Source organism: Equus asinus, chromosome 8, assembly GCF_041296235.1.
Source record: "Equus asinus isolate D_3611 breed Donkey chromosome 8, EquAss-T2T_v2, whole genome shotgun sequence".
Lineage (NCBI taxonomy): Eukaryota > Metazoa > Chordata > Mammalia > Perissodactyla > Equidae > Equus > Equus asinus.
In genome coordinates, this window is record NC_091797.1 from 18238287 (window position 1) to 18526644 (window position 288358).

The following is a 288358-nucleotide window of genomic DNA, read 5'->3' on the forward strand; positions in this document are numbered from 1 at the left end:
AATTGAGGTCCCCAATGTTACACAGCAGGCACCAGCAGAACCAGGACTAAATCTACATTGTCTTACTTCATGCACATGCTCTTTACCTCCACTTGCCATGTTTCTGGAGAGCTAACATAGGAATGTTGCAGGCTAGTGAAAAGCCTAAGATAATTAAGTTAGTTCAAGTCCTGAAAGGTTCCCTTAAAATTGGTTATGTGATTAAGTTCAGCCTCTAGACTTAGACATATTATAAAGTCATAAATAACTTGAAAAACTGTGATGGAAAGATCTAAGCATAATGTGACCATATCTTTATACCAACAGGAGCGACTCATAGCTGATGGGAGAATTAGACTTTTTCAATGATTAGCAGAAAATCAGGTTAGAGGACGGAAGGGTTAATCTGCGCTTTTGTAGTTGAGTCATACAAAAATGGCAAAAGGGAGCCACTTCTTGGGACAATCTGAATAAGGCGCAGGATCTGAGCTGTAGGCCCTGTTCAAACGCCGCAGACAGCAGCCTACCTCTCCAGTCTACGGGGACCGTCATGGAGCCTCGACTAGAGACCCACAGGGCCTGTGGGAGGGTGGATTGTCATCCTTTATCCTGTACTGTGTGTGCTCCACTACCTTGCTCTTTTTTGTATTGTAGTAAAAAACGCATATCATAAAATTTGTCATCTTAACCATTTTTTAAGTGTATGCTTCTATAGGGTTAAGTATATTTACATTGTTGTGAAACAGATCTCCAGAATTTCTTCATTTGCAAAACTGAAACTCTATATCCATTAAATGATAACTCCCCTTTTTCCCTCCCTCAGCCCCTTTCTATTTTCTATTTCTATGAATTTGACTACCTTGGATACCTCGTAAAAGTGGAATCACACAATATTCTTTTTTTGTGACTGGTGTATCTCACTTAACATAATGTCATCAAGATTCATCCATGTTTTAGCATACAAGGGGATTTCCTTCCATCTTAAGGCTGCATAGTAATCCTTTGTGTATATATGCTACATTTTGCTTTCCCATTTACCCATCAATAAACATTTGGGTTGCTTCCACCTCTTGGCTATTGTGAATAATGCTGTCATGCACACGGATGTACAGATATCTCTTCGAGACCCTGTTTTCAATTCTTTAGCGTAGATGCCCAGAAGTGGAATTGCTGGATCATATGGTAGTTCTATTTTTAATTTTTTGAGGAACATCCATATTATTTCCCATAGCAATTGCACCATTTTACATTCCCTCCAACAAAGCACAGGGTTCCAACTTCTCCACATCCCCAAGAACACTTGATTTTTTCTGGTTTTTTTGACAGTAGGCATCCTAATGGGTGTGAGGTACCTTGCCTTTTGACTAGGCCATGTATGCCCAGACGGGGCACAAATTTTCTGTATAGGAAAGGTTTAAGAGTGCTTTCTGGATGAAACAATGCTATATTTTCACTATACTTTATATGAGGTTGAGAAAATGCTAACTGTCCACAATTAATATGGGGAGAGTAGAGGTCTGATAGACTTTATGGAGTAAGGTTTGCATGAAGTGAAAATTCCCCCAAACCACCTGCTGCCGCCATCACTGGCTAACACCACCTAGGTGGGTCTCACCGGCTGCCTATTTTCTGCCATGTGTCCTTGCAATAAAATGCTATATTCCTGAATGTTTATAAGTTGAGCTTCTTTTTCCACTGTATTATTTTGGAATCCATATGAATTGTTCAGTATTTCTTTAATCATTTGATCACAAACAATAAGCGTAGTGTTATGTTCGAAGCACATGTTTGAAGTACTTCTACTCATTTTAGGAAATAGCTATAAATTGATGTCATTCCAAGTCATTCACTATAGGATTTCAGCCACCAGGTGGCACCTAAGTGTTTAATTTACTCAAATGAATTGTACGCACTGTTGGTTTGCCAAGTTTTGAATTAATTTGCCAGTGAATTATTTATGACTATATAGTTACAGCCACTGTATTGCTTTCCTATCACTGCCGTAACAAATGACTACAAATGTATTGGCTTAAAACAATACAATGTATTATATTACAGTGCTGTGGGTCAGAGGTCCAAAATGGGTCTCAGTGCATTAAAATCAAGGCATCAGCAAGGCCACGTTCCTTCTGGAGATTCTAAGGGAGAACCCATTTCCTTGCCTTTTCCAGCTTGTAGAGGCTGCATATATTCCTTGTCTTATAACTCTTTCCTCTATCCTTGAAGCCAACAGCATAGCATCTTCAAATCTCTGATTCTGACCTCCCCTTTCCACTTACAGGAACTCTTGTAATTAAATTGGTCCATCTGGATAATCCAGGATGATCTTCCCATCTCAGTTCAGCTGATTGGCAAATTTAATTCCATCCGCAACCTTGATCTTCCCTTGCCAGGTAACCAAACATAATCTCAGGTTTCAGGGTACAGGACATGTACACCTTTGGGACCATTATTCTGCCTACCACAGCTACCATATGTTCTGGAACTTTTAATATGTCTTGATTTTTAATTTTTTCCCCAGTCATGCCCAAGTCAAAAAGCATCTTCAACATTTTTTCTGGAATATTCAGAGCTAAATAAATGGATGGATGGATGGACGGATGGATGGATGGACAATCAGATAAATGTGAGTCTCTAATCAATGTTTTCCACACATGTGAACCCTTTTTAACTTCTTGACCTTTTCCTTCACCCTAGTTGGGTTTATAGACATGAAATGGACATCAGGTTAAGCTAAAATCATTACCATGGAATCAAACATCAAATTCCTAGCTTTTTAGTTTCAAAAACCTTAGTCTGTGAGTAAGAGAGAAAGATTTAATACTTTAAATCTTGTGTTTAAAATTGTACTTGAAGAATTTTTTTCCAATTTCAAAATGGATTTTTCTGCCCACAGAACAGATTAGGATTCTCCTAGCTGTAGAAGAGAAAGGAGATAGAGAGGTAGGAAGATCATTTGCTGTTGCTGAAGGTGTCTGAGACAGGTCCTAGGCCCTGAGGTTAGATCCCAGGTAGGCAAAGATTGTAGGGAGGAAGCAGATGACACATTTAGGGGTCCAGGAAAAGAGAAAATGTGTCCACACTCCTACCTGGAATTTTGGAAGATGAAAGCCCTGTGAACATTCTCCATGCTATACTGGCAGGGAGAGTAGAATGGACACGGCGATGAGGTTGTCAGAAGAGAAGGATAAGGCAGCCTCACCATGTTTCCCACAACTTCAGAGAGTCACAGGATAACAGCTGAGTCCTCTTCACATACCCAAGAAAAGGGAACAAAACTAGGAGAAAGAGAAAAGGAGAAAGAAAGTGGGAAAGCCATATGGCCAAGGACCTTGTATATTCAGAAATCTCAGCAGACACCAGCATAGAGCGATGACTGTACCCAAGGACCAGATGGTACACAGTAGACGCCAAGATATGATAGAGAATGCCCAAGGATTCATAATCTCCTTTCCATTGATGCATGAAGCTTAAGGAAGTTCCTAGAACTTAAATGCAATCTCAGGAAGATAAGAGTGGTGATGAGATAAGAAGGATATATCCTAAACTGATTGAAATTGACCCGGAGGGAATAAGTTTACCTCGAATGGACTTGAAATAGATAAATGTATTTATATGTGTACACATAATTTATAATATATAAAATTATTATGTTAATATAATATATAAAATTATTATATATTACTTTATAAGATATACATAAATTATGTATAATATGTAGCAATAATATTTTTGGCTTAAGGCAAAGCAAAGCTCAAAATGAAGATTGTTGCAATATTTTTAGAATCTATTTCTCGTACACTTGAGTATATGGCTTGAAGCTGTATGTGTATTAGACGTCGATATATAATAGATGGGCAGATAGATAACTAGAAAGAACTACCAAACCATATATCTCAATTGTTTTTCAAAGCTACTCAATCACATTGGCATGCTAAATGAAAAATTATATACTGGAGAAAGCTTTGTACTCGTTAGAAAATCTGAATGTTGATCCTCAGTCACTAACTAGTTCCAATTTTTGTTCTATAGCCTTTACCCTCTTCTCCATGGAAAGAAATATTGTTTTTTATGTGCATTTTTCTACTGGTCAATAAATATCAGCCATTAAGTCAAGAAGTTTCTTTGGGGAGTACCAATCTAATGCCCATAAACTTAAAAATGTGAAGTATACAGCCCCATACTGCGTAAGTCTTAATCCTATACATTCTACAATTGCCCCACTAATACTAAGTAAGAAGAAATAATGAAAATGTGAGTATCAGGATTATCGTTTGAGGTGAGGTATTAGCATTTGATGCCCAAAGACAAGCTCAAGGAGAGTTATTTACTGAGATTAATGATAGTGTGGCTCTCTGACTTGGGGGCTGGGTGCTACTTTGTGAGCCACCTGTAACACTGCCCTCTCCAGCATAGGAAAGAAGTAGCTATTAGATTTACCCAAAGTTGACCATGACTTGATTCTCTCCCCTCTACGGGGATTTCATAGCAGTGTAGGAAGACACTAAGGAGGTTCTAAAGGTGTTATGGCAGTGTTGGCTACAAAATAGGACAAGGCTTAGGAAAGCTTTTCCACAATTGCAGTCAATCTCTCTCTCTCTCATTCTCTCTCTCTTTCTCATGCTTCTGAGGTGTTGATTATGCAAAAAGAAATTTTAAAAAAACCACAAAGCTAACAAGTCTTCCGTGAGCTATGGAGAATCGAATGAAACCCTTCCTGATAAATGAGTCATGGGGAGAAGCTCTCACAGCTGCAAGGATCCAGCTCTTAGGAAGTCTGGGTGCCACCCATTCCTAACTGGCTGACATCAGACCAAAGCCTACATAGAGCCACTGCTGGACAAGGCTCAGTTTTAATATAGTAAAGACAGCAGAAACTTGTGAAATCCAACAGAGAAAAGTATATCCTGTGGACGTGGGATGGTAAAGATGGGGATTAGAAGGAAGAAGCAGCTCTTCCTTGAAGTATTCTGAGACCTCAGCAGAAGCTAACGAGGAAGGAGAGGAAGCAAAGCTGTCAGACTGGTCCCACAGGGAGTCAGTAGCTACCTGACACCCAGAGTCCAGAGGGGCTGGGTAGCTGAGCTTGACCATGACTACGAGCACTGTCCAAGAGGTCTGGGATACTGCACAGGGTGCAGCAGCCACAACATGGGTAGGTGGTGACAATCGATCCCAAGGGGCTGACCAAAGGAACAGGGCTCCAGCCAGGACATGGAACAGCCTCCAAGGATGAAGCTGTCCAGAGGGGGAATTAGGGCTCTGGTCCTGTAAGGTGGCCCTCAGAACAGGGCACAGCACAACAGGTATTCAGTAAACCAGACCCTGCCAATATAGGAGATAAAGGTAAGAGCAACAGGCTGAAGACCCCCAGGACTCAGGACTCATCCTCAGCTCACCTAAACCAGACGGGTGGCCACAAATCCCAAGCCCGAATCCCTGGCGTGTATGAAGCCCTGAGCATGCTCCCCAAAATGATTGGAATTGGCTCAGAACTGGGCAGAGCCGAGCTGATAAGTAAAACGCTTCAGAATCACAGTGACAGAGGCCGAGAGGCAAGGGCTGATGAACAGATCCTCTGCAGAGAGCTTGGTTCTGAGGTGACCTCACTAGACTCCAATAGTAGCTGAAGTAGGAAGCCTGGAGCCTGCAGCTTAGCCCACTGCTCCAAGGTCTAAAGAGAAATATTTGCTTATATTTGAGCCACTTGTCTTTGAGTTCCTTTTGGGAGTCAAGATTGGAAAGGAAAGAAACCAAGCAGGACACACGGCCTTAGGCCAGAAAGACGAAACTTGTCCTTGCAGCTCCCAGGTACGTGTTCCAGCCCCGTTCACCAATTCTAGCTCCCCCCTAGGAATATTGCATGTAGAAGTGCTTATGAGAAAGGGAAATGGCTGAAGCATCCCCTCTGTGGTTCTTCTTTATGAGCCTCTGACCACAGCAGGTGGAGGAATTGGAGATTTCAGGATTGCAACCAACCTTCTCTCTTCCTCTTTCCCTGGGTCACATGACTAGTAGCGCTCAAGTGATGTCTGAGTTCATAGCGGTGTCTGGAGCCTGAGTTTCTCCTTGTTTTTCTTCACTATGTGATCACTCCAACAATCAAGAAGAACACTGGACTGCTTTCATACAGGCCTCAGTGCTTCTTCCGGAACTGGCTGCCCACTTCTCAGGTGAACACTCACATCTCAAAGTGAAATCATCTTGGGTGGCAACACTCAAGGTCAGGGGCTGTGCTTTCTCTTCACGCTTTACAAGGTCCTAGCAGCCTGTAAGGTCATTTATTGGCAGGCCTCTGATACCATCGTCCCCTCTTATCCATGGGAGATACATTCTAAGACCCTCAGTGGATGCCTGAAACTGCGGACAATACCTAACCCTATATAGACTACATTTTTTCCTACACATACGTACCTACGATAAAGTTTAATTTATAAATTAGGTACAGTGAGAGATTAATTACAATAATTATAACAATATACTGTAATAAAAGTTATCATAAATCTTAGCAACCTCAGCATCAACTATTTTTCTTTCCTTAAGTCAAGAACTTTCAACTTTTCACTTAAAGGGAGCACTTTACAGCTTCTCTTGGCTTATCCAAATTGCCAGAATCGCTACTCTTGTGCTTGGGGGCCATTATCAAGTAAAATAAGTGATTGAACACAAGCACTGCCATACTGAAAGAGTCGAACTGAAAACTGAAACAGCTACTAAGTGACGAACAGTGGCTAGCGTACACAGTGTGGATCCCCTGGACACAGTGTGGTATCCCTAGCAGGACAGAGCGGGATGGGGCAAGATTTAAAGTACCATGCAGATACTTCAACTTACTCTAAGCAAAGAATATCATGTGTGCATCAACAAAAATAGTAGCCTCTGAATGGTGCTATTGGTCACATGCTCTGAAACAGACTTTGAGATGGAGTGCTGCTTGCATGAATTTTATTGTAGAGTGTCCCTGGAATCAGCTGTGAGGGTCTGAGAGCAGCAGGAGAGAGGAAGGAGGATTGAGTTGTGATGCAGTGCCAACAGAGGCCTCGTCTGATCCCGTAGGAAGCTCTGGAGCTGAGGTGGTCCTTCAGCAATGTTGCAAATTTAAGCAAGGGGGCTGGGCCTCCATACACAGCATCACTCAGTCCTTAGATGCAAGGTGACTCTGGCATCACCTGGAGAGAGGCAGCTTCCTTCAGTCCTTGGAAGGCAATTCTTAGAGAGGAATTCGGCTGTGAGCCATCGGCCAGCAACACTTCTGGCACCTGGAAGAAACAGTGTCTCAGCAGTGCATCACAGTATCCACTGAAAATGGTTTTTTCAAGATAGTTGCCTTGAGAATATAAACGGTGGTCCATTTTCACAGATAACTTTGCAGTACTGCATTGCATGTTATTTGTCTATATCCACTCTACTAGATGGTCTGATGCTTTTTGTAAATAGTAAGCTTCAATGAATATTTGGATTAGATTTGTCTTCAGTAAAATCTGCTTTATTATTGGTATATTATTTTATTAATATTTCATACTTTGTATGATACTATAACGATGGATACATGTCATTGCACATTTGTCCAAATCCATAGAATGTATGACACCAAGAGTGAACCCTAACATAAACTATGGACTTTGGGTGATAATGATGTGTCCATGTAGGTTCATTAGTTGTAACAAATGTACCACTCTGGTGGGAGATGTTGATAATGGAGGAGGCTGTGAGTGTGTAGGAGCAGGGAGTATATGGGAAATCTGTACCTTCCTCTCAATTTTGTTATGAATTTAAAACTGCTCTTAAAAAAATTGTCTTAAAAAAAAGTTCTCTGGGCATGTGTATTAGTTTCCTAGGACTGCCATGACAAAAATATCACAGACTGAGTAGCTTAAAAAGAAATTTATTTTCTCATTACTCAAGGCTAGAAGTCCAAGATCCAAGTGTCACAGGGTTGGTTTCCTCGGAGGCCTCTCTCCCTGGCTTGTAGATGGCCATCCTCTCCCTGTGTCTTCACATGGTCTTCCCTCTGTGCTTGTTTGTGTCCTAGTTTCCCCTTCTTATGAGGACATCACTCATGCTGGATTAGGGCCCTACCTTTATGACCTCATTTTAACTTAATTACCTCTGTTAGGTAATTACAGTCACATTCTGTCTCCAAATACAGTCACATTCTGAGGTACTAGGGGTTAGGACTTCAAAATACGAATTTTCAGGGGACACTATTGAGCCCATAAGAGCATGTGGAAAGGGATCATGCTTTTACTACCATTTTATAGATAGAGAAACCGAGACAGGGATGTCGAAGGGCTCGATGCACAGCTCATGTCACCTACCTCAATGGTCTATTTTTTTAACTGTAATGTGAGCGTAGGGACGTTTCTCTCCACAGACCCCTTTGTACACTCTTAGCAGTTTTAGCAAACAAAGTGTTTTTACCACTAATCTTCCATGAAGCTTGCTTTGGATTGTTGAATTAAGTTACTAAAATCGTTTGAGGATGGAATTTATCTTCTCCATAATTCATTGCTCTGAAAATTATTGTTATCCCATACAAAGTTCTTCATTTTCTTGCACCAGATTCTAGATCCAATTTTAATTTTTATTCCTGAAGCAGATCCCTTGGTCTGAAATCCTGTCCCCTTTCCTATCTTGTGAGCAGGCCAAAACACTAGAAGGACACTGGAAGGCCTCCTCTCTCTCACTCTTCAGTCTAATAAAAGTCCTAATATGTATTCCTTGACACTAATTCTCTAGTCCACACCACCACCCTACCTGCTGTACAGAGTCAAATCACCTCCAAAGGAAAAGCAATGTACTCACACCCCAACCCCAGGGAAGGGGAACGAACATTTCTCAACCGTCTACCCTGTGTTAGACACTGGGACAGGTACTTTCGTAGACATCAGCTTCTTTACTCTCCACATGGATGAGTAAAGTAGGAGACTCCAAGAGACTAAAGAACTTGCCCAAGTCTCCCATTAGAATGTGGAAAGGACAGAATTGAAGACACATCTGTCTGTCTCTAAAACCTGTCTTCTTTCCATCTGGCATCACAGAGCCAAGCCCCAATCCACGCCTTCTCTACCCCAAATTCCCCAGGCTCAAAGGCTGAGATGTTCATGATCTTCACTCTCTGACTTTCAAAACCCATTTATGTGTCTGAACATAGGTTCTATCCACTGTCTTAAAAATGTCTTCTGTAGACTTGATTGTTTCCTGTTTAATGAGTTTCAACATTCTTCATTCGTTTTATCAGCTAAAATCTGTTCTTTGCTGGCTCATCGCATCTTGTACTGAGGATTCTCGAAACTCAGCAGGCCCCCTCACAGAGGAAGTTGTGAGAAAGGGGCAGGATACGAGTTCCATTCTCTGCTTGTCTCTTTCAGGGGTCATTAACTGACTGTTTCCCAAAGATCCTGTAACTCTTTGGAAACCAACTGCCCACTCCCTAAGCAGATTGTTACCTCTCGAAGAGCGGGGTTGGGAAACCAAACACTAAGTAAAAGCCACCCTTTCTGTTTGAAATGCAAACTTTCAGCCACATCTCTTAATAGAATGAATGGGCTACAGGAAGGTGGGGAGAGATGACAAAATATCACCTGGCCACACGATGCAGGTGAAAAATGGATTTCTCAATGGGAGTACAGCCATGGAGTCATTGAGCTGTGTCCAAAGGTGAGAATTACCTGGAGAGAAAAATTCCTAGGTGAAAACTTATCTTCAAGCTGAGATGCTCAGGGCTAAGATATTTCTGCCTGAGATCATGCTGGATGATGATATATTATACTTTCATCCCATTTTTTCCATAAGTTCTGTGGTTTTAATTCAATTTTTCATAGCATGGTTGTTTTTAGAAACATGTATGTCCCATTATGACAGAACTGACAGAACTCAGCACCATATTTCCCTTAATATGCACTAAAAAGATGGAGAGCTTAGAAAAACACGGAAAAGAAGGAGATTAAGTGCTATTAGCATAAGGAAATTATTAATTTGACCTTTTTGCAGTACCAAATACATATACCAAAGTAAAGGCAAGTATTTGCCTTGGAATTACATCTTGTTCTGGAATTTCTAGATCTTGGATTGAGAGAAATAAAAGTTGTTTTTACAGTGGCAAGAGTCAGGAAGGAAATGTGGGTCAATAAATTAATGCTCAGGAAATTTTATAAATCTGGAAGTTAGATTCATGTCCCTCACTACCTACAATTTATTTTAGTTTTATGAGAGGAGCATATTTTCCAATTGACTGGAAAATTTCATCACTTAAATAATTACTATTTGGTTTGAAACTATTCCTTGTCTTGTTTCTAAACTGCCAGTACTAAAGGTTTTGAAAGCAGCCCTGCAAAGAGGTAGACACTTGTTTGTGTGAGTGTTTTGTGATAAAGGGGTGAGTAAATGGATTTTATGACTTCTGCTTTGATCAGACTGCTCTACCCACGCCCACATGGCCATCTTCAGCCCTAATGACTGGCTTGCTGTTTAAAACTAAACTGGTGATAGAAATTTCACTGAGCATCTCTGCAAAGACAGTAGTGCTGTTTGCTAAATATTTCCAGGTTCTCACCTTGTAAGTACACAGTAGGATTGCATTCCTGGGCCTCCTCTGGGTCTGGTCAATGAGTTGAAGTATAGTGATAACAGAGTTGACACCCGAGAATATTGTGCTACCAATGGGAACTCCCTCTTGAGTGAACTCACACATGAGCACGTTGTAAAAGGTAAATATTTTCATTTTTATTTTTAAAATAACAACCAGAATCTTTTTTATATATAGTGGTTTAAATACACACACACACAAATAATAATAATAACACCCACAAGAATATTTTTCCTGTTTCACAAACGAGGAAACTAAAGTCCTAGGAGCTAAATTATTTCACTCAAGGTCTCAAAAAAACTGCAATAATAAACACATCAAAAAGTCCTCCTATTTTTCTTCTGCTTCCTATCCTTAGGAAACTTACCATGATTTAACTGTCTCCAAAGTAGATGAGTGTTTCCCCTGCCATCCCACCCTCCCACTCCTACCCCTGAAGCTGGATCCAACCCTTGTCCTGCCAAAGTGCCCAGGATCCAGGCAGACTGATGGAGACCCGAGGCCCTGGAGTCACCGAGCAGGCCTCAGGAGGGAACGGAGACCAAGTCCGGCAGGGCCCAGTAGCCCCAGGCTTGTGGAAGAGGGCATAAAATGACTTGCAGGTTGAGTCTTAATCTTGCTCAGGTTGACCAAAAAGCCAAGCTCTTGCGGGTCATGGGTAGATCAAAGGGTCAGCAGATCCCCCTCCTTAAAGCCCAAATGTTAGCCTCAGTTTTTCCTCAGCAAACGTTTCCACACTCACAGCTTAGGGGTCGCTCCTGGCAGGAAGAGAAAGTCTCCCAAGGAAGCGGGATGGTCCCTCCTCCTTCCAGCTTCCGTCTTCTGGAGCTCAGCTCTCAGTCCAGGACACGGAACATCCATGAGAAACGGGGCAGCCTCGACAAAATGGTTGAAGCACTGGTTAACAGTAAGAATACCAGCTGGCATATATTGATACCGTGATTTGAACCAGACACTATTGAATGAGTTTTTAATGTGTTAGCTCATTGAATCCTGCACCCATCCCGGGAGGAATGTGCTATTATTAGCCCCATTTTACAGATGAGGGAATGGAGGCACAGAGGCATGGAGCAATTTTCCTGAAGTCACATAGTAGGAAGCTATTCTCTCAGCTTTGTTTTTCTGTGCCCTTTGCCTTCTCCACGCTGCTCCCGTCACCCTGAACTCAGTACTCAGTGCTGGCTCTCCCCACTCCACTGTCTAACTGGGACTCTAGAAGAGCTCGGCTACTCTGAATTTACAACTTGACATGGAAAACCGTGGTGTTTCTCTCCTGGTATTTGCTCAGTCGGTCTATTTCTCACTGTGAAATGTAGAGTTCTTTTAAGGGAATTTCAGGCATAAACAAACACGTGGAAGAGATTTTAGGGGAATAGAGGAGCCTTCCGGTGACCCTGAACTCACACACTGGTTGAAACAGGCTCTCCTTGGGTCCTATGAAAGCCCGCCCTTCGTATGGACAGCAGAGGGCGCTGTCAGCTGCGGTCTCATAATAAGGATGTTGCCCCCGCCCTGCCCATGGCTCCTGAGATGGGGGTCCCCTAATTAGAATCTATACTTGAAGCAAACTGCCTGGTTTTCACGCCTCTGCTGTCTTTCCCTGATCCCAGGACCTCCTGAAAAACCCGTCCCGACCCTGTTTGTAAGAACAACCCTAGCTGAGGTCCCTTGGGTATGTGGAGCTTCCACCTATTGGTGGCCTCAATTCTCTGCAAGTCAACTTCTGACCTCCTGCCCCATTTATCGCCACTGGAATTCTGCCTTCCTCCTGAGACCCCGTCAGTCTTCAGCTTTTTATTCTGGTTTAAGGTCTGAAATATTGCCTTTTCCCTGTGGTTTGGCTCTGCCCTGGGCCGTGACCTTGCCTTCAGCTTACCAAACACCCATGTCCCTGAACTGTAATTCTGCCCTAAACCTCTTGCTTGGAGCCCCAATCTCTGCTGAAATGCCTCCCTCGTGCTGCCAGCTCTCAATTCTGGACTTGGAAGGATTACTTTGTGAATTTCTGGTCCCTGTCTTCTAAGCTTGTTGGGTCACCAACATGGTCTGCACCGTGGCAGCTATTGTTCCTGAGCCCTGGGATACCACATGCATCCAGATGGACAAAGTCCAGCCCCCATCGCTGAGAAAATTCAATAGGCCCGGGGCCACCAGAGGAGGGTGTGCTGAAAGTTCATCCTCCACCTCATAGCTTTAAAAATAGAAGTTGAAAGTTGAAGAATTATGTGGATTTCTTTGGAGAGTTAGTGCATTCCCACCTCCTTCCTCCACTTCCTCCTAATGTTAGTCTAAGCTTTGTACACCTCCCCAGGTCTAGTAAGTAGTGTAGTCCTGATCTTGGCTTCTACTGGTTTTCTCCAACTTTTACTACAGCCAACCAAGTATGGCCGACTAGCTGGAGATAAGACCTCAACCACACTTCTCTTCTCTAGAATGGCTGGATACAGTGTCCCCTGGAGGAAGGGCCTCCTCTACTTGAGACAGTCTAATAAACTTCCTAATAGGTCAAATTGAGACCTTAATGGAAAGGTCAGCTTTAATAGGTCATCTGAATGTTATAGTGATATTCCACCATGGAAGAAGCCTATGGATTAGGAAATGGGCAGAGGTTGGGAGGGTTAATGTTTTTGAAGTTCTAATATAAAAATCCGAATGTGAGGATGATTAATTAAGGATAACATGCCTGTGTTTTCCTCTCTTTGTTTTCCCAGCACCCAACACATGCTAGTCAGTGTATATGACAGAGCTGTCTCTCCCTCTCTCCGGGACCATGTACCAGGGTCCCACAACAGCTCAACATCAGGTTTGTCGGATCTGTAACACAGGAGGTCCCTTCAGGGTTCTTCCAACTCAGTGTCTTTGGTTCCATGAGATTGTTTCCACACTTTGCTTTGCCCCATTGCTCAATATATGGGCAATGACTCAGAAAAGAAGGAATATAAAAGAGGATGTGCCTGCTGCCAGAGTATTAAAAAAAATTCTGAGCCTCGTCTATATCCATGCAGAAAGGCCTTGAAACCTCTCCAAGACAAAACCACACCAAGATCGATCCCCCCTGCTCACATTCCTCTATTATCTCTCGGGCTTTTGGTTGCCATTTTGTGACTTATTCTCCCCATCATGGCTGCCTAAAATTTGTTTTCCCTGGATTTCACCTGTGTAGAAATACACCTCACAGGTTGGCTGTGAGTAGGCAGCTAACTTACCGCAACCCCGCCCACACCCGCTTAGTAATGATTCTGGGCCCCAATTTCATTAGGGAAGGACAGGCTTATTGCTTTGTGATTTCAATCAATTAAGTCTTCCTTCTCGACAATGAGGCTATTGTAAGTGTCACCACTCACTGACAAGATGCAATTAAGGTGAGCACTGTAGACAGCAAGGTGTATCTTGTGTCAGTGCAGGTGTGATGACAGCATCCTCTCACTGAGGACAGAAAAAAAACGTGTTCTTAAGCTTTGGTCATATAAACTGAGATGACTGAGATTTTAAAGATGTGCATTTTTTCATTTACATTCTGGGCAATAAAGAAGTTTCCATTCTTAGAAAGATATGTCCACCTGGTCCCCTTCCACTCACTCCAGCATCACATAGTAGGCGAGAGTGTGCTCACAAGGGCCACTGTGTGGTTTGTCACAACTTGCAAGTGAAGCTTCTCTGTGGGTTTTTAATACTCACATCTCATCCTCAACGATTCATTAATTTAGATCCATTGGTTGGGCTTAATGATGCGTTCTAAATGGGAAAAAAAATAACATATCAGTGATATGAATGAGTGATGGCACTGACAAAAATGCATGTATATTTATGTTTATGTATGTGCCTACCTAGAAACTAACCTTTAAAAATAAGACATAAAGAGAAGTACCCAAATTGAGGCAGCCACACAGAATTAAATTATTATATTTCTCTGAATCTACTGTTGTAAGCTACATCATTATTTTTATGTTCCACTGAGAAAGAAAAAGAAAAACATTGCCAATTAAACCATGACATGCCATTGATTATAAGATACACTCCAATATCAGAAACATTAAAAGGTGAAGAAAATGCCTATCTTAGAATAGATACACTATGGTAGTAAAAGTCACGCTCAATACTAGCTAGCCATAAATGCTAACTCTCAATGTGTCCAGTTTTTTATTTGTTTGTTTTTAAGGAAGTAGCTCTTATTGAGAAACTGTTGGTTGAGTAAATGACTTCTTTCTAATTAATACAGCAATGATGGCAATTTTAGTTAGTACCTTAAAAGACAGATAGCTTGGTCAAAAGTCATCTTCAAACTCAGTAAGTAAACAGATACTTCAGTCCAAGGGAGTGTGGTTTACTGAAAAGTCCTGAGCAAGGAGAATGCTAGATCTCATGATTAGCTGGGTGGCTTTGGGCAAACCTTATAAGTACTCTGGGCCTTGGTTTCCTTACTTATGAAATGAGTAGGTTGGACTAGAATCTCATTTCTAACTCATCTCTTGTTTTGCAGCTCTAACATTTTATTAATCTATGATCCTGGGTTCATGTTGTCCCATCTCAATGGTCCAAATGTCAAGTTGAAATACATCCAATGTGGAAAATTCTCCTGATGAGATGTATTCTACTGACCTTAAGCATTAGCAGGATACTTCAAATTTGTTGAGTGAAGAAATGAATGAATGAAAGTATGTGCTAATGATTCTCTTTGCTAGCAAATCCTGAATACTAAGCTATAATACTTGTTTCTGCACGACTCTGTTGAGGACACTGACCCTCCAGTATTGAGACCGAAAGGGAGAGGCTTACCTCTGCTACCCTTGATCTCCCCTTCAGTGAAGACATCCTCATCCTCAAAGCATCTCTTATCTGAAGAAGCAATGACAGTGAAGAAATGAAACATCCCCAAGGCCCCGACCCATGTCCTAAAAATTTGAGACCAGTAACCCTGGCAGAAGCAGCATCAGATGGCCGAGCACAGTGCTTTTCAAATAATAAGACTTAAATAAAAATTGAGATGTAGTTTTAACTAGATTTAGGATTAAGATTAAAATGCCGGTTATGATTTCTATTCTTTTCACCAGCTATACTCACATGCAGCCTCCTGTTGAGTTGATAAAGAGCAGGGAATGGCAGAGTATGGTTCTCTCCTTTCCTTTCTAGCAGCTGATGCCCTGAACCACCCCCACAAACTCAACTCTCCTGGACTATGCTCTCTGGTCAAGGCTGCTGCATCCTCCTGCTTCCCTCAGCCACATGCAAATCATTTCCAAGGAGTGAAGCAAATTCAAATTACCTTGTGATCCATAATGGTTCCAAACAACAAGATGAAGAACCCCTGTGGCAAATTCAATAGAAGTATGAGGGACAGTTTTGCAGACAATATCGTAGCTGTTATTTTAATACCTCTGTTCTGGATACCTTCTAGAACAGTTATCGGGCATTAGAAACTTCACTTTCTACTGACTCTGATAAAAATGCATTGATGACTATTATCTTTGAGCGTACCTCAAAGAAAGAGGACCACCTTCATGTCTGTGTATGAGAGGCATTGACATTGAATGAAGGGCAAGAGATGGAGGATAAAGTTTTCAACCTTATTAAGTCTGTTCACTTTCTCTAAATATTAAGGTAGCTGTTCTTACTCATGATGACAGTAGCGCGTTAACACGAAATCTTCTAATTCTAAGTCACAATCATTAGAGTGTCTTGAGAAAAAGAAACCTGTATTCTAGTTTACTTTCAGTTGGAGTTAAAAATCAAGAAATAGGCAACCAGAGCTTCTGAGCTGGTGGAAGATGTTTCTGCATAAAAGAGAGAGACCAGAGAGACCTGTAAGGCCAGAGTCTCTTCGTGTTTAAGTTATTTGGTCACGTATAAAATTATGATAATTGATAGTCAATCTTTTTAAGTGTTGGGAGTTGAGGTCCAAGAAAAATCTAGATCCCGCCATGAGAGTGGAAGGAAGCATTAGGTTTCTAAGGATCGTTTCAAGGTGAAGAAACACTGATCAGAAGACTGAAATTTTTAAATGTGAGTCACAGGGAAAGCTTGCTAAGAAGAGTGGGGTGCATGTAATTAAAAATGCTTTAGTACTTTTTTTTTCCTGTCAAGAAAAGATAAAAAGAAATGATCTGAAAAAGAAATAAGCTTTCTGGGCTTTAATTGAGTTATGAAGTAAAAATAGGATTGAGATCATTAGTCACCAGAGTAACTTCAAGAGTTGGGGAGACTTAGGTGAGTCCAAGAGATTTTGATTAAAAAAAAAACACTTAAGTCAAAGGTTTCTCTTTAAATCTATTCAAGGGGAAGAGTTAAATAAATGTTCTCTACAGTTATTAAAGAATTATGAGTAAGATATATAATTGATTTCAGTTGGCATTTCTTTAAAGTATGCTTTATATTTTGCATCAAGTTTTTAAATGGTGTAAGAGCGACATGTTAATAGGAATCCTTTGCTGCTATATCGAGCAGTTATATTTATTTTATTTATAGCAGTGGTCAGGGGCCGGCCCCGTGGCTGAGTGGTTAAGTTTGCGCGCTCCAGTTGGGTGGCCCAGGGTTTCACTGGTTCAGATCCTGGGCATGAACATGGCACTGCTCATCAAGCCATGCTGAGACGGCGTCCCACATAGCACAACCAGAGGCACTCACAACTAGAATATACAACTATGTACTGGGGGACTTTGGGGAGAAGAAGAAAAAAAGATTGGCAACAGATATTAACTCAGGTGCCAAACTTTAAAAAATAAATAAATAAAGCGGTGGTCAGAAAAAAATTTTTTTCGAAGAAATTTTTCTTTAGAGAAGCAGATAATAAAAATTTTAGGCTTTGTAGGCTATACAGTCTCTGTTACAACTCCCTCAACTTTGCCATTGTAGCTCAAAAGCAGCCATAGGCAAAACGTAAACAAATGAGTATGGCTGTATTCCAATAAAACTACTTACAAAAACACACAGCAGGCTGTAGCTTGCCAACTCCCGATTAAAAACGTAATTAAGAATTGGAGCCTACCAAATTTTCTACTCCGCCACAGGTATGGGGAGCCATCTGGCTAATGACAGCTTCCCAAAAGTGCAAGCTTAGTTGTCAAGATGGAGTAAAACAACTTTTAGAGTGATAATCTTGCCTAACCAAGTATTTAAGCCAGAAAAGACAATGGAGATCATTTTAGATCCATTGCACATGGGAAAGTTGAGGAGCAGAGAAAAGTGACATTTCTAAGATCAGATAACATGTAAGATCCATTTCAGTGGATAACAACCTATATTTATTTCACAGGGAATAGCAGGGAAGCGGGATGAGAACTCCTGACTGCTTAACTCCCGAGATGCCTGGCAAAGGCCATCATTTCTTACTACGGAAAATGACTGTTATTTTACTGAGTTCCCAAACTCTTGAGAAAGATAAAGACTGTGCTTGTTTTGAGGCTTAACATGTGAGTGTAGCCTCACACATCCCTGACCTAAGATTAGTCCTCTGTAAGTGAAGGTCAGCTTCTTCTGACATTGATACTTTAAGAGGGATACAGACGGACCAGCAGGGAGAGAAGGAAGGAGATTCCCACCCAACCTGCCCGATCAGCTAAATCCAACTTGACAATCAATAGAGCGAGAGATGCCATGGCTAAATGTCTCTAAGATTTGCAAGGAAATGCAAGGAACATTTTGTGTTCTATATTTTTAAATCATAGCCATTTTTTGTTATATAGCCAGAATAGCAAATCAGAAATAACATTTTATAAATGAAATACTATTAATATTAATTAACAAAATAAGTACCCCTCTTGGAACTTACCTGGAAGGCATTGAGCAGGGCAAAGATTATATGGAATATCAAGGAAGTGCCTTCTATGAGGGTGGCTATTCCAAAACCCCAGGTCAATCCCAGCAATGGGGTGAGAATGGCAACATTTTTGCTGATCCTCATAATTATGGCCACATCTTGAGACTTGGAACTGCCGATAGAGGGCCTCTGAGTGTTGAAAGCAACAACTAAAACCACAACAAGATTCACAGCCACAATGACCAAGGCTGGGATGACAAATGCTAAAAGGGCTTTGGAATTGTCCCAGTTAAGCCAACAGGCATCAGGTCTCACATAGGCTTTCCTTGGCATTGTGATAGCAACTGTGGTGACAGCGATGATCAACGGGCACCCATAGCCAATGGCAAAGCCAATGACCATCAGGCGGGACTTGATCATCCTACGGAAAATGACCAATATTCCATACATGATGAGCAGTGCTTTGAAGAGCATCCAGAAAAACAGAGAGAGGTAGAAAAAGTGGCTTAAAAATGTCACTGCAACACACCAGTTATAGTCTTGGGGCTTTTTGTTAAAGTTAGAGGCTATGATGAACCACACGTTAGCAATCAGGAGTGACACGGCTATGTTCACAATGCACACATGACGCATGTATGATATCTCCGTCACAACGACCCGGGACCACACTGTGGCTTCAATGATCAGACAAAGAATCAAGCTAAGGATGGAGATGCTGAGGCCAATGCAGGTGACATAGTCCAGGACTTTGTTGTCTATAGATTTGGGGGACATTAGAATGGAAAAAGACATCACCACATTGGTGTAGTTACACCGACATTTCACTTTGTTCCTGACATCCAGCGTCGTTTTACACACACTCTCATCCCATTTCCTTTTCCTAGAGTGCCAGCCAACACACTGGGCCCTGGCATTCTGGGATTTGTTGATCTTCTCAAAGGTGAGTAATATTTGCTTCAGTCTTTCGGGCAAAATCACTGAAAGGACCAGACCGTTTACGGGCCTGGGAAGACTCACATTGTGCGAGTGGGCTTCTTTCAGGATGGCCCCCAAGGTAGGAAAAGCTATGCTGATGGCTTGGGATGTGTTTGGTGGCAGGTTCCACAGCTCTTCCTTGGGAATTTCAATGATTCCTAAGATGCCCTCTGTTGAATTGCTCATGCTCATGGAGAAATTGAAACTTTTCTGTGTGGTATTGTGGTTGATGTGAAACCCTTTCGTCTGAATGAAGAGTTCATCCACGATGTTCTCAGATTCGTTGTGGATGTGGAGTTGCCTGGCAAAGAAATTCACTGACTGCAACAAATCCGAGCTGGCATTTTTGTAAGGAATGAAAGCCCAATTTGAAATGGCTGCTGTGTCCAGGACGTGGTTGGCCACTTTGCTGTAGCTCTGCAATGGAGAAAAGCAGATATTATACTCAGGGTTCACACATTAGTGCACAAAGCTGATTTCTAAAATCTGAAATATTTGAAGATCAAATGATGTGATCTTATTTGACATATTTCTCTTCAAATTCACTGTTTATTAGAATCTCATGGTAGGAAGCTTGCAGAGAGGGAAGAAAAGTTTAAAAATGCTAAAAATAAAATAAAATATAATAAAATGAAAAGCATCACAGATAAAGTTCACCCGATATCTTACGTGCTCAGGGCAGCATTTCTAAACTGCAGTCTGTGTAACCCAAGTTTTCCACAAGATATTAATGATTGTTTAATGGAGAGGATTAGGGGTAGATTCTGTGGTAACCAGTGTTTGAGAAATACTGTGTATCCTACCCCTGTATCTCCCACTCTTATAAAGAGTACCAAAGTACTCGTTCACACGTTAAAAACTCTAAAAGCTCCTGCCATAAGGAAACCTGCTTAACTTTGTTTAACCCAGAGCACCTACATCTGCTGCTCTAGGGATCTCCCTTTTAAAAATGGAAACCCCAGGGGCTAGCCCAGCGGCGCAGCAGCTAAGTTCATGCACTCCACTTCAGCAGCCTGGGGTTCGCAGGTTTGGATCCCGGGCATGGACCTATGCACCGCTCCTCAAGCCATGCTGTGGTAGCATCCCACATATAAAGTAGAGGCAGATGGGCACGGATGTTAGCTCAGGGCCAGTCTTCCTCAGCAAAAAGAGGAGGATTGGCAGTAAATGTTAGCTCAGGGCTAAACTCCATTAGCATTTCTCAGAACAATTGTACTCTACAGAATGAAATTGTAGAAACACTAGAGTAGACACAGTCTTGCTTTCAGTATTTTCTTGAAAATATTGCCTGTTCAAAAATATTGCCTGTATAAAACATGTTCTAACTTCTTGAAAACTTCCATGAACTAGAATGAATTGATATGCAAAATTGAAATAAAATGCCTATTGTTGTTGCTGAGGTTGCTGTGGTTGCCATAGTTGTTACCCTGAAAAGTACATTTGAAATTGTTAAAATGCAATATTTTGAAAACAACATTGTCAGTTTTTTAATGGAATTAACAAAGAATACCTTCATTTTCTCTTGGGTAACGTTATCAGACAGGTCTGTAGAAATATTTCTTAATAACTCCACTATAAATGCAATATTCCCAGCTGTGGCTTCTGATGATTTCACAACATCAGTTATGCAGGCGTAATCCAGTGGACAGTTCCTGCGGATTCCCTGAGCCACACTCTTGATGGGCTCTGGAGCTCGAAAGTCAAGAATGCGCAGAGGTATGGATGGTGCTGCTACGGAAAGGCGTGATGCACTATTTGAGTCCTGTTTTTTTAAAAAACGTTGTTTCATTCAAAAATGATTAAGCACCTAACATATATCAAACCAAAGGAGCTAAAAGCACAAAAAAATCCCCTTGGCAAAGACAGACAGAGAAGCAAGTGGTCTTAAAATGTGGTTTAGATGCTGAAAAGCGTGGAAAGCATAAGATGGGGTCACAAACACACAAGAAATTCCACCAAAACTCCCACAGAAATCTGGATCCTGACCTTTCCTATTGGAATTTGCTTTCAGGACAGTGATTTTAACTCAAGGCTTAAAACAAGGCAGTTTTCTCCAGAGATGAGGAGAAATTCTAGAAATAAAATTTGTCTAATTATTTTAAGATTTTTTTAAAGAGGAGACACATGGAATTTCAGGGGGTGTAGTTTCTGGAAGTTAGCAGGTAAAACACAGAATGCTAAGGAATTGCAATTTCAAAAAGTTTAGGGGCCAGCCCCATAGCCAAGTGGTTAAGTTCCTGCACTCTGCTTCAGTGGCCCAGGGTTTCACTGGTTCGAATCCTAGGCGCGGACATGGCACTGCTCATCAGGCCATGCTGTGGCGGGGTCCCACATGCCACAACTAGAAGGACCCACAACTAAAAATACACAACTATGTACCAGGGGGCTTTGGGGAGAAAAAGGAAAAAGTTAAAAAATAAAAATAAAAAGTTTAGAGTTCACTAGAAAAGGTTCTTTGCTCATTTCCTAATACTTCTACCTAGAATTCCTCAGAATGTGACTTTGGATAAGTCAAGCAAAAATTTAATTCACTTGGGGCTGGCCTGGTGGTGCAGCAGTTAAGTTCACATGCTCTGCTTTGGTGGCCCGGTGTTCACCGGTTTGGATCCCGGACGTGGACCTACGGCACTGCTTATCAAGCCATGCTGTGGCCAGCATACCACATACAAAATAGAGAAAGATGGGCATAGATGTTAGCTCAGGGCCAATCTTCCTCAGCAAAAAGAGGAGGATTGGTGGTGGATGTTAGCTCAAGGCTAATCTTCCTCAAAAAATAATTTTTACTTTACTTAATTCACTTTTGAATTAAGGATGTCTATGTGATTACCTATGCTAAGTGAGAGAGACTGCATTGGCAATCCCTTTATCAAACCACTGTCAAAATTTTTGGAAATGCAGAAATCCATGTGCTTCTACAGGATTGGAGGGAAGACAGAGAGCAGTGGTGGTTAAATGAAAGGATATAAGAGAGGTGATTTTTATTTTAACTGAGATTTGTTGAATTTATTGGATTTCTATTCCCTCTGGGCCACACATTTCTCCTTTCTTTTGGTCAAGTGATTGAATATATTAGAAAAGATATCAAAATGAGTTTGATTCTTGACAAACCCAGTTGATTAATTGATTAGCATAAGTGGCATGCAAATTTATCTTTAGAGCTAAAACTTTAACCTCCAAGCATTTACCATTGTGCAAATAAGTTTCAGATATTTTTTTGAGAAAAGATTCTGAGAGGAAAAAATAGACAGAGAGGGGAGGGAAATGTACCTGAGAATTTGGGCAAGGAAGGGAGCATAAGAGAAAAATTTAACCCACTCTGTAGATTTTCCTAAGAGGAAATATGAGACTTATGGTCATGCTGAACAGAAAACACTGAAAATGGCTCTACAACTCCTGGGGGATGGGCTCCTGTAGTCAATAAAATGCAAATGAATCACCTCAAAGAGTGTTTCCACAGAAAGGCTTGTACAGGTTTCGGTTGATTTTTGCCACTTGTTTTGATTACATATAAATCCTATTTCTCCACGAAAATGCTGAGCACACGGCTGGCTGCAGTTGGAAGAAGTGATGCAAGGTCCATGGCATTTCTCTGACAAAGGAAAAGAGAGAGAGTGAGAGAGAAGCCTAATTAGCATTTCCACACTCTGACAGGGGCATCTAACTCATTCTGGGGGTTTGAGGATTGCTTCCCCGAGGAAGGGACATTGAACTGGGTCCTCAGCCACAAGCCAGACCTGCCAGGAAGACTGTGAAGCTGATGTTTAGGCAACATGAACAGCACATGGAAAGGAGGAATCAATGGCAGATCATTCAGAAAGGCTGGGTCAGAGTATCAGAGGAGAGAGGAGCAAGAGATGAAGATGAGAAGGAAAGCAGGGCTCAAGCTGTAAAGGGCCTTGAATGCAGTGCCCACATGGGGGTTACCAGAAAACATGATTGGATTTGTCTTTGAAAGGTAATAAACAATAGCGTAGAGCAGGAAGTAGTAAACTTCCTGCAGAGGTCGAGATAGAGTTGCCAGACAAAATACAGGAAGCTCAGCTAAATGTTAATTTTATTTTAGGATATAGTCAATTCTCACTATTTGCAGTAGTTATATTCTATGAAGTCACTGCCACAAATACTGAATTAGCAAATACTTAACCATCACTCCTCCGGGAAAGACAAAGTCAGGTTCCTGCGAGCTTCTGCTCATAAGATTTTCATCAATGTATAAGCTTCTTTCTATTTAAAGACAGCTTATTTAATATAAGTTGTTGATTCATTAGCAGTGAACGCTCAGTCATTAGCACCATAACTCGTGATGGCCCATGAGCAAAGCTTATCTAACACACGCATTTTCTCCATTAGGCACATCGCAGCCTTCTTTGGAACACTGAAAAGCACTTCAGCACTATACTTGGGGGCCGTTTTAAAGAGCAATATCACCAACAAAAAGCACAACAATGCAAAACACGTGGCACTACATAGGCCACGAAAAGAACACTTGTTGATAGGAGGAGAGCTGAACAGGAAGGCAGAGCGCCCCCGTGTTCAGCCAGGAACATGCACCTTAGCTGACTCGATGTTTTTGCTGTTCTGTGCACGTCTGTGAATGATCCAAAAAGCACTGTGAGTACTGATTTGGGGGTTACAAATAAATTTCAGTGACTAAGAGAATTTGCAAATATAGAATCCACAAATAATGAGGATCGACTGAAAATATTCAGTTAAACAATGAATATTTTTTTAGTGTACGTATGATTCGTGCGATATTATTCATGGTTTATCTGAAATTGAAATTTAATGGAGCATTCTAAATTTTTATTTGCTAAACATGACAACCCTATGCAGAGAGTAAATAGTTTCAGCTCTGTGGGCCATATGGTCTCTGTTGCAACTACTCAACTCTGCCTTTGTAGCATGAGAGCAGCCAAAGACAATATGTAAATGAATAAACATGGCTGTGTTCCAATATAACTTTATTTACAAAAACTGGTGGCAGACCTAATTTGGCCCATGGGTAGAGTGGATTGACTTGAGACAAGGAACCTAAGAATGAAACTATTGAGGTATTCCCAGGAAGAATTGCCTTAGGATGGTGGCATTGGAATGGAAAGAAGCAGATGATGCTGAGAGCTATTAAGGTTTTGAAATCAATAAGATGAGGTGACTGGCTGTGACTCAAGGAATGCACCCATATTTACGGCTTGGACAGCTCTGTGGATGACTCCACTCACAGAGAAAGGAAACAAGTGGGTTTGCATCTTTCTTTGACATCTATCCAAGTGTATCAATTTTTTCAAGTTATTTAAGCTGAGTGCTTCTCAACTTTTTCATCCTTGTAGTTTGGAGATGATGCCATAGTGTTGTTACAGACATTGAATGAGACAGCATCACATACAGCACTTAGATCAGTCTTGTCAAAAATGTTCAATAAATGTTAGCTACTTTTCTCCCCTCTTTCCCTTCTCAATTCCACATCTATCTAGAGATTTATTTGCTGCCAAAAATATACTTGGACATGACTGTGCAGAATCAGTTATCCTTACTATTTGGGTGAGAACCACATAATCTCACTATCTTACTACTAATGATGCCCTCCATAGTTTATCTCTCACTTCCTGAGAGTGACCAGTCTCACCAACACAATATCTATCTTACAATCGCTTCAGTAGACCTCTCAGCACCAGCGTGTTACACACATTTAAGCATCCTGAAAATATCTTTGAATGAATCCTATCCTCTTCCCTCTTCTGCCTCTTTTTTAGCTCATTGGTTCAAACAGATTTCCCTTTTGGGCTTTAAAATGACCACTTGTCTTTGAAAACTTGTGGTCTGAGGACATGCTTGCAGTATCCATGTCCTTCATTTACTCTACCCAGTCTCCAAATGGAAGAAAACTGTTCTGTAACCACATACCTTGTATCCTTGCAGTCTTGGGTTTCCCTTCAGGACGTTGAAGTTTATCTCCATCCTGTAAAACATAAATTCCCAAAAGTCCTCTTTACTGTGGGACTCTCCTCTCTCAGGTCAACTTAGAGGCTTCATGTGCATATGAAGAGAAAATGTGTTCAAGACTAGAAGGAAAACTGCACCAGGTCCCTGTGCCCATATCACAGGAACATGCGGAGGGAAACACGGATGTGAACACAGACGGAGAACACTGCCCCCCACGAGAGCTAGAAACGTGATGTGGTCACTTGAGCTCTGAAGGGCAGGGTAGAGGATTGGGTACATCTCTTGGAAAGTTTAAGTATCCAGGGAGAATGAGGATTACAGCTCTAAGCTGTTCTCTGTCTGTGTTAACTATACCTGTGAAATGGAGCGAATATGGTCCACCAGATACTGTACACCCTCAGAGAGGAAGAAATGAGCAGATACTAGGAATAATCATTAGGTTGCAATAATAGAATCACAAACTCTTTTGTAGCTATAAAGCACTGTGAAGATTATCTTTAAAAAAACCCACCCTTCATAATATAGATAAGGAGATTAAGACTCAGAGAAGGGAAGCAACCTATACAACTAGTGAGAAACAAAGTTAAGGTCTGAACTGAAATTGCTCAACTGCCAGATTCATGCTTCCTTCTCTCAGCAGCTGCCTGTCTACATGCTCTGTGGCTTGCAAAGTGAGTTTTCCACTATACTGTTGCACCCTGTTGCACTGTGCAACTATCCTATTCCAAGTGGCAGCCACGTCTCAACCTTTCTCTGTTCCCTTCTCTAGAAAACTACTATTAGCAAGAGTAAAATTGTAGTCAATTTAAAATTTCTTTAAAATGACATGTTATTTACCGTGTATCTAGTCAGCTAGGAGAACTGATGGGTTTCACATGGGACCACATAAGAATGGATCAAACTTACTTTTATGTGGATCTTGGATGCATAACAAGAATATTCTGTGACCAGAAATAACATTAAGTAGCAAATCATCGTGGCCTGGGACTTCATTTTCACACATTAGGATCTTCACCTGCAATAGAGAAAGAAGGTGAATTTAACTAAAGGTGATAATGCCACACAACTGGCACAGTATTTAGCAGACTAACCAACCACTTAGTGACCCCACTGGGTACTCTGAGATATTCATGCCAAAACAACCTGCCCCGTGAAAGATCACCAATACCGATTTTCAAGCCAGCTAACATATAGAAAAGGAAAGACTTTCTACCAACTGTTGACCTTTCTAGAAATAGCAGACAGGAATGATGGAAGCACCAGGAAAGATGTATGTAAGTTCACCAAAGCATCATTTCCTATTCAATCCACAAGTTTCTTTAATAGTAAGCAACACTTATCAAGAACTTCTTTTTCCCAATCACTGTTCTAAGCACTTTCTTTGTATTAACTCACTTAATCATGTGATATATGATACTTTTACTATCTTCAGTTTATCAATGGAGAAACTAAGGCACAAAGAATTGAGCAACTATGAGCCCAAGATCATCAGATAAAAAGAGATGGAGCCAAGAGTTTAACCCAGATGGTCCAGCTGGAGAGCCTTTCTTCATTTCTATAGCCGGTTGTCTCACTGATGGCACTACTGACATTTTTGGCTGCATGATTCTTTGTTGTTGGGGCCTATCTTGTGAACTGTAGGCAGTTTAGTAACATCCCTGGCCTTTGCCTACTAGATGCCAGAGTGGCCCTCTCTCCAGCTGTGACAGTCAAAATGTCTCCAGACATTGCCAAATGTGTGCTGGGGGAGAAAATTACCTCCAAATGAGAACCACCGTCCTATCGTGTACTCTAGGCATATGGAGTCAAGTACTTAAAACAAAACAAATACGCACATTGTCTGCTGCAGGAGCAAGCATGAAGACTCCCTTTTATGGAGGGATAAACTACTGTACAGAGAAACCAGAGGCACTGGAAGGTAACTCTATTCTTTTGCCACTTCTCTGTTTCTCCCTTTTTACTTGATGGTTCCACCTTTCAAAGCCAAATCTCCAAGAAAGTATCTTTGCAACAGTTGAAATTCATCAATGCCATCAAGATCAGTATCTTCACACTTTTCTCATAGAACAGTGGCACTTAAAACCCCTTATTGGTAAGAAGGTTCTTTAGAATGGTTTTCCTAGAAGTGCAGATGCAGCAAAATGAAAATATCATAGATTTTAGAGTCAGCAATAGCTAAATTGTAACCTTATCTCTGCTATTGATGATTTGTCCCTCACTGAGCCTGTTTTCTGGTGCATTTCATAAAATGTAGGATGATCATTCATTCTGGCCAACAAACATTTATCAAGTGCCTCTTATTTGCCAAGAACTATACCAGATGCTAGGGTACAAAGGTAAAAGATGCTGTCTTTTCCATAAGGGATGTCCAGTGGGGAACACAGACAAGTCAAACCAATAGTGAGAAGAGAGATCATCTGCATATTGTACCTGGTGAACAAGGCCAGGCAGAAACTAAGCCCTCAGCAAATATGAATTCCCTTACACTCTAAATTCCCTTGTGGAGATGAACTAACTCTAATCTTTCCAGCCCCTGGAGGCAAGCTGTGGCCAGGGAGCAGACAAAACTCACTGATCTGGGATCAAACCCTTCCTGAGTGGAGTCAAGACTAACATGGACTTTCATGACTCGAGGGAGCCGTCTGCTGAGATGAAGAGCCGCAGGAACTGACAGGCAGGCTTCCAAATTGTCTTTGTAAAATTGTCTTTGACTTCCTAATCAATGAATGGGAGGAAAGTGTTTTGATTTATACCATCACCTTGTAGAGCCAGTCCAAGCAGGGGAAAGGGAACATGGCAGAATGACAGGCAAAGTGTAGTAATGGATTTGCATAGGTATTGGGCAACGCGTGTGGAATTCACGGTCTTACAGTGTGTGTGGAAAGAAGTTCTCATATACGCAACAAATAGGGAGATGGGCACATAAGCAATTTGCAATATTAATTTTGTTTAGGTTAGATTTTTAACTGATTATCACAAAAGGATGTACCAGAAGAACCGGTATAAGTTGTCTTAAAAGTATCCATATATTTCCCATATGCCTGTGGCTTTAGAAAATTTTTGACCATGACACAATAAGAAACAGATCTTACATTGTGACCCAGTGTGTATAGACCTGTATATGTATGTATATAGGCAGCCATATATAAAACTGAAAAAATATATAATTTTTATGTTTTAAAACTTTCATGCAAAAATACTTGTCCTGCCTACCTACAGCAAGACGCTGATATGTCCAAGATTTTTATCTTGTATTCCACTCTATTCTATCTAACATTCTCTCAAAAAGTGGTTGGCACTCACTAAATTGAATTCACAACCCTCTAATGGATTATAATCTGCAATTTGAAAAACAGGAATATAGATTATAAGATTCATTTTCATTATCAAGTTGAAAATTGTTCATTTCCACTAAAGTGGTCTCTTTGATCCTTTCTCTTTGCTAGTCTTCACGATTCTATTGAAATCTCCTTCCAAGGTACACGTATTAGGGAGGAAAGATACCTACCTTCAGGATTAAATAATAGGACTGATGCTGAGAGTAAACGGAATTCTCCCCTGGAGAACATTGTTTGAAATGCACAGTCAAATGGGTGAAGGCAAGCCACAGGGAGGCATTTATAAGTAATGATACCTGCTAAACCTTCAGGAGAAGGGCCACTTTTACTGTTCACAGTTTTCAATATAGGAACTTTGCTTAAAGCCAATCTTGCTAGAAGAAAGTCAGGCATTTGGCACAGTCATGTGATGTGATTTATGGTGTCCAAAAATGTTTCCCCAACCCGTGCTGGGGCCTCTAATTCCACAACTCCTGACAGTGTTCAGGGGAAAAGGGATCCAATAGTCATGGCACTTTCTGTGGATCATTGTGCTCTTTGTGGAACATTATGAAATAATGTTGCATTTCGTGTATTCATATAAACTAAGAAAAATTTATTAGCAGAAATATATATGCAATATGAAATCATAAGCATGACCATAAGAAACACAAACTTTGAACTGAGTACAATTGGCTGTTTGGGAGGTTTTAGTTAATTAATTTGCTACTTGATAATTCATGTTATTATAGTCTGGTGTAAGTAACCCACACACCATTTGGTATGATAATTTTATGGTAAATTTCCTTCACTTACTACAAATGTCAGAGGGAGAATATTCAACGGTGTTATTCGAGAAAAGTCATAGCATTCTTACTTTTGCCCAGTTTGATTGGAAGGGATGGCTCAGATGGTTAAATGTTTTCAAGTTAGCCCCAATTGGGTTGTTTCTCTTTTCACCAGAAAGAGTGGAATGGGAGCCCTCCCATCAGAACTCAGATGTTGGCTGAGGCCAAAAGCCCAAGTGCTCTGCAGGGCAGACAACGAACAGAGCTTAAGGGCTCTGAGAATGAGGAATTAAAAAATAAAAAGAGGGGCTGACCACACAGCATAGGGGTTAAGTCTGGCACGTTCCTCTTCAAAGGCTCAGATTCATGGGTTCAGATCCTGGGTGCAGACCTACGTCACTCATCAGCCATGCTGTGGCAGTGACCCACACAAAAAGTAAAAGAAGACTGGCATAGATGTTAGCTCAGAGCTAATCTTCCTCAAGTGAAAAACAAGTAAGATTGGCAAAAGATGTTAGCTCAGGGCTAATCTTCCTCAGCCAAAAATTTAAATAAATAAAGAGAAGCATTGCCAGCGTAATTCATAATCAGAGGTTGATAGTTCATGGAACAGAATGCTGGAAGCACACTTTCTTAGATTTACCATTGATAAAGACTTAATAATTAAAGTAAATTTTGAGTTTTGCATAATTTTGAACTGGAAACTTGCTGCAAATACAGATAAAGTACCTCTCCAGTACCTAGCCCAATGCCTGCATATAGTAAGTTATCTCTTGAAAGAATGAGGGAAAGAAAAGAACAAGGACACAAAATCTAAACATCAAATTAAACGTGCCCAGAAGAGTGTGAACTGTCCAGAAGAAGAGCAGCAACACACGGACAGTACAGACAAGAAGAAGCTTCTAGATGTGAACTTAACCAAGGCCAACTCGCCTGGCTGAGGGGTTTCCTAGTTCCTAGCAAAGAGTGGCTGGAGTCAGTGCCAGGTCCCAGCCTACACGGAGAATCCAGACTTATTCTGTGTCCATTATGCTTAAGTTACCTTTATACCATTTTTGGACTTCTCATTCACAGTGCGTTCGGTTTATCAACACAGTTGTGTGAGTTCATAAAACCCCCAGTTCTATAAACCCCTTGGGGATGGTGACAGAAAACATTTAGTTGGGAAGAACTGCTGCTGGCTATACCCAGTGGGGGAAAATAAAAACAATAAGGCGTAACCCTGACAGAATAGTGCCCTAACAATGCGTATTTATGCCTGGGATTGATGCGTATCATCCACCGCTTGTTTGCCAACAGTTTGTAGCAGGCACGAAAAGCTAAAGAAAAAAAAAGATGGAAGAGAAACTTAATGCTGAGGACCTTTCTATACACTGATTTAAATATTCTATGAATTCAGGAAATCTGCCTGCTTTACACTTAGTAGGCAAACAATACAGGTTTGGTGTCTATTGTATTTGGTCAAGTTATTGTGTCCTGAAGTGAGTTTCTATGGAACACTCATCTCAAAAAAGACTCAGGCGGTCTGTGGTCAGATGGGTTTGGGAAACAATGTGGAGCAGCACCAGCACCACACCCCCTCACAAACGTACACACAGCAAAGGGCTGAGAATTGCAATAAAAAGACTCTTTCCCTCAGGTTTTACCAAATTTCCTTGATCCTCAAAAGTGCTTTGGGGGAATTTAAGACGCTATTCAAGGGACAATATGTTATCTTGGAGGGGAGCACACCCATCTATCCAGACTCAGGCACCTCACGGGTGTGTTGGGCACCTACCACATGCCAGTCCCTGTGCTCATACCTTCATAGGAGCTCAAGTCACTCACACTGTGACCCAAAGTAGCCCTTCAGAGAGTGACAGTTCCGGCCCTAGTGAATCCTGAAAGAAGGAGGCAATGGACAGGTAATCTGTAACCATGAAAAGAGTCAGAATTGTCCTGAAACATGATGCTCAGGGTAAATAGGCGAGGAAAGGCAAGCATAGATGGGATGGCGAACAGACGTTTGGCGTGATCACAAGAGAGAAGAAGACAGACTCAGACAAGGAGAATAAAAAAGAGGATTAATGAAATTATATAGTATTTGTCTTTCTCCGTCTGATTTATGAGTGGAAGATAAACAAACAAACGAACAGATACAGAGAACAGATTGGTGATTACCAGAGGGGAAGGGGGCTGGGAGGGCTAAAGGGGTAAAGGGGCCCATGTGTGTGGTCGACAGACGGCAACTAGACTTTTGATGGTAAACACGCAGACTGTACAGAAGTCGAAATGTAATGAGGTACACCTGAAATTTAGACAATGTTATAAATCAATGTTACCTCAATAAAAAAGGGGAAGAGAAGACAAGATGCAAAAGAACTCTTGCCTGAGGCTCTCTGTGGTGATTAGGTAAACAAAGAGTTAGCTGGCATTTACAAAGAAACTCCCTCCAGTTTCTATGCTAGTCACCCAATAAAGGCAGCTCTGGGTCTTGTTCCTGAAGTGTCTGAAAGATGACATTTCAGAAATAAAAGCAATCAGCAACCTGAACGACTGTTCCTCAGGACCTATAAAGGTAATGTCCCGAGTCCCTACTTTCACAGCCCACCTCTCTCTGTGCATCTTATAAAAGTGTGAATTACCCACTGCCATCCACTTTTGTTTTTTGCTTGATAATAAACAGCAATTCTAGGCTGCTGAACTGGAAGCCAGGCTCCCTACTCTACCACAGCGATTACGTTAAAGAGAGAGAGAGAGAATAGCTCTTGCTGGCCTCAGAGGCTTAAAGAAAAATGTAGCTAGACCCATCAGTCCCAGAAGGAATGTGTCTCAGGATTGGCCTCCCTGGGGTGTTCACAGCAATGGGCCCCTCCCACAACCCAGCCCGCACTCTAAGCCCTAATGACAAGTGGTCAACAGAGGACAAGACGTCATGCTCTTAGCCCCAGAGCTGAGAGAGATTAGGCTGCACCCACTGGACTAGACAAAAAATCTGGTTGTCACTGTTAGGAGGTGAACATAGAGGGACGTTTCTCTGTCCCCCGCACCCAGCAGAGTGTAAGGTGCATAACAGACACTCAGTAAACATTTCTGGGATAAATGAATGAATAAGGGAATGACCCCTCCAGAGAATGATGCCAGTGTCTGAAGCTTTTGTTTAAAATCACAAGGCAACTTTTCTAGCTTAGAGGGGCAGGTGAGCATCTTTGGAACGCTAGATAATTTTGGAATACACCTAAGTAGAAATGCTCCTGGCCTCCTAGGCACCTCCTGTTTGTTGTATTACCTGGAGCCTTATGTGAAAAAAGGATCATGAGCTCTCATTTAGGTTCAGCAAGAGACAACGCCGTGCTAGATTAGTGATGTCTGCCACGAGCATGGCAATGCAAGTGTCTCTTTCCACACTGTCGCCACAAAGTGAGAACTCGTAAAACATTGTTTCCCTGGACAGACCTGGAAGACCCCGGCTGTTCTTAATCACCATCTCCTATTTGTCCCATCTTCCTTATACCTAGAGCTGAGCTTCGAAATGAGCAGGAATTCAAAAATGCAATTAGTATGCCTGGGTCCTGAAGCTTATTTCCGATACATGCTAGAAGGAACTGCAGGAGATGGCTCACACAGTCTGAGGTACCTGTCTGAACACGCTGTCTAAACACCTGTCTAGACACATTGAGCAAGGGCTGGGATCAGGAAGAAAGGTACAGCCCGGGAACTGTAACTGCAGTCGGGAAGGAAGGCTGGCGTCAAAAAGTGTGATTTCTCAAACTCTTAGTGCAAAACACCCTCAGGTGAGCTGGATGGGAATGTCTGTAAACTGAGTAGACACTTTCCCAAAGTGTTCCTCTCCACTGAACTTCACCCCAAGGTGAGAGGGAGGGCCTATCCTCACTCGTTTGCTAACCTTCTAGGCAGCAGCTCACCTCGCACTCCTGGGCCAACCCCATTGATGGGAAGGACCGGTTCAGGAAGGTTAACTGGAGGGTGGGAAACTTGCAGTCAGGTGACGCACATTTCAGGTATGTGTGTGTGTGTGTCTGTTTTCCCCTCAGCCGAATTTCACAACTGTATGACTCGTCTACACAGTCAGATGGCTAAACAAGTTGTTTGTGTGTTTCTTGGCCTCAATAGCAGAATGTATTCTGTCACTCTTACCAGTTCTCCCTTGCCATGGATGAGCTATTTCAGAAAGAGCTTTGGGGGAAAGAAAGATACAAAAGATCTATTACAATCAGAACCCTCTCATCCTCAGCTACTTTAGACAGCTGCCAGCTAAGCTCTTTGCAGCTCAGCAACTTTTCTGAGAATTGCAATCTGGACTCAAATTCTGATAAATCAGAAGAATCATATAATTTCAGAGTTGGAAAGCATCCAGCATTTCACCAACTATCTTCATACTTACATGATTTTAGAGAAATTGATATGTGGGGTAATTGCTTTGCTTTGTGAAGAAAGCTCACTGGAATGCCGGTTCTAAAAAAAAATATCACCTGATAATTCAACATGTTAGAGCTCCCACAAATGTCCTCAGAGTATAAGGAATCTAGGCCATCAAATGGCTTACTGTTGGCTATTCAAAACGAGAGGGGATGGCTTCGCAAAAAGGTTTTGCTGGCAGTACCTGGAAGAAATGTTTCCTTTTAAGTTGATGTAAAGACTGTTTTATCAGCCCCACTAAAAGAAGAAACTACTAAAGAACGCTTTATAAAAAACATCTAGCTTTACACTCAGCCTGAAGGAAGGGAACTGAAAGCTAGTTTGCTCATCCAATTTATCAAGCAGGGGGACGATCGGGGAACAGAGTGTAATTGCCTGACAAGAGTTCTTTGCCATTTCACTCCTAGGAGTGAGCAATTAGAACCTGACGAATGACTTTTTAAGGAAAAACAAATGTAAAAGAGACTTAGGAAATCCTCCAACCATGAGCTAGCCAATTTGTAAATAATGTCAGAGAACCTTCCTGCAGAATCAAGCATTCCAGAAAATACCGTCATAAATCATCCGTCTTCCCCATTCCGGAATGTGTGCAAAAACAGTCCTGTTGTCAGTAGGAAAAAGGTGTTGGCAGGGTAGGTGTACTCACGGCATTCAGGAGATCCAGCAGCCCAGAGGAAGAGAATCACCCAGCAGGGAGGTCGGCACTGAGCTTCCCACCATCGTGCCCCACCATCACGCGTGCCCACCCTGGCCCCTCCCACACTCTCCCTTCAGTGGCTGTGATCCAGCTTCTTCATTTTTGAAAGTGAAGTCCAGGAGGCCCCAGTGCAAACCAGCTGCCTGTTGTAAGAAGCCAATGTGAGAACTGTAAAGCTGCCCAGGGTTTCAAGGCTTGTATAAGTCTATGATTCACTCCGCAATGGGTCCATCAAGCACGCCTAAGAGAAATTACAGGTTTGTCTTGTCTGAAGCAAATCTATTAAAATGAGTCATTTGTTTGGCTTTTAATTTCCTCATCTTTATCTCAGATGATCACAGGAGACTCTGAGTTGCATGGACTGCACTGGTGTAATTAGAACTTGGGGGATAAAGTGCAAGGTTGTGGCACTATTGTAGATGATGATAAAAGGCTATCACATTTTTTCTGTACTGATGTAGAACTTGGAAAAAAATTGGCTAGGAAATTGATCAGTAAATTGTGATCTAACCCCTACCTTAGCACCAAAGAGATTTTTGTTTTATTTTTTGTTGGCTGGTCCAAGGAGTTCTTGTTGCCCCTCTACTTTGGGCCATGGCCGTGGGCAATTCAGACACTGAAGACAGTCTCCACTTGCAAGAAACTTCATATAATCTGACTTCGGATAGAGTGGCCAGTTTGGATTGTCCTCAACAAAAATAGTCCCACACATTCCAATTCTAGTGTCTTCTACTTATATACCTTCCTGGCCCCAAAAATCTAACACAAACCTCCATTCAAACATTACCAGGGGAAATGTTGACAATAAGTGAAAGGCAGTTTTGTTACAGATTTTACAGTGATGAAGATCAAGGAGGCAATGTTTGTGGAAATAGGTCGGTTTCATTTAGGTCACTAGTTAAGTACTGAGTCATTCGGGAATTGAAAAAGCCAGTATCATCAAACCTTTGGTTGTGTAAACAAAGAACTTTATTGAATATATTCTATGTGCAAGGCACCGTGCTCTGCACTTCAGGCGTACAAAAGTGAGCAACATAGTGAGTAATCCTGTCCCCAAAGGTTTACAGTCTCATCTGGGAAAGAAAATATATGCACACAAAAAGACCAAAAGTAAATAAACAATGTAACACAGTGAATACCGAATATAAAGTGAATGGCACAGGTTATAAATATCATAGGAACTCAGGTGGGGAGAATGACAACTTCTGATCGGACTAATGAGAGAGGAGCACACCGAAGGAACACGGGAAGCAGAGCTCGGACACAGTGTGCCCTGAATCCAGCCCCATGATGCCCCATGATGCACCCTCTGTCCCGGGCAGGGAACGATATTTACAACCATGGTAACACCGAATGAAAGGATCGTTCAATGGCAAGCCCAGATTTTGCTGGCTGATAGCCCTGATATGGAATAGGCTGAATCAAATTCTTCACACTTTTATTTAGAAGTCAACGAACTAACTCTCATGAGAGTGTCTACATCCAAACTAATGCAAAAGGCCATGGCTGTGGGTTTGCTTGTGTTTGTGTGTCTGTGTGTGTGCATGAATTCACAGGTACTCGAATAAAAACAGCTAATCTTTTAATGGCCGATTATTATTTGTCAAGTACTAGTCCAAGTATTTTACCTATGTTTATTCATTTAGTCTTTACAACAACTCTGTGAGGTAGGCTCTATGATCCTCAATTTACAGAGGAGAAAATCAAAGTCCAAGGAATTTAAATAATTTTCCCAAGGATCATCATGTATTAGGTGTTCTACCCACAAATCTGCCTTAGACACTGTTAGCACCAGTTTCTCTTTGAGCCACCTGGCCGATTCACTTCCTCGGTGAGGTGTGAACAGGACAGTGAAAGTGCCTCCACCCAGGACCTTCCACAGTAGCCTAATCCATGCAATTCATTGACATCCTTCAGGATGGGGCAGACTGGGTTGTGGGCTCCAGGAGAGAGGACACAGCTTCTTCAAGAGATTCCCCAATAATTCAGGAGCCTCTCTGTCAGCATCCATGGGCCTTTCTTGGCTAACAAGAAGCCCAAAGGGGAATGTCTTTCCTGCCGTCCTCTCTTAGGGAGTGAGTACATCTGAGTGGAATATATTTTCATACTAGATGTGACTGTTCAATGCACAAAACAGATGAAAGGCCAATCTCTCTTCTCTCACTTGTGCTCAGAGTCCGCATCTGTAAAATGAGACAATTGGACTCAGCCTTTTCTAAAGTTTTTCCAGATTCATAATCCTATAACTCTTCAGCTCCATGAGATTCCTTCCTCACTTCAGTATATTGACTCAGGGTAAGTGGCATTTCTTTGGACTGAAATCTCTGCATTGAGAAACCAGGACTGAGTCTGTCGCACTCTCTTCCCTTGAAGAGACGCAACAGATACACTGGAGATGTCAAATTAAAACCACTTTCTGACTCCATTTGAGAAGGATGAGAATTGCTGTCCCAAGATGAGCGATGCCGCTTGAAAGATGACTCGTGCTCCAGGTTGGTGTATTTTTCTACCTTCTGATGACCTCTTTATTATATTTTTGCTTTCTCAAACTTCCCTACTTGAAGTTTTTTGCAGTAAAAAAAAAGAGAGAGACCTCACTCATTCACAAAGTGAGTCTCACTTTCCTATTTGAATGGAGCACCATCAATACTGGTTTCTTTGTAGAATAATTGAGGGCTAGCCATTGCCCCTTTTCCTTTATCCACTTATTTTCTTCTGCTACATCAGCCTGTCTGCCTGCTTTATGAGAGAGCTTCTTTTTTTTCTAGAATGGCTTCTACTATAATACTATTCTCATATCAGGTGGCTCCTGGTTTGAATGTTGAATTTGTTTACATACAAAGTTAAGAAAATGGGCAGCTCTCTACCTGAAATACGACATTTCCCCTTCCTCATCCCAGGTGCCACAAAACCATATTGTTGGTGGGGGTTAATCTTACATTGTCAGAGTAGGCAGAAAGTCCCTCAGTGGCTCCATGGTCTTGAGGAGAAAGGCCAGGACTGGCAGCCAGCAGACTCGGGTTTCTAGCTCTGGCTCAAGACTTGATTAGCTATGACCCATCATTCCAGGCTTCGGTCTCCTTAATTTAAAAGAAGCATCTTGGGGCTGGCCCGGTGGCACAGCAGTTAAGTGCGCATGTTCCATTTCGGCGGCACAGGGTTCACCGGTTCGGATCCCATGTTCGGGTGCGGACATGGCACTGCTTGGCAAGCCATGCTGTGGTAGGCATCCCACATATAAAGTAGAGGAAGATGGGCACGGATGTTAGCTCAGGGCCAGTCTTCCTCAGCAAAAAGAGGAGGATCGGCAGCAGATGTTAGCTCAGGGCTAATCTTCCTCAAAAAAATAAAAATAAAATAAATAAAATAAAATAAGCATCTCTCTGGTTCAAAAGCTCTACACTTTTCACTCTGTTCACAGCCAAAGAAATCGCATCTAGGCCCAAGCCAAGCTGACCATGCAATCAATTTAAATGTGGAGGGGTGGAATATGCTGGCAGTTGGATTGCTTCTACACAAAGAACCAGCAATGACCTACTTAGAGTCAGCCCAACTGTTGGTGACTACTCATGAGGGCCCCTCCCTCAGCAACCCGCAGAATCCAGCCAGGTGACATCCAGCCAGGCCACCTTTGCCATGATAAGCCAGAGGCCAGAGCTCTCTTCCTGAGGACAAATGTGACCCAACAGCATGGAGCCCAGCATGGTATAGGTATATGTTGACAACTGATGGCAGAAAAACATTGAGCAGCATGGAACGGCTTAGACAGAGGAGCTTTCCATCCTTCCCACACTCCCACCCTCCTCCATCAGCACCACAGAGTGGGAGGCTGCCTTCACACTCCCCAGAGGCAAGAAGACAGGAATAAGCACATTTCTCCTGGGGGCTCTGTCATTCCTGGAATGTATGACCTTTTCAAGAACAGAAAATCACAGCTTTAATGTACAAGCAACAAGACCCAAAGCCTCATGACAGCTGCATCATACGCTAACTCTTTCTTTTCTTCTCCCCAAAGCCCTAGTATGTAGTTGTGTATCCTAGTCACAAGTCCTTCTAGTTCTTCTATGTGGGATGCCACCACAGCACGGCTTGATGAGTGATGTGTAGGTCCACATCCAGGATCCGAATAGTGAACCGCAGGCCACCAAACCAGAGCACGTGACCTTAACTACTACCCCACCGGGCCAGCCCCGGCTCACTCTTTCTTGAACAATAAGCCCCTTCGGGTAAAGCCCCCTTGCAAATAGAGACTCTCTTCTCTTTTCTTTTCTTTTCTTTTTCTTTTGTTTTTGAGAAAGATTAGCCCTGAGCTAACTGCTGCCAGTCCTCCTCTTTTTGCTGAGGAAGACTGGCCCTGAGCTAACATCCTTGAATCCAGGGAACAGGATTGTCGTATTACCTACAAATGCTGAGTTACCACCCTTTCCTCTTGGAAAATACCCGTGTCTTTGTACAAGGCCCTGGGCTGCTGCGGATCTCAGCCACAGAGGCTGCCGGAGCCTGGACGGACTGGAGCGGGAAAAGGAGGCTCTCTCTACATATGTGAGTGCCTCTCTCTGCAGCTCTCTCTGTTGCTGTCTCCGTCACTCTGTATGTGTCTCTCTGTGAGCCCCAGTCCCTGTGTGTGTCTCTCTCCATTTCTTTCTGTGTCTCTGGGTCTCTCTGCGCCTCAAAGCCTCTGTCTGCATCTCTCTGTCTCACTGTGAATGCGGGTGTCCTGGTGTGGGTGTCTCCCTCTCCCTGGCTGGTCCTCTCTCTCTAGATCTAGAGGGACAGAGAGACAGAGGATTGGAAGAACTATCTGCACATGTCTGTACATCTGGGCAGCTCTCTTTCATCGCTGAGTCATCACGCCCCTCGGTCTGCGTCTCTGTCCTTCTGCTTCCCCCTCTGGCTCCCTCTCCAACTGTGCGTCTCTCACTGCCTTTCAGACACTACCTCAGATGTAAATTAGCTTCTACATTATCCCTGAGGCCTCTTGCAGTCAGTGTTTATCATCATTTCTTAATCCTTTAACACTCGGAAAAAGAGAGGGCCCACAGTGGGAAATCTGGAGATATCGTTACCATCATAGAGGATGTCCTGGGGAAGGGGAGCTGGAGAGGAGCGGGAGGGGAGGGAGCAGCCATGGAGAGCTGACCCCTCTGCTCACTCCACTCTTAAATATGCTCAGGCTGGTTTACAAGCATTCTCAGACAGGCCTGATTGTTTTACAGGGACAACAAAAATTTTAATAGTGCAAGAATTAGAGATGTGAGTACATCTCTAATCATAGCTAGATGAGAGTCGACTGAATACGAAGAATCATTTCAACTAAGAAAAAATCATTTCTAATTAGAATTAATCAAATTGTGACTTTTTTAAAGAAATGACATGTATATGGAGACCCCTTTGCTTTGCACTCACCTACCAACTTAGAAGTATGGCCTGGTTCGTTAGCTTGGCCCTTTGGTGGGATGACCAAAGAAATCAGAAGAAAGGTTCTGTTGAAGACAAAAGCATAATTACACTTATCACTATGAGTCTGTTTTTAATTATCACAGTAATCTGAAGCACATGGAGAATTGTGACCTACAGCAATTAATTTTATCCTTTCACTTCACCCTTCTTCTTTTTTTTTTTTGTTTTTGGTGAGGAAGATTGGCCCTGAGCTAACATCTGTTGCCAATCTTCCTCTTTTTGCTTGAGGAAGATTGTCACTGAGCTACTATCTGTGCCAACCTTCCTCCATTGTGCATGTGGGACACCATCACAGCATGGCTTAATGAGCAGTGTGTGGGTCTGTGCCCACGATCTGAACCTGCAAACCCTGGGCCACCAAAGCAGAGAGCACAAACCCAACCACTATGTCACCGGGCTGGCCCTATCCCTCTCTTTCTTTATGTTAGAACTGCTGACAACACTGGGACAGACTGGTGTGAGAGACCCTCCTCTTCCCTGGCCTGGATCTCTCTCCTGAAGAAACCCCTAGTTTGGGAAGAAGCTGGGGAGAAGGCAGTTGAGTGGCCTTGAGGGAGAGATGAACATTAAAATGTCTCCCAGCCCTCAAATAGCTCCTTCTCAGTTGGCCTGCTGAAACCCTCAACATGACAGTCATCACCTGTGATGCACCTGAAATATCCTTGTGTTTTAGGTATATGTTGGCTAAGACGGGCAATATGTTAACTCACTGGTAGAAATATTGTCATATGAGCATGGCCGAATTCATCAGATCAGATCTAAAATGAGCACAGGCAAGCACATTCATCATCCGGGGTTTGGGGAGTTGGGACTGACACTCTCCAGGTAGGAATCATGAGGGGACAGAGGTAGGTATGGAGTGTAGAAGATTGGTACCTGGGGATCAGATGCCTACAAAACAGGAGAGGACAGACGACAAGCCTACTTCCTCTGAGTAGAGCTGATAAAACGGACTTGCAGCGGCCTCAAGTTGGTGGGCAGAGTAAAGTAAGGATCACAAGAAGTTAGGATAAAAATACCTGGTATCCAGACCAGTGGTTCTTAACCCCGGCAGCACCTTAAAACCACTGGGGAGCTTTAAAAAACATTAAAAACTCAAAAACCTTTAAAAATTTAAATTAAAATTTAAAAAGTCCTATCCCCAAGAGTTTCTGGTTTAATTTTTCCTTGGGCGGGGCTTGGATGGTGGTATTTTTAAAAAGCTCTCTAGGTCTTTCTCGGGGCAACCAGCATTGAGAACCATTGACTCAGACAGTCAACAATGGATAATGAAGTTCTGGATATAATCCTGGCTTACCTTTCAAGTGAACACAAAGAGAAGTGGGCAAAATGTTTATTTCTCGAAGGCACTGAAGAGCGGAATTTCCCACTGGTGGCTGAAAGGATGGATAGTGCAAACACACAGGAAAAGGAGCCGTGCTGAGTTGGAAGGGGTTGGAAGAGTCGGACCTCTCTCCTGAGGGCACGGTGGCAGACCAGAGTGAGGTCGTGGGGGAATCCTTACATCAGGAAGGCAAATACTTGCAATACTAAGATATCTCAGGAAGGCTTGAAGGAGTGGTTCGCAACCTTGACTATATTAGAATCACCTAGGGAGTGTGTAAAACTCCCGAACCCCTCGCCAAATTGCAGACCAATCTTATTAGAATCTCCGAGGGTGGGACCCAGGCAACACGTTTGGAAGCTTCCCTGTTGATTCCTTGTTGGGCCAAGGTTGACAACCACTGCTTTAGAGAATTATTGAGGTTTATTCTTCAGCTGGAAGGGATGCAGAGGAGTCAGCAGGGTGCTAGGTGTGGAGAACAAGGACTGCGAACAAGATCAAAGCTTCGTTAAGAGTAAGGCAAAGGGGGGTGGGAAGATGGAGGGAAGAAAAAGGGGAGGAGATGAAGAGAGCACTGAAGAAATCAAAGGAGAGGGCCCATCAAGGCAAGGATCATCAGGACATCGGGAGGGGCAATGCACTTACTCAGGGCCACAGGGCGCCAGCCCCCAGTGACCCATCCCCCACTCTGTGCAGACCTCCTGCAACACCGGTCCACACTGAGCCATGTGGCTCCCATCAGATGTTGGTTTGGGAAATTCTACAACACCTCCTCTCTTGCTGTTGGGTATGCTCCCTGGGCCAACCTGAAATCCCCTTTTGCTTCCATTTAAAAATTTTCCAGTTTTTCCCTCACTCAGAATAGCTTTCCATACAATGTATGGTTTCTAAATTATAGGAATCGAAGATAAGTGAAAGAGCATGCATACTATCCAGGGATGGAAACGTCTCCAAGACACCGCTGAACAGGCTGCTTCTTTTGAAACTCCAGTAACCGTGGCAGCTGGCCCCTCTGGAAAATCAAGCTATTAGGAAGTTTCTAGTTAGGGTCAGACTTTGTTTCCCTGGAATTTTCTCACTTTGGATATGGTTCAACCAATTGGAGTCACAGAGAACAAGTGCATTGTCACTGGAACCTGAGACTTCTCATCTCCCATTTCTCTGTTTCGTCACCTGAGGTTGGCCCTTCTAGACCCTACCACCTGTCACTCTCCTCTAAATGTAAGTCTACTTTCATCTCTGTGGATGTGGTCCCAGTACTTCAGAAAGAATCTGAACAGCTCAAAGAGGCGCTCACTCAGCACTTCTGAAAAATCCATACCACAAGGTGTTAAAGGAAATAGTTTTAGCAACACTCCACGTGCCAGAGACTCCAACATTATTGTTATCTTGTCAAGCTTTTAAATGCAAACCTGAATACGAAGGCTTTACCTCTGATATTCTGGAGATCCGTTTTGCAGAGGTTACTCGAACCTTTAAGGCTTCTCTTATCTGGATAGTTAACAAAAGGAATTAAGAATTAAAAGATTATAAGAAGTTGACCCACATGCCTGGGCCTGGCAAATGCTGTGGTGAAGGAGTGTAGTACCAGCCAGGTCCTGTTGGTGGGATGTGGACGGTGGAGTGGTCCTAGAGAAGGTGGGGAGAGGGAGAGAGAGAAGAAAGGTGGAGCTTGCACAGGAGACTCAGATTCAGAGGCCTTGAACGTGAACCCAGAGGCTCAGAAAGACAGTTGGCCACAGGTTTGAGGATTCCTGGACACAGCTTTGGGAGTAGTTTTTGGGAGTACTTGAACCGTTGAACATTTCTCACAGTTTGTCAAATCTCCTTTCTAGAGGGCTAAACCACTGTTAAAAAAAAAAAGAAGAAGAAGAATCCTAACAACATAGCATAGGGCTGTGGAACCAAGAAAATAAGAACAATAAGTAATAATTATATTTTGTTATATAATGTTAAAGTTCTTTTCATGCCTGTCATCTCATTCTATCCAGAAAAATAACTCTTTAAGATAGATATTATTATCCCCAATTGACAACTGAGAAAATTAAGACTCCGAGATTAAGTAGCACGCAAAGTCAGTCAACTGCTACAAGGAAGAGCTGGGACTTGAGTTCATGTCCCTGACCGCAGACCATCACACCATTTTCCCTAGACGTCTCCTGCTGGACAGAGGCGCTCTCTTCTTATTTCTACCCTGTCTTCCCTCCTGCTGTATACAGCATTATTCACCTTCCAGGCCTCGTAGAAGTTCCGCCATCACGGTTAACATACGCCAACGTCCTCCAGCTCAGGGTGACTTAACCCTTCCTCGAAAATGCAGCGTTCCTTGTCACACACAGGCTCCAAAGAGGGAGGAGCCCTCCCAGGTTTTCAAGGTCTGTGTACTCGAGGGTCCGTACGTGAAGACATACTGGAGCATCTATTTAAATTTCTTTTTTCTCATTTTTTTTAATTCTATGTTTCATAATGTGCATAATACATACTTTGTAAATTAATAATAAACACATCTGGGAATATATGCTCACTGTTGTTTACGGATCCTAAAAGTTTGAAGACTACCAGTATATTACAACTTTTTGTCAATTAATCACATATGGTCATGTGACACCTTTAAGTATTTGCCTTTTGCAATTTTAAATATAAGAGGGTTTGATCTTGATCGAAGGTTCCACGTCTTAGAGTGCTTTGCACCTAACACTGGTACACTGATTTGTAATAATGCTGCTGCTGCTGCTTTGGCCACAAACACTAGCTGGTATTAGATTAATGGAAAGACATAATCATATGATATACAACTGCCTAATACCTTAAATGCTTTCTTTGTGTTTTCACTTGCAAAATAGCATTTGTTCTTTACCATAATCTAGTGGAAAAGGCAGAGGAAGCATCATTTTCTCTGCATTCCATTTGAGGAATCTGGGGTTCCTGAGAGCTAAGGGACTCCCCAGTGGCACACGGCTAGTACATTGAAATGTCAGGACTGCAAGACTACTGCTCTGTCTTTACCTCTCAATAATTTGTATTAGGTTCACATGGTATCCTCGTAAGAAAACGGAAGAACCATTGTGAAATGCCTCTTTCCCAAAGCTTAGATATTAACAGTAGAATAGCACTGATAGTAAAATGAAGTAATTAATTAAATAAAAAATTAAAAATCGACCGTGCCGTGAAGCTGTTGGCATCTACATTTGAGAGGATTGTTTGCTTTTCTTGTTCCCAGAGGCAGTGCAGTACAACCGAAAGCGGATCATCTTAGCAGCCTGAGAAGCATTTGATGTTCTGTTCATTTGTTCAGTTTTTGTTTCCACCACTCACCACCTATACGCTCTCATCTGCGTTTGGATAGATTCCCTTCTCTGAGTCCATTGCTCTTCAAGGTAGAAGGCAGGAACACACTCTCCTAGCCTTCCTTGCAGCTAAGATGCAGCCGTGTGATCTGGTCTCAGCCAGTCGAACATGCCAATGCAAGAAGCAGGTGCCAGTGGGCCCCAACAGGCAGGGTGGAGGTGATCCCTGAGGCAGCAGTGGCAGCAACGCTAGGTGAGCATTCACAGTCTGACATTGGCCTGGTAAGCTGTGCTATCTGTGCCCAGCAAAGTGAGGAGGAACAATGGTGTCTCTTGTGGAGCAGTTCTGTGCTGTGAATTGGGAACTATTTCTGGTGTGTAGCCTTCAAGCCAAAGAGAGACCTTCCCAAAGATGACATTATGAGATTTACTAAATTCCTTTGCTGCTACAACTGGTTAGAATGGGTTTCTGTAGAGAATGTGGGTAAGCTACTTAATCGCTCTGAGTCTCAGTCTCCTCATCCATAAAATAGAAAACAGAAATACCCAAGATTGTGTACCCAGTGCACATGAAATGCTTAGCCCCATAAGAGCTTGAAAGAGGACAGATATTACTTGCAAACTAAAGAACAGTGATGCCCTGTTAAGCGTCTGCACAAACGATTGAGATGAAAGGCTCTCAATAAGTGATCTTACAAGTGAGTCTTTCACAGCCAAGTCCTGAAAATGCAGAAAAAACAAGAAGAAGAATTTATAATACCTTTGGATCCAGGATTGTTCCAAACACCAAGATGAAGAAGCCCTGAGAAAGAGAGGAGGGAAGAAAAGCCATTTACAAAATAATAATGGTAATAATAACAAGAAATACCAGCATTCGTTATCAGTTTCTATTCCGGAACAGATAAAAATAGTAAAAAGAAAGCTGAAATGAATACAATTTTATTAAACTTTGCCTCCTTTTAAGGTCACAACACTAAGATTGACCATTCAACAGATACTGATTGAGGATCTTCCATGTGCCAGCCACTGTTCTAGACACATGGGTACCTCAGTAAACCAAACAGACCAAGGTCTCTGCTTCATACAGGAATACTGTAGGGATTTGTTTTTAAGTTGGGCAAAATCAAAGTTTCTTGCATTTGTCAGAAGCTGTGCATCTCACCAGAACACGGTGGTCAGGCAAGAGTTAGAGAAGATGTTAGGCAATGGACAGCAGCCTTACAATCCCTGAACAATCAGTAATGAGAGAAACTTTCACAGAAAAAAGCAAAAGCAGCCATGCTCAGCTTCCACGAACACCCTCAACCTCTTTTCCCATCCACAACCAAAGACTGATACAAAACTTGCAAAGAAGAATCAAGTACGTGAAGATCCAAAACAGACTGAGTTTTTAAGCACATACTGGGTGCTCAGTTTAGGTGCTCCAAATATGATGATATAGAGGGAATTAATTAGCTCTCATATCTCTTATCATCCATACAAAGACAGACCCCATTAAAGTCAAAAAGGGACCATTCCTCCACCATTAGAGTCCATTTGAGTTTTCAAGTTTTTTTCATATATATTGGCACAAAGCCACCCTGGAAGAAGGAAGAAAAAGCATTCATCCCATTTTTCAATAAGGAAGAGGAAGCTCAGAGATTCAATTTGCAAAATGCAATGGACAGCAGCATCCATCAGATAAAATTTCTTTTGAGGGTGTGGTTACTCAGGTCTCGGCTCACCTGAGAAGAGAGAGAAGCACCTTTGATTTAGGCATCTCCTTGTTACACTACTCTGGTTTTACAATCGAACGTAAACTCTGACCCAGCACAGGCCTGCTAAGGCACATAGGTTTAATGCAAATAGCATCATAAAGATCTAACAAAAATGTTAGAACCCAGTGGTCATCAGCAGGACCAACCTCAAACCTCTGCTACCTCGATTTGTAAAAGGTCAGCTCAGAGGTGGGGGCTTCACAGGGACCAGCACATGGCATGCAGCTCATCCATTCTCCAAACACAGTAAAGTACACCTCTCCATTCTGCCAATCCATTGAGCGCTCCAAAGCTTGGTGTGCTTCAGTCAGAGTGCTCTTTTGTTTAACACTCTGAGCCTACAAGATAACTATCGCATTCTATCATTGTGTCTACTAAGAAAATGTCATTGGTGGCATGGTCCATTAGGTTACAAAGTAGCATTTGTATAAAGATGCTTGGGACAAAGACATCCCAGTCTGGTTTTGATATTAGGAATACATTTTAAATCAGAATCGCCATGAATTTTGCCCAGGAATTAAAAGTTTAAAAGATCTAGCAACCACAATTCTAGCCTGTTTCCTCCACAAATATATGTTCCTTTGGCTAAAGAACTAAGAGAAATTTCTCTACTTCTAAGATTCTCAGTTTCTCGAGGTTGTACTAATGATGTTCATATCTTCAACATTTAGCACAATGCTTGGCACGAAATAAATACTCAATAAATCTGGTGTCTCTGTGTATTTGTGTATGTGTGTGTCTGTGTCTCTGTGTGTGTTTAATTGCTGTATTATGAAACCTTCATCCGCATAGCCATGAATACCTAACAGGGAAATATTCCATTAGGGTCACTTCTCATTGGTCCATGCCGTCTTAGGAAAAGTTACACAAAATATCATTCAAGGGGCTGGCCCCATGGTGTGGTGGTTAAGTTCAACAGGTTCCACTTTGGTGGCCCAGGTTCACAGGTTTGGATACTGGGTGTGGACCTGTACCACTCGTTAGCCATGCTGTGGCAGTGACCCACATATTAAATGGAGAAAGATTGGCACATATATTAGCTCAGGGCTAATCTTCCTCAGCAAAAAAAATTATATATCATTCAGAAAATGTGGATGGGGGCTGGCCCCATGGCTGAGTGGTTGAGCTTGCATGCTCCACTTCGGCAGCCCAGGGTTTCACTGGTTTGGATCCTGGGCACAGACATGGCACCGCTCATCAAGCCATGCTGAGGTGGCATCCCACATGCCACAACTAGAAGGACCCACAACTAAAAATACACAACTATGTACCGGGGGGCTTTGGGGAGAAAAAGGAAAAGTAAAATCTTAAAAAAAAAGATAAAAAATGTGGATAAATATTAGTCATAGAGTTTAGTATTTGATTTAGTATCACTGATAGCAGCTTCTTTGCATCTCTTTTAGTAGATGAAGCACAATTTGAGCAGATAAATCTCAAGGTGTTCTCCCAGGTTTTAAAATATGTGCTTTACTGCTATAAACTGAATGTTTGTGTTGCCCCCAAATTCATATGTTAAATCCTAACACCCAATGTGAAAATATTTGGAGGCGTGCCTTTGAGAGGTGATTAAGTGTATTAGCGCCCTTATAAAGGAGGACCGGAGAGCTCCCTGCCTCCTTCCACCACGTGAGGTTATAGTGAGAAGGCTGCTGTCAGTCTATGGACCAGGAAGTGGGCTCTCACCAGACGCTAAATCTGCATCTGCCTTGATCTTGGACTTCCCAGCCTCCAGAACTGTGAGAAATAAATTTCTGTTGTTTATAAGCCACCCAGTCTATATATAGCAGCCCAAATGGACTGAGATATTTACTTTTCTCCCACCGAAACAGCTATGAAGTGTCCCCCAAAACTTACCCAACCCACAACTACTCTCAGTAAATACAAGAGAGGATACCAACCAGAAGTCATGGATTGATAAGGTGAGTAGTCAAGGAAACAACTGACTGCATAATAATACTTCCCAGTAAAGGGGGTGGTTGAGCTTTAAAGCCTGTAGAGGTGCTCCCACAGGGCTAGGACTAGGAAACTTTCAAAGGGTCTTTCTCCTACAACTTTTGGACCTCCCAGTATGTTTATGAGGTTCTCTTCTCCATCTGATCCATCTTCCTCAGATGCCCTCATCTTGGTTCATCCTAAGACTCTGCTTGTCCTGCTTCCTCCTGCTCAGTTGTTTGCGTCTCCCACGTTGGCAGATCTGTGGCTCTCCTTTCCTCCTGCACTGAGCATCCTGAGGATGCCCTAATCCTCTGATATGCTAGTAAATAGCAATAATCAACTCTCCTAATTTGTAGCACTTGCCAATCTCCATGGTTCAACACTTCCACCATGGCCGAGTCAAATCTACCAACATGACATCACTGAACACTGAGTTAAGAAGAGATGGGAACAACGTTATACAGTGTTTCCACCACACAGATCCAACAGTTGCAAATAATCTCAAGAGTATGGTAAACTGTAGACAAACAATTAGGAAGTGATGCGTTTTGAAGATGTATGACCTTTGTTTTTTATCTAATTTATTTAATTACAAGTCTATATAATTTAATTTTTAATGATGTCTGTGTTTACAACCACCTTGCAAAATTTCGGAAAATGTAACAGTCAGCTCTCATGAGCCAGCACAAGCCAGCTCCAGCATACCACCACCTAACGCCCTCCCCGATGTCTGGCCTTCACCCAAAGCCTGCTCTCAGCTTCTCACTGTCCCATTAGTACTGGCACTTAAAGGTGCCCCGTCCTCCTCCTTTCCAGGAGTCAAGGAAGAGACTGAGTTGAAATTACAAGCTGACCCTGTTATGACAGGTAAAGGATCTCATGGTACCGAAATTCAAGTGCTCACAGCCTAGTCCAAACAAAAATCACAGTTAAGGTGGCCCCAAGGGAGACAAGGAAAGGAAAATGCTGAGGAGGGAGACACGAACACCTTAAGGCTTCATGACAAAGAACCGTGGGGACCGCTGAGCAGAAATTTAGGAATGCCAGGTTTTCACCCCAGTTCTATCAATAACTCGCTGTGTAAACTGGTAAGGCAATTGGTAATTACTAAGAGCTATACAAAAAATGCAGGGTACAATTAATATTTTCTATACAAATGCAAAAAGAACAGGGATTCAAAGGGTGAGGCACCCTTATTATTATTAACAATTATTCTCCAAGGCATCAAAATGTTCATTATAAAATGAAACCATTTATACTTAAATTTTGAAGAAGAAAAATCTCTATTCTCCATTAGGTAACACATTTATTTGAAAATAGTCTTGCTTTCAAATAAGCGTATATTCAGAATAAAAGGAATATTTTAGCGGTCTTTAGAAAAACAAAAGTTTCTTTTCAATTAGTTGCTATCTATATGTGTAACATTCAATATAATAAACTTTGGCTCATTGGTAGACTGTGACAGAAAAAAATTAAAAGAACAAAATTTCTCTCAAGAAAGGAATTGTTGAATATATAACACTGTAAAGCCATTAAAGAGACATTTTTATATATAGTAACATGGTAAAATGCTAGGATGTATTTTTAAGTGAAAAAGTAAGTTGCGTAATAATATACATTGTTTTTTAACCCCAATATTACGTGAAAATATATTTGTATATAAGCATAGAAAACTTGGCAAGGATACAGGTGAAACTATGAACATTGCTTAATTCATAGAGGTGAGATAGGAGAGGAGAGGAGAAACTATTTAGCTTTAACACCACTCTATATGGCTTGCCTCATTAAAATAGGATGGTTTCCAATGGCAACTAAAAATTCTAAAAGGAAGGAAATACAATAAGTGTGCACCTTTTAATACCTGCAGTTATACACGTAGATTTTGGGGAAGTGGTATTGTCTCATTTCTAGACAGGAACAGCTCAGCCTACTGTTAGGCTATTTATGATCTTTAAGTCATTTCAGTCCTTTGTGCTTTCTCATTTATTATTTTATTTCATTTTCCAAGCATTCTGATAAAGTGGGCCATATTATACCCATTTTATAATTGAGGAAAATATGACTTGGAAAAGTTAAGCAAATATCCCAAGAGAATGTTACACGTTAGTAAATGAGAGAGTCAAGATTTCAATTTAGACCTTTCTGGAACAAAAGTTTATTTTCTGACTCGATATGCTATTCCAAATCCATCATCTTCTATAAAGAAATACGATGCCTCAAGCTCCTGATCACAAAACTTCTCCCTGAATTCTCTCACTTCCTGAAGTCAGAAGCGTCTGGACTTACCTGGAGTGCATTGAGCAAGGAGAAGATAACGTGGAAGGCCAGGGAGCGATCATTGATGACTGTGGCTATTCCGAATCCCCAGGTGAGTCCCAGCAGTGGTGTGAGGATGGCGATATTCTTACTGATTCTCACAATGGCTCTCACTTCCTGGAACATAGAACTGCCAATGGCAGCTCGCTGGGTCTTGACAATCACCAGTGTGACTGTGATGAGGTTTACTGCCACGATGGCCAGAGCTGGGACCACAAAGGCCAGGAGGGCTTTGGTCATGTCCCAATTGAGCCAACAGGCCTCAGGTCGTAGGTAGCCTTTGCCAGGCTCAGTGACTGCAACTGTGACAACAGCAATGACCAAAGGGCACCCATAGCCCACTGAAAAGAGAGATGCCACCAGGACTGACTTGGGCAGTGTATGGAAAACGATCAGGATGCCATACAGGATCAGGAGAGCCTTGGCAAGCATCCAGAAAAACACGGAAAGGTAAAAGAAATGCACAAAAAATGTTGCTGCCACACATCCATTGTGGTGTGTCATTGGACCACTAAGAAAGGAAGCCACGATGAACCACACATCTGCCATCAGCAAGGTGGCCGCCACATTAGCGATGCACACATGGCGTAAATATGTAATCTCTGTCTTCGTGACTTGGCCCCAGACCAAGGCTTCAATGGACAAGCAAAGGATCAAGCTGCAAACAGAAATGCCCAGGCCTATGTACGTGATGTAAATCAGGATTGGGCTCTCCAAGGTGTGGGGTGACATAAGAATTGAGAAAGAGGTAAACAACTCACTTGGCCTACATTTGCAAACAGCTTGCTGGGAGTTTTCTTGAATCATTTGACAGGCCTGCTGGTCCCATCTGCTCTCCAGAGAGTGCCAGCCAACACACTGCGTCTTCCTCTCCTCTGACTTGCTGATCTTTTCAAAAATCAGTGAGATTCTTTTAAGTTCCTTGGGCAAAATGACAGACAGGACAAGTCCATTCACGGTGATGTTTTCCAAAAGACTGGCTTCTAAGATAGCCCCAAGAGTTGGAAATGCAATGCTGACAACCTGAGTAGGGGAAGGCACCTTCCGAAGTTCATCTCTACTGATCAACACCCTCCCAGTGACCTCATTGCTGGTGTCATTCATTCTCATTGAAAAAGTGAAATTCTTTCCAGTGTTGTCTCTGGATATGATGGTGCCCATAGTATGAATGAAGACATCCGATATGTCAATGGGATGTTTATTTATAAATAGCTTTCTTGCAAAGGAATTGATTGAGTGTAGCAGGACACAGCTGCTGTTTCTGTCAGGGATGAAGGTCCAGTTTGAGATGCTTTTGCTGTTAAGAATGTGGTTGGCCATGATGCTGTAACTCTGCCAATGAAGAACTAGCATTAGAATTGCCCTCCTCCTGCTTATGCAATGCCTTCCTATGAGACAGGCAAGTAGGCAGACTTCGCTATGCTCATTTCCGTCATCAGTTCCACTTCACACCTTGGCAAAACTAGCAATTTGCTTACCCTGGCCAGAGTACCCCTTGTGTAATTAACATCTATTAAATCCGAACTGTGTGCAGAACCCTGTACCGGAACAAACCAAATTGGAAATTGATCCAATTCCAAAAGAGGCTGAACCTACTTTTTACTATCCTGTGCTTCAAAGATCAAAAATGAAAGAAATGGATCCAGTTCCATTTCACATTTCTGCAGCGGACATGTATGATTATTTTCTTTGCATTCAGTTATTTCCATTTTAGCAACTTGTTCTGACTCACAAATAAAAGTAAGAAAATCTTTCTCTCTGCAGGGCCTAGAATGGTTCTTAGAGGTTTTCAGTAGCCAAAATATACATTGGGAAAGCTTACTCCAACGTCCAATCCAGCACCCAGTAAGTGCTCTCACTAAATGTTTGTTGATTGAATGTGTTCGCTTTTTCCATTCATTTACTCATTCTTCAATGATGATTTATTGAACACTTTCTCTACCAGGCACTGAAGATATTGAAGGGAAAGACATGGTTCTCAGACCCCAAAAAGCTCACAGAATGCTCCAACTAACCTGCATTCCTTTCCTACCAAAATAACACTCTACTGAATAGTCAAGGCCACTCACCCACATCTTTGCCTCATCGACATCTGTCAACAGCGCAGTCGATATGTTGTGTAAGATCTGCACAATGACAGCGATGTTTCCCGGGATCCGGGGAGACTGCTGAATCTTCCTAATCACACAGGAAAAATCCCTCGGACACTTTTGCATCAACATTTCTGTAATGGTCTCCGGCTTCCTGGCATATTGGTCTACTTCCACAAGTCCTCCAAATGGTCGAACCAAATACAAATCCGCCTAAAAAATGTCAAAAAGAAAGAAGTTTTTATGATGTTACTTTTGTTTGAAATGTAAAAGTACCTTTACTAAAGTTTAGGGCAGCCTTATTACACAATTATGCATCGCATAATGTTCTTCTATCTTACATTTTCAAAGTCACATCTGCTGTAGATTAACTTGCCCAATATTAAGGTGTATGAACAGAAAATGAGCTTGCTAACTGGCTACTCCTTAACACTCTTCCTTCGAAATAGCAACTGTTATCTTTAGCTACCACCTCGGACTCCTTCTGCGAATATACACTGCATGTACTTCCTGTGCTTACAGGTAAATTTCCAGAGCCGTTTAAGCTTATTTCTACTATTCCTGATGGGCAAAGCATGAGACGTGAGCATATGTTAAAAGTAGAAATTCTGGGGCCAGCCTGGTGGTGCAGTGGTTAAGTTCACCCGCTCAGCTTCGGCAGCCTGGGGTTCTCTGGTTCAGATCCTGGGCGCAGACCTACACATTGCTTATCAAGCCACGCTGTGGCAGGTGTCCCACACACAAAATGGAGGAAGATTGGCACAAATGTTAGCTCAGGGACAATCTTCTTCAGCAAAAAGAGGAGGATTGGCAGCACATATTAGCTCAGGGCTAATCTTCCTCAAAAAAAAAAGAAGAAATTCTGAGGGCTAGCCCAATGGCGTAGTGGTTAACTTCACGCACTCTGTTTCAGCAGCCCAGGGTTCATGAGTTCTGATTCTGGATGTGGACTTACACACCTCTCATCAAGCCATGCTGTGGCAGCATCCCTCATACAAAATAGAGGAAGATTGGCAGAGATGTTAGCTCAGGGCCAATCTTCCTCAAGCACAAAGAGGACGATTGGCAACAGATGTTAGCTCAGGGCCAATAATTCTCAACAACAACAACAACAAAAAAGAAATTCTGAGCTAGATTTGGATAAATCCGTTGGAACACCAAGACAGAAGAGTGACTGAAAATAGAGATAGACAGTGTCTCCCACAGATTCTGGCTATGGGTCTCACACTTTAGAGCAGGAGTAGTGAACTGTGGCCTTAGACCAGCTGCCTGTTTTCTGTAAATAAAGTTTTTCTGGGACTCGGCCTGCTCATTCCTGTAAGTATTGTCTGTGGCTGCTTTCACACCACAGCAGCAGAGCTGAGGAGCTGCAACAGAGACCACGCGGCCCACAAAGCCTAAAATATTTACTATCTGGCCCTTTAAAGAAAAAAATTTGCCAACCCTTGCTTTAGAGGACCCCTTTCTGGCCCTCATCCAGCCTGGCCCTTCACATGGGACAAGGAGCCCACGGGCCTAGAGACTATGCCTACCCAGAACCCAAGGCCCTGCTTATAAATATTCAGATTCCCTGCTGGACAACTCCACTCCCCCTTCCAGGGCCCACGTGGGGTTGTTCCCTAAGTCTGTGCTGCCAAGAATGGACCACACCACCAGTTGCTCACCCTAGCCTGAGAGGTGGCAAAGGGATCCCTGCTTTCAGGGTTATGGACATGTGGCCTTGGCTTTCCACCACCCTCGAGGTACAGGATGGACTCTGGGCTGGGAAGATAACAGAACATATTTTACGTAGCAGTTTGTAAGCTTGACTTAAAGCACTTAACTATTAAGATATATGGTCTGTGGGTCTCCATGAGTATCTTTGTCCCAGTCCCTCAAATTAGGGGTGGGCCTGGTGACAGACACCTGGGGTGGGCAGCCTTTTGAAGTCTGGTCAGGGATTTCAGGTGTAGCATCCACTGGCGCTCCCCCTGGCCTCCCAGGAGATGGGAATGTATGTAGGACAAGAGAAATGCTAAAGCATTGACTCCTCTGAAGGACTCAGGAGCTGAAGTTCAGAAAGGTCAAACCCCTACTAGAAGATGAGAAAAAGAACCAGAAGGAGAGGAAATAACAGTTGACCTGATTTTATTTATTAAAATTTGATTTTAAAAAATGAGGTGCCAGCCTGATGGCGTAGCAGTTAAGTTCACATGCTCCACTTCCGCAGCCCAGGCTTCACTGGTTCAGATCCCGGGTGCAGACCAACATACCACTCATCAAACCATGCTGAGGCAGCATCCCACATACGAAATGGAGGAAGATTGGCACAGATGTTAGCTCAATGACAATTTTCCTCAAGCAAAAAGAGGAAGATTGGCAACAGATGTCAGCTTGGGGCCAATCTTCCTCACCAAAAAAAAAAAGTGTAATTGCTTAAATATATGTGGAAACATGCTAATTTGTTTGACAATGAAGTCTTTCCCTTTGGATCAGCTTCCTTCTCCTTCCTGAGCACAGAAATCACCTGGGGATCTTGATCAAATGCAGATTTGGATTCAGCAGCTCTGGGAGGGGCCTGAATTCTGCATGTCTAAAAGTTCTCAGGATCGGCCCGTGCTGCTGGTCGGTGAAGGACACGTTGAGTATGGAGGCTTTAGGGTATTAAAGCTAAGAGTGAAGTTGGAGAAGTGGGTCATGATAACTCTAGACAGTTCTTCTAGCTCTGACCTAAATAAGCAGGTTCCTTTGTGCCATGAAAGGGTGCGGGAGACTGGAGCACAGACTCCTGGATGCCCAAAGTGAAGTCCATTATCATATAGAAAGAGGACAGGTAGGTGATTATGTATTCATGTACATATTCATGTGCTTACCTTCCACCTGGCCTCAGGCCTTCCCTCTCTTATTGAGCGCAATATGCATTGCTAACTGGGGACTCCACTTTGCAGTGACAAAATGGATGTTACCTCAAAGATGTTGAAGGCAGTAAGAGTCCGGCAGGTGTCCGTGATCTTGTGCCATTTCTTTTGCCTGCATGAAAACCCCATATTTCCCTGAGTGTCTGGAGGGCAGGGTTGAGTGCAGCGGGAATTGTCCACACAGACACCATCGCATACACCTGCGAAAATAGAAGGCGTCAGCATGAGATGGAGAGGTCTGGGCTCTGGGCTACCCCCTCCAGTCACCAAGGTGTCAGCGCAGTGAAGGTTCACAAATCCTGTGGACATCAGGTGTCTTTTCTTTGTAAAGTGGAGGAAGATTGAAACAGATCAGTGATCGTCGTATATTTCAGTGACAAGCTCCTATGGTTTCAAAAAAAATCTCATCCTTAGCTCAAATGTATAAAACAGACAAAAGTGGAACTGTCCCAGCTGAAGTGAGAGGGGAAAGCCCATAGTTGGGTACGTTTTCACAGGAAGGCCACGGCAACCCCCTGGGTACCTCCTGAGATGCCGATAGCTCCCCAGAGGACAGCTTGGAAGCCACGGCCCCTGATGCTCCCTCAGAAACCTCCCAGCTCCAGCACTGTGTCATCAAGGACTTCTCCCAGCCCTGTTCTAGCCTCCACTGCAGTCTGAGTTGGCTCAATCCAAAGGATTTACGGCAAAGAATCCTCAGGCCAGGATGGAGCAGAGCATGCTGGAAGGAGAGGGGAGCAAGAGTCAAAGGCACAACTGAATAGGAGAAAAGTTACAAAAGAGTCCAAATGCAAGCCATCGAGGAGCCCCTTCTGCCACGCCATAAGACAGAGGGCTGAGAACGGCTCTCTGTTGCAGTAGGTGAACAGTAAGACTTCCATTTGATCAGTCACTGCTGCCAACATACCGTGTGGCCTGGCAGACACCTTCTCCTTGTTTTTGCTGGCAGCCTAGAAAGGGAAAATCAAAATGCACATCAAAATCAGTGGATATGCCAGCTCAGCGATTCACTTCAGTCACAGACAACCACACCAACAGTCACTGACAACCACCTCCGAATCAGCTCTGAGCCCAGAACCCCACCAAAAGCTACGACCACGAAGCATGGCCCCATGGCCCCATGGCCCCATTTCCCCTTCTGCCTGGACAGCTTCCTCTCCCGCTGGTACTCAGCAGGAGCCCTCCTTCCAGACCAGTAAAAATGACCTACGTTCTATCCAGGAAACACAGCAGGAGAAGAGGTGGACTTACGGGGAGGTTCACAAAGGTTGAGCTTCAGAATCCCTTGCTTGTACGGGCCCTGCAAAGCCCTGAGAGTCTAGCTATGTTTTCACAGGATCATGTTTTATTAAATTTTCAAAAGCAAAATAGTTTAACTGCCATCTGTTCAGACCCTTATTTTTTGCCTCACCAACTCCCCCTCCTTCAAGCTCTCCCTCATTTTGGAAAGCACCGGAGAGGCTGTAGCTATTAATGGAAACAGCACAAGTAGAAGTTCAGTTGAGGATACATTTAGTTTGGCTTTAATAGGATATACTTATGTAATTTGCAGTCATTTCCTCATTACAACAGGGACATCAACACATAAGTGGCATTAATTCCAAGAGTATTACAATCTGCCACAGAACAAGAGAATCCTAAATGTCATGGATACCTTGCAGCTTAAACCTGTTGGAGGTTTTCCAAAACTTGACACCAGTCTTACGTATTTACATGGCATTACTAATAATGAACTGAGAAGCTGAAAGATATTTTTCTAAATTAGCAATAATAAAAGACAAATTTTATCAGCAATGTTAGAAGAAAGACCAAATAATCTTTCTATTCTCTCTATAGAAAAAAATATTACAAAAATTATTGTCATGCAAATATGCAGCCAAAAATGTAGGGAAAAAATGTGGGTAGTTCATTAATAAAAATATTGTTATTTACTGAATTTATTACTGAATAATGCGTAGTTATTGAATGTAACACTCTTCAGCATTTCTAAATTTGAAATTTGTTGTGATTACTTTTCTCATTCTAAGTAGATATTCAGTTTTCCCTTAATTTTTATCTTTACAATTTTGTATTCTTTTTCTTTTTTTTCTTCCTTTTCTTTTTTGGTGAGGAAGATTGGCCCTGAGCTGGTATCTGTACCAATCTTCCTCTATCTTATATGTGGGATGCTACCAACCCATGGTTTGATGAGTGGTGTGTAGGCCTGTGCCTGGGATTTGGATCTGCAAACCCTGGGCCACCAAAGCAGAGCACATGAACTTAACCACAATGCCACTGGGCCAGACCCTTGTATTCTTTTTCTTTAAGGGAGCACCCCCAAAACCTGGCTTCCTGCTATCATGAGCATTCCCATCTCTCCTGATTAGAAGCCCCTCTCTATCCCCTCATCTATATCATACTGGACTCTTCACTGAGGAGCAGTGTCACATTGTGGACAAGGGGTGCTCTCTGGGAGCAGATGGCTGGGGTTCAAGTCCCAACACTGCCACTTGAGATCTTTGGAAAGTTCAACTCTCTGAGCCTCAGTTTCCTCACCAACAAAGTACGGGAGGAACTATCATCTTATAATTGTATGATACCTTAGAACATTTTTCTGAGGCATAAATGAGATCATCTACGGAAAACACTTAGAACAAGGCCTGGAATATTGTCAGTGATATTTAAGATTTAACTATCGTTATTCTCTGAACATGAATTTACTGAATGTCTATTACATAAAAAGCTCAAGTTCACCTCTTCCAAGAAATTTTGCCTGATCCAGTTCTAAATGATACATCTTTTCCTATCTGGCTCCTGTAGGATTTATTATCCAACCACTGTACCACTCATTCAATGCTTGGGATATACCCACCTGACCTGTTATCTTGCTATCTAACCTTTTTTATATATGCCTATTATTTTCTCAATTATATTATAAGTTCCTTAAGAACATGGATTGTGTACTGTGCTTCTTTATAACCAAGTAGCTAGTTCTATGTCTTGTACATATGTATATGTATGTATATATACATATTAGCATGCATGTATACACTGATGTAGGGGGTGGCAGTTGCTGAATCTGCCCGTTTCTGCACCGGAAGTTCACTTTCTAGTGGCTGAGAAGAGCCTTGGTACAATTACTCCACTTGCATTCCAAAATCTAAACCTTTGGGGAAGGAACTGGAAATTCAGTGATTCAGCTGTGTGACTAACAAATGGAATTCACGTCCCTTTCTCCTTCACAATACTGTTTCTCTCTATGCTATCAAGAAACAAGGCTAAATCTTCCATTTTCTCTACCAAATGAGAATTCATGGAGAATCTGAGCTGAGCAGTTGGGATCTGTCCAAGGTGAAGAAGATAACACTGAGGGTTCGTGGAACACAATAGCCTTCGAAGCCCTGATGTAAGACGACATCGCATTTCACAATCAAGAGAGTCAAGGCTTATTATATCCATGGAAGAGTTAAAGGCCTTCTGCTGAACAAGAATGTTATAATAAAATTTCTAGAGTTTCGGAAGACCTTATAGATCAACCAGTCCAACCCCCTTATTTCACAGATAAGGAAACTGAGTTTTGATAAATGAGGTGACTTCACAAGGCCATGCTGGGAGTTCCTCTTAGAGCAGGGACTAGAATTCAGCTCTCCTAACTCCTGCAACACTGCTCTTGCCACCAAGCCAGCCCACGTCCAAGTGGAGAAGGCAGAAGAGGTTGTATAAGGAAGCATAAGCATCTCAAGATGACCTAATCACATCTTGATAGGGCCATGGTTTCCTAGACATCACAATAAAGCACTTAAAAGTGGACAACTCTGGACAATTCTTGGCCCATTAAACAGACTCCAGTGAAGTCACATTATATTAATCAGATATGTGGGCAGAAGGCCACGGTATGCTATTTACTAGGAATTCTGGAAACTCTGCCTTCTTAAGTGAAGGACTTGATTCACTTCTTCCCAGATAATCTGCCAAAGCACAACCACATACAACTCCTTCTGGTCATTTCATTTCTAGGGTGGCATCCTCTATGGGCCACTGTAGCTTCAGATGCCAACAATCCTCAGCCTAATACTGTGAAAAAGACACATGCAAACCAGTGACCTGCTAAACCTGCAGAGCTGCCTGAGGGAGTGGGCGGGTCAGGAGCGGGGTGGCCTGAAGCTCAGCGTCCGGCAATGTGCAAATTGAGAAGAAAAGAATGGAAAGTTCCTGGTAAGGTTATCCCAATTATCAAGAAAACAAAGCCAACCTCCCAAGCTCTGCCTCCTCACCAAGTCCTGTCTTGTGGGAAAATGTGGATGAAAAAACGAAGAGAGGAAACAGTACCAAGCTGTGGGGTTGGGCTACCTCCCGGACAGGTTCTTTCTGGAGGAGTCTCAAATCTCTCCCAGTGTCGGAGAGAAGGGCAGTCATGGAGAAAATTCCCATCTAGGGGCAAACTACTTAGAGGGCAAAGTGAATGTCATTTCGAAACTCCTGGAAAGAATTTCCAAAGTCATTCTTTCATAAGGAGGCTCTTGTTAAGAAGGCACATATTAAAATGGAAAGAGCAGGAACAGAGGATCTGAAGACAGGGGTCCTGGACTTGGCCCTGTAGCTGAGTAGGTATGTGACCTCAAGTGAATCACATTCCACACTGTGGGCCTCAGTTTCGCTATCTAGAAAAGAGGGAATGGGGCTTCACCAGTTGATCTCAAAGCTCCCCTCCAGATCTTGTGGTCAAATAATAATCCTCTCGTCCCAGGAAGCTCAAAATACTTTTATGTCCTTCCCTCTCTCAATAATTCTGTATACCTAATTTTAAATAAGTAACTAATAGAGAAATTAAAATGACTTGTGGTATGAGGGAAAATATTCCAGCGAGAGCCATAGGACTCACTGCCCCACAAATAATACATTGCTACAGACTCCACCCCAGTTAGACCTTGATTAACCATTGACTATCTGAGTCACTCATTGTTCCTTCCAGCCCACCCATGGTGTTCACTATCAAGTTTCTCAATGGAGGTACCATTTTGGTGGGACAATGCTTCATTGTGCCAGACCATTCCTAGGTCCTGCCCACTAAATGCCATTAAATATCTCCCAGTCGTTGTGACACGCATCACCACCTCCACATTTTCAAGTGCCCCTAAGGAAGTGGCACCGCCCTGATTACAAGCAACTGAAAGCTTCACCATCAATGGATGTGGAAAGAAGAGCTTATCACCCTTAAATCATTTGAACTCATGGCATCTCAGGAACTTAGAGAAAAAGTTGATGGGAAAATAGTTGGCAGCTATTGGCTAAAATGGGTTTGGGTCACCTGAGGTGCAGTTTCCTCTGGCTGGACCATTCTACCAACCACTATCTTCTCCCTACACTGCAGCTCAGATAACTGAGAGCTGCCTGACTGATGGGTTTTATTTTCCCCCTGCTCTCCCCACGAGTTCATCCTCCCACCTCCCTTTTCTTACCTGGCATAATGCCCTGCAGGACTCTGTGGGCAAAAGAAACACTAAGCAGTACAGCAAAAGCGTATGAGTCATCATCTTCCACACGGCTGCCTTTCTGGCTTCTACAAAAATAAATGAAAAGACAAAATGTCTCCGATCTGAAGCTTTCAAAGTTCATGCTACTGCAGACCCAGTTGGTTTAGGAGACTGGGTTCTGTCCTTGGTGCTGTCTCCTCAGACTTCTCTGCCCCAGAGGTGGCGTCGCTGAGGTCTCCCATCAATTTCACCAGGAGGCTGCAGGTGTGAGCGCCCGCCGGCGCTGGGAGGCGCAGGTAATTGCTCTGATAACCTCCGCTTCTGCTATGGCTTGCACATGACACCTAATGTGGGAGTCCCTCCAAAGGAAGCTGCCTGCTGGGGTGTGATAAATAACAGCCCGTGTTTGGGGAGCAGGAGAGATGGTTCACTCTCTGGGCCAGGCAGGGCTGAGAAACGTGTGGGTGGCTACAGTGGAAGGCAAGCTGGGGTTCCTATGTGCCAAGTCAGCCTAGAAATATCTTTTGAAGGAGAGTAAGCACCAGGTTTGGTCTATTATCCCTCATTCCCACCCGAGTTTGGAGTTGCATTTTCATTGGTAGGTAGAAACTTTTTCAAAACTGATCCTAGATATAGCCTGTTACTGTTATTTCTGCCAAAACTGATGTCAAAACTAAGATGATTCCTTGCCACCTAGAATAGTGCTGGACACACGGTGGGCACCAAATACACTCAATAAAGGAAGAGGAAAGGAGAGAGGGAGGGAAGAGGTCGGGAAGGACTGACGATTTGCTTCAGGGTCTATGCTCCATAGAGGACTCACCTAAGTGAAATGTTTAATATTAAATTTTAATACTTTTCATCCTGAGTGAGATCCTGTTTGAAAGGTTTTTGTTGTTTCTTTGCTTTTAGATGGAAGGATTCAGAAGGCTTGGATGTCATCAACAAAGGCCAGGAGCTTTGGCAATTGGTTGACGTTTGCTATTTGATCATGTTTAGCCAAAAAGAAATAGTCTTTATCCCAACTATGCATAATTCTATAGCAAACCATGCCATTATTTTAAAGACGAGGCACAGATGCATTCTTTAATTATGTTTCCTGCACTGAAATACTTACCTAGCTGAAATTCCACTGAAATCCAAAGTTTATTTAAAATGTTTTGCGTTGCCTGTTTCAGCCTGTTAATGCAGTTTTCTGAAGGTCCATAGTTTTTAAGCAAAGGGGTCACTTTGTTACTCATCACTTTTAAATGTATTTAGCAGCAACACAAATGGATGCACAATTTCAAGTAAATTGTAGTCATGTTTGGAAAAAATTAAAACCACTGATGAATTTGTTGACACAATTCTCATAAAATTTGAGCATAAGTCCATGTTTCTCTGAATCACATTAACTTTATATTAAAATTCTCAACATACAGAATGTTGTTTCTCTTAACTAAAACTAGTTTTAAAAATGATTAAAGAATGACACAAGATAACAAACGTTCATAGAGTTAGCACTACTCAGCCCAGACACTTAAATAGATTTTTTTATTTTTTCTTATTTTTCTTATTTTTTTTGCTGAGGAAGATTTGCCCTGAACTAAAATCTTTTGCAAAATAAAATCCTCTGCTTTGTACGTGAGTCACCATCACAGTGTGGCCACTGATAAACTAGTGGGATACGTCCACCCTCCGGGAACCGAACCCAGGCTGCCGGAGTGGAGTGCACTGAACTTAACCACTAGGCCACCAGGGCTGGCCCTCAAATAGTTTTTTTTTTTTTTGAGGAAGATTAGCCCTGAGCTAACATCTGCTACCAATCCTCCTCTTTTTTGCTGAGGAAGATTGGCTCTGAGCTAACATCTGTGCCCATCTTCCTCAACTTTATATGTGGGACGCCTGCCACAGAATGGCTTGATAAACGGTGAGTAGGTCTGCGCCCACGATCTGAACCAGCAAACCCTGGGCCGCCGAAGCAGAACACACAAACTTTACAGCCACACTGCCAACTCAGCCCCTCAAATAGATTTTTTAAAAAGGAATGGGGGAGGAGTCGAATGATTAAATGAGGTCATCAAATCAAGATGAAAACTATTCTGTTTGCTTAATGTTTTAAGGCGCTGTATTGAAAAAATCCTTTATTTTATTGTCATTTTGTTTTAAATTTTAAATATAGTTATGTTTTAATTCTTACCAAAATGCTTTTTGATTATTACTAAAATTATGTTTCTATGTACGGCAAAGTGAGGACTTTGTGTTTTACGTGGCAATCACCTTCACTAGACTTTGCAGTTTGGCCCTTTTGACCGTTATGCTGCTACCTGGAGCCCAGCATTTTCTAACACCATCTTTACTGCTCAGGGCTGTCTGGTCATGGAAGAACTGAGGACCACAACGCTGGAGTGCTGTCTTTCCCCAAGTTTTTTCTCAATGCATTTAACTAGAAGGAACATTTTTCTCAAGTTGGCTTTTCTTGTATTTCACTTATAAAACTCATTGCTCTCTAAATAAAGTGGCGTGTTTTAATCTGGACTTAAGTAAAATCATTTTTCTTCCAGATTTGTTGCTATGAAGCCATAGTCATTTGCCCTTTTTCCAGTTCTGTGAAAGCAGAAAGTCTAGAAGAAGCCAAACAGTTTAGTGGCAAAATATGAATCCAGCATGAATCCAGTCTTTTAACCACCCACCCCCTCATCCACCCGCCTCAGCCTCCTTCCTCATTTTCTTTTGAAAAGCCACAGGTCCCTGAGGGTTCAGACCTCCTTCCCCCAGCTCAGCCCCACTCCTTTCTGAAATTCAGGAGTAGCTGGAGCGCAACTCTGGAAATGTTGATTTCACATAACCCAAGACAAAAATTTCGTTACAAACATTCATTTCAGAAAAGGCTTACCTCCCAAGAACATGCAACCTGAAAAAACAGGCACCGCATGTGATTCACACCAAAAAAACATGAAGCAATTACATCCGCACCAAAATTTCACCAAGTAAAATGTGCCAAATACAAAGTCTTGGCATTTTTTTCTTAATTAAGAAAATGCCTCCTCCCTCCCTTATAAAAAGAAATAAAAGAACGGTGAAGTATTCCAGTACAGTGACTAGATCTGCAAAGAGATAATATTTCCAACCCTCCAACCCAGAATGTTTTCCCATTCTCTGTTGTCTGCTTCCCAAATCTGAAAAAGGTGCTTAAGATGTTAATCTATGTGTTTATTCAATGAACATACAATGAGCTCCTCGTTTCCAAGCCATGTCCTAATAGCTAGAAATTAAACCGCCACCAGGATGACTTCTTTCCCTGTTTCCTCACACCTCAGGGAAGTCACAGTCTAATGGGGTCTCTGAAGCACCGCAAAGGGGTTGGTGAGTTGGATGGGGTTTGCTCCCTAGAGATCTGCAGACCCTCAGAGTCAAAGCTAGTCAAAAAGACATGACAGGAAGCATTCCAAAGTTCCAGACTCCACAAAACAATTCTCATCTTTGTTCACAATTTAATTTCGAAATCTCTCTTCCTATCTCTATTAGAATTCCTCCACCCAAATATCATATGGTTGACCAGCAGCAGGCACAGCTCACTGACGAAAGACAAAGTGGGCAGAAAGAAAACATGGCAGCTGCATGCTGGGACATGTTCTGTATATGGCCCCATCAGAAACAAACATTTGCTTGATTTAAACATACACTCACACACACAAGTGATAGAGACCAGAGCAATTTTATAGGGTGGTTTTGCTAAAAAGCTCTACAACTTTAACTCTTAAATCTTGATTAGGAAAAAAAGAAGGTAGTGGAATAGCAATCACAGCAACCACAGAGGAAAACAGAACTCCAGACAGAACTTTATCAGCCACCCAGGAGTATTTCAACCGCCAGCTTTGTCAGCTGACAGTCTGCGGCTGCTACTTGCATAATTAGGTTTTATAGAGATTTGCTGAGGCTTCCAGTGAGATCCACAAAATGCGATTGAAGTTCCCAGACAGACTGTGGGAATACACTTCAGATGATCTCAGGGGTGGACGCTTCCATAGCATCATTTAGCCATCCCACTGTTTCATCTCTAGTCAGTAGCCAATCGCATCCCTCCTGCCTGAATGCAGACATTATGGAAGGAAAGAGGAGAATAAAACAAACAGTCACCGTCCGCTTACTCTGTGTCTGGTGCTATGTCTACACTAGCGCTTGTAATGCCATCAATTGTGAAGTGACTTCCACAATTTTCCAAAATTGAGGGTCTAAAAGTTGACCCTGACCAACCTCACAGGTACTAAGTGACGTGTTTGAGATTTTAATCCAGGTCTGTGATTTTTTCCCAGTATGTCCTGTGGCTTTTCTGAAATAACAAATAGGTGATCTTTGAATGGGATTATTTCTTCCAGAACATTTTCACATATAACCTTCACCTTGACATCATAAAAATGTTATGAGTTAGGCAGAGAAGTTATCATTTTGCCTTTTTTATCAAAGAGAACGTTGTCCAGAGAGTAAGTGGCTTACCCAAGGTCACACCTCACGTTATTGGAAGAACTAGACTCTTCTGACTCCTGATACAGGGCTCTTTTAACTACATCATTCTGTCCCTATCCGCGTTGGAGATGTAAAAAGGCTGATGACCATCTCTAGAAAAAAAAAAAATATATATATATATATATATAATAGAGAGAGAGAGAGAGAGATCTAGGTTTAAATGACCTTAAAGAAATTTACAAACTGAGTAGAACTGCCTTCAGAATTCCTTCTGTCTTTATCCTGTGTCATCTCCCATGCTGCGCTCAGGGTCCCACTTTTGGCTCCAGTCTAGTATCTCCCTCTTTGGACAAAGCTCCTCTCCCCTGAAGCAGACTTTCCCACATCAAGGGCCACCCTTCTTGGGTCTTAGACTTCTAGAATTCCTCTGACTGCCAAGAAGGAATAGCTAACTAATCAGATAAGCTGACAACCAGTCATGTGAAAATGAATACTAATGGTTTTGTGCTTTAGTCTTCCCGGGTGAGTGTACATTTTAACAGGGATTTTCTGGAGGGAACCTCTCCAACGGTAGGAAGCAAAGGCACCCAAGTCAATGGGCCAAATTCTTGGGAGCAAAGGATGACTCTCTATGCCCCAAATCACACCCACAGAACCACCTACCCATACATTTAGGCAAGCCCTTAGTTTTCTCCAGAAGTGCAGTTTTTTAAACTCTAAGTCATTTTCATTGGTTCCCCTGAGCCTCGGTCAGTTCTCTGAACCTCTTTTGAATTGGATACTTTCCTCTCTCTGCCTGCAGGTTTCATGCAAAGCTGAGTAATGGCTGATTACTCATACCCGAGAGGTAAACAGTAAGCAGGGAGGAACATGTGCGGATGGCATCGATGTCGGGCGCTTGGGAAAGGTGTGCCCCGAGACTCACCTACCTCATGAGTCACCACAAAACCAAAGAGAGAATGTGATCTGACAGTCAGAGGCTGCCAGGATAAATTAAAGAGATTCTGAAAGTATGCAAAATTGGACAGGAATGCTACGAAATCAGGTAAACCCAAATTATTGTAGCACTGCAGCACCTCTGAGACTCTATTACACAAAAATAACCTGAAATGCTGAAAAAAGCATGATATGCAAGTTTGCTGATGGCACTTGTATGTACAGTAGCAAAAACAGAATGTGGAAACGGTATAAATGTCAAACAAGAATAAAGCGGATAGTAAAATATGATAAATTATGATGAAGGAATATTATGCAAACATTAAAAACAAAATTTCTGAAGAAGTTTGATAATATATTAATATGACATAGTAGTATCATAGTATATAATATAATTTTATAATATTAATGGGAAAATTGGTCAATAAGATGCTCTCAGTATAAGATGCACATCCATAGAAAAACACTAGTGGGATTTCTCAGTTAAGATGCCTGATTGGAAATGAATCATAGAATGTTCCCCCAACACTAACAAAATATTGAAAATCAGCAAAAACTTCACAAATTGCAACAAAATGAGTAAAGGGGGAGGACTTAAGGAAATAACTTCAAAAATTCTTAAAGGAAAGAAATTGAACTTGTTGAGGCGGAGCAGACTGTAGACGCAGAGTGCAGCTCCTAACCTTCATCCTCCTTTTCTCTTCTCCTTTTAGTCAAACTATAGAGTAGAAAAGAAATCTTCAGAAATCTCATCGATACCAGAAATCTAGAGAGAAACAAAATGTGAGAATCCTTTTGTTTTTCCTTTTCTAACTGGAGAATTTTTCAATTGGATGTTGGGGATACTCTGTAAATGGGGAAAGGAACAGTGAGACTGACTGATGGACATGAAGACTCCAGAGCTATCCGCGGAGTCAGAGAAACACTCCAGAGCCCAACAACATCTGCTATTGGTGTGGACCACCAGGAAAATGGAGTCAATTCTGGTACAGGGCATTGAACAAAATGTCGGTAACAGAGAACTGAGCCCAGGTGGGCAGGTGGCTCTTCAGTTGCACCCCACCCCCCACCAGACTTATTCTCTGTCCTTCTACATTCTACTCTCTGCCCCAAGTAGCTGACTTCTGCAGACTGTCTTGCCTCTGGCTTTCACTTGGATTCTTCCGATGGAAGTCATCATCAGGAAATTAGAAGGTGAGAGAATAGGGAGTTTTGGGGACAGATTCCCCTTTTTCTCTCCCTCTGTTGTCACAATCCTAGTAGTGACTGCTCTCCTCTGACTGCATTTCCTGTTGGGCATTCTCTCTTCCAGGCTGCAGTGCCCACCAGGCTCCCAGAATTCCCTCCTCTCGCCTCTTGAGATCTAGGGAGAGACTGCTATGGGTCCTCTGGTTCTTCCCTTAGCCCTGCCTGCACCTCTATAAAGAAATTCTTTATTAAATTCTCTTCAGTTTGTTCTTTTCAGCTAGATGTTTTTCAGGTAAATCCTTTTGTGAATGCTGGCTATTTCTAGCCAGGAACTTACCTGACACACAGGGAATAAGGGCTGCCACTGAGCTCCTCCTCCCACCATTCCCTTAGACCACAGAAAAGTGAACAGAGCACAAACCACCCACACCTCGAGCCATATTGTGGCAAAAAATGAAGTAATGTCACACATGGAGTTAGGCGAGGCAAGAAGTCACCTGCTGCGTATCAGAGCAATTTAAGCATGAGCAAGATAAAAGGAAATGCATTAAAACATCACAAACATATTATGGAGAAACGTTTTGAAGAAAAACACAAATAACAAGCTTATGAAAGATGGTCATAAAAGATCTCTCTCAACATAAAAGATAATCTCTCTCTCATACACACACTCACCCAAACACACACAATTACTTCAAGCTATAAAACAAATTAATATGACATGATTTTTTTATTACACATGAGCTTCAAAAAGAAATGATACAACACATTAAGATAAAACCCCAAAGATTAACATAATATCAAGAAATTCATAAATTAGGAACTTCAGACAACAAAAAATAGCAATAATAAAAAGTAAAGTAATAAGATAAAGGAAAGACCTGAGATAATCAAGTAGAAATGCTGATAAAGACAAAGAAATGCAAATAGAGAGAAGGTAACAGAAATGGAAGACAGACAAAGAGAATCCAAAGTAAGCATAAGGGCAGCCCCGAAGAAGAGCACACACAAAGCACAACCAAAAATAAAAAATTGTCCTCAGATATGACACAAGAGCATTTCCTTGAAATTTAGAGGTTTCTTTATTTTTATTTCATTTAAATAAGATTAAATTTAGTAATTTCACTTAAAAATAGGAAATACAGCATAATTGCCTCTTCATAAGTGAATTACTTTCTGCTTTTCTTTGTATCTATTAACCTATCTATCATGTTCTTATATATGACACGTATACACAGAAAAATATCTGGAATAATATTTAATCATTAGCAACGGTTGTTTGTAGGTAGCAGAATGGGAGTTGGTTTCTTTTAGTTTTATCCTTTAAATTTTCTCCTCTCTTTGAATTCTTTTATAATAAGCATATAATTATTTCTACTAAAACAAAAGAGTAGTTTAAAAAGGAGGGAGTAAGCAACAGACTGGAACCAAATGGCAATATGTTAACAGCAGGTCATTCTGGAGGTGGGAATGTGGATGATTTATTATTCTCATATTTATACTCAAGGTTTTTCTAATTTCTAAATGCTATTTTTTTAAAAGGAAACATAAAACACTGAAAAGACACCAGAACACTAGCAACTACAAACAAAAAGACAATAATTTTCCACATACTCTTCTTTCCATATTCTATGTTTTCTACAAATAATTAGATTTATAATTAGAAAAAATAAACTTTTTAATGTTGTGGTAGGAAGAGCATAAAATAAGTTGAAAGTCAAAGGATCTGTGTTTCCCCCCAATTCTTTCATGATCTGTTTTATGAAATTTAGCAAGATACTTAACTCCTTTGGGCCTCATTTCTTCATTCATTCATTCAGAAAATGTTTACCCTTGGTCTGTTTCATTTAAGCAAAATTTAGGCTCCAGAGATGGGTATGAAAACAAATAAAACATGTTCTGGCTCTTCAGGAACCTACAATCTAGTTAAGGAAGACAGAAAATATAAATGGTATAAATTAATGCCATAGGCATCCTCCTTGAGGTATGCAAAATATACTTTAGAAACTGAGGGAACATCGCAAACAAGGTGGCATTAGGTGTGGATCTTGCCAGGAGGCAGGAAGAACAATATTCCAGGCAGAGGAACAGCAGATCCAAAGCCAGAAGTATGAAACAGCCAGGCATGTTCAGGGATAACTGGGAAGGTCACGAAATTGGAGCATCAGGTATGTGATAGGAACTTGAACTATGTAGCTCCTCAGATAAAGGTATCTTGATGGCAAGGTGAGGAGTGTTCAGTGCCACTATAAAGCAATGGGATTCTTCCCTAGATGATGAGAAGCCAACATATCCTTTAATGGCAGGCTCAGATTTCCTTTTAGAAAGATGATTCAGCCAAGAATGGAGAGGGTAGGTTAGAAGGCAGAGACGAGAGCCAGGAAGGCAGTGTTCCTTAGTCCAGGTGAACACTAACAAGGACCAGAGGCATGGGCATGGTGAGGTCATGGATTCAAAAGACATCGTGACCAAACAAGCAAGCAGAAGGGGTGAAAAGGAAAATACTATTAAAAGTTAGGTTTGGAAGAGTAAGCAAAAGTTTAGGAAAGAAAGCACATGTGAAAAGCGGCAAAGAAAAAGATGATGTTGACCTTTCTAGAGTAAGCATCTGGGTGAATTTTGATGACATTGATCAAGAAAGGAAATAAATACAGAAGGAGAAGGAAGTCTGGAAATGAAAAGAAATAAGTGAGAGAGTTGGCTGATATTTACGCAGCATATAGCTGGAAAAATTAGTCTCAAGATTAAGCACCGTATTTCCATTAATGCAAGTTTTCTCCTGAAGCATGTCTACCATCATTCAGATTTCAATAGACTTCAGAATCTTTTTTATCTATGGAAGTCATGTTATTATCATGATCACAGAACATTGGGCCAACACACTTCACACTTCTGCAACAGCCAGCCCAGAATTTCATCATTCACATGAGTGAAGACTCAGAACTGAAACAGCCCAGCAGGAAAATGTCTAATAGTTATAAGTAACTGTTATAAGATAAAAATATGTAACAGTTTCATCGCTTAAGAATGATTTCTGAACTACGGATGTCTCTAAAAGCATGAAATTTGAATATATAGTATAAATCCTCATAATTATGCTCATTGATGAGTAATAATTCTATTGCCTTTTCACAAAATGAGAATATTAAAGTGAGAAATTTTAAATAGCATCCCTGCTGGGACCAGCATGGCAATCAAGAGATTAAAAATGTGGCCCTCTTAACTCAGTGCCTTATTAATGACATTAAAATATATATACCCACTCAACTAGAGATATTTTTTAATTAAATCACGAGTTGGAGTTTCAGATTACTCTTGAAATAGTTTCACGATTTTTTTTGTGAACTTTAGCTCCATCTCATTTGACAGTTGGTAGTCTCTTATTTATATTATATATATATGAAAATAATTATTCATAACTCATACATATGGAAGAGCCATGAATAATTATTTTTTAAATATAAAACATAAAGAGGAAAATGTTCCAAAGTAGATCTTCAAAAATAAAACAAACAATATGAAAACAAGGAACCATCTAACTCTTAAACCTGAATGAATACTGCCCTCCTGTTCAGTTCTACGGATTGGAAAAAGACACTTTTCCTCCTTGGTTCCTTACATTTCACATTCTTTCTTGTGTTACATTCCTTTTCTCTATATTCACTTTACTTCCTGCTTGAATGCATCTTTTCAAACTTCTTTTACTGAAGATCTCTGAGCGGTAAACATACTGTTATTTTACTCTCATTCTGGATAATTAAATGAATGAGTAAATGATCAAGGCATCAATGTTTCTATTCAAAGGGTGATTTGTTTACATTTTGGTCCTTGGGCAGGAAGAGACTTTTGCGCCAAATAAGTTTTGAAACGGCTTTGATGGAGTGAGACCCCAGAAAGAGGACAGCAGCCACGGAGAACTAAGACAGAGGGCTCGGAAAGAGACAGAGCATCTCAGAGGCATGGCCAGCGTTTTGGAGGGAAGCAAGGCCTTCTGGATAAATCAGTTGAGGAAGAGTCAGTACTCTAAGTCTAAATCTACGACAAGTACACAACGATCGTGATGACTGTGTGTAGCAGTAGACATTTTACAGTCGTGAAACTGGGTAGGCACAGATGTAACTGGTTTTTGCACTCTAACTGAATTTAATCAGCACTAGGAGCCCTTATCTGAACCAATGCTGGAAAATTTGCCCATAAGGTAAACTCATTGACTTTCAGTTTAAAGCATGTCTCTTTCAATCAACTGGGCATCTGTTCCTTCTTTCTCTCTTCTTTTCTCCCCGAGGATGATAGCCTGGCATGAGAGAGAGGCGTGCAAGGATAAGCCGCCAGCCACGCTAGCTTCTGCTGGTCTTTGGGCCTCAGTGCTCAGCCCTACTTTGCCCACATGGAAACATCTGTGTCCTACTCTCCTCTCTGGTAGTCGGGTCCACAGAGATCACACTAATTATTTTCTCAATGGTCAAAGACAGTCCAGGTCAGGGTCAGTCTCTGCAACTTCCAGGGGCATGGGAAACTGGTTCTCTATCTTCATGCATCCTTCCTCCTCTCTCTTCCTGCTCTGATTCCTTCAGACATTCCAGAGTCTTTCTCTCTCCTAAACTCCAGTTCTTGCTGCAAGAAGCCCCATTTTCTTTTTAGAACCAGCTGGAAACATATCATGGTTCAGCTATTCTGCATCAGCATTATGCATCTACCGCTTTCTCTCACCAATGCCATCCTCCCAAAGCACAGAGACTCCCTGGTCATCGGCAATCCAATGTCCCTGGAGGTAACAGGACCTCCTGTGGGTGACTCAGGGTGCATGGAGCACTGAGTTCCACAGCCTTAGGGACTATCACAAAAGATGTCCATGCCCAAGCTTGCACAGAAGTGACAGTGTCACTCTCTTCCAGCTACAAGACACTTTGAGACTGCTTAAGACTCAGAATTCTTGCCAGGTCCTTGTCCAGAGGCAGCCCCTTCAATGACAAAACTGAGATCGAATTTCCTGCAACACAATAGTAGGGGGCGGTGTAACCCAGAGCCTACTAACTGATTTAGACAATTTCTTTATGGAAAAGTGAAATTTTAAAGACCAGATGTGTAAGGGAGTAACTGTATGCCCTGCTACAACTGGACCATTATGCCTAGAAGTGACCTTTATTAAAGGTATTTATCAGTATACATTACTTCATGCATAGCAACTTGTAAGGCCTGCTCTGATATAAAGAGTTTTTGTTTTTGTTATTAAATATATTTAATTTGTATGAGTTTTTTAGACTCCTTAGGTGATATTAGTATACAAAATTGAGAACAACCCCAGGTGCTAGTAATACATTATTGAGAAAAACCCAGCTACATAAAGAAGAACAAGGCCAAATGAAGCAGATACACCAAGAAGAACAAAGACTAAAAAGTTCTGGTGACACTCGGGGTTCTGTATTTCATGCCATGGGCTCTATGAGGTACCCTAGCATCGTTATTATAAAATCACCTTAGGGGTTTAAAGTAATGTGACTTAGGAGCTTGTTCAGTGCAATCAAAAGACTCAGGAATAATATGCAGAGGCAATAAGAGTCTACAGCCTCAATGCTAAATAAAACCAGAGAGTTTATTGGCTTGAGAGAGTGAGATTATGTTAAGAGAAATATATTTTTTAAAAAACCAGAAGCCATGAGTTCCCGTGATAACACGATTAAAGATAACTAGACCACATGCTAAACTATGGTTTTGTGGGAGTAACCCATGTGTTCTAAAGCAGACTGTTTTTCTACTGGTGAATTAAGTCAAATCTTGCACCACGCAGGCACAGAACCAAGCAGGCACGGGGAGGTGGCGGTGGGAGTGATCGCTCCAGTGGCGGGAAGTATTTTGTCACTGACAGGGTCTGGCATCACCAGAACGTGCAGATGATAAAAGGCAGACTGATTTAGTTTGCTCTATTATTCTTTTTTAGACATGTTTATAAATGCTATTTATAGACACTGCACCCCATTATCACGTGGACCAGGGGCAAACCGCATCTACCCCCAACCCCTGTGCCCCTGTTCCCAAGTCCAATTTTAGAAAGACCAAGCCATCATCAGGCTTGCAGCTGTCCCCTGATTGCATTCTCTTTGCATAAGAACCTTGGTTTCGGTTTACAAATTTTCATTTATTTTGCAAATAGACAAAGATGCTGTAACTCTATATTATACAACTACTGTCCAAAAGGGATTTAGGCCTGTATGATCTAGGATCCAATCCCTAGAGACACAAAACAAAGGCTTTGCAGTCTTTTAAGGCTAACCATTTGCCCAGAAATCTACTTGAAATCATTTCTCTGAGCTACAAATAAGTCGATTTTTCAAACTATAAGAATGTGAATGAACAATGAAAGAGGAAATTTAATATAGCAAAAATAATGTGAGACAAACTCAAGCCTCCCTCTTAAATACTTGGTCAAAATGGAAAGGATAAAAATTTTCAAGCAAAACTAAACTTTCATAACTCACGCTACTGACAAGGAATCCTTCAGAAGAAGGAAGGAGTCGAGTGAAGCATCAATTACAACAATATTTTAAGGAGTGGGATGAAAAACAATGGAAATGTGGACGTCTGGAAGTCCTTTCCCCCAGTGCAAAGAATGACACATGCAGACAAGCTTATGAACCAAGAGAAATCGCCCCAAAGTTTACATTCCTCTTGAGAAAGTCTGATCTGAGGAAAATAATGTCCAGGATCAAGAATTCTTAATGCCATAGGTTAATCGTTGGAAGTGGAGGGGTATTTTTTGGTGAAGGTGTAAAAATCTTCCTCTGTATTCAAGGAGACAGATGATGCCTTGATTATAAGTCAAAATTGTAGATAAAACATTAGGTAGTTTGATGAAGGAAAATAATGACAAAGAACAGTTAATTAGCCTCTGTATTTGCACTTAATCGCTTTTAGGTCATCAGAAAAAGAAAATAATTCTTTTAAAGATTCCAGTTTCCTGGACTCTGATATTTGCATGGGATCAGTGGAGTAGAGAGAAATAAATAAAAATAAGAATATTTTCATATCAGACGAGTGCTCTTATTCAGTTATGTAAAGTGCCCCCAAGTTACCAAATTCCTCTTTAACACTTATTCATTGTCTGTGTTATTAATCAAACCCCAAATTACCAAGCCTCACAACTGTAGAATCATAATTGGCTGCTCTTCTCTGAGCTTCCTCTCCAGAGGAAATCTCTGGAAGGAGAAGGAGGATGTGGGACTACTCACTGTGGCTAGCCAACAACAAAGTCACCAGCAAATTTGCCCTGCTCCCTGGCTGCTGGAGATGCAGGTGTCAGAAGCTTTCCTTTGTCATATCTTGCCACTAGTCCTCGGGCTGGGCTCCTGTACCTCTGAGCAGTCAATTTAGCCCCAAATGGCAGATCCCCAGGCTGAGGCAGTCAGGCTTGGCCCTGCCCTGACACAGGCAGCCAGCTCCATATGCAGGGACCTTGCAGCCTGATAGACAAGTCCTACATGGGAGTAGCTCCTGCAGTGGGAGGGGCAGAGTGCCGAGAACGGATGAGTCACACACTAGGTGACACACACAGACTCTCACAGAAGAAAAGGCTTCCCTTTTTGGCAAGGGATCCAAAGCTATAGTGGTGGCACAGGATCTGTGGTACTTGGCCATAGCTATTAACACTCCTAGGAATATCTACCTACGCCAGATAATGGGATATGGAGAACACAAGTGCCTAAGCTTGGAGCTCTGTCTTTGGTTGGCTTTCTGGCCACTGGGATTATGGAGTATGGTTCCCTGATTGTTTCTGGTTTTCCCGAGTTCCAGGCACAAGGCAGCATTACAACTACTAACCTCCCTGTGGTTGGATGGGGTCATGCAAGTTGTCCTGCCCTGGTGACCAGCAATTCAAAATGGTAGCTACTCCATTGTCCTGCATCCCTGTGACTAGCAGAGGGCCCTACTGACCTGTGATGGGCATGAACAAAAAATCACTCTTATTATTCTTAGTTGCTGAAATTTTGGAGCTATTTGTTACTTCAGCATCACTCAGCCTCTACTGACTGACACAAGGATAGGGGCTCTCAGAAGGCAACACGGACAGTGAGGTTTCCTTCTAACTTTGAAATACTCAAAATTCCTTTATAATTTTTTTTTTTTTTAGCACTGATAGACATTCTAGTTCTCCCAAGCCCATACTTCAAAAATCACACCTGTGTTTATCAAAGACTTGGCATTTTTCAAACCCTCACTAAGAAATTCTTGTAACACAGTGAGGGGCCCCTCATTTTTAATCCCAGAATTCCCTCATCCACAGTTGGCTTGCTTGGTTGCTCTGGGTCTTCTAGGGAGTGATCAGAGATTTGAGAACCCCCTTCGAGGCTGAAATCCACTCAAGTCCATCCATCGGATGGGAAAATTCAATATTTTTGTTGTGTGCCATAGGTCTACAGCTATATTGATTTATTTAAAACATGACTCCTGACCTCTCAGAGCTCACAGTCTAGCTGGGAAGAGAAGAAACCTAAATGTGAAACATGTTCAAGGCCTTCTCTGCTAAGAGCTGGAGCAATAAGTCCAAAACAGGGAAGGGTTGATGGAGGCTGGTGCTCCGGGGCTACTTCATCCACTATGCAGTGTTGGGCCAAGCCTTGAAGGGCATATTCAATTTATATTGGTCACCAAAGTTTGGCATCAGGAAAGACTGAAGCTTGTTCATAGTTCATTTGTTCAGTAAACGTTTATTGACCACCTACTGGAAACCAGGAATGTAAAAGATGGAAGTGTTCTTGGAGATCATCCAAGTCCAACTTCACAAATGAGAAAACCAACTCAATTGCTATTATGTGGGACTCTCAACTTTTTAAAAGGTGAGTACTGGCCTAAGCCAAAGAAAGGAGAGCCCCTAAGTACGGCTCCAGTCTCATCGGCAGTCACTCCCTGACTCACAGGTTATATGCTGGCAATGCCTCACTGAGTGTTTTTATCATGTTGTTTCAAGTCCCTCAGCCTCTGTGCATGCTGTGCTCTATGCCTAGGACAACCTTCCCACCTCTGTTTGCACGCTAACTCTGTGTCCTTACTCAAGATTCAACCCAACTGTCTCTTTCTGAAGGAAGTCTCCTTCAAAGCCTGAGGGAAACTGAGGGTCCCTCCTTTTGCACACATCCACCCTGTCACTCATTTTGTAATTTTGGAATCTGAATCTTCCCTTCTGAAGTCATTTGCACCAGGGTTGTGACCTACCCTGACTTGTTCATCGGCTCTAAATTAGTTCATGTCTCTTTTCCTTTCTATAGGCCTCTACTGCGGCCTGAAGGGCCTCCACCCATCTCCACCCATAACTTCACCTGGTTAACACTCCTGTCCTCAAATGTCTCCTCCGTTGTCAGACCATCCATGACCAACTACCCTGGCCCAGTTGCCGTCTTTGCACCACATGGCACATGGTACACGAGACTGACACTACTTCATCATTTAGATTTCAGTTCAAATGGCATCTCCTCAGAGAAGCATTCCCTGATTTGGCAGTCATTATTATTTCCAAGCCTGAGGAAAATACCAATATGTTGAAAATGGGAAAACAGAAGGATGGAAAAAGCTTTGATCCTTAATAATACCACTAAATTAATGAACTCACCCTGGGATCAATAACCTCTGGGCTTTTTAAATAAATAATTAATGCTGTGAGGACTTATAGGTTAGGTTTTCTATTACTTGTAGCCACAGTAGCTTAATGGATACTCGTAACACCCTCGAAAGTAGCACCCCAGTCATCCTCTATAAGATTTCACTTATTTCCTCAGATATGTCACTAGTCAAAATTATCATGCTTATTGGAATGTCATTGTTTAATTGTCTTCCCCCACCAGAAGGTAAGGCCCTTGAAGGCAGGAACCTTGGCAATTTTATCACTGCTGTGTTTCCAGCAACTGGAACAACGCCTGCACTTTGTAGGAGCTCAACAAATATGTGTTACATAAGTGACTGGATGAATGAGTACCTCTGGTGACAACTCTTTGTTTCTTGTCTGTCTCTTATAGCAGACTGTGAGCTCCTTTAGATCAGAGACCCAGATTTTACTTATTTTTATTTCTCCCAAAATTAACAGACTGTTTGGCATACAGTAGGTAGCTAATAAATATTTGATGAATGGAGACATACCCTCTCCAGACCATTTCTTCAATAACTCCCCCTCTATTAAGGATACAGGTCCTAAGCATTCAACATTGGACACCTTGGCAAAGGGATTCTAACGGTTGCTTCATAATAGTTAAGCTTACAAGAGAATTTTATGATACAGTCTTAATGTGGTAAAAGATCTTAGAGCTTGGCCCTTGTAGACGAAACTTCCAGATGAAACACTTCCAGATCACGTTGGGAGGCAGTACACACAGTCACACTGCAATGCTGGGAGTCCCTGAGTGGGCTCAAGTAGGCCTCTTTGTGATTGACAGCTTTTGTTGAGCTGTTATCTGTTCATCTTGTCTTTGAAAACCAATCCTGAATGAAGTACCCTCTCCATGTCTACAAACAAGCAGCCGAACCTAGCAGGGATAAAATTGCCATATTTCACTGTCTCTAAGGTGTTATTGATTGTAAGATGCCCATTGTTTTACGGACCACTAAGAAAAAACAATGCTAACAATTATACTCTGAAACAATGCTGGGAAACTATGGAACAATACTAGAATGTAACCCAATTTTAAAGGTTCATCCTTTAAAATTGATATAATATAATATAAGATATTAATTGATATAATATAATATATGGTAGTTTCACTTTAAAAATATTTTAAAGTTTCACTTTAAAATAATGAATACGGAATCCCACAGCCTCTCCATGCAGTGGGCCAATCCTGCTGTGATTCACTGGCAGCCTCCACCATCCTGGATGACTAATGACATACATACATTGCTCTCTTCAAAGCACTGACGTAACTTCTTCCCAGCCCTCGCATTCTCAACCTCACCTCACATTTTACAGAGAAAATAGAAACCATCAGATGAGAACTCCACTGCTTGTCACCTCCAAACTCGCAAATGCACCCGTGTGCACTCCCATCTTCTCTTCTTTCCCCCTGTCCTGTTAGAGGAAGCGTGTTTTCCTGTCAAAACTTGTCCCTTTCCAGGAGCTCTGTCTCCATCTCCTCACACTTTCTCAAAGACAGTATTTCTTTAGATTTCCTATTTCCTGCCTCATCAATCTCTCCCTCTACAATGGACCACACCATTAACATTCAAATATGCTCAAGTCTCTTCTTTCCCTCCCTGGTTCCTCATCCTCCTACTGACTCTGCCCCAAGTCTTCCACCAGGGCTAACCTTCTCCTAAGAGCTGGCCATGAAGGCTGTCTCACCTCTTAACCTTACAGTTTTCTCTCATCCAGTTCTCTCCTTCACGTTGTTGTATAAAGGTCACCAATGTTCTCTGTCTTAATAAATCTGTATATTAACTCTGTGTTCTCTTCTTGCTTGATCTCTTGGCAGCACTCAACTCAGTTGACCATTTCTCTCGTTTTAGAAACCTTTCTTTTTTTAAATTACTTTCATCTTTTTAAATTGCAGTAAAAAAACGTATAAAATTTACCATCTTAACCATTTGTGACATATCTTCACATTTTTGTGCAATAGATCTCTAGCAATTTTTCATCTTGCAAAACTGAAACTCTATACACATTGAACACTAAGACCCTATTACCTGCTCCCCCTAGCTCTTTGTGACCAGCACAATATTTGCCTTTTTGCAACTGTGTTACCAAACCAAAGTTGGTCCAGCCAGCCAGAGTCCAGTTCAGTTGCTTGCCACACAGAAAGTCAATCACTGAGACACAAGGATTGCCCAGGAAGAAAGGTCTATTTCTGGTGACATCAGCCAGGAGATGGGAGTAAGCACTCAGACCCATCTCCCCAAAAGATGGGAGGCAAGGGGTTTTAAAGATTGTGAGGAATGTGACTATGTGCAGGGAGAGGGGCAGCAAGATAAGGGAATCTTCAGGTGGCTGTCCTTAGTTGTTTGCTTCTGAAATGGATGGCGGATTCCGGGGCCATGAAGCCAAGGAGTTGGAGTCTGGGAAACTTTAGTTTCTTGATATTCTCTGGACATCTGTTTTCCTGCAATAAACTTCAAGGACTCATGATTAGCCAAGACTTCAGCATGAGGCCACGGGGGTCTTAACAACTTGTAACTTCCGTGTGCCTTGTGCAGGAGAAGGTCAGCGCTCTAATCTCAACACTAGTTTCATGCATCTCTGAAGCTCAGGGATACAAAGCTTAAAGAAACTGATATTAATGTGTGAATGTAATTAAAGAAGCAGGGAAAGGGGATGGGTGCTTTTGGTTTTAACCCTGTATATGCTGGGGTTAATGTAGGGGAATCAATATCAGGGCTGGTATCAACTGGCTTATTTCACTCAGCACAACGTCCTCGTGATTTATCCATATTGTAGTATGTGAGCGGATTTCTTTCCTTTTTAAGGCTGAATAGTATTTCATTGTAGGTGTATAGCACGTGTTTATCCATTCATCCATCAATGGATGTTTGGGTTGCTGAAATACCTCCTTTCTAAATTCACATGTTCCTTACATTCCAATTTCCTCTCTGGTCTCTCCTCTACTGGATGGACTTCTAAGTGTTGAGTTTCCCAAGCCCTCTCATCATCTCTCAGCTTCACTCTCCTTTCCTTCTTCCCCTCCTCTCTTTGCCCAGAGTAGCTCATCCACTTCCACAACTTAGATCTCCAGGCCACATTTCTCTTCTAAGTTCCACATTCACGTGTCGGAAAGTCCTATGATTTTTTTCCTCAAAATACCTCTCAAATCTGTCCATTTCTTTCTATCTGCATCCAGTCCAGATCAACTTCTTCTCTCACCTGCACAAATGCAAACACTTTCTTAGTGTTTCTCTGATTTTACCCCCTTGTCCCCTTCCAATCTGTTTTATAGGAATTTCCTCAAATATATATTCAATCATATCTTTTCCCAGATGAAAACGTGTTTTCATTGCACTTAGAATAAGGTGTGTGTGAGATTCTAGGGAGATGAAAGCATAGGAGGACTCTGAACTCACCTCTTCCTATGGACACAACAAATCTACAGCTACCTGTGGGACAATTTCCTCTGAGAGAGATCTGGAAACTGGATAAAATGAACCTCTACAACAAGGGACAGTACTGACAGAGGGGAAGAGGCAGCAACACACCTCTACTGAGGGAAAAACCACATCTTGGTTGTGGCGCTTCATGGCCAGAGAAATCTTAAAGGTACGAAGCTTTTCCCAGAGTAGAGGGGGGATCTGAGTGGGAGATCTACGCCACAATAAGGAACCAGCCTTTAGATTCAGCACAACTGAGATGAGATCCCTTAATACCTGGCTTTACTGGCTGGCATTGAAAACCAACAGGGAATGCCTCCAGGAAAACTATTGAATTCAGAGAAAGAAAACCTTCTCTTAAAGGGCCCACATGTAGGTCCACCTGTTCCAGAAACCAAAATAAAAACACCAAAAGGAAATGTGCATAGTCCACTGGTAACAGAGATTCACTTACTAAGCTTGGAGTGCATCTTAGAGAGGAAGGAGGTGACCGAGCCCACCCCCCAGGGACTGAGACACTGGGAGCAGCCACTATTGTGATCATGTTCAGGCATGCTTACAGAGAGCCGGCAAATGCCACTGGATTCCTTCCTCTAGCCTATTAGTGCAGGGGTTTGCCCCGCCCACTACAGCACCAATTTAATCTTAAGCAAGCACAGCTAGGGCAGGCAGCTCACCCCAGGGACTGGCCCCACCCACCAGCAAAAGCAAGGTGAACTTGTGGGTCTGCCTTGGCAGCATGTGCATCTGGGTTGGGCCTGTGTTGGTGGGGTGTGTGGGACTGCAGGCAGTGGGGCATAGTGGCCACAGCAGACTCATGTCACTGGCCATTTCAAACGGCCACACAGGGGACCTCCCCACCTTCCAATGCATGAAACAATTGTGTGCTGCTGTGCCTAAGGCCAGCCCCCCTCATCTGCACTCCTTAGAGAGTTGACAACAACCTAAGACCACAGGGAGCTTCACAGGAGACCTGCAGCAACTGTGAGCCCCTGAGTCTAGCAGCCAGCCACACTAGGGGGCCTGACTGACTTAACAGCAAAACAGCAGTAGCTCTGTGCTATTAGAATTTGCAACCAGCCGTGCCAGGGCTTGCCCTGCCCAATAAAGTAATTAAAGTGATTGCAGCAGCTGCTCATGACTGATCCTTACAACCATCCAGCCCAGGATTCAGCCTAGCCTACCAGGGCACTCACAATAAGACCAACCCTGCCAAAAGAGAAGGACACACATAGCCCACACAGGGGACACTCCTGGAACATTTGGAACAGGTTATGAGAGGGAAACACATTGCTGGGCCCCATAAGACATCTTTTATATAAGGCCACATTTCCAAGATCAGGAGACATAGCTGATCTACCTAATACGTAGTTATAAGCACAGAGAAGAAGGCATAATGAGGAGACAAAGGAAAATGTTCTAAATAAGGGAAGAGGACAAATACTCAGAAAAAGAACTAAACAAAACAGAGATAAACAATCTACCTGATAAAGAGTACAAACTAATAGTCATGAGGATGTTCACTGATCTTAGGAGAAGTATAGATGACCACAGCGAGAACTTCTACAAAGAATTGGAAAATATAAAAAAGAATCAATCACAACTGAAGAATACAATAATGGAAATGAAAATTTCTCTAGAGGGAATCAACAGCAAAGTAGATGACACAGAAGAACAGCTCAGTGATCTGGATGAAAGAGTAGAGGAAATCACCCAAGCTGAACACAAAAGAGAAAAAAAGAACTTAAAAGAATGAGGACGATCTAAGGAACCTCTGATACAACATCAAGCATAGTAATATCCATATTATAGATGTTCCAGAAGGAGAAGAGTGAGACAAAGGAGCAGAGAACTTTTTTGAAGAAATAATAGTTGAAAACTTCCCTAACCTGGAAGGAAACAGACATCCAGGTATGTTTGTTTCCAGGTATAAAGAGTACAGAGAGTACCAAATAAGATGAACCCAAAGAGGCCAACACCAAGACGTATTATAATTAAAATGTCAAGAATTAAAGATAAAGAGAGAATCCTAAAAGCTGCAAGAGAACGGCAACAAGTTACATACAAAGGAAATCCCATAAGGCCATCAGCTGACTTCTCAGCAAAAATCTTACAAGCTAGAAGGGAGTGGCATGATGTATTCAAAGTGCAGAAAGGAAAAAAACTCTACAGCCAAGAATACTCTACCTGGCAAGGTTTTCATTCAGAATGGAAGGAAAGATAGAGTTTTCCAGACAAGCAAAAACTACAGGAGTTTATCATCACTAAACTGGCATTACAGGAAATGTTAAAGGGACTTATTTACTTGGAATAGAAAAGACCACAAATAAGAATACGAAAATTATCAAGGAAAAAAAACACTCGTAAAGGTGAATATATATTAAAGGTAGTGGATCAACCGCCTATAACGCTAGTATGAAGGTCAACAGACAAAAGTACTAAAAATATCTGTCTCCATGACAAAAGTTTAAGGGATACACACACACACACACACACAAAGAGGTTAAATATGTTATCAAAAACATAAAATGTTGGGGAAGAGGAGTCAAAATGCAGAACTTTTAGTAAGAGGTCAAACTTAAGAGACCATCAACTTAATATAGACTGCCATTAACATAGGCTATTATATACGAACCTCATGGTAATCACAAACCAGAAACCTATAATAAATACACAAAAAATAAAGAGAAAGGAACCCAAACATAATATCAAAGTAAGCCATCAAATCAAGAGGGAAGACAGCAAGTAAAGAAGAAAGGAACAGAGAAGAACTACTAAAACACCCAGAAAAAAGTAACAAAATGGCAATAAGTACATACTTATCAACTGCTACTTTAAATGTCAATGGACTAAATGCTCCCATCAAAAGACATTGGGTGGCTGAATGGATAAAGAAACAAGATCCATATATATGCTGCATACAAGAGACACACTTCAGACCTAAAGACACAAATTGAAAGTGAAAGGATGGAAAAAGATACTCCATGCAAATAGAAATTGGTGTAGCAGTACGTATATAAGACAGAATAGACTTTAAAACAAAACCTGTAATGAGAGACAAAAAAGGGCATTACATAATGATAAAGAGAACACTCCAACAAGAGGATATGACACATGCAAATATCTATGCACTGAAAAATGGAGCACCTAAATATATAAATCAATTATTAACAGATGTAAAAGGAGAAATACACAGTAACACAATAACAGTAGGAGACTTTAACACTCCAGTTACATCAATGGATAGATCATCCAAACAAAAGATCAATAAGGAAACATTGGCCTTAAATGACACTTTAGACCAGATGGAGTTAGTAGATACATAGAGAACATTCCATTCAAAAACTGCAGAATACACATTCTTTTCAAATACACGTGGAACATTATTCAGGATAGATCATGTTGGCCACAAAACAAGTCTCAATAAATTTAAGACTTAAATAATATCAAGCATCCTTTCTGACCACAACAGTATGAAACTAGAAATCAATTACAAGAAGAAAACTGGAAAAGCCACAAATATGTGGAAATTAAACAAAATGTACTGAACAATGATTGGGTCGATGAAGAAATCAAAGGAGAAATCACAAAATACCTGGAGACAAATGAGAATGAAAATATGACACACCAAAATTTATGGGATACAGCAAAAGTAGCACTAAGAGGGAAGTTTATAGAAACACAGGCCTACCTCAAAAAATAAGAAAAACCTCAAATAAACAAGCTAAAACTACACATAAAGGAACTAGGAAAAGGAGAACAAAGCCTCAAATCAGTAGAAGGAAGGAGCTAATAAAAATCAGAAGAGGGGCCGGCCCGGTGGCGCAGCGGTTAAGTTCTCACGTTCCGCTTCTCTGCGGCCCGGGGTTCGCTGGTTCGGATCCCGGGTGCGGACATGGCACTGCTTGGCAGCCATGCTGTGGTAGGCGTCCCACGTATAAACTAGAGGAAGATGGGCACAGATGTTAGCTCAGAGCCAGGTTTCCTCAGCAAAAAGAGGAGGACTGGCAGTAGTTAGCTGAGGGCTAATCTTCCTCCAAAAAAAAAAAAACAAAAACAAACAAAAAAATCAGAAGAGAAATAAATGAAGTAGAGACTAAAAAAAATAGATAAAATCCATGAAACTAACAGCTGGTTCTTTGAGAAGATAAACAAAATTGACAAGCTTTTAGCTAGACTCACAAAGAAAAAAGAGAAGGCTCAAATAAATAAAATCAGAAGTGAAAGAGAAGAAATTATAACAGACACCAAAGAAATACAAAGGCTTATAAGAGAATACTACGAAAAGCTATACACCAAAAAATTGGGTAATCCAGAAGAAATGAATAAATTCTTAGAATCATACAACCTTCCAACACTGAATCAAGAAGAAACAGAGAATCTGAACAGAACAGTCACTACTAAGGAGACTGAAACAGTAATCAAAAACCACCCAAAAAACAAAAGTCCAAGACCACACGGCTTCCCCATGAATTCTACCAAACATTCAAAGACTTAATACCTATCCTTCTCAAACTCTTCCAAAAAAATTGAAAAGGAGGGGATCTTTCCAATTCATTCTATGAGGCCAAAATCATCCTTAGAACAAAATCAGAGGACAACACAGAAAAAGAAAATTGCAAGCCAATATCTCTGATGAACATAGATGCAAAAATCCTCAACAAAATACTAGCAAATCAAATACAATAATACATTAAAAATATCATACACCATGATCAAGAAAGCATTCAACAAGATACAGCATCCATTTATCATAAAAACTCTGAATAAAATAGGTATAGAAGGAAAGTACCTCAACATACTAAATGTTGTATATTACAAAGCCACAAGTAACATCATACGCAATGGTGAAAAACTGAAATCTATCCTTTTAAGAACAGGAACAAGACGAGGATGCCCACTTTCACCACTTTTATGTGACACAGTATTGGACGTCCTAGCCAGAGCAATCAGTCAAGAAAAGGAAATAAAAGGGATCCAAATAGGAAAGGAAGAAATAGGACTGTCACTATTTGAAGATGACAAGATTATGGGGTGGCCGAGTGGTTAAGTTTGTGCGCTCTGCTTTGGCAGCCTGGAGTTTCACTAGTTAGAATCCTGGGCATGGGCATGGCACCACTCATCAGGCCGTGCTGAGCTGGTGTCCCACATAGCACAACCAGAAGCACTCACAACTAGAATATACAACTATGAACTGGGGGGCCTTGAGGACAAGAAGAAGAAAAAAAGAAGATAGGCAACAGATGTTAGCTCAGGTGCCAATCTTTAAAAGAAAAAGAAAAGACGACAAGATTGTGTATATAGAAAACTCTAAAGAATCCACCAAAAAGTTATTAGAAATAATAAATGGATACAGTAAAGTTGCAGGGTACAAAATCAACATACAAAAATAAGTTGCATTTCTATACACTAACAACAAAAAAGCAGAATGAGAAATTGAGACTATAATCCCATTTACAAACACAACAAAAAGGATAAAATACCTAGGAATAAATTTAACTAAAGAGGTGAAAGACTTGCACAGTGAAAACTATAAAACGTTGCTGAAAGAAATCAAAGAAGACACAAAGAAACAGATATTCTATGTTCATGATTGGAAGAACTGACATAATTAAAATGTCCATACTTCCTAAAGCAATTTACGGATTCAACACAATCCCTATCAAAGTCCTAATGGCATTTTTCATGGAAATAGAACAAAGAACTCTAAAATTTATATAAAACAACAAAAGCCCCCAAATAGCCAAAGGAATCTTGAGGTAAAAAACAAAGGTGCAGATGTCACACTCCTTGATTTCAAAATGTACTACAAAGCTGTAATAATCAAAACAGCATGGTACTGGCACAAAAACAGACACACAGATCAATAGAACAGAATTGAGATCCCAGAAAGAAACCCACACATCTATGGACAACCAATTTTTGACAAAGGAGCCAAGAACATATAATGGAGAAAGGAAAGTCTCTTCAATAAATGGTGTTGGGAAACTGGACAAACACTTGCAAAAGAATGAAAATTTATTACATTATCTTACACCATACACAAAAATTAACTCAAAATGGGTTAAAGACCTGGATGTAAGACCTGATACCATAAAACTGCTAGGAGAAAACATAGGCAGTACAGTCTTCGACATCGGCCTTAGTAGTATCTTTTCGAATATCATGTCTCACCAGGCAGGGGACACAACAGAAAAAAACAAACAAATGGGACTACGTCAAACTAAAAAAGCTTCTCCACAGCAAAGGAAACCATCAACAAAATGAAAAGACAACCTAAAAATTGGGAGAAGATATTTTCAAATCATATATCTGAGAAGGGGTTAAAATATCCAAAATATATAAAGAACTCAAATAACAACAACAAAAAACAAACAACCCAATTAAAAAATTGGCAAAGGATCAGAACAGACATTTTTCCAAAGATGATATGCAGTTGTCCAACAGGAACATGAAAAGTTGTTCAACATCACTAATTATCAGGGAAATGCAAATCAAAACTACAACAAAATATCACCTCACACCTGTCAGAATGGTTATAATTAACAAGACAAGCCACAACAAGTGTTGCAGAGGATGTAGAGAAAAGGGAACCCTCGTACACTGCTGGTGGGAAGGTAAACTGGTGCAGCCACTGTAGAAAACAGTATGGAGATTCCTCAAAAAAGTAAGAATAGAACTACCGTATGATCCAGCTGTTCCACTTCTGGGGCTATTTATCCCAAGGACACAAAAACACAAATGCAAAAGGTATTTGCCCCCCTATATTCCTTGCAGTATTATTCACAATAGCCAAGACATGGAAATAATCTAAGTGCCCATCAAGGGATGAATGTATAAAGAAGATGAAGCATATACACACAGTGGAATACTACTCAGCCATAAAAAAGATAAAATCTTGTCATTTGCAACAACATGGATGGACCTTCAGGGTATTATGCTAAGCAAAATAAGTCAGATGGAGAAAGTCAAATACTGTATGATTTTACTCATAGATGGAAGATTAAAACAACAACAACAACAAACAAACACATAGATACAGAGATTAGATTGGTGGTTACCAGAGAGGAAGGGAGGAGGGAAAAGGGCAAAGGGGTTAACAGGACACATGTGTATGGTAATGGATGGTAATTAGTCTTTGGGTAGTGAACATGATGTAGTCTACACAGAAATTGATATATAATGATGTACACTTGAAATTTATATAATGTTATAAACCAATGTTACCTCAATAAATTTGTTTTTAAATATTAAAGTCTGTGTGCTTCATGTGGCCTCCAAGGGCCTGCTCCAGTATACCTCTCCAGAAGGACTTCTCTCTAAATGGGCCTCCATCCTTCTGCCCACCAATCCCATAATCATGAATTACTGCACTCTCTTTGTTTCTCTCAGTTCATGTATTCCAATTTATAGCTATCTACATATTTATCTATTTGGAGATTGTTTATACCCCTCTTCCAGGAAAACAAGAACTGTACACACACAGTAAATGTTTGGGTTTGAATGAATTTGATAGCCACAATTACTTCACCCATCTTTGGAAAACAAGCCTTCAAATTCTATCAGTCTCTGGTCACCTTCTTTTGCCTTCTAGTGGAAGAGAGAGGAGAAGGGAGGTGGGTAAGAGTGGCCACCAGAAAAAATAAGGTTTCTGTGAGCTTTTCCAATTTCCAAAGGTGAAAAGTCTTCGATGATTACTAGACCCAAGATTCGTGGAGGGATCCAAAAAAATCTTGATATTTAAACCAATATTCAAAATTTAAAGGCAATCTGGTATGACACAGTGGCCATTTCTGGCAAGATACGATAAAACTTTTGTTCCGTACATAAGAGCAACACTTCACTTTTGGCATGTCAACTGCCCGAAGACCACCAGAAAAATCTATTGAGGCAAAGCTAAGTCCATTGGACCTAATGTACATAGTAAGAAAACACACCTTGACAGTAGGTTTCAGAAGAAGGAAGTTGGGAGGACATTTACAGGGTTTTCAGGCCTTGAAAAGTCAGGAAGTGGCTGGGATTGGGCAGAGTTTATGGCATAATGGCTTGGCTAGTGGACACAACATGGCAAAGGTCTTCCGAGAGACTTGATGAGCAAGCTGCTACTCTTGATAATAAGCTATTTTATGTGGTTCAGAGCATATCTTCCAGGAGTAAATACTTCTTGGAGCTCTTTTTGCTTGTCTTGTATTATGTCACATTGGAATAGGAAAGAATGCTCAGTTCCAGTATTGTTTAACACAGGAAAGCACATTGGTTTGAATTCTTAGCCATCAGGAAAACTTATCTGTAAAATTTTATAATTCCCGCTCACAATTTAATTCACATTCCCTCTTCTTTGCCCACCCTTCACCTTTCTGGAACTCCATTGTCTGAGTTATCAACAACCTCATTTCCCATCTTAATCACTAAGTTGGCTTTTAGGCTTAAATTTGATCAGCAGGGGATCTTATTATCTTTCTCTTAACAGTACTATTATCTACCACAAAATTAGCCAACTGGCTCACTTTAAGAGTCTGGTTGCTGGAACAGACTGTGATGGTGAATTACTCTCACGAGTAAAGCATCTCCGTTTCATTGTATTCATCAGTTGACCTCAAGCCACCTCTTTGCTTTCTTTTCTTAAAGGACTGGTCTTTTCAGCTGATTTCCTGTGCTGTTTAATATTTACCTGCCCCTCCGATTCTATTTCACTTCCACATGCACCTCCCAGTACTTTCATTCAGGGCGGATGCTGCTGTTCTTGCTCGGGCCCTGGGGGTTTGGGTCTCAGGCGAAGGCCTCTAGGCACACCTGCTTCCCTGCCTTTGCAGGAGTTGGTGGACTCGCAGGGAGACACTGCTGACCTGCTGACTATGGGAGTCCTCTCCAAATAACAGTAACACTCTATAGAGGATACAACCAACTGTTCACATAGGTGGCATCACGGGCAAGAAAGGATAACACTAAACATACCACATGTTTATGTATACAGAGGATGGTGGAGTTAGAACAACTCTTAAAATTCAAGTTCCTCACTTTTCAGTTGAAGAAACAAACCCAAAGATGTGATGCAATCTACTCAAGCTCCCCAAGATGGGGAACACAGGGCCAGGTTAGAATCCAGATCTCAATGCCTAGCTCCTTGTTTGAGCAGAATAAACTACCCAGTAGTGAATAAAAATACTGAAATGCAATCTTTTCTTTGCCCCTGGCTGTGTCTGTAGATCCTGTCTTACAAAATTTATGAAAAAAAGAAGGTTTAGTTCTTATTAATTCAAAGGCCCTATGGGGTCCTAAAATGGTATCCATTATAGGCTTTCGAGGTATACGAAACCCTTAGAACTGTATGAAAATTGTGTGTACACGTGCCTGAGTGCATTTTTCTGGGGCAAAAGAACTGCTGGGGGATTCTCAAAGCGTGAAGACCCGCTGCACCAGAACCTGATGTTCTAAAAGACATATTCAAGCCTATGCCATCACTTACCAGCTGTGTGAACTTGGAAAATTATTTAACCTCTCCTTTCCTCAGTTAGATCATCTGCAAATGGGGATGTGGCAGACTGCTATCTGTCCCCCCAATTTTTATTCCATATTAACAAGCCCTAACTTTTTGCAGAGTTGTAATGTGCTCTGTTAAAATATGTACCTTCCTACAGACCCTTGCAAGTAGGGCTGGGGATACGACGACGTTCTGGTCAATGAGATGTTAGCTAAAGTTACCAAGTGAGGCTTTGGGAAAACTTACTGTTTTCCCCATTAAAAGAAAGGGGTAGGGGGAGACAACTCGGCAGGCACGTGCCTTTGGCTTACTCACTCTTTTCCCTTTTTCTACTCGGGATTGAGATGCAATACTCATTTTGTAAAATTAAGAATGGAAGCCACATGCTTCCTGTCCATGGCAGGACAGGAACAGAGGAGCAGATGTGGTCCTTGATCCCTGCCCTGAGCAGTGACACAGATTCTGGGCTGACTGCCTCTTATTTTATGACAGCATGAGGAAAAATTACAGTGTACTGATTTGTTTTACACACGGCCAAATACAGGATTTGATACTATTACCCACCTCGTAGGATTGTATAAATCAATCCGTATAAAATCACTTAGATGAGTGCCTGGCAAATTCTATGTCTTCAATAAGTGTTAGCTAATGTTACGACCACCCCTACTACGTTAGTTACTACCATTACTAACATGACTTCTTCCATCACTAGTGTTATTGCTACAGGGCAGCTTGGAGCATATGTGCCTTGTAGAGGATGAGTATAAGAGAGGAAAAACTGGAAAAGTAGGTACAGATCACAGTGGGAGGTGCTTTAAATGTCAGGTGTCAAAGTGCTAGGTACCAGTTTGTGAATCTAATCTGTCTTCAGACAGGTCCAGAACAACAATGGGGTAGGATTTCTAGCAGACTATTAACCGTAGGAACCCAATGCCTTATGATTAAGAACTTACCCAGTGGGAGAAGAAGTCAAGGGGAGATGGAAAAGCTTAATCCAGGACAATGCCTCAGGGTCAGAAGGGATTGTGAGTAGAGCAGGGCATTAGTTTAGTAAAATGGCCTCTGGTCTCACCTTCCTCTCCCTGCTTTACCATGGAATTATATTAACATCATCTATAGCTAGAGTCACCATAGAATTTACCATCCAGGGCAACCTGGACTGTCCTGGGTAACCTGGGGCGTAGGGTCAGTCTACTCATAGCCCACATAGACTGATAAAAGCCTTGCTAAGAGAGGTATGAAGAGTGTATATTGGTACAACTTATTTAGAGAACTTTAGCCAGATGTATCAAAAGCATTAAAAATGTTCATACCATTGACTCAGCTGATAATGCTACTTCTGGGTCCTTATCTTAAGGATATAAGAAATGTGTCCAAATATTCATGTAAAAGAAGGTTTATCGCCGTGTTATTTATAACAGCAAAAAACTGAAATCCATGTAAATTTTCAACAATCCAACAATAACTAAATTGGTTAATATATTACCGAATAATCATACAATGGATTATTATACATGTAAATTCATGTTTCGAGGAATATCTAATGATATGGAAAAAATCAATAAAATGTCAAGTAATAAAATATCCAAAATACATACACACAACATAGACAAATACTTTAAAAAATTAAAATGTTTGTAGCTGTCATCTCTTCTCTGATTACTGGGCTTGTGGGAAATTTTTAGACTGATGTTTTCCACGGTCTTACAATGAAAAATCTTTTTAAATAAAAGAAGTGCAAAACAAAACAAAAACTTTCATCAGTCAGGATTCAGTTGACAAAACAGAAGCAACTCTTTGTATTGCAAGGATGAAGAGTTTTAATCTAGAGAATTAGAGGCTTACACATCTGTTGGAAATGCCAGGGGAGCAACAATAGGAAATTGTCACCAAAAGCCTCAGCCTGTGGCCCCCCAAGCAGGGGGTTGCCAAGAGCTCACTGGAAACCACAGAGCCCACAGGAAGCCCCTGCCACTTCTCAGTGCGCCACAGGGAGGAAAGGGGCAGGAAATGACCACGCATTGCTTGAGGGAATCCAAGGACAACATTGAAGTGAGTCATTCCCAAGAAACTGCCCCGGAGCAAGAGCCCAGAGCTCAGGTGAGGATGGTCCCCAGAGCTCCCTGGCTGGCTCTGCCACCTCTCCGACTGCAGTCTGCCCACCGTCTACCCACAACTGCCGTGGTGGTAATGCCATATAGACAACAAAGGGGAAAAAATGTGTAGAACAAAACAACACAAACAGCAAAAGGATTTTAAAAGGGCTGATACTATGAAAGTTTCTCCTTACCTAGAACTTCCCATTTGACACCTGAGTCTTGAGTTTCTCCTGAGGGAAAGGAAGCAGGAGGCTCCAGAAAGGTGGCTCCAGCCAGTCCCACTATCCACTGGATATGGAACAGTATGTAAAGGGTTCTTTGCCCGCTTCTGTTCTCTTCTGTTTTGACCCCAGGGGATTATGAAGATGACACAGGATTTGCCCAGTCCCAACTCTGACATGAGAATTCCATGAGGAAGCCCCTCTTCATCCTGGGGATGATTTTTCCCAATACACCCCCTAAAAAAGGACCTTCTTCCGTTTGTGAACTGAATTGTTTCCCTGAGGCCTTCCCACTCTACTCCAGAAAGGGAAGGGGGAAGACCACAGCACAGGAGAAGGAGGCGAGGACGTGGGAAGACTTCAGTCTGACGGGAAGCAGAGGGCCTGTGGCAGGCAGAAGAATGGCGTCTCTCCCCACCACCTTAGAGGTCCACATGCATGTCCTAGTCCCCGGAACCTGGGACTAAGGTCCTTTACGTGGCAAAAGGGATTTTGCAGATGTGATTAAGGTAGGACCTTGAGATGGGGAGATTAGCCTGGATCATCCAGGTGAGCCCAATGTAATCACAAGATTCTTAAAAGTGGAAAAAGGAGACGGAAGAAGAGTCAGAGTCAGAGAGAGATGTGACCGCACAAGAAGGGGGAGGGACGCAACGTGAGGACGACTCAACCCGCCGTCCTGGCTTCGGAGATGGAGAAACGGAGCCAAGAGCCAAGAAATGTGGGCAGCCTCCAGACACTGGACAAAGCAAGGAAATGAACTCCTCCCTAGAGACTCCAGAAAGGAACTGGGGCCTGCCGACACCTTGACGTAGTCCAGGGAGACCCATGTCAGGCTTCTGAGCTGCTGCATGTAAGAGAATACGTTTCTGTTGTTTGACACCACTAAGTCTGTAGTGATTTACAGCAGCAATGGAAAAGGAATACAGAGCCCTGCTGGTTCTGGGACAGAAGGGAGCCCGGACGAGAGAGCAAGAGCCAGAGCGGCACAAGAGGCGATCTATAAGTAGCTCCTGGTTACTACTCAACTGGAGAGGAAAGGGGGGCGGGGAGGGGAGCAAGGGGCTCGCAAACAGCAGCTATGCCTGAGGAGGTCCAAGAACAAAGGACTGATTGATGCTCCATTCCCCCGACTTGTCACAGGGGACTTTAAACTTCCTGGAGAGGCCTCTGAGGGGCCAGGTATGTTGCTTAACATTGAAACAAGACAACAAATAGTGAAAACAAAAGAGAGCGTGGAACCGGATAGGTGTTAGATACCGATCTTTCTTCCCCTGGCTGGGCATAACCTGACCCAGAAACCCATGGATGCCTTGGTTAGGGGAAGCTTTGAGAACTCTTGGGAGAATTGGAATGAAATGAGGAGGTGCTGCATTCAGAGACTCGTTATTGGAGGTTTTGGCGGGAGCCAAGTGTGTCATCAGCGTGATGCCATAAAGAACTAGGTCGGACCAGCAGCACCTCAGCGGATGCGAGACAGGAGGCCTGGAGCCGAGCAGTGAAGATACGGTCCTGGGGGCCAATGAAGGTTTAAGGGACAGAACACAGACCTAAGGTCTCTCCTCCTCCTGCTGCCAAGAGGATGTATCCAATCCCCCTGACAGACACCACACTAAAAACCAAAGCCCCTGAATGGGGAGAAACAGCCTGAGAGGAACTTTGCTTTGATTGCTACTTTATACATACAACAATTAAAACCAGATGAGACTGTTGCCTTTGAACGACAAATTTTGTCTTTTCTCCTGCCATCAGTGGGAACAAGGGCTTTAGATGAAGGTGAGATCAATAGGCATAAAGCATTTTTGTATTACACATACATTGACACATGCAATGGACTAAAATGAATATGCATTATTTCATTCTCGATTTCTTTCCCTCCCACCATAGGACAGGTGATAATCTTGATGAGATTAAGGAAATGGTCGCCTTTACATCTGAATACTTTTCTGTGTCCCACGTTGATTTTCTTACTCCAGGACCTTTATCACTATTAACAATCATAGATAATCACTGGTTTTGTCACTTGCTCAAAATAACTGTCTAAGCCCTGAGCCTTTACCAACTGATGTCCATTGAAGGTTTTGCTTCTCCCCGGTGGCCTGCAGACAGCCGGCTGTTATTTTATTGGTTAGAGAAACGAGCCATGTGATGTTGTCTCCCTCTGTCTTCCTACACCATGTGTTCCATGTCTCAATTCTTTCAGATGACCATGTCCCTTCTGGGGTAGTACTGTTCTCTGTTTCTGTGACCCCGTAGTCACGTCATCATCATGAGATGGACATTTTAACCCCCTTTGGGAGAGAAAAGTCATTTTCTGCTTAGAATTGGAGCTGAAAGTGGATTTGCTTCCTCAGGTGTGGACATGGCACCATGGACCCTCAACTGACCAGCGGCTCTGGGCTACAGTGTCTGACTCCAACTCTATGTGCATTATACGAGGCCCTTGGGGAGAAGGCAGAAGTGGTGAGAGACGTTCTCCCAGAATCTTTGTGAGCTTGTTCAATAAGTAACGATGGAGGGGGTTTGTTCCCTTTGGCCTGGTTGACGCAGGAGCACATTGCAGGACAAAATGGAGAACAGGAGCAGCTCCCAGAGAACCAAGGGCAGGCAATGGCAAACCAGATGTGCGAGGAAGGGCTGAGGACCCACTGAAGCAACCTGGAGTCAAAGGAGCCTTCGTGGCAACAACCTCCAACAGGAGTGACAAACAAGGGCAAGATGGTTTCGTTGCTGCTGTTGTGACGGGAAAACAGGCAAAACAAGTATGAGGCACTGAGGCCCACTTTCTCTCTCTTCTCTGAGTACATGATAAGAGAAAAGCTTTAAATCGTACCAGTAATTTTTTAAAAGCTCTTATAGATAAGGGAAGTGACAAGATTTGAGTGATTTGCTGAGTTCACACAGCTACTAATTTTTAGGGCCAGTTTTCAAAGCCAGATCAGTTGGATTCCAAGGCCTCAGCTCTTTTCCCTCTGTCACATGGAACTGAGCGGGGAAGTGGCCAGGCTAGGAGAGCGCAGCACAGCGGTTGTGTCCCAATTCTGGGTGAAGTCAATGGGTTGGAGTCCTCTATGATTTTATCTGTGGCTTCTAGATATATTTGTGGTTTACCCAAGAAGCGCGAAAGCAACTGAGCTTTGACTGCCATCTAGTGGTCACTTAATTTCCTTATGTAAGCCAAATAGGGTTTTTTGTGTGTGTGTCTTTGCTGATAAGCTGGGAAAATCATTTAAGCTTGCAAAGATGTACACTAAGAAACAAAGAATGTTCCCTAAAATCTTAACTTATGTGCGACCATGTCACACAGAGAAACTAAACAGACTATGGGATCACTGAAAACAGTCTTTGTAAATTATTTCGTGTAACTCCCTTACCGATGGAAAATTTGATACTCAGAGATAATATAAAAGATTACAAAGAGTGAAAGAACTAAGACTAGAAAAATTTCCCAGTTCAGGCTCCTTCTTTCCTATACATAATCTATGTAGGGACAGCAGATGATCAAGAGCACGGGCTTCAAAACCGGCCTGCTGAGTTTAGCTCCATCCCTTATTAGCTGAGAGGCCTTGGCCAAGTTGCTTAACCTCTCAGAACCAGTTTCCACCTATGTGAAGGACAGTAAAAGGACCTCTCATACAGAACAGTTGAGATAATTCGGTAAATAGACAGACAGGTAGATAGATTTAGATAGAGGTTACTTGTAACAGTGGTTGGTACCTGATAAGCACAATACAAATAGTAGCTATTATTATTTGACATGATGCCTGTCTTTAGAATAAAGCTAAGTCTACTATAAACCTTAGATAAACTACTTAAAGCCCAGTATAGCAAATGTGTTAAAAGTATTAATATATAAAGAGCCTAATGGCATGGCTATTTTATAACAATTGGCATGACACTGGTTAGTCCTGAGAAGCTGTTTCAATTTGAATCCTTGAGGAGCTGAGGAAGAAAGAAAAGGCAGGAGAGTAAAGACAAGGGGTAACGACCAGGGGCCACATCCTGTCATTCATTTATTGATCCATCCACTAAACACTTACTGATTGTCTACTATATGCTGGGGACCACACTAGGTTATTTTAAAGTGTGGTCCACAAGGTCAAAACTACTTTTGTAACAATACCAAGATATTACTTTTTTCACTGCTGACATTTGCACTGAAAGAGTAAATGATGGTGTAAATGCAATAGTGGGCAGAACCGCTGATGTGCCCCCATGAGTCAAGGCAGTGGTACCAAACTGTCATATTCTCCACCACTACACTCCCAAAGCAATGCTCAGCCCTACCCTGCCCTGCCTGTCAGCCCAATCGTTTCTTCTCTCCTCATTTCATATAATGCATTAAGGCTGACAATCTCCTGATACCATATCTTCATGAGGGAAATTGGTCTGTGGTGATCAGATTTAGATATTAAAACTATGCTGCATTCATAAAATGAATCAGGGAATTTTCCATCTTTTTCTAAAGCGTTGAGTAGCTTAAATAAAGCAGTTAAAACACAGCTATGATCTCCTCTGGGCTTGCTGCCTTTTGTAGTGGCGGAGCTTTAATTACATTTCCTAACTATGGTGTGATTAGTCAAGCAAAACTTTGGATTTGGGGGAGGAGGGTTAACATTTATTGTTTATCCTAAAGTTCTCTAATTTAACAAAAATGTGTCTTTGCGTTATATATCTTGTCAATTCTCCCCTCTGGGATATAGGGATTTCTAATTGCAGAATCCAGCCTTTGTTTCCGAACTTTTTTTACACACATCTGAATGTAACACACGCCTCCATAAAGATGCTTGTGTGTGGTGTCTGATCGCTCACCTTTGAATGGCGTCAATTATTTGCTGATTAGCGGAGGGAGGAGCAGGAGGGCAGTAACTATGGCTTTAACTCAGTACGGTATCTAAAACACCCTCTCATCAACTCTGTCGTCTTTCCTAGGAGCACATCTCCCTCCCCTCAGGTTCAGCCTTCATCGGAGTAGGGCTTACAGTTAGTGTGGCTTCTCTCTCAGCTCCACATCCCCTGCCACTCTGCTGTATAGGATTTGGGCCTAAGATGATCACACGGACATTTCAGAGGAACCTGCATCTGGCACAAGGTCTGGAGAGGCTTATGTCAGACCTCAGGCCGCCCTTCACTTTGTTCCAAATCTCAAAGCATTTAGGAAGTATTATATTATAAGTTGTAGTTGTTTCCTTATTTGAGACGGATGTTTTTGTCTTAAATCTCTTTTTTAAATCTATTAAGGCTATTTTTCATTCTGTCTACTGTTTTTAGTCAGTTTCAAGGGAGAGGGTAAAACTGTCATTACTCTGTCACATCAGATTGTAAACATTTGCATTCTTTCAATTAACATTTAAGAATATTTCTAGAGAGAAGAGCCAAGATGGCGCCGTGAGTAGTCCTCTTTGTCTCTCGCCCTTCGAGTCTACAATTATTTGGACACTTATCGCTTGACAAAGGATATCCAGACAGCATCTCAGGACGTCTGAGACACCCACGCGACTATACATCGGAAGGCGGATGGACTTTCCTCCGGGAGGATGTGGAAATAGGTGAAAACTCTCCGACCCCGACGGGCAGCCTAGTACCCGCAAGCGGCTTTCTTCCAACGGACGCCCCCAGAGGATCCACACACATCTAGGGCAGGAGCGAGAACACAACAGAGGAGCGATGGTGGAAACAGGTGACCAGAACCCTACCTAAACCCCCTGCAATTACTCCTAAACGCAGAGGGAAACTTTGGAGTTGCACACCTGAGCCCGCGGGGAGAGTCTCTCCCCGCCATTGGCGGGGAGACCCAGCCTGGTGCTCGGGGCGCCCGGAGGGTCCCAGAGAGAGACACAGAGGGCACGGAGATCTCCCAGCTGCCGTTGCCCGCCCCGTGGGGCTAGGGATTGCCAGAGATCTCGGAGAGGACCAGGGCGGGGGGAACTTTCAAAAGCCGGTCCTGCGACCCGGAGGGGAAGCGCCGGAGCTCCGCCAGGCAGCAGACAAAACTGTCTGCCATTAGCAGAGGGGCCACGCCCAGCATTCAGGGCTCCCGGCAGAGGCCCGGAGAGAAGCCCTGAGGGCGGGGCGACCCCCAGCTGCCGTTGCCCGCCCCGTGGGGCAAGGGATTGCCAGAGATCTCAGAGAGGACCGGGGCGGGGGGAACTTTCAAGGGCCGGTTCTGCGACCCGGAGGGGAAGCGCCGGAGCTCCGCCCGGGCAGCAGACAAAACTCTCTGTCTGCCGTTAGCAGAGGGGCCACGCTGAGCATTCACGGCTCCGGGAGAGGCCCGGAGAGAATCCCAGAGGGCGGGGCGACCCCCAGCTGCCGTTGCCCACCCCGTGAGGCTAGGGATTGCCGGAGATCTCAGAGAGGACTGGGGCTGGAGAGAGTTCCAGAGACCCAGCTTAGTAGCCTAGGGGGAAACCCTACAGGCTCACAGCAGCCTTAGGGAAAGCCTCTGCACAGCACCAGTAGAAGGCACCCAGCCGCCAGCCACAAGGCTGGAAGACCCCAGGGCAAAAGCAGCATAGCTAGGTGTACTAACCACAGACTGTAGAAGATGCCAATAGCTTTCCTGCGACCCATAGAGGACAAGTGAGATTTGGTGGGTGCCGACAGCAACGGAGCGACAAATATAAGTGATCCCACCCCTGGCCGCTGGAAAAGCCCATAACACCGTTGCAGACCCCAAGGAGAGAGCACATCTAGGTGGGCTGCAACAGTAGGCACCTGCAGCCTGAAGCCACCCTGTGACGGCCCCCACGGCAGAGGAGGGAATCCAAAGGGCCACTGTGGCTACGAAGAGGGGCCCAGGCCCAGTTAGCAACTACGGACAGGGTTCCTGGTTGGTGAAGTATAAACAGCTGCTCCTCCCACCGCAGCAGCTGAAACAAGTGAAAGGAGCAACTAAACTCTATCTCCATGCGGAGGCACAAATCAACAACATCAAGCAATATGAAAAAATACATTAAATCTCCAGAACAGAAAGAAAGCAACAAATACACAGAAAACAATCCCAAAGAAAATGAGATATATAACCTAAATGACGATGACTTCAAAACAGCCATCATTAAGATTCTCAATGAGTTAAGAGAGAATTCTGACCGACAACTCAACGAGTTCAGGAGCTATGTCACAAAAGAGTTTGATACGATAAAGAAGAACCAAACAGAAATATTGGAAATGAAGAACACAATAGAGGAGATTAAGAAAAATCTAGATGCTCTGAACAGTAGGGCCGATAATATGGAGGAAAGAATTAGCAATTTGGAAGATGGCAATATAGAATTGTTGCAGGCAGAGGAGGAGAGAGAAGCAAGACTTAAAAGAAATGAAGAAACTCTCCGAGAATTATCAGACACAATTAGGAGATGCAACGTAAGGATTATAGGTATACCAGAGGGAGAAGAGAAGGAGAAAGGGGCAGAAAACCTATTCAAAGAAATAATGGCTGAGAACTTCCCAAATCTGGTGAGGGAGATGGATCTGCAGGTGACAGAAGCCAATAGATCTCCAAACTTTATCAATGCAAGAAGACCAACTCCACGGCATATAGTAGTGAAGCTAGCAAAAGTCAACGACAAGGAGAAAATACTAAGGACAGCCAGGCAAAAGAAACTAACCTACAAAGGAACCCCCATCAGGCTATCAGCAGATTTCTCAGCAGAAACTTTACAGGCTAGAAGAGAGTGGAATGATATATTCAAAAATCTGAAGGACAAAAATCTACAGCCGAGAATTCTCTACCCAGCGAAAATATCCTTCAAATACGATGGAGAAATAAAAACTTTCCCAGATAAACAAAAATTAAGGGAGTTCATTGCCACAAAACCTCCTCTTCAGGAAATCCTCAGGAAAACCCTCATTCCTGAAAAATCCAAAAAAGGAAAGGGGCTACAAAACCAAGAGCAGAGGAGATAAGTAGAAGGACAACAACAGAGAGTAGCAGCTCTACATCAGAACAGATTAAACCATGGGACGAGAAACAAAGGAAACTGAAGAAAACCGGAAAACAAGACACAAAATGGGAGTGGTAGGCCCCCACGTCTCAATAATCACTCTAAATGTAAATGGATTGAACTCCCCAATCAAAAGACACAGAGTGGCAGGATGGATCAAAGAACAAGATCCAACAATATGCTGCCTCCAGGAAACACACCTCAGCCCCAAAGACAAACACAGACTCAGAGTGAAGGGATGGAGAACAATACTCCAAGCTAATAATGAACAAAAGAAAGCAGGTGTCGCTATACTAATATCAGACAAGGTAGATTTCAAAGCAAAACAGATAAAGAAAGATAAAGAGGGACAGTATATAATGATAAAAGGGACTCTCCACCAAGAAGACATAACACTTATAAATATATACGCACCCAACACAGGAGCACCAAAATTTGTAAAGAAACTCTTAATAGAACTAAAAGAAGACATCAACAACAATACAATAATAGTAGGGGACCTCAACACACCATTAACACCAATGGACAGAACATCCAGACAGAAAATCAACAAGGAAATAATAGAATTAAATGAAAAATTAGACCAGATGGACTTAATAGATATATATAGAACACTTCATCCAAAAACAGCAGGTTACACATTCTTCTCAAGTGCACATGGAACATTCTCAAGGATTGACCATATTTTGGGAACCAAAGCAAACATCAATAAATACAAGAGAGTTGAAATAATATCAAGCATCTTTTCTGATCATAATGCTATTAAACTAGAAATCAACTACAAGAAAAAAGCAGAGAAAGGTGCAAAAATGTGGAGACTAAACAACACGCTTCTCAACAAACAATGGATCATTGAAGAAATTAAAGAAGAAATCAAATATTATCTGGAGACAAATGAAAATGAGAACACGACATACCAAATCATTTGGGATGCAGCAAAAGCAGTCCTAAGAGGGAAATTCATCGCAATACAGGCTCACCTCACTAAACAAGAAAAAGCTCACGTAAGCAACCTCAAACGACACCTAACGGAACTAGAAAAAGAAGAACAAACAAAGCCCAGAGTCAGTAGAAGGAGGGAAATAATAAAAATAAGAGCAGAAATAAACGATATTGAAACAAAAAAGACAATAGAAAGGATCAATGAAACAAAGAGTTGGTTCTTCGAAAGAATTAACAAAATTGACAAACCCCTAGCCAGACTCACCAAGAAAAGAAGAGAGAAAGCGCAAATTAATAAAATCAGGAATGACAGAGGAGAAATCACAACAGATACCAATGAAATACAAGAGATCATAAGAGAATACTATGAAAAACTATATGCCAACAAATTGAACAACTTGGAAGAAATGGACAAATTCCTAGACTCCTACAATCTCCCCAAACTGAATCAGGAAGAAATGGAGAATCTGAATAGACCAATCACAAGTAAGGAAATAGAAACGGTAATCAAAAACCTCCCCAAAAACAAGAGTCCAGGACCAGACGGCTTCTCTGGAGAATTCTACCAAACATTCAAAGAAGACTTAATACCTATTCTCCTCAAACTGTTCCAGAAAATTGAGAAAGATGGAGAACTCCCTAACACATTCTATGAAGCCAACATCACTCTGATCCCCAAACCTGACAAGGACAACACAAAGAAGGAGAACTACAGGCCGATATCACTGATGAACATAGATGCAAAAATCCTCAACAAAATTTTGGCAAACCGATTACAGCAATACATCAAAAAGATTATACACCATGATCAAGTGGGATTTATACCAGGGACACAGGGATGGTTCAACATCCGCAAGTCAATCAACGTGATACACTACATCAACAAAATGAAAAACAAAAACCACATGACCATCTCAATAGACGCAGAGAAAGCATTCGACAAGATCCAACACCCATTTATGATAAAAACCCTCAGTAAAATGGGTATAGAAGGAAAGTACCTCAACATAATAAAGGCCATATATGATAGACCCACAGCCAACATCATACTCAATGGACAAAAGCTGAAAGCCATCCCTCTGAGGACAGGAACAAGACAAGGGTGCCCACTTTCACCACTCCTATTCAACATAGTACTGGAGGTGCTGGCCAGAGCAATTCGGCAGGAAAAAAAAATAAAAGGAATCCAAATAGGTAACGAAGAAGTAAAACTCGCGTTGTTTGCAGACGACATGATCTTATACATAGAAAACCCCAAAGAATCCACAGAAAAACTATTAGAAATAATCAACAACTACAGCAAAGTAGCAGGGTATAAAATTAACGTGCATAAATCAGTAGCATTTCTATACACTAACAATAAACTAACAGAAAAAGAACTCAAGAACTCTATCCCATTCACAATCGCAATGAAAAGAATAAAATACCTTGGGATAAACTTAACCAAGGAAGTGAAGGATCTATACAATGAAAACTACAAGACTTTCTTGAAAGACATAAAGAGATGGAAAAACATTCCTTGCACATGGATTGCAAGAATAAACATAGTTAAAATGTCCATACTACCTAAAGCAATATACAGATTCAATGCTATCCCAATCAGAATCCCAAGAACATTCTTCACAGAAATTGAACAAACAATCCTAAAATTCATATGGGGGAACAAAAGACCACGAATTGCTAAAGCAATCCTGAGCAAGAAAAACAAAGCCGGCGGAATCACAATCCCCGATTTCAAAACATACTACAAAGCTACAGTGATCAAAACAGCATGGTACTGGTACAAAAACAGGTCCACAGATCAATGGAACAGAATTGAAAGCCCAGAGACAAAACCACACATCTATGGACAGCTAATCTTCGACAAAGGAGCAGAGGGCCTACAATGGAGAAAAGAAAGTCTCTTCAACAAATGGTGCTGGGAAAACTGGACAGCCACATGCAAAAGATTGAAAATTGACCATTCTTTTTCACCACACACCAAAATAAACTCAAAATGGATCAAAGACCTAAAGATTAGGCCTGAGACAATAAGTCTTTTGGAAGAGAATATAGGCAGTACACTCTTTGACATCAGTTTCAAAAGAATCTTTTCGGACACTGTAACTCCTCAGTTGAGGGAAACAATAGAAAGAATAAACAAATGGGACTTCATCAGACTAAAGAGCTTCTTCAAGGCAAGGGAAAAAAGAATTGAAACAAAAAAACAGCTCACTAATTGGGAAAAAATATTTACAAGCCACTTATCCGACAAAGGGTTAATCTCCATAATATACAAAGAACTCACACTGCTTAACAACAAAAAAACAAACAACCCGATCAAAAAATGGGCAGAGGACATGAACAGACATTTCTCAAAAGAAGATATGAATATGGCCAATAGACACATGAAAAGATGTTCATCATCGCTAATCATCAGGGAAATGCAAATCAAAACTACACTAAGATATCACCTTACCCCCGTTAGATTGGCAAAAACATCCAAAACCAAGAACGACAAATGTTGGAGAGGTTGTGGAGAAAGAGGAACCCTCATACACTGTTGGTGGGAATGCAAACTGGTACAGCCACTATGGAAACCAGTATGGAGATTTCTCAAAAAGTTAAAAATAGAAATACCCTATGACCCAGCCATCCCATTACTGGGTATCTATCCTAAGAACCTGATATCAGATATCTCAAGAGTCCGTTGCACCCCTATGTTCATCGCAGCATTATTTACAATAGCCAAGACGTGGAACCAGCCTACATGCCCAGAAACTGATGATTGGATAAAGAAGATGTGGTATATATACACAATGGAATACTACTCAGCCATAAAAAAAGACGAAATTGGCCCATTCACAACAATGTGGATGGACCTCGAGGGCATTATGTTAAGCGAAATAAGTCAGTCAGAGAAAGACGAACTCTATATGACTCCACTCATAGGTGGAAATTAGTATATTGAGAAGGAGATCTGATCGGTGGTTACCAGGGAAAAGGGGGGGTGGGGGGAGGGTACGGAGGGGGAAGTGGTGTACCCACAACATGACTAACAAAAATGTACAACTGAAATTTCACAAGCTTGTAATCCATCATAACATTAAAAAAAAAATAAAAAAAACAAAAAAAAAATATTTCTAAAAAGACACACCATGAAATGTTAACAAGTGATTTCCTTTATTAAAAAATTAAGTTACTCAGTGTACTTAAAATACAGTTTTGCTTTTAGTAACTTCAGTCACACAATTTTCTAGGAACTGAAATGTAGCTCATAAAAAACACATAACCTGAAAGAATACCGCCCAACAGTTGCAAAATGAAAACCACAACACCTTCTGTGACAGAAAAAAATTATTGGCTCTACACAAAAAATATTGATACCTATTTCTAAATTCATTTTCCTTACATACAACAAGCATATTCACAACAAAGGTGTTAGTGGTAAAGTAAAAGCAGTAATGGTTAGGATTTGGAAAAACACTGACACACCCAGACCCCAATCTAGCCTCTTGAATCTTAATTAGCAAGTAACAAACCCTAACAGATGCATCTGAGTTAAACTCCTGTCTGCTTTTATTTCCCAGAACAGGCCTAAATCTGCGAATTGTATCTTCAGACAAAACCGTCTGCACAGGGGTTGGACTGGACAATCGCTCATGTCCCTAAAATGCTATAATTGAAAACTTTACCATCATGTGCCTGCAAGGCTTAATTCATGTCCAGTGTTTATAAAGGCCAATAAGACGCAAACACGTTTTCAAGCTAACTTCTTGTGTGTGTGTGTGAGGGAAGAGTCGCCCTGAGCTAACATCTGTTGCCAATCCTCCTCTTTTTGCTTGAGGAAGATTAGCCCTGAGCTAACGTCTATGCCAACCTTCCTCTACTTTGTATGTGGGATGCGTCCACAGTGTGGCTGATGAGTGAGGTAGGTGTGTACCCGGGATCTGAAGCCGTGAACCCCGGGTCGCCGAAGCAGAGTGCATGCAACTTGAACCACTCAGCCATGGGGCCCAGCCCCATCAAGTTTGTTTTTTTTTTTTTAACTTAAATGGCCTGTCACACTTATTTTCCATATTGTTTCATAGCGGTGTCTTACTCTCTTGCTATGATTCAAATCTTCCAGTGGAGTTCTAGAAAACCCAGAGTCATGTATGCAGCACATTTTCAGCAAGAGCACATGGGCCTTGATGTCTTCCTGACTCTATCTTGTTTTTTGTACTTACCAGGACTCCCAGTTGGGAGTTCAGAAACCCAACAAGTTTAGGAGCAAGTTTACGCTTAAGGAACCAATCAATGGAGGGGCAGCTGGGGCTCAGGAATGACTGTAAGTTTTAAAATCCTTCTGGATTCTGTTTCCACCTCTTTGCATGCTATTAAAGTTTTGTTCTTTCAAATCACCTTTTTCCAGAAGACAGAAAAAATATAACCATGGAAAGCTCCCATGCTGAGATTAGCTCTTTCTCTTTCAAATTTTTAAAACCTCATCTCTAAGTCAACAGCTCCACTTGGGCAAAGCAGTCTCCCTTGGGCCAATTACTGGGTGGTCAGGGAGGTAGAATCTGTAAGATGGTAGCAGCTTCCTTTTTAATATAATACAAATGACAGGAGCATCTCCCCCAAAGAAAGGGATGCTGTATCCAAAAAACAGAGGGAGAGGAAGTACTACGCCTCCTTTCTCTTCATCTTATCCATCTAATTTACAACATAGCCATCACTAAAATGCTTTTGAGAAGAGTAAAACAGCAGCTTCCATTTAAAAAAAAAATACTCTATGCCAAGCACTCCATTTCAAATTCCCCCAATACTCCTGTCAGGTAGAAATTATTTTCTCACAGTTCCAAGGGGGAAAAAACAGACTCACAAAGTTTCAGTGAACATCACACAGGTCTACAACTCTTAATGCTTTCATTTTACTATTTACATTGCTTCTTATATTTGGAAAATTCAAAGTAATATAATTTTCATCATACTCTGCATTAAGCATATGCTGAAGTTAATGAAAAATAACCAATAAAACTGACACAACTGGCAATACTATTCTTTATTATCAATTTTTCTTTTTGAGGAAGAAGCATGCTTTTTTTTACAGCACCTGTAAACAAGTCAGTGAAGTATACTATTTTGAGTTTCTCCATATATATGTATTTTCTTTTTTTTTTTTTTTTGGAATGTTAGAATACCAGAACACCAACTGCATTACATACACTGAAGGCAAGTCAGGCTAAAACAAGGGTAAAATTTTATGGCTGAAAATATTCATAGCAGCAACTTTTAAAAGATGATTTTATTAAATCAAGTCATTGCACTTGGTCATTTTATTGCTACAGCAAAACAAGGCCATTACATTTTTAACACTTCTCATTTCTGATTTTAACTGATTGTCTCATTCAGTTCATACATTTCAAGTTTAAATGAAAGCATAAAATGGTTACCAGCAAATCTAAAGAGAGCACTTGGGTTTTTTTCCTGTGATCACAGTAAGAAGCATAAAAAAGAGAAAATCCTCTATGACACCAGACCCATTCTCTCTTCCTATCTTCACACTTAAATTTTGTAAAGAGGTAACAGCTTTATAGAAGACCAAAGCTTAGTGGTCACACTCACGCACACAGACACAACACTTCTAATATTGAAATACAACTAGGACAATTAGTAATATTATGTGTTTCAAAGAACAGCAAACCTGAACAATACATTCACTAAGAATTTGGCAATGACAGATTCCATGCTGTTCACCTCTAGTCTGTCGTTTATACTCACTCATAGAAAAAAATAATGATTTACTTCTAAGTAAAGGCTATTATTACAAACCATTTTGTGATATGAACTTTATGAATAGGAAATAATAAAATTCCTGTATCAAGAGCAAATACTGGTAGATTGCTAGATTAACGTAATCACTTTTCCCTCTGAGTTTGGTTTTCTTTTCTTTACTATTTGGTCAAGGGCAGAAAAACAGAGACACATTATTTACTTTTATATTCTGACTGAGGACTATACAAGCAAATACTCAAATGTATTTCAGTACTCATGACCATCTTGATTTCATGCCCAAGTGAGAAAACGACCAACAAAACCTTTAAGAATAGCCTGAAATCTGCTGGACACTCCCTTACCCGTTACGAGGGGAGGAGGGCCACTCACTATGCTTCCAGCCAGAGAGCAGGACAAGGACTTCCAGGATACGCTGTTTCTATTTCTACCTGAGGACTTTCAGTAAAAGAAACTAAGCTCTAATTTATTTAACAAGAAGGAAACCATTCATTTGAAAAGTCATTTAAAAACATTAGAACAGGAATAAACAATTTTGTTCAGTAGTGACCTCATCAGAAGAGCTCAAGGACTTTAAAGAGTTACAAGGTACACACTCAATGCACCATTAGATTGAATGTAAGTTGAGAATTTAACATTAAGTAATTATATATTGGAATTTCTATTATTTTCTACTAAAGTTCTCTTTTATTTGAAACAACATGACAAAATTTCATTAACACAAGATTCTACTATTATAAGATTAAAACTTAAAGGAAAAGAATTGGTTAGGTGGTTTAAAACAATATAAAATGCAAGCATGACAGATGGTACTCAAAATCTGAAAGTCATGTGCTATAATAGTGCTTAAAATCCTTTTTTTTTGCAAATAAAAAAATTCTACTTTTAACATAAACCCACATTTTGAGATGTATTATCTATAGACATAACATTTTAAAATCTTCAACAGTTCCTAAGTGACTCTGAAGAAACTGCTAATTCATCCATTTTGTGAAAATGCATTTTGAATACGGTCAACTATATTTGGTTTTAAATAAGCTGTAATGTTACATTTTATGATATACTAACACTCTTTATAAAGCTGGTATCTAAATGACAGCCCAAAATATCTCCACCAGTTAGTTTGGTCTATTAAGTAAATTACACATTGTAAAACCTGAGTATTTACATGATGATAACTTCTCCAAGTACAAAACCTCACACTGAAGTTCTTAAAGTTTTGAGTTTTGTTTTCCTAGTATTACCATTATTAAAAATCAAAAGAAGGGGCATGAAGAACTAAATCACAAACATGAAATGAGTACTATTTGAGCCTGTAGAATAAGCAGAAAAGTAATAAGGCTGGTGTTTGCATATTATATGTGCTGTAGTTTTTAGGCACAACAAGTTAAGGGTTAAATTGACATTTTTAGTTCCTTAGACCTAATGAATTTAAAATATAGCTCATATTTTCCCAAATATATTTAACAATACATTTAACTGAATTCCTTTTATGAATCCTATAGTGCAAGCAATATAAAATATTTTAAAAGTTGAAGAAATTATTTTGATTTCATTAGTTAGTACTATATGCATGGGAGAGTAATCTCATTTATAGCTAGGAAACTCCTATTTCATCACTCAGAGTATAAACAGCACTGCAAACAAACAGGCACAACAGTGTAATCCTGGGTAAGAAGCTAAAAGTAAAAAATATATATATACAAAGTTTATATCCCTTATGTATTATGGGAAAAGTAGTGACTACAGTTACTATAAAGCTAATTTGTCCCTCTCAAATAGTATATTTTACAGATTTGTAAAGATATCACCATATTTATAGCATAGATCTCTTTAAAAATAATACTACAGGTTTCAATAAAAAAACTATTGTGAACTTTCTTTCCTTTTTATACAGATTCAGTAGTATTTTCAAGCAAACTAAAAAAAAAGTTTGCAATCCCAGCACATAAGAAATAAGGCCTCTTTTTTTCATATTGGCAAAACAAAATATATAAAAAAAAATTCACCTTCCCCTACTTTTCTATAGATATTACAGTTCATATACTCATATTTATCACGACATCAGAATTTGTTATTTTTTAAGTAACAAGTCAGTTGAAGTTCATAGTGTTGCTTCTGAATCCCTGGAACATTAAGAACACTTCAAGAAGACAAGACTGCTTTTTTCAGCTTCTCTATTTCCACCTAAAATACAAAACACAAATGGAGCAACAGATAAAATACATTTACTTTAGTAAAGTTTCTTTATTTTATCCCACATCATTAAGATCTGATCATACTTTCAAGCCTCCATATTTTGATTTCCATTCTAAAATCTAATTTCCAATGTTGTAATAAATACAGAAAAAGTTCAACAAAAGAAAACATCACAATGCACGTTCCTAAAGAGCAGGTGACAACAACAAAAAAAGCAACTATAGCTGTTTCACCCAGAACTGTGTTAAATAATGTGAGCATTTGAAAGAACTGTAAGAAAATCAGCCCTACAGAGAACACGAGAACCCTTGAAACCAAATGAAGAAATGTACACATACCTGTAATTAAGCAAAGGGGGCAGAACAGTAAAAATAATAATAATAAAGGACCAGTTTGGTTCTGTATTTTTCACTTACTACCTATGTAACATTGATAAATCACTTCATCTCACCTGGTCTCAACTTTATCCTCATAAACATTATGTCTCTAGACTAAATTATCATTAAAGCCCAGGAACATATTTAAAATTCAGACAATGTGTTGAAATACTTCCAACTTTAGGCAGAAGGCATCCTTCACTTAACAGAAATTCACAACTTAAGAAACTCAGGAAAATTCATTAGATTTTCACAATTAACTGCAAAGAGTTACTTAATTTTGACATATTACAAATAACTAAGTTGAGGCTCAAAGATACCCTGCCAATGGTTCCACACTAGCAAGTGGCACACAACTTGTATTGCTAAGGTCTAAGGCTCTAAAGCCCACAGTTTTTATACTCCTTCCCAATTAAATATTTGGATCCTCATTTTTGTGTGTGTGTGAGGAAAATCGGCCCTGAGCTAACATCTGTTGCCAGTCTTCCTATTTTTGCTTGAGGAAGACTGTCCCTCAGCTAACATCTGTGCCAATCTTCCTCTATTTTATATGTGGGATGTTGCCACAGCATGGCTGGATGAACACATGGGTCCACACCCGGGATCCGAACCCATGAATCCCGGGGCAGTGAAGCAGAGCATGTGAACTTAACCACCATGCCACCGGGCCAGCCCGTATTTGGGTCATTTTGACCTTTCACTGCATGTGGAAGCAGGTAGGCCTTACCTTCTCCTGATAGCATCCTCCATCTTCCCAACAATGCATACAAATAAGACATGCTATGGCTAACCACTGATAAATAAGTTCATTATTACATGATGAGCATTTTGCCCCAGTCAAAAAGTATAGTTTTAATATGCTCACAATCTCCTTAGGGATTCTAACTAGTCGAGAATGGCTTGTTAATTTCAGGATCTTTCCTGATATTATTCTTCAACTAATATGATCATTAGCTAAATATTTTCGCAGCATCGGACTGGGACAAGTCTTAGTCTTCAGCCTGGATTGAGATAAAATACCTTCAATCTTCAGCCTGATGTGCTATTATTATCATCTCTATTTCAAAGACCAACTGTGTAATTTTAATGGGAGAGGATGCACAGAAAACAGTAAGAAAAAACACCAATGGAAAAGGCAGCAAGGAGTGGGAAGAATAACCCTGAATGCAGTAATATTCCTTACAGACTGCTATTTGTCACATAAATTTAGGTATCAAGCAAATATTTATATGGCTAGAGTTTCTCTTCTAGCACTTTTATGTTCATTGATCATCTGTAGTCCTTTTCATCACTCCTCAGTATAATTTAATGCCATATATGGTTAACTTTATAGTAGTTCAAAGTACTACTTTTAATATTTGGGGAAATATAATTTTTCCTTTAAACATATGATCCTAAAATTAATGCCTTATTAAGTGTGTTTTTACAATACAAGGGTCAAACTTTCCCCATTAAGAAAAAAATGTGTAATATAAGTCAGTGAGAGGCTAAGTAACAGCTGATTTTTTATTTTTTTTATTTTTAATTTTTGTGAGGAAGACTGGCCCTGAGCTGACATCTGTGGCACTCTTCCTCTATTTTGTATGTGGGACATCACCACAGAGTGGCTTGGCGAGCAGTGCAAAGTCCGCAATGGGATCCAAACCTGTGAACCCCAGGCCGCTAAAACAGAGCACGTAAACTTAACCACCATGCCACTGGGCCAGCCCCATAACAGCTGATTTTGCTGGAAAAATTGAATCAAAAGAAATTCTTCAAAAAAAAGAACAAACAATTCATTTGACTCGTCGTAATTTTTATGATGAATCATATAAACAGTCACGCACCACATAATGACATTTTGGTCAATGACAGACCATATGAAAGTGGTCCCATGAGATTAGTACCATATAGCCTAGGTGTATAGTAGGCTATACCATCTAGCTTTGTGTAAGTGCACTCTATAATGTTCGCACAAGGATGAAATCACCTAACAACACATTTCTCAGAACATACTCTCGTCGTTAAGTGATGCATGACTGTACAAATTGAACTGCATTGGTTCCTCTTGCTCACATTATTAGCTTATTTTCATATATGAATATAAATGTATATGTATAAGGAATGAAAGTCAAGAAACATTTTTGTTTTTACTTTCTCAATTTCTACCATGTTCCACACCAGGAATTTAAGACATTTTTAACATTTACCTTCTAACAGTTATTAATTCAACAAAAAATTATTAGCTATCTAACATGCATTTAGCACTGTGCTAGGAGCTATGGGCAAAGATAAAACAGACACAGATCCCACCTGCAAAAGTCTTACAGTCTAGAAGATGGGCAAAATAAGTCCATAATGTATAAGTGATAAGAGAGAAAATTAGTATTTATTCATCTCTTACAAAACTAAAGGATGTGAATTTGGGAGAAGACAACATTACTTTTAATCCAAAGAAGACTGGGTACCAACTTAACGAAGGTGAGTATTTGAGCTAGACCTTGAGAATCTGCAGAAGTTGGGCATGAGAAGATGAGACAAAAGGAAAATACAGTAAGAGTAAAAATTCAGACAAATTAACTCTAAGAGACAATTGAGGATCAGCAAGCGAGGAAAGAAAGAAGTGGACCAGGACATAAATGAAATCATATGCCAAGTCAAGAGTTTGAACTTTATTCAGCAATAGAAAGTTCCTGAAAGCACTAGGCAAGGAAAGATTAATTTGAGATAAGAATGCGAGAAACTTAAGCAAGCTAAATAGAAGATAAAGAGGATATGAAAAGGACAGAAATAGGGGACTAGAGATAAAGGTTAAGGCGTAAAGCTAATAGGCCTGAAAGTAAATGGAATTAGAAGAGAACAGAAATACCATGTCTGCATGACTAGAGGGACAATGAAACCATCAACAGAAACAGGAAATCAGAACAACAGAAAAGGAAGATGAGAAATTTAACAGGGACATGCTAATTCTGAGTTCACAGTGGAATATCTAGGGAGACTAGCAGCTATAGACACATGATAGAAGCTGGGAAAAGAAGTATTAGACAAAGACTGAATGCACAGGGAGGAGGGCCAAGGATATGCTGAAGGAACATCTCTCCCTTAGGTTACAAGAAAGGAAGAAGACAGAAGTTAGGGACAGAAGAATGCAGGATCATATAAACCAAGATAAAATTCTGAAAAGGTGGCAATGGTAAAAATGTGAAATGCTGTTGGAACTGAAGAGACATTGGAGTTACCATTAGTAAACCTAAATGCAAGGGATTACGCACTGAATTAAAGGTGAAGAATTAGAGACTAGCAATGTATGCTGTTTTCGGTTGTTTTTGTTTTGCAATAAATGAACCCCAAATGAAAAGAAAAAACTACAGCAGATCAAGTGGGCAGTTGGATCTGAAATGGGGCTTTTGTTTGTTTTTTGAATAAGGAATAAAATTGAGTATTTTCATGGAAAGAACAAAAAGTATCAATAGAAGGGACATGTTAACCATAACAGTAAAAACGGAGTTTTGATAATTTACCAAATACCTTCACATATATTATCTCAACAACTAAAGCTAAAGAAGGCTAACTGACTTCCTCGAGTTCAAACAGTATAACTCAATCCCTAAGAGCAAAGGTTCTGAAGCCTGTGTGCTGTTAAAAATTTCAGCTCCACTGCTGACTTAATCATTCTAAATCCTAGTTTCCTCACCCTTGAAACAGGAACAACAATCCTTATGAGGTATGTGTGTCCAATGAGATAATGTACAGAAAGTGCTAAGCTTAATTCACACAGTTTAGAACTAAAAGGCATGAGTGTAAGTCAGAAGAGGAACTCAAGTTTTTTAACTCCAACTCCCATGTTCTCTCTTTTTCACAATGCTAACAAAACAAAGAGGGTAAGTAATGAGGCAAGGTGAAAATAAGGAGGAGGATGAAATAAGACAGAATGGGAAAAGCCTCTGGAGAAAGGCAGGACACACTTTCTCTGAGATACACAGAAAAGAAGAACATATGAAGACCAAAGTCAGTGAGGATAAGAAAAAAATTAAGAAAGATAAAGAAAATAAGTAAAATCATCAGTCATCAGCAGAGAGTAAAGATGATGACACTATAAAGTAAACATTCACCGAGAAATCAAAGTCAGCAAATCTATAGCCACATCCTATTACCACCACCACCACCACTACCACAACCGGCCCTGCCCCCAGGACAACAAAAAGAAAAAAGTTTAACTGTGAAGAAGAGAGAACTAAAGCTCAAGAAAGAAGCAGTATTGAATGCAAAAGATCTAGCAACTAGACACTCTTAAGAGGCAAGAACCATGTTTGTTTTATTCACAAATGTATACCTTGTGCCTCATGCACTGCCTATGAGAGTTAATGCTCAAAAAATATTTGCTGAACGAAGGAACGGAATGTGACAGGGAGTCAACAAGAGACTAATTAAATGGCTAGCAGGGAGTGTTGAACTGAAGTAGGACAGCATAACTTGCAGTGGAACCAATCAACCAGTTGGGTTGGAAAAAACATGTCCAGTTTATGGTGACTACAATCGCAATGCCAGGAGGAATCAATTACCTCTAGATTACTTCTCATTGCCTTCTCTTCTTCCAAATCTTTTCGTAGTTTTTCCAGTTCTTTCCTAAGAACAAAGTATTTATTACTGTTAAGTTTTTCAATTAAACAATATATTTCACTAATGTTAACAGGGTCTCTGTTGCCTGACATTCCAGAACATGGGGAAAACTTTTTAAAAGAAACAGCCATATTGATTAAGAAAAATTTCAAATTCTCTAGTTGGAGTGAAGCAATTTTTCATATTCAGTTATCATACATCTCCCAAGCTGGACACTCCAGAGGCCAAACAATTTGGTAAAATAAATGTTAAAACACATCATAGTACAAGGTAAATTATAGTTTATTCAATAGAATAACCTAGACTTTCTATTTCTCTTTCTCTATTTTTTTTAATTAAATATTAGAGGCTGGCCCCGCAGCCAAGTGGTTAAGTTTGCACACTCCACTTTGGCAGCCCAGGGTGTCGCTGGTTCAGATCCTGGGCACAGACCTAGCACCGCTCATCAAGCCATGCTGAGGCAGCGTCCCACATAGTAGAACTAAAAGGACCCACAACTAAAATACACAACTGTGTAGGAGGGGGCTTTGAGGACAAGAAGGAAAAATTTTTAAAAAAATTAAATAAATTAAAAAAATAAATTAAATATTACATTAAAATCCAAAAATCAAACCAATAAACAAAAAACTTCAACCAAAAATGCCTCCTCCTTAACTCATGTTTTCATTCTTCTGTGTTCCCGTCTATCTTTTTATATAGTAATTTTTCCCTCCATAGCTGTACATGTATATTCTATATTGTCTTCTCACAAAGTATTTTAAAACATTTCCATGCTGCTAAAATTGTAATTTAACTGTTGTTTGCTATTCAACTATTCAAGTTTTTTGCTTGGGGGGACAGAAGGAATGAGACGAATAGGAATTTACTTAACATTATGAATACATCAATATATCATATTTCTATGTCAAAAAGCATGGACATTTTCTGCCTCTTGACATATACTAGGAAAATTCTCCTCAAGAACGTTGCAGAAATAATAGCTTGAAAAAGTCATGAAAACAGAATATTTGAGAAAGGAAGGGAGTTTCAAACTATAGAGTTTCAAAACTAATTTCTGAGGCCTGCCTGGTAGTGCAGCGGTTAAGTTCACATGCTCTATTTCGGCGGCCCAGGGTTTGCCTGTTCAGATCCCAGGCGTGAACCTACGCACTGCTTATCAAACCATGCTGTGGTAGGCATCCCACATATAAAGTGGAGGAAGATGGACATAACGTTAGCTGAGGACCAAGCTTCCTCAAAAAAAGAAAAAGAAAACTAATTTCTTCTGTGGTTTTAATGATTAGAAAACTATTTCTCTATACGGGAAGTAAATTTTCTACTGTTTTATAGTCTACTGACTATAATTTTTAAAATAAGTAATAAACTGAAATTTACCTAGAGTTTATTTTGGGATGTGATATAAAATGTGCTTCTAAGCTAATTAACTTCATATTGCCATAAGGTTATCACTAAATTAAATGATGCTTTCCTGTTTCCAATTATACTATTATTCTGAGTTTATTATACATTTAATCTAATTAGGTTAAATCTAATAATTAGATACATTATATCTAAATTAGGATCTAGTCCTAGAATATTTATCCTGCTGTATTTATATGTATAATAGTGTTACATTATTCAAATTATTTGCCTTTTCACCTGATAATTTAGTCAGTCTCACATTTTTATTGCCATTTTAAAAAATATGCTTACAAATATAAAATTTTATGTAACATTCTGTTTTCTTTTTACAAGATCAAACTATACACCGTGTCCCGTAACTTTTCAACTGAAGAAATAGATTACTGATGTACATGTCTGTCAACCTTGCCAAATGTTAATCTCCTTCCATTTTTTGATGATTTGTTCTATGCATTTTAGATTTCAATATTGAATGCACAGACTATGTATTTGTAAGCTATAAAAACATAATAAAGCAAAAAACCTAAGAACTCCAAAGCAGCTTAAGAAATAAAATATTACCAGTACCTCTGATACCCAAAGTGACCCTCCCCCTCAACCCCGTGTTCCCCCTCCTTCGTAGTATTATTCCTTTTCCTGTCTTTCTAATTTTACTACAAATGTATCTTGAAACAATATACTGTTTGGTTTTGTATGCTTTTGAACTTTATGTAAATAAAATAATAATATATGCATGTCTCTGACTTGCTTTACCCACCCACAATGTTTTTTAGATTAATTCATGTTGACACATGTAGCCACAATTCATTTATTTTTATTGCTGTACACTGTATAGTATTTCTCTGTATCAATATACCAGTATATATTTATCCATTCTCCTGTGATGCTCTTCTTTTCCAGATTAAAAAAGCTGCCATCCATTTCATTTTCCCAAAGGAACTCAAGAGTCTGAAAACACTCTTTGGAAAATAATTCTAAAATATCCAATATCTATGTTTTAAAATATATATAAATCACAAATACTTTATTCATCCTACAGTTAATCTAAGAGCACCTACAGGCAATCTGTATATATAATTAGTAGTTCGTTAAAAATAGCAGACTTTGTATTAAAAACGTAAAACATCAAAATCAATAAATCAGGCGAGATCTCCAACTGGTAAATGAGTGGTACTTATTTAAATAAATATTTACTAGACGAATGAACTTACAGTTTATAATGTGCATATTGTGAAAAACTTTGCCAGACTCAGAACAGATAAACTGAAGGATTCAAGAAAGACCCATCATCTACCAAATTACAAACACTCTCTCTCTATATATGATATATATAAGCATAATATATTTTTTAAGTAGTCTTTCAAGATAGATTTTTTGTTTCTAAGAGATGTTTGTAAAAGTGCTCTGCAAACAACAAACAAATCATATTGTTAATCTCCATACTGCTTTTAATAAAGAATCCAGTGACAAGTGAGAACTGGGGGAGAAATGGTAATTTGAGTTCAGAGGGAACAACGGTCTCTGGCGGTGACTTTCTACCAGGGTCCATATTCAATGAGACACTTCTAGGGCTACAGGGGAAGGGGAGCTAAAGGAAGAGCACCTGCATCCTCACCCTCAGGTCAATCAGATTCACTCATCTTTGATTTGCTTTACCTACTGGGCTTTTGCAGAATTATGTCTAAAATGTTTAGGTTTAAAATTCAAATGGGGCCAGTCCCATGGCTGAGTGGCTAAGTTCGTGCACTCTGCTTCGGCAGCCCAGGGTTTCACCCCTTCGGATCCTGGGCAAGGACCTAGCACCACTCATCAAGCCATGCTGAGGTGGCATCCCACACGCCACAATTAGAAGGACCACAACTAAAATATATACTATGTACTAGGGGCTTTGGGGAGAAGAAGGAAAAATTAAAAAATAAAATCTTTAAAACAGTTCAAATAATACTGGTTATAGAAAAGATCTCTAAACCAACAGAAGATGAGGGTTAAAGTTCTAGCTTAGCCATTTAAGAGCTGAGTGATCTTAGGTAAAGAGCTTTACCTCTCTGAACCCTTATCTCTTCATTTAAAAGAAGGGAGGGGGGCTATAGTACGTAATCTTTTAAATTTATTTTAGCTCTAAAAAGTCCCTAACTTTCACATAGGGTATATGTCTCACCATACACCATAATCAAAGCTTTCAGAGTTAAGAGAAGGGCCTTAGAGATCACCTATTCCAATTCATTTGTTTTATAAATATCCAACTCAACTGTAGCAGAAGCAGCGATCAGTCTGCTGAGAAGTAAACTAAGTAGTCATGTGTCACTAAACGACAGGGATACACTCTGAGAAATGCATCATTAACTGTCTTCATCATTGTCCGAACATCACAGTGTACTGACACAGACCTTGATGGCACAGCCTACTGCACACCTAGGCTACAGGGTACTTACGGGACCACTGTCATATATGCCGTCCGTTGTTGACAGAAAAGCCACTGTGTGGTGCATGACTGTATATGTACAAATACACCCCAGATCTAAAATACAATATGGCTTTTCCTAATTTGAAGAGTAATTACTAACCTGTGTTTGACCAGAAGATCTGTAGCCTCAAATTATGGCTATGCACATACGTTTTCTCTAATTGCGCTACTAGAACAAGTTTTCGAATTCAAATTCTTTGTCAAGAGGAGAAAAGCACTATTAAGGAAAATTTCTTTGGAAACATACTTGCTCATACCAGAAACCTGACAGATTACATCTTTACTTGATACGAATTGGAAGAATTCTTTACACACACATTAAGCAGTACCCAATAAAGAAAACACGGGCTACTTACCCATGATCCTTTTTCAGTGCTTCTACAGTGCACAGCAATTCAATAATCTGAGCTCTAAGTTCATCCAAGGAATTTTTTTTCCCATCATTTGATTCTACTTTAGCTTTGATTTCTAATGGAGTTACAAAAGCAGCCATATTTGGTTTAGAAGCACTTGAAGGTGTTGAAAGGTACGCAGATGGCTGAAAACGTAATAAACACAAAATTTTCTATTTTACTTGTATTTACATTTAATATCATATCTAACTCCAACAGATTTTTATAGCACGGAGACACATAAAGCAATACTTCAAGAGAAATGATAAACTTGGAAATTCAAAAAGCAGTTTAATGTTCACAAATAGAAAAAACTATCAAACAACCAAAGAATAAACTTGCAATCACTAGAGGGTTTTGTGAGAAATATCAAGGGTTTTATTTAAAAAAAAAAAAAAAGAATAAGAATAGCCATTAGATTTCGCTTATGAATGGTAGGCCTAGGGGAGCATCTGGAAACAAGAACACATCAGCATTATTAAGGTGCCGTTTTGATCCTCCGTATTAAACAGTTATTATTTAGAATATCCAAAGAGCTACACTTAACAGTAATTACGAAGAATTTGGTAAGTCCATGAAAGGGGCATTAAAATGAATCCATGGCCTGAGACTCTCATTATTTCACTAAAATAACAGTAAGTAGCGCTAACAGTCTATTGAAATTAGAATTAGATTAAGTGTATCTCATAAATCAGAATAGCAGCCAAATGCCCTGGAATGAATTTGAGGAGGAAACATGACCTTCTTAAATATAAGATGTGTGTCAACTGTGGTAACACTATCTTACATTAAAAAGGCAAGAGTTTAGAAAAAAGTCTTAACACCAGGTAACAGATGGAAGAATCCATGTATTCTGCCATTCATTCCAGTATATATTCAGTGATTATGGTGCCGAGCACCAAGCCAGGTAAGGAGTAAACAACTAATGGCTTCTGACCTAAAGTGTGTATGTTTAATGGGAAAGTGAAACAGACGTACAGATATATGCTTTAAAAATATGAAATATGTAACATTTATACTACTCATTTAAAATAATGTACGCTCTTCTAAAAAAAGATCCACAGAGAATAGTATGACAAGTTTAACAACTCAACTTTTTAGCAGGAATTATTTTATTTCTTGGCAGAAGAAGTAATTCTTAAAGGACATTTTTAAATTCCACAATTTTGATTTTCACAAAGAATCCTACAAAGTATACAAATCTTAGATCATAATGCATCTCACCTTTGGAGTGTAGCATGAGTCCTTTTTAAATTCAGATGGCTTTAGGCTGGCACTATCATCTTCTTTTGGTAATTTTAACAGTTTTTCTGGGCTTTGAGTTGGCTAAATGATTTTTTAAAAATCAAGAAACAGAAAAAGCAAAGAAGGAAAAGGTAGTAAGCATTTGAATAATAGAGTAACTGTTATCACTGTTTACAGCAGCTGCTATTCCAAATATTCCATTGTTGTCAGGATGTTACATAATGTCAAACTGAATAACACCCTTGCATATCTTGAAGGCAAAACCAGCTTGCCTCTTGGCAGCAAAATTTTTTTCTACTTAGGTAATTTAAAAGTACTCTAGTTCTTAAGAGCTAATACATTAACACTGAGCACTATCAGTATCACAAGTAACACACAGAAAGCACAAAAAGAAGTTAAACACTTAGATACCAGGACTAGTACTACAGGAAACACTGACTGTTTCAGGGCAAAGGGTGTTTTCGTTCTTTCCCAAAGTGAATAGTATCAATTCTAATCATTGTTGTTGGGTAAGATTATACAGGTCCCTTGTCCCCTTTCAACTCTGTGCTCTGTGGTTATGGGTCTCATGACAACTCTACTTCTGATTTTGTAACCTTCCATTCCAAACCCTGCTGAAATGAACAGGGGTCTTTCCTCATATATCCTTAAATACAACCATTTGCTACTTGAGTATAACAGCTATCTTCCTCATTTTTAAACTGGCGGAGCTATAAACCCTCCCTCCCTCTCATCTTCAGAAGGACTCCGGATTTGTTAAAATTTTTGTTTTACAACAGTAGGTGTAACTCACAGAATGTCCACCATTGAAGCGGCCAGGCAATCTTCTCCCAGGCATTTTCGGTCTATTTGCTGTGAGATGTAGCAAGTTTTCTGAGGAAGCTATGTCATCAAAATTAACAAGATCTGAAGAATAAAATTAAACATATCTAATAATAGATAATGTAAAAAAAAAAGCATGTTTCTGGATTTTTAACAAACAATAAATTAAAAAGAGTGCCGTAGGACTCACAAGTGGACCTGTGCTTTTCATATGCATTTGGAAAACAACACTCACCCTTAAAAAACAAACACTTCTTTACCTGATACATTGGATAGCATAAGGTTCAGGTTTCTAATAGAGACTCAGACCTCAACAAAAAGTTCTCACTGTAGGATATAAACCTGTACCATAAGTTGTAGCGGCATAAAAAAGCTGTTATCTTAAGTTATTGCTTATTAAAAAAAACAGGATCTACTTCTTCAATTCATAATTAATTACAATTAATACATAAGAAAATTAACATACATAATTTGTTTTAAACTTCAAGTAGTATCCTAATATTCAAATTTTAAGGACTCAGCTCTATCTAGGACTCTGCTGCTTTCCGACAGCATTTGTCAATGTAAAGTTCAAAGTATAATTTCGTGTCTTTGTGTGTGTACATATGTATGTGCATAGTATATTGCAGCTGGGCTTTACGCTGTTTATAGTTCACTGCACTTCCGCTTAGACATTACCATGTTTAGGAATCATAAGATAGTTGTAAATCTAAGGCAAATTACATACCAAGGGAAAATGCTACATAGATCATCTATTTGTTTCCCCACCATCATAGGCTGGTTGACCTCTGATCCAATAACTTGGGTTTAAGGACAAATCTAGGTAATTTTAATCTCTGAAACAATGGTATATAATACCTTCCCTTTTTCTAGATGATCCAGAAAACCTTGTTAAAGAAGCTGATCTTTAATTTTGAAGCCCAGATATCTTTGAGTGATACAAGAACCCTAAGGGTAACTTCAGACACTTCCATTGTCAATATAATCTTCCTTTAGCCCAGATTCCAGATTAGGGATATTAATCACAATCGAGATACTTGATATTGGCAATGGATATCTTTGGCCTAGTCTTTCAGGTATGGAATCATTCTTCACACTACCATTGCCTGGATGCTTATGATGCTTTGTGTCAAATAGTTAGATATCCCAATACAATGATTTGTTATTTCTTAAAAGAAATCTAAAGATACTTATCATTACTGCCCTCAAAGCTTATTCATCAATTTTCATATTTAAAGTAATTAATTTAAGAGAATTTTTCTTAAAGGGATGGAAGACACAAACGTTAAGGCAGAGAAGAGGTATCTCTGCTAATACGCATTCTATAACAACTTCAAGTTATTTGTTGGCCTCTATTAAGTCTCTTCCATCTTCACGTTCTGCTTACTTTGTGCGTTCTATCTTGGATCCAGTCACTACGCTAATACATCACAACAGGCAATCTAATGTGCTCAGTTTAACTGTGGCTTGAGTCATTCAATTATTACCTATAAGTAATTATAAAATATAACAAACCATAATAAAAAAACACAACAGCTTTACTGAAAAATGCATTATTAAATGTGAAAGACCTTGAGTTTAAATATATATTTAAATATCTCAATCTTTTTATTTGTAAATTTTATAAACAAAGAAAATAATATTTTAAAAGATGTTAAAAACATGCTGTCACTTGAAGGGTTAAAAATTGTTTTTTTACACTGTCTAATTTTTAAATGTGTGTTGACAACCTACAAAAAAAAAACCTTGAAAAATACAATCCAATCATTTTGGCCTGTGGAGATTATTTTCAAATGCATATTTAAGCAACTTGCAAAAAGAAAAAGAAACAAACAGGAAAACATAGGAAGGAATGAAGATAAAAGAAACTGAAAATGAAATAAAAGGTATATTACAAAATTATACACCATGCTCATGTACAAATGCCTTCCCTATGTCCAGTTTTGGGTTCCAACACCAAGACAAATAATTTTACTATTCTAAAACTCTGGCAGGTCCTCCATTTAAACCATTAGGTTAGTAAAATAAAACAGTGCACATTTTGGACTCATGATATATTTGAACACTTTTAAATTTACCTAGGAGTGATAATAATGGATTTATACTGTACAAATGGCATAAAAGGTATGACAATCACCTAACTCTTGCAATCACACTGTCACTCTGCCAGCCACTGACATTTCTAGATATTGCCTAAAATACAGAATTTTTTAAAAATCAAAATGAAATGTCAAATTTCGGGAGAAAATAAGTATTTTCTTTTATGGTCTTTCGTGGTTGCCAATTAAAATAAAACTTTTATCAAAAGAATATCTTTAACTAATCAGAAAAATTTTTCCAACAAAAATTTCATTTTATTTTAAAATGGAAAACCAAAAGGGTTAGAACAGACAGACAAACATGTACACTTTTAGTAAAACTACAAAGAAAAATCAATGTGCACCACCTATTTATACTGAATATACTATTTTGATTTCTTTCATAAATTGTCATCTTACCAAAATGGAGAAAGGTAGGATAATTTCCTGACACGTAAGAGGGAAACATGGCAAACAGGCTAGGAAACAAAATCTGGAAAGAAAAGTCAAGGATAGGAATGTCTAGAAAAAAGACTAAACCAAAAAAATTATTTTACAAAGCAGGAAAAAGGAACAGTTGTAGAGTGACTAGAACCATTTCAATGTTTAGCATATACCTATTACAGTTTATCTAAACTTATATAAGATATGTGTTAGATTTTAGATTTATTCTTGTCTTCAAAAGAAAAAACTATGATTAGTATTAATTTCAATACACATTAAACTAGAAAAAAGTCTTTTTTTAATTACTCACTAAACACCAAGACAGCTTCCAAAAGGATGTTTTAGTACTAAAATTTACGTAGAAGTCTGAGTAATAAATCAATACATTAACTTATTAATACAGTTATAACTAAAATTAAACCACCTTTCAGTCAAGTTTTAGTCTTTAGCATATGACAGCAATTACAATGAAAGAGGCAATTTTAATTCTATGGTATAATAAAAGAAAAATATGCCAAATATTATTTTTAGGTATCTCACTATAAAAATACAACTCACTACAACACTTAAAATGTCATACATAGGTAAATAAAAATTCAGTAATGTCTTATATGATACTCTCTATAATGATATTATCAAGGAAACTATTATTAGAAAATAAAAACTTTAATCTCTGCTCTTGTTTCCCAGGTACAGTGTACATTTTCGGGCGTGGTGTTTTGTTTTTGCATCCTAGTTTAGATACAGATTCACTTTTTATAGAGTCTACCACTCAATAGGTAGGTATCTTAGTAGAAAAATCTGATCATAAATTCTTTCTTGGAGAAAAAATAAATATTGAAAATTAATTCAAACAAAAATAGATCAACTATCAAACAGAACTGAAGAGAAATCCCTATGTAAGCAATGAAGGCTTTTGTATCAAACAATGTATGTGTCTCTAAAATTTCCTTTTAAGCCAAAAAGAATTTATCACAGAAAAACAATCAAAAAGGATAAAATACTACACTCTAAGAATACTTCATCAGCTGTGCTTTCTCAGTGCATTAACTACATTACCACTAAATTTTGGTGGTTTTTTTTTTTTTGAGGAAGATTAGCCCTGAGCGAACATCTGCTACCAATCCTCCTCTCTTTGCTGAGGAAGACTGGCCCTGAGTTAACATCCATGTCCATCTTCCTTTATTTTATGTGTGGGATGCCTGCCACAGCATGGCTTAACAAGCAGTGCATAGGTCCACAACTGGGATCCAAGCTGGCAAACCCCAGGCCACTGTAGCAGAATGTGCACACACAACCACTGTACCACCAGGCTGGCCTCTCTATCTGATATTTTAAAACTAACTGTAAACCAATCTTACTTCCTAGAAAATTTACTATTTTAGAAACATTAAGACCATGTGAACTTTAAAATTAGTCAGTAGTAGCAGTGAGATTATCCTAAACCAATTTTTGATGAAATGTTTGAAAAAGAAAAAAAAATTAAAATAGTTCTAACAGCTCTGCAGTTTGTAGTAATATCTTATATATGAGAATATATATGGAGGGACTTTAAAAAAAAAAAGGAAAACCAAATCAAGTATTCTATGAATGTTCTTATTCTATGTACAAAAGTGAGCATCTGTATCTATATATGTTTATATATGGCTTTATCTACAGTCATGCACCACATAATGTTTCAGTCAAAAAGGGATGCTTACACAACAGTGATCCATAAGGTTAGTGCCATATGGCCCAGGTGTGTAATAGGCTATACCAGCCAGGTTTGCCTAAGTACACTCTACGATGTTCACACAAAGACAAAATCATGTAATGACACATTTCTAAGGACACATTAAGTAATACATGACTGTACAAGAAAATCATATCCAAGAGTAAAGTCAGGAATTTACATCCTTTGTAGATAAGAGAAGAAACAGAATGAGACGGGATTAACAATGAAGGAGAGGGGTAGATGAAGGGAAGTAACATTTTATAACAACTTCCATGTCACCTATTAAAATAGGTATCAGAGATACATCAGACCATTCAACTGTTAGTTAACTAAGAAAATAGATTAAGAGTAGAAACATACCAATGACGAAGCAGCTAATAATTTAAAATGCACATTCTTTCCCTTTTTTGGGAAGGGCGGGAGTGAGGAAGACTGGCCCTGAGCTAACATCTGAGCCAATCTTCCTCCATTTTTTATGTGGGAAACCACCAGAGAATGGCTTGACAAGTGGTGTGTAGGTCTGTGCCCAGGATCCAAACCCGCAAACCCCAGGCTACTGAAGCGAAGAATGCAAACTCACTACACCACCAGGCTAGGCCCCCAAAATGCGCATTTTTTAACAGCAAAGTCAATGTGCTGCCTACTATATCAATTCATCTCAAGTTATTATTTTATATAATAATGGGAAACTCTAAGGAGATTTTCACGTATGTCTTAAACTCGCTGAAACCTATGTTAAAGGGCTAGCATCATACGCTATTTGAACAATTTAAAACAAATTGAGCCTAAAATATGCCTCAAACTAATGCCAAATTTGAGGTTGTATTTGACACAGAACATGGTTTTTAAGGTGTCAATATCTCAAAAAAAGAGGTAAAACACTTTTATACTGCAAGTACTAAAAACAGAAGATATTCTAATTAAAAAAAGACAGAAAGAAAGAACAGCCTCTGAGTTGAAGTTTGAGACAAAAGCTATTTGCTGTCAGCAGCTAAGCCTTTTATCTTAGCATACTGCTTGTGCCTAAAACAGTACTGCAGATATAACACTTGCTCAATAAATATTTGCTATTTAATATAAACTCCCCTTCCCCAATCCCTATTGTCTGCACTCCACAGGGTGTGAGTGTGGTACACAAAGGCAGTCTGACAGTGGAGGAAATACAGGACGGCAGTTTGGACGTTAGCTGTTAGTATTTTGAACTTATCTAGGTCTTGGCCTCTCTATTTCCTTATTCATTTGAAGAAAAAAACAAACCAGAAATTAAAAATTTTTGAACTGTGTTCCACAAAGCCTTTTTGCTCTTTAATAAAGAGTAAACAATGGTAATGGATATGAGACAAGAATTGAGACTAAAATCACAGTAAAAAAAAGAGAACTTTTCGACCATGACATTGTTACATGTGCTACTTCTAACTGAAATGTAGCAAAGAAAACAAAGCTTGCTGGTGACTATATAGAAAAAGTTTTGAAAAAAGTGAAAATTTGTTTTAATTTACTGAAATTCTTTTGTGATTTCCATGACCTTGAGACAACTAAATAAAGCAAATGTTCAAAAACGACAAAAACTAACAGAAAAAAATTGGCTCTAAATACTACTCTTCAAGCTCCTAAAGAGACTCATCAAAATTTAAGACTTCTAACATAAAGTTAGCAGAAAATTGTGGAAATTCAAAAGATAATACCACTGGATTTTTCTTTTTTAAATATACAATTTTTTTTTCCTGAGGAAGATTAGCCCTGAGCTAACTGTTGCCAATCCTCCTCTTTTTTTTCTGAGGAAGACTGGCCCTGAGCTAACATCCATGCCCATCTTCCTCTACTTTATATGTGGGATGCCTACCACAGAATGGCTTGCCACGCAGTGCCATGTCCGCACCCAGGATCTGAACCGGCGAACCCTGGGCCGCCAAAGCGGAACATGCATGCTTAACTGCTACGCCATCTGGCCCGCCCCTGGATTTATTTCCAGTTAAAATTGCATACTTAATCTTTTTTCTCCAATTCTTACTTTTCAAACACATTTCTAGCTATATTTTAAATCAAAGAAAAAACAATAAAAATTTACAGAATTATATACATACATATCTTAATTTTTTGGCGAGGAAGATTGTCCCTGAGCTAACATCTATTGCCAATCCTCCTCTTTGCTTGAGGAAGATTGTCGCAGAGCTAATATCTCTGTCAATCTTCCTCCATTGTTTTGTATGTGGGATACAGCCACAGCATGGCTTGATGAGCAGTGTCTAGGTCCATGCCCTGATCTGAACCTATGAACCCTGGGCCATGGACGAGAGTGTGAACCCAATCACTACACCACCAGCCAGCCCCTAGAATTATATTTTAACACTAACTTCAATAATAAAGGACATTTTTAAAAAACATAAATAGCTTCTTTAACTAACAGTAAGTGACAATTTTCACCAGATAAAACATACTGAATATATTTGAGTAAATGTCTCTAAAATACAATATCTCAATTTCCAAAAATTATTAATGAATATGGCTTCATCCAGAAAAGAGAGGATTCAAATACATAATGAAAGGATCTACAAAAAATTCAAATTAAACAACTGAAGGAGGCCATGCTTAGGTCAGCAAACTTAAAAGAGGGAAGAAAAATAAAATCACCTAAAAATTTTTGAAAGGTAGTAAGTAGTACATTTTACAATACAGTGACAAAAAAATCTAAATGTAACTGTCCTTGAAGTTTAATGTAAATATAAATGTTAACAATGAAGCTAAAATATATTTTAAGGCATTAAAATCTTTTAAAGAATATCATAGAACACTTCATATAAAAGAGATTTAAAGAGTTCACTTCTGATTTATGTGATCTTGGACATCTGACGTGTCTGTAGCTTACTTTGTTTAGATGAAAAGTAGGGAAAAATAGCATCTGCCTCTTAAAGCTACTATAAAGGTAAAATAAGAACATACATGAGAAAGTACTTTGAAAATGTAAAAACCCTAAAAGTAAATGCAAAGTACTATACAATAACCATTTCCACAAAGTAATGATTGTGCAATACTTTTAATAGTGAGACCTTTATTAAGATTTCTCTGTATCAAGTTTTCCATTTTACAACTAAGAGTTATAAAAGACCAGGAGAAAAACAAAGATGACTAATGGGCTGAAAAATCAGTACTAAAACTCAAGGAACATTTAGCTACAGAAGTAAAGCATGCTGATATATACAGAGAAAGAGAGAGAATATCATAAAAAGCCTATTTTCCTGAATTGGAAACAAAAGTATCTTGAGATTAAGTGGAGAAATAAAAAGTCTTAAATAAATAATCTAGTGCTGGCACTGAAAATCTATGTCACCTCTTTTATTTTTTAACTTTTAAAACTAAAATGTATGCGCATCTGCCTAACGTGGTATGCTCTTTCCATTATGAAGAAGTATGATAAATGGATGATCTTTTAATATCCATCTCAGTACTCTGACCAGTAAGAAAGTTTACGTGAACCATAAATATTCTGCCCATTTACCTTCTTTTAGTTTTATTTTTCCACTGTATCTATCCACACACAAATTGCATACATAAATTTCTTATTTTTAAATAGTTCCTGAAAACCATACTGGTACTTTTTTTAATACACCACCTTTCTACACATTAACTTACCTGATTCTTTAGAGCTCCTAACTGTAAAGGAGTCTAGGTCTACTGATTTTGGTCTAAGTGGTAACTGTTCAGAATCTAGCTTTGATTTTGATATTGGCTCAGTTTCAAATTTTGAAGAAATAGTAGAAACTTCCCCATTAATCCTGAAATGAGAAAATCAAACATATGTAACAATCACTTGTATGTGAAACATGACCATTTTTTAACATTGTTATTTAACAACACTACAGATGATGATGTAACACTGGTGTTTCTTTCTGTTCTATAAAATTATTTCCATAAACATAAACCTCTACCCTAAGACTAAGCACAGTAAAATCAGAAATGTAAAAACAGCTTAATGTGAGTGTATTCACTTAGTGTGAATATAAGATTAACATTTAACAAAAAATTATTACAGTCTATAGAAAAAATATGGAAAACAAATACTTTAAAAATTTACTTTGAGATTTAGAAAGGCAGTAGAGTGATTTACATCAAAGGCAGATAAATGAATAAATTAACTTACAATTAGGTAAAACTTACTTGGCTACAGGAGGTGGTGGAGGAACTGGTTTTTCAGGTCGCTTTGTGAACACTGTTGCAGAAGATCTCAATAAATTATTGGCTTTGGTGGGTGGAGTAGGCTTCTTGGGTGGGACTTGTGGAGCAGCTGGTTTAGAAGGCTTCTGTTCCAGCACTGATTTTTCATCTGATTATTTAAAAATATTTAATAAGTTATAAGCAATCAGAACTATTCAGGTTTTTCTATTTTTTAAAGACAATGCCAGGCTCCAAAGTGTGAAACACAAAAGGAGAAACAATACTTGTGTGGTGTACACTGCTTTATGTTTTAAAGTTATAATTTAATAAACCTAAATATCTAAAAAAGTTTACTTTAGTGTAGAGAGGTACTACTAATAAGCTTCTGATTAACAAATAATGCCTGCTTTTTACTAGTAGTCTTCCCAGCATCCTATGCTTTTAGGGATGTATTCTACTCAAATATAACCACATATAATTTTACTCTAAGCAAACAATAATACTATCTAGACTTAAATCCAGACCAAAGTCTGAAACTGAAAATAAATAGGAACTCTAGTGCCACTTAACATACTTATTTAAAAAGCATCACAATGACAAAGAAAAAATCAAATGTTAAAAGAAACTGAAACTAGATTGATTAGACACAGATGAAAACATTACGTCTAATATTTATACAGGCATACCCCAGAGAGATCGCGAGTTTGGCTCCAGACCATCACAATCAAGTGAGTCACACAAATTTTTCCGGTTTCCCAATGCATATAAAATTTAAGTTTACACTGTATTTATACTACGTTTATACACTATACTGTATTTAGTGTGCAACAGCATTAAATCTAAAAGACAATGTACATACCTTAATTAAAAAATACTTATTTTTTTATTATTGCTAAAAAGTGCTAACCATCATCTGAGCTTTCAGTGAGTCCTAAAGTAAAATAACAGTAAAATTTGCTGCATCAATTGACTTCCTTTCACAAACAATTTCTCTGTAGTATGTGATGCTGTTTAACAGCATTTTATCCACAGCATAACTTCTTTCAAAATTGGAGTCAATCCTCTCAAACCCTGTCAATGCTTTATCAATGAAGCTTCTGAAATATTCTTTATTGTCATTTCAACAGTATTCACGGCATCTTCAACAGGAGATTGCATCTCAAGAAATGACTTTCTTTGCTCACCTGTAAAAGGCAACTCCTCATCCATTCAAGTTTCATCAAGAGATTGCAGCAATTCAGTCAAATCTTCAGGCTCACTTCTAATTCTAGTTCTCTGGCTGGTTCCACCATATCTGCAGTTTCTTCCTCCACTGAAGTCTTGAACCCCTCGATGTCATCCGTGAGGGCTGGAATCAACTTCTTCCAAACTCCTGTTAATATTGATATTTTGGTCTCTTCCCATGAATCTTGAATGTTCTTAATTCATCTAGAATGGTGAATCCTTTCTAAGTTGTCAATTTATAATGCCCAGATCCATCAGAGGAATCGCTATGACAGCTATAGCCTTAGGAAATGTATTTCTTCAATCATAAAACTTGAAAGTTGAACTTACTACTTGATCCATGGGCTGCAGAATGGACGTGTGTTAGCAGACATGCAAACAACATTAATCTCATTGTACGTCTCCGTCAGAGCTCTTGGGTGACCAGGTGCATTGTCAATGAGCAGTAAGATTTTGAAAGAAATCTTTTTTTCTGAGCAGTCGGTCTCCACAGTGGGCTTAAAAGATTCAGTAAACCATGTTGTAAACAGACGTGCTGTCATCTAGGCTTTGTTATTCCGTTTATAGAGTGAAGGCAGAGTAGATTTAACATACTTCTGAACGATCTTAGAATTTTTGAGACGGTAAATGAGTACTGGCTTCAACTTCAAGTCCCCAGCTGCCTTAGCTGCGTTAGCCCCTAACAAACTGTTCTTTGAAGTTTTGAAGCCAGGCATCGACTTCTCCTCGCTAGCTATGAAAGTCCTAGACGGCATCTTCTTCCAGTATAAAGATGTTTCGTCTACACTGAAAGTCTGTTGTTTAGTGTAGCCGCCCTCATTAATTATCTCAGCTAGGTCTCCTGGAGAACTTGCTGCAGCTTCTACCTCAGCACTTGCTGCTTCACCCTGCACTTTCATGTTATGGAGATGGCTTCTTTCCTTCAACCTCATGAACTAAACTCTGTTGGGTTCAAGCTTTTCTTCTGCAGCTTCCTCATCTCTCTCAGCCTTCACAGAACTGAGGAGAGTTAGGGCCTTGCTCTGGATTAGGCTTTGGTTTGAAGGAATGTTGTGGCTGGTTTGATCTTCTATCCAGACCACCAAAATCTTCTCCACGTGAGCAATAAGCCTGTTTCACTTTCTTATTATTCATGTATTCTCTGGAATAGCACTTTGACTTTCCTTCAAGAACTTTTCCTTTGCATTCACAGCTTAGCTGACTGTTTGGCACAAAAGGCCTAGCTTTCAGCCTATCTCAGCTTTTGACATGCCTTCCTCACTAAGCTTAACCATCTCTAGCTTTTGACTTAAACTGAAAGACCCAGGACTCTTCCTTTCACTTGAACATCTAGAGGCCACTGCAGTGTTATTAATTGCCCCAACTTTAATATTGTTGTGTGTCAGGAAATAGGGAGGCCTGAGAGGAGAGAGCAAGAGATGGGAGAACGGCCCAGTCAGTGGAGCAGTCCGTCACACTTAATAAACTACAATATAGTGTAAACATTACTTTTATTGATTAAGTTCAGCATCTCACACAGGAGAAATTTGTGGCACCCCAAACCAATCACAATAGTAACATCAAAGATCACTGATCACAGGTCACCAGAACAAATACAATAATAATGAAAGAGTTTGAAATATTGAAAGAATTAACAAAATGTGACAGAGACATGAAGAAAATGCTGTCAGAAAAATGGCTTCAACAGATTTGACACAGGGTTGCTACAAACATTCAATTTATTAAGAAATACAACATCTGCAAAGCATAATAAAGGAAAGAGCAATAAAATGAGGTATGCCTGTAATTCTCACCATTGTACTTGACTTTTATCAACATCATTTCATTTAATAATTCTATGAAATAGATAAAAAAATATGCTGGAGAAAACCACATCGAAAATAATTTTATTCCATGTCCATAAAAACAATTTTATCACCAAAAAGGCAGGGTATATACATAATGAAATGCTTGGTTCCTGATCTTTCAGGTGCTAAGAACAAGTATTAAAACCGACACCTGCACACACACTAGATATTCATGACACAGTAATCAGCAAAAATGTCTTATGAGGCATTTATGCAAAAATAAGAAACTCTAAGTGCAATACTGAGTAATTTTCAAAATTCACTTCGTCTTTGAAAAGAATGTCTATCACAGGACCACAATTAATTTCATGAGATATCATATCAATGAGAAACTAGTGATTATGAATCCTGAACAAACAGGGAAGGCCATGGGTAAACCACTTGTTCAAAATTACAGATTTCATCTAACAACAAGGAAAATACAAAATAATCCCCATTGTTTCAGTTTTATCATTTAGGTGTAGCTTTCTTGGGTCATTTGAGAATATAGCTTAGTCTTTTAAAACCCTGGTCATTATTTGGTACAAAAATCCATTTTTATATGGTCTCAAAATATAACAACACATCATATAATTACACTACCAGGAGTGAAAGCCAAAACTCCCCAATTCTAACTATAAGCCAACAGTCAGCCAAACAAATTTCTAGAAAATATTAAGGAAGATATTTTACATAAAATACTGGGAAAAATGTTAAAGGATAAATTAAACAGAAGTTCACTGATTAATTAAATATACTTCTTTAACAGATATATAATTAACAGCTTGAAATCAATTCAATTCCATAGTTTATTTAAAACAAAAGAACATATTTAATATTCATGGAAATCAAAGACGACAAAAATAAGATTCATCATTTCTGGTATATCCATGACTAAATCAACAATAGTATGTTGATTTATTATATAATATATGATGGCAATGTATTTGAATACAAGATTTTATTTATTTTTATGAAGGTTAAACTTATATAACATAAAATTAACCATTTTAAAGTGAACATTCAGTGCCATTTAGTGGTCTCACAATGTTTTATGCAATCAGCACCTCTATCTAGTTCCAAAACCCTTTCATCACCCCAAAAGAAAACCCTGTTTCCATTAATCAGTTACTCCCCATTCCCTCGTCTACCCAGCCCCTGGCAACCACCACCTCTGCTCTGCTTCCATAGTTACCTCTCCTGGATATTTCATATACATGGAATCATACAATATGTGATCTTTTGCATCTGCCTGATTTCATGCAGCATAATGTTTTCAAGGTTCATCTACACTGTAGCATATATCTCTATTTCATTCACTTCTGTGACTGAATAATATTCATTACCTGTATACAGCACAGTTCATTCATCTGTTAAAGGACATCCGGGTTGTTTCCACCTTTTGGCTATTGTGAACAACGTTGCTATGAACATTCATGTACAAGTATTTGTTTGAGTACCTAGTTTTCAATTCTTTCAGGCATATATCTAGAAGGAATAGTTGGATCCTATAGTATTGCTATCTTTAACTTTTTGAGGAACTACCAAACTGTTTTTCACACAGCTGAAACATTTTACAGTCGCATGAGTAACGTATGAGGGGTCCAATTTCTCCACATCCTTGCCAACATTTATTTTCCATTTTTATTATCATTACAGCCATCCCAGTGGGTGTGAAGTGATAGCTTATTGAGGTTTTGGTTTGTATTTCTCTAATAACATCAAACATTCTGTCACATGCTAACTAGCTATTTGTATATCTCCTTTAGAAAAATGTCTATTTCAGTCCTTTGCCCACTTTTTGATGGGGTTGCCTTTCTGCCAGTGAGTTGTAATAGTTCTTTATATATTCCAGATACTGGATACAAGATTTGCAAATATTTTCTCCAATCTGTAGTTTGCTTTTCAACTTTCCTGATAATGTCCTTTGATGCACAAAGGTTTTAATTTTAATCAAGTCCAATTTAACTACTTTTTCTTTTGCTGTCTATGCTTCTGGTGTCATATCTAAGAATCCATTGCCAAACCCAAGGCCATGAAGATATATCCCTATCTTTTCTTCTAAGAGTTTTAGTTTTATACCTCTTATATTTAGGTGAATGATCCATTTTCAGACAAATTCTGTATATGATATGAAGCAGGGGTTCAATTTCCTTCTTTTTCTTATGGATATCCAATGGTGCATAGGAGAATTTTATTTTAGCTAGAAATTTGCCAAAAACAAGAGCAAACTTAAGATTTAAGAAAAAACATCCTATGCTAGCTATCCAAATGCCCAAAGGAAGAAATAGGTAAGATAGAGATGTTATAATAATTTAAGATAGAGAACAAAAGAATTATCCTAAGTGTATAAATAAAAGTTTTTGCTAAAATATATGCCAGCTAACAAAATACAGCAAAATAACTAAAATGTCTTATTTACTACAGAATATGACATTACTAACATTGTACATATTAAGTTAATCCATTTATTAATTCAGATAAGGGTTAGTTCCCTCCTGTATGAATAAGAATAGAAAAACAAGCAATATTACTGGCACCAAAGCATGAATGATTACAAGTGCATAAATTCTGACTGAAAAATCAAATATTCCATTTTTATCAGTGGTCACTTGGAGATGCATTAGAGAAAAATACAGTACTGTTCAAAAAGTAGGAAGTGTATTCTTAATTGAACCTATTTTCCTAACATTTAGAAAAATTTAGAACAAAGGAAATCTACCTGTATTTATCTCACCGAAGGGACTTAAACTGGAGTATAAGATATTTTCAGAAGCACAAGTACAAAGTTCAAGAAGTTATCACATGAACACCTGAGTAAGCACCACTCAAGCTAAGAACTGAACATTAGCCACGTTAAGTTCGCCTCATACCTCTTCCCAATAACTACTCCACTGTTCCTATCCAAAGGTGTTATCTAACACCACAGATCACTTCTGCATATTTTAACTTTATGTCAATGAATTCATAAGATTCATGTTGCTGTGTGAAACGCTAGTTCATTCACTTGTTGCTATAGAATCCTGATATATGAATATACTTCTATTTACATATTCATTCAAATGCTGATGGACATTCGTGTTGTCTCCAATTGGAGGCCAATATAAACACTGCTATGATAAACTTTCCTATTTGAGTCTTATGGTGCACATATGGAGCACGCATTTCTGCTCTGTATATAACTGGGAGTGAACGTGCTGGTTAACAGGCTATGGATACATTCAACTTTAGTTCTCCAAATTAGATAAAATAATTTACATTCTCACCAACAGTGTATGGGAGTTCTGCTAATCTGTATCCTCACCATCACTTAGTATTGTTAGTCTTTTTAAAAATTTTCACCCATTTTGGTGAGAACGTTACTTTGGTTTAAAATCATATTTCCTTGCTGAGTAATGAAATTGCTTAACTCTTTATACTTTGATAAATTGCCTATTTAAGACTCTTAATTGCCATTTTATTGGGCTTTTTCTTATTAATTGATAGGGATTCTTTATATATTCTGAATATTAGTACTTTGTTACTTATCTGTGTTGTAAATATCATCTCCTACTCTGTGGCATAAATTTTCTTCCTCTTAATGATGTCTTTGTAACAGATATTCCTAATTTTAATGTAGTTCAATCAATCTATCTTTTGCCTTATGTGTCCTGTTAAAGAAACAGTTTCCTACTCCAAGGACACAGAAATACTTGCTTATATTATTTTGTAGAAAATTTAGAGCCACAATCCATATGAAATTGACTTTTATGCATATTTTAAGATAGGGTTCAAGCTTCATTTAGTATCACTTATTGAAAAGAATGTCCTTTCCCACTACTCTACAGCGCAACTTTGGCCATAAGACAAGCACCTATCAACCTATTTCCAGATTCAAATCTGTGGATAACATGAGGTACAGGCTAAGATTTCTTTCTTTCTTATATGGATATCAATTAATCAACACTATTTATTTCATCTTTTCTCTACTGCAATGGCAACTTGGTTATAAATCACATGACCTTAATTAAATCTCTCTTAAATAATACTTCTTTCTTTATAAGTCTACTTTGTCAGCTATTTATAAAGTTAGACCAGCTTTCTTTTGATTGACATTTGCCTGGCCTATCTTTGTCCATCCTTTCAATTTAATCCTTCCTGAATCCTTATAACTAAGGTATATCTCTTGTTAGCAGAATATAGCTGTGTTTTTTTTTAAACCTAACAATTTTTCTTTTAATTGGAATTTTTAGTCCATTTACATTTTCTATAATTACTTAGCATTTTTTTCTTGCTCAGTCTGTTTCATTTTTCTCTCCTTTCTTGCCTTCTTTGTATTAATTTTTATTATCCCATATTCTCATTATCCTATTACTTATACATTATTATATTTCTTGTAGTTGTCTAGAGAGTATAACACACATCCTTGACTTATTAAAAAGTCAAACATAAACTTTCCTACTGCCCTAATGCTTTAACTCCATTTACATCCCTGCTGTCTTGTTGTGCTTTTATTTCATTAAAAGTCTAGAAGACATTATTGTCGTTTCATAAGTTAATATTTAGACTTATCTATCTATTTAAGCCTTTCTGTTGCTTTTCATTTCTGCATCTCCAACTTTACATTTGGAATCATTTCCCTTCTGCCTGAATAATACTCTATGATACTGCCTATGGCATTAGCAGGGTAGTAATAAATTCTCTCGGATTTGAATGGTCTAAAAATGTCTTTATTTCATCTATTTTTCTGAAGATATTTTCACTGGTGATATAATTCTAGGTTAGCAATCATTTCCTTTAACACCTTGGTGACCTCATTCTACTGTCTTCTGGCTTTCATTTTTTTCCTACTGAGAAGCAACTGTCAGTCTTATTTTTGCTCCTCTAAAGTTACTGTCTTAGTCTCTGGCTGCTTTCAATGTTATCTTTGTCTTCTGTTTATAGCAGCATGACTACACGAGTATATGGGGTAGTTTTCTTTGCATATATCAAGGTGGGGCTCCATAGACTTCTTGATTCTGTGGCTTTTTGCTTTTCATTTTTGGGAAACAGGAAACCATTATATCTTCAAATAAGGTTTCTGATCCATTCTCCCTCCTCCCCATCTGGGTCTTCGATTGCATGTATACTAGACCTTTTCACTGTATACTATGTCTCAAGATCTTTTCTATATTTTCCATCTTATTTTATCCCTCATCTTCAATTTGGAAATTTTCTTTTGAAAATATACACACATATAATTAACACGTGTGTACACACACATAAACTTACCACATGTATCATATATATTTATATTTACACATTCTGACTTACATTCACTTACACATACGTTTATATTTATATGGTTTCTAGTTCTGCCAAAACTATCATCACACTTTTTATTATTCTGAACATACATTAAGTAAATATACTTTACAGCTTGTATGTGCTATCTCCAATATCTAGAACTCCCGCAGGCCAGGTTCCATTTTCTGTTGTTGCTGGTTTCTAGTCATGTGTCATATCTCCAAGTATGCCTGGCTATTTCTGAATGAGTACAAGACATAAGACATTTACGTGAAAACATACTAAGATAATTTAAAGCTCTAAATGATATCATCTTCTCCAGGGAATAAAGATTTACTTTTGCTTCAGGCAGCTAGGCTAAGGGTCAGGAAAAGTCTCAGATCACCTTCTTCCAATCAAGGATTGAGACGATTAGAAGTTGGGTTTCAGTGCTTTTTGAGAGCTAGTTCTGCTTCCATTTCACACTTCCTACTAAAGGTTAGAAGTCCTTTGGGAACCCAACTCAAAATTTTAAGAGTTTACTAAGATTATCTCCTTTTCACAGGCCTGGAACTTCAATTTTTATTGCCTTGAACCCAAAAAATTTATTGAAAGCTCTTTTCATACTCTCAGCTATCACTTTCAGAAATGGTAAATTCCTCAAATGGAAACAGGTGCAAACGCCAGACTTACTTTACCAGACTCCCCTCCTCTCCTAGATCTTGGCCCTGTAATTTCTCATTTCCTTTGTAGTTCTCTTACTTCTAACAGATGACCTCTAGCAAATATGTATATATTTCACACAATCCTTCTGATTGTTCTCAGCAGTAGATTTGGTCCTCATTTGTCACTGCCAGAAGAATCTTCTGCTTCAACTTCCACTTGTTACCTTCTGTCTTGGCTGTTACGATACCTCTCTCTGATCATTCTCTGCCTATCTCAATGACCACTCCCTATCAATCTTCTTCAAGAGTTCCAGTTCATCTAACAACTTCTTAAATGTGCATATTCTAAGACTCTACACTAAGCTCTCTTCTCATTCTCGTTCTAAGCAATCTTCTTTGATAATCTTACCCATATCCATAAATTTAATAGCTCACTTCCAGGCTAGCACCTTCCAAATAAATGCTTAATACAAACTCTTAGCAAAGGTTCCTCCCATATATCCTATATTCTCATCAAATGCCATGTCAAAAGCTTAACTCACACATATTTTCTTCCAGAAACTGTCTCTATTTCATATTGCCTAGCTCGTTTTGCCATCCTCACAACACTTAGGATCCAGTGAGTCAACAAGATGTGCTAATGTAAAACCTCAACCACCTTCTTTATAGTAGAGCCCAAATATATCTCAACATCTTTAGCAGATAATGCAGCTGATTCACCCACATTCATCCTACCTTCATATGATTACACCAAGCCAATAAGTGCACAGCATTTTTTTTTAACAATACTGGCCTAGAAGTGAACATGTGCCCAAAATTCATCTAAAAAACTGAAAAGGACTTACATTCCATGGTTGTGGAGAGGTTTTCCTCTCTTTCCTACCAAATAGACAAGAAATCACGTTACCTTGATTGTCACTGTCAGCATTCATGTGACCACAAGGGGAATCAATCTGAAGATAGACACTAAGGATAGCACAATAAAGGGACAGATATAATCCAGGTCCATAATCAAAGTACTGAATTGGTGGTCACATGACTCCTACTTCTGGACTTCCAATTATGTGAGACTGTTTCCCTACTGTTTAAAGTCAGTTTGAGCAGGAATTTTCTGTTCTTTGCTCTTAAAACATTCCAACTTCCTTTTAATCATACCACCACCACATCTAGCCAAACAGCACTAGAACAAAGTTTCAGAAAAGCATATCTGGACATGTCAATGCAGTGTTTAAAAGCCTTCAAATTATAGAATAAACATTGTACTGAGTATCCCCTGTGCATCATATACCCACTGTGCAATAGAACCTAAAGAACCAATGTCAAATAAGATTCAGATACAAACACACACACAACACATTTTACACCTCTGCCTTCATGGAGTTTAGTCAAGCATGGGAAAAAGACACAAACAAAAAATATCTAAACTAATATGTGATATACAATAACGAGAAATATCTACTTTTAGATAGAGTAGTAAAGAAAAGACTAATGTCAAGGAGATGACATGAAACTGGACATTTTAAGCTGGAACCTGAAAAATGAGAAGAAATTAGCCATGAAGAGATTCTGAGGGGACCGCAAGAGAAAGATGGAGTCCAGGGAAAGGGTACTATACCACATAACGGTGAGAAAAAAAACTGGCATTCTATGAACATCATACAGCAGAGGACTGTACTACATACAGTGAGAAAGAGAAAAGAAGTTTGAGATATATTAGAAAAGTATTTGGGGCCTGGTCACTCAAAATCTGGTAGGCCAGGCTAAGGCAAATGTAGTCAAGAAAGTCTCCTTTTGAGAAAAAATACGGTAAGCCAGATTTTTCTCCCCAATTGCAAAAGGAAGCATTCAAACATATTAAGCTGATGTGCCATGTGTCATATAACACACACACACACATATATTTGTATGAACACACACCAATACACCTTATTTCTACAGTATAAATTCTGAGACCCTTATCACTACTTTAAATCCTTTCTGGAGCAGAGCAAGATACAACCAAATAGTTAAATACACACTCCTTGCCATAGCATTGAAAGGCCTTTCATGAACTACACAAGTGATTCTCAATTTTGTCTTCAGATTAGCATCATGTGAAGTGCTTTAAAAATACCAATACCTGAGTCCTACCCTATAAAAATTCTGGAGAGGATCCTAGGCATCAGCATATTTTTTAAAGACACGCAGGTAATTCTACTGTCATCAGAACAACTGTTACCAAGCTACCTTTCTAGCTTAGTTTCTCACAACTCCCCCTAGTGCCTACAGCCATTTCCTGACTATGCTGTGCTTTCTCTCATTCTTTTCATATTCTCTTTCTGTGGCCTGGAATCGCCTTTACTTTTCCACTCAACACATTTGGCTAGTTTTCTAGTCTCTGGATAATCAAAATCGCCTCATTATTATGCATATTAACTATTCAACTAGCAATTGTCAGACTGTCACTTTTAGAAATGAAAAACAAAAAAATTCTTTAAATCTTCCTGGTACCTAGCAGAAGCCAGTTGTCTCATAGATACATACCGACTGATTTTATGTTACTACATGTTTAACACTGGTTAAAAGTCTATTTCATAAGTGGGTAAGTATAATACGTAAAGAATATTGTTTGCTACTTCTTAAGAGGTCAAGATTATTTTTAGGTTCAAACTGGAGTGACATATTACAGATATCAAGATGTTCTTTGCAGAACATTAGAGATAAGTATAGTTTCCTTTTTGGTAGGGACACTAAATATAAAATATAATAGAGTCTGGCCACAGCTCTCGACTAAGGGTCCATGTACTACAGACTATTTCACAGATGAAAAGGCATTTGAATTCAGTACCTCCAATAATAGGTGCCTTTAAATGAGTCTTAAACACACAGATCTTGATTTTCATTTCACGTTAAACTGTATTACACCAAGCTTCCAGAGTACATAGCAATTTAAAAGCATATTTTGAACCTGATCTCCAAACCTCTCTGCAATATGAAGAATACTGATTTAAGCGTCCATGGCCAACATGTGAATTGGAAAATCCACACCTTCTTATTAAATTTCAATTTTCATCAAGGTTTTACTCATCATAAATGAAGCATTCCTTTTTTTGGCTCAAAGAAAGAAGAGACTATTCCTAAGCAAAGGTATAAAGGAGTGACCTCAAGACTTTCATTTCAGGCAGTATGCTGAATTATGTACCAAGACCAGAATTCAATGTAAGGCAAAAATATCTTTCAAGAATGTGGAGAAAAAAAATATTTTCAAACAAACAAAACATTTTCCGCCATTGGATCCTCCATAAAGGAAATTCTAAAATGTCTATACATACATTTTAGGCAGAAAGTATGAAATGTAAACAATTGGAAGTACAAAGAAAGTAGTGAATGTGAATAAATGCAACCAAACACTGACTGGGAATCAGCAGCATACAGATGGTGGCTGAAGCCATGAGTCTTTATATATACGACTGCCCAAAGAATCAAGACTAAGACAACAGACGATCCAACTCTGATAGTCGTTATTAATTTTTAGTTCAGTGAATGAGTGAATGAATTAATGATGCTACAGGACCTTTGGATGGGAATCAGCAGCAGTCACACAAGCTTCTGTAAAAGATAAAGTCTTACATAGTCAGTATAGCCCCACATCTTTTTCAAGGAGACAGGGGAAGATTCACAATTCCATTTTACTGGGGCTGCAAGTCAGCCAACAAGATTCTCAAAAATCTGTGGTCTCCTGTCTCACTAGTGAATTCCTAGCAGGTGACTACATCCTCCCAGCAACAGTAACTTGCTGGCCTTCAATGCCAAGCTAAAATCTGTGCCAGAGGGGAGAGAACGAAACCTCAAGAAATATCCACCAGCACAACTCTCCCTTTCTATTCTGCTCACTAGGAAACCAGACTGCCATTACTAACACACTGGTGCTAAGTCCCTGCTTGGAGAGGTTTATTATTTGGTTATGTTCTGCTTATGAATCAACCGAAAAATAAAAAGGTAGATCTCAACTTCTACAACTGCAGTAATAGAAACTCTAAAAGAAACGCTCCTCAAGCAAAAGTAAGCGCAGATTCACTGTCTCTACTAAAAAAACTATAGAACAAGCCTGGGCTTCAGCAGACCATTATAGTCTTCCTGTATATGTGACTGGGGCCGTGAAGACAGACATGTACATAAAGGTCACATTTAAGTGATTTTATAAGCCTAACAGAGCTTTTGTTACATTCTCTTCTACACATATATATGCATCCCTACCTAGCACTCCAAAATAAACATCAGTTCCTCCCTTCCTGTGATGTATATTTCATACCAAGGATGCAATGGGGTACCAAGAATGAGGGGGGCTACTGAAAGCTATGTCCAAGAAAGTCTTCTCCAAAAGCTAGCGGAAAACAACACGTGCTCCAAAGTGTTGATATCATTACTCTCCTGCAGCATACCATGGCCAGCATTTGAGGACCTTTGAGAAAATAGGGGGGAAGGAAACAGCTAAGTAGGTTTGAGAAAACCCACATGTCATTTGAGGCAAGGAGTAGACAGTGAAGATTTAAACTCCATTCTTAAGATTTGTAAAAGTATCCCGTGAAATGACAGGAGTCACTTAAGAGCCAAAGATAGTAGGGTGATCAGTTTCATGTTTTCTAGTAGCTCCTTTTTTTCCTCCCCAACACGGCAGTGCTTTGCAAAGAATATCTTCTGTGGAATTAAGATCACAAAAGAGATAAAGTCATGAACACATACACTAGTGGAATAGACTGTATTTCCTGTCAGCAGGCTTAAGGCTCCTCAAATTGGCCCTAGCCACAGCTTGAAAAAAGTCCCTCTGTTGACTGCGGAACAAGGGTAGAACTTTGATTTACGTTTATTTTTATTTAAAAGAAATAATTTAATCTATACCAATATTTAATATTCGGATTGACACTGACTCTCCCTCTCAATGCATGTGTTCAAAGGTCACTAGGTAAAGCATTGACATTTTTTCTATTTCTTGCACCGTATCTATTGAAGCCATGTCAGATTAATGAGAACATTTTGAAAATATTAAAACTTGTTCCGCTCATTACACATTTGTCTTATTTCACTTATAAAAAAGTTCTTATATTTGCACACAAACTTTGAAACCAACACTTTATTAAAAGTTTTAAAATATTTACAATGAAGAGTTTTGGTGTTATTAAGATTTAAAAATAAGAAAAAAAAAGTCTTGTATATTTTCTCACATATTTATCATTTCTAGCAATCCTCATTACTTTGTGTACAGACAGCCATAGCATCATTTTCCTTCTGCTAAAAAGAACTTCTTTTAATATCTCCTGTGCAGTACATACAGGTCTGGTGGCAATGAATTCTCTCATATTTTGTCTGAAAGTTTTAATTTCTCCTCCATTTCCTGAAAGGTATTTTTTGCTAGGTAGAGAAATCAAGGTTGACATTTATTCTCTTTCAGACTTTATGCTTTTCTCTTTATCATTGCTTTTCATCAAATTTATTATGATGTGCCTTAACATGGTTTCCTTTAGGTTTCTTCTGCTTGGAGTTTACTGAGCTTCTTCCATCTGTGGACTTAGAGTTTCCACCAACTGAAAATTTTTCAACCATAATTTCTTCAAATATTTTTTCTGTTCCCACTCACTCTCCATTGCTTCAGAGACTCCAAATACACATAAGTAAAACCACCTGATATTGTCACTCAGGTCACTGATGCTCTCTTCAATTTTTTCTAGTTTTTTTTCTATATATTTTTAGATAGTTTCTATTGTTATATCTTCCACTTCCCAATTATTTTCTCCTGTAGTCTCCAATTTGCTGGTAATTTCATCTAATGCTTTTCATTTCAGATACAGTTTTCCTCATCTGCAAAAGTTCAATTAGGATCTTCTTTTACATTTGCCATTTTTTTCACCATCATGTTCATGTTTTCCTTCTACTTTCTTGCACACAGAGTATACCTTTAAAATAGCTGTTTTAATGTCCTTGCTGCTATTTGCATCATCTCTTGTCGTTTCTGGGTCTGTTTAAATTGACTGGTTTTTCTCCTAGTTATGGGTTGCTATTTTCCTGCTTTTCCATGCCTGGTAATTTTTTTTGTGGTGAGGAAGACTGGCCCTGAGCTAACATCTGTTGCCAATCTCTCTCTTTTCGCTTAAGAAAGATTGTCCCTGAGCTAACATTTCTGCCAATCTTCCTCTATTTTCTATGTGGGACACCTCCACAGCATGGCTTGCTAGCAATGTATAAGTCCATGCCCAGAATCCAAACCTGCGAATCCCAGGCTGCCGAAGCAGAGCATGCAAACTTGACCACTACGCCACTGGGCCAGACCCAACCATGCCTGGTAATTTTTTATCAGACAGTGGACATTGTGAATTCTAACTCTTAGGTGCTAGATTTTGGAATATTCTTTTAAATTGTATTGAATTTTGTTCTGGAATTAGTTCAATCTGTTTCCAAGGTAGGTGCAGAGAAGCCTTTAGTCTAAGGTGATATACCCTTCTATGGACTCTATCCAATGCCTAATGCGGTCTTTCCACTGTGGTTTGTGAGAACATGAGCTATTTGTGAGTTCCAGAAATTGCTTCACCAAATGCTTTCCAGCAGTTATTTTTCCAGCTATGGAAGTTTCCTTTCAGTTGTACATGATTCAGTACTCAGCCAGAGCTTCATGGCAGTCTCTACAGGGATCTCTAAGTGCCATCTCTGTGCAGGTCCCTCCATTCCGGTACTCTGCTTACAAACGGGAGCTGCCTTGGCCTCCCTGAAAGCCTCTCTCCTCTCTCTTCAGCTCTGCAGGGAAACTGGGCTCTGTTTGGTTTTCCTCCTTTCTGTTACCTATAAACTCCTTCTAGACAATAAGATCGGGTAACTTTAGGCTTGCCTCATTGGTTTCAGCGACAACTTTTGTCAGCGATAACAGTCCTATGCTACCTGCTGTCCAATGTCTGAAACCATTACTTCATACATTTTGTCCAGTTTTCTAGTTATTTACCTCAAAAGGGCAAATTCAGTCCTTGTTACTTCATCCTGGCCAGGATTTTGAGCAGATAAATGTAATAAAAATGGATCACCTCCCATTAGAAGATCAACTGACTGATTTCAGGGAATATGAGAATATCTGAATTTTAACAAAACCCCTACCTACTTGATGGAGGGGACTATAAAAGGAATATAATGTAAATAATGAAGCCAGAAACTTACTTCTTAAATTTGGCTCTACATATCTTTGTAAGATGAGTTTTTCATGGAAGACAGATATTATAACCAAGTACTAAAACTGATCCAAGACTTGGACCTAACAATAGCTATATCACAAAGGACTAATCTGGGCTTAAGAAACACTTTTATTAAGTAAAAACTGATTTTGCATCATAAATTTAAAAATTCTCCAATACCAAAAAAAAAGGAATATAAAAATCTTCTGTGTTGAGCACAAATAATGAGAAAGAAATACAGCTATAAAGGAGCATGACAAATTCAGAGACAAGAGTGTAGCTGCTGCATTTAGTGAATAAAAAGGGTAAAAGATGATAACAAAAATGTAACCGGAGAGTCAGTTCCTGACACCACCAAATGCTGGCCAGGATGTGGAGCAACAGGAGCTCCTACTCATTGCTGGGGGAAAGGCAAAATGATTTAGACACTTTGGAAGACAGTTTGGCAGTTTCTTACAAAACTAAACATATTCTTACCATATGATCCAGCAACCACACTCCTCGGTATTTACCCAAGTGAACTGAAAACTTATGTTCACACAAAAACCTGCATGAGGATGGTTATAGCAGCCTTATTCATAACTGCCAAAATTATTCATAACTGCCAAGATGTCCTTTAGTAGGTGAATGGATAAACTGTGGTATATCCAGACAGTGGAATATTAACCACCATTACAAAGAAGTGAAGTATTAAGCCATGAAAAGACATGGAGAAGCCTTAAATACATATTACAAAGTGAAAGAAGCCAATGTGAAAAAGCTATATATTGTATGATTCCAACAATATAAAATTCTAAAACATACAAAACTATGGAGACAAAATAAAGACCAGTGGTTGTCAGGGGTTGAGGGGAAGGAGGCAGGGATGAAAAGGCAGAGCACAGAGGATTTTGGGGGCAGTGAGACTATTGTGTATGATATTATAATTACACATTTGTCAAATTATACATTTTTACAAACTCATAAAACGTACACCACCAGGAGTGAACCCTAATGTAACACACAGACTTTGGGTGATAATGATGTGTTAATGGAGGTGCACTGCTTGTAACAAATGTACGACTCTGGTGCCAAATGTTCAGTCAGGGAGGTTGTGCAGGTATAGGGGCAGGGAGGATACAGGAACTCTCTGTACCTTCCGCTCGATTTTCTGTAAATCTGAAACTGTCCTAAAAAATAGTCTATTAAAAAAAATGAATCTGGAAGAGTGACATGAGCATCATGGTAGAGTGAGCTCTTCCCCTAGTCTCTCCCTACTAAGATACAATGAAAAGGACATTCAAAAACCAACAGAAGGCATCCATACAACCAAGAGATGTGTGAGAGACCCACATAGCCGTATGTCTGAATGTGGAAGTGCTGAAGATGATTAAGAAACTACTATGAAAAACCATATGCCAACAAATTGGACAATATAGAAGAAATGAATAATCTTAAGACTCATACAACTTCCCAAAACTGAATCAAGAAGAAATAGAGAATCTGAATAGACCAATCACAAGTAAAGAGACGTAAACAGTAATCAAAAACCTCTCAAAAATAAAAGTCTAGGACCAGATGGCTTTTCCAGAGAATTCTACCAAACATTCAAATAAGACTTAATACCTATCCTTCTCAAACTATTGCAAAAAATTGAGGAAGACTGAACACTTTCTAACTCATTCTACAAGGCCAACATCACCCTGATTCAAAAGCCAGGCATCGACAACACAAAGAAGGAAAATTACAGGCCAATACTGATGAACATAGATGCAAAAATCCTCAACAAAATATTGGCAAACCAAATACAGCAATATATTAAAAGAATCATACACCATGACCAAGTGGGGTTTATACCAGGGATGCAGGGATGGTTCAACATCCACAAATCAATCAATATGATACACCACATTAATAAGATAAGAAATAAAAACCACATGATCATCTCAATAGATGCAGAGAAAGTATTTACCAAGATCTAACATCCATTTATGATAAAAACTCAATAAAATGGGTATAGAAGGAAAGTACCTCAACATAATAAACGACAAACCCACAGCCAACATCATACACAATATTGAAAAACTGAAAGTCACCCTCTGAGAACAGGAACAACACAAGGGTGCCCACTCTCGCTTCTCTTATTCAACATAGTACTAGAGGTTTTGGTCAGAGCAATTGGGCGAGAAAAAGAAATAAAAGACATCAAAATTGGCAAAGAAGGAATGACACTCTTGCTGTTTGCAGATGACAGGATTCAATATATAGAAAACCCTAAAGAATCCATCAGAAAACTATTAGAAATAATCAACAACTACAGCAAAGCTGCAGGGTACAAAATCAACTTACAAAAATCAGTTGTATTTCTATACTCTAATAATGAACTAATAGAAAGAGAACTCGAGAATACAATCCCATTTATAATCACAACAAAAAGAACAAAATATCTAGGAATAAATTTAACCTCATTTAACCAAAGAGATGAAAGACCTATCCACTGAAAACTGTAAGACATTATCAAAAGAAATTGATGACATAAAGAAATGGAAAGATATTCCAGGACATGGATTGGAAGAATAAACATAGTCAAAATGTCCATATTGCCTAAAAAAAATCTACAGATTCAACACAATCTCAATCAGAATCCCAATGACGTGCTTCACAGAAATAGAACAAAGAATTCTAACATTCATATGGAACAACAGAAGACCCCAAATAGCTAAAGAAATGCTGAGAAAAAAGAACAAAGCTGGAGGCAGCATAATCCCTGACTTCAAATTATACGACAAAGCTATAGTAATCAAAACAGCATGGTAATGGCAGAAAAACACACAGATCAATGGAACAGAATTGAAAGCCTACAAATAAAACCACTCATCCTCAGATAGCTAATCTTAGACAAAGGAGCCAAGAACATACAATGGAGAAAGGAAAGTGTCTTCAATAGTGTGGGGAAAACTGGACAGCCACAAGCAAAAGAATGAAAGTAGACCATTAGCTTACACCATACACAAAAATTAACTCAAAATGGATTAAAGACTTGAAGGTAAGATGTGAAAACATAAAACCAGAAGAAAATACAGGTAGTACACTCTTTGACGTTGGTCTTAGCAGGATCTTTTCTAATATCATATCTACTCAGGCAAGGGAAACAAAGAACAAAATAAACAAACGGGACATCAGACTAAAGAGGTTCTGCAAGGCAAAGGAAACCAGGAACAAAACGAAAAGACAACCCACCAACTGGAAGAAAATATTGGCAAATCATATATCTGACAAGGGGTTAATCTTTAAAAAACATAAAGAATTCATATAACTCAATGACAAAAAAACAAGCAACCCAATCACAAAATGGGCAGAGGATATCAACAGACTTTTTTTTAAAAAAGATATACAGATTGCCAATAGGCACATGAAAAGATGTTCAGTATCACTTATCATTAGGGAAATGCAAATCAAAACTACAATAAGATATCACTTTACACCTATTAGAATGGCTATAATCACCAAGACAAAAAATATCAAATGTTGGTGAGGATGTGGAGAAAAGGGAACCCTCATACTGCTGGTGGGAATGCAAACTGGTGCAGCCACTATGGAAAACAGTATGGAGATTTCTCAAAAAAATCAAAAATAAAAATCCCATACAACCCAGCTATCTCACTATCGGGTATTTATCCAAAGAACTTGAAATCAACAATTCAAAGAGCCTTATGCACCCCTATGTTCATTGCAGCATTATTCACAATAGCCAAGACATGGAAGCAACCCAAGTGCCCATAGACTGATGAACAGATAAAGAAGATGTGGGGTGGGTGTGTGTGTGTAAATACACACACACACACACACACACACAATGGAATACTACTCAGCCATAAAAAAGGCAAAATCGTCCCATTTGCAACAACATGAATGGATCTTGAGGGTTTTATGTTAAGCAGAATAATCCAGAGAAAGGCAAACACTGCATCATTTCACCCATATATGGAAAATAGACACATGGACAAAGAGAACAGATTAGTGGCTACCAGAGGGGAAGGGGGAAGGGGGATGGGGACGAGCATAAGGGGTAAAGGGGCACATCTACATGGTGACTGACAAATAATATACAACTGAAATTTCACAATGTTATAAACTATTATGACCTCACTAAAATAATTTAAAAAAATGAATCTGGCAATAATGTTAAATATAAACCAGACAAGGGATTAAAGTGAGAGAAATTAGTTAAGAGAATACAAGGCAAGAGACAAGGATAGGCTGTAGAAACAACACTGGCAATAGAAACAAAAGCATTCTAAAACAGTATTTAAGTTTTTGCATGTATATATGAGCTACTACTATATACAACCATTGCAGATCTTCCATACAATGAGAGGAAGGTATTTTCTCCAAATTAACAATAACAAAACAAAACGAGTAACGACTTTAACAAAATAAATGTTACCTTAGAATAATTTTCCGAGTTACATGACAAATATATGCAGTGAACATTACATAATATATAATAAATCACTTCCATGTTTTTTATACCTAAGAAATTTTTAATTTATTTCAACTGAGATACTATAAAAATAATAAAAGTGTAATGACTTAATGCTTACTTTTCTTATACATTATTTGAAATAACTATGATTAAATACTACATCCTTACTGATAATGGTTTGCCTTTTTAATGAATGTAAATCATCAGTTTGAGTAAAATCTTAATTTTCTATCGATACTGACAAACTACTCCCCCTAAGAAAACTCTAAGCATTGCAAAGTGAATACTGAACACCTGTTAAAAATCAGTGTAAGTGACTCAGTGTGGAGTGATGTTTTTCTTTACAATGAAAACAAGAGGAAGATCATTTTTCTGAAAGTGGAGAAATTAGCCTCACCTTTTTCTTCAGGCTTTACGGGAAAATACTTCTTCTCTGCAGCTATCAGCTCAGGCTTTGGAGCTGAGGAGACAAACAAAGTCAATACTTTTTTTAAAAATAGTTTTAGAGCACAAAGATAATTCTACTACTAAAAAGTAAAGGTTAGTTCAAAAATAACATCACAGGAAAACAAGGTTTGACAGAAAGAACAAAATACCAGAACCACTAGGCTCAAAACCTAATCCTGCACATGCCACTATTACCATGAGTAAGTAATAATTCTGCCATCTCGGTTCCTTCTATGTCAAATGAAGATGCTCATATCCTATACAACACCACTGTCCAGTAGAACTTTTTGTGATGATGGAAATATTCTATTTTTGTGCTGTCCAATATTGACTACTGAGACTTGAAATGTTGTTACTGTGACTGTGGAATTAAGTTTGTTATTTAATTTTAATTAATTTTAAAAGCCCCATATGCCTACTGGCTAAAAAGCCTCCAATACTAACTTTCATAAAAATTACTTTTAACTTATGCTTTCCTTGCTCTGGGATTAGGTCAGCAAATACAAAGCTGAGACCATGGAGGAGGGGACGACTTGCGTTAGTCTAAAAAAGAGCAAATCTTTCAAGAAAAATAAATTGCACTACCCTTGTAAAAATCAGAAATTAGGAGCTAGAACTTATAGAAACAGAGAAAAACCCAGATTATAAGACTTTAATCCCAAAAAACTCTTCTAGGTGTACCAAAATTTATTCAACTGTTTAAAAAAATAAACTCTTCTAGTTTGTTTAACTCTTAGCACTGTCTCTGAAGGAAGAGTACATAAATAATTAGTATTGGTTTGAGACACTGACAAAAGGTAGAATAACTAATTGGCCAGGTCAATATATTGAATTTTCTAAACAGATTTAAACATAAGTCAATTTTCTTAACTCAAGATGACATATAACTAAAGTATCCAAATTATTTTCAAGATCCCTATTTTATATAGTTTGTACTTTAAAAAAAGTACTGACAAATATTAATGTATGTAAACAATTAATTTTTATATATTTCTAAAAATGTATATATAGCTCATATTTGGCTTTTGCTAATAAAAGTAAATGGTTTACATAAGACCTAATTTCACCATTTTAGAACATACAAATAAGAAAAATAGCAAACTGACTAATGTGTTTCTTACATACCTGGACCCTTAACAGGAGGTGGTGGTTTCTTTGGTTTCTATTAAAATAAAAATGGTTAAAATAGTTGAACACTTACACATTAAATATTTGTAGTTAAAGTAAATTCTGATCATTAATAATCTAAATTACATGAACATCTCTCCTCGTCCCATCTCTGTCAAAAATTATAAAATAATAAGATCCTAATGACTCTATAAAAGGTGACTGACTAAAAATTTACTCTATTACAACAAATGCCTCCTTGATCAAAAATTAAACGTTTCAAAAATTATCACTGAGTTGGATAAACCTAAAAAATCATAATGATGAGCAAAAATGTTCTGTCCTGCCTCCCCTAGTTTAAGATTTCTACAGATCATTTTACCCCTCTTTAATAGCTAAGTTCAGGGAGAAAAGAAAGGTGGCAGGGAAAGAGAGAGAGAGAAAGACTTTGTTTAAAAGAAAAAAAAGAATAGCTAATAAATATATCTAGCTTTAACTCTTGATTCTCCATAAGTCTCAAAGAAAAGTTTAAAGGCAAACGTCTGTTCTTTCTCAACTTATTCAAATTCTCTTGGGTTTATAAAGCATTCATTCATTTAAAGACTTAATTTAATGCCTTAAAAAACTTGATACATTTCTAAGTATGTAAATTTGCTTTTTCAAATTAAAAATAACTGATAATCAATACCGTGTAAACACCTAATAAAAGCCAAAAAAAATAATGTGTTCATTAAGAAAAGTATAAAAGTAAAGCACACTGAAGGCTGACTCTACACGGAATGAAATCCAGCAAAGAAAGCGCCTCCCTAAGACAGCATAAGCCTCCACTGAGTAACCTCTAGTAATTCACTTAACTAAATGAAAGATTGTAAAAGGTAAAGATTTCTGCACTGGCTTAAATCAAACATGGTAGACTGTTTTGCTGTGTGTCTGCTCTCTAACTCTCTTTCCTTCTATTTTAAAAACCCAATTACATTCATCCTTCCATGGGGGAGAAAAAGGGATCAAGCTGTAGGAAAGCACAAGATCACTGACCAATGACAGGCTCCCTTTACTCACTGTGAGAAGGAAGATAGATATACTAAATCCTGTAAGGAGGCAAAGACTGCTTCTTACCCTCTCAAATATGTGCTAACAGAATAATAACATCAACAGTACCTTAAAATAAAGATTTTCAACAAAATTAAATAAAAATATAATTTCTTCCAGACAAGTGCTAATTTGTCCAACTAGTATGGCTAGCCTTTTTTCTTTTAATTATAATAAAGTAATGAAGTCTAAGGTTACTTTTCAACATAATCGGGGGGAAAGAAAAAAGAAAACCAGGAATAAAGCACAGAAGTGAAATACTGTTTTGTTTTACTATAATTCAAGTTAACTTTTACTGAACATATAAACCTGAAACCCCCTCATAAAATTAGTAACAACGCAAAAAACCTGTTTTTTAAGAAATACTGGCAAAAGGTTCTTTAAACTATTATTATCATCATTGAAAAATAAAAGCTTACTGGAAAGTCCTTATCCAGTTCACTTATCTGAAGAGCAAAATTATCTGGAAATACTCCTTCTTTACCATTAAGTTCACCCTTCCACCAGCCAGCTTCTCCAGTCTCCTAAAATGCAAAACAAATAATAATAAATAATAGGGGTTATCTTTAAATAAGGAAAAAGTTTACAACGAAATGAATATCATTATTTTTACAACAAAAAGACCTAAGCAGATCATGAGGTCCTTCTAAAAGAAAATATTCCCCACAGATTACTTCTAGTAGTAGTTATAAAATTGAGTTTAATTTTTTAAAATATGTCAAATAATTTTAAAATTCAATTTGCAAGGATAAAATGTTCTCAGAGGGAGAAGAGAGAGGAAAAAGGAAAGGAAGTGGGAGAGAAGGGTAGAGAGAGAATATGAATTTCCAGACTGTATCTTACTTAACATTCTTCTCAACACTTTATATACTAAAAATTAATCACATTATTCATTTGCTTTAGAAATTAACAAGATCTTCTACCATTCCTTCCAATACCACCCTTCCATAAGAAATTAGGTGTTATCAGTCCAAACTGTATGAAAATTAAAAGTTACATACACTGAACCATCTAATAAAGTCAATTTAAAATAACATGAAAAATTTGAAAAATTATTTTATAGGGTTATAGCAAAAAAATATATTTATACTTTTCCTTTACAAATACAAATTACAAAGTTATTATAGGATTCTGTCCACAACCCAATGCTACTGAATTTTTTTCTTTTGCCCTAATTCATTCCAAGTTATAAAACTACCTCACTCTTTGAAATAACTATCATTTTCCACAATATGAAGTTTCATAACCATTTACATACTGATGAACCTTTAAGTTGTTTCCTTATTTTCTTTCTTTTTCTTTTTATATTACAAACAATACAACAAATATTAGATGGGGAAAAAATGGACTGAGATGGAATAGCAAGTGAGAACAGAAACCCGGTAGCAGAGGTTAGAGAAAAAAAAAACACGATGGCAAAAATAATTCCCAATATATCAATTATAAACAAAGATAGACAATAAAAGTTTGCTCAAAAAAAGAACTTTCTGAGCACTTACTATGTGCCAGGTTCTCAGGACACAGAAAGAAAGAGACTAGACAAAGTCCTAGCTCTTCTAGAGCTTACACTCTAGGGGGAATGTAAGAACATTGAAAAATACTTGTGAATAAATTAAATGATTCACTGAAAAACTGAGAAATATCTTACCTTACTTATCAAATGGATTATCTCTCCCTCTTTAAAAGTAAGTTCATCTTCATTAGTACCTTCATAGGCAAATAATGTTCTACAATATTCCTTAGCTAAAATAAAGAATGTAAATAATGTAGCTTATATAAATTGATTCTTTCAACAAATACTTATTAAGCCGCTATTTTGTATAAAGAAATGTACACTAGAAACTATTACAGATGAATTTAATAATTCTGGCCAATACTATATGTTGAATTAAGTAACAATTCCATTAATCACTCATTCAAACAGTTACTAAGTGCCTACTGGGTTCCAGGCACAGCTCTAACTGCAGGGGGGACATCAACAAAGCATACTAAAATTCTTGACCTCATGGTGCTTACATCCAGTAGAAAAACTTCATTCAAAAGCTTACCTTTAATTTTACCTTCAGCATCTGTTTTTGTTATCTCCACACTCTGAGTTTTGGATCCTAGTGACTGTATGTTTAAGGGCTACGATAGAAAAGAATGGCATCAACTATGTTAAGTCAGATTAAAGATAATATTGTTAAACAAAATTTCCATTTACAGTTATCCAGCTTTCCCTAATGGTACTTATAATCAGGTTAGTAACATGCCTGAAAACTCTGTAATGAAAAAGATGAAGGTTTCAAAAGCTACAAAATAACAGCTCAGAATTTCTAATTTTTAAAACTCTGTATCTTAAGGATAATAAACATACTCTGATACCCATAATATAGCATAGTGATTTAATTTCAGAACCTCTAAAATAAATAAATAATAAGAGCATTTGAAAATTTCCTATGCACCAAGCCCTGAGCTAAGCACTTTACATACATTATAAGCTAATCCTCCCCAGAACAATCTGCATAAAGTAGGCACTAGCATTGAGTCCTTTTACAGATTAGGAAGCAGTTAAGTAACCTGATCACAATAACAGTAATTTAGTAGTGGAGCCCAGACTGAACCTAGAAAGTCTGACTCCAGGAAGTGGGCTCTTAAACTTCCTTACAATAAGACAGAAAAGAAAAGAAAGACTTTATACTTCATTGCTGCTATCTGAATGAAAACGTTTAGGTAATGTTCCAATTCTTATTCCTATAGTCTAGTAGACAATTTTCCGTTGTAATTGACTACACTAAGTCCTTCACCACCTCATATTAGTGCTTTCTTGAGTTCTCGCCCCAGAAATAACACTACATTTAACCTTAGATTTCATTAAAAATCTGAACAAACTGCTAACTTACCTATCACTGTGTATTCTATTTAACTTTTAAGATACTCAGTTTAATTTCTCCCAATTCTAACTACCATGTCTTCCAATCTAGTGTCACCTACAAACACAGCAAATGTGTTCCCTACTTTATCAATGCCTAGATCAAAGATCAAAGCAAGCCTCAGAAAGCCATCATACAGGGTGACCCTGAGACTAGTCTCACTAATAACAACCCTTGAGTCGTGGGCATTATAAACAGCAACTGAAAGATTACTAGCGTAATCGTTAAACAAATAAAGTTACTCAAGATAATCATAAGCTTTTAGAGTCGGAAAAGGGCCCCAGATCATCTAGTCTAACATGCCTCATAATGGAGACACGCTTCTCCAACATTCGTAGTTGTTATATGGCTACACAGCACCATTCCAAAAACCACAAGAATTCCAATCTTTACCTTTAAAACCAAGAATCAATTAGACCCCATAATCTTAATGCCAGACAGTCTCAGAGCTAGGAGAGGACAGGGCAGAAAGTACAAGTTCTCTTTCTGAATGCAAATCATTATTAGATGAGAAAATACATAGTAAGCCGGGAAAGAAAAAAAAACATTGAAATGAACCACTTTAAGAGTAAACTTCACAATATATTTCACCTACCAAAACATAGTCTTATAAGTCAAGTGTAGCTAAACTAGGCAAGTAAATACAGAAATACTTTAAACTCTTAAGAGTTAAATACAGACACACAAATGAGAACCAAAAGGGAAACAACGCCCTAAAAGTCAAGGGAAAAGCCTCCTATCTGAAGCCAGAGCTCAGTCTGCAGCTCCAGGGTGTTGACATTAGGAAGGGCTTTGAAATACATGTTTTAAAGACTGTAGCTATTTTTCTTCCAAAATAGAAATTTAAGGATTTATTTTAAAACCTTATTAAATCTTATAATTTATGGTACATTCACTTTGATTTATTTCACAATGCCAGTGAAATGCTAATGAAAAATAAAGTTCTCCATATATTTAGAGAGGGAGAGGAGATTTCACCATTGCTGATAATCCAAAGGAAAGTTAAACAGCGCCTAATTAACTATTAAGTTGTGAACTTAACAGCTGCAACTATCTCATTGTGAATCCATTTTAAAATGGCCCATTTAGGCCTACTTCAAATTAAAGAAAAAATATGTAATTTTAGCTTCAAAACGCAAAAATAATGCAACAAAATTTGTCTTTTCTTACAGTACGATAACTAAAAACTCAAACTTCCACTGAGAAAAGTTTGCGTTAAATTTACCAAAAAAATCCTAATTTTATAAGAATCAAATATAAACTTTAATCACTGTAAACTTGAAAAGAGTTTCTCATTTATAATAAATTATTCATGATCTCAAAAAAAGGAAACGCAGTAAGAGTTGCAAACTCACTTTTACGTTTTAAAACACTTAACAAGAGAATAAATGGAGTTAATCTGAGTAAAATTCATCAATACTACCTTTTCTGGTTTTTTCTCTTCTATTTCACTATTGGATGTTCTTGTCCTAAGTTTCACAGAGCCTTCTTTAAAAATATCTCCAAATCCAACTCCTCGAATTTTCTTTGGCTGTGTAACTAATCCAGGTGCAGTTTCGCTCCCACTCCCAGGAGAGGGTAAAGGTGAGGTAGGCCCAGTCAAAACAGTTTCTGAAAGAAGAATTTGTTTTTGATGAAAGAATGACAAAAATCTTGACATTCTTCTTCCACAGTGTTTACATTCTATACTTCCTAATAAAAAATAGTAGAATAAAAATAATAGATTAGGGGCCGGGCCAGTGGTGCAGTGGTTATGTTCGCACATTCTGCTTCGGTGGCCCAGGGTTCACTGGTTCAGATCCCAGGTGTGGACCTATGCACCGCTTATCATGCCATGCTGTGGCAGGTGTCACACATATAAAGCAGAGGAAGATGGGCACGGATGTTAGCTCTGGGACAGTCTTCCTCAGGAAAACGAGAACTGACAGCAGATGTTAGCTCAGAGGTAATCTTTCTCAAAAAAAAAAAAGATAAATAAATAATAATGATAAATTAAATGACTGAGTACTAAAATGCCCAAAAGAATAAGATGCATTTTATACTAATTTTTGGATACTACTTAAAATAATAACAATTTTAGGTATTTTAATTAGTAAAATGTTAATTAATAAATCCAGGACATAATAATAAATCCAGGACATAAAAATAAATCCATAATAAATCCAGGACAAGGTCCTTAAGAGCATGTCAAAATTTACAGTTCTTCGACAAAGATGACGTAAGACAAACATAAGACAAGTCTGAAATATTAAAGAGATAAAGTTAATCATTTTTAAAAGTTATACGATTCAATCTGATCAAAACTAGGGTGAGTTTCTGAAGGTAAAAAGCAGCAATACTAGCAAATTTTTATTTTAAAAAGTCAACAGTTCAAGATCTATCATTTTAACTCAGAGGTGACATAATGTAAGTCTAAATTGAAAGCAGTCAATGAAAACTTAAATTGTAATACTAATTTCTTTTTTTTTTTCTGAGGAAGATTTGCCCTGAGCTAACATCCTTGGCCAATCCTCCTCTTTTTCCATGTGAGCCACAGCCACATAATAGCTGCTGACAGACAAGTGGTGCAGGTCTGCCTGGGAACCAATCCTGGGCCACCAAAGTGAAGCTCACCAAACGCTGCCACCAGGCCACCAGGGCTGGCCCTGAAAAACTTTTAAAGACAGTTTAACATTATATGGATAAGAAAAGTTGTTTCTACATTCTTGCTGCAAAAGTTCTTATTTATAGGCTTCAATGAGTCCATGAACAGCCCCCTGGAAAATTGTGTGGATATTTTTTCAGTTCATTTTTCTAGGTAAAAGAAACACAGCTCTTAAGAGATTCTCAAAGGACCTTATAATCTAAGAAACAAAGTTCTAGAGTAAATTATCCAAGAAAATTCCAGAAACACTTCAGAATGGGGGTGAGGGGCACGGAAAAATACATGATATCAGTCATTGCACTAAAGAAGTCAAAGTTTAACAGTAAGAATAACAGCAGGGGTAATAAAAATGGTAGTTACCATTTATTCAGGGTTTACTCTGTGCCAGGCGCTTGCTAAGCACTGTACGTGAATGACAGGTAATTTACATAACCATCCACAGGCTTAACATTAAGCACTATTACTCCTCATTTTGGAAATAAGTAAACTGGGCAAAGAGATGTCAAAAACTTTCCCAAGGCCATACAGGTAGTAACAAAGCCAACATTTGAACTGAATTCTAGATGACCCCAAAACCAGTCTTAAAACATTTTAATATAATGTTTCCAACAAAAGCCTCCAATTACACATTTGAAAATATGTGAGAAGTAGTTAACAGAAACTTGTGTGAACTTAAGAAATGTAATGCTAACAAGTACAGTGATCTACTCTAATGACTTTCAATATTAGCCTAACCCACATACATTTTTTGTAATATATTTTAAATCAACTTCATTGAGCGAATGTTTACAAACAATAAAATGAATCCATTTTAATTGCACATTCCAATAATTTTTGACAAATGTATGTACCACGTAACCACAACGATCAAGATATAGTCACCCCAAATCTTCATCCTGTCCTTTTTAGAGTTTCAAATAAATTTAATCACATAGCACGTACGTCTTTTGTCTGCTTCTTTTGCTAAGCAGAGTATGTGTAAGATTCATCCATGCCATTCCATGCATCTGTACTTCATTCCATAAAAAACCATTCCATATGGTTTTTCTCCTTTAAACTATGAATATGGTAGATTATATTAACTTTTGAATGCATGAGATAAACCCCATTAGTCATAACGTATTAACTTTTACATATTTTGCTGGATTTGATGTGCGGATTTATAGCTTGCATCAAATTTGGAAATGTTTTAGCATTCTTTCTTCAAATATTTTTTGTCCTCCCTCTCTCTCATCTCCATTTGAGACTTTAGCTACACATATGTTAGACCATTTAAAATTATCCCAAGTTGCAGAAATTTTTTACAGTCTTTACGCTCTTTGTGCTTCATTCTGCATAGATTCTATTGCCACATTTTCAAGTTCAATGATCTTTTCTTCAATTGTCTAGTCTACTGTTAAAATTTCACATGAAGGAATTCATTTCTGATAGTTTTTTTCATCTCTAGTAGTTCCATTTGATTATTTATGTTTAATAACTTCTATTTCACTCTTCATCATGGTCACATTTTCCATTGTATCCTTGAGTATATTGAGCATTTTTATTATAGTTATTTTAACATCTTTGTTTGTTAATTCCATCATTTCTGGTTCTCTAATAAGTAATTTTTCTTACAGATTATGGGCCACATTTTCCTACTTCTTGATATAGAGCTAGTAGTTTATTTTATTTAATGTTGTTGAGTGCTAGATTTTATTGTAATCCTTTAAAAACCAGTGATTCTCAACCTGAGATGATTTTGCTCCCCAAAGCACATGTCTTAAGACACTTCTGGTTAGCACAACTGAAAAGTGCTACTGACATCTAGTGGGTAGAGATATGGGATAATTGTAAAAATTCTGTAAGCACCAGACAGCCCCCCCCCCAGAGCAAAGAGTTATCCAGCTGAAATATCATCAGTGACAAGGTTGAGAAACCCTGCTTTAAAGAGTGCTGATTTTTTTCTAGCAAACAGGTAAGTTACTTGCATGTTAGTTTTAAGCTTTTTCAGGGCAGAACGAGAATAGTCTCCATTTTAAGGTTAATTTAGCCCCATTTCACCCTTTACTGAATTGCCCATGTATTCAATGAAGTCTTTCAAATCCCACTAGAGAGAATTCAAATAATTCTTGACCTTGCATAAAACCAGGAATTATTCATGTTAATTCCCAGTAACTACTTTCCTCACAAACTGTTCATGTCTCACCTTGTGGGGTTTCACTCTACATCTTCACAGATTGGTATTCAGCCAAACACTCAAGGCAACCAGTACTCACATTTCTGGAGCTCTTCTCTACATCTCTCTCTCTTCAGGTATTCAGCTCCACAAATTCTAACTACCCTGGGTTCCCTTAACTCAGATCTCTAACTCCTCAACTCAGCAAAACTGACAACCTTCTGCTGAGGTTCCCTCTTCCTGCACTGCAGTCCAGAAATTACCTCTTGGCAGAAATCCAGGCCAATGATAAGGTTTTCTTGTTTCTTTCCCCTTTTCTCAAGAATCTCAGTCCTGTGCTGTCTGAAAATATTTGTTTCCTATATTTTGTTCAATGTCCCAGTTTGTATGATAGGAAGGTAATTCCACGTGGTCTTGCTCCCTCATTGCTAGAACTGTAGTCTATATTCTGTAATACATAGCTTCAATAACCAGACTGCCATATTCAGGCACAGAGTATATGAGGTACTCATCTGAGAGGCCTTTTAAACTGAAACAATCTATGATATTAATAAGTCAAAGACTGATAAAGGCAACTTCAGCAGATGATTCTAAGGTGCAATTTTCAGTGTGCATATTTGATTACGGCCATAAAATAAAAATTTTCTTTTAGATTTAGTGACTATAAATTTTACTAAAGTCATGAAAACAGTTATCATGAAAATAAATGCCTAGATAACAAAAATATGTAGTACTTATATATAGGGTGAGTATCTTTTGGCTCATTGAAAATTGTCAGAAGTACTACAATAGCTATTAAATCAATGGTTCGAAGGCCGCCTAGTGTAGTGGTAAAGCACATGAACTCTGGAGTCAAACCCTCTTGATTCATATCTCACCTCCTCCACTGGATGTGCCTAGTTTCTTCATCTGTGAAAAGGATACTTCATAGCATTCCTACGAGGATTAAATTAACAGATTCCTGTAAAGTGCCTAGAACAGTGCCTAGCTCAGTGCATACTATTTTTAAAGAGTTTAAACAGGTCTTATTGAGAACGATTCAAGTAAAAGAGAGTATGATCACATAGAAGGAGCAAAAAAATAAAAGGGAAAAACATCTTAGCCACTAAAAGGAAGAAAGGGGAGCTGGGGGAAGAAAGGAGGAGAAGAGGACAAAGAGCGGGAAGGAAGGGCAACAGGTCATGTCATAATCAGACAAACAGAAAGCTTACCCATATGGTATTTCTAACATATGTGCACATGCTTAACAACCAGATTGTCCTTGAATTGCTAAGCTTGTAGAAAATTACATCTGCATTCTGTGTGTGGCACTGTCAGTCATCAAACATAACACAAGTCTTCCTGTTAAGCCTAGAACTCTCACTTCCTTCCTTTCTCATTAAATCTCTACAGCAAAAGCTACTTGATGGTTTATATCTCCAGATAAAATGACTTAAAACGACCAAGAGTCCCAAAATATAATTACTTCTTGAAAAAAAATAAGAACCTTTATGTGAGCTGCACTATGTGCTAAAGAAAAATAATACAAAGTAGAAACTTGATTAAAAATACAAAGCATTTAATGGAAGCAAACCAAGTTGATTATTAACGTGAATGGGGAACTAATGCAGGGTATCTTACATTAAGTTAGAAACATGTAAACCAAGTAGAAGAACTAGGAATCTACTAAAGTTGCTGGCATAAATTGCCCCTCTTTTTATTCTAGAGAAGAACATCTTTCACCATCATTCAAAGATTTTTAAGATAATCCTACATTTCCTAAGAAAATGTGAAGTGTGTGTTAACTGGACTTAGAATCTGTATTCCTTAGTTTCTAAAAAGAATCTTTAGAAAGAGTGTTGGGCTTTAACAGTAACTTATATAGACTCTTAACATATCACCAGTAAAAGCATCGAAGCCCCAGAACAATCTTCCTTGCAAAGCTGCTCACCAGGAGGAGGAGTTTAAGGTGAATGCTAATGTGGGACCACAGACACCAAAGTAAATCATCCACCACCTTAACTCTTGGAGTCTAGGCTGGAGATCACCAAATTTCTGCCTACCACCTTTGGCACATTGAGTGTACACCACCATTCCACAAGGATCCTGTGCCACACTAGCAATAAGCACTATCTTCTTTTCTAGAAATAGAATAAGCAAATGAAAGCTCCACTAACTCCTCCTAAGAGAATGAATTCTTTCCACCCAAGACAGGCCAGAACTCCTGAAGAACAATCCATCAAGGTTTCTTAAACATTTTGTGCCATGCATCCCTCTAGTAGCCCAGTAAAGGGCTCAAAACATTTAATAATCCCTGCTGGGACCTTTACAGTCTCCTCAAAATTCTGACCTCTCCACTTTGTACCTCATTCTTAGCATCTCTCATTTCTTTTTTTGAGGAAGATCAGCCCTGAGCTAACATCTGCCACGAATCCTCCTCTTTTTGCTGAGGAAGACTGGCCGTGAGCTAACATCCATGCCCATCTTCCTCTATTTTATATGTGGGACACCTGCCACAGCATAACTTGCCAGGCGGTGCCATGTCCGCACCTGGGATCCAAACTGGCGAACCCGGGCCGCCAAAGTGGAATGTGTGAACTTAACCGCTGCGCCACCAGGCCAGCCCCATCTCTCATTTCTTATAGAAGAAATCAAAAGTCAGATATCTCTCCATCAGCTTCTCAGCACTAACTCTAATTTATCTCCAATCACTTGAGACTAATCATGATACCTATAAGTCAATCTCGTTCCCTCCTCCTTCTGGGTAAATCCTGTTCTGCTGAAAATCCCCATTCTTCTAAATTTGCATCTTCGACCTTGCCCTCTCTACCTTTGCCATTAGCACTTAAAAATGATCAAGACTTTTCCTTCTTCGAAAAAGAACAGGGCCAGCCCCAGTGGTCCAGTGGTTAAGTTTGGCACACTCTGCTTTGGTGGCCTGGGTTCCAATCCCAGGCACAAAGCAACACCACTCATCTGTCAGAGGCCATGCTGTGGTGACAGCTGACGCACAAAAAGGAAGACTGGCAGCAGACATTAGCTCAGGGTGAATCTTCCTCAGCCAAAAAAAAGGGACAAAAACATTCCTGAATATATGTTGTCCTTAACTGCTTTATACTTACTCCTCTCCAATGTCTCAACTCCCTTCGTCCTCAGTTCAGCTTCTGCCTCAATCACTTCTTTTTACTGCTTTGGTTCAGGTCATTAATAATCTCTTCATCCCTAAATTCAGGATTTCATTTTACTTCTTATCTTACTTAACCTCACAGCAACATGTTATTGTCCACAGCCTCCCTGAAAAAAAACCTCTTCTTTTGACTACTCATAGGTTTCCTCCTAGCTCTCTCTGTCTTCTTGGTCTTCTTCTTAGGCACTCTATCTTGGCCCATACCATAAACATTGCTACACAGGATTCTGTCCTAGGCTTTTTTCTTTTTTCACTCTAGACGTTCTCCCTAGGTGATCTCATCTAAACTTCATGGTTTCTTATACTACCTAAAATTTTGTGAAGTCCCAATTTTGGACATCCAACCAAATTTTTCTTCTAAGGTTTCAGACCCATCTATACAACTGATTACCAAATACCTTCACTTGGATGCCCACACACACCTACAGAACTCAGACTCAACATCTCCAAAAGGGATTCATCTTCTCCCTTCTCTGCGAATGACATCTCCATCTTCCCATCTTATTGAACCAAAATCCTGGTAGCCATTGACTCTCCTTTCTTAGTCATTCCCCATATCCCATCATCACAAGGTGCAGTTCTATATACGACCTATTTACCTCCTATTCTACCCACGTTTCTCCATTCCCATGATCATTCCTCTAGTTTAGGCTAATACTATTTCTACCTGAATTATCAAAACATTCTCAACTAGTCTCACTACCCCAGTCTTACGCATCTCCAATCCACTCTTGACACAACAATTCACTCTGTACACTGCAACAAAACCAATTTACGATCATCAGTCACTTAACAATAGGGATGGCTTCTGAGAAATGTGTCATTAAGTGATTTCATAGCAGTGTGAACATCAGAGTGTACATATGATACTAATCTTATGGGATCACCATCATATATGCAGTCCAACGTTGAGTTGCATGAGTCATGCATCATCTAAAAAACAATCTGATCATTTCACTCCCCTCTAAGGCTTCCCTGACTTGATTAGCATTTCTGTAATGCCTTCTTCAGCATGACCCAATAATCTCTCCAGCCTCAATATGTACCACATCCACCTATCCATTCTACAATCCCTCTAAATTGAATCTCTTTCAGTATCTTGAAATTGCTGTGCTTTTTCTTCACCCTTTGCCACATACTTGCCTAGGGGTTTCCTAACCGTTCTGGGATCTCAATCTGTAACGTCCTCTGGGGTACATTCTCTCATATCCTCCCAAGTCTGGGTTAGCCCTCTTACATACATCTATAGCACCCTGAACTTTCCCGTCACAATTATTTCTCATGTTGAATTATAATCACTTGTTTAAGTCTTTTCTTTCCCAATGGATCAAAAGCTTCAAATATGGGCAAGAATCATGCCCATGCTGCTTATTACTGTATTCTCAGAACCTTGCACAATATGCTCAACAATAAGCACTCAATATATTGATTGAACAAATACATAAATGTTGAATTAACTAAATAGTAGTATTTATATTTAGAATTTTAAATTTCAGATTTGGGAAGGCACTACCTCCATGGGAAATGCCACTGTACCAATATATCACTGTTCATAACTCTCACAGGGCTGAAACTACATGAAATGACAGTTTTATAGGCATAATTAAAAGAAATTTAGGAGAAGACAACAAGCAAACAAATGGACTAAAATAGTGAGAATTACCTAATACCCACACCCCCATATATTAAATAGCATCATAAAGTAAAAAGATGAGAACAGAATTCCAATTGTGATTTTACCACTCAATTGTTAAATCATCTCACAGTTACAATTCCTTCACCTTTAAAATGCAGGTGACACTAACCTCCTCAAAAGTTATGAGGATTTAATGTGACAAAGTGTTTGAAAAGTTCTCTGTACACCTGTACAAAACACTATTCATTCACTCATTGAGCATCAATGTGCCACTATTCTAGAAACTGGGCATGCAGCAGTGAAAACAACAAAATATATATTCTAACATGGGGATAGACAGACAGTTAAGAAAATAAATAAGGAATAACAACAAATGAATCAAAGAAAGATCAAAGAAGATAAGGGAATTAAAGAGTGGGGGATGGGAGCTTTTTGCTGTCTTATACAGAGTTGTCAAGAAAGGCCTCACTGAAAGTGACTTCTGAGCAGAATCCTGAAATCAGACAGAAAGCCATAAGGACCTCTTAAAGAAGAACATTCCAGGCAAAGGTATACAGCAAGTACAAAGGCTATGGGACAGGAATGTTCTCGACATCTTCAAAAAACCATAGGGAGACCAATGTGAACAAAGCAGAGAGTTAAGTAGGAAATGAAGTCAGAGAGGTGAGGGGAGGTACATGGGGGTGCCAGATCAAGGAGGGCTTTGTAGCCAATTTAAAAAGACTATTGCTTTTACTCTAAGTAAAATGTAGAGCTATCAGAGGGTCAGCACTTTAACACTCAGTAGGGAGATAATGGCAAATAGGCAATTGCAATTACACAGCAAAACATAACTTATACCAGGGTAGCTGCAGTGGAGGTGGTAAAAGAAAAGAGATTCTGTACATTTATTGAGTTAGTGACAAAATCTGTTAACGAATCAAATGTAGAGTGTGAGAGTAAAAAGAATAAAAGATGGATCCAATTCTTTGTCTAAGTAAAAGGATGGAGTTGGCATTAACTCAGATGAGGATGACTCTATAAAGAAGATCTGGGTACAGAGAAAAGGGCAGAAGATCAGTTTTGCCCATCTTAACTTTAAGATGCCTATTAGACATCTAAATGGAGACTTCTGAGTGGCTTAATGTGGGGAGAAGATTTATACAAGGGAGGAAAATACCGGTAGATATAGTCACCGGCCTTAGAGAATAAGGGGAAAACAGAAAGCAAGTCCTACTAAGCAAATAAATGGAATCTGAAAGGTGACAAGAGGACACTCTAAACAAGAAAGGTTGGCAGATGTGACAAAATGAAAAAGGAGTCATTTTACTATAAAAATGGAAATATAACACTTCCCTAGAGAAGCAACACTTTTCCTGAAACTGAATATTAAGATATTTATCTTGAGATTTTATACAGGAAACACCGAGTAAAAGAATAGATTATGAATTCACCACATTCCTACAAAAAATATAATAGTGGCTTTCTTATAACTTTTACTCTACAGTTCTTCAATGAAAACTGAGCACATAAAAATAAATTACCCATGAAGTTTCAGTAATAATATCTATCTATTGCCTAACGTCAGAATGCTCTTCTTAGTAGTTAGCTAGAGTTTAATTCGTCAAACCAAGAACATCATTTCATATACTTCAGTTTATTGATTAAGAGAAGAGCTCTACGAAATGAAAGGAGTATAAGGAGAAACTATAAAATCATCAAATATGATGAATATGGCATTTCAATTTGTAAGCAAAAAATAACATTTTATAACATACAGTCAACTGTAATTCTTGTAACAGCTACTAGACACATACCATATTTTACTGACTAAAAAGACTGCCTGCCAAACACCAATTATAGACAGAGGATGTTACACTTTGTTAGCACACAAGAATAGAAGGCATCGATTCTTTAAGTCATAATGCATAAAATCAAATTCTTAAATTAAAACTTAGACAATTATACACTTTTATCATTAAAGTTCTAAAGTCCTTATAAAACACTCACTTCTTGGCAGTCACATCAATATGCAAAAACTTTCTGCCTAAAAATTAGAGTTTAAAAAAAAAAGGAATTATAGTGTACTTCAACCACTGACTGCCCACCCCATAATCACAAAGCTCCACATTTAGAATGTGCTGTTATTGTAAAGGGGTTAAGCAAGCAAGGAAGTACATTTTTAACAGATATAATTCTGCAAGGTTACTAAAATTCACATAAGGCTGAACAATGCAAAAAAATGCCCAAAGTATTCATAATTATAAAAGTAATGAACTATATCGAAATTTAAATTCAACTTCCTTTGCTAGCGGTCCCATAGAGAGTTGAAATTTTGTACAAACTCAAAGGGCTCAGCTTAGATGGCATCATAAAAATCACTTTGCCATAAGCTTTAATTTAAACCAAATTTTAATATTAAAAATAAATATCAGAAAATCCAATACCTATAAAACATAAGAAATACCAATAGGCATCAGAAGTAATTCAGGGAAGAGTTTTCTAAGTAAGTTCACCATTAAATTTTATTTAACCTAGAGGTTTTCAGTTCTTATGTTTGTTCCCTAACAGTTTTTATGCATCCTTGAAACATAAGTCTGACTTCAGAATTGATACCATGTATTCTCAAGTAAGTATAACATAAAATAGTAAACTATTTGTTATGATTCCTCTATTTACTCCTATCTCAATGATTTTCTTTCAATGGAATCAGCATTTGCACTGAAGTTAATTTCAGTGTCCCAATCTGCCTACTTCCAACTCCCAGAAATAAAAACTACTCTGCCAAACACAACTTTATCATGTCACTACTGAAATATGGTTAACTCCACATAAAAAGCAAAGTCTGCATAAAATGGTCAGGTGAACTTCAACAAGGGTGTCAAGGTCACTCAATGGGGAAAGCACAGTCTCTTTAACAAATGCTGCTGGGAAAAGTGAATATCTAGACGCAAAAGAATGTAGTTGGACCCATACATTTAAACCATATACAAAAATTCACTCTAAATAGATTAACAACATAAAACCCAAAAGTCCTAAAAGAAAACACAGGGGACAAGCTTCATTAACAGAGGATTTGGCAATAATTTCTTAGACGTGACACTAAAAGTCCAGGCAACAAAAGAAAATATATACAAATGAGACTGCCAACATTAAATTGAACTTTTCTACATCAAAGGGTATGCTCAACAGAATGGAAGAAAATATCTGCACATCATTTACCTGATAAAGGATTAATGTCTAGAATATATAAAGAATTCCTACAACTCAACAACAAAAAACATCTTATTAAAAAGACTTGAACAAACATTTCTCCAAAGATGATATACAAACGGTAGGCATACGAAAAGATGCTCAACATCACTAATCATTAGAAAACTGCAAATCAAAATCACGAAGAGATATCATCTCATACCCATTAAGATGGCTAATACCAAAAAAAACCAGAAAATAACAAGTGTTGCTATAGATATGGAGAAATTAGAACCCCTATACACTGTTAGCGGAATTGTAAAATGGTACAACTATGGAAAATGGTATGGCATTTCCCCAAGAAATTTAAAAACAGAACTACCATATAATCCAGCAATCCCACTTGTGGGAATATATCCGAATTGAAAGCAGGACCTTGAAGAGGTATCTGCACACCCATGTTTTAGCATTATTCACAATTGCCGAAAGGTGGAAGCAGCTGAAATGCCCATCAACGGATGAATGACTAAACAGAATGTGGCATACACATACAATCGAGTAGTATTCAAACTGAAAAAAGGAAATTCTATCACATGCTATAAGATGGACAGACCTTGAGGACATTATGTTAAGTGAAACAAGCCAGTCACAAAAAGACAAATACAGTCATGCACCACTAATGTTGCAGTCAATGACCGACCCCATACACGACAGTGGTCCCATACGATTAGTTCCATGTAGCCTAGGGCTGTAGTAGGCCGCATCATCTAGGTTTGTATAAGTACACTCTATGATGTTCACACAACGACAAAATCACCTAATGACACATTCTCAGAATGAACCCGTCGTTAAGCAAAGCATGCATGTATGGTATGATTTCATTATCTAAAGTATTAGATTTCAGTATCTAAAGTAGTCAAATTCAGAAACAGAAAGGAGAATGGTGGTTTGGGTGGCAGGGAAGGAGGAGATGTTTAATGGGTATAGAGTTTTGATTTTGCGAAGTGAAAAAGTTCTGGAGCTCTGATGCACAATAACATGAATACATGTAATACTACTGAACTTTATACTAAAGAATGATTAAGATTTTTTTATAACGATTAACAATTTTTCCAAAAAAGTCTGTATAGAGGAAAACAAGGGAAAGAACAATTAGAAGGGAAAAAACAGGAGTTTAGAAGATAACACCCAAGCCAAGAACGTTGCAGAGGTGCAGACTATATTTCTAATGTTTCTTGGAACATTTCGGAAAAGATGAAAATTTGCAAATTTAGGTAAGTGGCAAACGATGTGTTCAGTTTAGAAATATTTTCCACCAACACTTCTTATACTCAGATCATTTCACTCTAGATTCAGATATATTTGTCTTACCCCCCAGAGGCCTGGAACTTAAGATTCTGGACTGCAGAGGGGACTCTGTACCCTCACAAAACCAACATATAGGTCTTAGCACATAGAAGGCTTAAGAAATAATCACTTGATTAAACTGGTCTCTACTTATTCCTAAGTTCACATATTTTATTCTAAAAATTAGAGCAGAGTTACAACTATTCATCAAACTAATTTATACCTTCACTCTATTACTTATTAATTATTACTAAAATGGATTTCTAAAACCCTCACTGGAAATGCTGGTATTATTTATAGTTAACTGGCAATTTTTCCTCAATATCTCATTCATTATTCCTAGCTCTCATTACTAGATCTGCTACATAGTATTTACTTCCTAACACAAATTAACAGTATTTTACAACTATGTAAAGTAACACATTTTTCCCTGTCACTTTTTAAAATTCCAAGATCTCTTCTGTCAACTCTTCAGAAATTGACTTCATACTCTTTTTTTCCATACCCATTACAATCTATTGATAACACCAAAGATTATAATATTGCTTTTTAAAGATTAATCCTTTCATGAATGAATACAAAAGAAAATATACAGAGGCAATATAATTGAAACTTGCAAAGTATAAATAACTAAAACCTATAAGAAAAATTAAACTCCCCTAAAAGTAAAGCACACTCAATTACTGATTTCATTCATTTCTATGGCTGATAGGTTTAAAAATGAAATCAGTGCAGACTCTAGAATGTACCCTGTATTATGAAATTGGAATTAGAGGTACCAGTAGCAATGGGTAGGCAGGTAAGTAGATAGATGAATGAATGATAAGTAAAGAGATATAGGGGTGTGGGGGTGTGGGTGTGTGTGGGGGTGTGTGTGTGTATGTGTGTGTAAGCATTCCCCAGTTTTATCCACCCAGAGGGCCTAGAAGCATTATTGCTCCTAGGAGCAATGAGCACACTTGCACTCACATCTCAATGTCTAACCACTATCACCCTCTCTCAAAGAAAATACGGTTGCCTGAATAAGTAGCTGATTCCAGGATTGGAGTAGGGAAAGCTCAAGATGACCCTGGAAGATCTTGTATCACAAAGTCAGAAAGTGTCAAAAAATGATGGAGACACGTCAAGAGGACACAGTAATGCACACTGATCCAAAATAAGAAAAAGCAGAAATATGATCACCTGGGATCAAAAGCAGAAAAAGAGATGGACCACAAAGGGACCTGAGGGATATTTTGGGGATGATGGACATGTTCTGTACATTTACTGGGGTAGTGGTTTTCATGGATGTATACATCTCAAATTCATCAAATTGTATATTTTAAACAGGCACAGTTTACTGCATATTTTTAATTTTAATAAAGTTAATTTTTAAAAAATGTCACAGAACTAGTTTGAAAGAGCTCCAACTGGCCAAATCTGACAGTATCAAAGTAAAAAATAATGAAAGTAATAGAGTAATATGTAGTGAATAAAACAGAACCCACTGATGAGTCCACATTAATAAACAAACAAACTGGGGAGAAAGAAAAGTTCTTCTTTAGAGAAGAGCATCAAGTAATAAACAGAGGTGGGATGATGCAGTTAGAAAAATCATTATTTTGCAACTATCACGGTAATAACTGCTTCAGGCAAAATTTATCCATGGATGCTTAAACTGTTGGGTGAAAGTTTGATGAGGAACAGAATATTCACATAGTCTGAAAGGATCTCCCCACAAGACACTCACCAATTATAAGGAAAGTAAACTTGTAGTGGCAGCACAACTGTAACCAAGTAATCAAATTTAACATCACCAATAATAAAACACAGACATCATGTGCCTCCTGATATAAGGCAGTAAGACATCATCAGTCTTGTAGTCCTGTCAATAAAATATAACCTGAAACTAATCACAAAGAAGCAGAAGAAAAATCAAACTAGGATCCATTATACAAAATAACCAGCCTAAACTCTTAAAAAATGTGAAGGTCAAGAAAAACAGAAAGGATAGGGAACTATTCTAGATTAAAGAAACTCAAGAAATAAATTCCTGCATGGTCTTGTTCAGAACTGGAAGAAAAAAAGCTATAAGCATATACTAGAATAATTAAATAAATTTGTATATGGACTGTGGATTAAATAATACTGTCAATATTAAATGTCTTGATTTTGATAATTATACTACAGCTACGTAAGAGACAGTCCTTGTTCTTAGGAAATATACACTAAAGTACTAAAAGGTAAAGGTAAAAAACAGATAAATAGAAAGTGAATGATAAATTAGCAAACGGCAAAATGTTAACAATTGGTGAATTTGGAAAAATAGTATAGAGGAGCTCTTTGTTTTATTTTGTTTGTTTGTTTTTGTGAGGAAGATTGGCTCTCAGCTAACATCTGTGGCCAATCTTCCTCCATTTCATGTGGGATGCTGCCACAGTGTGGCTTGATGAGCAGTGCTAGGTCTGCGCCTCGGATCCAAACCCCGCGAACCCTGAGCCACCAAAGCACAATGAACGAACTTAACCACTACACCACTGGGCCAGCCCCACTTTGTTTTATTTTTTTAACTTTTCTCCAAGTTAAAAAAAAAAAATCACTGTTCTAGAGTTTAAAGGATGAAACCATAAGGTGAGGAGTAGTGTGTAAAAGTACTCAGGAATGAGATCAGAATCTTCTTCTAAGAAGAATATGTAGAATAAAATATAGGTTGTAATTTCTCAAAGTCTTAGGTTTCTCTGCCATAAGATGAGGGGGTTGCACTAGGACTTTCTAGTTTTACATCTAGATGTTTGTGAGCTTGCTCTAACATTTCATGCCCTATTCTACCATTTCATTACCTGGCTTTTCTGGAGGCTCAATACTTTTCTAACCTGTGGTGTAGTAGTTAAGTCTGGCACTCAGCTTCGGTGGCCTGGGTTCTCGAGTTTGGATCCTGGGCACTGAAATACACTACTCATCAAGGCATGCTGTGGCAGTGACCCATATACAAAATAGAGGAAGACTGGCACAGATGTTAGCTCAGGGCTAATCTTCCTCAAGTAAAAAAAAGGAATACTGGCAACAGACGTTAGCTTAGGGAGAACGTTCCTGACCAAAAAAAGTAGGAAAAAACTGCACAAATTTTCATGTGTAAACAAACCATAATTATGGATGAGGGAAAGTTTCAGAGAACTTTCTTAACAAGGTCTAAAATGATAGAACTAAAAAAAACATCACACAAACTTTAAGAACAATTTCAACAATGATTTCTAGATAGCTTTATCAATGATGCTTAATATTACCATCTATTAAATATAAAATTATTTAGTTTTTTCCTTCTAAAATTCATTCCCTTACTACTGAATACACTGAGGCTTATAAATCAATGTTCCACACATAAGAACCTTATAATGCTTTCCTACTTCATTTCAAAATATTGAAGGTACTGACAAAAGGAAGCAAAAGAAACGAAAGGTTCAATACAATCTACTATGTGGCAAGCATTACACTTAGAAACTATCCTGCCAATTCACATAACAACCCTTTTAGATAAAAGTTTTTATTCCTATTTTGCAAACAAAGAAACTACAGTTAAGCAAAGATAACTAAAAGGTAGTCCCTGGAGCCTAACACCCTAGTATGATCTATCTAAAGATAGATTAAAAAATAGAAGTGTGCCACTGGAATGCAATGGAAAGTGTTTTATGTACAGCAGTCTGGACAACCTTAGGACTTTATCACCACATTCTGAACGATACGTAATTGCTATGGTCTCAATGTCTGTTCCTCCAGATTGGCATGTTGAATCCTAACTCTCCAGGTGATGCTAGAGGAAGCGGGGCTTTTGAGAGCTGATTTGGTCTTGAGGGCAGAGCCCTCAGGAATAGGATTAGTACTTTACAAAAGTGACTCCAGAGAAATCCCTTGCCCCTCCCACCATGTGAGTACATAGTGAGAAGTCACCAGCTATGCACCAGGAAGAGGCCTCATCAGAACTTGACCACACTAAGGCTTTGATCTTAAACTTCCCAGCCTCCAGAACTGTGAGAAATAAATTTCTGTTGTTTATAAGCTACCTAGTCTGTGGTATATTGTTAAAGCAGCCCAAATGGACAAAAACAATAGTCTTCATATCTTGACATTACACTGGCTCTGAAAAAAACAGTGATACTGCAACTTAAGGCTGTATGTCTACCCTTCAATATCTATAAACCTATCTAAGCATTACAAAATTGCCAAATAATATTAGTTAACGCAAGCATAAATCCCTGAACAGTTTCACTACATATACTCTTCCATAAAAAGATCCACTTTATCCCTGCATTATAACTTATGAATTCAATTTCTCTTTAAAAAAAAAAATTCTCCTAAATTCCACAGCAATTCTTAAAAGTAAAAAACGTAAATCTAGCTCTGGAGTATAATTTTCTCAATCACACTTTTTTTTCAGGAAGATTAGCCCTGAGCTAACATCTGCTGCCAATCCTCCTCTTTTCACTGAGGAAGGCTGGCCCTGAGCTAACATCCGTGCCCACCTTCCTCTACTTTATATGTGGGACGCCTGCCACAGCATGGCTTGCCAAGCAGTGCCATGTCCGCACCCGGGATCTGAACCAGCGAATACCGGGCCTCCAAAACAGAGCGTGCGCACTTAACGCTGCGCCACCAGGCCAGCCCCCTCAATCTCACTTTTGAATGATGAGCAAACTTAAGATGAATTTGTGGGTGAGTCTCTAAATGACAAAAATTACAAATTAATTAAATGATATTCTGGCTGCACAGAGAAAACAAAATCTATTATGTGAATATGGAAAACAACAAAAGGAAGGTTTTTTTAATTTCTAAAATTTCTAAATTAGATAGGCCATTTGTAAACTCAGATCAAAGATGTACATAAGTATATCTTAAGTGAGACAAAATCATATAACCTAGGTAGTATACTTCGGGTTGAAGCAGACATCAAAGAAGAAAAACTTTTAAATTACTTGCCTAGATATTTAGTTCATTTTAAGTCGCTCTCATAAGCTGCTTTCTTAAGGTACATAAACTGAAGCTCATAATTCAAAACTAAGAATAGAGTTTCAAAAAATACAAAGTAAACACTAGGTCAAATATGAAGTCTGTTTAAATCTATGCAAATGTTTTAAAGTCTACCTGAATCCTCCTGGGCTTCATGAGCTTCACCATCATCTGTTACCTCTAATTCTTGCACAAAATTGGAGGGAAACAGTCCCAACTTGTTGTTCAAGGTTCCACTCCACCAGCCTTCTTCTACCTGAAAGAGTTCACAACTCAAAAATAATAAAAATTTCTCTTCAACGAAAATCTTCCCCCATGGGAAAATCAAGCTACAGAAGCGAATAAGCACAAAGTTAGTGATGCAAAATAATCCCTTTAAATCTATAAGAAAATGCAACGGGGAAAAATATAAATATATTTTAAGTAGATTAATTCTAAGTAGACTGGATTAATCATAGATGAGATTAGTGATATCAATAGCACTTTGCAACATTTACAATGAGAACTTGTAATCATTTGTAACCTATGTAGTAAATAATTTTCATGAAAGTATCAGACAACCAATAATAATGTATTAACAGCAAGAAGTAGACAGCTTCCTTCTGGAATGTCACTCTTTTAAATACCATTGAGCCTCGGACTGTAATTATGACACATATTATTTGAGTATTTGGAAAAAGTTTCATGAATGTAAGAATATAACTTTCCAAATCACATATAAAATTACTAAACCTTTTAATTAACCAGTGAGTCTTAACTCAAGTATAAGAAAGAATCACTTATTTTTAAAAATCCAGATGCCAGGCTCTATTAAACACTCTCCCCTACCCCAAACAGAAATACCCTCAGAAACAAAACTCTTCAGAAAAATACTTAACATTCACTAATAACGAGGTTACTCAATTTCCATGAAGTTATTTAATAATATTTAATAACTTTTAAATGTATAGTTTCTGCTAAGGATGCTAACAGGTATTAACAGGTAAAAACAACTGTTTAAAGAGTAAGCTATTCACTGTCAAAATTCACTTAGCAGTACATGCAATTATCATAGCTGGAAAAAGTTTTTTTCTGCTTAAAATATGTTTTTAAGTTTGTTTTACTTCATCATAATTACAAAGCAAACTTTAATAAGTTATTCATCCAATAGGCATTCACTATGTACAAGCCATGGTGTTAGGTGCTAGGGAAAGATTCAAATTTGCATATGAGAAATCTCTCTCTTTGAACAAAAAAAATCTAAAGAAGAAAACAAACAATAAGCAAATAGTTACAATGTAAGAGTTGCTATAAGAAAAGTAGGAACAAAATGCTGTACGAGCACAAAGGACGGGCTTAAAAGAATCAAAAGAGACTCCTCTAAAGGGAAATGACAAAACAGCTGGATATTAAAGGCTGATTAAGAGTTTTCCAGGTATAAAGCATGTGAAAAATATGGTGACACAAAAATAAAGGACTTATTCATGGAATATATATAGCTGAAATACAAGGTGGCTAGAATACAAGCTGCTTGAGGGAGGAATGGAAGGCAGTTAAGTGTGAAGAGTTCAGAATGTTTAGCAGACTTAAGGAGGCACCAAAGGACTGGGAGTTTAAACCAGATGTGTTGGAGATTCGTAAACCAACCTGGAACAGGCACAACAAAGAGAGAGAAACATCTGCGAACTATTATCTACTCCTGGATCCCAAATTGGCATCAATTACATAGTTAGGGTAAATAAGCATATAACAATTCCTATTAATTAAGGTACTCTTAAGAGGTAGGGTAGTATATAATGGTAAAGAACACTGACTCAAAAACAGACTGTGTGGATTCAGATTCTGGCTCCTCTGCATACCAGACATGCAACTTGGGCAAAGATGGCTGAAACAAAATTTACCCCACATGCTCACCTACAATGTAATCGTGACACTCCTCACACCTAGAAGGGGTCTTTGTTCCGACCCCCTTCAATCTTGATGGCTTATGACACGCTCATAACCAAGAGAACGTGGTGAAAGTGACACTATCACTTCCAAGGTTAGATTATAAAACACTATCGCCATGTTTACTGAAATGCTTACTTACACTTAGAGCCCTGAACTGCCATGTCATAAGTCCAGCTACCCTGACACCCCTAAGGTCCCAACACAGCAAGAAAGCCAAGCCAAAGAGAGAAGCTACATAACGGCTCTCCATTGGCAGCCCAATTTCTGAGCCTTCTAGGCACCAGACGTGTCAGTGAAGGAGCATTCCTATGATTCCACCAGCACTCAATTTTAAGTCTTTCTAGCTGAGGTCCCCTACATCACAGAACAGAGACAAGCCATCCCTGGGGTGCCCTATCTGAATTCCTGACCCAAATAAGCCAAGACCCTAATAAAACAGTTGTTCTTTGCCACAAAGTCTGGTATGGCATGTTATTCAGCAACAGTAATTGGAAGAGCCAATCACTTATCTTCTGCGATTCAATCTCTTCATACGTAAAATGGGGATAAAAATTCTTATCTCCTTAGGTTGTTTAGAAATTTAAAGGAAATAATAAATGTGAAACACTTAGCACAGTGCCTCTGACATAATATAGGCTCAATAAAGGTTAACTATTATTATTGCCACCTGGTGGAAATAAAACAGTTGCCTTTTGTATAAACACATTGGAATTTAACACAAATATAAGTGAGAAATTTCATTACATGATGTTATGACACAAAAGCAATTCCTGTGACAATATATGATATCAAATCATACACTCTGAAAATGGGATCTTCAGTTGCCAAATAAAACTTTATTATTCCTCTCACAATAAAAGCAGACACAAGAAATTATTTTTTAAGTATTTTTAAATCTCATTCTAACATATAAAAATGTGGGAAAAGTGTTTTTGGTTAATATTTGAATGTGATAATTCAAACAAAGCTTTTTAAAATATTCTGCTTTTGTATCCCTTTGCTAAACAAAAGGTAAAAATCCTTCCATTATACTGCTTTGTATCTAAGGTGAATTTAGAATCAAAGAAAAGGTTTGTTTATATTCTTAGCTACTTATTACATTAATTTTTAGCTTTAAAAAAGGTTTTTTTTTATTCCTAAAGTCAACAGACACAAATAGAGTACACAAATATGAGGTACAGCAATGAAGAGTAAGGCTTTATTTCTACAGAGAAGACAACCTTGCATTAAGTCACTAGAGATCCATTTTAAAGTATGTATCTTAAAATTTTTACAAAAAGCAGTGAAACTGGCAAAAAAAAAACCCACAAAAATTAACATTCTTACAAAATATTTTTCTAATACCCAAAGCATCAATTCCAATTGCTGCTTTATCTCTAACACATATGTGTTCCTTACCTCTTCATTAATATCAATAATATCTCCCACTTTCAGCTCCAGTTCATCCTCATTTTGTGGAATGTATTCAAAGAGAACTTTACACTGACGCTTCTTGGTCTCTGAAGGAAGTAACATAAAAAATTAGGTTAAGAAAGATCATTAAAACAAACAATAGCACCTTTATTTACATACTATGTTTACTATCATTAGATTTATATGTATACATAAAAACAGAACATGTAAGCATTTTAAGCAGCTAACCACACACCACCAGTTCTGGTTGGCTTTCCACCTTGCCTTCCCACTACAGTCTAGTCATCTCAAAATAAATTCAAACCAACTACAAATACGGTACAACGCTCCTGGTAATGAAATCTACTTATACATCTGATCCCACCAATTACACAAAAGCAAAATATCCACTGCCAATTTTGAGACTAGAAATACAGACAATAAAAGACACTGTTGGCACAACAAATTCATCACAGACAAGTCCTCGAAGCCAGTGATTTTCAGACTACTTCTTGATCAAAGTCTAGGAATACTTAAAATATACTAATTTAAGAGAGTGTAAAAAGAGGCAAAATGCACAAATCTAAAATATATTTTATCTTCTTTAATAGCTCTATTTTCTGACAGATAAAAATCAAACTCGCATAGGCAAAAACAAAAATAATTTTATATTGGGGCTGGCCCGGTGGCCGAGTGGTTAAGTTCGCGTGCTCCGCTGCAGGCGGCCCAGTGTTTCGTTGGTTCGAATTCCGGGTGCGGACATGGCACTGCTCATCAAACCACGCTGAAGCAGCGTCCCACATGCCACAACTAGAAGGACCCACAACGAAGAATATACAACTATGTACCAGGGGGCTTTGGGGAGAAAAAGGAAAAAAATAAAATCTTAAAATAATAATAATAATTTTATATTACCTTTCCAATCAAGCTTCATTTATTTAGACAGTAATGATCATTTACAACCATCCAGGCTTGTGGTTTTCAACTTCTTTCAAACACTAAGATTTGAGAACTCACACCCATCTTTAAAAGTGACTCATTGAAGCAGCTATGGGTAGATGACCTGGTATAGTTGATTAAAGGATTACTTCTTGCTACTCGAAGTATGTTCCTCAGACCAGCAGCATCAGTATCACCCAGGAACTTGTTAGAAATGCAGTATCTCAGGCTCCACCAGAGACCTACTTGTTATGGACTGAACTGTATCCTCCCCAAATTCGTATACTGAAGCCCTAACCCCTAAAATGACTGTATTTGGAGATAGAGCCTTTTGAGAGGTAATTAAGGTTAAGTACGGTCATACGAGTGGGACTCTAATCCCCACACAGACCTAACTGTGCACATGCACGCACACGCACGCACGTGCGCGCACACCCACACACACACAAAAGACCATATGAGGACACGGAGAAGGCAGCCACCTGCAAGCCAGGAAAAGAGGCCTCACCAGGATCCAATGCTGACAGCACCTTGATTTTATATTTCTAGCCTCCAGCACAATGAGAAAATAAATTTCTGTTGTTCAAGCCACCCAGTCTGTGGTGTTTTGTTACACAGCCCTAGCAAGTTGAATCAGAATCTGCACTTTAACAAGATCCCTAGGTGATTCTCAATCTTGCACTCAATGCTCTAGTTATACTGGTTTTACCTAATTCCTTGAAAATGGCATGCCCTACTTCTTCTGAGATTTCAACATACTGTTTCTAGGGCACTTTACTTTCATCCAAAAAGCCCACCCTTGTCAGCCTTCAACTATCTTCAGGTCTCAGGTGAAAACAAACTTCCTCCCAAATGGCTTTCTGGATTAGGTACTCTTCCTTTGTGCTTCTACAGCACTCAATACTTACCCTATTGACTTCTGCAACCTACCTGTTATTGACAACTCACCTTTTCCTTTTCATTCTATCATAATGACTTATGTTCTTATGTGTACTCCCTCTACCCTGCAGGCTAAAGATAAATGAGCACTGAGTTTGTTAACTGCTCTATCCTCGGAACCTAGCATAGTGCCTGGCTTCTATCAGGTACATTAAATATTTTTGAATGAATTTATTTTGAATGAACAAACATCTAGCCCTAACCATAAGGTATCAATGCCAAGAAATATCATGACAAGAGGGTCTCCATTCCATCACCTCTTTACCACCAACAATCCTAAGATTTTTCTCAATAATTTAAATGTACAGTTAAGGAACTAACAGGACTCAGGAGACAAGAAGCATACACATTAAACAATTAGTCATAAAACACGAACACATAATGAGATATTAAAATATATAGTATAAACTACAAACTTCCCAAAAATTAATAGAAAGTACAGGTTTGAACTTGAGCAGATGTGGAAGGCTTCAAAGAAGAACTGGTAACCGATTTATACAATGAAAGATATGAATATGAGAAGGTGGCAAAGATGTGGCAGACGTTCTAGATCAAGGAAACCTTTCCCCAATGAAATCCTCGCAGGATTCTAAAGAAACTGTTCTTGCTGGCAACAAAGGAGAATTCTAAGAAGTAATCCAGATAGGTACAATTTCACTGCATCAAATCATGTCATAAAATCTCCAAACAAACATTTTTATACAGTAAAAAAAGACATACGGCTGTCGTTACCTAATTATTTGACCTAAGTTCTCTAAGAATCAATTTCCTGAACTACAAAACAAGAACTGGACTAGAGAACCATGACAGTTACTTCAGCTCTGACAGTCTATGGATCTACAAAATGGTTTATCAAAACAAAAGATAAACCCAACTGAACCCCCAAAACAACAAAAAAAGCACATTACATGCAACCAACACCATGAAAGAGACACAAAATAAACACAACAATCAAGTAGAAGAACCGAGTCTCCAAACAAGAAACAGTCACATCTCAGTAACAGTTTCCTCTCTTCTTAAATGAATAATTACATCTGATTTTTTAAAAATTTTACAATAAAAAGAACCAAAGAAGGTAAACACTGACCATACTTTTATAACTAACCCAGAGTTTACAGTAAAATTTTTCAAATGTCACCTTTCATCAGGTCTCAGAATAAATTTTTAAGTAATAATTAGTGGTTTTATACATAATGCAGGACTTCTCATCTCTTACACTAGATAAATACAGTCCCTAAATACTTCTGCAAGTTGTTGAAGTGACCCTGAGAAAATGTGTTCATAAACGTATTCTCTGAAGTTAACCACTGCATAGATGAGGGGAAAATGATCTATATTATTGAAAAGAAAAATCTATTTTGCTCAGGGTACACTTCAAAGAAAATCCTTTCTATCTTTCTGATAATCTTAGACCTTTAAAAAAAAATGTAGCTTGCTTTTTAATGAGTATCAATATTTTTTTAAATGATTTAAAGTCAATAGAGTATTAATTAGCCTCCCTGCCTCCAAACATTATCAATTAATTTTGAGCAGCCTAGTTAAATTTTAACCAAAAGCTTTGTTTTCCTTTTCCTCTCACACTACTCATAACTCTCCACAGAGTGGTTTTTCCAAAATAGACTGCAAAATCATTTGCAAAGAAATTTTTCATTTTTCAAAGGAAAAAGCCATATGGGATAATAACATCTAAAGAGCCCTTATTATTACCACAAAATTTGAGTCATTTATTGAAAAAAGAAAAATTTTTCACGATTCCATATTTAAATAAGGTTCACTCATAAGTTGAGGTGACTGCCTATATTGAACTCATCTATTAACTGGCAGCACAACTGAAGGAATTTTGAGATTTTTCACATTTCAAAGGGCATACATAATGTCTACCCATACACATCGGTCAATAAATATTTACTGAATTTCTACAATGTATCAGAACCCCGTTAAGCACAAAAGAAAATAAAACAATATGTGTAAGAGTAGAGCTATCAATAAAAGGATGTGTGAAATTAGTCAATTTTAAAAAAATAACTATGACTAGTATTTTCTTATCACAAGTAACCTCCATATAGCTTTTCAGATCTACCAAGAAATTAATAAGTCAGTCTTTTTAAATCAATATTTCATAAATAAAGCTATTAAACAAGGAAGAGGATAAAGGAGAAAAGCAAGACAGGGACTTACTTGATGTCTTTTATGTATCAGTACTATTCTAAGTCACAAACATCTCCCACACAAGAGATCATAAAAACTTGTTATCATCATCATAGGACTTTTATCTTTCCACTATATCATGCTGCCTCCTTTAGAGACTACAAAGTGCTTTAACATTGCTCAAGCAGTCTAGCCAACTTGGATGCTTATTTCCTGAAAATACCATGCACTTGCTTATCTCGTGGGTCTCCCAAAGGTAGCAATTCTACCTGGAAAGCCATATTCCTTTACCATCAAGTGAATGACATGTCCTACCTAAATAAGAGCTTAAATACACCCTGCTTGACAACTCCAATATAGAACTGCCCCTTCCTTTAAATCATAACTGCCCATTACATATGTCTCTAATATGGTTCTTAATAGCATAAAACACAATAATAATAATTAAAAACATTTATCAAGCACTTCTTATAACATTTAACATGTTAATATCTCTAAAATTCTATGAGGTAATTATTACTGTAGTCCCTATTTATAGTAAGTTGATGACTTCCCCCGCTAGACTGTGAGTTTTGAATCATTATCCATACCCACCTTTATTTGGCAGATTTGATTGCGCACTCTAACACTGCTCTCATGGTCTTATACTCACAGGTATTAAGGCATTCAGCATATAAATGTTGAAAAATTTCAAAAAACTTTTTAGAAATGTTTGGTATTTTTCAAAAAACAAAATCTAATTTTGTGAAATTTCACACTCAGTAAAGTCACTTTCCACATTTTTTCTAGTAAAATAGAAAATTCTAAATTTTCAAATGGCGGTCCATCAAGAACTGCAAGTATATCATGGTTCTGAAAAATAGATCTAAATATTCAGATCAAATAGAGCTCTCAAATTATGGAACTATTTCTCACTGAAGATTATTGTTTTTAATCTTTCCATCAAATGCTAAAATGAAGAGCACACCATACTCAGATGCTGGGAGGCTGATGCTAAAACTTTGGAGATAGCAGCAAAAGGATTCCTGATGTACTTTTGGTTCCATTTGGTTCTGGAAACTATATCTTCAGGTTTTACTACAGTATTTACATTTTTCTAATGTCAAAAAAATTTTTAGCGAGCCAGCCTGGTATCTGAGTAGTTAAGTTCCCATGCTTGGTTTTGGCAGCCCAGGGTTTCACCCGTTCGGATCCTGGGTGCGGACACGGCACTGCTCGTCAGGTCATGCTGAGGCAGCGTCCCACATAGCACAACCAAAGGCACTTACAACTAGAATATATAACTATGTACTGGGGGGCTTTGGGGAGAAGAATAAAAAAAAAAATAAAGACTGGCAATAGATGCTAGCTCAGGTGCCAATCTTTAAAAAAAAAAAAGTTTTCTTAATCAATTTCTTTCTCCAGTAAGCAGAGAAAATCATCAAACGTTAAGAAACAGAGACTGAACCATTTGCTATATGGTTGAATCTTCTTTAAAAATTCTTTCTTATTCTTAGTAAAAAAAAATCATAATACTTAGGCCATTACAACTTAAAGATTCGAGCTGGTCAAGAGTCTAGTTATATTGCTGAGATATACTACTTGATTAAGACAACCAAAATCTTAGAATATATTATCATTATCACCATCAGGAAGAAAAACTTATGTGATCAGTGACAAAGCATCATGTCTACAATGTACTTCCAACTGATTCAGTTAAAAAATGTATTTATAGGGGCAGGCCCTGTTGCCAAGTGGTTAAGTTCACACACTCACTTCGCCAGCCCAGAGTTTCACCATTTCGGATCCTGGGCACAGACATGGCACTGTTCATTCGGCGATGCTGAGGCGGCATCCCACATAGCACAACTAGAGGCACTCAGAACTAGAATCTACAACTATGTACTCGGGGGCTTTCGGGAGGAGGAGAAGAAGGCAAAAAAAAAAAGAAGAAGAAGAAGAAGATTGGCAACAGATGTTAGCTCAGGTGCCAATCTTTATTTAAAAAACTGTATTTGTATATGTATACAGATACAGAGATAAAGCCATTGTGACAAAATGTTAACAGCAAATTTAGGTGAAGACTATGCTATGTTCAACGTACAATTATTCTCTCAACTTTTCTGTAAGATTTTAAATTTTTCAAGATAAAACAGAAAGTCAGAACACCCTGCCCCATTTATCTGAGAGGCTGCGGCTGGGGAGGAGTCACGTGTGTGAGCCTTTTTCTCTTTATGAGTCAGAACATTTTAATGTCAAAGAGCAGAGCCTGAACCAATAGACCCATTTTTTTTTAATGTATGATGTAAACATATATAGTCAGTGACCATATTTTGATGGTATTCAGAATTCTCACTATTTTCTTCAGCACTGACTCAAAATCAGGAGGCACACTACATGCTACTGAATGTTTTCTGGAAATGAAACACTGTGTAGACTGACGTTCTAGTCAATTAATTTTTCATGTAGCAACTTGATTTCTTTTGGAACAACTACTAGTGATCTATCAATCACAATGTATCTTTCATATTCAAAATAATTATTAAATAGATGAAAAATCACTTCCATAGCATGAATTTCCACTAACAAGGTTACAGGCACTAATGTTTTCCCTCACATGCCAAGAATAGAGTTACATCTAGCATCAATTTTTTCCAAATATAAACTGAAATACCTACTAATGTTCCACAATGAATGTTATATAGAGTTGTGATGCTGAAAGACGTCAATTCTTTACTCTGTAAGTAAAATACTCTACCCCATTATCTTTGTGCCCAATTTTACAAGGGTCTCAGCAGTAATGTGACTTGTTCCTGGCTTTTACTATGAGAAGTGTAAATTTCTTCTCTTCTAGAACTTTAGCAACTTATCGTAATAAACTCTGTCCCAGAAAACATTATTCTGTACCCAGTCTAGAAAATACCTGCTTGTCTTACCAAAGAAGTTATCATGCTTAACTTACATGCAATAACAAAAGTTTCAATGGCTTCATGACTAGACTTTACAAAAAAGCCAAGTTTTTGGCTTTATAGACTACAGAAAAATAGTTAAGTCCAGTTTCCAGATATTCAGCTATCTAATTGCATGTCTCCTGTTTAGTTGTTTAGACAAAATTCCACACACATGCAGACTCACCTGTCTTGGTACACACAGAGATTTACACTGAACAGTCACACTGCAGTTTTTATCATTATCAACCTTTACAACTATTTTAAGTTTTTTTTAATATTAATAGTATTGGTTAGTAGTATCTACTACTATTACAATGAACCACTTTTGAATAACTGGTCTATTTTGTGAATTAAGGATATGATGCAAACTAACAGTAACAAAATAAAAATCAGATTTAAAAAAAAAACATTAGCTTGATTTTCCTGGAAAAGCAATCTGAAAGCAAAAACAACCTGCATCCTGTTTAAAATGTTAGCTAGCACCAAATGACCAATTTAGTCCTTGCAGTACATGCACTTAAAAAGAAGTTATGGAGGAGATCCTTAGGAAAAAGAACCTAAGCCTCCTGGCACCGACTACATAATGGTTTTTCCTTCTTACAAGAAAAAGAATTATGACCATGGTTCTTGAGGAAGGCAAAATTCATGTGTCCTTTCCTATTAGCAGACAAAATGAATAAAATATTCATAACTTTGAAGCCCTTTGTCTAGCCTCTACTTAAGAAGAAACTTGTCCCTTTATAGCTCAGTAAAGCTAAAGAAAGTGGTAAATAGATTTTACAATAGGCAGAGGTCATAAATAACCCTTCCATGGGCCTAAAAATTCTCCTGTACACAGAAATTCTATATAAAGGGCCACCTTTACACAGGATGTGGACATACTCTCTGTTATCTGTCCCCCAATCTCCAGAGTTTCAGAGTCCAGGACAATGACAATACTGAAACTATCCACCCTCAGATGGCAGGCTGAAAGCAGTACAGGTAATATCTAACTATTGTTTGTACAGTGCACTTACCAGGAAACAAAGAACACACAGAACCCTTTAATTCGTCTGTCTCGGTGTTATGAAATCTGTTTCACTTTTATGAAAATGTTTTTATTTTATGAAAATAATCAAAGGGTGATATAACCCAGAAAGTAGAGGTTTCCTCAAACTTCACAGACAGTAGCACAGAAAGCAACAGGTTGAGATATAAGGAGACTTTTTAAAAATCACAAATAGTCTTACATTTGTGAACTGTATATAAACAAAATTTCATGACTGCAGACTACGTGGTACCACAAAGGATTTACAGACCACAATATCAAAGACATTGATCTAAGATAAATGTCGTTAAATACCCATTTACTACTTACTAAATCAAACTGAACATCATAGTTAGTATTCAACATCAAGGGGCTTCAGGTTTTACTAAGTTAAAACACTATCTGTTCCCATAAATGTCGTACTTCTTTGTACATGTTTAATGTTTAATACCTTTTTAATAAGTCTTTCCAAAGACCATAAGCTCTTTGAGAACAGCAATATTACCTGTCTTTTTACCACTTTCTCATCAGCAGCAAAATAAAACTCAAGAGTTTAAATGATCTAAGGTCACAAGATGAACTCAAACTCATGTCTATTTCAAATGTGGCACTCTCCCTCTATGCTAAACTGTTCTCCTAAAATATTTACAGAGTACCAAATACTTAAAAGGCACACTTCTGGGCCAATCACCTTGGAAAACAACGTATATATTCAGGTGTCTAACCTCTAAAGAAAACATACTATAAAATCCTTGCTGCTTAAAAATCTATATGCTTAAGGATAAGCAGACAGTTTAGCATCCCATTAAATAAATGATAGTGAAATAAATTTAAGGCAAAGTGTTAAACTATTCAACAGAGCCTGCAAGATTAAAAGAAAACAAAGCCTCATAGTTTAATTTATAATTCCCATAGACAGTTGTCAGCAGCTCATGCTGAATTATCATAGGAAGACTGACTCCACGGGCCAATAACTAGTAACATGAGAATAAGCAGGAAGCTTCTGCAATCTGCTGCAAAAGTTGAGCTAATTTTTCTTAACGTCATTTACCAACAGTTATAAAACATCTTACTATTTTGATTTAATTAAACCAGAAAGGAATTATTTACATACTCCTCTTAATGTTTTTGGTTTGTGGATGTGGCTGAATTCCACCAGCTGGAAGTCCATAGGTGCTTATTCGTTGCACAAGACTTGCTACATTCCCATGCCTTTCCCGTTTGATGGGCAAATTGTCATCCTTGGATTCTGTCTCTCTCTTAACTTCCTATAAAAGGGGAAATGAGTAAATAGGCAAATTAAGTTGTATTTTATTAAATTAAATTCTCAATTGTAAAATACCAAAAATCAGGTACAGTGATCATTATATAAAACACGGTATCAAGAGATTCAACCTTTTTCTCTGACCCCACATATCTAAAGAATACAACACACTTTGGTAACAGTGACTCATCATGAGTTTAAGTCTTATCAGAACTGGAGATGGAGTAAAGAAATGGAGGCTGAAACATCATCTCCACCCAATAAACAAAGAAATCCTGAGATACATAAACAAACAAACAATAAGACAAACAATAATTCTAAGTCAGGAATAGGCAAACTTTTTCTACAAAGGGCCAGACAGTAAAATATTGCAGGATTTGTGGGCTACACAATCTCCGTTTCAACAATGAATGCTGTCATTTGTAGTGCAAAAGCAATCATATACTTAAATGAATGAACATAGCTATGCTCCAAAAAAATTTTACTTACAGACACTATAATTTCAATTTCATATAATTCTCACGTTACTGAATACTGTTCTTTTGATTCTTCCCAACCATTTATAAAATTCATAGCTAGCATTCTCAGCTCATGGACATTATAAAAACATGTCGCATTCAGATGACACCCATGGGCTGTAGTTTGATGAACCCTGCTCTACGTTATAGGTCTGACAGAAAACAGGAAATCTTCATGAAAAGAACTATGTAATTTTATTGGAAGACAAAAGAAGACAAATAAAAGGGAAGTTATGCCACATTCAGTAATCAAAAATTCAATATCATAAAGATATCAATTCTCCCTAAAATTGATGTAATGATGCAATGCAAATTCCAATAAATATACCATGGATTTGGGAGAGCAATTTAATAAACTGGTTCTAAATTTGTATAGAAAAGCAAAAGGCCAAGATCAGCCAGAATACTTAAGGGAAAAGAAAGCAAAGAGATTTTTTTCTTTTTTTAACTTAGTTATAAAGAAAAACTATATGATACTATAAATTAGACAGTGTGTTAACTGGCATAAAAACAGACATACTGATAAATGAAACAACATAAAGAGACCATAAACAGACAAACTTGATTTATAACAGACAAAAAGTAAGGAAAAAACTGAATCTTAAAATATAGTGTTTCTAAAACTACTGTTACATATTTAGGGGATAGGAAATGAAAGTGGATTCCTACCTCACATATTTGTTATTAAAATTAACAATTTCTGTTTATTAAAAGTATCCATGAAAAAAAAGCAAATCATTAACCAGAAGATATTTTTACACATAAAGTTAACAAAGAATTTCAATCTCCAGGTGTTTATGCCTACCACAATGTTAACCAGTTGTTATTCTCTAGCTGGTAGGATTTCAGATGATGATTCTTTATACTCTTCAGAAATGTCTGATGCTTGCTTTTTTGTTTTTGTAACAACGCGTATCATTTTGCAATCGGAAAAAAAGTTTTTTATTTTGGGAAAACTGTTAAGTTGGAGAACTGTGAAAAACTATTAAAGTACAAATCATAAAAGACACAAAATACTTCACAATGTAGACTGCTTCATTTTTACTGGTAATGCACTTAAGGAAAAATACTTCAATTTGCTATTAATAATACTTGACATGTCAACATCTGAAAACCTCAGTTTTGAGATTGCGCTAAATATTTTTCAAACTAACAAAAACATAAAATCTATGTAAAGACTGGTAGTGACAACCTTAACATGCCAAAGAATATTCATTTTGGATCTGCTGTCTCAAGAGCTACCTACATTTAAAAAAAATAAAAAGTCATATCTCTGAGAGCTATTGTTTTCTAGTACAGAAGACCAAAAACTTGACTTAACATTCAAATCTTGTTCCTCTAGGAAAGTGACTTCAATTTGACCAAAGGTGATTAAGAGTACAGGTTCAGGAGACAGATCACCTGGGTGCAAATCTTGGTTCTATCCTGTTCACTGGCTATGTAACTTTGGGTATTTGTGTTACCTTTTAATAGAAATTAGCCACATGAAAAAGTGTGATATATTAATTGAGACAATGTTTCTCATTTCTTAAAAAATTAATTTACAACATACTGCTCCAGATCTAGAAACATTTTAAGGATCTTCAATATTCTGACACATTTACAGCCATGAATATTAGATATAATACATCTTCTGAGGACAAAAGATACAAAAGGAAAGGGGAGAAGCAAATTAAAAATATAGCCTACACTGCATAGGGAAAACTCAGGTTTAGAGTCTTCCAAAGATAAAGTGCCAACTAAGACATTATCACAAGTACCAAGTAACCTCAAGGCTCTAAGCAAAATTACAAATAAGGTAAAAGTGTGCTTTGGGCGCCACTTCCTCCAGAACCTCTAGCTGCTACAATCTACCACCACCAGATACACGTACACACACACACTCTCTCTCTCTCTCACCAACCTACTCTCCTCCCTAGTTCATGGACACACAGTGCCACCAAATTACTCTCTGGATATTATCTTCAACAACAAATTTTACTGAGTATCTATGAAGTGTCAGTAGGGCTTCCAGTGTTTCTTCCTTCTTCTGCCCTTTACTTCCTTTTACCTAATTGGCCAGTAAACAAAATGTATACTAACACTGTAGCATCTATTTTCTACCAACTTCACTTCCTTTCCCAGCTCTGAAAATGATGCCAGGAGATCCAGTAAAAAAAAAAAGTCATCTTTAAAGAGCATCATGTACTAACAAAGCAAACTCAGAAAAACTTTGACTCTCATTGTACAAATGAAGGAAGACTCCTACACAATAGGTAATGTCGGTATGAACTGGCCAAGAAAAAAATACAATATGGACAATCTCCAAATAGATAAGAATGCATTATATTGATTGGTTTTGTTTCATAGATAAGGAGAAGGAAGTAGTAAATTAAAAGAAGATGACAAATATAACTAAATGAGGAGGAGCTAAAAAGGTTGGAAAGGATATAGTTATTCTTCACCTATTAAAGTAAGTAAAGATACTTAACTGTGATTGCACTAACCAAAAGCAGACAACTTAAAAGATAATCAACAAAATTCACAAACCCATCCTTCATATTGTAATATATCTACATAATAATTTGGTCATCTGACCATGGCCAGCACATGATCATGATCTGAAAATAGAAAGCAATTAGCTTCTCTATCGTAGAATCAAAGGTCACAAAGAATAATAAAAACCAGGATAGAGCGCAAGAGCTTCTTTCGACTTTTCAAATGAAAGAGACAAGTTATCTAATCACCAAATTCCTAAACAGTTACACTTCTGCTTGTGGCAATTTAAAGCTAAGAAATATACTTAATTATTTTTAATTTAACATTCATGATTTCCAAAAGGGTTATATAGAACTAGAACCTCCAACTTTATAGAAGCATAAATCAGAAAATATGGGAAAGTGATATTACTAAAGAATAAGGAAAATAAGAAAGATTGAATGTTTATTTGGTACATGTCCACTGTTTCAGCTTTGACTGAGTCAACATTACATCCATATATGAAAAATTAGGTTTTCAATCTAACAAAATAGTTTACCCCACTCCTAAAGTTTTTTTGTTTTTTTGTTTTTTTTTTTTTTGGAATATAAGTGATAGTATATAAGGAATGATCCAGAAGGAACTACTTCAAGCCATAAGATTTTCCTTTTTATTATGATTAAATTAGATATTTACCAAAAGACTTTTAATCCAAAGTAAAATGACCAACAGGAGAAAATCTCCTGAATATTAAATCAGTATGTATCTTCTGAGTGCAAACGTTATCAAAATCATCAAGGGAAACAACAACGACAGGTATAATATAGCAGGACTATTTTTAAAGTGTCTAAATTTATTCTCTCCCCCAAACATGCTATTCTCCACATAACTGCTGTCTCCCCAACATGGACAAAGAGCTTCCCTATTTCAGCTGCCCCTCCCCCATTTGAAAAAGGCAAAAGTAGGAAAGAGGGGGAAGTGATGTACATTCATTGTCAATGGCATCCTATCCTTTCCTTTTTCTATCACAAGAATGTTAATGAGAGCCAAGTGAAGTAGAGTGGGAAAAACAATACAGAACTCTTCTTTCTTTCAGACATACCACACTGGTTAAAATGGACTGAAAATACCCTAATAATTTATAATGGTGACATTTTTCATACTAGTTTTGTTAATTTAAAAATTGTTACTTGTGTTTTTAGCCCTAAGATGAAGGGGTTTCAGGATAAGAAGTGCAGGGAATGAGGGCTAGTATGTCTGACTGAAACAACACCAGGCCTAAAGAGCTCCTTCTCTCAAAGTTGCTAGACTCCCTGAAGCTACAGATGACACTGAGAAGCAGGCAATGAGTGCTGATCCAAAAAGCAAGACTGGGAGATATCAAACTCAAGCTTTTCCTGGTTTAAGTTATTTCTACAACTTGAATTCCCAGTAGAAACAAAACTTATTCACTCCTTAAGCAGAAAAAATAGAATTTAACTTTCCAGGTAAGTCCTGGGTAAACATTAACATGATTTATATAATAATGTCTTGAATTTAAATTTATGGTATAAAAAACAGAATGGGAAGGGGGGGTAAAAATAACCCACTTTAAAAGATTTTCTTAGAAAACAGTCTATAAAGTAGCTACCAAATTCCTCAAAGTGGAAGGAGGTTGAAAGAGTGTTATAAATAGGAAAGAAACATACTCTGCACAGTACAGATACTTCTATACTTCTTGAATTTTGTTTCAACATGTATTACACGGTGATTTTTTTTCAATAAAAAATGTATTGTGCCCACAAATAACAGTGCTATTAAGTCAAACTGTTCTGGGATATTTAGAGAAAGATCTTGGTTGCGTGAGCACACATTACTAAATCAAATCCTTACATATCTTTTCTAGCATTACCTGTATGGAACTATTTCCCTAATTCAGTGCATAGAGTCTCTCTGAGATTCAGAATATTATCAAAAATAACCCAAGTCACAGAACAAATTGTTCTTAATCAGCAGGCATAGTTAATGTTTTACAGTATGTAACAGAAAATGTACTATGACGTATCCTAAAGAACTATACACAACTTTGACATTTGATCTGTTGTTTTATTGCAATTCCCAATAAGCAAGTAAAGTTGTCTTCCATCTAGTATTCTGATATCTACAGCGTTGTTTTCTACTCTAATGTGTTTCCAATTAATGAAACTAAGTCAAACACCAAATGTTCTTCTCCTGATATAAAGCTAGCTTCCTGAACTGTTCTATGAAAGTCAGCAATACATCTCCTAATACATGAAAACATCACTGAGGTTTATTTAAGTGAACTAAATAAGAGTCTGCATAAAGTAAAGGATTCAAAAAAAAAAGGTCACATAAAATCAAACTGTCATTTTCTTCATTCAAATAATAATTCTTCTTATGGAAACAGTGGAACACCAACAGATTTAAAAACTAAATCAGCACTCTTCTAGAAAAAGAATGTCATATTAAAAAAAAAAATCACTGAGACCCTTCCAAAGTAGCCATGTACATCAGATCATCATCTTATTCCCCATACGGCTATTTAATTTTTCATTAAAAGTAGCTTTTAAAAAGATTTTAAATACATTTAATGTCTACTTAACCATTAACCTATGGAATCTAGAAATAAAATGACAACAAACATTTTCAAATGCAAGACAAGTTGTCAAACTGTAAATTTTTTTTAAAAGCAGATTCGATGATTTAAATCATTTTTCTAAATAGAAAAAAAACTGCCAGAAACTTAAGTCCAAACAAAGAAAAAAAATCCAAATGATTTTTATTCACTTGTCAACTTCCTGAAATACTTGTGTGAATAACTTTTGTTTGTTCCTTATTACATCAAAAAGTCTAAAACACTTTATCAAGTTCCGAGAACTCTTCATCAAAAGGGATCAAAATTTTATTTTAAATTCAAAAATATAACTGGGGCTGGCCCAGTGGTGCAGCGGTTAAGTGCGCACGTTTCACTTCGGCGGCCTGGGGTTCGCCAGTTCGGATCCCAGGTGCAGACATGGCACTGCTTGGTAAGCGTCCCACACATAAAGTAGAGGAAGATGGGCACGGATGTTAGCTCAGGGCCAGTCTTCCTCAGCAAAAAGGGGAGGATTGGCAGCAGATGTAAGCTCAGGGCTAATCTTCCTCAAAAGAAAACCCAAAAAAACAAAAAATTCAAAAATATAAGGAAGAGCAATTCACTTACCAGCACTTGAGACATCTTCTGTGAAGACATCCACTATTTTTTAAAGCATAAAGTAAAAACATCACAAGGGTAACAGATCATTTGATAACCTGTAGTACCTCCAGGATCAGTATAAAGTTCACAAGAAAGCTGCTTCAAAGTTCACAGATTAGCATCCCCTGTGCATAAATAGTGTCCTGCAAATACTCCTTAAGTACAACTAATGAAGATATTTCTGTTAACCTCTTTTGATATCTTATTTCACTGATATTTCTCTGCTTTCCCCAGAACCCCGCTGCTTCAGTACTTGTGAAACCACCAAGTGTGCGCTCTACAGCAATGTTCCTCCCTTCTCCTCCCAACCTCCTCTGACTCACTCAGGTGATCAGACTATGCACTCTGCCATATAGGAAAGTCAACAATGAACAGAGTCCACTACCATTTATTAAATGCCTTTAACTAGTCAATTGCACTGCTAGCTACTTTCAGGTGTTACTTTAATCTTCAGAAGCGAGCCATAACTTCAAAGAAAATAAAGGGCATCAATTATGCTTATTACATTTTTACTGAATGCTTATCTATTCTTGTGTTAATCGTAACTAATATTTTTCTGAAGACTGGCTTTATAACAACAGCTTAAGAAAAAACAGCTATTCCTACACCACTTCTAAAAGGAGAAACCCTTCCATATTATGAGTTTTTAAGACTGTTAAGGATGTGTGTTGCAATCTCTAATAAAACACATCACCATCTGGATTTTCCTCTTAGAGAAAGATGGAATAGATGTACTGTTCCCTACTCCTTTAAGCACAGTTAAAAACTCTAGACATTATATATTAAAAATAAACAGATAAAAATAGTCGCTAAGTTGGAGAAAAGAAGGTAGCCCAGTCGGAGAACAGGTTCCTCAGAACCTGGTTATTGAGTTCACTTGGTTTTCTTTTTGCCTCATATATTCCAGACTCAGTACTGGAGAAGCAAGCAACCTAGAAATGCTACTGAGCAGAAAAGGAAAAAAGCTCCAAGAAATGCCTGCTCTTTCTAGCCAAAGGGCCAAGGAAAGGGTAGCCTAGTACTGCTGTCAAATACCACAGAAAAAGAAAAAACTGTAGCCACTTCTCCACCCATGCCAGCAAAGACCAAGTAGGGAGCCTAGACTTACACACTCACCAGGCTATGATGTGGGGCCCCAACCACCACCACTACCCAACATCTTAGCCAGGGTGGTGTCAGAGAAGGCCAAGTGGAAAGCTGGGACTTTCCTCCCCACCAGGTGAGAAGGAGACCCCTCTGCCCCTACTGTCCGTGGAGGCACAAGGCAGAACAAACAAGGCACACCTGCCCTTCCAGCAAGGAGGGTATCAGTGGAAGCCTAATGGAGCCTGACCTCCCACACTGCCCAACAACAACAAGGAGCTCCTCCCCTCCAAGTGTCCACAGAGACCAAGTGGGGAACTGGAATTGGAGGTAATTCATTTTTCTTTTTTCAGCATAGGTTCCCTCTTCGGTAAAATACAGTTTAGATTTAGATCCAAGGTCCTCAACCAATGTTACGATTTTTAAAAATATTTTTACAACTAATACTTCTACCAGGACTTCAACACAATTCCTCAGCTTTTAATAACAAGTGCTCACAGATGTCTGCTTTCTCTCCCTTTTCAGTAACTGAATCACATTTCCAAAGGCATTTTATTTTAGCTTCCTCATCTTCAAAGAACTATCCTTTCCATTCCAAAGAACTCAACAAAAAAGATCATTTCCACCAGATTATTTTTCTAAATATAAGACTTTAGTTCCACAGAAAAGATCTATCAAAATTAGTTTTACCCTGAGGAGCCAGAACTTACACAAGTCCTAACACACTAAAAGTTTTTTTATTGTCTAGCTTCTCATCCAGTTGGCCCACTTTTAAATAAGACTTGATCTGTTCCACCACCACTACCACCACCAAGACTACAGATTTGGTTTAGGGAAACAGGCAAATCAGGGTAACAGCTTGTCCCATATTTTCTCATTTTAACTACTACTTTTTTAACTACTCTTTATTTTTGTCCTTCCTTAAAAACTACTAACTTTTTTTAAAGGGCAATTAGAAAAGTTCTACTTCATTTACCCATTTTATTAGCATTAACATTTGATTTAACAATACCTGACATATTACAGGCACTAAAAAAAAAACCCTATTCATTGATTAAATTAACAATTTAGGAGATTTTCATCTCTGTGAAATGGATGGGCAGTTCCTGAGAAAGAAAATAACCATATAAAATAATAAAATACAACACATATCTACATGCAAGGCATATACACACAAAATCTAATTTCTACCGAGAACCCAAACAGGTGGCATTCCCCACTTTTACAGAGGGAGAAACGTACGCTCCAGAGTGAAGCATCTTTAGGAAAAACACACAGCAGGTAGGCGTTTGGGTAAGGGGGAGGGGTTAAGTAGTCAGTAGAGAGCTATACATCCTGACTTCAGAGGCCATGTTCCTTTCACAATGCTATGCTATCTTACTCCTGAAGTAGCTCGAGTACAGGAGTTGCCAATGACAACCATCACACTGAGCCTACCTTCCTCTACTTTCAGGGATGTTTCTCAAAGGGAATTCATTCCTTATCTCCTCTGCACCCTTTTGTGTTTTATTGGCTAAATAACCTCAGAGATGCTATGCCACAACACCCAATGTATCAATGCCATTTTCCAGCCCCCACCACTCACTTTTTTCTTTGAAAGCACTCTAGACTATTAAAAATTATCTTCATCTTATTCATTTATTTTTTCACATTTGTCTGTTTTCCCTCCACCATTAGGATATAAGCTCATAAAGAAGAGAGAACTTATCTGTGTTATTCACCATTGTGTCTCTAGCATCTATAGAACCTCAGCAGGTATCTGAACAAATGAATGAATGGCAAACAGAAAAGAATAAAACAAGTGAGAAACATGGTACAGGGGAGGATATGCCACAGTACTGCTACTGTTCTTACGACAAAATAGCTCAATAGAGGGTAGAGAATTTAGTTTCTTATCAGGGATATTGAAGAGACCCATTATGTAAATAATATGGAAAGCCCTGCTGTAACTGCTACAAGAAGAGACATGTGGCTGATGAAAAAAACATGCTTCAAAGAACGCCTACTGAGAAGTATCCCTTAAATGTTGCTAAAGTTGCTGTTAATCTTATTTGCAATGTAGAAAAAAGCTCTTATTTTACTTTTATGTAACACCACTCCCTAGCTGGACTGCAATAAATTCTGCATTTGTTTATTTTGTTTAATCTCCATTACAAAGCAGCAACTCTAATAAAATTGCCAAATATCAATAAGCTAAGACACTGATATTGAATCTTAAAGTTTACAGCAACAAACAAATCAGACGCTTGACTCTCTACTTTAGCCCAAAAGACTGAAGTTGAGAATGTAGAAAAATCTGACATACCAGCATGCTGCTGCTTCTCAATTTTGGCTTAATTTCTAAACACTACAAATCAATGAGGAAAGAGCAGACTATTGGTTATTTTTTCATGTGAAAAGAATTTAATTAGTGCCTAAATAATATATATACAAAAAAAAAGACTGATGAAAGACACACTGAAAATCAAAAATACAAAACCAATGAAAACAGAGAGCATCTTTAAACCTTGCCTGCTCCCAAGTTTTGTGACTTAAGTCACAAAAAGCACTCATGAAGGATAAAAAACACATAAGCAGAAGGAAGACAAAGGACTAGTATTCATAATACATTAAGAAGTACTACAAATCAATGAGAAAATGAGCAAGAACTCAATGGAAAAATGGACAGAAATATCTGAATAAGTTATGCACAGGAAAAGAAATTTAAATGGCCAATAAATGTGAAAAGATGCCCAACTTCACCAGCAATCAGAAAAATGAAACAGTGAAACATGGGGTAAATACTATTGTAGATCTCTAAGATTAGCCAAAAAAGAAAATCTGATGGTATCAAATCTTAATGAGAATGCAGAAAAAGGGTACTCTTATACTACTGGTAGGAGTTTAAATTGGTATAATTATTTAGTGAGACATCTGACAATATCTAGTACAGCTGAACATGTGCATATCCTAAGATGCACCAAATTCTCAGCTATGTATATACCCTACAAAAGGATGTTCAATGCAGCACTGTTCTTAATAGCTAAAAATTGGAAAATAGTCCTAAATATTCGAAAAATGCAGTAGAGATGTACGTTGGAACATTATGACTGTTAAAAAATTAACTAGTAACATCATACTCAATGGGCAAAAACTGAAAGCCATCCCTCTGAGAACAGGAACAAGACAAAGGTGTCCACCCTCACCACTCTTATTCAACATAGTACTGGAGGTTTTGGCCAGAGCAATATGGCAGGAAAAAGAAATAAAAGGAATCCAAGGAGCCAATGAAGAAGTAAATTCTCGCTGTTTGCAGACGACATGATCTTATACATAGAAAACCCCAAATAATCCACTGGAAAACTATTAGAAATAATCAACAGCTACAGCAAAGTTGCAGGGTATAAAATCAACATACATAAATCAGTAGCACTTCTATACTCTAACAACGAACTAACAGAAAAAGAACTCAAGAACTCAATCCCATTCACAACTGCAACAAAAAGAATAAAATACCTTGGGGTAAATTTAACCAAGGAAATGAAAGACACATACAACGAAAACTATAAGACTTTCCTGAAAGAAATTGATGACGACATAAAGAGATGGAAAGACATTCCATGCACGTAGACTGGAAGAATAAACAGTTAAAATGTCCATACTACCTAAAGCAATCTACAGATTCAACGCTATCCCAACCAGAATCCCAACGACATTCTTTACAGAAATAGAACAGAGAATCCTAAAATTCATATGGGGCAACAAAAGACCCCAAATTGCTACAGTAATCCTGAGAAAAAAGAACAAAGCTGCAGGCCTCACAATCCCTGACTTCAAAACATACTACAAAGCTACAGTAATCAAAACAGCATGGTACTCGTACAAAAACAGGTGCACAGATCAATGGAACAGAATTGAAAGCCCAGAAATAAAACCACACATCTATGGACAGCTTATCTTCGACAAAGGAGCTGAGGACCTACAATGGAGAAAAGAAAGCCTCTTCAACAAATAGTGCTGGGAAAACTGGACAGCCACATGTAAAAGAATGAAAATTGACCATTCTTTTTCACCATTCACAAAAATAAACTCAAAATGGATCAAAGACCTAAAGATTAGACCTGAAACAACAAGTCTTCTAGAAGAGAATATAGGCAGTACACTCTTTGACATCAGTATCAAAAGGATCTTTTCGCACACCATAACTCCTCAGACGAGGGAAACAATACAAAGAATAAACAAATGGACTTCATCAGACTAAAGAGCTTCTTCAAGGCAAGGGAAAACAGGATTGAAACAAAAAAAAAAAACCCATTAGTTGGGAAAAAATATTTACAAGTTATATATCCAACAAAGGGTTAATCTCCATAATATATAAAGAACTCACACAGCCCAACAACAAAAAATCAAACAACCCGAGCCAAAAATGGGCAGGAGACATGAACAGACACTTCTCCAGAAAAGATATATGGATGGCCAATAGACACTTGAAAAGATGCTCATCATCACTAATCATCAGGGAAATGTAAATCAAAACTACACTAAGATATCACCTTACACCTGTTAGAATGGCAAAAATAACCAAAACAAAAAGTGACAAATGTTGGAGAGGTTGTGGAGAAAAAGGAACCCTCACACACTGTTGGTGGGAATGCAAACTGGTGCAGCCACTATGGAAAACAGTATGGAGATTCCTCAAAAAATTAAAAATAGAATACCATATGACCCAGCCATCCCACTACTGGGTATCTATCCAAAGAACTGGAAATCAGCAATTCCAAAAATCCCATGCACCCCTATGTTCATTGCAGCATTATTTACAATAGCCAAGATGTGGAAGCAACCTAAGTGCCCATCAACTGATGGTTGGATAAAGAAGATATGGTATATATGTACACACACACACACACACACACACACACACACACACACACACACACACAATGGAATACTACTCAGCCATAAAAAAGGATAAAATCGTCCCATTCACAACAACATGGATGGACCTTGAGGGTATTAAGTGAAATAAGCCAGATAGAGAAAGACGAAGTCTGTACAACTCCACTCATAGCTGGAAGTTAAACATACAGACAAAGAGAACTGATTGGTGTTTATCAGGCGAAAGAAGGCGTGGGGGGAGGGCACAAAGGGTAAAGTGGTGCACCTACAACATGACTGACAATAATGTACAACTGAAATTTCACAAGGTTGTAAACTATCATAATCTTAATAAAAAGTTTAAAAAAAAATTAACTAGTGCAAAAGGAGCTTCTACTATAACACCAAATGTGCATTCCTAAACAGATGACGTTCTGAAAAAATTACACACTAAAATACCACTGATTATGTGAAAACTTCTGAATCAAACACTAAAATATCCATGATTATGCAAAAGTACGGTCTGGGGCAGACGAATCTAAACCTATGCAACTTCGGAACCTGAGCACTAAAAATGTAAACAAATAAATAACAATAACTGGAACCTTGAAAGATGGGCAATAACTTAAGACTGCCCAAGCAGTCATGACAATTGGATTCCTCAGGAGCCATTAAAAATGCATAAAAACAATAAAGTGAAGATGTTGGCTTGTGGATGCTGAGACAGTATAGACAGAAGTGGAGGTGAGCTCCAGGGGCTAAGAGCTCTACAATGCTAGGACTATGTAACTTTGAGGAAAACACCCAAGTACAGATAACCACTTAAAACAAAAAAAAAGGTTTTGTGTAAGAGCCAAAAGAACTCCCGTCTATGCAAGCAGCCAAACTGAGAGCCTATCCCCTTCTTACTGAAATTAGAATTCTCCATTCTTTATCCCAGCTCCCCTTACCTAGAAAACAAACATAACTTTCCCACTGTCCTGACATCGTTCCTCTATTTACCAATCACTTATAAGTCAACTAGTGTTATAAAACACACTGTAGCAGAAGTGACTATACTATGTATCCACAGAAATCTCATGTTACGCATAAAAAAAGTTGCAATCTGACAACGGTAATAATGTAAATGTCTAAATAACACAAAATACTATTTGTTTATGCACAGATAATATGTATAGAACTATGTATTAGAAGGATACATACAACTTCAGAATACAGGTGGTTGGGGGAGAGAGAAATAAGAAGGGGTAACAAAGAATTCAATTTTATCTGTAATGGTCTATCTCTTTATTATAAAGTAACACTTTGAAACAAAAATGACAAAATGGTAACATTCTGTACATTAAGTTCACAGATCTTGTTCTATATTTTTTGTAAAATATTTTTTAAATCATGTACAGATGAACTAACATTGCAAAGGGACACTGAAATTGACATGTTTGTCACAAAACAAATTTGCAGTGTCTATAGTTTTTCACAGTAGTTGCAAAAATGATTTGACCTTTCTACTCATCTTCCAGCCAATTTGAATATCACTGCTCTTCAGTATAGCTATCTAAAACAATAACTGTGACATGAGTTTTTTATAGGAAACCTAGTTCTACCATTCACTCCACAGTCTCACATTTACAAAATAACATATGTACCTTAATGTCCCACTAAAATGCTTATTTTCAACTGGACAGTGAATTATAAATTACACCTTGCCCTTGAATATTTCTTACTTAACTTTTTAACTTTTTTTAACCAATGTTCTATTACTTCAATATATTCTCTCTGAAAAGCCACAATCCTGAAAAAAGAGAGAGATGAGAGGCCAAAGTCATGGCTTACTATAAACAGACCATCAATGTACCATTTTAAAGAAAAGAAAACAGGGGCTGGCCTGGTGGCGCAGCAGTTAAAGTTCACACATTCCTCGAGCAACCCAGGGTTTGCCAGCTCAGACCCCTGGTGGGGACCTATGCACCGCCTGTCAAGCCTTGTTGTGGCAGGCGTCCCACATATAAAGTAGAGGAAGATGGGCACGGATGTTAGCTCAGGGCCAATCTTCCTCAGCAAAAAGAGGAGGATTGGCAGCAGATGTTAGCTCAGGGGTAATCTTCCTCAATAAATAAATAAAGTATATTAAAGAAAAAGAAAAGAAAACAGAAATTAGGTGATTTGCCCTATATCACACCACCAGCAAAGGGCAAAGCTGGAACTTGACTGTGCTGAAAACCAGATATCCTACTCCGATTTCCATAGCATCTGCACTAGACTCCATTTTAGGTTATAAAAAAGAAGTCAATTTATAAAACAAAAAGTAAAAACAAAATCAATCTTCTCCCATAAATTCAATTCCCTACTACAGCTTTTCTCAGTTCCTCCAAGAGATAAAATATTACTAGGTAAAGTGTAGTTGGTTCACCTTCTCCAAAATCAACCACCAGAGTTACGTATGTGTTTATACTTAGGGGTAAAACCACAATTAAAATAAACACAAATTTATTCAGGGAACAAATATTTAGGAAACACATTGTGCAGGATTCTAACAACTACTGTGCAAGTTGGACAAAGAAAGGAGACGTACACCCTAGCTTTCCTCAAAGGACTCATAATCATGATCTAATGAGGCCATGACTACAGCTGAGTGTAGGAAAACTAAAATACAAAACGACAATTCTAAGTAGCCTGTAACTATACAGATATGCTTTTTTTCCTTCTCTAAACTGTTGAGAACTTTATTAGTTTGTAACCAATTTACGAATCCTGATTGTTTTCTGGCAGAGGTGACTAGAATATTTACTAAAAAAGGAATGTTTGTGGTGGTTGAAGAGTAACTGTTACTTGAGTAGATAAGTGCTGCAATGTTGAAACTTCAAAACAGGAGTCTAAGACATTCTCAAAGGGGCTGGAAAACCAACAGGATACAATACGACTTGAGTAATGAGGCAACTATCCAGAATTTCAGTTCAGATTCTATGTCTTATTAGCTACCCAACACTGGATAAACCACTTAACCTCTCAGTCTGTATGTCACCATATTTAAAATGGGGCTATCTACTTACTTCACAAGACTTACAGGCTCAAATGAGAATGTACAGAGCAAACGCAAACTACTGTTTATTAAAAAAAAAAAAGGCAGGTAGACAGGTAGATAGATTCATATATACATATACAAACACACACATACATATACACAGAATAATTATCCACCAGGACACCAAACAACAATACCCATTATAGAGGTACTTAGACCTCTAGTTTTTTAAATTCTACAGAGTAAAAGTTTATCTAAATATATACATACATATATATATTTCTTAAAATTAAAGACTAAATCCTATTAACCAACAACCAGAAATTTAACAGAGAATACTTACCTTAACAAAATTATCAGGAAACATTCCTCTTCTCCCATTTAGTTCTCCTTCTAGCCATCCTTCCTCCTGTAATTTTTTCACGTTCCTGATGATTTCCCCGACTCGAATAGTTAATTCATCATCATGTATAGCATCATAGTCATACTCCACAATATAGTCAACTAAAAAAAGAAAAAAGAAATGTCTAAACTTAATCCATGAAATACTACTAACCATATTAATAAACTTAAAACTAAGAAATCTGTAATAATATTACAAAGATTATCATCAAGGCTTACCCCAACGACTTTAAAAATTTGTCTATATCAGCAAATTTCTTGATTACATTAGTATAAAAAACAGCACAAGTTTTAAGTAGAAGCCTCAATACAATGCATAATTCATGTCATCAGTTATTCTTATAGTCAGATGTATATCCTTTGTGACAAACTCTAAGGTGGTCCCCATGATCCCTATCTCTTGATATTCATGTTCTTGTGTAATTCTCTCTCCTTGAGTGTGGACATGACCTATGACTGACTTCTAACCAACAGAATATGACAAAGATGATGGACTGTATGTGACTACATAAGATTTTAATGTCCATCTTACTAGGAAACTTACTGACTTTGAAGATGCAAGCAGTTATGCTGTAAGCTGGCCTACAGAGAGGGCCACATGCAAGCAACTAAAGGAGGTCTCTGGTTGACAGCAAGCAAAAAACTGAGGCCCTCTGTCCAAAAGCCCATATGGAACTGAATAATGCCAATAAACCTGTGAGCTTGGAAGCAGATCCCTCCCTAGGTGAGAACCAGCCCTGGACAAAACCTTGACTGCAGCCTTGCAGAGGACCCAGTTAGACATGCCCAGACTGTGAATCACAAAAACTATGAGATAATAAGAGTATTGTTTTAAGCTGCTAAATTTGTCACAGGATAACAGAAAATGAATAGACACTAAATGAAGGTTAATAAAGATCTATTTCCTCCTTCAAGTATAGAACTTTAGATTATAAGACATTATATATGCATATCATTAATATTTTATGGGATTCAATAAAAGCAGTAACAGATCTACCCAAGATGGCAGACTAGCTGCACCTGCATTCATCTTTTCTTCCTTCTGTAAGAATGACAGACTCTATCACTCTATGAGAATGATATATTCTATAAGATTGTATCATTCTATAAGTGTATCACTCTATAAGAATGATACATTCTATAAGAAAGACTTCAGAAAAAAGAACATACACACAGAACTATCACCAAAAAAAAAGGAAAGAGAGTATGGGCAGACATGGTTGGTTGCCAAACCAACAGCCATTCTACACTGACTCCCCCTCCTCCTTCCTTTCTCATTCAACTTTATTTTGTTCAGGTATTTCGAGACCCTGTGGCTTTCACAAGTGAGGCTTCTCTCAGTCCCAGGGGGTTAAACATTGACTAGTCCAGATGCTGATTTCTCAAATACTACTGTACAATCAAGTCACCTTGTTGACTTGCATAAGTCTTCTTATTGACTTGGGGAATCTTGTTTAAATGCAGACTCTAACTGAGTAAGTCCCAGGATACCTAATGCCGCTCATCAAAGCAGCAAAGGTCTAAAGATAGCAGATTTATAGTAATTCCATTCACACACACACACACACACTAACTGGTTGTCAAACACAAATGTGATGGATGAATTCTGACAAACAAGATGTGAGCTGGGGTTCTGAGAAGGTTTTATCTGACCTTAAAAACAAAACACAGGGAAATAATGTCGCCCTGCAGACTTTGGATGTTCTTCTGTGAGAAAGTAATGCCCAAAACTGCTATAATTATGAGACAGGAAAAACAGCAGATATGATTTGATGGAAGAGAAGAAAGATGAAAATGACCCGGATCTATGCTAGATTTATCAAACTGTTAAATTAACCAACCCCATACCTTTGGATTTCTTGTTATAGAAGTAGTATTTTTTCGTTTTTTTTTTTTTTTTTTTTTTTTGAGGAAGATTAGGCCTGAGCTAAATGCTGCCAATCCTACTCTTTTCGCTGAGGAAGACTGGCCTGAGCTAACATCTGTGCCCATCCTCCTCTACTTTATATGTGGGACGCCTATCACAGCATGGCTTGCCAAGTGTTGCCACGTCCACACCCAGGATCCAAACTGGCAAACCCCGGGCCACCAAAGCGGAACGTGTGCACTTAACTGCTGTGCCATTGGGCCGGCCCCAGTAGTTGTTTTTTTAACTGAAGTAAATTTTAGACAGTATTTTTTTTTTTTCACAATTGGCACCTGAGCTAACATCTGTTGCCAATCTTCTTTTTTTCCTTGTTTTTCTCCCCTAAGCCCCCCAGTACATAGTTGTATATTCTAGTTCTGAGCGCCTCTGGCTGTGCTATGTGGGACACTGCCTCAGCATGGCCTGATGAGTGGTGCCACGTCCGCACCCAGGATCCAAACCAGTGAAACCCTGGGCTGCCAAAGCAGAGTGCACAAACTTAACCACTCAGCCAGGGGGCTGGCCCCCAAGACAGTATTTCTATTTGTAGCTGAAAATATCCCAACTTGAGAAGGGAGCCAGCAAGAAATTTTTAAAACTTGTAAAAATGGATCTATAACTGATAAAGCCAGGAAGAAGCCCAAAGAACTTAAGAAAACGATAATTGATACCAAACTGTTCCGCAGAACCCTAGAAAAGCTAGAAATTCAGACAAGGAGGGCTCATGGGAAATGCAGAGCTGAAAACAGACGAACGAATCTATACACGGAAGAGCTGACACCCATTATCAACCACAATAGCTCTAAGAAAATAATGGTAAGTAAGCAGGTATTTTTCTCCTAAGGCAAAACACTAAAGAATTAATCTCACACACACAAAAGAAGTTTGGGGAAAGTGGTATAGCTACTATGGATGAGTGCTGGTTTCTTACAGAAATGACTACTGATTTCCAAAATTTAGAGGTCTCCAGAGCCATGGGCAGCTCCCCATTTGCTACTTTTAAAACAAAACTCTGTCCTACCCACATAAAGAGTTCCCACTCAGCTTTTTATTATTTATTCATAAATATGAGCAAATAATCATTAATCATGAAAGACTATGATAAACTGAAAAATCACTCCCGGATGAAACATACTCCTCCCCTCCCCCCCCAAGCTTCCAGAAGAATTTAGTCCTAAAGCCATTAGATGTGGAAGAGCACAGATGGGGGGTGGGGGGTCTGATGTGATAAGTCAGAGGTCAAGAAGAGTAAAGAAGGTATCCAAAGCTGGGGTGGGAGTGGGAGGGAAGCTATCAGAGGCAGAAGTAGGGTGAGGAGGGCATCCACATATGGAATGTTCCCCAGTGCAGCATATAAGAACTCTAAGGCAAGGTGAGGAGGGCATCTGTGCAGAGGCAATCTGATATGGCATGTCAGAGACCAAGCACAGTGGAGAGGGCACGCAAGCTAAGGGGTAGCTTAGTGAGGGCTATCAAAGGCCAAATGGTGTTGAGGGGGTGGAGGCAGATTTCCATGCAGGTGGGAGGGTGGAAGCAACCTATAATGGAGAAGAATAGTCCAAGCAGGAAAAAGGGTGTCCACGCAAGCGAGCGGAGTGACAGAAGAGATGGAAGACTGGCTACATTCAAGGAGATTGATTAAGAATAATGGAAGCCAAGTTTCTCTGTCAGAGAAAGAAGTTATAAAGATAAAGGAAAAAAGCTAGATTTGATCATCTAGTATTAAATAGGAATAAGAAGTATCAGCAGAAACTTATAGTTTTCAATACATAGATATACACACACATATAAACACACACAAAACCCCTAGCTCTGTCCACTGAAAGGGTCTAAAACCAGCAACACCCCAATGGCAATGAGCAAACCTAATGCTAAGATCTTATAAATACCACTTTCTACTAAAAGGAACCAGGAATCATTGAGGAGACAGGCAATTTCAGGGCAAACACAGGAAATGTACAAGATAAGCCTGGAACATAGTGTTGTGCCGGAAACCAAGAAAGTTCTCTCAAAGAAAGATGAGGTGATGCCAAAGGACACAGAAAAGTGATATCAAAATGCTCCTACTGGGCAGGCCCAGTGGCACAGTGGTTAAGTTCACACGTCCCACTTCGGCAGCCCAGGGTTCACAGGTTCAGATCCCAGGCATGGACCTATGCGCCACTTCTCAAGCTATGCTGTGGCAGGCATCCCACATATAAAATAGAGGAAGATGGGCATGGATGTTAGCTCAGGGCCAATCTTCCTCAGCAAAAAGAGGAGTATTGGCAGTGGATGTTAGCTCAGGGCTAATCTTACTCAAAAAAAAAAGTTACTTAAAAAACAGAAAATGCTCCTACTGACCAAATCAGGACAATTTGACCATCAAAATAATGACAATAACAGAATATACCCCAATGAATAAAGAAAGCATGAGTCCATACATGTTTCACAATTTCTTAAATTTAATGGCTGAATTGTGATTAAGTAGAAGGTTCTAGTTTGTAGAAAATACACACTAAAATATTCAGTAGAAAGGCATCAGTCAGGAAAAATCTGTTTGTACTGAACTTCTAAAATTTCTACAACTTATTACTTCAAAATAAAAACAATTTTCAACATGTACAAATTATTACAGGCATCTCGTTTTATTGTGCTTTTTGCTTTACTGAACTTCAAAGATACTGCGTTTTTTGCAAAGTGAAGGTTTGCAGCAACCCTGTTTCAAGCAAGTCTATCTGCATCACTTTCCAACAGCATTTGTTCACTTCATGTCTCTGCCTCACATTTTGGGAGTTCTTGCAATATTTGAAATTTTTTACTATTATTATGTTAGTTATGGCAGTCTGTGGTCAATGATCTTTAATATTACTATTGTAATTGTTTGGGGGCACCAGGAAATGCACCCATATATAAGACAGCAAACAACTGATAAACGTTGTGGGTGTTCTGACTGCTCCACTGAGCAGCAGTTGCCCCGTCTCTCTCCTGGGGACCTCCCTATTCCCTGAGAGACAACAATATTGAAATAAGGCCAATTATTAACCCTATAATGGCCTCTAAGTGTTCAAGTGAAAGAAACAGTCACACGTCTCTTACTTTAAATCAAAAGCTAGACATGATTAAGCTTAGTGAGAAAGGCATGTCAAAAGCTGAGACTGGCCAAGAGGCCTAGCTTTTCAGCCTAACAGTCAGCCAAGTTGTGCCTGCAAAGGAAAAGGTCTTGAAGGAAATTAAAAGTGCTATTCCAGTGAACATACAAATGATAAGAAAGCCAAACAGCCTTATTGCTCATATGGAGAAGATTTTGGTGGTCTGGATAGAAGATCAAACCAGCCACAACATTCCTTCAAATCAAAGCCTAATCCAGAGCAAGGCCCTAACTCTCCTCAGTTCTGTGAAGGCTGAGAGAGATGAGGAAGCTGCAGAAGAAAAGCTTGAACCCAACAGAGTTTAGTTCATGAGGTTGAAGGAAAGAAGCCATCTCCATAACATGAAAGTGCAGGGTGAAGCAGCAAGTGCTGAGGTAGAAGCTGCAGCAAGTTCTCCAGGAGACCTAGCTGAGATAATTAATGAGGGCGGCTACACTAAACAACAGACTTTCAGTGTAGACGAAACATCTTTATACTGGAAGAAGATGCCGTCTAGGACTTTCATAGCTAGCGAGGAGAAGTCGATGCCTGGCTTCAAAACTTCAAAGAACAGTTTGTTAGGGGCTAACGCAGCTAAGGCAGCTGGGGACTTGAAGTTGAAGCCAGTACTCATTTACCGTCTCAAAAATTCTAAGATCGTTCAGAAGTATGTTAAATCTACTCTGCCTTCACTCTATAAACGGAATAACAAAGCCTAGATGACAGCACGTCTGTTTACAACATGGTTTACTGAATCTTTTAAGCCCACTGTGGAGACCGACTGCTCAGAAAAAAAGATTTCTTTCAAAATCTTACTGCTCATTGACAATGCACCTGGTCACCCAAGAGCTCTGACGGAGACGTACAATGAGATTAATGTTGTTTGCATGTCTGCTAACACACGTCCATTCTGCAGCCCGTGGATCAAGGAGTAAATTCAACTTTTAAGTCTTATTATTCCAGAAATATATTTCCTAAGGCTATAGCTGTCATAGTGATTCCTCTGATGGATCTGGGCAAAGTAAACTGATAACCTGGAAAGGATTCACCATTCTAGATGAATTAAGAACATTCACGATTCATGGTAAGAGGTCAAAATATCAATATTAACAGGAGTTTGGAAGAAGTCGATTCCAGCCCTCACGGATGACATTGAGGGGTTCAAGAGTTCAGTGGAGGAAATAAGCGCAGATATGGTGGAAACAGCAAGAGAACTACAATTAGAAGTGGAGCCTGAAGATTTGACTGAATTGCTGCAATCTCTTGATAAAACTTTAACAGACGAAGAGTTGCTTTTTAAGGGTGAGCAAAGAAAGTGGTTTCTTGAGATGAAATCTGTTCCCAGTAAAGATGCTGTGAAAACTCTTGAAATTACAACAAAGGATATTACATCAACTTCATTGATAAAGCAATGGTAGGGTTTAAGAGGACTGACTCCAATTTTGAAAGAAGTTCTACTGTGGGTAAAATGCTATCAAACAGCATCACATGCTAGAGAGAAATCATTTGTGAAAGAAAGAGTCCTTCGATGAAGCAAATTTCACTGTTGTTTTATTTTAAGAAATTGTTATAGCCACCCCAACCTTCAGAAACCACCATCCTGATTAGTCAGCAGTCATCAACATTAAGGCAATACCCTCCACCAGCAAAAAAATTAGGACTCACTGAAAGCTCAGATGACAGCTAGCAGTTTTTAACAATAAAGTATTTTTTAATTAAGGTATGTGCATTGTTTCTTTAGACATGATGCTTGTGTACACTTAATAGAATACAGGATAGCAAAAACATAACTTTCATATGCACTAGGAAACTAAAAACTTCGTGTGACTCACTTTATTGTGATATTCACCTTATTGTAGTAGGCTGGAACCAAACCCACAATTATCTCCAAGGTATGCCTGTATCCTCAGGAGATGTAATAAAGTCCATAAAATCAGAACAGAATACTTTGAAAAAAGAAATGAGAAAATAAAAAGGGCTTGGAAATCTGTGTCTTTCAATATGTCTTATTAATTTTTTTACTTTTTGGAGAAGTGGAGACAGAACCAAGAAAATTTTCTAAAAAACGTAAAGCAAAGTGACAAAGAAAATATAAAAGCAAAGATAAGATACAGATGATCAATCCAGACAATCCAACATCCAATTAAGAGTTCTGGAGAAAACAAGAACTGACAATAAAATAAGAAAATACTTGGGGCCAGCCCAGTGGCTTAGTGGTTAAGTTTGCATGCTCTGCTTCCCAGGCACAGACCTAGCACTGCTCATCAAGCCACGCTGTGGCAGCATCCCACATAAAATAGAGGAAGATTGGCACACATGTTAGCTCAGGCAACAATCTTCCTCACAAAATAAATAAATAAGTAAGAAAATACTCCAAAGCTAATTGAACCAAATCGTCAAACAGAGAGAGATCTGTGAGAGTCCAGCACAATGAACAAATACAAAATTAAGTACTCAAATCTTGGTGAAATTTCACAAGACAAACATCTAGAAAGCTCTCTGAGAGAAAATAAAGAGTTCATCTACAAAAGAATGAGAATCGTCTTAGAAGACTTCTCATGGGCAACACCAGATTCTAAAAAAAAAATAAAAAGGCAAAGCCACTTAAGTATTGAAGAAAAATGAACTCTATACTCAACCAAATCAGCAGGCAAGTACAAGGTACACCATTTTCACACAGGCAAGGACAAAGAAAATTAACTCCTTCATGTGAAATTACATGATGCTATCTAGCAAAATAAAAATATGAACCAAAACAGAGGGCAACATGAAATCCAAGAGATAGTGGAACCAATCCTGGAGAGTAAGACATACTAAAATAGCAATTGTGCGAAAATTCTAAGAAACAGTCTAGACTAAGCAGGAGACAAAGTTCTAAGAGGTATTCTGAGACAAAGAGAAGTGAGGGATAGACTGTGAAATTTTATACTATCCTTAAGAATCCAGAAATCAAAGAGACAATAAAGTCAGATAAGGAGAAGAAAAAGTAAAGATGATTAGAAACTCCTAGACTGGCAAAGGGCTGTACAATGTTGAAAATATAATCACCATATATACTACTCGGCTGCACGGTGAAAAATATTTACATGGTCATAGTAACGTAGAAACTAATTATTTTTAAAGTTGAAAATAAACCTATAACAAAACAGAAAGACTAAATTATAGTTACAGAACAAAATGTAAATGTTAACAAGCCTTGATATTATAAAGTAAAAGGACTGAGGAGATTGATAAAAGGAAGGGTAGAGGGGCTGGCCCCGTGGCCAAGTTCGCGTGCTCTGCTGCAGGTGGCCCAGTGTTTCGTTGGTTCGAATCCTGGGCGCGGACATGGCACTGCTCATCAAACCACGCTGAGGCAGCGTCCCACATGCCACAACTAGAAGGACCCACAACGAAGAACATACAGCTATGCACCAGGGGGCTTTGGGGAGAAAAAGGAAAAAAATAAAATCTTTTAAAAAAAAAAAAAAAAAGGAAGGGTAGAGATACTAATATCTTCATCAAAGTTAAGTCCAGAAATACTGTGTTAGTTGCTGGAAAAAGAAAGAAAGGTATAAGCATATACTCAGAATTTAGAAAGGTATCCAAAAGAGAAATAGAATTATATGGGATAAACAGAGACCAGATGTGAGATTATAACAACTAAGCTAAATCTTTACCTTTTATATCAAAAAGTTAAAAATCAAAGTATCAAGTCAAAAAAAGCTATAGAAACTTATTAATTAGAAATATAAAAGCCAAAAAATAAAAACAGAAAAACTAGAAGTAGAGAACAGTGAGGCAAGGAAACACCGTTTTTCATTATAAGTCCTTTAACACTGTTATATTTTTATACTAAACACTGGTATTACTTTGATAAGATTTTATTTTTTAAAAAAGCAGTAAATATTAAAGTGGCATGTCCAATATTATGGCAAAAATGTTTATAACACATGATTTCACGTGTTATAATTAAGAAGTTCACTGAGTCAAAGATAATCTATTTTATTTTGCCTATGGAAAACACCATACGGCAAATAAGGTTAAATTCTTGTCCTTTTAAAGTTATTCATAATTAGGCTTGTAATATAATGTCAAATAAGAAAGGTTATAAAACATAGGTATACTAACAACATATTTTTGTAAAAAGGGAAGAAATAGAAATATGCATAGAAAAAATATAAAGAGTTACATTCCAAAATGTTAATAGACACCTAAAGAGATTAGGGATGCTGTTTATTATCTCCTTTTATTTCATCTGTACTAAAGAATTAATCCTACCCAAAAGAGAAATCTGGACTTTGTCTCATCTCCTGGGAGGTAATCTCTAGGAAGAGTGTTTTTGTTTATTTGGGGACCTGGAGCACCTTTGTTTATCCGGGGACTAAACCAAAAGCTCTAACAACGTAATTGTGTTAGGGGCTTTGGGCAATGCAGTATCCATTCTACCTCCAGAAGTGCTGGAGACTAAAGGTCAGTCACAGGGGTAGTCAACTATATGCCCTCAATAAAACTCTGGACATCAAGGTTCAGGTGAGCTTCCCTGGTCAGCAGCACCATGCATATTGTCACACGTCATTGCCAGGAGCTAATGCTGTCCATGACTCCAGGCGGAGAGGACAACAGGTAGCTCCACACCTGGAACCCTCCTGGACTCTGCCCCATGTTTCTCTTTCCTTGGCTGATTTTAATCTGTATCCTTTTACTATAATAAACCATAGCCACGAGTTTAACAGTCTTCAATGAGTTCTGTGAGTCATTCTAGCAAATTATCGAATGTGAGGGTAGTCTTGGGAAGCCCTGAACTCTGCAGTTGGGTGTCAGAAGCGAGCGCAGTCTTCTAATACCTTAGCATTTTTCTACAATAAACAGATATTAATTGGTTAAAAATAAGTTACTAAAAAAAAGTGATACCCATCAGACAGTAACAATGATACTTACTGAAAAGTTAAGACTGTTTAAGTAAAATCCCATTTAATTCAAGAGTTTACTACAAAACTAGCATGCAGGCCATCATTTCAAGAATCATCACCCTTCCAATTTTGGAAACTCAACAAACTCATTCTTTCTTTGAAAACTGGTATGCCTCAAAGTAAATTAAACAAAACTCCTCCACCATTTAAAACAATTAGGTTCAACTAAACTAAGAAAGAAGTTTGCATTAAGTGCTTGCTTAAAGTGAAGAAATGTTGACTAAATAAAACATCTAGGGGGAAAAAGAAAATGTGTACTACTGAAGAACACTCCAGCATTATATAGACCCTTGTCTATCACTAATGGCTTTTCCCACCTGACCCACTCTTCTATCAAACCAATCATTTAAGATTAAACTCTCTGGTTGTGGATTACCCATCATTCATTTCAACTGTGATTACCACTGAAAAAAAAAGGCGAATTTTAAATTAATTACTTTAGCTACTTAGTTTATTTTTAAAGTGTAAAGAAAGCAACCTAAATTGGTCAGATATTACAATTATTATTATTATTAAAATTCATGTGATCTGCAGGGATAAGAAAAATTTTATAATATGGCATCAAAGGACCTAAAGCAATGAAACATTAGATAATTTAGATGAAACTTCCCAGGAAAGAAAACCAAAAAAAGCTGGATGAAATATAAAAATCACCTTTTTAAAAAGATTTAAAAAACTAAAAATATAGTTTTATCATCAGGAGAAATCCAGGTGAGGACTGGAACCCAGAGAGTTAAGTACAACGCTAGGAGTACTTTTGCCCTGGGAGGTATTTGCCAATTCTAAAGACATGACTGAGAGGCTAAGCTACACTTTCAGCAGCTTTGCGGTTCTGGGGTATGAGAGTGGAGTTCAGGGACTATCAAGAGTGGTATCTCTGAGAAACCACGTACACAGTTTGGGATAAGCCCCTAAATCACTGCACACAAGCACTGTAGTCTAATTTAATGCTATTTGGATGACTCAGGAAACCTCCCACCTTGACTGTGGATTCAAGTGGTGCAAGACAAAAAAGAAAGAACCAAAATCCTCTCTGGGAGAAGATATCCTAGACCTAAAATTAGGTCAAGAAATATTTTTTTTAATTTACAACATCTAGAGATAAACAAAGATAACCAAAAATATAAAGTGACAAAACACCATAAATAAGTACCTAGAGAAACAAGAAACAAGAGAAACATTCCAATGAACTCCAGAGACTGGACTCCCCAGACACAGGACTCCCCAGACACAGACTTTAAAACAATAACATTTACTACATTTACAGATATAAAAGTTCAGCTTGAAAAACTGAAACAGAGCTGAATATTGTAGATAATGAGAAAGCAAACTTGAAAAAGGACCACACAGGTATTTTAGAACTGAGGAAGACAATAACCAAAAATAGGAACTCAATGGACAAGTTTAAAAGTATATTTATTACAGGTGCAGAAAAATAGTTAAAAGGCAGACAGGTCAATAGAAACCAACAAAATTGAAGACGAGAGAGACAAAGATATGGAAAATATAGAAGAGAATGTAAAGAGACATAAAAGGTATACTAAGACAGTCTAACATGTTTAACGGATTACCAGAACATGAAAAGTTAATAGCTATGAATACCAAACTGATAAAAGGTATCAATTCATGGAGTCAAGAAGTCTAAGCAATTCCAAGCAGAATACACAAAAAGAAATCTGCAAATTCAACATAGTAAAACTGCAAAAACTCAAAGACAGTGAGAAAAAACATCTTAGAAGAGACAAATTTAAAAAAGACAGCAGCAACACTTGGATGGACAGCTGAATTCTCAGCAGCAACAATGGAAGTGAGAAGGCAGCAGATTAGTATCGTCAATATGCAGAAAGAAAACAACTGCAAATCATGAAGTTTATACCAGAGAAAATATCCTTAAAAACTAAAGAAAAAATACACTTTTGACGAGCAAAGACTGAGTTTGCAACGTGAAAAGAAACTGAAAGATTTTCTCTGAGCAGGACAAAGAAAAGAAGAAAGATCCAATTTGAAAAGTGTCAGAGATACAGAAAAGAAAAAAAGCAAAAGTGTAAATATATAGGTATAGAAACACTAAATAAAATAATACCACAAAAAATAACTCAAAACGGATTAAAGGCTTGACTGTGAGACCAGAAACCATAAAATTCCTAGAAGAAAACATAGGCAGTAAGCTCCCTGACAGTGTCTTGCTGACGGTTTTTCAGATTTGACATCAACAACAAAGGCAACAAAAGCAAAAACAAACAAGTGGGACTACATCAAACTAAAAAGCTTCCGCACAGCAAAGGAACTCATCAACAAAACGAAAAAGCAACCTACTGAATGGGAGAAAATATACAAATCACATATCTGACAAGAGGTTAATATCCAATATATAAACAACTCATATGCTCAATAGGAAAAAAAATCCAATTAAAGAATGGGCAGGGGATCTGACTAGACATTTTTCCAAAGAATACATACAGAAGGGCAACAGGTACATGAAAACGTGCTCCACATCACTAATGATCAAGGAAATGCAACTCAAAACCACAATGAAATATCACCTCACACCTTTTAGAATGGCTCTTATTAAAAGAGAAGAAATAACAAGTGTTGGGGAGGATGTGGAGAAAAGAAAACCCTTGTACACTGTTGGTGGAACTGTAAGTAGATGAAGCCAATATGGAAAACAGTATGGAAGTTCCCCAAAAAATTAAAAATAGAACTACCATATGACCCAGCAATTCCACTTCTGGGTATTTATCTGAAGAAAACAAAACCACTAACTCAAAAAGCTATCAGCACCCTTGTATTCACTGCAGCATTATTTACAAGAGCCAAGATATGCAAACAGTCCAAGTGTTCATCAATGGATGAATGGATAAAGAAAATGTGATATATATACAATGGAATATTGTACAGCCATAAAAAAGCAGGAAATCTTGCCAGTGCATGGACATGGACGGACCCTGAGAGCATTAAGCTAATTAAAATAAGTCAGAGAAAGACAAATTCCATATGATCTCACTTATATGTGAATCTTAAAAAAAAAAAACCATAAATAGAACAGATTGCAGACTGGTGGTTGCTGGAGGTGGGGGGTGTGAGGTGGGCGAAATGACAGACAGTGGTTACAAACTTTCACTGGGAAAAATGGGCAAAGATGGTCAAAGGCACAAACTCTCCGTTATAAAATAAGTCCTGGGGATGTAATGCACAGCATAGTGACTACAGTTATTAATACTGTATTGCGTAAAGCTGCTAAGAAGATAAATCTTAAAAGTTCTCATCAAAAGAAAAAGAAAATTTTGGTAACTATGTATGGTGATGGACTTTAACTAGACTTATTGTGGTGATCATTTTGCAATATATACAAATATCGAATCATTATGTTGCACACCTGAAACTAATACAATGTTATGTGACAATTATACCTCAATTTAAAAGAAACGTATCATTCTTGGGCGAAAAGTCAATCCATTACAAACACTTAAATAGTAATTTTGATGAATTGCTGGAGGCTGAGTGTGGAATAGCATGTGAGTGGGAAACTTCTGAGGACTTCAGTCGTAGGGGAGCCCCCACACTTTTGTGGGCTTTACTTTCAGGAACTCCACAAAGTTCTCACAGGGAAGAGCCCATAAAGATATCCTTGTAGCTCTAGCAAGGAGGAAGGGAAAGGTAATCATTGTGAAACAACCAGTAACAAGAGCATTCTCCATAACAAAGACCTACTCTGCAGGGAAAAGACTTCACCAGGGCCTTATCCCGACTGTGGAAGGGGCATTTCTCTGCTCAGTGCCATCTCACCTTTCTGTCTCACATTGGATTGGGGTGGGGGGAGGCCTAAGAAAGACTTGTGAAGGTCAGAGTCCCAGGACACTGAAAGTTTAAAACTTAATTATAAGATTATAGGATGCTTCTTCTGCCTTACACCTTACCCCCACACCAGTGGGGCTCCAGTATAATAAGAGATCATTACTGTTGAAAGAGTTGCATGATGCAGATTCTAACTGAGGAGTTCTTAGGGAAACCCAAAGATAGCAGGGAGACAAAAAAGAGGACATAAGGGAATTTGAAACCTCTGGCACTTACAGCTGGAGCAAATATTAAACACAGCACAACTCCTAGCCAGATTAATATAAAACCTCACACTAAAGAGACCTGTTCACCTCAGCTTCTATTACCTAATATATCATGTCCAATTTTCAAAAAAAATTACACATTATGCTTTTAATAGGCAAGAAAAAACACAAAGACAAAGGAAGCATCAGAGCCAGGCTTAAATATATCACATATTTTGGAATCAGGGAATTTAAAATAACCATAATTAATATGTTAAGGGTGATAATGGAAAACACAGACAACACGCAAGAACAGATGGGTAAGGTAAGCAGATGGAAACTCTAAGAATCAAAAGGAAATGCTAGAAATCAAATATACTGTAACAGAAATAAAGAATGCTACCGATCAGCTCATCAGCAGCCTAGACACTGTCAAGGACAGAATCAGTAAGCCTGAAGATAGGTCAAGAGAAATTTCCCAAACTGAAATACAAAGAGAAAAAATAATTTTTAAAGAAAGACATGTTGAATGGAGCATCCAAGAACTGTGGAACAATTTCAAAAGATATAACATATGCGTAATTGGAACTAAAAGATAATTGTGTAAAATAATAAAACAATGTATTGGATGACTACAGCAAATGGATAGGTAAATGAATGATAGCAATGTCATTAAGGACAAATACTAAAAAATTTTTTAAGTATAATTGATATACTAAAAGAGGACATAAAATGGAATCACAAAATGTTCAACTGAAACCAGAGAAAAGAGGAAAATCAATGAAACCAAAATTAGTTATATGAAAAGATCAAAACCGATAAACCTCTGGGAGAATGACTAAGAAGGAAAAAAAAGACTCAAATTACCACTATCAAGAATAAAAGAGGGAATTATCACTAGAGACTTCACATTCACTAAAAAAAAATAAGGGAAAACTATAAAGAAAACACACATGTAGAAAACCTCAAAGTTTTGGCAGTTTGGTATTTTCAGACAATCTGAATAACTATTTTTAAAATTGAGTTTGTAGTTAAAAACCTTCCAGAAAAATAAATCTCTAGGCCCAGGCAGTTTCCCTGTGTGGTAAAGTCTACCAAATATTTAAAGAAGAAATCTGCCAATTCTACACAATGAAATACTACTACACACCTATTAGAACGGCTGAAATAAAAAATACCGACATGGGGGGCTGGCCCAGTGGCGCAGCAGTTAAGTATACAAGTTCTGCTTCTCGGCAGTCCAGGGTTCACCGGTTTGGATCCTGGGTGCGGACATGGCACCACTTGGCAAAAGCCACGCTGTGGCAGGCATCCCACGTATAAAGTAGAGGAAGATGGGCATGGATGTTAGCTTAGGGCCAGTCTTCCTCAGCAAAAAGAGGAGGATTGGCAGTAGTTAGCTCAGGGCTAATCTTCCACACACACAAAAAAAAATACTGACAGGGATGTGAAGCACTTGGAACTCTAATATATTAATGGTGGCAATACAAAAAAAGAATGGTATAGACACTCAAGAAAAGAGTTTGGCAGTTTCACATAAAGTTAAACATACATTTACCATATGACCCAACAATCCCACTCGTAGCTATACATACTCTGGAGAAATAAAACTATGTTCATATAAAAATCTATACACAGATTTTTATAGCAACTCTATTCTTAACTGCCACAAACTAGAAAAAAACCCAAATGCCTCTGAATGGACAAATGGATAAAAAACTGTAGTATATTTGTACAATGAAAAACTACTCAGCAAAAAAAAGGAATAAACTATCGATACACACAACAGTAACTTGAATGAATCTTAAAAGCATGACGTCAAGAGAAAGAGGCCAATTTCAAAAGATTACACGTTGTATAATCCCATTTACAGGACATTCTCAAAAAAATAAATCTATAAAGATGGAGAACAGATAGCTGGTTGCCAGTGATTAGGGGTGGGATGAAGATGTGACTACAAAAGGATGACATGAAGAAGTTTTCTAAGATAAAGGAACTGTTCTGTATCTTGACTGTATGCGGCTTATAAGAATTTATACATGTGCAAAAACTAATAGAACTGTACACCCCCAAAAAAAGTCCATTTTCCAATATGTCAATTCGATAAAATAAAAAGAAATAAGACAACTGTGGGGGATGTAAACTGTATTTTTGTAATGCTGTTAAAAGCAAAAAATTCAAATGCTTCTGACATCAACAGGGACAGAATCAAACAAATCATGTTATTTCCATCCAATACAATGTAGCCATAAGAAGCTGTTCATGATAAATGAAAAGTATGTTATAATGTGGCATATATCACATAACCTTATTTTTCCTAAAAGGAAAAAAAATGCAGGGCTTAAAAAAACTTGAAAATAGAAATTCATAAACCAAGTTTTATCAAGTAATGAGATAATTGGAATTTTTATTTTCTTTTAACTTCCTAAATTGTGCAAATATCTAATTTTTAAAAGATGTATTACTGCTATAGTCAGAATAGTAAGGCTACTGTATTTAAAAAAAGACAGAACAAAATGACACATGCTCACAATACCACCATCAAGAGCAAAAAGGTTTCAAACATGATTTCCCTTTGTATAAAATATGTATCACAGGTTTATATAGCACAAGAAAATTTTGCAAGGATATATACCACAATGATAGGAAAATATCTCTGGATGGGTTTCCCCCTCATTCTCATTATTTGCATTTTCTTATTTTCCTATGAAAAATATAAATTATATAGTTTCAACAGAAAAATTTTAGTCATAAAAACACTGACACACAAAAATCTTAAGCCACCTACATGTCAAACAGGTGACCAGTTAAATTAAATATGGTAAAACCATACAAGAGAGTAAGATTTAATTACAAAACACATAGTTCAAGAAAAATATGTACAATAACCTTTCAAGTGAATAAGGCAAGAGACCAAACTATATGTAAAGTATGAACCAAATCTATAAAACATTTTTTTTAAGATCTAAAATACATCAAAGTAACCGTTAGCTTTGTAGAAAGTTTATAGGTCTTTTTTCTCCTTCTTTATTCTCTCTGGATTTTCTAAACTTCCTAGATGAAGAGTTTTATAACCAGAAAGATGTTACTAATGTTGGTATCCCATAGCGTACTCTATCTACAGAATGTTAGTGTGGCAGAACCCCAACTACGCAAGAGTGTTTCGTATCATAATGTCACTCTTTTCCAGTGAAGGTTTCATTCCAAGGTGATACAGGAGGGTATCTGATGTTATGTCCCATAGTATATAGCAAAACCTTTCACCTAGTTGTACAGCCACTTAGAGCTCCGGTTTCAACCCTGAAGGAATCCCATTTTAAAAAGCCATAAATCCTATCTGCCCTAGTCTCTTAGAGAATTCTCTAATTCGGTTACCAAGGCCAAAATCAATACAAAAAGGTTAACCCCAATCTTCCAACAACACTTTACTATCTTAGAAACCACAAATTCCATAGAACAAGTCATATGGAACAAGAAATCCTGACTTACAAATGCACTGTTTTTCAAGTTCCTGACTATTTACTCAATGTTAATAAGGCTTTTGCTCTTAGCCATCTACTTAATTGTAATGTCTATGTCTGGATATGAGAATTGTTAAGTACTTCAGTGTCCTTTATAATATTCTTATATATAATATGTATATATAAAATATACACAATATGTATATATGTAAAATATACACAATGTTCTTCAAATTATTATTCTAGTGAGTTACGAAAGGTATAGCAAAAAATATGCACCAGCAGTAAATGTCACTTCAGTACAATGAACTCCTCCTTACATTACGTCAAATTACTTTATAAATTATTTTTGCCATCTTGAAGAATTGTATCAAGTTGGCTTTCAGGTACAAAATCTCTACTGAAATGTCCAACTTTAATTTCAACATAGTCCATGTTTTTTCCAGTAAAATTAACTTATTCTTTAAAAACTAGTTTGTTGTAAAAACTTTTTTAATACACGTTAAAGTAGCATTCTATTTTTAACATCTCTCAGATAATCAAACTATGTTCAAAAACACTAACCTCTCATTTATTACAGCTAAATGAACCAAATCCTCCTGTAGTCAGGAAACTTCAAAATAAATTCATCCGAGATATTTGGGGATATTTTGCCAGTACATGAATAGTTATCCTAATACCAAACACTGAAATTATGTTTACTTAATTGATGAATTGTACTAAGTGACCTCGAACAGCAGGAGCACTTGTATGGTTAGCTCATCCATCAATCCACTTTAAGGCATCTCAAAAGACTGAAGACCTCAAAGAAGCCTACCAGGATGAGCAATGAACAATAACCTGGAGCCACAAGAGACTACAGAATCCACAAAGAGCCTTGTCAATTCAACACTCTAAAAGAGATGCCGCAAGGGGCCGGCCCGGTGACACAGCAGTTAAATTCGCTCGTTCCTCTTCTCAGTGGCCCAGGGTTCGCCAGTTCGGATCTCGGGTGCGGACATGGCACTGCTTGGCACGCCACACTGTGGTAGGCGTCCCACATATAAAGTAGAGGAAGATGGGCATGGATGTTAGCTCAGGGCCAGTCTTCCTCAGCAAAAAGAGGAGGACGGGCAGTAGTTAGCTCAGGGCTAATCTTCCTCAAAAAAAAAAAAAAAAAAAAAACCGAGAGATGCTGCAAAGCTGGGCCAGATTCAAGAGGCCCAGAGACATGTGAGAACTTATGAAACTGGGCTGGTTCTTAGATATTACGAAGTTCCAAGCCTATAAATCTCAATGAAATGGATAAATTTCTATTTAAAAAAACAAAAAACATGAATTACTAAAGAGATTTAAAAAAAAAACAGGTCAATAATCCTTGAATAAAATCAGAAAGTGTAAAAATGGCCACAAAAACACTTTCTAAAAATAGACGATTTGTTTTAAAGGATAATTCTTTCAAAACTACTGTAGAACACAAAACAAGCCTCCGAAGCTTCACTATTTTAAAATAATCAGTATTTGAAATAATTCGTATGATATTAAGACCAAAGACTACACCCAGAAATGTACTCTCTCAAACAGATAAGGTTCTAAATGCCAATAAAGGGAATTCAACTGCGTAATTCGATAATTAGCTACCACAACTAAGCAGGGTCTATCATGGCATAGATTTAAAATTGAAAAATCTATTTTTACCATCTACATAGGTGAAATAAGAAAAACCACATGACCCACAGACTCTAAAATAGCATTCAATAAAATCTAGCCTTTGTGTCTATGTGAACACAATCCCTCTCGTCCCAGTAAAAAGCTCCTACTATGAGATCTTAACCTCAAGCTTTGCCCCAGAAAACATAAGCTTTGGGGCTAAATTAGCAATTCAGTTTCTCTCAGGATAACTAGATTTAAAACATGTAAATTCAGGACTAATTTACACTAGGGCAATGGTTCTTAACAAGGATGTTTGTCCCACAGGGGACACTTGGCAATGTCTGGACACATTTTTGGTTTTTACAGCTCAGGGAATGCGACTGGCAACTAGTGGGTAGAGGTGAGGGGTGGTGCTAAGCATCCATTAATGCACAGGACAGCCCCGAACAACAAATAATTTCCGGCCCAATATGTCAATTCAATACTGCCAAGGTTGAAAAATTCTTTATAAGGGGAATATGCTACATATAGATTTTCATCTCACACCGTATCCCATAAATTCTAGTTGAGTAAAAGAAAACTCTTAACACATACATACACACACAAGGAAGGAAGGAAGGAAGCAGGAGGAGGAAGGCAAGGAAGGAGGGAAGGAAAAGAGAGGGGCTATCAAAATTATGGAAAGAGGAGAAATTTCTAAACTTAAAGCAAACAAAACAATCAAAGTTTCAAAGCAAACAAATTGGCAACTGGGAATAAATATTTGCAGCAAACAAAGCAAATAATTAAAAGCATCTGTAAGAACTAAAAAGAAAAATATGAAAACTCAGATTGAAAAACAAGTAAAAGAAAGTTAAGCAATTAAAATAAAGTATATCCACTCTAAGAACATAATCTTCACTTTAAAAAAAAAAGAAGAAACATTTTTACTTAATAACCTGGCTGCGGAAGTGGGGGTGCTGGTGGAGTATTTTTTAAGGACTCTACTAGTTGTTAACAAATGTTCTTTTTTTTAAATAGTGATTTTTAAAAAAACCATTAATTTAAAAAATGATTTCTTTAAAAAAATTCTGAAAACCAAGCTTAAAAATTTTTAAACCCAGACATTTTTTAAAAGATTATGCACAAAAATATTAACGGCAATATTATAAAAGTTTTCCAATTGTTCTGCCCTCATAAACATGTATTCTTTTAATAATGAAAAACCTTTCATGAAAAAATAATACAAACAATCCCCACAAATTCCAAACAGGTCTGAGTTGTATGGACATTCACTAGGGAATGTTTACTTTGGTTTTGGTCAATACAACACAGATAAATATCAGAATGGAATCAATTTGGGTCAGTCAAATTAACCCTATTCTATATTATATCACTGGTTATATTACACCATTGAGCATTAACCTTTATTATAACAAAAGACAAAATATAGAAAGTTTTACAAAAATTATCAAAAATATACTTCACTGTAAGTTCAGCAACAATTAGAAGCTTACAGCCAAAGAAGCAACAATAAGAAACACTTTAGGGGCCAGACCCATTCATGAGTGGTTAAGTTTGCAGGCTCCACTTCGGCGGCCAAGGGTTTCACTAGTTCGAGTCCTGGGCGCAGACACAGCACCGCTCATCAGGCAGTGCTGAGGCGGCGTCCCACTATGCCACAACTAGAAGGACCCACAACAAAAAACGCACAACTATGTACCAGGGAGGTTTGGGAGAAAAAGGAAAAATAAAATCTTAAAAAAAAAAAAAAAGAAACACTTTAATGGTTCCACCTCTTTTTTCCTATTTGAAAAAATAAAAAGTATTTTTTTAATTTCCAGGATCAAATATTTATTTTTTAGCATAAACCAAAAATCTTTACCAAAAGCTTCTTATGTCCAGGACTATCTTCACCCATAAATGGAGAAATGCAAACTTAATGGTTGCTTAATGTCACTAACTAATGACATTTCATTATTTAGGTTCCCTGAGGTTACCAAGATCCATTAGTCAAAATGCTAAGGAAATGCACAGTTATTATCCCTAAAGTCCTTTTAACTACGTACTGCTAGAACTTCTGTCATTTATTTCCTCGAGCTTGTTACATATAGAACTGATAAGCAACATTTCTTAGGTTTTTCAACATGGATAAGTAAATTCAGTCCATCTTATGATATCATACACAAAACCCATCCCTCCTTTTTGTATTTCAAATAGAGTGCAAGAGTTTTCCTAGTAGCATACACTCTTACCACATATCCAAAAAGAGAAGAAAATGTGGTATAAGGAAATCCTTACACAGTATTACATTCCTTTTAACATTACTAAATCAGATCAGTAAGTGACAGATAGCCACAAAATTAACCTTAATCAAAGTTTAGAAAACAAAGATTTTAATCTCACAAAGAATAATTACTTAAGAATTAGTACAAAACAAAAAAATGACCACGCACATGTGATTAATGCCTCCTCCCAAAATAATAAATCTTAAAAGCAAATACAAAATCCATCTAAAGAGCAAACAAGTTGGAAAATTCAATTAAATATTTCTCATTCAGATTTTTATTCCCATTATTAACTTTCAGAAAACATCACAAATTAGTTTTAAGCACCATTCAAGCCAAATAAAAAAATTCCCACATAAATATTTGTCATAAAGTTTTATAGAACTCACCAGAAAAATCCTTCAATAATCTACTGGATACATAAGTAAAAGACCAACGTGTAACACACAGTTAAAATTTGTTAAAAATCTTTTAGGAGAAAACAGTTACCCAAATACATGAACAATGTGTAATGCACAATTTTTAGGTGATAAACATTTAAATTTATTTTTAAACCACATTAAGATAGTCATTTCAATTCATATTACTTGCTCTGTTTAACTCAACATTCTCCCCCTTTCCCAAAATGTTTCAAGAAATAATTAAGAAGACATGCTTTGAAATTAGACCAATGCAAGCTTGATCTTGCCTTCTCCACACAGTCTCTGACCTTGGGTAAGTAACACTCTCTGATTTCAATTTATGAATCTAAGAACTATGTTTTACCCTACAATGCTACTGTGGGGATTAAATGCTCAATAAAATGCCTAGCAATGTAAGCATTCCTTAAATGCTAAAATCAGCAAAATATCCGCTAAAAAGAAATCTTAAGCTTACCAAAAAGTGGGAAGTTGCTAGAAAAAAATTTTGCTCGCTTTCGAAGTAGACTTTAAAAACATAATGAAGTTATACAGACAACCACAAGAACCTACAAGAATAATCAGAATCATGAAAAAAATCTGAATCATTTTAATTTCTCCATGTTTCTAAGCATCCACCAAAAATAAATGCATGCACACAAAAAACAAGAACCTAAATTCTTATCACCAAAGAAATGTTAAATTTAAATTACCAAAAAACTTTATCTGGCCAGAGTTGAGAGCAGGGGACTATGTTTTACTCATCTTTGTACTCCTAAATCCCATCACAGTACCTGACATATAGTATACACTCAACAGCTATTTGTAGCACTGAAATGAAAAATATCATATTACCTAAAATCTTAAATTCTTATTTCAACACAAATATAAACATACACAACACTCAGTAAATATTTGAGTGGCTGCTACTGGAAGGCACTTCTTCTAGGCACTTGGATATATCTAAGAAAAAAACCAAAGCTCTCTGCACTCCTGGAGTTTATATTCTAACAGGTGAGACAGAAATAAACATAGTATATAAGGAAATTATGAAGTAAATTACACTGTGGACAGGATGGATTAAAAAAAAAAAAGGGCAGGATAACGAGGATCGAGAATGCCCATTATCCGTAACCCAAAGGACACCTCTCAGAGAAAGAGTTAGGAATTTGTTCGACATTTTACAGTGGTTAAGAATACAAGCACTGGAATAGCACTGCCTGGGTTCAGTAGTAATTACTACTTCTGTGCTTGTTTGCTATTTGTAAAATGAGAAAAATAACAGTACCCAAAAATGTACAGATCTGTACTGAGAAGTAAACGAGATAATACCTGTAAAGCGCTTAAAACTCCGCCTGAAACAGAGGTACCTAATAATGTTCACTAAAAGTTCATACCCATCACAAAATACTGCAATCTCCCACACTAGTGATTAAGAATCTAAGGGCATGGATCTTGCCTAATTTGTATTTTGAGTGCTTTTGTCTGTGCTGATATATACGAAGACCTCAAGAAACATCTGTCAAATTTAAACCCAAGTATTTACTGATGATAGAATTATAATTACTATCATTCTGGGAAAAAACAATTAGCGTGGGATATGACTGATTAAAAAGAACTAGAAATGTTAGAATGTGGGAAAGAAGTCACATAATACCTGTTTAACACTCCTTCAGAACTTTTCTCAGATCATAAAACCCTCACTGAAAATTCACTAAAAGACACAGACCCTTTACCCAGAACAAACCCACCACAAAGGTCCATGCAAAATTTTATGTTTAACATTGACAATCTGCTGAAATGTTCTCTCCATGTCATATTGGAGAACTTACATCTCCAATTATTATTTCTGTTTTCCTTTTGAGTTCTTGACCAAGAGCATTCAATTATTTGTGAAATATCCCTCTTAAATCTTATCTCTGAAGTTAAGCAACATAAACTGAAAAAACAGCTCTCTAATTACTAAGGCCAAGTTATAGGTTCAAGTAACAACCCAAATGTCGTTCAAAAGCTTCAAATTCTCTTAATACATTGGTAGGCCAAGTGCCAAAAACCACATTTTATTTAGAAAACAGAATGAAATAAACTTCAGATCTATTCCATGCAATCCACTAAACTGAGCATTTTTTCCATGAAAAAATATACTTAAGTTATTCAATTAGAATAAATTATCATTAATTAAATATCTAATACAGAATTAACCAGATAAGGCCAAAATGGTTTATCTATCAGTGACAAACCCTAAAACAGCACAATGCCTTATATAATAATTTACAACTGCATACTACTTTAAAAATATTTTCACATATACTCACATTAGATTCACAACAAACCTATACGGTTTACATTCTAAAACTGCACTATTCAGCTGGTCACCACAAACCACAGGTGACAACTGAACACTTGAATTGTGGCTAGTCCAAACTAAGATGTTATGTAAAAGCAAAATACACAGTAGATTTCAAAAAAGGAAAAAAAACGCAAACTGTCTCAATAACTTTTTATTCTGAATATGTTGAAATGACGTATTTTCCTTAACCTAACATATTCAAAATATTAAAATTAATTTCCCCTGTTCTTTTTTATTTTTTAAAGCTACTAGAAAATTTTAAATTATGTATGTAATTTATTAATTTAGTATGCCTCAAAGAACATATGTATACTTGCTTCACAACATCCATTTAAAAATGGTATAATTTTACAGTTCAACCAACATTGTTTAAATTATTTTAAACTTTTTTAAGCACACTAAGCCTTTATGCCTAATTTAACATGATAAATTGTAGATTCATACAGAAATGTCTCTCGTCTGCAAAATAGGTAATTTTCCCTTTATTTACTAGGCACATGTAACACACACGGAGTAGGCAATCAGCAGACTCACCTGACAAGATGTTCAATAGCCCAGATACTGATTCTCTACTAAAGGGACTTAAGGGCCTCAATGAGTCATAAAGAAAGGATTAAACAGTTTATTTCGAAAAAGAAAGTTAGACCTCATCCACCAACTTGAAAGAGTAACTCCAATAGGCAACTCTCTGTCAGCCTGTTTTATATATTTCAATATATTTAAGTTTGGTATTATTTATTAGACTGGCCCCTCTCCCCAATTACTCCAAAGTATTATTAAATCATAAGCTTAGTAGACACATAGCAGGTTCTCAAATTTATGCTAGTTTTCAAGGGTGTTAAATTTTTTAAAGAGAATAAAATAAGTGATGCAGTCTCTGGCATCAATAAGCTCAGGGCAAGTAAGGTCATTACATATGAAATGAGAATAACAAAGGAGTATTTATTTAGACTTTAAACTATGAGGTTCTAATTATAAGTTCAACTGGGTTTTATAGAATATAAAAAATATAGGCAATTTTTGTGAGAAAAAGTTACCTTGAGATTTAAAATATAGCCTTTACATTTCCATTTGACATTCATGCTGAACTCTCAAGTGATTTATTTTCATCTTTTAAGGTCTTTTTTTTTTTTAAGATTTTATTTTCCCTTTTTCTCCCCAAAGCCCCCCCGGTACATAACTGTATGTATTTTTAGTTGCGGTTCCTTCCACTTGTGGCATGCGGGATGCCCCCTCAGCATGGCTTGACAAGCGGTGCCACGTTCGCGCCAGGATCCGAACCGGCAAAACCCTAGGCTGCCAAAGCGGAGCGCGCGAACTTAACCACTCAGCCACGGGGCCGGTCCCATAAGGTCATTTCTTTAACTGCTTCATAAAATGTGTTTGATAAGAATGGTCTAACTAGTAGTAAATAAAAATGGAGTCTTCATCTTATATAACGTGTGCACACGCACACACACACGTCACACACACACTCCAGAAGAGTAAAATACTCACTCGAGTGCAACCTGCTGCAACAGAGCAGGAATTGTAACTAAAGTCTAATATAAAACTTTGATATTAGGACCCATTTCTAAATAAATTGAAAGTTGTTTCTAAACAAAGAATGAGAAAAAATGCAGAAGAATATACATTTGAAAGATATATACTTTACTTTACCCAACACTATATGTTCTCAATTTTACAAGTATCTGAACTTCTACACTTATAATCCAAAACAAACAATTTGGCACTTATTACAATCATCATGATAAATACTCTAAGAATGACACTCGTACAGTTAATAAGGTCAGTCTGGACGTTAGGTAAATTCCTGGCCTCCTCAGCACTGGAGCACTGACAGACACTAAGGAGGTTAAGACAGTCTTCATATTTCAGGTAAAAGGATCTTAAAGATATCAGTTCAAACGGAGGCATACTTCACTCTAAAGACTCAGTGCCAGGAGTAGAGAAAAAAATATTTTGGCTCTTGCCAAATACTCATTCACTATGTCACTGTCAAATTAATCAGAGATGAACAAATCCTATTTGCCTTCCAATGCAGGAATCTATATCCTGATATTCCTTATGCCTCTACTATTACATTTTACCATTTCTGACATTGGAACACATCCTCTTAATGTACAACATTCCCTCTCTTGTTTGGATTTCTAATAATTCACATGTTAAGTTTTATTCTCACATGTTAAGTCATATTTCTATCACAACACTGTAAGCCATCCCAACACATTCATGACACTCATCAGCAACTGGAGGGAGACAGAGGCTGAAGCATTTATATCAGAATCTCCAGGGGGCTGGCCCCATGGCCAAGTTCACGTGCTCCACTTTGGCAGCCCAGGGTTTGCCAGTTCAGATCCTGGGCAGGGACCTACACACCGTTCATCAAGCCATGCTGTGGTGGCATCCCATATAAGAAGAACTAGAACGACCCACAACTAGGATATACAACTACGTACTGGGGATTTGCGGAGGGGGCAAAAAAAAGAGGAAGACTGGCAATGGATGTTAGCTCAGAGCCAATCTTCCTCAGCAAAAAAGAAAGAAAGAAAGAATGACTCTCCAGGGGTTGTGGGAAATTTTTTAAAAATCCAGATGATTCTACTAATATGCCCAACCCCTACCACTGCTGTAAACCACGTGAAGCACCAAAACACATTTGTCCTAATTCCCTTAGTGCCTAACACGGTATTAATCACATTCCTCACATTAAGGCAAATACTTCTTGATTAATCAATCTCTCATATAAAGATCCTTTCCCTGATGATGCGACCTTGTGATAGAACCTCTCTCTTAATGTTAATGGTAACTGTTTGTCACTGTCACCATACTTAAAGTATTTCCCTACTAGAAACTCCTAGTGATCAGATGCCACACAGTCACTCTCTTGGAATTACCTGGCCACTGAATCATCAAAAAGAACCTAAGCTCAGTGGCACAAAATAGATACTGGAATTCAGGATCTCATGTTAGTCATCTCTATTTTTAAATTAGTTGAGAAACAATGGGATCATGATGGGAAGTTTAATAAAGTATACGAAATTTGAAAGATTATAAAATGCAAGTCTACTGGAGGCACTGGAAAGGAAGGATATGGTATAAAGAGGCTCTAGGAAAGACAAGAGTCCATAACACTGCCATATCTGACATCAGATCAACATCTTAGGCTAGATATCAATTTAGAATAATGAATTTTTAAAAACCGGAGTTTCTTCTTAGAGCAAAAGCTCCTTTAAGTGCAAATAACTAGAAAATATGCTTTCGGGTGAATGAAAGCAGTCAGTAAGAAAGGAGAACATCCAGGCACCTGAGACCTTCAGAAACTAACAAAAACCAAAACAAAACAAAAAAGAGGTAATGTCAAATTTAGTCCAAAGGAGGAAACACTTAGGAGCCCAGAAGGAAAATGGCTTCCTCACTTGGAGCTAAAACCAAGGTTACAACTGAAAAATTAAAGTACTATAGCACAGTCTCAGGTCAGAAAAGCCCTAGTAAGATTATGAAGAGAATTCTCTACCTGCTGAATAGTGGTAATAAACGACCCTGTGAACTCGTCTGAACATCCATCTAACATAAACCTAAAAGAATGCTGTGGGGGAGCATGAGGGAGGACTGAAAAGGATAGACTACAAAAAAAAATCCCAAGAAAACTTTTTCTTAATAACTAGCTTAACACTACTTCAGTGAAACCAAGGGCCCAACAATTAGAAGTACGTTCAAATTTCTTATGCCTTACTTGCCCATTCATTATTATATTGGCAGTTATGACTACTTAACACTGTTAAGGATTGTGTGCTTGTTTCTGAAACAGAAGGGTATATGGAAACTTCGTAATCTGCTTTGCATTGGGTCTCAAAGCAGAGGAACTCAGGTGAAAAAGAGCAGCAAAGCAGCAGCAGACACATCAAATCCTTGAGACCAAAAAAACAAAGGGAGTGCTAGACTGTGACCAGGGAATATCCTCAAGCATTTAGATAGAGGATCTAATTTCACCCCAGTTATTCAGGACCACTTATATCACAGTTACAGACCCAGCTACTAATGCAGACTGTAGTCCCAAGACAGAAAATAAGTTCAAAGGATCTATATCTTAGAAGCCCAACATCTTCTCAATTTTACCGCTTAGCTCATCCTCAACAATTTCAATAACCAAGCTCATTTTCTGTTCCTGGGAACAAACACCTACCTCGTATCTCTCATGAGAAATCTGAACCCTGTCTGGTTGTTTACCTGTAGCTAGGTCCTCAAGGCCTACTGCCAAACGCCCTCTCTTTTCACCCAAGATGCCAGTCTGAACCTCTACCTAGCGCCTGCTACCAACCACCATGCCACTCCCACACCAAGCTGGCCTGCTCCATCTACCTGTCTACACGCTGCCTTTTGCTACACATATGCCTATGGTGAAAAGCTGACCGTAGGCATATGTGGACCTTTGTCCAAATTTCTCAGACAAGTGTTCTGGTCTCTCCCCGCATCTAGAAAGACCTAAATCCTGCTGGAGGTCAATCTGTCTAGTAGTTGAATTTCAAATACTACAACTAAGTGAGTCACAGCTCCCTCATAATGATTTCCCAATTTACCTAAATTTCAATCACATCATATTAGGCTTTCTTCTTTCTTTTCTGAAGACAAATTCTGAAAACTTTCAGATTTTTCACAACTGGTTTCACCAGTCCACCTAGGAAGCAGATCTGCAGCTATGTCCTATTCTTATCCAAACCAAGATTCATTACACTTCTTTCCCTATCTTTCAGCCCTCGACACAATACCATTGCTTCATAGACATTAAAAAATTAAACATTTATCATACGTAAAGTACATTTAATAGCGGAGGATATTCCATGACAAATGAGGGAAGAAAAAAAATCATAGATTCAAATTATGTACAAAATAAAAATTTAGAGGTTATTTTGAACAGCAATATGGAATGAACCAACAGCATTTCATATTTATAACTTTTTTATCTTAAACGCCTTAAAATCTAGAGAATATTAAGTTAATATGATATAATTTTACTGTGTAAATCCCACATTTAGAGAGATACACGTCAAACTTCAGGCTAGTTTCTATAAAAAAACATAAAATAATATGATGTGAATTTTCACCCTTAATGTGATTTTATGGAATTATAACTATTAAAAGTTTGAAACACTTAGAAAAATCTGATCAGGAGTACTTACTAATTAAGGAATACAACTGATTATTAGATTTGCTAGTGATCCAAATTTGAAAGAAAATTTCCTAATATTCCTCTTTCACACTCTGGATTAGTTTAATTGAAGTAAATCCTGAGATTGAAAGGTGAGCCATTAGCAGACAATTTCTATTTGCCACTACTTATCTGTATGAACCAAGATTTTCTCCAAAGAGTGCAATAAAGAAAAACAAAGAAATAAATCACTCTATTACAAAAGTGCATATATCATCTATAAACCAACTGCATAACTCTGTCCATTAAAACTGCCTCATAATTTAAACATGTTGACTTGTTACATATGTGAGCTTATAAAAAAATAAACTGGGGCCGGCCCCATGGCCTGGTGGCTGTGCTCAGTGCACTTCGCTTTGGCAGCCCGGGTTCACGGGTTCAGGTCCCAGATGCAGACCTACACCACTGTCAGTCATGCTGTGGCAGTGACCCACATATAAAAAAACAGAGGAAGACTGGCAACGATATTAGCTCAAGGCTAATCTTCCTCAAGCAAAAAAAGAGGAAGACTAGCAACAGATGTCAGTTCAGGGTTACTCTTTCTCAGCAAAAAATAAATAAAAAGTTCACAACTTTATCTAAAATTAAGAGAAGTTCAGTCCTTAAAATCCACTTACTTGTTCAAAAATGAAAATTCACATATAGTAACACTTTGTGCCATTCACTTTCTAATTCTGCTCCGAAATACAGATGTATTTTTAGAATAAGAAAAATAAGTATTGCCTTTCTATCTCTCTAAAGATCTCCCCAAAGTCCTTCACACAGAATGCTTCAAATGATAAGCATTTTTCCACATTTAACAAATGCAGAAACTAAAAACAGTGCTTTAGTTTAACATAAAATTCAAGTAAGTCTATACTAGTACTCATTTCTCTTAGGTTTTCCTAAACTATTAAACTTACTACCAATAATGGACTTTCTTACAGTATATCCAACATTGAAAAAAAAAGTCCATTCCGACATAATTTTTGTAAGGATACACTACATAATAGTCAATTTCTGCACTAGTACCAAATCACCTCATCCCACTGGTCCTTTAACAGAAATTGCTGTTTCTAACAAAGGTCAAAAATTGAGAATTGTTTTTTCAAGTTGGTGGAAGAATTAGGGAAATCCTTTGAAAATGAAAATAACAGCAACTAGCATGGCACTGTTCTAAGCACTTTATAAGTATTAACTCAGTCAATCCTCCTAACATCCTATGAGGTTGATATTTTTATCCCATTTATAGACTAAGAAACTGAAGCAAAGAGAGGTTAAGCAACTTGCTCAGTCATAACAGTGAGCAGGTGCAGGAGCCAGAATTTGGCCTTAAGCTGTGCTAGTCCACAGTCCATGCTCTTCACTCTCTAGCCGTACCACCTAAAAGTAGGAACCATCACTTAATAGATAGCCAAGTTATTTCAAAGAAGTTAAAGATTTTTCATTTTATCACAAACCTGATGAAATATCATGTAAATATTTTAAGCTATCATCTTAAATCACAAGAAATAAAAACTGCTGATAACTGAACCAAGCAAATGAGGGCCCGGCCCGGTGGCGCAGCGGTTAAGTTCGCACGTTCCGCTTCTCAGCGGCCCGGGGTTCGCTGGTTCGGATCCCGGTTGCGGACATGGCACTGCTTGGCAGCCATGCTGTGGTAGGCGTCCCACGTATAAACTAGAGGAAGATGGGCACGGATGTTAGCTCAGAGCCAGGCTTCCTCAGCAAAAAGAGGAGGACGGGCAGTAGTTAGCTCAGGGCTAATCTTCCTCCAAAAAAAAAAAAAAAAACCAAGCAAATGAGATTTATATTGAGGAAACTCCCCTAAGTGATCACTTTTTTGATAATTTTAAAGTAAACTATCACATGACCAATAAATTTAAAATATACATTTATATGGAAATGTCTGACAGATACCTTTCAAAAATTAACTACAAATGCTCCCAAGGAATCAACCTTCAAAACACACTCTGGGTAGTCAAATTGAGAAGATGCAAACATCACACTTTACCAAAATAATCTGGCAACTCACCTAACCAGAACACAGCAAAGAAGTCACTAAGAAAAGACCTCTGGACAATTAACATAGGTACTCCAATGTCCAAGTAGTGATACTCATGTACTTTTCTCAAGAAAAGATTTCACACACTTAGTAAGGGTCTTATCCTTCCCTTATGCAGAATTACAAATCTGAATATGATTTCCACACTTGCACAAAAATCGGAGAAGAGAGGCTAACGGGAGACACTGATCCCAGTGACACGCACATCCAACAGCAAAGCAGAAAAATATTTAAATAACTTCGAAATGCAAGGAATCTGATCGACAGTCCTATACACAATCCAACAGATCCTCAAGGCATCACAGTAACTGACGGTCACAAATGATGACCCTGGGTCATCAAGGAGTTTAATTACATTCTGCATCCTATTTAACACAGAAAGGAACTGCATATTTAATTTTAGTACAGTTTTCATCCAAAGCGATTAAAGTGTTGTTACAATTTGATACTTAAAGGAATAAACTGTCAATTACCCAGTAAGCTCAACTAATCAATTAGAAAGGAATTCATTCCAAAATTCCAAATAGCAAAGGTTTTACTGTTTCTGAGTTTAAGAGCACTTTGTCTACAAAGTGTTACCTGAAAGCAAGAGGGAGATGAAGGAACATAAAAGTAGAAAGTCTAAGAAAAAACAGAGGAGCTGGGCGAATGTCTATAAACACTAGCTTAAAGCATTTCTCACAAAACAATGTGTGGGCAGAAGGTGCCACATCAGCAGTACTCTGTATTTGTCCTGCTTCTAAATCATTTGCTAGTTTCATGAATTATTAATTTCGGTTAATAGTTTGTTGATACGAAGCAGTACCAACTTCTCAACTGCAAAAAGTGATAGCGTCCTCCTGCAAAAATTAGGATTACTTCGTACAAAACTCTACAAAACCAAAATCGGAATTACTCTTACAGAACATGCTTACGCCTTACGGTGGCACAAATGTATGCTTTATGGTGGCACATATTTGATTTTTTGAAAAAAAAGTTGTTTTAAATTGCTTTTAATTTTTGAACGATACAGGGGGAGAGAGCCTAGCCGACACCGCACTTTGTTACCAAAAGAATTGTTACATTCCTCAAGAAAACTCCCTTTCAAAACAGGCTGCAACACATTCTTTCTCTAGCTCCAAACAAAACTTTAAAGCACTTAGTAAATAACATATAAGGCCTTGTACTTTTCCCTCCTCTAGCAAGGAAGTCTGACTCCAAACAGGAAACCGCTTCTCAAAGGGTTCAACCCTGAAATCCTATCAAACCCCAACCCGGCGCTCGGGAAGAGATTTCATATCCAAGTGCCAACACACTTGCCTAGGTAGAAACAGGGTAAACACTCAAGCTTCTCCGTCCGCGAGGCATCTCTTGCAAATTTAAGCAGGCGGGGGAAATTGCGTTTTCTAACAAAAACGAACTTTTTAAAAGGCCAACCTAGACAAAGCCCCACAGAAGATAAAGAAGTTGAAAGTGCTACTTTGTCAAGTTTTTGATCGCCCTCCCCCACCGCCCAGGAACGGGGAGGGAAGGAAGGGGCTGGAGTACAGAGGGAAGCTCCGGGCCGAGTTTCGCTGGGGCAGGGGCGAGGAGGGGTGCACGGGCGCCCCTGGCCGCCTTCCCGCACCTTCCCCGGGAGCAGGAAAAGAGGCTGGGGGGGCGGGGAGCGGAGAAGAGGCACCCGCACGCCCTCAGACTCACCGCTCCGCCAGGAGAGAAGGTGGACGGCTGCGCGGGGAGGGCGGCGGGGCCGCAGGGGCTGAGCCGCGGGCCCTCCCCGCGGAGCCCGGGAAGGGGAGCCGCCTCCCCGCAGCGGGCGGGCCGGCCGGGCGGCGGGAAGCGCCCCCCGTGTCTTACCCATGCTGGGAGCTCCCGCGGGGAGAAGCCCGGGCTCTCCTCCGGCTGCTCGCGCGGCCGCTGTGGCGGCAGGAGGGGGGCCCTGCGCGCCGCTCGTGCCCGTCCGGAGCTCAGGCGGAGCGAGGAGGCGCCGCCATCCGCCCGCGGCGCTCCGCACAGTCCCGTCGGCGCAGCCCCTGAGGAAGAGGCGGCGGCGGCGGCAGCTCCTCCGCCGAAGCCGCGGCGGCGGGAGGGCCGTCTCCCGCCCGCCTGGAGGGCGACTTTCCCACCCCTGGTCGCTCCCGCGGGGGGTGGGACCTGCCGGTCCGTCCCGGCCGCTGGCTCCAACCCGAAACGCAGACCGAGCCCGGGAACCCGCCCCTCGCCGCTCCCCTGGCACCCGCCGTTCTAGAACGCGACGCCAGAGACTGACGGGGAGACTCGGACAGAGGCCGGGAAGGTGCCGGGAGTCGGGCTGGCGAGGAGGCAAATCTCGCGAGAATCTCTCGTTCTCCCTGCCCCGCCCCCGCTGCGTTCCGGCTCACCACCCGGCCCCCCCCCGCTGGTGCCAGGTGCGGTGACGTCACGGCCGGGGGTCGCGCGCCGCCCGCGTCCAGGTGCGGCGGGCGGATGGGGGAGGAATGCGGCGGAGCTGTGGCTAGTCTTCCGCCCTGTCGTTCGCAACAGCTGGCCCGGGTGTTGTGTATGGTTTGTCGCCTCAGATGTGTACAAAGAGTTTTTGCTGATAGGCAAAGTGAGCCTGGGTTGCGCCGCTTTCCGCAGCGGCGATGCGGTGTTGCTTTTTGCAGAGCAAAGCGGCGGCGAGAGAGGGCGAGCCCGCTTGCTCTTGACCTTCAGAGGCCCAGCTGTTAGCGGGACCCCGCCGTTTACGTTGCAAAGTTCTTTACGAATCAGAAGCATTTCTTCGTGGGAAAAAAACCCTAGACACAAAATAAATCCTGTTTTACAGGAATAAATTACTGGGTTCCTTCAGTCTCTCTCCGCTGAAGACAACTTTCTAAATCCCTTTTCTCCTTCGAAAATAATTTCTTGCCTGATCGCGGGGAGAAATAGTCATGATCTGAAATATTGCCAGGCATTTTTTCTAGCCTCAATTTGAAGAAGGGCAGAGGTTTATTTAATCAAACATGAGCCTTTCTTAGAGTTAGAAGCCAGTATAATTAATTCAGCCAGTTTTTTTCCCCCTCTTATGTAAGTAGACCCAATTCCCGCACAGATGTGTGTGAGAGCAATATCTGTTGAACGCCAACCACTGTGCCTGGTGCTTTTAAAGAAATCGTGTCATTTAATTCTCACAATCATCCAACAGTAAAGCCGCCTTGCCCTTTGGAATCAGGCAAACCTGAGTTTCTGAAACTCAGCACAGCCGTGTACTTTTTGTGGGACCTTGAATACGTTAACGAACCTCACGGGACTTCAGTTTCTTGCTTCTGTTGAAAGAAATCTTTAAAATGCAAAGCACAGTGTCTGGTACTTAGTAGTAACCGTGTAAATATCCATTCTCACTATCTCATGCAGGCCTGCGTTTGCGGCCTTTTAGTTCTTTTATTACTTCTAAAAAGATTGCCCGTGGTACTTTTATAGCAAGAATTGCCAGTCACAATCAGAGGCCAAAAAGGAGAAAAGAAAAAAATTTAATATGCATACCTAAACAAGATGTACATGTTGGCTGTGGTGTATTGAAACCATGGAACACATTGTGCCTTTTTTCAAACAACAAATATTTATTGTGTTAAGTTCATTGTCCCCTACCAAGCAGATTTTTTTAAAAAAGAAAAAAAAAAAACTCAAGTACAGTACAGCCCTTATCCTCAAAGATTTTGCATTCTAACTAGGAAGTGAGATGTGAACACATAGTTTATTAATAGAATGTGGTAGTGAGGATGAAATGCCTGAGAATTTAAAGGAAAATAAATTGCTATGAGTAAGGCAAGCTTCAGGGGGAAGGTATAAATTGAGCTAAAGCTTGGAGGTAGGCAATAATTTCAGCCTGGAGGAGCCCTAAAAGTAAGAAGTAGAAGTGGATATGCCAACAGAATATTCCTGAGCCTTAAAGGAATCTGCGGGGCTCCAGCACCCCATAAGAAAGTAAACCATTTAAAATTTGAAAGAATGAGGCTGGTGCGAGAAGAAGAGGATTCGTGAAAGGAAACAAAGAAATAATATATTGGAAGGAAACTAAATTCCTATTTTCTCTAGGATCCTAGACATTTCAAGAAGAAAGGGCAACGAATAAAACTGAAAAGAGGTTAAGGAAAACAAACAGAAGGCGGACAAAAGACCACTGGATTTGATGATATAGTTACCTTTGGAACTATAATTTCAGAATATGTATAACAATATGTAATGTATAACTATATATGTATCTATATATTTATTCAGAATATATGTGTAACAGAAAAGTTAAAGGTTTCAGTGACTAAATGAATGATAAGGAAGTGGAGGCCACTGGGAGATAAGGTGACCATATTTTCTTAACCTGAAGTCAGGTCACATGATCTGATAACGAGATAAAACATTTACAATCAGTTCTATCCTAGAAATCCCAGGATCTGTATTATTTCCATAATAAACCACGTATTTTAGAAGTTTGAAAGTTAAAATAAGCAAAATCACTTTGCAAATTCGGAGGGCAATATCCCATTGAGGTAATGTTGAGATTCTGGATCCTAGAAGAAGTTGAAAGGATCAGGGAATAGGACCCATAGGAAAGGTGGAGAAAACTGAAGTTAGAGCTAAGAAGTTTCACCCTCCCAAAGGGAATGCTGTCTTCCAAAGGCAAAGCCACAGGAAATCCCAATAGAAGAACGAAATCTAGAAATTGACTTTTTCAATTTACAAAATTGAATGTAAAACTGCGTTCTAAACTTTCAAATACTAAGCAATTGTTAGTTAACTACTCCATGGAGCTCTTTTCGTCTTGTAATTCTCACCTCCCCAACTTTAACAGGCTTTCAAAGTATGGCACTATATTTTACACATTTTTGTATAACTAGCTCTTTAACTGAAAACATTGCTTTCCTCAGCAATAAATCTTACTTGGATGATAGAAAATATGGTGAGAAGATAATCTCATACTTATATTTTGTCTTAACCCCAAATTCCTTTCAGCTAAAAACAAATTATCTTCTCTTTTTACCTTAATTTCCTTACTATCCTGTAATGAATTAGGTTTTCTCTATCCGTCTGGCCTCACCCTCCTTTGCATTCCCAGACAAATGGACTAACACCACTCTGACCACTCACTTTCTTTGTTTCTCGCTGAGTACTGAGCATGTCGATCTGGGATCGAAGAGAATATTACAATCTCTGTGAGAATGACACACTTCCAGACCAACCTAATTCATGCTAAATTGACATCATTTCTTCTTAATGTTTTCTTAGGAATTTATCAGACAACATCCATACTGAAAAAATCATCTGCCTTTTATCCTTCTGGTAAAACTCCTCCAACCAGCAAGATTATTATGAAGAAAATTAAATATTAATTCGACTGTGTTATTTTTAACCCACTCATTTAGCTCAAATCTTTTAGGCAACTAATTATGTTTTGTTTCTTTATTCTCAGTTCCACAGTACCAAATTTCCTGGCTGGTTTTCTTACAGTTATCTTGTTTTGCTTTGGCTAGTTTACTGCATACTTAAGCACAAATTACATCAATGTATAACCTGAGTTTTAAAAATCGTTCTTTAGAAAAAATCGCAGGAAATAATAATCTCAAACACATGCCTATACTGTGAGGTCATTGAATGTGGAAAATCTCGCTGCTCAGACTGGTGGCCCATCGGCTTGTAACAAAATCCTGCTACTTTGCTGGCAATTTGAGGAATGTACTCAAACATATGACCACTCTAAGCACTTTTCATTATTGCCCACTAAGAAAAAGTTTAATTAAAAACAAGATGAGCCCATCCAAATGACTCAGGACTTTGCCAACTGAAAGGACCTTTTAAATAATGTTATTTGCACTTTATTCAGACAGCAGTGTCACTATAGAGCTGGTGTATGATGCGTAAATAATACAACCCCGTAGGCCTTGAAAGAGAGTCTCTTTCAAGAAGCATGACTTTTTTGAAGTGTTACAGCCACTCTCTTTTGAAGGGTCAGATATTTTAAGTAATCCAAACTGACAAATACATTTGCGTTTTTCAAATATCAGGCAATTTAATCATACACACAATATTATGTAAAGAATTTTGAGTCATGAGTCCACGTTCATCAACTCAACAAACATTTACTGATCGCCCGTTATAGACAAGCACCTGCTCTGCCATAAATACAGAGATAGAAAATATAGTCCCTGCCCTCAAAAGAGGAAGTACTGGGGAGTCTTTGGGTGTACCTTGGAGCAGTCCAATAAGGAGAGGAAGGGTAATGAGACAGCCAGGCCAACAAGCAGGTATACAATCAAACCCCTAGGATGCCTTTTGGGGGGCCAGGCTCGGGGATTTGAGGTTTTATTCTAGAAGTTATAGGTAGGTAATGAAGGATTTTAAGTGGGTAATTGATTTGTTCTTTCAGCCATGTCTACAATCACAAAAAAAAATCACACATCTCAAAAAAGTTAGATATAAAACCTTTGGTCCAATAAGCATTGATTAAGCACTTACTACCCTCAACCAATTAGTAAATATGTTTTTTACTAATATAAAAAAAGTGTAAACATATAATATACAAAGCACTATGTATTCTGGGCATTGTGAGAAATGCAATGCAGTAAACACAAACCCTGCCTTTAAGGAATGTGATTTTTCCTTATGGACAGCTGATCGCCTAGCCATAAATTGTTTCTGAAACAAGAAGTGGAAAGTTTATTTCAAATCCCTGTAACTTCCTTTAATGCACAGATGATAACGCAGGTTATGTCCCGTCTGACATTGGAGCTTTTCAACTGCCTGTTCTGACATTATTTTGATGCCCAGAATTATATGCCTGCCAAAGCAAAAGAAACTCATAAACCAAGACGTTCCTCTCTGCATATCCCTGAGAATTCACATTCCATTCTGCCGGTTTCCAGGCCACATCTCACCCCTCCCACAATTGCACTACATTCTATACATGGCTCATAAGCAGATCTCCTCAATCTCCTTGTCAGCCCACACCTCCTTACCCAGCTTGGCCTTTTCTCACATCTACTCAAATATCTGAGGGTGAATTCAAGTGAAACTTGGTACATTTCAACCTCCTTACTCCTGAGGCTTATACTGATACCTCCAGTTTATAACCAGGGAGGCTCAGTCATTCTAAATGATCTCCTGCACACTCTGCCTACCTTCTTCTTTACAGAATTGATTCTTCTTCGACATGGGCTATATCCCTTTTTTTCCTCAACAGTTGTATCTCTGATTCGGACCCTCATAATTTTATACTTGGGCTACTTTTTCTTCACCCTGAATTTCCTAGACTATATCCTCCTCCTCCTTTTTTCATTCTTCCTTCCTACCCTTTTTCTCTATCTTATACCATATCTCTCCTCACCCTTTAATGCTGTCCTTGGAGTGTCAATCCAGTTTGTCCAGTCTAGCAAACCCTGCTTAGGTAGCTTCTTTGATCTCCTAACCCTCCCTCAACATCAAATATCTTTTCACAGAATAATCTTGAACCTTATTGGGACTATTTTAAGGAAACAATGTTTTTTACACGTTAATAGCATGTATTCCTTAAATCAGTGAAGTAGGTTCTACTATTTTTTTGTTTCACGATATTAGCAACAATAGCAACAATAATAACAGTACACCATCTGACCATTTTAAGTCTCAGGAACTGACCTACACACTTTGTATACCTCATCTGATTTGGCCCTCATTACAGTGCTTTGAGTTAGTATTATCACCCCCATTTTACACAGCCGGGAACTGAGACTAGTAATTAACTTGCCTAAGGTTACATAACTAGTAAGTGGCATAGCCTGTGCTTGAACTCAGGGCTAATTCCATAGCTGATGTTCCAGCCTATCTCAAGTCAATTTGCTCATTGAGCCATGATTTCTTCTTTTGTTTAAAGAGAAGGAGGAGGAAAGAAAGGGATGGGAGGAGGATCTAAAGGAATCCTTCTTCAGTGGTTTGTTATAAAGATCAACCAGGAAAGGGACTGGCACAGACTAGGTACTTGAAGCTAATGTCTTTTCCTTCCTTTAAGCATTCACTGAGGACCCACTGTGTGTCAGGTACTGTACAAGGTGCTTGTATAGATGAGTGTAGAGAAGTGATAAAGGAGACACTTTTCCTACCCTCATGGAGCTTATGGTCTAAGGGCGGAAGTAGCACGTCCCAAGTACACAGTGTATATCATCTATATTACTTCTCACATGCCACCTCCTACATGACTCCTTCTTTCTTAGATATATTCTCTCCCTCCTCACATACACTGTGTGTATACCTCTCCTAGGACATTTGGTATATTTTCTTTCATAATATAGCGTTATCATACAACTTTCATTTCCTGTTATGACAACGATGGCCTTTGAATGAATTCTGACATTATGTCCTACTGTCTTTGCTTTCTTGGCAGCTATTAACACATAGGAGGCGCTCAATAATTATGTATTAAATTTAACAATAGAAAGACACTGCAAAATGATTTTTCTGTATCCTCAGGATTTCAAATCAAGGAATTATTACTTCAGTGATTAGATCAGATTCTTCTTATGAAAGCTGTCTTACAAATGAATTATTCGCCAGTCTGTTGGCCAACTCTTCCTGGAAATGATTAGCCAAGATGTGATTACCTAAGTTATAAGCTTAACTAAGTGGTCTCATCTATTTTTTCATAGAAGACAGGCCCTCTTAAAAAGTTAAGTAATAATTTTAAATTAATTTTTACATACCTGAATTTTCTTAGAAATATCATCTCAATAAAGCTGAAGATGTGTATTTAGAATAGATACAGTCTATGTATTACCAGGTCATAATTTTTTCTAAGAATGATGGGGTGGGAAGGAGTAGTGAAATAAGCACTGATAGTGTGAGAGAAATACTGGAACAGTCTTAACTCCCCCATAGTCTTCATGTGAGCAGCCACTGCTGACAGGTGAAGTCTGAGTTTCATCAGCCAGGCCTCTACACAGACACATACTTGGGTTTATACGCATGCATGTGTTCTCTTTCACCAGAAAACCACCACCTTATTCTTCCAACCTTACCTCTCACCCTAAAAAGTATACAAAGAATGAAGAAATCCAGGCTATTACAACACTACAATGTTGTGCTCAAAATACATTAAGGAGTCATGACCTGCTGGTTAGGAAATCAGTCACTGCCCATGTGCGGTTATACCTCAAATCAGGTAGGGAACGAGAACCCAGGATTCCAAGAGTCACTCAATGTTTCAGAATCCTATTAAACAACTAAATAAAACATTTACAGGACAGAAAGATGCTGTGATCACCACACAGCAGAGTTTTGTTAAAAGACCATCAATTTTCCAAGGCCCGGGAAATTATATTAGGCCAAGAGAAAGAGCCTTAGAGGAATTTCTGTTTCTAAGTTCGTATAAGATCTCTCTTCCCCAAATGAAAGTGTTAGTTAAGGGTCTATTTGAATATCACCTAAACCAAAATGAAAGGGAAAAGAACTTCATGGCAGACTCTTTGTAGAGACAGGAATTGAAAGCACATGGGGGCAGTTTCAGTTATGAGGGGAGGACCCTGAGAAAGAGGAACTCTCTAAGCAAATGTATTGAGAGAGAGAACTGTCAGACAAGAGGCCTAAGGGAAAATCTCTCTTGTTTACTCATTCATCCATTTATTTGTTCATTCACTCATTCATTCATTTTAGGGGGAATTTTTTTTTTTATTGAGGTCACATTGGTTTATAACATTATGTAAATTTCAGATGTACATCATTATATTTCAACTTCTGTATAGACTACATCGTGTTCACCACCAAAAGTCTGGCTGCCATTTGTCACTATACAAATGTCCCCTTTTATCCCTTTCTTCCTCCCCCCCGCCCCTTCCCCCCTGGTAACCACCAATCTGTTCTCTGTATCTATGTGTTTGTTTATCTTCCACAATGAAGGAAATCATAGAGAATTTCTCTTTCTCTATCTGACTTATTTCACTTAGCATAGTACCCTCAAGCTCCATCCATGTTGTTGCAAATGGCAAGAGTTCATCTTTTCTTATGGCCAAGGATACTTTTCCTTCTCTCTATGTACCACATCTTTATCCATTCTTCCATTGATGGGCATTTAGATTGTTTCCAGGTCTTGGCTAATGTGAATAATGCTGTGATGAGCATAGGGGTGCATATATCTTTTCATATTAGTGTTTTCATGTTCTTTGGATAAATACCCAGAAGTGAAATTGCTGGATCATATGGTAGTCCCATTTTTAATTTTTTTAGGAACTTCTATACTGTTGTAAAAGGTGAAAGTCATGAAGAAGCCCACGTCTCAGAACAACCACTATTAACAGTTTGCTTTATATTAACCAGAATTTTTATTCATGTTCTAACATGTTAATGGCTTATAATTATACTAGACATAGTGCTCTGCAACTGTGCTTTTTCCATCTCTCAATAGACATATTTCCATGCCAATGCATTTATTTCCATATCAAGTCATTGCTTCAAATGGTTCATTCCTTTGTTTTACTGAACCTTGATTAACTCTGTATTAATGGACATTTGAATAATTTCAAGCTTGTTTTATTTTTTGATATCATAAACACTGCCTCAGTGAACATCTTTGTACATATGTTTTTGCACATGTGTGAAATTTTTCATAGAAGTGGAATTGCTAGATCAAAAGCCATCCAAAAAAGTTGTAACATTTACTCTTTTTCAACAGTCTACACTGTCACCAAAATTAATGATCTTTTGAATTTAGGCCTCATGGTAGGAGAGAAATTATAGCTCATTGTTTCAATTCATGTTAAGGAGGCTAATAATCTTTGTATATGTATATTGACTATTTCATTTCTTTGTCTGAAAATTGCCAACCTGCCAGCCCATATCCTTGGCTTATTTTTCTATTTTGTTTATCATTTTCTCATTGATTTCTAAGAACTCTTTATTTTAGTGATATTATTTATTTTTCCAGGTATCCATTTGCTCTTAGATCCATTTCTTCTTTTCCCCTGGGTGTGTGTGGGGTCAAGGGTGCATATGGGGGCTGACCCCTGCATATTGCTTTTCCAGTCAGCCAGCTTCCAAATGAGTTTGGACAATGAGAGGCAGACGTGGAAGGCAGAATAATGGCCCCTCAAAGATGCCTAAATCCTAATCCTTAGAACCGTTGACCATGTTATGTTACCTGGCAAAAGGGAATTGGGCTGCAGAAGGAATTATGATTGTAAATCAGCTGACTTTAAAATAAAGGAGAGCATCCTGGTCATCCAGGTGGGTCCAAAGTAATCAACAAGGGTCCTTAGAAGTGGAAGAGGGAGCCAGAAGGAGGAGAACCAGAGAGATGGTAGAATGAGACGGACTTGACCAGTCATTGCTAGCTTTGAAGATGCAGGAAGGGGCCATGACCCAAGGCAGGTAGGCTCTAGAAGATGGAAAAGCTAAGGGAGCAGATTCTCCTCAAAAGCCTCTAGAAAGAGATGCAGCCCTGTTAACATCTTGTTTTTAGCCTGCTGAGGCCTGCGTCAGACTTCCGAACACCAGAACTATAAAATCACAAATTTGTATTGTTTTAAACTACATAATTTGTGGTGATGTGTTACAGCAGCAATAGGAAACTAAAACAGAGGGCCAGAGGAAGGGATAATCCATCCCCGTGCCCATCCCCTGCTTTCAGCAGCATCTCCAGCATCCACTATGTCCCTCTGGCTTCTGCTTCCAACAGAGAGGCCTGCATAGTTTTGGCTCCAGCTAGTTGTCCTTGACCCTTGGGCTCTAGGAATACCACGTCTTCCCTTTTCCCTTCCAGTTTAGGGGCTAAGAGGCTACCTGCTGTTGACAACTTCTGGAGTGCTTACAATATTTTTGGCTTATCACCTCTTTCATCATCAATGAAAACAATTCCTGTAGATTCTCTCTGTTTCAGACATTTAGAGATATATTTTCCTGGTTGGACCCTTGCCTGATAGAGTCTGCTCAAAGTGTTGCAAATATGTTTTCTTGCATTGATGTTTGTTTTTTACTTTTGATGGTGTTATTATGCTATTCCGAAGGTTTAAACCTGCATGTAGTTAGACTTATCAATCTTTTTGTAATGGCTTTTGAGTTTTATGTTACAGTTGAAAGGCCTTTTCTCCTCCAAAATTATAAAAACAACCTATCATTTTGTCTAGTTTTAAATTTTTTATTGATAAATAATATATAATCACAAAAGTGTATAAGTGTACAGCTTGCTGAATATTCACAAACTATAAAACTTCTAGTGATTATCATTTCACTTTCACATTTAAAGTGATATGTTTGGATTTGACTTAGAGTAGACGGAGTAAGATTGGAATTCAGATTTGTTTTTCCTCCAATGACTAGCTAATCATACTGTTTGACAATAGTAATCCATATTTCTCCTATGAATCTGGAAACTGGGGGCCAACTTGCTTTCCTTATACTCAGTTAGTTGTCTGTTTGCAAAAGTAGTTAGATAAAGCATTACTAAAACCCACCCTATAGATAACATCTCTGATGCTTGCATCACCATGGTAATGGGTGCTTGAGTTTTTCAGGACCTGAGAGTTGACTCCTTGTCCAGTTCAGGCTGGTTAAGACCACTGGCTCATCAACTGGGCCTGCAAGGATGACTGATAGGGGACCCTTAGAAGTCAAGGAGCTGAAAACTCCACCCTCAGATCATGGTAACACCACCATTTTGTGAACATGCACCCTATGGAGAGCCCTGAAGCTTGGCTACACTTTCAGAGATCATTAATTACCTCACTTCTCCTTACCTCCAATCATCTATTCCCATACTTCAGAACACCCTGCCCCCTTATCCCATAAATATCCCCAATCCCCATTTTCAGGGCGGTGGATTTGAGATTTGTTCTCCTGTCTCCTTGCTTGGCTGCCTTGTGAATTATCCCTTTCTCTGCTGCAAACTCTTCATCTTGGTGATTGGCATAATCACGCAGTGGGCAAAATCAACCTGGTTCAGTAACAATCTGAAATGCTACCTTTATCATATACTTAATTCTGCATATACTTGATCAGTTTATGGACTCTGATCTATCTATTCCTATGTTTGTATTTTACTATCTCTTAATGTTTTAATATAAAATTGTGCTAAACCCCCTCTCACCCTAATTACTCATCTTCAGAATAAACTGTTTTAAATGTTTAGAATTAGAAAACGGCCTTTCCCCTGCAAGAAAGAGTGAGTCAAAATCAAAAACAAGCTCCAAGCCAGGTAACGTAGTTAATAAATTGTCTTGTGTACCTTTGTGCAGATATTTATCTTTCTACTACCAGTTTAGCCAGGACCTGCCACATGTGCGTTTTCAGTAGATAAATGGTTCCCAAGCCTAGCTGAGCATTAAAAGTATGTCAGACATACATTTTGATTAAATTCCAACTGATTGAGTATTAAAAATCAATCTTTATCAGAACTCATGGTTAGAGTTGGATATCACCATCATAGACTGAAATTCTGGCATACAGGAATAAATCTGAACCTTTCATTAAAATTATTATTACAATTTTATTTAAGACGTTAAAAGTTGAATTTTTAAATTTGGCATTATAGAGCAGGAACAATAATTTCTTAGCACTCCTGCTTACTCAGTTGATCCTACAGTCATTGTTATGCATATTTTGCAATGCTTAGAACAGCAGTCAGTGAGTGGGTAATACTTTTAGCTTGGCCTTGCCCAGATAGGACCTGCGACCAAGTTTGCAAGCTTCCCTCCTCCAATGGTAATTGACTAGGGCAATGTCTCTGTTGATTCACAAGAATATGGAATTCTCAGAGCATTCTTTTTAAATCTTGTTTTGTCGTTTGATTAGTGAAAAAATTGGTGGTTGTTTCGCATTTTTTGCTTTCCTAGAAGTCTTTGCTATGTCTGAATGAAAATAATTTAAAATGGAGCGTCACATGTAATTCTGAATCTTTTCCTTTCCATGAAATATTGAAATGGTAGAATTGACATCTTGCCTTTAATTTCTCATCACACAATGGAAAGAATTCCCAAATAAGATTTTTTTCTTGAAAGATCAATGTTTAATTGGAAAGAAATAATGAAAAATTAAATATATACTTCATAAATGTTATTTTCTTTAATGAAATGAGTGCCAACATTCCCAAAACTTCTACAAAAATTGCTGTTATAGAAAACGCAATCTCTATTTTTCTTCCTTGTATTGTTATTTAAAACTTTATAAATGTTTATGGCACACAAAGGATACAGTGTTCTTCCCAAACTCTTTCTCAATATGTATTTTTACACTGAATATAGTTCATTGCATTTTTCAGCTTCTAGAAGCCACCCACATTCCCCTGGCTCATGGCTCCTTTCTCTATCCTCAAAGCCAGCAACTTTGCATCTCTCTGATCATTCTTCAGTAGTCATGTCTTTCTCTGACTGATTGTTTTCTTCTGTTTCTCTCCCACTTTTAAGGATCCTTAAAATTAGATTGGGCCCACCTGAATAATCCGGGGTATTCTCCCTATTGTAAAATCAGTTGATTAGCAACATTAATTCCATCTTAATTCCCTGTGACTATTTAATAAAGCATATTCACAGCTTCCAAGGGTTAGGATGGGGGATATTATGGAGGGTCATTATTCTGCCTACGGCAGCAGATGTATTTATATACATTTTATAAATCAAAATTCAGTTGCAGAGAACATAATCTACTCTACCTAGCTTAAGCAGAAAAGAATCTATTTCAATGGCCTCAGAAGTATTGGCTGAATAACTAACTAGACTTTAGCTAAGCTTCCAGGAGTCATTTCTGAAGAACACAAAGCAGAACCAGGCCACGAGAGAGCTGAAACTACTGATATGATCAAGTATATTTCTATGGAACCTGGAAGTGGTGGGTAAGGCTGTTGTTGTCTGTAAAAGCTTCACAGCCTCCACTACAATCAGCAAGCTGCCTCTGCTCAGTTGCGAACCCAGTACTACGCTGCCAAATCGTGTGGCCTCTGCCATGGTCCACACCAGGAAAATGGATGCCTCCTGCCCTGTCTCTCTCCTCACTTAGCTCAGTTTCAAAATCAAGTGTCAGACAAGTGCATCTGATTAGAGGAACCTAAATCATATCAGGAACTCTGGTTGTAATGGAGTCAGGGAGATGTTATTTTTAGCTTTCTAGCCTCTGCAACACAGGAAGGCATACCAGCAGGAGGTTAAAAATGGATATTAAACAAATTAACCATGATATCTGCTAAAAACACGCATGGTTTGTTTCTGAAAGGAAGTTCAAGAAACTGGTGCAGTGAACAGCTGGAGAGGGAAACAGAGTGGTTAGAGGATGGGGGGTAGGACAATTTACTTTCATTGTACAGCCTTCGTAACTACGGAAATTGGTGCTTTGCATATGTATTGGTTATCCACAACTAAATAATTTTTAAAATAGTATAGGGCAAAACAAAACCAAGTAAACCAAAATAAAAATAAAATGATCTCAAATGATTCTGATACAGCTGGTCCACAGACCAGGGTAGCCACGTCAATGAACACTTACAGAAATAAATATGATTTTTATTTGGTCTAGTTGAGGAAAAGCACAGTTAGGTGAAGCAGTAATTGATAATTACTGAAATTTAGTTTTATATCACTTTTATTATTTTTGACATCATTTATGGGTAAAAAATAATCTTTACTGTCATTTGGATATTTTCTTTACCTTGCATTTTGCTCGCATTTGTTACTTTCCCATTTCTTAGTGTGACTAGTTAACTAATATATGCACAAAAGACTAACTTTCAATTATCTATCACTTGGGTAAGGCTAACCATTTGGATTGAACTCTATAGCCAGGAACCACAATTCCACTGTTGGCCCCTGCAAGGATTGTAGATGATGCCAAAAGTGAACAATTCTATAGGATAGTCTTGCAAGAATAAAACTATTAAACTATGCAAATATTTGAGGCGTAAATTAAATATAATGCTGAGCCTGCGAGACTAGAAAAAGGGTTTATTTAAAGAAATGGGGACAGAAATGGGGAATCAAGAGGAAGTGGTATTTTGGCTGGGGACAACAATGAGATGATTTATGCCGCTTTTGGTAGTTAGAGATGGTCTTTCAAATAGCAGAGCCTGAGCACGCAGTTGCGATGAGGAACTGAAATTTCAGAAAGGGCAAGCCTACTGCACATATGCATTTAATAATCATCAAACACATATAAAAACTTTATTATAAAGGTCTTGACAAAATCTGCTTTGCCATGGGCTAAAATCATGTTTCCACTGTACATAGTGATAGGAGTCTCACTCAGTTATATAAAATTAAGCCTATCAGTAGGAACTGAGCAGAAATGGTAACCTAAGGCTTTCTCTCTGAGAAATGTGGAATCAGCTCTAACTGCAATGAGCTTGTTGATCCCTCTGGGCTTACATCGCTGATTGGCCTGTGGACTCCCAGAGGCTAAAGGAGTCAAGTGGAAAACAGTTTAGTCAGCCCCTAGGTGACCACAGTACAGCATCTGGGAGAAGGTATGCTGATTCTCCTTCTAAGGCAGTTGAGAGATATTCTCTTTTTTCTCCCCGGCTTTATTGAAGTATAATTGGTTACAAAAAACTGTGCATAATAAATGTATACATTTTGGTGAGTTTGGACATAAGTATACACTTTTGTTACCATCACTGCAATCTAGGTAACAAACATCTAGCCATCACCTCCAAAAGTTTCCTTATGGCCCCCTGCCTTTTGTTTTCTTGTGGTAACATGAGATTTACCCTCTCAACAGATTTTTAAGTACACAATACTTTATTGTCACTATGGGCACTGTGTTGGACAGCAGATCTCTGAAACTTACTCGTGTTACTACTGACTCACTGATTGTCACAATCTTTTGAAATTGAGCCATTGATTGATCAGCAGAAGGGGCATGAAGCTTTGTGTGGAAACACTGGGTCTTCTATGTCCTACACATACACACACGCATAATTAAACTAGCTGTAGAATAATTGCCTTCAAAAGTTAATCACTGACTAGAACCAGGAAGACAATTCTTGGCTGCTTTCAATACTATCAACATGCGCCTGTAGACGGCTGCATATACTCCCATGATTCCCTGGAGAATTCCCTGGGTGTGGAGGAAGAAACTGCTTCAAGCAGTGATCTGACCCGTGACCAGAAATCTGGCTCCATCAAAGGACAAAGTTGCAGACACTCTGTCAGATGCAATCTCAGCTGTTCAGCAGGAAGAGCCACTAGAAGCAGGAGAGGGGCCACCTGCCTGGGGTGAGGAATCCAGGCTCCCAATGACTCAGGCCTTTTCTAAGGGGACTGGAATGTTGCCGTGGGACTATGCATAGAGGAGGCTGGTGGCTTTGCCGTTCCTCTAATGCCTAGTATAAAAGTTTTTCTTTGTCAATAATTGTTGAGGCCAGGATGCTGAGAAATGTGGCTATCAGGTATCAAATAGGATAATCTTGTCGCCAAGATGTTCACCTCTGTGGTGTGATTTCACATTGCTGAGAAGCTCACAGCGTCTGCTCAAAATTACTTCCCGGAACTCCTGAAATTCGTTGAACGCAGAGGAGTTCCGCCCTGTTCTGTGAGCCCCTAAGTGCTTCCTTCTGGGGGAGGGGGTGGATGGAATGTGTCCCATGGCGGGCAGGGCAGGGGAAGAAGAGCCAGAAAGTTCATTAGAGCAGTGATTCACTTGACTATTATTTTAAGCAGGGAAGTCTCCTTTATTTTCCCAAATGAAATTTTATGCACAATTCTGACATGGAAAACGAGAGCTTTTCTGTTTGGGGCTAGATTGTTGAGATTTAGGTCCCTCCTGCTGGACCCCAAAAGCTGACCCTCCTAAACTTTGAAAAATATTACAATTGAGATTAATTCCTTTAAAGTAACGTGTTCTCTTTTAAAATGTAAAAACTTGTGCAACCATGACTGTGTGAAGACGGAATCTATTCATGATTTAATACCCCTTGGTATGAACTACTTTAAATCAGATTTATATTTTTCTTAATAACTGGCTGAAATAAATACACCAGAGAATGTTAATTTTAGTGAAATAGAAAATAAAATTAGTTTTTGAAGCACATGGCATTATGAGGTAGACATAATGGAGGGCCTCAGGAGGCGGTTGGGTCCTGGTTTTGTACCCAACAGGTAAGGTACTGTGACCATGAGAAGTGACTTATTGTCACCTAATGTGGCACTTAGGCCACGTATTGCCTGTGTAACCTTGGGCAAGTTGCTTGACCTCTCTGTGCCTTAGTTTCTTCATTTATAACATGGCCATGATAATAGTACATATCTTATAGTGTTGTTTTGAGGGTCAAATGAGTTGATATTGTTTAAGCCTTAGGACACTATCCATCACATAGGAAGCACTCTATAAGTGTGCAAAGTAACCATTTTTGACTCCTGATTCATAGTAGCAAAAGGTATCTGCCTTACAGGTCGCACACTATAAGTCAACTATACAAAAGTTCTCCGTTTCCTGACATCAGCACGTAGTTTTACTTTACTCAGAAGTAATGGGATAAAAGTTGGTCCATGTCTTCAATACTATGCTAAAGAAATCGATAAACTTTGACATCAAAGACTATATCACGGTAAAGAATGTAATAACGTACAAGAATTTTTGAAGGAAGAAAGTGTGAAGAATTTCGCATCTGCAAAAGAGTTTGTCATCAAAAATATCCTAGTGCAAAAAATCATCGAGTTTGTTTATTTGTCAATATGAAGCAAAAATTTAATTCAGATGTTCTGGAAATAGAAAATGGTTTAACAGGGAAGAAAGCTCGGAGGACCGTGCAGGTGATTGAGAAATTAACCTAAGATTTAGAGATGTTGGGTAAACCTACAGCTTCTGATTATTCTGATCATTTTAACTACCCCATCCCTATAATTCTCTAATGAAAATGTGGAAGTTCAGAGTTTCACTGCTGGAAGAGGCCATAAAAGGTATTTAGTCCCACCCCCACCTGGTCCTTGAAGCTGTCCTTACCAGGTGGAATTCAGTCTGCGCTTCACCGCTGCCTTGGATTGGAAATCAGCTGCTTCTTGAGGCAGAGAAACCTGTCTTCAAATACCTCTGAAGGTGAGAGTTCTTTATATTGTTGTGTTTCATTCTGCCCTCGTAGGGTCTGACAGAATAAGTCTCATCCTTCTTTCTCATTGGCCCCTTTAAAAATCTGAAGATAAATCTCTTACTCTCAAGTCTTCACTTTTCCCATCTTAACATCTCCAGTTCCTTCAACCCTTTCCAGCTGACGTGTCTGAAGATCCTTTCCCCTCCTGGTTGATAGTCTCCATTCCAGGGTTTTCAACAAACCTTTAAAATGCATCAGATGCCCTGACCAATGCAGAGGAGCAAGATCTACCACCTACCATTCCAGACCCTCTGCTTCTATAATGAAGCAACCAGCACTTTAGGGGACCCTGCCTCACCCATCTTTTCCTCTGGTGTGGTGGGATTCGGGCTTTCCAGTGTAATTCATTCTGTCCCTGTTCAAAGTTCAATTCAGGGGCCAGCCTGGTGGCATAGTGGTTGAGTTCGTGTGCTCCACTTTGATGGCCTGGGGTCCATGGGTTTGGATCCCAGGCACGGACCTAAACACGGCTCATCAAGGCATGCTATGGCAGTGTCCCACATACAAAATAGAGGAAGATTGGCACATGTGTTAGCTCAGTGGCAATCTTCATCAAGAAAAAAGGGGAAGATTGGCAACAGAGGTTAGCTCAGGGCCAATCTTCCTCACCAAAAAAAAAAATGTTCAACTTTTAGCGATCTTTTCCTTTTGGATTATAATTTACTGCCATTCAACCTACTCATTCTGCCAGTTTCATGTCATCTGGAATTTTGACAAGTGGGTCTTCATTAATGTAAAAATTTCAAGTAGAGTCAAGGACAAAGAGAGCTCTGCACCACACTGTCTCCTTCCATGCTGACGTTGACACCACTGGTATGTTTAACCATCTTCTAAATATTGGAAACATTTGCAGCTAGACTTACAGGCAGGTGAAACAGGCGAGTAGCTTCAAAGGCATTATCAAGATTTCCCAGTGTATCAAAACGCCTCTCCACTTTATTCTCAATACCATGAGTTATAAAAGTATCTGAGATTTTTCCTCTTATTAAAATGAGTGTTAGTAAACGACTAATGACACTAAATCTTTCAGTCTTATCTGGGTGTAAATTTACTAGAAAACTCTCTGACAGCGAATTTTCACAGGGAGCAGACTAGAGACAGCAGGGCGGCCCTGGGCATCTGAGAAGTAATAGGATTTGAAAGAAGATTGGAGACTCCTTGGCAAATTCCACTTACTTCAGCCTATCCAATACTTTTGGACCTCCAACTCTTTTCACAGTAATATATGATTACCTAAACTCTGTTAGGAACTTAAAAATAATCTCATCTTTTTCTATGATACAATATAAAACTTCATAGTGGAGAGTAGGTCTCAGCTGAGTAACAAACCAAGCGACAGAGTCTAATGAACAGGGGCATCTGGGTCCCATGAGCCACAGCCCTGTACAGTTGTTAAAACATAAAAATGAAACACTTAAGAAGAGGTTTTAAGTTAAAAATATTTTAATTTAGGTCAGCATAGTATTTAATATTGTATTAGGAAATTTGTGGTATATAATCCTTAATAATGGTCGTCATATGTAACGATACTTAACACTCTTTTCCTGTTTAACAAGATACGTTATTAGATAAATTATGTACTGAAGCTTTACTTAACAAGTAAACTTAGAAAGGCATATCGTGTTTGCTTTTGGAACAAAATGAACTATTATGGCATTGAAAATGGATAAATGCTCTCACAAATTGATGTTTTGAATTTTTTCAGTTTCCACTTAAGAGAAAATCAACTGCTCTATTTTCTTCTGTGTTTCATTGACAAATGATGAGGTAATAGAGGTTGTGAGCACCTCCCCACAAATGACACATTGTGTGAGTAATGTCCAATAAATGAAAAGTCATGATGGCCTTTGGATAGTTCTGTGTTTAACTTTGATGTTTTAAAAAAACATCAGTACTTTTGGATATACTATTTAAGAATTGGATTTGATGACTATATCGGATGGAACTGGAGAGGATCGATCTGAGATCAACTTGGAGAGTTAGTATCATATTTTTGGTCCTTCTTGATAATCTTGTACTTTGTCATTAGTATTTCTTTTGTTTCTGAGTGAATAGCTAACAATCCATTAGAAGTATAAATATAAGAATACATGAATTTAAAAAATGCTGTAAAGCTGTATATTGACCAAAAACTTCATAGTGGCTAGCAGGTGTCAGCTGAGTGATAAACCAAGTGACAGAATAATGAACAAGCACACCTGAGCCTGATTAACCAGAATCTCGTAAACTTTTAATAAATAGGGACAAAAGCAGATCCCATCACCGCCTTTAACAAACTGATCTTCTGTACTACTGGTTGGAAAACATTTTATAGTTTTGCACAGCACGGAGAGGTTCAAAGAAAAGTAAAACCTCCCAAATGTCCTGAAACAAGTACGGTGAAGAGCACAGTAAGATCTTTGTGTTACTCTCATTCCAGTAAACCCAATGCTTCCAGAGTCACTGAAAGGTAATGAACGTTGTTCACCACCACGAAGATACAGTGAACTTGTTCTGAATGTTGTGGTCTTGAACACAGTCACAATGAAATTAAATGTCATCTTGAGACAGTCAGTAATCTTAGTCGACTTGTGGGCTAAAGATTTAAATGTTCCCCGGGTCAGAGCTCTCAAACTGCACTGTCCACCCAAATCACATGGGGATGTTACAGAAACGCAGATTCTGATTCAGCAGTGAGGGAGGGGGCAGCTGGGGTTCTGGATTTCTCAGGTGATGCTGACGCTGGCTAGTCCACCCACTGGGACTTCAAGACCCTCTCCCGGGCTGACGGGAGAATGTGAAATAATACTGTTAACGTTGTTCAGTGAGGTGAAGTAATGGGAAAACTATAAAGCTCCAAACAGGCCACATGTTATATGAGTATAACCTATCCATTTCCTTGTTTCGTTTCAGTCCCTGGACTGTATATCTACCTGGCAGGTGTGAAACACCACCACCACCACTACCAACAACAACAACAAAGACTCATGCTTACCCCAAATCCATCTGTCTCCTGTCTAAAAACACACCACCCATGGAAACATTATTTGAGTTTTGTGAAGTTCTGAAAGCTGTGGTTATATATAAACAGACACCAATGGAGAAAGATGGGTATACAAATGGCAGGTGAGGAGGAAAAGCTGGCAGAAAAGAATCAGAGAGCATTGGCTAACCAGAAAGAATCCTGTATAACAACTCTTATTTACCTTTGGGTTCAGACTGGGATACGCTGTTTAGGAAGTGGTCATGTATTTCCTACCTCTGTAAATGAAAGAGCCATATATCTGCATGAAAAGACCATATGAATAACTGAGTTCAATGTGTTATAAACTACCTCTTATTGTTGGGGTGGGAATGGGGCGATGCAAACCCCTATTGAACACCTGCTATGTAAAAACTGCTTTACGTGGATTATGTCATTTAACTTCCACTCATCCCTGAGAGGTAAGTTCAGTATTAAATACCCATTTAGGGGCCAGCCCCATGGTGTAGTGGTTAAGTTCATATGCTCCACTTTGGTGGCCGGGGGTTCACCAGTTCAAATCCCGGGTGTGGACCCACCCACCACTCATCAAGTCATGCTTTGGAGGTGTCCCACAGACAAAATAGGGGAAGATTGGGGCAGATGTTAGCTCAGGGCCAATCTTCCTCACCAAAAATAAATTTAAAAAAATCCATTTAAAAGTTGATGAATCTGAGGCTCAGAGAGGTTACAGAACTTGCCTAAATTTATACATTGACAGAGCCAAGCTTTCAAATCCATTTTTTATTGTAAGAGTATAGAATACCAGTCTGATATTTTTAAGACCAAAGATAGATGTCTATTTTGATGTTGAGTAGGTATTTTGAGTATCTAGAAGAACTGTAACCACTAGCATGTGGGGTGTGGTTAGGAAAGACCACATTGAGGATGAATGCTTTGCAAATTAACTTTTAAAAATAAGAAATATATAAATCTGGAAAAATTCAAACAGTATGTAAAGTTACAAAATGAAAAGTAAAATCGCTTTTGCCTCCCTTCTAGAAGCGAAATGGTTGGGTCAATGATTCAGAATCTCTAGGGTCGGAGTCCCAGCGCCCGTATGCTGTGGAAACACTCCAGTGATTCTGAGGTATAGTGAGGGGGAGAACTCTGACTAGATCACCCATAAGAGCGAGTCCTTCACTCCAAGACTGCTGTCACACAACTTATTTGATTTGAAGGTTTATTCTCTTCTCTTTTTCAAAGTTATCGTGAATCTACAAGCATTTGTTGAAAAAATGCAAATAGCATAATTTTCCACCAACAAGTAGGTGGTATATTTGAAATTCCAGAACAAAGTTGGTGAGCAGATCAGGTCTGTTTCCACCTGTCTGTGCTCCCAGCAGAATCATCCTCTGTCTGTGAGTCACAAGATCTGGCTGGCTGCTTCTAGCTTGTTCACTGAAACAAATCTTCAGCTGGTGAGGACGCTACAAATGAAGGGGTTATTTTGTTTAGTCTATTTGTTTTTGGTAAGGAAGATTGGCCCTGAGCTAACATCTGTTGCCAATACTCGTTTTTTTGCTTGGGGAAGAGTGGTCCTGAGCTAACACATGTGCTAATCTTCCTCTATTTTGTATGTGGGACACCACCACAGCATGGCTGGATGAGCGGTGTATAGGTCTGTGCCCAGGATCTGAACCTGCGAACCCCAGGCTGCTGGAGTGGAGCATGCAAACTTAAATACTACACCACTGGGCTGGCCCCTTTTTTGTTTTTTTAAATTGTCCAGAATGGAAATTTATTTGAAGTGCTATTTCCTGGAATCTACGGGATAATTTAGATGCACTTTCAGGGATTTCTAATGGCTTCTTCTTGGGTGCCAAAATGCCATTGACACTGTTCTAGTCTCATTCAACTTCTTAGAGCTCAGTGACTGGGCATAACAATGGTGGTTTGAGCAGAAAGCCAATGCCCCCTGGTAAATAAATGGAAATACACAGTAATTTGGCAAAGTCTCCTTGATAACTAAAACTGAAGATAACTTGTTGACCATGTAATTTGATATCGAAATGATTCAGTGACTATAGTTCTTAGAACAGCAAAGATCAGAAAGAGTTTTTCCCCTCAAAGTTGCAGTCAGTGAAACTTGGCTATGAGATTAAATTCACCTAGTTGTGTGAACATCGAGAATGAAGGAAAAAAATTATAGCTTGGTGGCTGCCAAGTGGCACAATTTTTAATCCTTGCTAGCTATACTTAAAAAACTGGACACATTCTTTTAAATCAGTCTTGTCTTCAAATCTCTGTGCGAAGGGGCACTAGATACATGGGGCCAGCCCAGTGGCATAGTGGTTGGGTTTGCATGCTCCGCTTCGGTGGCCCAAGATTCACAGGGTCGGATCCTGGGTGTGGACCTACACATCACTTGTCAAGATGTGCTGTGGCAGCGTTTCACATACAAAATGGAGGAAGACTGGCATGGATGTTAGCTCAGGGACAATCTTCCTCAAGCAAAATGAGGAAGATTGGAAACAAATGTTAGCTCAGGGCCAGTCTTCCTCACCAAAAACAAAGTGGCACTAGATACATAAAATTAAGAAAAGAAAGCTGACCCAGGGGCACGTAGCACAGATGTTGCTGAAAGAAGCTTAAATGCATTTTCCTTTTCAGTCTTTGATCAAGTGGGCAACATTTTCTTAAAGGAAGTCTTTTGTAACTGGCATGAAGAAAGAAGGCATAGAACATATTAAAATATAAAATCAACTTGTGCGTCAGTGACTACTCTTGGCTAACTTCAAAGATTGGTGTTGTGGATAGTTAGGATTTTGAATCAAGAATTCAGAAATTCTGGACTGCAGTTTCTAGACTATTCATATCCAATTTCTAGATTACAGTTTCTAGGAAAGTATGAATGAGGCAGTAAATTGACACTTACACAATGATAATTTTCCTATTTCAGGTTCCTGACTATAATGAGGGGATGACCAGTCAGATGTAATGCCAGTTGTACTTGAAGGTGATAAGCAAATTAAACCCCAAACAATTCAAGATTTAAAGTAATTAAAACCAGAACAAAAGAACATAAACTATCAAACATACAGAATATAAACTATCTTTTATTTATAAGAATAAATGAAAGAAGAATATGAACTCTCAAAACAAAAACAGCAGCGGGATTTTGACTGCGCCTAATTTATTAAAAAACAAACAAATACAATTTATTAGATTTTTCTAGCACAGAATTCTACAGGGCTTTCAACTTCTGTTTTGCTTAAATACTCAACAGTTTGGCCCCACAGCAAACCTGGAAACCTCCAGAACACAAAGTTGCGCTACTCTATCCAAACCAGCTATAAAAACCCAGATTGGTTTTCTTGATTTGAGCCACAGCATGCAGAAGGGTGACGAGAAAGTGACGTACCCCTGTGAAAGAGGACAGCGTGGCAATTTCAATGAACTGCGACACTAATTGTCCCTCCCGCTCTCAGGGAGAAAAGAATACCTTCTAGAGGTTCCTTGCATGATGGCATTCCCAAAACCAAGGCTTTTTGTGACATCTGTCCAACTCTGTCACTAACTGGCAGGTTCAAATGATAACATCTCATGTACAGCCCACCAACTTTATAGCACAGCTTATCATTTCCTATCATATATATTGATTTAAAATTTTGAAGACTTGCTATTAAAATGACCTGCAAGATAATTTTTTAAAACAAAATTATTCCATAACTTGCAATGCACGAATATCTCACAAAGTTGTGTCAAAAATTATTCAATCAAATATTGATTCAGTGAATATTTATTGATGATGGACTATACGCTAGGCACAGTTCTATATTCTGGAGACATTACCATGCTCTCATTATAGTGATAGCACGTATTTTAAAAATAAAATTTAAACTTGATTGATAATCCCTGTTCATAATTTAGCTTGCCAAGATTTCAAAGAAAGAATTCGTTCACAAAATCGTGGCCTAGAATGTATAAAATGAGACTATCTCAGCATGCGATTTCCTATTTTCTGAAACAAAAATGTTAATGTAAATGAGATACAGTGGTTTGAATCTATCGGGAAGTTTAAAATGACCAACTATGGTAAAATTCCCACTTCCCCAGATGGTTAATAAGATTTTTCTACACAGGCGAGCAATGTGGTTTATATTCTCATACATCGTACGTCTTAACCACATAAAAACATAGAAGCTACTTTGAATGCGTAATTATGCAATGCAGGGCATGGAAGAGAATACAAATGTGGGAGCTCAGGTATTCAAAATTGGGCGGAGCTGTAGGTCGGCTATTCCCAGGTGGAAGAATGTTTGGAGCAGCACAGGCATCTTGAGACCCGTAAGCAGAAGAGCAATGAAAGAAAGAGAGGGGATGATGTTGGGTAGGGCAGAGTCCCTACTAAAGACACTGAAGATGGCCCTACAGGGAAGGACACAAGAGTTGACTTACTGACGCAAAAAGCTAGTTTTCTGATCCTCTTTCTCCTTTTCCAACACTTCCAATTCTCCTGTCTTTAGCCTTTCTGGATTGATCAGATGAGTGAATGTTTTCTTCATCCTGTTTATAAAACCCTTGTACACTTCTTAATGTTCCTACCAATCATGCATATACCCTCAATCTGTGACCTGACTGTCTAGGCGGAAAGAGAATTGTTTTGAGTTATTTAACCTATGTTCTGATACGTTGGACAAGTCACTTAAATTTGAAAAGGCCTCAGCCTCTCTCTATAAAATGAAGGAGTGGGTAACATACAAATACATGGAGATTGTAAGTAACTGAAAACTTGGACTTAGCTGGCTTAAATAACTGAGGAGATTTATCACTGGAAGTCCAGAGACTGAGCAGGCTTTGAGGTTGGTTTAGAGCAACTCTAGCTCCTGTTTTTGCAGTTCTGCTGGCTATGCTCATCTCTGAGTACTGGTTCATTCTCAGAATAGCATCCCTCTTGATGACAAAATGGCTGCAGAGCTTACCAGCTTCACATCCCCAACTTACAACATCGAAAAGGAAAAGGAGTGTCTCTCTTTTGAACAAGGAATATTCTTTTCCTAGAGGTTTCCCCCAAACATCCCTCCTTCTTGGCCCAAATTGGATGCCATTTCAATGCCCAATTCCATTGTATTAGTTCTCTAGGGCTGCCATAACAAAATATCACAGACCAGGTGGCTTAAACAGCAGAAATTTATTTTCTCTTGGTGTTGGAGGCAAGAAATCTGAGATCAAGGTGTTAGCAGGGTTGGTTTCTTCTGAGGTCTTTCTCCTTGGCTTAAATTGGTCGTCTTCTCCCTGTGTCCTCACATCGTTTTCCATCTGTACTTGTCTGTGTCCAAATTTGCTCTTATAACGACCCAAGTTGTATTGGATTAGGGCCCATCTTAATGACTTGATTTAACTTAATTACCTCTTTAAAGGTTCTGTCTCCAAATACAGTCACATTCTGAGGTACTGGGGACTAGGACTTCAACATATAAATTATGGGGGACACAATTTAGCCCATAACATCCGTCCTAATGGCAGGTTGGCTTAGGCTGTGATTCTGAACCAATGAGATCATCCCCACTAATATATTGGCCCATTGCCATTGGCAGCGTGGGGGAGGGTGGAAGACTGCATGAAAATTGGGCTCACTGAGGCAGTCAGCAACAAGTGACACTCGCTATAGGAGGGTTGGGCTAAGTGATGGCTAAGATCTCTTTAGCTCTAAAACTCAGTGATTCAAAATTCCAAGTGTTTTTCCTCATAACTGACTAAAAGTGAATTCAATACAAAGCAAAAGGTGGAGCTTTGATGACAGTAGACCAGAAATAGAGGATCAAAAAGTTATATTGCCAGAGAAGCCAGGGGCAGGATGAAATTCTCTTAGAGATGTGGCTCTATTATCTCGTGATAGTGGCAATAACAAGTGGAAAACAAGACCATGAACTCCAAGGGCTGTCTGTGCAGAGGGAGAAAAAGGCTCAGCATATCCTATATTCCATCCTATTGAATATGATAAGAGCTCGGTAAATGTCAAAGGTGCTGATAAAGACAGTTGATGGAAAAGTTCTTCTTCTTCGGCCTCCATCTTTGATTGCATTAGGTTAAACTAGGAGAAATGGATGTTTTGTAGGTTAAAAATGATTAAATATCAACATTTTCATGGTTCAACCTAATAAAGACCTTTCCCAGGCCTTAAAGATGTGTATTCTAAAACAAAGCAGCAAATATAAGGGATTTATGAAAGAAAAGATGTCTCAGAACATAGATTCACTTTCAGCCTGATGGCCCCCAGAGACTCCATTTATGATCTAATACAAAATGATGATAATGACAATCATGACTGATAGAGAAAAAGCTTAATTATATTTAACATGGTCTATTTTCTATATCTCTGGAATATATAATAAATGTAAAAACATTCAAATAAACTAACAAAAATTGTGGCACTTTTTACTCTTGGTTATCTTAGAGGTCTGTCCCTATTTATACTAACTAACTGAATCCCCAGTGCTAGATGGGAACTTATAATTTTTTGGGTTTTATGTAAACAGCAGAAAAATGATTTCGCTCCTTAACCCTACCATCCACCTTCTCTATCTTCTAAGGTTATTGGAGCTAAAATTCTAAGACTTATTTGATGGGTTGTTTGTTTTGTGTAGATCTCAGGTTAGAATTTGTTTTTAAATATTTTTTTTTCTGCTTTTTCTCCCCGAATCCCCCCAGTACATAGTTGTATATTTTAGTTGTGGGTCCTTCTAGTTGTGGCATGTGGGACACCGCTTCATTGTGGCCTGATGAGTGGTGCCATGTCTGCACCTAGGATCCGAACAAGTGAAACCCCAGGCCACCAAAGTGGAGCACACGAACTTAACCACTCGGCCACTGGGCCGGCCCCATTTATTTTTTAAATTTTTTTTGAGGAAGATCAACCCTGAGCTAACATCTGCTGCCAATCCTCCTCTTTTCCTGAGGCAGACTGGCCCTGAGCTAACATTATGCCCATCTCCCTCTACTTTATGTGTGGGATGCCTACCACAGTGTGGCTTCATGAACGGTGCCACGTCCACACCCGGGATCCAAACCGGCAGACCCCGGGCTGCCGAAGCAGAACGTGCAAACTTAACCGCTGAACCATCAGGCTGGCCAATATTTTAAAGTACATATTAAATGTCCTAGATCGAAAAGAAAGATAGGTCCCAGCCTAGGCGAGTCTCACAAACTTATTACAACATTATTTTTGACTCAGACTTTGGTCTCATTTTCTTTCTCCCAAGAGTGGGCAATCATCTTCTACTTTCATAGAAATTTTGTATTGAAGAAGTTTCCCTTTGTTATTTAATATCCCTTCCTTTAAAATTACATTTGATATATGTAGGATTTGCATTGATAAGGGAAAATTGGAAGGCTCCCCAAAATATTTCCTATAAATTTCTAATAAAAACATCACTAGTGGCTTCTCTACGGAAAAGCAATTAAGAAGAACCCCAGTATAAGGTTTTAAAGTTAGATTACTTTATTTTACATGTTCTCAAAGAAAATTGTAACTTTATCTGCACAGAATCTGAAAAACTTAAGTTTCTTACATTTTTGCAATAGAGCAAGGATATTAGTTGCTAACAAAGTTTTTGGGCTGTGTGGTTAGTAGAATAATGCAGGTTTTTATTAAAACACAGGAGAATTCTTTCTGTTTGAGAAATTAAAGGAATGTCTTTTTCTTTTTTTGTTTTCCTTAAGGCAATCTCTAAAAAGTACATTTCTATTATTCAATTACTAAGTTTGTTGAAGTTTAATTACTTATGTAGCTATGATTGGCAGAGACAAAGTGCAAAAGTCATCTTTTTCCTCCACAGGGTCACCAGTGCTGGCCTGCATTACAGACCACTGTGGGAGGTGTTTATTTTGCAATTAAATAAGGGTAAGGAGAATGTTCTGAAGTTATTGCTTAGTGCAACTCCCATCACCCTCCCCGCTATTCCTTTTCAAAGATTATTAAAATCAAGGCTGAAAGTGATTTTGGTGAAGTAAAATTCTGGGCTTAAATAAATTAGTTGAAACTTAACAGGGATAAGTGTAAGCATTTGCATTTAGGTTCAAGTATGAAACGGACATGTGACCTGGAGGCAGGTCACTCTAAAAAATCTAGAGATTTAATCACAAGCTTAAAATTATTCAAATTGGCTATCTTGTACTGCAAAAATAGAAGTACAATTTTAAGATCATGCCAGGTAATACTCCCACTGATCTATGAACTGGTCAGGCCACACTTGGAGTATGTAATAGTGAAAATTTTAAGAGTGATATTGATAAAATGGGGACAATGAGTGGAACAGAAAACTGAGTTGTGTGAGAAACAATGTATGGCATTAGAGATGCTAAGGCTGAAGCAGAGACAGACAGAAAAAATTCACTAACATTCAATTGGTGTCTCCTTTGTGCCAGGAATTGTGTCAGGTGCCTTCTAGACCCTTTCAATTCTATGCTGTGGGGATTATTATCTTCATATTACCAATGGCTATGCAAGATTAGGCAACATGTCGGAAGGTCCTTCATTAGCCAGCTACAGAGTCATCACTCCAACACTTGCTTGTCTGGTATCAAAACTTTCACTTTTCCTATCACATCGTAGGCCACCATCACCTGCCTTAGGTTCTACTGAAAATTACGTGTCAAGAGTTGCTTCTTTCAACCCTTTGTTCAACACTATTTGGGGCACCTGTAATATAACAAGGCATTGTGTCAAGAATTCTCCCAGAGTGAGTTTATAGCTTCTTAGAGGAAATAAAAATACGTGCCTAAATAACTATTGTGCAAGATGGGAAATGTAACATGAGAAGTACAGTTAGTGTGCTTCAGGGAAGCAAATGTTGCTGCTGAAATGTGGCATTTGAACTGGGCATTGGAAGACAGAGGGATTTAGATGTGCTGAGATGTGGCAGGGAGGGCCTCCGAGACAGACAGAACAGCATGAGTGTGGGAAAATGGAATGCATGCCTAGGAAACACTAGAAATAAATAGCTTAGTGTAGCTCTAGCACAGAGAATGAGGAGATCAGTGGGGAGCAAATAGGAGAGATGGTTTGGCCTAGATGAGGGAGGGTCAGAAATACCAGGCTAATGAGTTCTGTAATATTCTGTAGGTGATGGGAAGCCACAACTGATATTTTTAAAGTAGGGCAATGTCAAGGCCACCCAACCCTCATACATATCACCCAACTGCTGGCCTATAAAATGGAGTCTTAACACACCTTTCTTTGCTTTTCTCAATCTCCTTTGCCTTCATTTCTTTCCACTAATCAGTATTGTTGGCTCCCTGACTTCTACCTTCAACCCTGGGCCCCGTGTATTTGCCCTTCATCCTTCCTTTTCTGGTATTTGGACTCTAGTTTTCTCCTGTGCACTGTGCTTTGATTCACTATCCATCCTTGGATTATTCCATCATCTCAGATAGGCTCATGGTGCCTCAGCCGTGGCCTTGGCCCTACAGAGCATACTCCCACAGGTATCAGTAAGGATTTGAGGTTGCAGACTAAAACTACTCCAGCTAGTTCAGGCCAAGAAAAATTTTTTAATTTCATCAAGGATGTTTAGTACCTCCTGGAATCTCCAAGAGTGCTGGATAGTCAGGCCCATAGGCCCTGCACCCAGGACCCATGCCCACATTTGTACTGTAAGGGATGCTCCAGGGGAGAGGGCAGGCCTGCTGCTGGGCACAGGCACATAGATCGTGCAATGACCGCAGGGACTCAATACAAAAAATTTCTCCAAGGATATTCTGGAAGAGCTGATGCCTCTGTTGTCATTCCTGTGAAATGGTAGATTGCAAGGGCTCCTACTTCTACGATTGTTTTCTTCTGGAGTGAAATCTTGATAATTACATCTGATTGGTGAAGCCTAAGGGCTTACAGGGATGGATGCATCATGGAGCTTATGAAGCTTAAGCTTGATATAGAAAAAAATGTCAGCAAATGTAATTGAAGGGCAAGTGTAACTAAAAGGCAGATTAAACAATATGCTGCTCAGGATGAAATACTGGAGATCGTGCTTTGATTTGAATCAAATTTTAACCTTTTTACTCTAAAAATAGCAAAACTAGGAAGGGTTACCAAAACAAAACATGGTTGGCTTACAGAAACAGATACAGTAACAGCAGCTATTTATAGAGAACTTTCAAACCTCCAATATTATACTAACTAATTTATATATATATTACTTTTCTTATTCTTTATAATAACCCATTATGATAGTGTCATTATTCTCATTTTACATATGGATAAACTGAGTCTCACAGTGGTTAAATTCCCTGCCAATTTGCAAACAGTGGTCTGAACGCTGAAACCCATACCAAAACATGTAACTAGAGCATTATATTGCTTTTCAGCATTCAGCTGTTCTCTATCTTGCCTCATTATTTTGCTGGAACACACCTATGTGGAGAGAGCATTATGCAAACATATATGCTTTGTTCCACCGCAAGCATGGCAGGTTAAATTTAGCTTTGATAGTCTCACACCCAAACTAAGGAACAATGGCCCATTCACAGTTGCACAGAAATAGATGACCGAGTAGATTGGTTTTTTCGAATGACTGACTTTCGGCAACTCTGCTGTTTGGGGTGCAGAGCTTGTCTAAGGGAGGCAGCATGACTTAGCGTGAGTTTGTTTGAAAAACAGGAAGAGAGAAATTGCTTGTATATCATGGGTTGCGTTCAGTCTTTCTTTTCCTCGTAAGCTTCAGATGGAGGACTTAAGCAACTGGGCTCCAGGACAATGGGACCAGGAGATGGTGGGCATCCTTACCCAGTGCTTGCCTACAGGCATGTAGTTGCACAGGGGTAATAAAATAGTCCTATGTCGCAGTCCAACTGAGGCAGGGAAGAAACAGAGATAAGAAGAGATTGTAGATGAACTGTTTCCTTTCTCTCTTAATCAGGGCAAGCAACTGGATATCTCTATCTAAAGTAACCATACGCCCATTTTTAGCCCCTCTGATTTTCTCCATTTATCATAATTATTTTTCTTATTGATTTGCTTATTATCTGTCTTTCCCCTAGAGCATGCATTTTTTACAAGGATAAGCTCACCCTCAACCGGGTAAAGATTGGTTCTTGGAGGGGCCAAAAATTGCAATCTTTCTATGTATAAAACACAGATATGGACACCGTATGTAAACAGATACACAGTATATCGGTAGTATTAAAGTTTGATGGTGTAGGCAGTTAGGACAAAAACGTCTAAAAAGTTTCCTTGGAGGGTCAATAATGAAAAAGGTAGAGAGCGACTACTCCAGGGGGTAAGCCTCAGAAGGGCAGCGCCTACAGAGCCCTTGTAGTTTGCAGACCCAGTGTCTAGTGATGTCTTGCGCAGAATAAATATTTTGCAGAATCAATTCTTCATTTGCCTTGCTAACAGCTAATCACATTCCATATAATCTTGCCATTACTTTAAAGGGGGAGGGAGAGTTGGGAAAGGGAATTATGTAGAGGAAATATATTTTCTTTTCTGAAGGAAGTGAGGCAGGTAAGGCAAGGGTACATCTATAAATAAAGTTTCAACTCAAAAGTGAAGTTACTTTCTTCATTTTTCAGAAAGCTATTCTGTTACAATTAGCTAGTGTCAACTTTTAGATATCTCCATGCAGAATGCCAACTTAAAAATGGGCACATAGCATTTAAATCAGAAGTTTCTTGTTATTCTCATGCTTTGCCCAATGACGTTGCTAGGTATTGTTGTATCTTCCACATGAGCCCAGACTTGAATGTGGTGAGCTCAAAGCCCTGACTGCCAAGAAGTGCTCATGAGTGGGTGTGAAGTGTGGGAGAAGAGAAGTCCAATGGCGTCCAGCCACTTCCTCATATCCATTCTGAGCCAAACAGGTCCCATGCCCTGCCTCCTTACAGACTAATATTGGCTTCCCTTTAAGTCAGGGTTGGGACAACTGAAGATAATTGAGATAGTAGGCATTTCTTGTGGTCCTTATTTTCCCAGCCCAATACTTTTTCCTACGGCTTCCTCTCATGAAGTAAAAGTCACATCCTCACAGCGTTCTGCAGAAACAGAAGTGCCACAGTCATGATCTGCTGTTAACTGACTTCTCCTCAACCTTATGCTTTAAGTGTCCATGGTCATTTGGGAAAACTTTCAATACAAAGGTTTGGAAGGACATTCCATTCTTTGGTGTTGGTTCCAACACCTCAGTCTCCTGTTCTGTACACCTCAAATGGCATGAGATTCCTTGCATGTTGGTTTAAGTAGACAGAAAGACTCTTCACAGCCTCTTCTGTCTGGAAGAAATTTCTAAATATTAATTAGAAAAGTTTCTGAGTAAAGCTATAACAATAGTAAGGGAATAGAAAATAAATTTCTTTAGAAAAGGTAAAATTATTAGTTTATTCTGAATGAGACAGCTGAAGAATCATTTAACAAATGTCTACACACAAGATATGAAAATATGTCCCCATATTTCTCTATCCATTGTAAGACGATCTAAATGTTCACCGAAGTGATTACACAAGGATACATGGTTTTGCAGTAAGGAAAAAGTGTGTTCCATTGGATGGAAGGAGGAGACTTTGACTGTGAGAAGGTTATAGAAAACACGAGGGTTGTCAGCCTTTAAGAGTCCACTCTTCCACTGAGACTTTTGGAAAAGGAAAAAGTGATAGATGAGGTTGAATGTTAGCCAGAGTTTCCACGATAGGTGTCTCTTGATTTATCTCCAAAAGAATATTCTCAAGATCTGGCCTCAGTAGAGCTTGTATTCAAAATTATTTTTTGAGTGCAAGTGAATGCTCCTATGGAGCTGCTGTTCCATTCTGTCATCCGTCATACATTTTGTGAAATCAGTGAGCCTGTGTAAGGGTGAGGGTCAGAGCTGGCAGGTTGCTCCCAGTGAATGGAGAAGATCTTAGCCATACCAGCATTACATAAGCCATCCCCCCACAGGAGGGTAATAGAGGTCACCAACTTGAAGCGAGAGCAATGAGGAGGAACTGAGAACTTTGAGTGAGGGAAAAATTTGAAACAGCCCATGTGGGAAGTATATCTGAGAGTTCACGTGCATTTAAAAAGTGTTAGTGATTTTCAGTAGTCAAAAGATGAAGGACCTTTATACAGAGAATTTTAATCTAGAGAATTCAAACAATCAGAATGTATTTTTTGAGGAAAGAGTGAAATTATGAAAGTACAGTAGAGGCTCTCTTAACAGGGCTCCATTTAACCCGATCTCCAGATTAGCCAGTCCTCTCCATTCTCACTGTAACATTTTGGCAGATGTCCCTGCCATGCTGTCATGCTGGCTCATTCACTGCTTTCTAGCTCTCTGCTACTCCCATCAGTTGAATTGTTTGTGCTACGAGTACTTGCTATTGTAATTATGCATTTTTCCTTTTTAAATTATCACACATTAAAGTTGACTTTTTTCATGTACAGTTGTATGAATTTTGACATATTATATTGTAAGTATGACATATTGTTTCGGTTAATATAACCACGACCAAAATCAGGATGCAGAAAAGTTACATTACCCCCCAAAATCCCTTATGCTGTTCTTTTACAGTCACACCCACTCCCCATCCCTACTCTGGCAATCGCTGATCTGTTCTTCAACCTATAGTTTTGTCCTCTTGAGAATGATAAAATGAATTTATGTAGTACATAAGCTTTTTTTTTTTTTTTAAAGATTTTATTTTTTCCTTTTTCTCCCCAAAGCCCCCCGGTGCATAGTTGTGAATTTTTTGTTGTGGGTTCTTTTAGTTGTGGCATGTGGGACGCTGCCTCAGCGTGGTCTGATGAGCAGTGCCATGTCCGCGCCCAGGATTCGAACTAACGAAACACTGGGCCGCCTGCAGCGGAGCGCGCGAACTTAACCACTCGGCCACGGGGCCAGCCCCAGTACATAAGCTTTTGAGACTGGCTTCTTCCATTCAGCATAAGGCTTTTGAGATTCATCCAAATTGCTGTGTTTCAATAATTCATTCCTTTATATTGCTGCGTGGTATTTTATTGTATGGATATGCCACAGCTTGTTTAGCTTTTCACCCATTGAAGGACATTTGGGTTGTTCCCAGTTTGCTGCTGTTATGAATAGAGCTATGATAAACATTCATGTGCAGATTTTTGTGTGAACATAAGCTTCCATTTTTTCTAGAGTGAATACACCATAAGTGGATTGCTGGGTCATATGGCAAGTGTATTTTTAACTTTATAAGCAACTGCCTAATTATTTTCCAGAGTCGCTCTCCCATTTTGTATTCTCATCAGCAATGTGTGAGAGTTCCAAGTGTACTGCGTTCTTATCAGCACTTGGTACTGTCAGTATTTTTAAAGCCATTTTAATAGGTTTGAGACAGTATCCCATTACGGCTTCAATTTTCATTTCACTAATGGTTAAAGACATTGAATATCTTTTTGTATTCTTATTTGCCATCTGTATATATTTTTTTGGTTAAGTGTCAACCATTATTTCTTCAAATATATTTTCAGCACCACACTCTTACTTCTTTCCTTCTGGGACTCCAATGAGTCAAGGGTTAAACCTTTTATTGTCCTACAGGTTCCCAAGGCTCAGACTATTTTTATTTTATTTTTTAAATTTTTTTCTCTGTTGTTCAAATTGGATAATTTCTATTGATCTTCAAGTCCATTGATTCTTGCTCTATTATTTGTCTCCATTCTGCTGTTGAGCTCAGCAAGTGAGTTTGTTTCTTTCAGTTATTGTACTTTTCAGTTCTAAAATTCCCATTTGGTTCTTCTTTATATCTTCTCTTTTCTTGCAGACACTTTCTAATTTTCTATTTGATTCAACTGCGTTTTGATTGCTTGTTGGAGCATTTTATAACAGCTACTTTAAAGTCTTTATCAGGTAATTCTAATATCTATGTCATCTCAGCTTTGGTATCTGTTAATTGTCTTTTCCTATTCAAACTGAGATTTTCCTGGTTCTCTGATATCAAATAATTTTGGAGTGTACTGTGGACCTTTTGAATATTATGTTATGAGACTCTGAGTCTTGTTTAAATCCTATGGAGAATGTCGCTCGTCTTGGCTTAGCAGGCAATCAGTCTGGTTAGGTTTAGGTCATAATTTCCAACTTACCTTCGGTGGGCTGTGGTTCTAATGCCAGCTCAGCATTCACGGCTTTGCAGTGCTGTTTGGATCTGTCCCACGTGTGCACCACCCAGAGACGTGGGTAGATAGTCTATCGGTTAAGTCTAAATGCTGACTTGAGTCAGACCCATGTATGTGCAGCTTTAGAGTGAACTCAGGATTCATAAAAAACTTTATGGGGTCACTTTCCTGAACTCTTCTCTCTCCTAGACCTCCTGGTACTTTCCAGTTTCCTGGATTCCCCTTTTTTGGCTCTCAGGCCTGAAAAGTGGGGCTCTATTTACAATTGGGTTGTGAACTTCCGCAGCTGTGCCCACCTGTGGGCTAAGCCTTGGGAGGACAGGAGGGAAACAACGCACTAACCTCAATGCTGCTTCAGTCAGTGGGACTTCAGATTCCAGACTTTCCCCTTCCATCAGCCTGCCATTATTTACTTTTCAGACATACAGCTGCTCCATGCATTCCGTCCAGATTTTACAGCTGTGTTCAAAGGGAGAGACAGAGAGAAGAGTGCTTGTTCTTATCTAGACTCTGAACTTCTATAGAGTTTAATTAAACATTATGGAAACCAATATGAGAACAGAAACAAAAGTGGTTAAAGTTTTTTTGCAGTAAATTTAATGTTTTGAAGGGACTTCACAGAGGTGAGTTGGTAAAAAGAAACTTATCCAATCTGTAAAGTAGAAGATTGGGAAAGCCGTGAAATCCAGATGAGTTTTTCACTTGTTTCACAACTGTGTATAAGTTCTTACTCCACTTTACAAAAATCACATCCAGGAAATCACAGGTGTGTTTATGCTGGAAAGAACCCTCAGAACTCCAATTAGCAGATCCGTTCTCCATTAGAGGTCTTGACTCTCCGTTAAAAGTCTAGCAAATGAATTTTTTATGTTTTATATGGGAGAAGGTAAAATAAGATGTTACCCAATATGTGTATTTTTTAAATTATTCCACACAAACGGATTATTTTTTGGTTCTCTTCTAGATGGATGAGGCTTATATGTAATGTTTGAGAAAGTGATCCAAGTGTGTTGGATTGAAAGAGAGAAAAGGAGGCAGGGAAACCAATTAGAAGTTGGCTTCAATAATCAAAATGAGAGTCTGACCTTGGGTGGTAGCAAAGGGAATGGAAAGAAGAGAGAAAGGAGACATTAAAAAGGAAGAACCAGCTAGACTTGTGGACCTGCTGACTTGTAGGGAAGAATGTGATGGAGAAATTGTCAACATGACTCTGAGCTTTGGGGCCTGAGTGATTGAATAGTCCCAGTAAGAAAAATAGGAAAGCCAGGTAAGGGAAGCATTTGTGGGGGTAAAGAAGGATGTAAAGAAGGGCAAGAATAAGATAAGGACTTAAGCTTTATACCTGCTAAATTTGATGGGATGACTATGCATCCAAATGAAAATGTCAAGCATGGGAGAATGATTCCACTGCCAATCTCTTCCTCCCATTGCACTCACGTGCGGTAAGAGACGACAAGAAGGGAGCTGGGAAGGGAGGGTATTCATTTGGAATGCATCCTCGTAGTAACGCTATTTATAGATAGTTATATGACGTCAAACACATGAAGGTTACATAGCAGGCACTTAGCATTTACTGTATGGATACGTGACTGAGAGTTAATAAGATATGAAACACTGAATGGCAATTTTACTATCTCTTCTAAATTGAATTACCTATTTTTTTTGTATACTCTCGCCTATTTCAGAGCCATAACACATAGCATTCCTCTGCCCCAGAACTCTCATCCTTCTCCCAACTAACCATGTCCTTCCCTTACTTTAAAGCTCACTCTGTTCAAAAAGATCTTTTTCTTTCTCCCCCCAGCCGGTCTCAGTTCCTCCAATAACCACACACAGCCAGATAGTATTGATTTTGTATAATGTCACTAAAAACTGTGCTTAGTTGTAAATTCCTACAGTTTAGATAAAGCAAAAGTATTTATCTCTACTCTATGAGATTGAAAGCTGCCCAGAAGGGATACATATCTTTTACTTCCATTCTATTTCTTCATACCTTTGAAAGCTGGCGCTAGCTTTCACCCAGCAAACATTATAGACTGACTCATGCTGGGACACAATTCTTGCGTTTTCATTTAACAAGAAATAGAAATGACCAGCCAGATCTTGTTCTCTAGTCAGTAAATAAAGAAAGAAGAATGATCATCTGAGCAGTGTTTTTCCAAATAAAAATGTAACATTTAACATTGGACTTGGAGTCTTACTGCAAATTTGGACCGTAACTCTGAATTTTTCAGAAATCCAAATAAACACATTTAACTGCTGGGTCTGGCTTCCTGTTTTATAAGAAATGGCTGTTCCTTGGGTTATTTAGCCATCTCTAACTACTTTGGGTAAGGAGGTTGGGACATGGGAAATAAGCAGCTCTTCTGAAAGTGAGAAATCTCATTGAGAGCAGATATGTAAAATAAATCTCTAAAGATATATCCCATTTCTGTGGCTGTAAGGTCTTAAACATTACAGACAGTACAAATCATCACTCATGCAGCTCAAATGATCTTAAGGTCATTTAGCCCAGCTCCCTTCTCTGACAGATGAGAGAACTTAAACCTAGCCAAATTTTGCTTCCCTTTCCATGGCGAGGTTAGATGAAGTCTGGGGTGGTTCATATTAAGTTCTCAAAATGATTTATAGGTAGCACAGGCAACTTCTCTCTAATATTGACGTCAGGCTTGTGCTGGAGAAAGTGTTATTTGTGAAATCGAGTTACTTGTAGTAAGGTCTTCCAACAACGAGAACTTTGTACAGGGCACAGGTTGGACAGACTTACATCAGACTCAAATCCGCCTAGTAGTAAGTGCCAGTGTAGTTTAGTAGCAATAACAATAAGAAGGATTTCCCCCGGGCTGCCACTGAGTAGACACGAAAATAAAGCCATGTGCAAAGCCCATTAGACTGGCTATCAAATGCTGTGTTATTGACAGAGGATGCTGTTGAATTCCAGGCAAAAAGCCTCAGCAGTGGAGAATAGTGAATGCCCCTTGAATGGAGTGTCTGTTTATTTTGCTTTGGACAATGGGTTGCTTTGATTAGTATGTGTTAAGCAAATTGAGGGAAGAAAATATACTCTGGTCCTAATTCTACTATTGATTGTCTGTGTAATTTCATTGATCTGTTCGCTTCCTCACAGACACACACGTTTTTTTTTTCTTCAAATACCTCTTAGGACTGAGACAGTAATGCCAAACGAAGAGTAATAATCAATAAAAGTGGTTGCTAAATATATACGTACATATTTAAATTGACAGGCTATAAACTCAATGGAGGAAGCAATTTTAAAATAATGGTAAATAATGCAAATGCTTTGCTTTAAATATAATTTTTACTATTTATGTCATTTTACTCACCCATCTTAACATTATAATGCATTTTCTTCCTTGAGCACAAGTTAAATGAAGCTACAGGGAGACAGTCCAGAACTGAAAGGGTAGTGAGATGACATCACAGGGGCAAAATGGCTACGGAAAGTTCAGAGTAGGTTTATGCCCCAAAATGATGGAGCATTAGCTATCAGTGCCAGCTGCCAGTTTTTCAGTTCCTTATTAAGAAACGTATCTTACATTTTGCAGTCCAGCTGGACAAGTTGAAGAGGACCGTAAATTAGAGCTTAGCTACATCTTTTGTGTGATAGAATGGGGGAACTGAAGAAGTGTAGGCCTTTCTTTAAAGCTTCCTGGTGGTTCAGAGGTCTTAGCAAATACTCCTGATTCTTCCCACCAAGAAAGGTTTGTTCCCAGGAAGGCAAGCCTGAGGGCCAGTGCAGTGACATGCCTGCTTTGTTCAAGATAATTTCCAAAGGTTGAGATAAATCGGGTGGGTATGAACATACTTACACTGTATTCCATTCCAGGCAGATGACTCAGAATTCAGAAAGTTGGTGCTTCAGCCGTCCACGGCTGTTTTCCAGGCAATTCTAAATACGTTAATCTTGATGTTACAATTAACTGAGCATCTGATACCACACGTGGAAGCCATACTTCTTCTGAACTGCCCACTGGCTATGGAGCTGGTGGAGGGGAGAGGCAGAGTGGGGTCAAGAATCTCACTTGCTGGCTCTCTCACAGGACAGAGAATAAGAGAATAACATACCAAACACAATGGAGAAAGACGAAGGCTCCAGGCAGGGGATGCTATTTGTTTTCTTAGCATGTGGATAAAATATTTGCCAAGACCAAAAGCAAGAAATATTGAAGTTGAGCTCTACTGTAGGAAGCTTCAAACCATATTCATCCAACAAGACACAAAATTTTGGCATCATTGCGAAGCATATAACAAGTAATGTATCTAATAAATATGTGTTGGCTTATTCTGCCTTTTTGTTTTGTTTGCCTGCTTTTCATCAATTTACTATTAATTTGGGGCATAGGATCTCTAAGGGAAGCTTATTATTGTTTAAAAATAACACGATACCTAATTGTACAACTGTTTGGACTATTTCTTGGGGAGAATGAAGAAAGCCAAAGTTATCCGGTTCTAGAAAATCAGAAGAAATTAAGTTTGCTTTTTAATTACTTCCTTCCTTTTTCTCTTGCTGTGGTTCTGGGAAGGGCTAGTCAACATGATCTAATTGTAAGGGATCAGGACTTGATATGCTGGTTAATGATTATCCAGAGGGAAGGAGTGTTTGCCAGGCTTATTTAGACTCAAAGCATTTCTGGACAAGGAGAAGGAACAGCCAAAGCCAGGAGGCCTGATAACTGGAAGAGAGTCCTATTCTTTAATTGCATCCTAGGAATGTAGGAAAGACATTTAAAAAGTGAATTGCCTCTATGTACCCGCCCCTTTATTTATTTCCTTTGCAAGAAACGTTATTGTTTTTAAACTTTAAAGTGGAGAGAAAAACCAATGTGGTGATAACCTTGGTTAAACTAGAAATGTAGGTTCTGCCATGTTTACTCCTGACCTGTTTTTTTAAAAAAAAATTATCTCCCTCCTAGTGACTCATTGTAATGCTAATTTTCCGTAAGGTAACTTAGGGCTTAAAAACACATTTCAGTATTTTCTGTTAAAGCTGAGAGGCAGAGTTTTATAAGCTTTTCTTGTTTGTTTCTTCCTTAGAATTTTTTAAATGAAACTAATTTTCTAAGGCTCCTTTCCCCAAAGTTCTAAAAAATTTAATGTATTTGATAGGTTTTTCACAAAATTTAGAAATGAATTGAGGCTAAAAAATGAAGTGGTGTTTTTTTGTTTTTTTATTTTTTTGCTGAGGAAGATTTACCCTGAGTTTACACCTGTTGCCAATCTTCCTCTTTTTTTGTTTGTTTGTTTGAGGAAGATTAGCCCTGAGCTAACATCTGTGCCAGTCTTCCTGGATTTGTCTGTGGGATGCCTCCACAGCATGGCTGATAAGTGGAGTAGGTCCACACCTGGGATCCTAACCCATGAACCTTGGCCACCAAAGTGGAGTGTGTGGAACTTTAAGCATTTCACCTCAGGGCCAGCCCCCAAAAATAAAGTGGTTTGAGGTTTATTGCTAACTAGACCTCAGAGTAAGACTTTGGCCTGCATCACTAAAAAAATTATTTTTCCTATTTAGCGTACATTTTTGAACAACATTTTGCTTTACGGCATAATAAAGACATTTAGGTATTTGAAAATGGTTTTGTTGGTAGCCAGAAATGATAGTATTAGGGATAAAACTGGATATATTTTGGCGTGTAATGAGATGAACCAGGTTCTGTCTATGTATGTTTATGTTTTAATTGACCTCAAATTATTAGTCCATTTTCAATTGGAAATGGATGTCATCCAATTTGTGGCTTCTTCACAGCCTCTGTGAAGGACATCCTTATCTCTTAGCTCTTACAGTCAGTTTGCCCCTCCGAAGTCAGGAGATACCGAAGTCAGGAGATACTGAAGTCAAAACCGCTTGTTTGTATACCCATCAGTTCTTATTATATAGATCCTACAGATTTCAGAATTATTACTCTCTGCCTGCTATCAAATTAGCTCTTTTGTAATGGCATGGGTAATTGACCAAAAATCCACAATGTAAATAAGAATTTAGGAGGACTAGTAAAGGTAATAAACTATATCCCCTTACCTTTAGCAAAGCTGTTTATTTAATTCACAATAATTGAAGTTTTATTTATTTTAAAAATTCTTTTTTGCCACATTATTTACCAAAAGAATAAAGTTGGACCCTTACCTTACACCATACATGAAAATTAACTCAAAACGAATCAAAGATCTAAACATTAAGACCTAACACTATAAAACCCTAAAGGAAAACATAGGGGAAAGGCTTCATGGCATTGGGTTTGACAATGATTTCTTGGATATGACACCAAAAGTGCAGGTAACAAAAGAAAAATGGATAAATTGGGCTTTATAAAAATTAAAAATTTCTGTGGATCAAAGGGCATTATCAAGAAAGTGAAAAGGCAACCCATAGAATGGGAGAGAATATTTACAAACCATATATCTGATAAGTGGTAAACATCCAGAATATATTAAGAACCCACTCCTATGACTCAACAACAAAAAATCCAAATTACCTGATTAAAGAATGAGCAAAGGACTTAAATTGACATTTCTCCAAAGAAGATACACAAATGGCCAATAAGCACATGAAAAAAAATGCTCAAAATCACTAATCATTAGGGAAATGCAAATCAAAACAACGAGATACCACCTCACACACATTAGGATGGCTATTAAACAAACAGCAAAGAAACAAGAGAAAATAACAAATGTTGACAAGCAGGCGGAAAAATTGGAACCCTGTGCATAGCTGGTAGGAATGCAAAATGATGTAATCGCTGTGGAAAACAGAATGGCGGTTCCTCAAAAAATTAAACACAGAATAACATATGATCCAGCGATTCCACTTCTGGATATATAGCCCAAAGAACTGACTCACAGGGACTTGAACAGATACACATATGTCAGTGTTCATAACAGCCTTATTCACAATAGCCAAAAGGTGGAAATGAATGTCCACCAACAGATGAATGGATAAACAAAATGTGATATGCATATACAATGAAATATTTTCAGCTTTAGAAAGGTGAAATTCCAATACATGTTATAACATGGATGAACCTTGAAGACATCATGCTAAGTGAAATAAGCCAGATACCAAAGGACACATATTGTATGATTGTACTTATATGAGGTACCTAGGATAGTCAAATTTATACAGAAGAAACTAGTATAGTGTTTACTAGGGGCTGGGAAGTGGAGGTGGTGGGTGGGGGGCAATGAGGAGCTATTGTTTAATGGGTACAGAGTTTCAATTTGGGATGATGAAAAAGTTCTGGAGATGGAGAGTGGTGATGGTTGCATATCAATGTAAATGTACTTAATGCCATGGAACTGCACACTTAAAAATTATTGAAGTGGAAAATTTCACGTTATATATATATTACCATAATTAAAAAATTTATTTATATATTCTTAATTTGGATTTCCCTAAAAGCAGACCCCATGAGAGTAAGTAGTTTATTTGAGATCCCAAGAAATACTGTTGGTGAGTGGGGAAGAGAGGCAAGAGAAGGCCACCAAGATGGTCTGCGTTATCAAGCCAGTTACCACTATGAACAACTGAGACTTAACCTGTCTGGGAACTCTGGGATCCAGTATAACACAAACCTCAGAGCTAACAGCCTGCTGAGGTAAAGGACATGGGATCCTGCTCCATCCGTGCCCATCCGTCATTTTTAAAGGGCTGCTCTCTAGATGCCTGTCAATTCCCTTGAGTCAGGAGCCACAGAGTGGACACCACTGGTCAGAAAAAGTCCTTGGGCAAAGGGACCCTGATGCTGGTCGCTGTAAAGTCTGAGGCAGAGACAGCATCTGCCTCAATATATTTAATGCAGACTTTTTTTTTTTTTACTGATTCAAACTGGACGACATTAATTAATTTAAATTGGAGGAGATTTCTCGATGAGGTGGATCCTGAATAACGTACCATAGGACTTACTGGATGGGAAGCACGTGTTAGGTACCACATCACCCCCTCCCGTGACTGGCTTTGAACTGTCTACGTTGTAGTATCCTCAGCTTTGGTCCAAGTCTTCACTTCCCAATCTGCTTCTCATCTCCTGCTCTAGTAAGAAAAAGCACACAATAGCCTTCCTTTCTCAAGAAGGAAAACTTGGGCAAAAACCTGTTTTCTTCTGAAGGGAATTAAGTCTCATTTATTTTTGTGTCGCCAACCTTCCCTGTATCTCTAGCTTTTCCTGTAAGTGTTAAATAAAAGAAGGAGTTAGGGAGGAATGGGAAGCAAAGAAATGTAGAAATCTTTTGGAGGCTAAGAGCCAGGCAGGGTTCTCAAGAAAAAAGAACAAAGCTGAATGTGGCTATAGAGCAGGGACAATGATCAAAGCTTAATTCATTTACATTTCAATGAACACCAGGGACAACTCTCCTTGTGAGACTATTGGCGGTGGAATTGTTTGAAACTTTGCAACTTTGTCTTTGTTTGGCGTTTTTTACCCCTTTCCTGTTTCCTGTTATAATTAACAGTAAAACCAGATCTAACCAAACAAAAAGTCCTTGGAAAACTTTAAAAAGGTTATGTGGTTTTCAGGCTGTCGCGGGGTCACATACATTTTTTTGATGCGTGGGACAGTGAGAGGACTAAAATCCTCGTGGAAACCCCTTTGAAAATGGAAGCTGATGGTCCCACCTTCATCTGATGAGGCGGGAAGAAGAAAAGGAGCCCACCACACCTTTTATGCTTGACTCCCTCTACAAGTCGCCACTCTGGTTTAGAGGTGAAAAAATCCCCACTACCTGGGAGGGTGGGAAGACAGGGAGATAGTCTTTCAGTTTACTAAGTTGAATCAAAACCTTCCCCACGGAAACATTTTAAAATGTGATGGTCAGGTTCTGAAGTGTTGACAGTAAAAGGACAGTTTAAATACGTTTTGTGGTCTGAAGACATAATGATTTACTATTTCTCACTTTTGAGACCAAACCCATTTTCATGTTAGAAAATTCCTCTACTGGACGATTTAATGAGAGGAAAAGTTAATATTAACCATGGAGGAGATTTTCCTTTTCATTTACCTGCCTGGCTTGTATTCTTAGACTTATACACATATAAATTTATACGTGCCCTTTCTGAGGTATGCACTCTTGACTTAAAAGTGTGCTGTATGAGCTGTCAAGTCACGAAAAGACATGGCGGAATCGTAAATGCATGTTACTAAGTGAAAGAAGTCCAACTATATGAACATTCTAGGAAAGGCAAAGTTATGGAGACAGCAAACATGTCAGTGGTTGCCAGGGGTTAGGGAGGAGGGGGGATGCATAGGCAGAGCCCAGAGGATTTTTAGGGCAGTGAAAATTCTTAGTATGATACTATCGTGGTGGATATGTGGCATTATACATTTGTCCAAACTCATAGAACGTACAACACCAAGAATGAATTCTAATATAAAATGAGCACTTTAGGTGATGATGTGTCAATGTAAGTTCATCAATCGTGACTAACGTACCACTCTGGTGGGGGATGTTAATAATGGAGGAGGTATGCGTGTGTGCAGGCAACGGGTATATGGGAAATCTCTGTACCTTCCCCTCAATTTTGCTGTGAATCTAAAACCATTCTAAAAAATAAACTCTATTTTGTTTTTTTTTTTTAAGTGCACTGTATATTCAGCTATTGTGCACTTAACCTACACCGCCGCCTTCCTTTGTTTTTCAGAAGAGCAGGACTGTCTCGGGTGGATGTTGCCACCTCGTGGCCAATATGGGAAACTGTCAAATGCAAGACAGGCTTCTTCCTCCGTCAGAGGCATGGTGAACTCATAATATACCAGACTTTCTTTCAGATACTCACTACTCACAGCTCAGCAAATCTCACCAAAGATAATTTCTCATACATCACACACACCCACCCATCCACTCAAGCCTTTTCTTACAACCTTGCCTCCAAACGGCTGCTAATTGTTTCTTTCTGCTCTCCTGCGAGGCAATTTTATTTCCATTCTTTCTCCTTCTTCATCTTTTTCTTAATTGGTGAAGCCCCCTCATTAGAAGTTGATGAAAACCATATATTTTAGTAGTAATTAGGCACATTGAAACCAATATTATAAACTTTGAAACTCTAGTGGCACCCTAGGATTACCCTGCTTTCAGAATCCTCATGAGGTTCACAGGGGCTCCCTCCTCATCTCTCAATTAGGTCGGCTTTTTCTCGATCACCAGTATTAAGGGAACATTTTAAAATCACTTAAAACGTTCTTTTTTCAAAAGAAAACTGGTAGGGTAAACCAAGAACTAATAAAAATTATTTCCTGTGGGGGGTGGGTGAGAACAGGGTTGAGGGCAGGAACAGAGGAGAATTCTCCGACTGTACTTTCTTTTTTAGAGAGCAGCTTTGTTGAAGTATAGTTTACATAACACAGAATTCACTCATTTTAAGTGTACAATTCGATGATGTTTAGTAAAGTTACAAAGTTATGCGATCATCACTACAATCTAGTTTTACATCATTTCCATCAGCCGGTAAAGAGACTTTGGCCTCACTTGAAGGAACTCCCCATTCCCCCGCCCAGCCCCACAGTCTCACAAGGTCTGTCATAAGCCCAGTCGTTTTACCTCTGACCTTAACCAGGATGACCCACTGGACAACTCCGGGGGATGCCGTTCACTCATAACCCATGGAAAGGGGACCTTGTGGAGTTGTGCTACACACCAGGGCTGCAGCCTCATCTCTATTTCATGAAATAGAGGTCACAATAACAGTCAATAGCAGAATATCATGATATATTTAGAGCAGAGACTCATCACAATAAAATTTTTCTACTGCTCAAAACTGTACTCATGTTAAAAAGCAACGCTATTTGTAACAGTAGCTGAAGATGATTAATTTGTATCATCTAGTGAAAAACCAATTAAAATAATATCATTTGCATTTTGTAAAATAGACTTTAGGTTTTAGGGCAGTTTCAGGTTCACAGCAAAATGGAGTGAAAGGTACAGAGATTTCCCGTATACTCCCTGCACACATGGATAGCCTCCCCCATTATCAACCTTCCCCTATTCGCAGTTTTCAAGTATTTCTCCTTGGCATCTGATTCTGGCAGGAATAAGTTATGGGTTTATTCATTCATTCACTTAGCTAACAAATGCCTGCTAAGTATTTACTATGTGCCAGGCACTATTTTAGATGATAAGAATAAACAGTGAACAAAACCAGACACGGCACCTCATAGAGCCTTTTTACAGAAGTGAAATATTGATCAAATATTTATATAACTGTGGCAAGTGCTGGGAGATTGGGGAGGCAGTCTGTAGAAAGATGCAATCAGAGTTGTGTGTGAGGCTTCACTCTCAGAGGGACAGACGACATGGCATCTACTTCTCTTCTGGTTTCCCGCACATCATACCCCAAGCTTTTTGCACACAAAGTTCTCCTTTTTTTTTTCAATCAGTCCTGACTCTCTCCTTCCCAGAAACCCAGACAAAAATAGATGAGACAAGAAGTCACCAGCTCCGCAATTCCATCAACTGCTACAATTTGAACACAACTCTGTGAAATGGGGACGTTGAGAATGTTGAGCTTCAGGCAGCCTTCTTCTGAGAAATCTTGATAAAATGCCATGATTTTAGACAAGGCTGAAATTCCTCACACTGATGAATGGGAAAGTGAAATTAATTCAATAAATATTAATTTATATATCATAACTGAAACAACTATGTCATCTTCATTGAGTCCATAACAGCATAAGCATGTGACTATCTTAAGATCTACCAGACACTAGCACTATAATACTAGCAAGAAAAATGACAGGGCAAGAATTTTAGACTTAATTTAGTGATTAAAGTGTTTCCTTGAATTTCTAGGAAAGCTAAAACAACTCACCCAATGTTAAAAATATATAATCAAAGAGAATGTTATAGTCTTCATTAGCTAAAAAAATTAACCAATACAATTTGAGTAGTTTAGAGCAGAATTTTACTCTGTAGAAGGCCTCTGCTAATCTGCTTATACATTTCTACTTTCTAATTGAACAAATGAACAAACAAAAACCAATCAAAAATTACATCTCTATAAACAAGAAATAAAGAGAAGGGATGGATTTTGGGCAGGCAAAAATAATGTCTGCCACAATGATTGTATGAGTCAAGATCAGAAATCTGTAAGAGTCAAATTGAAATATTAGAAATAAAAAATATGATATCAGAGATAAAGATTTCCTTTGACATGCTTATCAGTAGATGTGACAGAGTTGAAGAAAGAATCAGTGAATTTGAAGGTAGCGCAATACAAATGATCCAAACTGAAATACAAAGAGAAATTAAAAAAAGAAAAGAGAGGGGCCAGCCTGGTGTCACAACAGGTAAGTGCATATGTTCCACTTCAGTGGCCTGGAGTTCGCCAGTTCGGACCCTGGGTGCAGACATGGCACTTCTTGGCAGGCCATGCTGTGGTAGGCGTCCCACATATAAAAAGTAGAGGAAGATGGGCACAGATGTTAGCTCAGGGCCAGTCTTCCTCAGCAAAAAGAGGGAGGTTGGGGGTTGGCCTGGTGGCACAGCAGTTAAGTTCGCACATTCTGCTTCTCGGCAGCCCAGGGTTCTCCAGTTGGCATCCTGGGTGTGGACGTGGCACTGCTTGGCATGCCATGCTGTGGTAGGCATCCCGCATATAAAGTAGAGGAAGATGGGCACGAATGTTAGCTCAGGGCCAGGCTTCCTCAGCAAAAAAGAGGAGGACTGGCAGTAGTTAGCTCAGGGCTAATCTTCCTCAAAAAAAAAAAAGATAAAGCTGAAAAGAGAGAGGATCCAAGATCTGTGGGACAATATTAAATGGTTTAATATATGTATAATTGGAATCCCAGAAGGAGAAGAAGGAGACAGAGAGAGAGAGAGAGAGAGGGAAAGGCAGAAGAAATATTTGAAAAGATGATGACTGAAAACTTTCCAAAAATCATGAAAGATATCAAAGTATGGATCCAAGAAGTTCAGATAACTCCAAATTGGATAAATGTAAAATAAAAATCATAAAACAAAACAAATGATGGAAAATTAAAAAACAAACAAAATGCACATCTAGATGAAACATCGTCAAACTACTGAAAACCAAAAATAATGAGAGCATCTTGAGGACAGTGAGAAGATTCATCATATACAGAGGAACAATGATACAACTTACAGCTGTCATCTCATAAGAAGCTAGGTAAACTCGAAGACAATGGAAGAACATCTTTAGTATACTGAAAGAGAGAAACTGTCAACTTGGATTGTATACTTGGTAAAAATATCTTTCAAAAATTAAGGCAAAATAAAGTCTTTGCAGACAATCCAAAGCTTTGAGAATTGATTGCCAGCTGACTTGTGCTATAGAAATACAAAGGAGTTCTTCGGACAGAAGGAGTACAATTGCAGATGGAAACTTGAATCCGCACAAAGAAATAGAAAGCACCAGAAACGATAAAAAGGAAGGCAAAAAAAGCGCCTTTTTTTCTTATTTTTAATCAGTCTTAAAGTTAGTTGACTATTTAAAGCAAAAATGTCAGCAATGTATAATGGAGTTTATAACATATGTAAGAGTAAAATGTACGAAGATAATAGCACAAATCATGGGAAAAAGGAATTGGAAGGAATGTGTTGTAAGGTTTTCACGCTATTTATAAAGTGGTAATATATTATTTGAGGGTAGACTGTGACATTAAAGGGTGTATAAAACAATTCCCCCCAAATTTAGAAAGCAAAGTAACTAATAACACAGTAGTGGAGATAAGATGAAATCACCATAAACTAGATAGTGGTTACAATTCTTTCAGAGTCCAGCAATGAGACATCTCCTCAGCATCTCTACGGACTGTCTCCCTCTTTAATCTTCTGCCACCGTGTTGCAGGGCTCAGTATATCTCCCTTCAGCAGGAGTGCACTAGTGCATAACTCTCCTACCTAGAAATCAGACCTCTCCATAGTCCTTCGGTCTATGTCCTCCCTTCGCCCATGAAAAACAGATCCTCAGAGCTGCAACTCCATTCACAATGAAGAGAAACTTCTGCATTACTGTGTGGAGCAGCTTAGCAACTCCACTCCGTCATCCAGACCTGGACTCTTGCTATATTGTGGATATCCGAAGGATTTAACAAACCTCTTTTCCCAAAATGAAGGGACATTCAAGAAACAGAAAACTATGGAAGCTTTCCATCATTCTAACAACAAAGTTTTCAAACAATTAATATCCAGTGCCTGCGTTTTTAACAAGCTGTCAAGGTGATTCTGAGGAGCCCTAAGTTCGAGATATACTGGTATATAAGATTCACAGGCCTCAGAAGATGACAGGAAGATGGATCTGCCTGTGAGACAGAGCATGCAGGGAGAGTGTTCCCCAGGAATTGGAACTTTTCAACAAGCTCTCCAAGTGGTCCTGATGTATGTGTTCTGTGGACCACATGTGGGAAATTTTGCCTCTAGGGTGACAGTGACTAAGCATGTAGACTTTGGAGCCAGATTCCAAATCCTACTACCTACTCCCTGTGCAGTCTTTGGTCTTTGGAAGTTGGTTGGTCTTTCTGTGCCTCAGTTTACTCATCTGGAAAATGGGGCTGATAATAGAAAGTGCCCACTTCACAGGGTTGTGAGGGTTGGATGAGTTGGTAAATGTAAATTGTGTGAAAAATGAACATTCAATATTCAATAAAAAACAAAGCTTCACTTTTATTAGAACACCCCTCTACAAAGGAAATTAAAAGTGATGAATTTTTATTTACAAAGTCAACTTGGGCCAATGTATAATATCCAGAGTTTTGTTAAAGTTCAAAGAGTTCAAAACTTTGAGAGATTTTTAATCAGGTTCTATGATTCCCTTTGGGTATGCTGTTATCTGCCACTAATCCATGTCTATTTTTACCAAGATGTCTAATCTTAGGGATTCATTATATCTGTAGGACTGGAGTTCCTGCAGAAAGTTAGCTTTTTAAAACATTGAGTTTGTAGCAGATGCATGATTAAGAAAATAAGTAAATCTCTCAAGATAATTTTTGGATGATTCTGCATCCCTCAGAATCTCTTATCTGCTTTAAGCTCCTTAGTAAATCAAAATATTTGTTCTTAGGTTACAAAAAGCCTGGAAGTTTTCAACAGAAGGGATTTAAATAGCTCTGGAATACTATTATGTGATTATGGGAAGCAAGACAAAATAAACAATAACTACAATGGTCCCAGGGTTTTATAAATTTATAAAAGAAACTATTATTTGCTTGGTTATGGATTTCTGCCTAACCCTGTTGACAGAACTGCTTCTGAGACCAGCACTTGTGACCCCTGAGACATTGTATATGTGTGACTCAAGTATTATGCCAAACGCCCTTGATTTCAGTTTGGTAATCAGGGATGTAAGTGGTCTTTTTCGTTGTGGCTCTTCACAGACATCACTCTTGCTAATACATCACAGCTGCCATTTTCTCCACCTGCTCCTCCTCCTTGATTAAGCTGCGCCTGTGATTTGGAAAGATGATGAAAGCAGAGAATTGTGCTGCCTCTGCCACCCCAGTAATAGCTTAGTGACAAACACAAGGAATCTCCATCCTAGGTGGAATTTTATGATCTTGTACCTTCTGTCCGTAGTGTTCAATGCAATCCATAAAAACATTCTTGTGTTAAGCTCAGGAGCATGCCTTATCTCCCACATATTTCACAATAATATTTCCTCTTCTCCACACCCAAATGACCAAGCAATATTTGCAAATTCTTTTGATTGAGTAATTGGTAATTTATTTGAGACATCCTTACGTACCTAGGGTGTGGCTTTGTTCTCCACAGAGCTCCTGGTTGGGACCGCAATGGAAAGTATCTTGTCAGATCCTTTAGGACCTAAAGGGAATCTGATCCTGAGCAATGGGGGCTCAGCAGGTAATATCAGTCAGAAAGCAAAGTATTTGAATGGCCTTTAAAGACTGATATTTCTTAGGGTTCTTCAGCTCTCTTCTCCTCCCCAGGACATTCATTCTAATAGCCTTAATTTCTAGCTATATGTTGATGAGTATCAATGCTATAATTTCAACCCAAAACTCTCTCCTGAGATCCAGATCTATAAAATCAACTGGTTATTGGGCATCTCATCTTAGACATCCTTTGGCTACCCTACGGAATTCATCATCGCTTTCCTCCACTCTCAAATTGCTGCTGCCTTAGAAGATGTTCTTTATATCAGCGAATGATACACCATCCACCCACTTTCTCCTAGCAAATATCAGCCTTGACTTCTCCTTTCCTTCATCAGCCTCCAACACGTACACATATGCATTCATTCTCAATCTTCCTCAATACATCCAGAATCTATAATTCTCTTCACCCCTGCTGCCACTATCTTCATCTTCACCACCACTCTAAAGGCCTTCTTACACTCTGGCCTCTGACCTGGTCCCTTTCGAATTTTCTAACTGCAACTAGAGAGATCTTCCTAAAACACAATTTAGATAGCACTCCCCTGCTTGAACTCTTCCCAGGGTCCTTTATCTGCCTCTAAATGAACATCAGCTCAGCAACCTGTAGTTCTTGTTGCCTTCAATGCCGTCCACCCTCCTCCCCACTTCCACCTGGCTAACTCCTATTTCACTTTAAACAGTGTGTTGGTTTGTTATTTCCTTTGGGAAACCTTCCCTGACTTCTTCAGACCAGGTCAGCTATTCGTCTGTCCCCACAGCTCCTTGTGCTTATCCTCCATAGCACTTATGTCTTTTTATATTAACATGTCTGTCTTCTTCATTATACTGTAGGTTCCTTAATAGAAGGAACTGAATCTAGCTCAGCATTGTAATACCAGTGCGTGGTAGGTGTTCCACAGATATTTACTGAATGAATTACTGAAATGATCCGCCTCAAGCAAACCATCAGCGGTGATAAGTCGTTAGTGGATGTGCGTGTGCCCTACAGTGACAGGATAAACATAAAATGGGAACATTTTACCTTTAAGATTCTGTGATCCTGAAAAACTGAATTGTGAGCCATTAATATCAACATATGATTCTTGCTATATTCAGAAGGAATTAATGGCAACATATGATTCTTGCTATATTGAGAAAGAATTGAAGTGAAGCATACAAAAAGGCAAGATGATTAATTCATTTATTAACAAAGAAGGCTCTACTGTGTGCCAGACCTCATGAGGGCCTTTGGAAACACTGAGATGACTGACACCTGGTGACCACTCTCCAGGAGTTCAAAATCGAGTGGGTGATGGCCTAGCAGAATGCTAAAGCTAGAGGAGACACAAAGGAAAGTCAATTCTATGAAATTTGTTTCACATAGGAAACCTAGATGATTTCTACATTGTCTTCCAAATTACTCAATAATTGGATAAAAAGAGAACCTTTTTCTCTTTACACACCCACACTTTCCCCCCACCTTCAATTAACATACCTCCTTAAACAGGGAACACTGTGTGAGTGATACTGTGAAATCACAGCCAACATAAGCTCACCTTGGAAAGGAAGAAAAAAGGTATGGTCTATCAAAGCTGCCTGGAAGGGGAAATTTCTATTTGAAGTGCTTTAGGGAAGAAAAAACTGCATGAAAGAGTTAAAAGTGATCATTAATTAAAATCATCAAGTTACGTTAGCGAGATATGGAAAGAATTTGATTACACAATCGTTTGACTCA

General features: G+C 38.5%; 3 protein-coding genes across 12 annotated transcripts; all 3 read right to left on the reverse strand.

Annotated features, from left to right (window-relative positions):
* Window positions 1-10683: 10683 nt before the first annotated feature.
* ADGRF4 (adhesion G protein-coupled receptor F4) lies at window positions 10684-34672 on the reverse strand. 3 transcript variants are annotated; one of them, XM_014834685.3, is made up of 10 exons: window positions 34406-34672; window positions 26142-26250; window positions 25197-25251; window positions 22733-22884; window positions 20806-21057; window positions 18333-19712; window positions 15831-15872; window positions 15344-15403; window positions 14246-14302; window positions 10684-11443 (listed from the first exon to the last, which is right to left on the reverse strand). In XM_014834685.3, exons 2-9 carry the CDS (start codon window positions 26226-26228, stop codon window positions 14255-14257), a joined length of 2076 nt encoding a protein of 691 aa, XP_014690171.1. In that variant the 5' UTR covers window positions 26229-26250; window positions 34406-34672; the 3' UTR covers window positions 10684-11443; window positions 14246-14254. The 3 variants fall into 3 exon arrangements, with proteins under 3 accessions (XP_014690171.1, XP_070370890.1, XP_014690173.1); XM_070514789.1 differs by lacking the exon at window positions 34406-34672 and adding an exon at window positions 33725-33806; XM_014834687.3 differs by lacking the exon at window positions 20806-21057 and having other exon boundaries at window positions 34406-34628.
* Window positions 34673-35409: 737 nt separating this feature from the next.
* LOC106827048 (putative adhesion G protein-coupled receptor F2P) lies at window positions 35410-74989 on the reverse strand. 7 transcript variants are annotated; one of them, XR_011504951.1, is made up of 11 exons: window positions 74772-74989; window positions 60961-61061; window positions 56430-56472; window positions 55571-55722; window positions 52605-52838; window positions 50506-51867; window positions 45288-45329; window positions 42672-42731; window positions 39863-39939; window positions 37396-37789; window positions 35410-36639 (listed from the first exon to the last, which is right to left on the reverse strand). XR_011504951.1 is itself a non-coding variant. In XM_044776825.2 (11 exons), the coding sequence occupies exons 3-10, from the start codon at window positions 61033-61035 to the stop codon at window positions 39892-39894; spliced, it is 2016 nt and encodes a 671-aa protein (XP_044632760.2). In that variant the 5' UTR covers window positions 61036-61061; window positions 65452-65573; window positions 74772-74989; the 3' UTR covers window positions 35410-37789; window positions 39863-39891. The 7 variants fall into 7 exon arrangements, 6 of the variants coding, with proteins under 6 accessions (XP_044632760.2, XP_070370893.1, XP_014690174.3 ...); XM_044776825.2 differs by adding an exon at window positions 65452-65573 and having other exon boundaries at window positions 35410-37789; XM_070514792.1 differs by lacking the exon at window positions 37396-37789 and having other exon boundaries at window positions 39867-39939.
* A 31309-nt stretch (window positions 74990-106298) lies between these two features.
* On the reverse strand, window positions 106299-236028 carry CD2AP (CD2 associated protein). 2 transcript variants are annotated; one of them, XM_044776820.2, is made up of 18 exons: window positions 235550-236028; window positions 202283-202443; window positions 186618-186771; window positions 177527-177627; window positions 174335-174455; window positions 156524-156711; window positions 154237-154315; window positions 153837-153931; window positions 152608-152712; window positions 151118-151154; window positions 149943-150005; window positions 128935-129100; window positions 128410-128552; window positions 120515-120627; window positions 119701-119802; window positions 118441-118622; window positions 114162-114225; window positions 106299-109231 (listed from the first exon to the last, which is right to left on the reverse strand). In XM_044776820.2, the coding sequence occupies exons 1-18, from the start codon at window positions 235551-235553 to the stop codon at window positions 109190-109192; spliced, it is 1920 nt and encodes a 639-aa protein (XP_044632755.1). In that variant the 5' UTR covers window positions 235554-236028; the 3' UTR covers window positions 106299-109189. The 2 variants fall into 2 exon arrangements, with proteins under 2 accessions (XP_044632755.1, XP_070370896.1); XM_070514795.1 differs by lacking the exons at window positions 202283-202443; window positions 235550-236028 and adding an exon at window positions 192945-193081.
* Window positions 236029-288358: the final 52330 nt, after the last annotated feature.

What these genes read in the sequence shown, in the direction of transcription:
- CD2AP (XM_044776820.2), bottom strand. An exon ending in TGAAGCCCAGGAGGATTCAG is followed by an intron (nt 156,712 to 174,334) that starts GTAGACTTTAAA and finishes TTCTTCTTTCAG; the next exon opens with AAACTGTTTTGACTGGGCCT. An exon ending in ACTCATGCTACACTCCAAAG is followed by an intron (nt 118,623 to 119,700) that starts GTGAGATGCATT and finishes TTACGTTTTCAG; the next exon opens with CCATCTGCGTACCTTTCAAC.
- ADGRF4 (XM_014834685.3), bottom strand. Translation starts at nt 26,228, where the DNA reads ATGAAGTCCCAGGCCACGATGATTTGCTACTTAATGTTATTTCTGGTC. An exon ending in CCCTGCTCAATGCCTTCCAG is followed by an intron (nt 15,873 to 18,332) that starts GTAAGTTCCAAG and finishes AATTTGCCACAG; the next exon opens with GGGTTCTTCATCTTGTTGTT. An exon ending in GAACCATTATGGATCACAAG is followed by an intron (nt 15,404 to 15,830) that starts GTAATTTGAATT and finishes TTGCTTCTTCAG; the next exon opens with ATAAGAGATGCTTTGAGGAT.
- LOC106827048 (XM_070514792.1), bottom strand. Translation starts at nt 61,035, where the DNA reads ATGATGACTCATACGCTTTTGCTGTACTGCTTAGTGTTTCTTTTGCCC. An exon ending in GGTGTCTGCCAGGCCACACG is followed by an intron (nt 55,723 to 56,429) that starts GTATGTTGGCAG and finishes CTATTTTCGCAG; the next exon opens with GTGTATGCGATGGTGTCTGT. An exon ending in CTGCCTTCAACATCTTTGAG is followed by an intron (nt 52,839 to 55,570) that starts GTAACATCCATT and finishes GACATTTTTTAG; the next exon opens with GCGGATTTGTATTTGGTTCG.